Below are 230,965 nucleotides of genomic sequence, written 5' to 3'. Positions count from 1 at the left end.
CTGGGGGCTGCTACGGTGCCGCGCGCAGACGAGCCAGCTAAGAGCGGGAGCGTGGTGAGCAGATCTCCCCCGGGGCCTGGCATCCCACCGGCTTTCTGGTTGGGTGCAGTGCCGGTGATTCCCCCCCCCCCCCTCCGCCTGGGGAGGGGCCCTGTCGGGGCTGCTCCCTGCAGGGCTTCCAGGCTGCACACCACGATCCGGGCGCTCCCTCGTGCCTCAGTTTCCTCATCTGTAAACGGGCCGGAGCCAGAAATGGCCAACCGCGGGGCGGCGCAGGAATCCCACACGCGGACGCAGATGAGCCGGAAGCCGGGAGTGTCCGATGGCCCAGAGACTGGGCGCTCGGAAATCGGAGATCGCCGCGCGCTGAAGCTGGGGCTGCCCGGGCTGGGCTTCGGGCCCTGGGAGAGGCCCCGGGCGGAAGCGGCGCCCAGGCCTCTGCTGCCCGGGAAGCGGCCGGCTCGGTGGCGCCCGGGAGGGCTGTGCTGTGTTGCCGCAGAAACCGAGGCAGGGCAGAGACCAGGCTCCTACTCTCTGTTTAGTGGGGGCTGGGCCAGGGCGGACGGTGCGAACGACGGGCCGCCAGCAGCCAGCGGTGGCACAGATTCCGGCGGGCCCCGGTTCGCAGGGAAACAAGGGCGAGGGGGCAGAGCCGGCTGGGCCGCAGCTTCAGGAAGTGCCCCCAGGAACACCAGGGGGTTCTGGTAGCTGGGGGAGGGGAGAGCGCCGCGATTCGGGAGGCAGAGAACCGAGGCTCGCAGGGCGGCGGGAGCAAGGCCTTCCCGGAATGAAACCCCTCAGCCGAAGCCCGAGGGGGCGCTGCTCATCAGGGCCGCCTCGGCTCCGGCGCGCTCGGCACCTTCCTAGTCATCCGCCTTTTTGTTGCCAGAACGTGCGTGGGCGAGTCTTCAGCACTGACCCCTGCGTGACCTTCTGTTCTGGCTTTCCCCCTCCCCCCCCATGGCATTTAATACGTAGGTCACAGCTGGGAGCGCCGAGGGTCCCCCTCCCCCGGGCCTCAGTTTCTCGGTTTGCCCCTCGCGATCCGGGCCCACCCCCAGGGCAGCGGGGAAGGGGGGGGGAGGTTCTCGACGATCTTTGCCCCGCCCCGTCTCGCTCTGTCCTTCCCGGGTCTCGGACTCCACACCCGCTCCCAGGCGCGGCCCGAGGTCCCGGACCGCCGCCGCCGTCCTTTTCCCGCCCGCGCCTCTGATTGGACAACGCGCCCCGTCGGCGTGAGGCGGGCCCTTTGAAATTGGCCAGACAGAACGCGCGGCCTGGCCGCCGTCCGTAGCTCATTGGCCGGTTCTTTCAGGCGGCGGGCGGAGCCCGGCCTGCGCGGAAAAGGGAGCCCTGGAGGGCGAGGCGGGCGTCCCTGTCACTCAGGGCTCTGCCCCGGCGGTTGGTTGGGCGAGGCCGGGCTTCCAGGAGAAGAGCGACCCGTTCCAGCCTGTGATTGGCACGGCGGAGCCGAACGACGCTCGCTTGTTGGCCGGTGGAGACGTCCGTCTGTGGGGACGCCGATGGGCGGGGGCGAGACGGCGAGAGAGCGAAAGACGCCGCCGGAGCTCAGGAGGGCGCGGCGAAGGCAGGGGCGGGACCACGCTGCCTCCCCCCCTCTCACTCCCGGTCAGTTACGGGGGCGGGGCTCAGAGGGGGCGGGGCGGCCGTGTCAAAAAGGCGGCTGAGGCGGCGGCTGAGGGTCGCGACTGCCCCGGAGCCCCGCGCGCCTCCCCGCCGGACCATGGAGGCCTACGAGAGAGATGAGCGGCGGCGCAAGGTGGAGGCCGGCCGGGCAAAGGTAGGGCCGACGCCCGCCTCCGCGTGGGCCCCCGCGCGCCCAGCCCGGGAGGGGGAGGCCGGGGGGCCCGAGGAGGGGAGAGAAAGTGGCGGGTCCGGGAGGGCGGGCGGGTGCGGCCCGCGTTGGGGCCCGGGAGCCCGGCAGGGCCCGATCCCCGCCGGGGGCCGCGCCTCTCCCGCGCTCTCGCCCGGAACTCTCCACCTTCTGGCCGCCGCCATCTTGAATCCGCCGCTCTTTCCTAGGCACCGCCCCCTGCCTGCCTGCCAATAAACGTGCGGCGGAGGCGGGGTCAGGCCCCCCCGCCCTCGGGGCTTTGACCGTGACCACCGAGTCTCTCGGTCCTCCGGCCTACTAGAACGGTCCCGGAAGTGCAGTAGTCCGGCCGGAAGCCAGCGGCTTGTAGTTCCTGCTGCTCCTGGGGCGCGCCCTGGGGCTGGGGGTAGGGTTAGGGGCGGGCCCGAGGAGGGGGCGTGTGCTAGGAGGGCAGCCAGAGCCGGCCCGGGGAGTGGTCACCGAGAGTAACCTTTAAGGTCTTCCTCCTTGTACAGAGGGGGAAACTGAGGCCGGCCCGAGGGGGCCGAGGGTCTCCCGGCCCCTCAACAAGTGGGGAAACTGAGGCCCGGCCGCAGAAACTCAGTGCAGTGGTCGCGGCCCAGTGCCCGCCCCCCTGCCGGGACAGACAGGAAACTGAGGCAGCTTGGGCAGGCGGGGCCCGGGCCGGCTCCCTGAGCCCCATCTCTTAGAGAGGCGGGGCCCACCGGCCCCTCTCCGGGAAGGGGGCGCCCCCCCCCCCCCGGCCCGCGCCCCAGGGGAGCAGCAGGGGGGGGCAGTGACCCCACCCAAGGCCTGGCGGGCGGGGCGGGCCCTGAGGAGGGGGAGCCGTGCCCCGGGTCCCCCCCCGCCCCTCCCCCTCCGGGAAGGGGGCGCCCCCTGGCGGGCGGGGCGGGCCCCGAGGAGGGGGAGCCGTGCCCCGGGTCCCCCCGACCCCTCCCCTCCGGGAAGGCGCCCCCGGCCTGCCGCCCCAGGGAGCAGCAGGGGGCAGGACCCCACCCTAAGGCCCGGGGCGGGGGGCCCTGAGGAGGGGGAGCCTGTGCCCGGTCCCCCCGCCCCTCCCCCTCCGGGAAGGGGGCGCCCCCTGGCGGGCGGGGCGGGCCCTGGAGGAGGGGGAGCCCGTGCCCCGGGTCCCCCCCCCGCCCCTCCCCCTCCGGGAAGGGGGCGCCCCCTGGCGGGCGGGGCGGGCCCTGAGGAGGGGGAGCCGTGCCGGGCTGTGATGGGCCTTAGCCGCCCTGACGGCCCCGGCCACCTCCTGCGCGGGGCCTGGAGTCTGGTCTGGGCTGTCCTAGGCTCCGGATGGGGCGGGAGGCCCGACCCTCTGCCTCTGGGCGCTGGGCGCGCTTCCCAGAAGCAAGGGAAGGAGGCCGAGTGTAAGTGGTGATGCCGGCGCGCTAAGAGCGGCTTCCCCCGCGGCCGCGGCTCCGGGGCTTTTGAAATACTAATGGAAAGTTGGGGCCAGAGGCAGGCGGCGCAGCCAGAAGACTGATTGACTCCCAGAAGCTGAGGGGGTGGGCTGTGAGGGGTGACACTATTGGGAGGTCCCTGGTGCTTTGTGAGCTGGGGCAGGTCAGAGAAATGGAGCATCTGCTTCTTCAGAGAGAGGAAATTGGCCTGACTTAATTAATTCCCTGCTATTTCTGTGCCTGCCTCCGAGTCCGCGGCCAGGAAGGGGGCCACATAAGGAAGGGAGAGAGCGGCCTCTGGCTTCCCTGGTTCCCGGTGAAGTTAACGGCCACTGGCTACGTTCCTGCAAGTGACCAAGCCTGCTCCTGTATGAGGAGTCGGGAAGGACCCGATAAACGGGGGACTCGGAGGCCATTTTTGTCCATGGTCGAGGCTGCCGAGCCGCCGCCTGCCGGGTGATGCGCTGGGCCGTTGCCTTGCCCGGCTACCTGGGGCAGCCCACGCCTCGGTGGTGAGGGGGCTGTGCTCACGGACAGTCGGATTCAGACACTCCATGTCCTCTTCCCCGGGTGTGGTGACTTTGTGGTCTTGCTACTTCTTTCTCACCTACCTCTGCCTCTACTGTTTCTTAACTTTCTTGTGCAGCTTGCTCAGTTCCGACAAAGAAGGACAAAAAGCGACGGTGCGGGTCCGAAGAAAAAGGCGTCGAAGAGGAAGAACGCGACTGTCCATGCGGCTGTCGAGGAGAAGGAGGAGGAGTGTGCGGTAGCCAGCCCGGGGGCCGAGCTCCCTTTGGACCTGGAACAGAGGATGGCCAGCGGGGCGGGCAGCGAGGCTGCAGAGGGGGTAAGCGGAGCCCCGGAGGCCGCGGGGAGTGGTTTGCGGAGTGTGGCCTGTGGCTGCTTGTTGGCTTTGCTTGATGATTTGCTGTGACAGCGCCTCTGTTGTACCTCACTAACCTCTCCGTGTTTGGTCTGTTTTTGGCTGCCGTAAGTGGGAGGATGGGTTTCTTGTGTCCAGAAGGTGAGTGGTGCTCTCTTTTCCCTGATGTTTTGTACCTCGGTGACATGGTCGTTTTGAGAAACTCTTAGGCCTAGTTGTTTGGTACATGTTTGAGAGCATTAACCGGCCCAGCGCGGTTGGGTTTCCCCCAGTTCCAATTGAGAGCTCCCCAGTTGTCTCTCCCTCTTCCGCTTCCCCTTCAGCTTGCTGCCCTTAACGTGAATAGGGACCAGTGACTGAGCCCGTGGGCTTCCATGGCCTGACTTCTTGCCCAGGGCGAGGATGAGCAGCTTCACAGCAGAAGCTCTGCGGGAGGAAGAGGAGGGGAGAAAGAGGAGGGAGAGCCGTGTCTTGCTTTGTTCAAGATGCCAAGCAGAGGAGAGAACGGGGATGATGTCAGTCAGTTGTGTGGAGGAAATGTGGCAGGAGTAACTGCTTTGGGGAATTCCTGGTTAAGGGTTCAGCCTCAGCTAATGGAGGCCACGCCTCTTGTTGGGGAGCCTGGGCTTGAGATTAGGAAGGACATGGCTTTATGTGCCGGTGTCTCTGTGGGCTGCAGGGCTTCCCTAAGGTGTGGGGAAGGGACTGCTCAGCTCAAATCTTATGAAGAGAAGCCTTTGAATTTCCCCCTTTTTTTTTTTGCTGAGGCAATTGAGGCTAAGTGACTTGCCAGCTCACACGCAGCTAGGAAGTGTTAAGTGTCTGAGGCTGGATTTGAACTCGGGTCCTCCTGATTTCAGGGCCAGTTCTCTGTCCACTGCGCCTCCTAGCTGCCCTGAATTCTTCCTTTTTTAAAACAATTGGGAATGGAAACTAGACTGAATTTATTCCAAAGGAAAAGAAGAAAACATCTACATGCAGAACTGTTGATAGTCAGCATTCCGAAATGACAATGGCCACTTATCACTGCAGTCTTATGGGCCTGTATATTGATGGCAGTCTCCTTAATTTCAGCTATTTTGAATTGCCTCTTTTCCTTTTATTTGCAGGACTTGCAAGTAGTAGATGTGGAATAAATACTTGTAGGTTGATTTTCTCTCCAATCAGGTTCTTTGAAACCAATGTCCCTGCTGCCCATCCCTCATACGTGAACATTTTTTTCTCCTTTGGGAAATTCAGGCAGTGGGAAAGTGGGGCTATGAGTGGCATAAAGTGCCATCCTGTCCCGGTGCCAGTGACTGGCAGAGGATGTGTCCTGCCCCACCACTGTGCCTGCAGCTGCCGCCATTTGTCTTTAGGGAGCAGCTGGAGATGTCGATTCTACTTTCTCCTTAACCCTCTTTATCCCTTAATTGATAAGGCTGAGAGGGAGCTTTGTCAGTGGCAAACGCTCCCCCCAAAAAGTTCCCAAAAGGCTGAGAGGAGGAATATTGAAAACTCTCTTTACATGTTATTGGAAAAAGGCAAAATATTATTAAGCCGGGAAAGGAAAAGATTTCATCCTCAGAAGCTGCTGCAGAATTGCAGTGGACTTTACTCCTAGACCTTGCAAGCAATGAATGGAAGCTTTCCTCTCGGCTGCCTTCCCTCTGCCAAATTCACCCCTCGTACAAAGTTGCCCCTGTGGTTTCTGCAGAATTTGTTCTAAAGCCCTCCTTGCTTCGCCGTTGGGCCGGGAACCTGCCAGCAGCGACCTGACGGTCTCGGCGCTGTCCCCGCCAGCTCTTTTGAGGTGCTTGATGCGACGTGAGCAGGTGGCCGGTGTGTGTGTGTGTGAAACCTGGTGTCTTTCTCCGTACAGGACAGCGGGTCTTCCTTGGGCGTAGATCCCAGTGTGCCTGAAGTCCCAAAGCCTCAGGGGGAGATGAAGGTGCTGGAAGAGAAGCCCAAGGGCAAGCAGGACGACGCTGATCTGCCGAGTCAGCAGGCGGCTGAGCTTCCGCCGTGGTTGGCCCGGTGCTCGGAGGCCTCCCAGCTGCAGCAGGTAGGAGCCCGTCGCCCTCCAGAGGAGCCCAAGGGAGGGTGAGAAGGAGGAGCACCTTTCCGGGACTCTTGGAGAGGCTGCATCGGGTCTGTGACGGAGGAAAGAGAGGGATCTGCTGAGGGTGGGAGGGTCCTGGGGGCACGCAGGAGGTCCAGGCAGTGGGAGCCAGCCTTGATGCCAATCTGTGGTTCTGGTTGGGGAAGGGTGTTGGGAGCTTTGGGAGGGGACAGGTCCTTCGCATAGTCTTTCACACTGGGTTCCAGATGAATTTCTTTTGAGTAGTTGGCTTGTTTTGTGGAATGTAAGCTCCAGGAGGCCCAGGGTCTTGCTTTGGCATTCGTAGCCCCAGGGCTTGGCACAGTACATGCGCTTTAGACACTGCATTTGTGGATTTCTTCATTACTTTTGGCTGCTGTTGACAGCAGCCTTTTCTTAGTGTAGAATAACCGAAGGTCAGGGTTGGACCAGAAGCATGTTAGGCTGGTTCAGGTTTCACCTGAGTGGCCACTTCTTTCACTTTTCTGTCTTTGAGGACGCGGGCAGCGTGGGCCGGCGGCCTCAGTCGGGAGCAAATTTGGGCTTCCCACTTTCTGTTTCTGCGTCTCCCCTGCTGGCTCCTGAAGGGCAGACAATGCACCTTGGTTTTTGTTGGTTTTTCTTTTTTTCAAATAATAGCTTTTTATTTTTCAAAACACGTGCAAAGATAGTTTTCACTCTTGCAACCCTCCCCCTCCCTTAGACAGCAAGTGATCCGATATAGGTTAAACAATTCTTCTCTATATATTTACACAATTATCGTACTGCACGAGAAAAATCAGATCAAAAAGGAAAAGAAAACAAGCAGGCAAACAACAAAAAGGTGAAAACGCCATGTTGTGCTCCCCACTCAGTCCCCACAGTCTTTCTCCCCATCATGAATCTTTTGGAACTGGCCTGAATCAGCTCATTGAGAAGAGTCACATGCATCAGAACTGATCATTATATAATCTTGTTGTTGCCATGTACCATGATCTCCTGGTCCTGCTCCTTCCCTCAGCATCAGTTCGTGTCAGTCTCTCCGGCCTCTCTGAAATCCTTCTGATCATTTCTTATGGAACAATAATATTCCATAACCTTCATATACCACAATTTATTCAGCCATTCCCCCATTGATGGGCCTCCACTCAGTTCCCAGTTTCTGGCCACTACAAAGAGACCTGCCACAAACATTTTTGCACGTGTGGGTCTCTTTTCCTCCTTTAAGATCTCTCTGGGATATAAGCCCAGTAGGAACACTGCTGGGTCAGAGGGTACGCACAGTTTGATCCAATTTGCTCCTCAGAATGGCTGGATGTATTCACAGTTCTACCAACAATGCATCGGTGTCCCAGTTTTCCTGCATCCCCTCCAGCATTCAGCATTATCTTTTTCTGCCATCTTAGCCAGTCTGAGAGGTGTGAAATGGTGCCTCAGAGTTGTCTTAATTTAGAATACATTTTGTTCCCCTCCTCCCCCCCATCTGTGGCCCAAGGGGCCCAGCTTAGCCATAGAGTAAATACCTCAGTCATAGCAACTTGGGGAAACTGTCTCCTGGTGACCCTCATAAGGAAGGAAAAAACAGTCCCTGACCCCATGGGGAGCGGCCACAGAGGTGCTGGTTGTTTGCTGTTCTCGAAGAGGACCGTGACGAGAGGGAGGGGAATTGGATTTAAGTGAGGGGGGCTGGGCAAAGTCACTGGTTTCCCCTCTAGAGCCACCTGGGTCCAGTGGCCAGGTAGAGATCAGGCCGACGAGATGGCTCTGGTTGCCACGGGAGAGCTTGGCCTCTTTAAGTGAAGGTCTTCGGCAGGCCCCAGTTTGGCTGAGCTTGCACTACCTCCCCTCCCAGAAATGCAGTCCCTGGCATCTGCTGAAGGGACGTCCTTAAGGAAAGCACATCCTTCAAAACAAAGCAGAGCAAAGCCCCCCAAAACTCGGGAGCTGGAGGAGGCAGAAAGATGCTTCAGGCCTGCCTTCTGCGGTTCCTGACCAGCTGCCCTGCCTCTGGATGCTGGTGCCGGGCGGGCCGGCCTCATGGCTGCCTCTTGCAAACTGAGGGACAGGAGGAGGAGAGGGGCCTTCCCAGCATTCCTGCTCCTCAGGGCATTTAGAAAGGCTTAAGATACAACCTTTTTGGGCGTTTTAATCAATTAATTCACAAAGCCAGCATCTTAATAAAAGCACGGTCATTTGGCCATCTCCCTTAGACCAAAGGCAGTCATGGTACAGGACTCATGTGCCAGCCTTGGGCAGTCTTCTCTAAGACTTATCCCCACCCAAGCCTGAAGCTGACCACGACGGCTTCCCCACCTGGGTGCCTCTGAATCACAGAGCCCAGTGTCGTCATCCATAATGAGCCTTTAAAATCAGGTCTGAAGAGGGCGACCTCCCCAAATTGCTGGTTATCATAATCATTTCTCTCACCCTGTCGTTGCCCTTCAAAGTATGGCAGAGCAGAAAGGGAAAGTGAGGAAGGAGAAAGCCAGGGAGGCTTTGCCACGAACTGGAGGGAGGCAGTTGGCGTCCGAAGGCAGGTGAGGGGAGCTTTGTGGGTCGCTCAGCAGGTGGGGCCGCCTTCCGAGGCGGGCGTCAGGTTCTCCCCGTGAGGGTTTGCTCCCTTGTTCCTAGAGCTCAGGCTGCCGTGATGGGTCCTACTATGCACAGATCCTGTTCACGATGGCTGCCTTTGCTGGTGATTCTCAGGAGTGCCCAGTCTAATGGGGGTGGCAACCAGGGCAGGGGGAGCAGCATATTCATGGTGGGTAGCATCCGAAGGAAGTACTTTGCAGCTTTAGGGGAGAAGGGAGGCCATTGCTGCAGGATTGGGGCCCTCCTGGGGAGGAGCCTGAGGAGGCCGCGCAGGGAGGGAGGCCGCGGCTGGAGAGGCGTCTGGTAGTTGGGCTCGAGGCAGTGGGCAGCCGAGCTGCCTCTGAGGGTGGAAGGTGGTCTGCGGGAATTGGCCAGGGACAGGGGCAGGGGTGAGGAGGATCATTGCCAGGTGGTGGGCCTGAGGCTCTGGGAGGATGGCGGTGTCCTCCATCGTGTGGGTGTTCTGTGGGGAAAGAGACTATCTCTGAATGTCCTTTGTCTCCTCGGTCAGAGACGAGGAATGGTCGCCAGGGCCTGAAACCCTTGCTGGAGCTCTCTGAGCCCTGGCAGACACCAAGATTGCAGCTCCAGAGCTGGGAAGGACCTTTGTCCTTTGCCTGGAGAAGCAGCTCCTTCTTTGCCCGCTCTGATTGGCCTCCCCTCCCCCTGCACAGTCTGAGAAGGACACCCTGGGAAAAGGGGCTCGGTGGCCTCTGGGAACAACCTTCTTGTGCTACCAGGAGCGGTTCCTTCCAGGCTTTTTCCTGCCCGTGGTATTCGCTGGCCCTCGGCTCTATGGTGCAAACCCCCACCTCCTGGGGCTGGATAAGAGTCCTTTACTATAGACCAGTGGCTCAGGCCTGCACAGTCTGACGGGGTGGGGGAGGGGGAGTCTCAGTCCATGGTCAGTGCCGACTCTGTGGGGAGCCGGGCGATGGTCGCTGGAGCCCTGGGCTGCTCAATGGGTCTGCTGGTGTCGCTGTTCCACTCATTGCGGGGTCAGAGCTTTGAAGAGACCTCAGGGAACTGGGCCGGGGCTGACTCACTGCCAGCACCTGAGCCATGGGAAGGGAGAGAGGGGCTGTCCAGAGATGCCCCGGATCAGGCTGTTGGGGAAACTGAGGCCTAGGGGGAAGTGGCAAATGGCTGCAGGTGCACAGGGGCGGGTAATTCTTCCGGTGGCCGCGGCCTTCTCTGAAATGACGCGGCCGGAGGAGAACTGAGCCGCTGGCCCTGGGGACAGAGATCAGTGGGCTCTGGTCTGGCCCTGCCTTCATTTTTCATGTCAGTCCTGGGGATTGTTTGATGCTTCGGTTGATATTAAAAAGTCAAGAGCGTGTTTGTGGGCTCCACAAGGGTCAAATGGCCCAGGCCCATCCAGACGAATATGGCTAGCAGAGCCCAAGGCTGTCTTGGCAGATTGTGGCCCTGCAGGGCCTAAGTGCGGGCTGGGTGGCTGAGGCCCGGCCCAGCCTTGAAGGGGGAGGCTCAGAGGCCTTGTCTCTGACTGGGGGGCCTCCCACGAGGCTCCTGCTAATGCTGGTGCACAGAGCTCTGAATCGCACCCCTGTGGTCTGAATATCGAGGAGGCTCAACCGTGTATCGCCCCGAGGGGGCCTTTTCTCCCCCCTGAAAGATCTCTGTTACGCATTGGCCCCTTGGTAGGAATTAGCGATGGCAGTCCAGGAAAGAGACAAAATCATTGTCCGGCTGAGCAGTAACCTTCAGCAGGCGAGGCAGAGTCACCAGCATGTCCAGCAGGAGGCGCTGCTCCTGGCCACTCAGATGCACCATTTGCAACATCAGTTACAAGAGGTAATTTGCTGTGGAAGAACATTTTGGATTTTTTTTTTTTTTTTTTTTGAGGCAATTGGGGTTAAGCGACTTGCCCAGGGTCACACAGACAGGAAGTGTTAAGTGTCTGAGGCCAGATTTGAACTTGGGTCCTTCTGACTTCAGGGCTGGTGCTCTCTCCACTGCGCCACCCAGCTGCCCTAACATTTTGATTTTTAAGAAAAACTTTTTTATGGAGGTCGGCTCTTTTCTTTTGGAAAAAAAGTTTTGGTTTGCAGCTTCCTCCTCACTGCTGTGGCCCAGCCTTCCTGGGGCACTTCCTCAGCCTACATGTGGCAGGGGTAGGCTCAAACGGGAGGCCTGCTGCATGACACCATGTGGGCTAAGGTCAGGCTGCCAAGTCAGCCCTCTAAGGGTTATGGGGCACGCAGCAAATACCCTCTGCCCTCTGAGTAACCCGGTGAGGTAAGGCTAGAGTTATCCCTAGCTTAGTGGGGAGTTTTCCCTTCCTGTGCTGTTGACACAAGGCTTTGTTTCTTTGCGTACTTTAAGGTGCCTCTCTGCCCTTCCTCCCTGATCCCTTCCACTTGTTTGTTCTTCTTTTCCCTTTGGGGTTTGGCTCACTAGCCTTTTTCTGTCCTGCTTTTATCTGGTATACGATTCTCCCCCTTTTTTCCTTCCTAGTAACTCTGACCCTAATTCTTCCTCCCCTCCCCTTTAACTAGTTCTGTTCATCATGTGGCTCACATGACTCAGAAATCACTACTTTACAGAGGAGGAAGCTGAGGCAGGTGGAAGTGAAGTGACTTGCCCAGAGTCATGTAGCTAGTAAGTGTCTGAGGCTGGGTTTGTTCTGACAACCTTTCCTTCTCACTCCTCACTTTGAATCATTTTGTATAAATATAAATATATATATATATATTACAATCCTATACTAAAACTTGTTCATCTGTTCCCCGATCGCTGGAAATCCCCTTGATGTCCACTTCTTAGTCATTCCAAAAAGATCTACTCTAGATATTTTTGTGCATCTAGATCCTTTTCTTTTCCTTTTTTCTTTTTGATTTTTTTTAAACATATGAATGGATAGTTCTGCAACTTTTCCTTTGAACTTTTACTAGTAGTTTTGGTGGATCAGAAGGTAGGCACAGTTTGATTGTTCTTTGGGTGTAGTTGCAGCTTTTTCTCCAGATGGTCACACCAGTGCATTAGTGTCCCGGTTTCCCCACATCCTCCCTAGTTTCCTTTTTTTGTCATCTTCACCAGTCTAATAGGTGGGTGGTGCCTCAGAATTGCTTTAATTTGCATCCTGTTCATTAGTTTTTAAAATGTCAATTTTTGGCAGCCTTTTCTAGAAAGGATTTCTCTTCTTTTCCTTTCTGTCTCCTCATTCTCTGACTCAGGACCCTTATAATGAATGTCTTTCTGTTCTTCGTATGCCTTGTGAAACCCAGACTTCCAAGGTATTCATTCTGACTCCTCCCCTCTAGGTAGTTTCTGCCATTGCCTTGGAGAGTTTGCCTGTCACACAATTCTTGCAGGGTCAATGAGGACTCTGCCCCGTAGTGAATCCCTCCCTGTTACCTTTTTCCCCTCATTTTTCTCAAAAACCTCCTTGGGTCGGTGTACTTCCCTGTTCCTCCAAGTGCTAGATGTCTCCACAAGTTCCAGTTCCTGCTGCTGAGGTCTGGTCTTTCCCAGCGCCACGCCTGCAGGCCATTTATTCTCTCTCCTTGCGTCTGTGGTGCTTGTGGTATTGGAGAAGGAAAGAGTCTGTTCACATCTGGTTTTCTTTCTAGGAATGTTTCAAACGCTCTTTATTATAGGATGGCCGTCTTTTTTTTCATTGACGGCGAAGCTCTGATTTGTCCGGCAGGTCACTTGCGCTCCAGTGCTCTTGAGAACCCCGTTCCATCTAATTCTTCCGGGGGCCCTTGGATGCTTAGATTCTCTGGAGACCTGAGCAGATTTTCTCCTTCACTTTTCTCTGTTTTCCTGATGGACCGTTCTCTTATTTCCCTGGTGAGATGCCCATTGATGTCTCTTCCGACAGTTGTTTTTGCTGCACAGGCCGTGAATTCTGCTCTCATTGTTCTCATTTCTAACTTAAGCCTGTCAGGATCAGTGTCTTGTGGTCCTGTGTCGTCCTCACGTTACAGTCTTTCATCTCCTCAGGGGTTGGACTCTTTATTCACAGGGGCCTGAACTTGTTTTCGGGATTTCCTTCTGTTGTTACTATTTTTCCTCTTGCTTTATCTGCTTATTTTCAAGCTCTGTTTTCTTTCCGAGACCTTTGGTGATTTTGGGGATTTTCACCTCACTTTCCCTTGTTGTTCACTTTCTGACTCTGCTGCCCCCTCTTCTGCGATTTCCTTGGAAGATGGATCTCGGTCCTCAGCCTTGCCCCGCACCGGGCCGTTCCTAGCAGCCCAGCGCAGGCCCTTTCCCCAGCTGACTTCTAGGTGGTTACTTCTGACCACCGAGGTGAGTGCTGCACAGCCTCCTGTGGGCGTGGCCTGTCCTGCTCCCGCCATTCCTCGGTTCTCTGGCCCGGCAGCAGCTTTTGGGAGGGGGGCCGTGCCGGCCACTGACATTACATGGGCTGTCCATGGCAGCCCTGTTTGTCTGTCAGGGCCCGAGCAGACTAGACTCCCTTGGTCCGGGGCACGGGGTAGAAGGGGAGGACCAGAAGATGGGTGTCCTAGAGTTGGAGGCAGCTGAAATGGATTTCTTTCTGGTGTGTGATTTCTGTTCTGCAGAAGTTTGAGAGCTACAGGGATTGGAGAAAGCATCTGGTCCTCCATCTTGTTGCTCATGTGACCCAGAAATCACTATTTTACAGAGAAGGAAGCTGAGGCAGGCCGGAGTAAAATGACTTGTTCAGAGTCATATAGTTAGGCAGTGTCTGAAGTTGGATTTGTTCTGAGGTCCTCCTGGTCCTAGGCCCTGCACTCTGTCCTGGGCCTCCCGACTGCCTCAGCGGTCTTGTTAAATGCTTACTCTGTACCAGGCAATATGCTAAGCGTTGGGGGTACAAAGGAGAGCAAGAAGCATTTTTCCCTGCAGAGTCTGGGAAAACTAGGGGATGAGTCTCCACGTGAAGGGCTTTGAATGCCAAACCAAAGATGTGAGATGGATGGTAGATCCTAGGCCTTGGGCACTGATGACTGACTGGAGTGGAGTCAGGGTGAGAGAAGGATCCAGGACGAGGCTGGCAGGGAGGCCTGAGGTTACCCAAAGGGGCCTTAGAAGAAACCTGGCAGCGGGTAAGGGGGCGTGGGGCTGAGGGCTGAAGCTTGGCTTTGAGTCCTGGAGGGGGATGGTGAGCGCAGTTCTCAGCAGGTGTGGGTTTGGGCTCCCAGGTAGGAGCCCTCTGAGTGTTGGCCGGGAGTGCAGGAGCAGAGCTTTTATTGGGAGGAATTAGCCAGCCTGCAACTCGGGGCACGTGGATGTCCCTGGGCATGTAGATGTCCCTGGGCCCAGAGAGACCAGGAAGAAGCAGTCAGAGTCCTGGCAGAGGGTTATCCAGCAGAGGGAAGGTGGTCCCTCGTCCACTCTCAGGGTCTGCTGGACTGGGAGGCCGAGCCAGAGCGGCTGCAGGGAGGGTCTTGTCGGCACAGAGGCTGGAGGCCAGATGGAGAGAGGAGGAGAGGCCCCTGGGCCGGGGAGCCCCAGGAGCCGCCCCCACTCATGCTGTGTGACTCTGGTCACAGCCCTCCCCTCCCTGGCCCCTTCCAGGCCCAAGTTGAGAATCCTGAAGATTCTGAGGAACATATCGGGGTGAAGTGGAGGGAGCAAACAACGGGAGCGTGGTCCTGAATTGAGTTGGATGGAACGGACATCTTGAGGCTTTTGGAACCACCGGGGGTAGTGTGTTGAGGGTGGGATGGGAAGGCCCTGACCTCAGACACTTCTGCTTCTGGGTCCTCATCCGTAAAATGGGAGCAGTGTCAGCACCTACTTCTTAGGGTCATTGGGAAGATTAAAGGAGACAGAATGTGCTGAAGCTTTGGCCAGCCTGAAAGGGCTGTGGGGGTATTCAGGCCAAGGTGGGATGACCAGGGGTTGGGCCTCAGACATCCAATATGGACCGGATGGGATGGTCACCCTTTCCCACTCTGTCTGGGACTGTCGCAGCAGGAAGGGTGTGAGGGATCCAAGGGAGCGGTAGAGGAGCAGTGGGGTGATCTGAGGGATCGAGAGGGGGCTTTCATTGGAAGGACTCTAGCCGCCTGTAAAGGAGAGGGGAGGCCTTTGAGATGGGAGAGGACGGGAAGGGTGGGGATCACATCCTGGGGGATCGGGGCTCACCGCTGGGTAGAGCAGACACTCTCTCTGCCTTTACACAGTTCGCTCTGATCTGTGAGGAAGTATTGGGGATGGGGGAGAAGGCAGGCACCCCAGTAGCTTCCTTCTTCGGAGAGCTCACCAGCCAATCACTTGGTGTTTAGAATAGTGAGTTTCTGAAGAGCAAGATGCCGGTCAAAGGAGGCCCGTTACAGCCCCAGCCCCTGGCACCAGTCTCTCCGCAGTACCCGCTGGAGCCAAGCGCTCCCCTGCAAGATCCATGCCACAGCACTCCCCTGCAGCTCCAGTACCACAGGGCCCAGGATTTGGAAACACAGATAGCAGCGAATCAGCAGGTGAGGAAGGTTGGAGGCTCTCCCCGGGGCCTTGGCTGGACACTCTTGTTCGAAGAGGCTCTTTTCTGTGGGGAATCAAACAGCTAGAGTGGCCCCTGTGCCTGTATGGGATTCGGTTGGGACTCTACAGCCCCCACCAGGCCTCGTGTCCTACGTGTGCTGGCTGCCTGACCTCGCCCTGCTGAGGCCTTCCCTTCTCTGGCTTAGCAGACGCCCATCCCATGCTGATGGAAGGTGGGTGGATGGTGTGTCCTCCCTGAGAGGTCACTGGAGTGAGACATCATAGGTCCAGTGCTCCCCAGCCGGCCCTCCCTAGTCACTCTGGGTCTGTAGGAGCAGAGTTACCCCACGCAGATTAGAGAACACAATTCCTTGTTTGCATCCAATTGGAATTTTATTCTCCCAGGACACCGTGACCTGTATTTCTTAGTGCTTAATATTGGCTAAAGTGCTCTTTGTTTCCAGAACGGGACAGTAAGTTCTTTTGTATTCAAACAAGGGAATTGTCTTTGCAGACTTGGTAAATCTCCAGTTAAAAATTGTCCCCCTTGTGACCAATTGGAAGGAAAAAGGCTTTATCTAGACCAAGATCTGATCAAAATTTGCCCAAGACCATTTGGAAATCATTGAATCTAATTGTCTTAACTTTTCCATCATCCTACATAATTTGAAACAATTCTGTGGTGATGTTGGAACTTTCTTTGCACTTGTTACTAAAAATTAACTTTCTAAACAGAAAAGACAAGACCGTGGTGGGTCTAGTCTGTACTTACTTATATTTAAGTAACTAAGTTGAGTGAAATAATTATTTTGAATTAATATGCAAATCAGCATGGCAAGTTTTCTTCTTAGTTGATGTGTGACATTTTATTTTTAAGAATATCAAAGATAAAAAGGAAATTTCTGCCGAGATGGAAGAACATTTGAAAAGTGCCGTTGAGGAGCTGTCATGGGTGGTCAGAGAGAAAGAAGGGCTGAGCAGCGGTGTGCGAGACCCTTTACATCTTGTTGATGAGGCCTCAGTTTCACCAGAGTGCGCTGTTTCAGTGAAAGATGCAGAAGTCAGACTGTTAAACCAGGAAAAGCGAGAGTGGGTTGAGGAGTCCCAAGAACATCCCCTAAAGGAGGTTTATGAGCTACCTCAGGATCTGAAGTGGGACCCTGGGCTGGGGGTCACAGAGGTGAAACAGGCTTGTGCAAACATCGTGGATGGGACATACAGGAAAGCAGGTGGGCCTACAAGAGCGGGAGCCCCTGCACTTAGAGGCCCGAGAGACTGGGAGCCACAGAGCCTCAGTGGAGTTAATGTCAATTTAAACAATGAACTCCAAGAGTTGGATCTTCATCAATATGGCTCGTGTGCAACACCAGAGAGCCAGATGGCAGCTTTTCAGGAGGAAGGAGATGACGCTGAGTGGATGGAGGAAGCTATGCTGGAGGACCTTAAAAGGAAGTTTTCACCTGCAGAGAAACACTTGGAGAAAGCTTGGGACTCTAAGGGTGATGAGGAAATGCAAAAACTCAGCTCCCCTGTGCAAGGAGTGAATGGGGAGTTGCTCCAAGAATCTGAAAAGAGCAGAAACCTCCAGCTGGAGGATGTCGGGGAAATCACTTCCCATGAGCAGGAGAGAGCTTTGCAAGGTGCCTTTGGCGCCCAGAAAGCTGAACTGGAGAGGCTGCGTAGTAAGGTGGGCCTCCAGCCGGGAGAGCCGACCTGCCATGAGTTGGAATATCAAAATGTTCTCAAAAGGTTCAGTTTAGAATCAGAAGAGGAAAACCGAAGTTTAAAATTTGACATGAGTGAGGAGGATGAAACGATTGAAGCTGGCCCCCTTGATGGGGAAGCATCAGTAGAGGGAGTGATGTTAGAGGTCGCTGGTGACTTGATGGAAAAGTACCTGGTCTGCAGCGAACAAGATCATTTGAGTGTTTCTGAGACACCCGAGTATTTTGACATAGAAACTGCTTTCCAGAGTAAATCTGAGAGAGGGAGTCTGGGCTGCGTAACAGACGAGCTAATTATCAGCTTTGATGAAAAAATGGATTCCAGTGACTTGTCAGAAGGATTGTTTGCTGACCCGGTGACAGACATGCAGTACGGCAGTGGCTTCTCTCGTGGAGACTTATGGGCATTAATGGACAAAGATAAGGTTTACTTGGGAGAGCGGTGTGGGAAGTTAAATCAGCTACTTATAGAAAAGGAGATGGCCCTCAAGAATTTCTCCCAGGAGATTGAAAAGGCTGAGGAGACATGGTGGGAGGGGGGCCACAGTCTCCCAATCGAACCGAACCAGGAGGGGGATAGCTCATTTTCTTGTGCTGAGATTGTCCCAAGGCTGGAGGAAGAAGCTGAAAATCCAACGGGAGCTACAGCTGACAGCGTCCCAGATTCACAAGGCCTGTCTTCAGCATCTGCTCAGGGTCTTCTCTGGCCTGGGATGGTCGAGATCTGCCCTGAGGAAGTGGAGAGGGGAGCAGGAAAGAGGACTTCCGACTCGGTGCATCTGGAGGCCCTGCACAGTCGGGAGGAGGACAGGCTGCAGGGCCAGCTGGATGCCCACCAAGGCAGAAGCCAAAGGTCTGCTGGGTGCCTGGGTCAGAAAACCACCCTAGAGGAGGCTCTGCTGCAGGAGGTGGAGACCCTGAAGGCCGAGATCGCTATCAAGGAAAGTCTGTTTACCCAAATTGTCAAAGAAAAAAATAATTTGGAAAAAATGTTTTCTAAAGATAGAGAAAATCTTGAGGAAAACATATTCGAACTGACTGAGAAAATTAAATGCTTGGAAAAAGAACAGCGGCGTGAAAAAATAGAATTTGTGGCATGGTCTAAATTGGCTCCTTCAGAGGGTCAGAAACCTGATGCTGAAATAAAGGCAAAAGACTCAGATATCATGCAAGCAGAGAATAACCTCATTCCTCCAATGGTTTCCTTGAAAAATGCTCTAGCAGACCCCCCGTGGCAGCTGCAGGGGGAAGCACAGAAGGCTTCTTGGGCTGTGGAGGACGTCTGGTCAGAGCTGAGCAGCCGCTACGAGAAGCAGATGACTCAGTTGAAGCATCAGCAGGAGGCCGAGAGGGCCCAGCTGAAGCGGGAGCACCAGAAAGAGGTAGGCTGGCGGGGCGCCGAGGGCATCCGTGTTTTCCTTCCAGGTGCTCCGGGTGGAGCCTTTGAACACAGCCCTCTCCTTGTCCTTCGTCTTATTTCTAGGTGGAGGCTGTAAGTGAACAGATGAAGGAAGAGCTGGGCAAGCGGCAGCACAAGTGGGACGAAGAGCGGAAAGAACAGATTGGCATGATTAAGCAGGTACTCCTGTGACTGGCGCGGTCCTTCCTCTTGTCGGGGAGCTGTCCTCTGGTGGCCACGCCGGTCTGGCCTCCTCGCAGGCGCAGAATGAGGAGCTGAGGACCCTGCCCCAGTCTGTGAAAAGCTCCCAATGGCTTTGGTTCAAAACAAATGGCTATCGTAGTGTTGGGTTTTACGGCACCTAGATTTCATTCCTTTGTCAGAGAGTTAGCTAGCTAGAATTTTTTTTTAAGAAAGGAAGGAAGAAAGGGCAAGGGGAGAAAGCAAAGACCTCGGTCTAAAAGTAGCGTTGAGGCCCTCTGGCCTCTGCATGGGAGTAGGTCTCACAGCCCTACTGCTCAGCCCACCTGTTCTTTGTAGTTTTAAACATTCACTTCTGACTGTTTCCGTTTTATTCTCCTTGTCGTATGCCTGTTGTCCTTCTGGTTATCCTGCCATCCCTCTGCTCGCTTGCTGCTGTCTTCCAGACTTCCCCCAGTCTCTCTGTGCTTCTTTGCCTTGTCAGAGTCACCCTTTCTCAGAGCACAGCAATATCCCGCTTATAGTAAGGTTCTGGGGTGTTTAGCCGTTCCCCAAACAACGGGCATCTACTTTGGTTCCAGTTTCTCATAAGACAGAGTGGCAATCACGATAAAGCAAAGCTTCCATTTTGGGGAATGAAATGAAGAGTTTCTGCCCAAATCGAATTAGTGAATCTGGGATAGGGAAGGAGGCAGATGATGGAAAAAGACTCTTTGGGTCACATTTGTCTAAGGCCTTTGGTATCCAGCATATATTGGGTATCCAAGATATCTCTATCTGTATGTGTATCTATCTGTATCTATATCTCTCTAGCCAGCAAATGTGTGTGTTTGTGCATGGGTGCATTTGTGCGTGTGTTTGTATATCCAAAAGTCGCTCCTCAGCAGATGAGTTGTTATGCAAAAAGGCTAGGAAAGTAGTTCTCAAAAAGAATTGCAAAGCATTACGTGCCGCGTGGTCGCTAATAAGGAACCCCAGTTAAAACAAGCCTCATGCTCCTCCTGAAAACTGGCTGTGGTGAATGAGATGGGAGTGGTCATTGTGGGGAGAGGTGAGGGAAGATGGGGCTAGTCATGACTTGTCATGGAGCGGTGAGGTAGAGGGACTGTTTATAGCGAGCAAATGAGCCAGAGATTGTATTTAGGAGGCACATGCCCCAAGGGCTTGGAGAAAAAGGACATCCCCATGGATGCCAGATAAGGGGCGGACTTTTTCTGGGGTCCAGTAACGTTGCCATTCGCTGGGTGCTTTTTTGATCTCCAGTGGGATTTTCACGGCCGATCAGATGGGAGGGGGGAATTGTTTCGGTGGTGGTCAGTCTGGACTTGGACAGATCGCAGCGAGGTTGAGCCCTCGATTCTTCCCAGCAGAAAAGACAGTAATTGGCTTGGGATGTGTGGCCTTACCCATCCCGCAGGGTTGACTTTCCCCACGGTTATTTTCTGCTTCTGGATGTGCGGCTTTATTGTTGCGCAGCCAGTGAAGCTTCTGTGATGATTCTTGTTGTCAGAAGAGGATTGCTCGGTCTGATGTCCACTGATTGTGCTCAGCTTGGGCCCTGGCTGACTTGACTTTGGAGGCTGGAAATTTTTCCTTCAGAATTGGGGTTGATACTGACATTTGGATTTCTCTCTCCTGTGTTGAGCCTTTTCCATTTACCCCGCTTTCCGTCCCAAGCTTTTCAGAAATCAGGTGCTTTTGAAGTCGCAGGAGAGGGGCCGGCCTGGAGCATGGCACAGCTCGTGGCCAGCCCCGATCTGTGAGCCCACAGTGACTGGTGTCATGCCCAGAGCTGTCCAAGGATGAACTCTCTGCTTCCATACTTGGACACAGGCCTTTCTTTAAAAAATGTGATTTGATCCTTTTTTTCTTGGTCACGGCCAGATTCTAGGTGTTCTTTAAGCACATTAGCGTGCTTGCTTGTGGACTTTGTGGAGTTTGTAGCTTCCCTTTTTTCGAATTGTCTTTGTCTGGTTTCAGAGGCGGCGTCCCCAGCGGACCACACATATTGGATTTGTTATTAAAGCTTTGGCTGCCCCTCAGGGCCAGGCTCTGGACTTGTGGAAAATGTCTTTGCTTGTGGGAGGTGACGGCCTCTGTTCCTTCTTTGCTGAAACCGGGCATTCACAATGATCGCTTTTCTCTCTTGAGATTCACGAACGAGAACGTGATCGGGAGATTGCGGAGCTGGTCTCTAAGCATCAAGAGGAGCTGAAGCAGCTCCGGGAGGGACTTCAGAGCAAGCACCAGCAAGCGATGAAGGAGCTTCAGCAGCACCTGGAAGCCTTCCATGAGACAGAGATGCAGCAAGCCCAGCTCCAGGCACAGGTAGGCTTGGGCTCAGCCCAGACCGGGGGTCCTGGGCAGGGCACTGCCCCCTTAGCCAGGGGCTCTGGAGGTTCCCTTACCTGCAGGCCTTCTTTGAGGGCCTATCCCTGAACAAGACTCCTCTGGGCCCTTCACATGACACGTCTGCCTCGAGCGTTCCTTCGAAACTCCACCTTGCAGAGCTCGGCCCTCCCCCTCTTAGGGAGCTCTTATGGGTGTCTTTGTGATTCTTCTGCCCACAGGCAGTGAGTAGAACAAAAACCTTGGGGGTAGCTCAGTCTTCTGGTCTGATCCCTTTTACCCCGTGGGGTTCCTGGCTTCCTTCAGGACGTGGCCCTGGCCGGCTGAGCCGACCCCCTCCAGGGTGTGTGTGTGAGAATATCGGGGGTGTGCGTGCCTGGGGTGTGCACGCTGGTTTCTGGTCTCTGGTGCTCAGCCTGGCACCCAGGATGTTTCTGGTCTCCCTGCTCAGTCAAGGGCCCCATGCTCTGGACAAGCCGGCCTTCCCCTCTGCCACATCCTCCCCTTTGCAATGGCCGGGCTCCCTGCTTCTTGCCCAAGGTCTTTCTCTCCAGCTCTTCCTCTGCTCTCCCCTTCTTCCTTGGCCTTCAGCCTCTCCTGCATCCTCACTAGCAGCCAGAGCATTTCAGCCTCGGTCTTGGCCTCTGGCGTTTCAGTGAGGGGCGCGCCTTAAATTCTGGACAAACGGGCTGCTCTGACCCTACTGTCTGAGCTGCTCTCGAGCCTTCTCCGGCAGCATCCTGGAGAGCAGCCACTTTCCTCAGAGAGTTTCATCCAGAGCCTTAAACACAGCGGGAACTTGTCCCTCATGACACCCTCAGGCCGTGGGACAGCGAGGCCCAGAACTAGCCGGTGTGGAGGCCTGAGGAAGAGGAGGCTCCTGAAGGGGGTGGGGGGAGCAGGAGAGAGAGAGAGAGAAGCGCCCTAAGCCTGGAGAGGTCTGCTAAGGAGGCTGCTTCAGAACAGGGGCCACAAGGGGCCTGGTCACATCCCCTGGCCAAGGTTCCTGGGGGAATCAGGCAGGTGCTCTGGGGAGTGCTGCTCACTCAGTCATTTGGCCCAAGCTGAGGAAGGGCCTGCTGGCCTTGAGCGAGGCTCCTGTCGGGGGGAGGGAGTTGTTCCCTCGTGAGGAGGGCTGGCCGGGAGGATGTTGGAAGGTGGAATGGAAGGGGAGCCCGGGAAGGTGTCCAGAAAGAGGAGGCCGCAGGTCACAAAGCAGCCTATTAGTGAGGCTGCTGCTAAGAAGTGGGAGAGCTGCAAAGAGGTGGCCCACAGGGGGGCCTGGCTCTTGGCTCCCCTGGGATCCCCCGCTGCAGGCACACGCGGGACCATCCGGCACTGGTGGGGTCTGTGTTGGCCAATGCCTCTTTTCTGCTGCTTGTAGACCCTGCACAGCCTGGAGCTGGAGGCTCTGCGCCTGAGCCTGAGCAACATGCACACGGCCCAGCTCGAGCTGACCCAGGCGAACCTGTGCAAGGAGAAGGAGACGGCCCTGGTGGAGCTCCGGGAGATGCTCAACGACAAGCGAGCACAGGAGGTGGCCCTAGTCCAGAGCCGCCAGCAGTTCGAGCTGGAGCATATCAAGGAGCAGCACCGCAAGGAAAAGGAGGACATGGCCTTGGAGCACCAGCAGGAGCTAGGTACAGGTTCCCGTCCCTGCCCCGGAGGACCCAGGGAACCCCCCGCTGCTCTTCTTTTTTCCCCCCCGGGGGCCCGGTCGGCTCCCTGCCCTGCCCTGGCCCAGTGCTTGCCAGCGTTCGTGGGAGGCTTCCTTCCTGGGGACTCCCAGGACTGGGGTGCATACACTGTGGGTAGTCTGGAGTTTACCATCCATTTGCTGTTCCCTTCTAAAAGGGAGAGGCTCTGGCTAGATCTCGAAGCCCAGGAGCCTGGGCTCCGTATCCCAGGAGGACCCTCCTGGCGCCTTCCCGGCTTCCTCTGGGCCTGACTCCTTGAGGAGCCGGCCATGTTGTGGCCTTCCATCTGCCTTCTCGTGCAGAGCGAGGGAGATGGCTGGGATCTCCTTTGGAGCCTCCCTTTGTTCTCCGTCTTTCTACCCAGGCTGAAGCTGCCCAAGAATGGCTAAGTCATAGTTGGGGGCTTCTTCCTCCGATGTGGAGAGACTGCCATGGCCTCATGCTGGTGCTCTCAGTGTTGCCCGTCCCTTGGTTTTAGCATCTGGCCGGAATTTCCCACTCGGAGCCCTCATCCTGCCCCGTGGAACCAGCAGGACCAGCCCCTGTCCCCTGTCCGCGTATTTGGAGACGCTCCCGCGTCCAAATCCCTTCCTCTGTATGCCAGGCCCTCCCGGCAGCCCCCTTTCTTTCCCCCCCAAAGGCTGAGGGCAGGACACAGAGTCTGCTGTGTGGGGCCGCGTTGTGCTCAGAGTGGCTTCTCTCTATTTCAGCCGCCTTGGAGAAGAAACTGGAACTAGAAGTGGAGGCTCACAGCCAGACGCTGGAGGTAGCCCCAGCTGCCCTTGTGTTTGTCGGGGAGGGGGTACAGCACTGGGACCCCAAAACCTGCCTTGGGCTCCCCTGCACACACGCAGGCGCAGCAGACTCGGACGCATTTCTTTCCCTCTCTGTTAAATGGGAATTGCCGCAGGCTTGAGCCGCCCTCGTGTGGGGATGGTGGGGTGAGATGGGTCAAGCCCTTCACCAGCCTGGGAGGTATCTGTGAGTCCCCCACTTTCCCCGGGCCTGCCTGCTGCCTAGTCCTCCAGAGGGCCCGTGCTCTGTGCTTGATGTTTTCCCAGGCGCTCAAGGGAGACTGGGACTCAGAGAAGGGCTCATGCTTAAGAAGGCTCGAGGAGGAGCTGGCCCAGAAGCACCAGGCAGAGATGGAGAGCGTGCGCGAGGCCCTGAGGGCCCAGTTGGCCGAGCAGAAGGCGGAGCTGGAGAAGATGGCCCATGACAAGGCCCAGGCAGAAGGTAGGGCTCCACAGGGGACAAAGCATTGTGGTCCGGTCCCCTGGGCCTGAACCCTTTAGGACTCATGTCTGCAGGGGCTGCCCCGGTGGAGAGAGCCCAGCCACAAAGGCCTGCGCTCCTGCCCTGGCTGCTGGACCCTGGACGAGGCCTTCAGCCTCTAGCTGCCTCCATTTCCTCCCCCGCAATGGGGAGAGTAATGACAGCCGCCCCCCTGGGTCCTTGGGCGGATCCAGTGCCTCCTTTCCCTCTGAAAATGAAATCAAAAGTGTGATTCTAAGCTTAAAGTCCCTTTCCTTTTTATCTTTTAAAACACTAGCTCTCATCCTGGTGAGAATGTAAATGCCATTTCAGTGTCATTTCTTCCCTGGATGGGAGGGAGGGAGCTGCTTTCCTGTCTCCGCTCCTGGAGGAGGGGCCGTGGCTCCCCTGGGCAGGCTCTCTTGTCCGGGCCCAGTGGGGCGGTGGGTTCAGGCGGCCGGCTGGGGTCAATCCCTGTGGGGCTGGGCTTGAGGAACGACCTTCCCCTTGGCCTCTTCTCCTGCAGCTGCTCTCAGCAGCCTCCAGGCCCAGCACCAGGCGGCCATGCAGGACCTTCGCCAGGAGCTCCAGCTTCAGCGCGACCAGTATTTAGAAGACATGGATCTGAAAGTCCGAGAGAAGCAGCAGGAGGTAGGCGCCTGTACGGGGCTTTCAGTCCGGCCTCCCCAGCGGGGAGAGACCCTGGAGCCTCTTTGGAGCACAGCCTGTGGGGGGCCTTTGTTTTGCTGGGGAAAGCTGCCTTCTGGTGTGGGAGCAGCAACTCCCCTGTCCCGTTTCCTCAGGTTGGGGTTCGGGCCCTTCTTAGGCCAGGGACTGGCTCGCGTCCTTCAGTGTTGATCCTGAGGCTCTCGTGGGATGTCCACACTGGCTGCCTCCCCTGTTTCTGACACTCGGTGTCACTATTTGTCATGATAGCAGCTGATGTGTGTGAGTGTGAGTGTGAGTGTGTGTGTGTGTGGGTGTGTGAGAGAGAGAGAGAGAGAGAGAGAGAGAGATGCTGTGCACCCCGGGCCCCAGCACCACCTTTTCTCCCCCCTGAGGACCCTAGTGCGGCCCCTGTTTTATTAGTTGAGGAGGCTCCTGAGCAGAGAGGGCCTGGGTCTTGCCTGCCGGGCTCTCGTCCCCCCCGTTGTACCCTCACGCCCGAACCACCCAGCCCTCTGGGCCACTCGCCCATGTCCTGGAGTCGGAGGTGCCGACAACGTGTCGAATGCTTTCCTTCTCCGCAGCTGGACACGCTCCAGGCCTCCTACGAAGAGCTGCAGGCGCAGTCCCGAGAGGAGATCCAGCAGCTCTGGTCTCAGCTGGACTCCACGCGAGCAAATCGGCAGGAGCTGAATGGTGGGTCCGGGAGCAGTTGCAGCTGCGGCCTCCCTGGGCCGGCCACCGTGGCGGGGCCAACCATCCCTGCCTTCTGGGGAATGGTGGGATGGTCGGGGAGGATTTCCAGGCGAGGAAATGCCCTCTATCAATGCAGGTCACCTCTTCCTCTGTAGCTTGTAGAATAGGTGTGTTAAGGGTCCAGGGTCATACAGTCAGGAAGAGTGGCCTTCAGCCCGGCTCTCTGCTCGCTGCCCGGGCCTCCAGGCTAGAGGTTGGCAGGGAGCTTGGGGAAGGAAGGTTTTTCACGTGAGGAAACTAAGGCAGACCGAGGGAAATGACTTGTCTAGTCACCCAGCTGGGAAGTGTCTGAGGCCGGATTGGAACTCAGCACTGTCTCTAGGTCTAGCACTCCCCTCCACCCCCACCCTCCATGCCCTTGAGCTGACAGCATCATTGAGAGAAGTTGTATAGGGAGAAGAGAGAAGGGGGCCCAGGACAGAGCCTTGAGGTTAACAGATGTGACCTGGATGAGAATGGAGTGGGAGAGCCCGAGAAGCAGTAGGGTGGCCTGTGGGGGGGGACCCCAGAGAAAAGAGGGATATGGGAAGGTCCAGGCTGAGTTGGGAAGCAGCAGGAGCGGGCCTTGGCCTGTTTCCCAGCATCCACCAGCTGTGGGCCGGTGCCCTTGTCCTGAGATTGCAGCCGTGGAGGGAAGTCGGGGAGCCGGCCACAGGCCGGCCTTGGCACTCTTGGGCTTGGCGGTGCCGGCCTCCTGTTGCCTTCTCCTCCTCATCCTGATGCACACGTGGCCCTGTGTCGGGGGTGCCGCTGGGCCCGCGCTTCTCGCTCCTGCTGATGGGAGGCATTTGGTGTTGCAGAGCTCAGGGAGCAGCTTCTGGCCCGAGCGTCCCACGTGGAGCAGCTTGAGCACCTCAAGCATGACTTCGAGCGGCGGCAGCAGCAGAGGCGCAGCGAGCACGAGCGCGAGCTGGAGCAGCTGCGCCTTTACTTCGAGCAGAAGCTGCGGGACGCTGAAGACAGCTACCGCGAAGACCTCCACCTGCTGCACCAACGGCTGCAGGAGGTCAGGGAGGACTCCTTCCTCGACTCTGCTGACGTCAGGTAAAGGAGGCGGCCCGGCCTCCCGGGGGAAGGGGCTCCAGCCGCGCAGATCAGATGCTGCCTTTGCCTTCCCTTCTTCCCCGGGGCTGGCCCCTGAGCCACGTCCTGGCCCGGGTGCTTCAGCCCTCTCTTCTTTGTGGCAGTTGGTCCGTCGAGTTTATGGAAGACACAGCTGAGGTGGAAAGAAAAGCCCACTTGGAGCAGCTGATGCTTCAGCTGGAGCAGCACAAGGTGAGCCTGGGCCTGGAAGTGGCCTCTGACTGGGCACATGGCCCCAGGGGACTGAGGGGAGGGGCCTTGGGGCTTGGGAGCCATGGGCTCCTGGGAACTCCGCTCAGGGCCTTCTTCTCCCTCATGGGGAAGGAGATGCTGCTCCCCTGGTGCTCTGGCCGTGGCAGAGGCCGGCTGCTTGGGGCCCCAGGGGCCGGGCTCGCGGGGGAGGGGAGGGGCAAGGCTTTGACGTTGGGAGGGGGGTCACAATCTTGTGGTTAACATGGCTGGCCCTGGCCGGGGCCCTGTGGGGTGAAGGGGCGTCCGGTCAGCAGGGACAGGGACTTTCCCAGGTCCTCCTCACGTCCAGCAGCAGGGTGGAGGGGGGCGGCCTGTTTCACTGCTGTCTGTACCCCCACCCAGTGTGGCCGCCAGGGAGAGACCTCCCTCTTTTTCTAACACGTTCCCCCAATTCCATGGAAACAACTTTAGGCGTTGCCTTTCCGGGTCTGGAGTAGGGGGTTCTAGGGATCCCTCCCCTTTCCCTGAGGGGAGCCATGTCATGGAAGGTGTGCACAGGCGGGCATGGCAGAAAATGCCAACAGAAAAGCCGAAGGACAAAACGACAGCGCTGAGCCCCCCCACGCAAACCCAGGAGTCCTTTGGGACTGTGACGGAGGCTTAGTAAGCAGTACTTGGGGGGAGTTGGTGTCAGAGGACGGGCTCAAACCCAGTCTTAGACTTTTACTGGCTGTGACCCTGGGCCGGTCACTTGCCACGATCTGCCCGTTTGTTCCTCTGTAGAGTGGGGCAGTAGCACCCGCCGTCTCCCAGACTTGTGCTCTCTAGGTGCTGCCCGTTTCTCATTATTATTATCGATTTCTTGCATGAATCGGATGAAGGAGCCCTCCCCCCAAGTGCCCCTGACCTCCCCTGCTGGCTCTCCGAGCAGTCCTGGGCACCTGCCTGCCCTCGAGGAGCGGCCCGTGGTGGCCTAAGCCTCAGGGCGTGTGGATGCCGAAGGCTCTGGCAGGAGCTGCTGGGCCAAGGCTGAAATCGGCTGGGTGCGGGGCTCAGGCAGCCAGACTCTGCTGGGCTTGGAGGAGAGATCTGGGGGGTAGGGGCAGCAGGAGGGGGGGGAGGGAGGGAGGCCCCGACACTCGGAGCACTGGGAATTTGGGTTGGGGCTCCGCTCTATCCGGAGTTCGAGGCTGGGCCTAGGCCCTCTGCGCTAAAGGGAAATTGTGCCAGCTCCTGTGGGCACACGGCAAGCATCCTGGCTGTGCCCTGGAGTCGGGAGGGATGAGATCGAAGCAAGTGGTTGCCGGCCCTGTTGGGGGATCGGGAAGCCCTGAGGGGTCCTTGGCCCCCACATGGGCCCTGGGTAGACAGCCTTGCCCCCAGAGCTCCTCGTCTCCATGCATTGGTGCAGGGCGGGCAAGGGGGACGGGGCCCAGGGAAGGTTTGCCCTAGGCTCTCATGCCCTTGTCCCTGCCAGGAGGGCATTGCCCATTTGAGGCTCCAGCTCGAAGAGAAGCACAAGGAGGAACTGGATGCGCTAAAGGCGTCTCTGGAGGTTCGTCACAAGCAGCAGTCCATGGCGGAGATGCAGAGGGAGAAGCGCCAGCACGACCTCGACCTTGAAGAGCTACGCACCCGCCTCACGGAAGAGCACAGGAAAGGTATCCCTGGGTCCCTGCCTCTGGGCCCCTGACTCTGACCCCTACCTCTGCCCCCTGCCCCTGGGCCACTGCCTCTGACCCCTCCCCCTGTGCCCCTGACTCTGGACCCCTGGCTCCAGTAACCCTCTCACCTGCTGGTGAGAAAAAAAGAGTTGTCATTAGTTGGGCCGCAGGAGTCGGTCGCTGCTGGCACTGACCTTCGGCCAGGCTTTTAGAGAAGCGGGAGTGGAAGTGAAGCACGGGTGCCCCAAAGGAGAAGAGGGTGCCGGGGCTGTGGCTCCTGGGCCGGAGCTGCCCCGAAGCACAAAACACCCCCACGGTGGGAGAGTCTTGGCTCTCTTGGAAAACTCCTCCAGTGGTATCGAGGCCCCCCTGGGCTCAGTTCGGTATGGTCCGGTCCAGGCTGGCCCACCCGGTCCCATTGCCTGATTGGTCCTGGCCCAGTGCGGCCCAGTCCGGTCCGGTCTGTTCTGATTGAGTTCAGTCCAGTCCACGTTGGCACCGAGCCCGCTGCACGTCGGGCCTTGTGTTAGTTGGGCAGAGAAAGCTTTCCTATGAGGTCCTTGACCTCAGCGAGCTGACATGTCCCTAGGGTGGGGGCTGAGGGATGACATGCACCCTCAGTAGTATTGGCCAGGATGAGTTTGGTTAGAGGGAAGAAATGACGGAGGCCATTGGGGAGGGCTTCCTGGAGGAGGGAAAGGGGACTCCCCAGAGGGTCCATGAGGGAGTGGGTGCAGGGGATTGTGGTCCCACAGCCCCACTTGGGGTCCCCCTGAGCTGGCACAATGTCCTGGGCGCCTCTGCAAGGCGGGTCCCTCTGGACACCGCTCAGGTCCCTGCACGGCCCAGCCACCACCTCCTGTCCTTGGTTTCCCACAGAGATGATCAAGGTGAGACTGCAGTGCGCGCAGGACACTGCCCGCCAGGTGGAAGCCGAGGTGGCGCAGAGGCTCTCGCTGGCCTTAGAAGACGATCACAAGGCCAGAGTGGCCCAGCTGCAGTCCCAGGAGGGGCGGGTTTCGCAGCTCACCGAAGAAGTCGGCCTTGCTCAGAAAGAAAATGAGGACCTGCAGGAGAAGCTGCAGCGGGAGGTTGCTCTGAAGGAGGAGGCGGAGAAAGTGGGTCTTGGTGCTGGCCCGGGGGGGTGAGGGGAGGCCTGCCTTCTGTGGGGTCCAGTCCTGCCTAGATGGTACCAGCTTTTTGGCTACCTCCTCCCCTTCCAGACTGAGCTTGCATTCCTGCAAGAACGCCTGCTCCTCTTCTTTCAAAATACTGCTAGCTTTTTATTTGTCAAGATAAATGCAGAGATAGTTTGTACCAACCATCTTTGCAAAACCTTGGCTTCCAGATTTTCCCTGGACAGCAAATAATCCAATACAGGTCACACATGGGCACTTCTCTGTATGTATTCCCGCAATTACCACTCTGCAGAAGGGAAAGCCCATCAAAAAGGGAAAAAATGAGAAAACAACATGCCCACAAACAAGAACAAAAGGTGCTCCATGCTTAGTCCCCTTTCTGCCTGCAGGGGGCTCCGCCCATCACGGGTCTGTTGGAACTGGCCCGAGTCGGCTCATGGTTGAAAAGAGCCGCGTCTGTCAGAGTTGATCGTCACGTATTCTTGTTGATGGGCACAATGTTCTCTTGACAACCCGCCTCCTTTTCAGAAAATCTGTCTTCTGCCATCTTTTCGTGGCGTTGATTTTTTTGGTACCCGAGGCAAGACTTGCCGTTTGTACAAAAGCCTATTAAATTTTATCTCCGTCAGGTCAGCCCATGCTTTAGGCCGTCCAGATCCTTTGGGACCCTGACTGGCAACCGGGGTGCTTGCTCTTGCTAATTTTTTGTCCTTTTACCAGTTGGAGGAGCAGCCCTACCAGTGCCTTCCCCCAAGCTAAGGGGAAGAGCCTTAAAGGCCTCTAGGCAAAGGGCACGCTCTTTCCACTACTTCCCTGGCATCTTCCAGTTTGGTCCAGGAAGCCACAAATGATTGATGCTCCCTTTCTGGAGATGAGGTTCTTAACTGGGTCACTCTTCCCAGAACTAGGAGGCGCTGGAGATGGCTGGGCCCAGGGGCAGACTGGCAGGCTCCAGGCCAGAGGGGGAATCTGGAACACATGACCTTAAAAAGGTTCAAGAGATGTAGTTTCTGGATCATTTAATCATTTTATTAATAAGGCCAGCAGGTTATTCATAGAGGGATTGTCATTTGGCCAAAGACCTCTAATGGTGGTAAGGTCACAGTTCATATATCCCTTAAAGAGGAGATGTTTCCTAGAGGTGGATTCAAGTTGGATTGGTCAACACAATGACAGGTGTGGGCAAAAATAAAGGGAAGTCCCTTTAAAATAAAAGTATGTGACTTGGTCACTCCAGTCTAGGTCAAAGAGATATCAATTTCCATCTTGATGATGGTAAGGATCGCCCTTTCCTCTGGCCGACCTGAGCATTTCCTTTACAGTAAGCAGATGTAGACCCGTTAGCCCTGAGTTAGAATTTCTTTCCTCTGATTAGATCTTGGCCCGACTGAGAGCTTTCCTACACTGGCTGATTTCTGGATGAGGAAGAAGAAAAGGGGAAAAGCTTGATCCTAATATCAATTATCAGTTATTAAATAGAAGAGAAAAATCTTAATTTCTCACAAGTGTGGGCGCCCAGAATTCTTTGCTAACAGGTTTGATCCTTCTCGTTGCAGAAGAGCTGTGGTCTCGTTGAAGACCACCAGAAAGAGATAAAGAAGCTGAGAGAGGAGATTCAGCAGCTGATCCAAAGGAACAAGGACAAAGAAGATGAGTGGCAAGTCCAGCGTGGGGATCTCAGCAGAAGAGCTGAAGAGAGACTGGCTGCACTGGCCCTCGAGCTGAACGGCAAGGCCGAGCGGGAGCAGCGGGCCCTGAGAGAGGCGGCGGAGCTCCGCGTGGTGGAGATGGAGCGGCTCCGAGACCAGCAGGCAGCCGACATCATGAGGCTGGAGGAGTCCCTGAGGCAGCGGGAGGAGAGCCGGGCCCAAGAGGAGGCTGCCTGGCAAGAGCGGGCAGCTCAGGACCTAGAGGCGGCCAAGGCCCAGATGGCCAAAGAGTTGGAGGCGGCCATGCGGAGTCTTCGGGAGGACTGTGCCTTGGAGCTGCAGACAAGCCAAGCAAGGTTGGTGACTGAGGCCCAGAGGCTTGCTTGGGTACCAAGAGGCCCCAGACCTTGTTTCTGGGCCTCTTCTGCATAGCAAATGGTCCGACGGTCCTTTTGTCCCACATACCTAATAATTAGCTCACAACCCTTGGCCTCTGCTGGTCTGCCGGTCATGGGAGCCAATCCTTTTCAATGTCCAAACAAGTTATGCTCTTTTAAGACCAGGGCTCTCTTCCTCAGTGCAGCTGGCAGGCACCTTGCCTTCCTCAGTGGTCTGGGAAGGTTGCTGTGCCCCTCTAGAGATGAATCTCTGCAGACAGACCCCAACCTCCAGCAACGTGGGCTGAGCCTGCCCCAGCCCAATCCCAGCTGGCAGAGCCTTGGTGAATACAAGGCACCTTTGTCAGAGGGTGTACTTTTTTTAAAATAACTTCTTATTTTTCAAAATATGTACAAAGAGTTTTCAGCATTCACCTTCACATAACCTTGTGTTCCCAATTTTTCTCCCTTCCCTCCTCCCCTAGATAGCAAGTAATCCTATACAGGTTAAACATATACAGTACTTCTATATATATTTCCACATTTATTATGCTACACAACTACAGCAGTCCCGACCTCAGTTCATTGACCCAATAGTTTCAGCCCTCTACGACATCCTTTCACCGTTTATCAGTTGGAGAGTCACTTGTATTCTTAGAAATCTGAGTTGGTTTTCTTTATTTTAGAAACAAAGCCTCTATCACAAATCTTGGATGTAAAACATTTTTCCCAGTTTCCTAATCTTGGCTTCATTGGTTTTGTTTGTTCAAGAACTTTTTAATATAATCAGAATTATCCATTTTGTGTTTCGTCATGTTCGCTAGTTCCTTTTTGACCACGAATTCCTTCCTTCTCCAGAGATCTGAGAGGTAGTTTGGTCCTTGTTCTCCTAATTTGCTTATACCATCACCCTTTGTCTAAATCATGGACCCATTTCAACCTTGTCTTAATATAGGGTGTTAGGTATGGGTCAGTGCCTCGTTTCTGCCATGCTAGCTTCCAGTTTTCCCAACAATTTTTATCAAATAGTGAGTTCTTATCCCAGAAGCCGGAATCTTTGGGTTTTTCAAACACTAGATAATTATCGTTGTTGACTATTTTGGCTTGAGCCTAATCTGTTCCATTGAGCCACTACTCTCTTACAAGTGGTTTTGATGACCTCTGTTTTATCCTAGGTCTGGTACAACTGGGCCATCTTCATTTGCATTTTTTTCCTTGATTCCCTCAATTCTTGACCTTTTCTTTCAGCTGAATTTTATGATTTTTTTTCTAGCTTTATAAAGCAGTTAATTTCTTGGCAGCTTCATTGGTCTGGCACTGAAGAAGTGGGTTAATTTAAATAGAATTGTCCTTTTTATCATATTGGCTCTGATGAGCATTTTTAAGGATCTTCTCTGCCCGGAGGAGTTGATGCTACACACCTGCTTGTGTTGCTGGGTATGGCTGTTGGTTCATAAGAGATAGGAAGTTGTAGAGGGGAGATTGATCAAAAAGAGAGCGTCTTGTTGTATAAAGCATCCTGAAGTTTGCAGAATGCTTTACAAATCTCTCGTTAGATTCTCACTGTGACCATGGGAGGGGCGGACTGTAATCATCCCCATTCTACATATGGGGGAGATAGGTGAAATATCACCAGTAAGCATTTGAGGCATCCTGACTTGAGGTCTAGCTCCTTTTTCACTGCCCGCCAACTGCCTCCGTGATCAGGGGCTCCTGGAAAAGGCGGCATTTGAGAGCATTTCAGGTGACATAAGGAGAGACCCAGCAGAGGCAGGTGGCAGAGGGCGTGCTGAGAACAGAGTTCGGCTGAATTGTTGTGAGCGTCAAGGAGAGCAAAGTATAGCAAGACTGCAAAGCTCGGTGGGGAGCTGGCGTTGAAGGCCTTGAAATGCTAAACACAAGGTTTTATGTTTGAGCCAAGAGTCATCGCACTCCATTGTTGTATGACCCGAGCACGTCCGGGTTTGAAGAAAATCCCTTTGGCAACTTTGTGGACCACGAACTGGCCTAGAGGAGCCTTAAAGCAGACAGACCCATGGGGCAGTGTTTGGGGGCCATCATACTTCTGGCTTCTCAAAAAAGAACACGCTGACTTCTTGTTAGCGTTGTTCCGTGTTGTAGTGCATTTTTATTTATCCAAGCATTCCCAGTCACACTTGCTTCGGGTTCTGTCTTGCCAGGGGTTCTGTTGGTCTGTGCCAGTGGGGGACCCCTGAACTAGGAGCGGCAGGTAGCACGGGGCTGACAGGGTGCCAAGAAGGGCTGGCTCCACAGGTGTGGAGGAGGAGCCTGTGGCCCCGACAAGGTTTAGGCCGGGTTGTTCTGGGGCGTAAGGGACAATGAGGAGTCGGTGGCACTGAGGTTGGGAACCTGGATCCCTGGAAGGAACATGACACTGGGCAGGGTGAAAGTTCTGTGGAGATAGTCAGGTGGTTTGTCTGAGAGACAGAACCCGGTGGAAGGCAGGCAGGCTGCGGTGGGCAGGGCCGGTTGTGTTGGAGACGGGAAGGAAGCTTAGTGTAGGATTTACCCAAAATCGGGAATGCAGAATCCCCAGAGGAGAAGGGGCAGCGGGGCGTGAGAGCTTGTTCTCCCAGGCGAAGGAAGCTGTGGCTCCACGTCCCTGGGAGGTAGTCTAGGTGATGGCAGTACCTGCCCCGCAGCTGATGTTGGCAGCCACTGGGCTGCAGAGGGAGGTGGCGGGGCGGGCAGTTCTTCCTTTGCTTTTTCACATGGCCTTTCTCTGGCCGACTTGTCAGCCACCTGCCTACTGCTGTCACTTTGCTGGGCTCCACCAGCTGAGGCTGCAGTTCTGGGAGAGCTGGTACAGGGGACGGAGCCCTGGGCTTGGAATCGGGAAGGCCTGAGTTCCGGCCTCGGCCTCTGGACCTGCCTGGCTCCACATCCCCGATTTTAAGGCAGTTTCTTCCTGCAAGGTTGTTGTGAGGATCAGACAAAATCATATTTGGAGGGTGTTTAGCTTAATGTGGTGCCTGGAGCGTAGTAGGCTCTTAGTAAAACACTGGGCCCTTTCCTGTCCCTGCTGAAGCCTCCTCAAAGAGCTGATAGCAGAGTGGGGTAGAATTATCTGGAGCTGAGGGCTGACGCTTCCTCCGTTCAGCGAAGTCCTGAAACTTCAGCTTCTTCAAACCTTTTGGACTTGGCGGTTTGTGGCCGCTTGCTCTGAAATGTTGCCAGAGGATGGCCTCTGCATGTGACCTTCAAGGTGCCTTCGTGTGACTTTCAAGGTGCTTTAAAGGGAGGTCAGCAGCTAGAGGCGGCCCTGGGGCTTAGAGGCAACATTTGGGCCAGGGCAAGGCCACTGCTTGGGGTTCCAGGCCCAGACCCCAGACACGGCCATTCCCCCCGACCAGAAGCAGGAGTTCCCACCTACTTAGGGCGCCCCATTTATAGTGTTTGTGCCTTTTCTGTTTTATTTAGATTCTTGGAAGAGCAGAAAGAAATGACTCAGAAATTCACCGGGAAACAAGAGGCTCTCTTCAAGGAGCTGCAGGAGAAGCATGCCGGTGAGCTCCAGCTGCAGAGGCAGCAGACCGAATCCCTGACCACTGAGTTGCAGACCCAGCACCGGGAAGAGATAGATGCCCTCAGGGCTTCCCTACAGAGCCAACACCAGACACAGCTGGATGCCCATGTCGCTGAGCTTCAGACCCAGCACCGGGAAGAGATAGATGCCCTCAGGGCTTCCCTACAGAGCCAACACCAGACACAGCTGGATGCCCATGTTGCTGAGCTTCAGACCCAGCACCGGGGGGAGATGGATGCCCTCAAGGCTTCTCTACAGAGCCAACATCAGACACAGCTGGAAGCCAGAGTGGCCGATCTGCAGACCCAGCACCGGGGGGAGATGGACGCCTTCAGGACTTCCCTACAGAGCCAACATCGGGCACAGCTGGAAGCCAGAGTGGCTGATCTGCAGACCCAGCACCGGGGGGAGATGGATGCCCTCAGGACTTCCCTACAGAGCCAACATCGGGCACAGCTGGAAGCCAGAGTGGCCAATCTGCAGACCCAGCACCGGGAGGACATGGACGCCCTCAGGACTTCCTTACAGAGCCAATACCGGGTACAGCTGGAAGCCAGAGTGGCCGACCTGCAGACCCAGCATGTTGCAGAAATGAGCCATCTGGAAGCCAAGCACTTGTCAAATCTGGACTCTTTGGAGTCTGGTTACCTGTCTGAGATTCAAACCATGCAGGAAGAGCACAGCCACGCTCTGGAAGGGCTCCGGGTGAGGCTCGAGGAGCAGCTGCAGGCGAAGGAAGCTGAGCACAAGGCGTGCCTGGCGCAGGAGACCGAGAAGCATCAGCGAGAGCTGCAGCAGGCCCAGGAAAGCCTCAGAATTGAGATGACCACTAATCATATTGAAAAACTGAAATCGCTGGCCACAGAGCTGCAAGATGCGCATCAGGTAAGTGCTGTGGGCCCAGCAGGCTCAGGTCTTGGGCCACCCTGCCCACCTGTGCAATGGTTCACCAGCTATGGGTCAGAACAGTGCAGGGAACCTGTGGGCACACATTGGTTATGTTAGCCTGGCCTTGCTTATCGTAAACTTTTTGTAAGGAGGAAGTGATTTAATTTTATCACATCAAACTGGGCAAATAATTTCTTATTGGCCTGAAAAATCAATGCACTGAGTTTGAGGTCCGAGCAGCCCATTCCTAGAAGAGAGATCAGATTCAAAAGCATAAACTCCACGTTTGGGCATTAGACAAAATCGTGAAGGCTTCAAAGTCCCGGTGCTCCTGCCCTGCTTCTGTTATCCTGTTCAACGTCAGTTAATGGTGAAAGACAGAGGGAAACATTTTATAAATCCCCTTGAGGCCATGCTTGCATCTTTCCCCAGGATGCCCTTTGACCCAATCTTCAGCCCCAGCCCTGGCCGGGGCTGGTGTTGCTTTGAATTGCTGGAAAAAGAAGCTATTGGTAAGAAGTGGGATTCTTCTTGTGTCCTCCAAATCCCCCGGGCAGGCTGGTGTCTTGTTGCTAGGATGAAATGTCCCAGCAGACGGCTGAGAGCTTTACTCTCCTTGACTACGGCCTCCTGGGAGATGCTCGACCACATCCCCTTTCCTAACAGGGTCCTGACAAGCACTGCATGTGAGCCTGGGCTCGAGGCCCGGACAAGTGAGCTCCTTTTTTCTGACGGGGGTAGTGGGAGCATCACGATGCGGGTCGGGTCACTGATGAGCTCCCAGGAGCTCACTTAGTCTACACTGAAATTGGCTGCCAGTTTAAAGGCAAGCAAACCAGGAAGTCCTTATTTTGGAGGAAAAAGACAAAACAGGTGAAGGGAAAAGGAGTTGGAAAAATTATTTCTTTCATGAATATTAGCTAGAAAACAGCGTAAATCTTTTCTTCATTGGGGGGTCAGCTCTGTCCTTGGTCAGGGTTCCACTCTCCAGAACTCTGGCCGGCATAAGGACAGGGCTCTTTCCAATGGTCCCTCTTGTAGGAGGACCTGCAGATGGCCCTTCACAACCAGAGGTGTTTGCTGGAGGAAGAAAACCACAAGGCTCTGGACAGGTTGGGCGAAGAGGCCCTCCGCATGGAGGAGCAGCACCGAGGGGCCCTTCAGGAACTCAAGGACATCCACGTGGCTGAGCTCGAGAAGCAGAGAGACAAGGCTGGCCAGCAGCTCCAAGAAGAGCTGGCCAGACTTAGGGCCCAGCACCAGCAGGAGCGAGAGGTGAGCCTTGGGGAAGGGTGGGCTGAGAGCCCTTGGACCTGGAAGGGGCTCATCTCTTCAACTATCTGGCCTGGCCTCCGGGTCAGTGATTTGCTCATCCAGAAATGAGCTGAAGCATGGTGCTGTTGATGCACCAGCCTTAGAGAGGGCCACGATCCTGGGGGAGGGAGGTGGGTGGGCAGGCCTTAGAGACGGGGTGGCTGGCAGGGATGCCCGGGAGTGCTCTAGCCCTCCAGCTGGGATCAGCTTCTTGACGTGGGCTGTGGCCCAAGGTTCTGCCTTCAGCACATTCTTGACCCTTCCTTGAAGGTGTGTCTGGAGCTGTCCCGCATAAGCTGGGGCCTTTTTAAAGCTGTCCTCAAGCCGCCTTACTTGGTTCTGGGCCCTCTTCATCTTTTTTGCCTATAAAAGTGAGGAAATTGGCGGCCGTGGCTCTTTCAGCTTGGATCTCATCTTTTAGCTCGTTCAGTCCTTGGGAATTAGTGCCCCTTGTCATGGTGGGGCCGACCCAGACACATTTAAATGTGCATTTAGGGTTAAATGCGTGCGGCCCTGCTGGTTTTTCTTGTGCAGAGACGCCTTTCTCTTTGTGTCTTAGATCTTGTTCACCAAACAGTAGTTGACACTTCTGCTCTAATTCTCAATTTGCAAGGGTGTTCCATTGCTCAGCATTTCATTTTCTAAGAAGTCTAAGACTGGATGATTGTGGCTCGTTTTTGCCTGGGAACACTTCGAGACTGGGCAGGGCAGGAAAGGCAAGGTGGCCTCTGGGTCTTTTTCGCCTTTTGTTACTATTTTAGCAAATTTTGTCGAGAATTCTGTTCCTATTTTGATCAGAATTTTATTGAATCCTTTCCTTTTCCTTGCATCTCTTTCTTTTTCTTGAGCTCTTTGATTTTGCTGTGACCTTCATTTCAGATAGAAGAATTCCTCCCTGCCCATGATGAGCCTTTGTGGATAACAGAATAAAAGGGAATAAGAACCATTTCAAAAAGGGCATCAGAATAGGAGAGCCCAGCTCAATCTGGGCACCGCTCTTTCCACCGACACTGGCTGGTGGGCCCCCACTTCTGGCCTGGCTACCCTCAATCATGCCAGCTTCTCTGAAGCCCATCTCCCTCATTTCAGGAGCTGTGGCTCCCAAGGCTTTCTAGGAATCTTGGTGGGGAAAGAGTGAGGGAAGGTCTCCAGTCTCCATCTTTGGGTTTCATTCCCATTTCCTGGTTCTCACTTGGGAAAATGAGTTTATCTGTAGATTTCCCAGCACATCCCTAAAGTGCTCCCTCTGGCCTGCTCCTCCTCCCTCTCTTTTACCTCCATCCCCTCCAGCCTACCAACAGGCCCAGGTCAGGCCCATCCTGAAGAAACCTTCACTTGCCGCCTCTGTCCCTGCTCACTTTGGCCTGCAATCTCTCCTGCCCTTTGAGCCAAACTCCTCCCAGAGCCCGTCTCCAGCAACCCTCCATTCGCTCTGCCGCCCTTCTTGGCCCCTCATAGCGCCCACCTGGCCCTCCCCACAGCGACCAGGGCTCTCTTAGTCCTCCTCCTTCCTGACCTCTCAGCTGCTGGGATGCTGTGGGTCACTTTCTCCTCCTGGATAGTCTTCCCCGTTTCTGGATCTCCTCCCCCTGTCTGGCTGCTCCGACTGGATCCTCTTCATGTCTCATCTTCTATCCCAGGGGTGCCTTAGGCTCTGTCCTGGGCCCTCTGCTCTTCTTCTTCCCTGCTGCCTCCCAGGGATCTCCTCAGCTCCTGGGGATTTCATGCCCATCTCCGTGCAGTCTCTCTCCCTTCCAGTCCATCCTCCATCCAGTCGTCCGGGTCCCGCCATGTCACTCCCGTCTCAGTAAATGTTGGTGGTTCCCTGTTGCCTCCGGGAGCAAGTTCAAGATGCTCTTTGACATTAAGAGCCAGCCCCTCACCACCTGCCCCTTCTTCCCTTTCCAGTCTTCCACCACTTCCCTCCCCGGTCCGTACTCTTGGCTCCCGGCTGCTCCATCCCTCCGCTCTGGGCCTTCTCTCCATCCATCGTGACCCCTGAGATCCCTGACTTCCTGCAAGTCCTAACTACAATTCTGCCTTTTCCGGGTTGCCTCGTCCGACCCCTCCTAAGTCTGACCCTTTCTCTGCTCATCGTTCCTCTTTATCCTCTACAGAGCTTGCTTTGGCCATATTTGTGTGTTGCTCTCTCCCCCTTCATTAGATTGTGAGCTTCCTGAGGAACAGAGCAGGCCCTATTTCCAGATCCTGGAAGAAACCATAAGGTGCCTTTGGGACTCTATGCTGAGGGGTAGGGAGGAGACAAGGTCAGTCAGGCCCGATCCTGGATGTCGGTCCTTCTGGCGGCTCTGTGTGTTTCCCTGTTTATTAGACACACTCCTTCCTCCCAGTGACCGCTGGTAAGAGACCAGACCACCTCCAGGTGAGAGACGATCTGAGAACATTAGCAGAAAGCATTTGAGCTTTGTCCTGGTTTAAGAAAGTAAGGACGTATCCCACCCTCCTTGTCTGTTTAAGAACATTTTTGATCTCGGCATCATGGAACATTTTTTGCGTGTGGCTGTTGTGGTTTGATTTCTCTGTCTGAAAACTGCCTGTTCGTATCTTTTAACCTTTTATCAGTTGGAGAAGATTTTTACACATTTGGCTTAGGGCTCTACATGTTTGAGAAGAGTGTCCTTCATCAGGAAAACTTGTAAAATGGTTTTCTCCATTGCCTGCTTTCCTTTCCCTTTGGCTGCATTGCTTTTGTTTGGGCACAAACTCGAAGTGACTTGTGACCGGCACCTTCCGTTTGCTCTTACAGGAAGATGCCCGAGCGGCATCTGCGATGCAGGAAGATGCCAAAGCGGCCCGACAGCAGCAGGAGCTGCTCTTTCAGCAGGAGATGGCGCTGCTCAAGGGGCAGGCCCAGGTCCTGGAGCAGCAGGTGGCCCAGCTGAAGGTAGGAGCCTGCTCTGTTTCCTTGATGCGGGCGTGTGCAAGTGGGCTTTGAGGATGTCCCACTTCTCCCCCAGCAGCGGGTATCTGGGAGGGTTCTTTTAAAGCACCACCAGCTGCCGTCTGGTAGCTGTGTTCTGCTTCTCGGCTCTGCTCTCTGCGGTCTCCCGTGTGAGCAGATCTAGGGTCTCTGATTTTAGGGGGCTCCACTTGGAGCTGATCTCTGAGGAGATGGGGGCATGAGCTAGCTTGGCAGCTGCCCTCCCTTCTGTGCAGATCAGATACTCTGGCGAATCATTTCCTAGTCAGATCATCTCAGTGCTGACCAGTAGATTTAGTGCTTGTCAGACAGAAGCAGGAAACCGAGTTAGTGGGAAGGTTTGCCCCCACCCCCGGGGCTGTCAGGTGCTCGGCCCTGCCTCCACAGGCCGCTCAGAGAGCAGCAGGAAGCAGGCGAAGCCCACTGGTGGCCAACCTGACATTGGGGGTCCTTATGTGCAGGACACGCTGGAGACGGAGAAGCGGGCTGCCGAAGAACAGGCCGAGGAGTTGGTGGCCCTGGAGAGGGAGAAGGCTCAGGGCGTCTGCCAGAGGGAGAAGGAGGCGCTGACCTCACAGCTGCAGGAGCAGAGTAGCCTCATCCTCCAGGTACGTATGCTGAGCGCTGGCCGGGGGCCACCCCGGGGCAGCGCCAGGATTTCTTCATTGATTCAGGCTCTGCTCTCTCATTGGCACTCGGTGATGGCGGGCATCTAAGTGCCATCTGGGTGGCAGGGTGCCAGCCGGCAGGGGGGATCAGGAAGGCCTCCTTCCTGTAGAAGATGGCAAGAGAAGGGAGTTGGGGAGGGATGGCATGTCAGACATGGGGCACAGCCCGGGCAGAAGCAGGGAAGTGGCAGAAGGAGGCTTGTGCCTGAGGAGCAGAGAAGCCAGTCTGGCTGGATCACAGCAGTCCCACCATGCTGTTCCCTCAGCGGCGCTTGCCAGGCCACAGGATCCTACCTGGGACTCTGTGAGGGTCTCCAAAGCCCTTTGCCCATTCCAAGCTCTGCCGCCACAGCACCTTTCTGTCTGGCTGTTTGTCCGCTGTTGCTTCCACCTGCCGGAAGCTCCTTGGTTTTGGCTCGGCCCGAATCACTTATCCTGGAAAGAGCCACGGCCATATGGGGAGCAGATGGCAGCTGTTTCCGGCCTCTGCTGGGGTCATTGTTCTGGAGATGGGGGTGCGGCAGTGGGGCCTGGCCTGGATGGCCCTTCTGGGCCATGGTTCTCCTGAAGGCAGGACCTCTTCCACTTGTCACCCAGAGGTGCAGGAGGCCCATAGCTCCCTGAGTGTTCTCATTTAAGCCTGTGCGCTAGGGGCCAGATCAGGAGCAATGTCCTCGTGTGGGCATCAGACTTCAGCCTTCGCTGCCCTCTGCATCTGGGCCTCCTCATGCTAGGTGACCTCCCTGGACTTGGCTCCTCGCTTTCATCCTCTTGCTCCTCTGGACCTTCTGTCCTGCTCCCCTTCTCCCCCCCCCAGGCCCCCCAGTGCATCCTCTAGTAACACTAAAGAGATTTTCTTAAAGTGCAGGTCTGTCTGATCATGTCGCTCTACCCTCACTCATTAAACTTCAGTGGCTCCCTGTCACCTCCAGGAGCAAATCCCAGACGCCCGGCCCCATTGCTGTTGTTAGGGCCTTCCCTCCAGGCCGGGCTGCCTCTAGCTTATCCTGCCCACTAGACTGAGCACCTTGAGAGCAAGGACTTTTTGGTTTGCTTTTCATTGTGTCCCCAGCATTTGGCACAGTATCTGGCACATAGTAGGGGCTGCAGTGGATAGAGTGCTGGGCCTAGAACCAGAAAGATCGAAGGTCAAGTCTGGCCTTAGACCCAGGACAAGTCACTTAACTGCCGTTTGCCTCAGTTTCCTCATCTTATCCAATCCAGGGTTGTTGTGACGCTCTGGTGAGATAATTGGCACATAGTAGGCACTCTGAATGTTAGCCGTTAGATACTATCGCCTGACCGGTGGGGTCTCAAGCACCACTCCACACGCTCAAGATGATTGTGCTGAACATTCAGTAGTAAGTAGCCCTGGGGGATGTTGGAGCCGGCAGTGGCCGCAGCCTAGTGCCGTGTTCTGGTGAGGGGGTTGCCAGCTCACTCCCCTCAACCCTCAGCACAAGCCGGAGCCTTATTTTTAGTTCTGAGGACCTTGTGGCAAAGAACAAGCTGCTCTCTGTTCTCGTTCTTGTTCTCTCCCACCGGGAGAGAGGAAGGGAGAGAAAGAGTGGAGGGAAAGAGGAAGAAAGAGGGAGAGGGAGAGACAGTCCAAATGGTGAAGGTCCTGAAGGGGCCAGCCCTCCTTGTTATATGGTAAGGAGTTGGAGGCCCAGAGAAGGGGAGCAACGGTTCACTGCTTGCGTTGGAGGGGAGACCCGGCATCTCTCCCAGTCCACTGCCCTTCCCTCAGGAGGTTTACTAGGGATGATTTCTGGCAATGAGACACCAGCTGCTGCCTTGTCTTCTGAAACTGCAGGCGATAGATTTTGGCCTTGTGACTTTGGTGAGACTTGGTCAATGCAAGCACCAGATATATTTGAAGAGACTTTGCTAACATAATCGGTGAAGTGCCTGGGAAACGGCCTGCCTGCGGAGCCTGCGAGGGCACCTGGACTTTGTTGAAATAGTTTGCTTTGAAAGTCAGTGTTCCGGCCTAAAGGCTTTCCCAATAGGAGCAGCAGCCGGTCAGAGTTGTTGGGCATTTCCCTGATCACGCTTTTCTTTGTCATTGGTGTCTGTGGAAATGACGCATGAAAGGCTAGGACCAAGAGTGACCTGAAGTCTGAAGACCTGAGTTCGAATCTTTGTGAGCTCCAGCCTAGAACTGGCAGACATGTCTCCTTGGCTGGAAATTGAGGGCCTGGGCCCAGTGATTTCTGCTGTCCCAACTGGAGCTCAAAATCCCCAGTCCTAAAAGTCCTCCACATCCAACCCTCTGTTCACACTTAAGGGGCGTGTGCGTGCATATATTTTAAAAGCATTCAACAGATTTGTTTGAGGAACTGCTGGTTGTTGTTTGCTGGTGGTTGTTTGCTGGTTGCCTTCCCCGCTGTCTGGTGAGCTCCGTGAGGGCAGGGGACGGTCTTTTGTCTTTTTTTGTATCCCCTGTGTTCTGCACAGGGCCCAGCACAAACTAAATGCTTGTTGACTACATTTTCACAATACTTCCTAGTCTTCTGAGGAGGTTCCAAAGGGTGATGACATTAAATAGTGGTGAATGAAGTCCTTTTGCCTTCAAAATTGCTGATTTTTCCCACCCCAGCTACTTTAGAACACCTTTTACTAAGGACCAACCTTCCTTGGAAGAAGATCCTAAGCCCAGCCAATTATTTGGAAATTCCAGAACTGGAGCTTTGTGCGTTTCTGAGTCAGGGCTGCTTTAATCAGAACACCCCAGTTCTCTACATTGGGCTTTCTTGGAGCAGCTTTGAGAGCTAAGTGGTACAAGCTGTATTATATGCAGGTGCTGCCTCAGGGTTTTTTCCCCTCAGTGATGATGTGGGAAACTGGATCCTGTGATTCGACTCTCCCCACACAGTACACACCCACACTCCCGTCTCCCCCCAGTATGCCCAAGTCTTGACTGACTCATTCTAGCTAGTGTAGGGAAGTGTTTCAGCCGTTGCCACCACTTTGATTTTTTCAAGGTCTCTATGGACCAAAGAGATTTGGGGGTTTTAATTCCGTTCCCCATAAAATGTTGGGTTTAGTAACTTTGTTCCTGACAGAGAGAGAGAGAGAGAGAGAAATAGAGAGAGAGAGAACGAGTGTGTGTGTGTGTGTATGTATCTGGGGTAGAGCTAGCTGTTATTTATTTTGATCTAATGAGTGACACCTGAAGGAGAAACCATCAGAAAAGCAGGTTGGGTGAGGGCTGCCTTCTTTGCTGACCATGGTGCTGAAAGGCAGACCTTGCAGCTGGAGCAGTGCAGCCTGGGTCTTTGTTCAGACTGTTTTCAGGGCAGTGTTCAGGAAGCATCTTTCCACATTTCACTGATGGCTCATCGAGTGTTGTTTTTGTTTCTCCTTCCCAACAGTTAAAAGAAAAAATCTCATCCTTAAATAATGAAGTAGCAGAGAGTCACAGAGAGCTGGAGAAGCTTCAGGCACTGCGTGAACGAGAGCATGAAGAAGAGACGAACCTATTATCTCTGCTGCAGTCTGACATGAGCCATACCCAGCAGGAAAGGTAAGTATTTCTGTGTCGGGCAGTGTAGGAGGTCATCTGCGATTTGCCCCTGTCAGTTTTGGGGCCAGTTACAGAAAAGGCTGAAGCTTTTGATGGAGCTAGTGGGAATTCTAGGCTTTCTAGCCATTGTTCTACTTCGGTCTTTAGTTTGGACTCTAAATGGATCGTGGCTCATCCATTAAATAAAGAGTGAAAAGGACTAATAGTCCTTTTTTCCCAGAAGCTTATTTTTGAAATAGGGCGTTGTGGTTTGCACATTGGCTGTCCCGTCAGATTGTAAGCTCTTCAAGGGCAGGGACTATTCTCTGCCCTTTGTATTCCCAGTGCTTTTCAGAGGGCCCGGCACGTCCAAGTTGCTTATTAAATGTTGACTGAGAGGATGGAATGGCTCATTTCTACAGGGAAACGGACAGCAGACCCTTGTTCTAAGGTTAGACATAAGAGCTGAAGGCTAGGTCAGCGTGGATGGTCTGCAACACATGATTGGAGCGGTGGAGGCTTCCCAGAACATGGCCTCTTGTGAACCTTCCCTTGCTCTCCTTATCACTGAGTCCCTCCTTCTCCTCCCCTCACATCTTGTGCCTTTTGACACTATCACTCTCTCTGTTCTTTCTCCAGACTCTGATGAGAGGCAACTCTTCTCACCAGACCCACTGTGGCTCTCCTTCTTTCCCATCTTCCCCAGCATTTTGTCTCCTCAGTTGTCTCTGCCCTAGCCCTGCTTTCTTCAGTCTTTCCATAGAGATTTGTCACTTCTTTGCCCACTTGACTCTCCCTCTATTTTTTTTCCCTTGACATTCCCCTCTATTCAGGAACCATTCTGTTATGTATCTCCTCCCTCTCCCTGCCGGCCCCCAGAAAGTTTGGGATGCTCATTGCCCTCACCTCTTTTCTCCCGCATGGTCAGCCCTCTGCAGTCTGAGCTCTGTCACTCGTTGAAAGTGAGCGTTCCAAACTAGCTGTCTCTTCCTTGGTCATCCTCATCTTGCTCCTGCATCTTCTCTCCTTGATCTACTACTTGTTGGGCTGCTTCTCAGCCTCCTTTGCCCTCTTGTTTGGTTCGGCCCAGAATCCTTCTCTCTCCCACTCCTCCCTCTCTCCTCAGTCAGTAATAAATGCTTGGGGAACTGCTCTTTTCCTTTTAATTCACACATAGCCATTCTCCAGTTCCAGTCTGCCTCTCACTCACGCCACTCACATGGCAGAGGCCTCCCGCTGGGCTTTCCTCCCTCGTGTCCATTCCCTGGAGGCCCAGCTGCAAGGATTCCTTCCTGAAGTGGATCCCTGCCCATGTGTCTCCTAAGTTCTAATGGCTCCTTCTTTTCTTTACGGTCACTTATGGACTCGTCTGCGAGGCTCTGAATCTTCCCAGCCTCAGCCCGATGGGGCCTGCCACCTTCTTGTGTGTGATGCCCTTCCAGCGGGCACCCTTTCCTTCTCATCCCTGCAGTTCCTTTCTCATGGTTCTTTATCCCATTGGCCACTCGCTTCTGGCAGAGTCTTCTGTCCTGCCTCTGCCTCTTAGACCCCCTGCTTTCTTCAGAATCCTGCTCAAAATTTCGAGAGGTCTTTGTGGGCAGCCTTTCCCTGTGTCCCTCTGCTCCCTAGCTGCTGCTGTGCCTTCCACGATCTTCTCCTTATTTCTTGTTCTGTGTGAAAACCGTACCCATGTGGGACACACGTGCATACACACGTACGTATGATATTCTTCTCCAGTTGGAAGGAAGCTCCAGGGCAGGAATTGTGACAGTTGCTCCTAGCATTGTGCCTAGTACACAGTAGGCACTCAATACTTGTTGCTTGGTTGTGTTGGTTTGTCTCAAAGATCCCCGTATGGACAAGTTCTTTTTCAGCCTTTGTCCTGTTGTGGCGTTCTAGGCACCCCGTCTTTAGGAGATGATGCCCTGACACCTGGTCCTTGGAGAATACGGTCACGAGAGGCCTCCACACTCACCCTGCAGCCTGTCAGCTGCTTGTAGGGACTTCTGTGAACTTGTGCCATCCGGGGTGTCTGCTGTCTCCCCCGTGGCACTGAGCACAGCCCCCAGCTGGCTCTCTTCTACGTGTCCTTCCTCCTGTCAGTCCTTGAACTAGTTGGAAGTTGGCCTAGCATTTCAGAGTCGCGGAAGTAATCTTGTTTTAAAATGTCTTACAAAATTGGGATCCCCCCACCCCCCGGCATTGAATGTCAGTACTCTTTATTGTTCAGTCATTTGCAGTGGTGTCCAAGGCCAGACCTGAATTTGGGAAGACTCTGGGATCCCAGTAGTCTCTCAGGGTCAAAGGGCATATATATATATATATATATATATATATATATATGAACAGCATTTTCCAGTTGCTTTTCAGAGCTGAGGAACCACTCCCTGCTCCACATCCAGGGTTTCTATGGTCCTCTTCCTGTGGTCCTTCTGACCATGGCTGTTTTTACCTTCTCTTTTTCTTTGAGCCAGAGGTGGTTTGCCTGTCACGGCAGGACTTTGTGCCAGCTTGGGGGGAGTATGGACTGGGGTGTCCTTCCTGGCCAGAGAAGCTCCGCCCAGGGGTCTTGGCCAGCATCTTTGTGTCCATTAGCTCTTCTCCCTTCTTGCTCTCTTCTTATCCCCTGGGGGTCAGCCCAATTTGTCACTCTGATCATGGGGGAACCCAGAGAGTCAACAGGGCCCAGAAGAAGGAAAAAATGGTGCATCTTCTCTCTTACATTGGCAGTGAGAGATTCCGCCCCCAAGGAAATTACTTCCCCTCTTAGAGCTTCATTTGACTCTTCTATAAAATGGAGATAACATTCCCTCAACCACTTAGCTCCTAAGCTCGTAGGAAAAGCAGAAAAAGCTTCTCTGTTCTAGACCTTTGGTGATTGTTCCACAGCTTCAAGGGCAGGGAGGATGACACTGGACTTTTAACTGAGTATCCCAGAATGCCACTCTTCAGGCAGCTCCATGTGCTTCAGACCCAATGAGACTTTTTCCTGCCACAGAACAGGCGGGGAAGCCCTGACTCACCCTTTAAAGGAGATGTTTTAACAATGATAAACGTGGCTTCTGTGAAATGACTTCACAAGCTGCAGCCGTCCAGACTTTCTAAGGCCTCCAATAGCCTCTCTCTGCTGTTTGCCCCAAGAGGTGCGGCACTCAGAGAGGCCGGAGTCAGCCCGCCTGCTATGGTGCCAGCCGGGCCAGAAGGCAGAGCTGCCAGCGGCCTGCAGAGACTGCAGACTGGCCAGGCCAGCCCTTCTAAAACCTCTGGCTGTCCAGAGAATGGCTCTCCCCGATTGGGGAGGAGTGGGAGCCTGGAGGCCAGGGTGATGCCCAGGGCCAGTGCCTCTAGTCAGCTTTGACCTTTTAGTGACTGCCCTGTGGGTGATAAGGAGGGAGAGCTGCGGGTGATATTGCCCAGAGGGTGATAGTCTCTGGTGCCCCCTGGCAGACTGAGTGGGGTTGTGAGGTTCTTTCTGGACAGACCTCCGTCTTCGTCTCCAGGCAGGAATACTTGCCATCAGCCTCGGAGGCCCCGGCTTGGTGGCCCTGGCTTGGTGGACAGTGTCCTTGGAATACTCCATGGCACTGTTCCTAGCAACCTTCAGGGTTCCAGGAGCAGAAGCCAGGGTGTCACAGAAGCCCCTGGGAATGGCGCTCGGGAGATGCTGAAAGCTGTGCCCAGGGCTAGCCTCTTGCCCCTTTTGTGTTGTCATTCCCCACAGTAAACTCCTTGGTGGATGTAAGTGAACCGTGCCAGGAAGTCTGTGTCTCTGCAGGCCGGTGGCAGCTCTGCCTTCTGACCCGGCTGACACCATAGCAGGTGGGCTGACTCTAGCCCTTTTTGGGGCAGCCACAGAGAGAGGCTGTTTGCCACGGCTGGGCCATCGTCTGGAAGAAGCCACGGCTTTTAGAGAACGTGCTCTGAAGTTGGGATGTGGTTTTGTCTTGCCTGATGTGTGACCACGAAGTGGGGGCCCCAAGGCCCCGGGTGCAGCTTGTGTGCATTTTAGGGCTCTTGTTTGTTGGTGTCTTGTTGTTTTGGTTTGAGTATGTCATGAAGATGTGAGATATTTTAGCTTCCCTGCAGTAATGACAATTAATTACTTCATTTCTAAAGGAGATCGGTTTGCCATGTCCAATGGACGTCCTGTGTAGAGTGTTAGGGATCGGTTTCCTCTGTTTCCAGTGGTCAGGGCCACACTTGATTTTTCTGAGATTCCCGATGATTGTCGAAAGCTTTTGTGGAGTAAATAGAACGTGGCCTGGCCTGGGAAGCGTGGAGACAAAGAGCCATTTGGAAATCCCCTACTCTCCTTGCCTGCGCCTTTAGCTGGCAGCCGTTACCGGCCTGTTACCGGCCCACCTCCATGCAGGGCCTCCTGTTCTCAGGCCTCCCAGGTTAGGAGGGAGAGGGAGGTCTGCCCAGGAGGAGATGTCACTCGCTCAATCACTTCTTGAGCCCTGAGCCCTCCTCTCTTTCTAGTCCTTCTTTCCCATGTGGCATTTCCTTCCATGCACTCTCCTCATTACCCCTTTGTCATCTGCTTGCTTTGTGGTGTCAGCATTGGAATAGGAGGGCCAGGAGTGTCTTGTACCTCAAAGAGCCCATCCAGGAGAACCCACTGAGGGCTAGAGGCCCAAGAAACCGTTGAAATCCAGAACCACAAAGCGTCTCATGTGTCACCATGGTGTTACAAAGCTTTGGAGCCAGCCAGGTGACCCGAGGACCCTTGATCACTCTAGCAGAATCCAGGTGCAGAGAAACGGACCAGGAAGAAACCCTGGGCTAGAGGCTGGCTCCTCCTGTCCGGCCTCTTCACTGACGCCCAGAGCTCCCGTGGCCAGAAGGGAGACCCAGACCTTCCTTTACTAGTCTTGTTCTCCCCAGCTGGAGCCCCTCTGCTCTGGGTTCTCTGAACCTTTCTTCTACCTTGGTTCTGCTTCATCTGAAGGCCTGCTAACGAAGAGAAGGACCAGAAGCTGCATTGGGGGCAGGAGTGGAGTGCTGCAGGATCCACTCCTGGCTCCTGGACCTTAAGAGAAGAATCTGGGCCCCTGGGTCTGTGGCAGCTCTAAGCCTGTGAACTCTCCCCAGTGTGGGGGTGCTTCAGTGGAAGCAGCTTTTTATCAGAGGCGCTTACTGACACCAAGCCACGGACGTGAGCTAATGAAATTTGTCGGGGTCCGACAAAGCGGAATATGAGACAGAGATGGGAGAGACAGAGACAGAGAGAGTGTGTGTATGTGTACAGAATCTTGGCACTGAGGTACCAGAACTGCAGAAACCCAAAGGCAGAGCCCTGTGCCAGAGTCCAGGTGGATGGCACCACCTTGCCCCTCTGGGTGGTTTCTGAGCCCTTATTTCGATGAGCCTGGGCACTGATTAATTCCCATTGTGTGAGCTGTTTTGGGAGCTGGGATTCCCCAGCCCTGCTAGTCCCCAACCCTACCCCTGAGGATGTGATGGATAACCACGGCAGGAGCCCCCCAGGGGCAGGGGCTGCACTGAAAGCAGTGGGTCCAGGATGGCCCCTGCTGGCAGCTGCAGCCTTGCAGGGCTTTGGGGCTCTAAGTCAGAACCGTGTTGGACTCTAGTTTGGCAAACACTCCCTGGAACAAATAGTGAGTTGAGTTGAGCCAGGATCCTTTCAGTGGGTTGAGGCAGTGTTTTGGAACAAAGATCCCTGATCAAGAGGCGCCCTGCCGGGAGATCCCGATCTGCCCGGCTAGAGGTTAGGTCCTGGGCACCCATCCACTAAGGTTAGAAATGAGCAGCAGCAGCACGGCGAGACGTGATTCTGAGGGGGAGTAGCTTCGGCCACGCTGAGCGTCGTCACCCCGCTTCAGCCTGGGGCAGCTGCTCATGTGAGTGCCCGGGCTCCCAGGAAATGGTAGATGGGTCCTTGAGGTGCCCCATAAGGCACGGAGGCAGTGACTGCTAGGGAGCAGGGCAGCCAGCAAGGCCTTCTGGGAGACTGGGGGGAGAGCGCTTATAGGTAATTCTCCAAGCACCCAGAAATTTCCTTTTGTGTATTGGGAAAAATCGGTTCATTCTCTGAAGTATTTAACAAAGCCTGTAGGGCTCTCTTGATGCTGCCTCTTGCAGACAACTAGACCCAAGTGATGGCCCTTCTCCTTCCGGTCCTTTGCCCTGGCAGCCAGCCTCCAAGGCGTCCACATTGGGCCGGCAACCGCCGGCAGCCAGAATCCTTTGGGTCCTGATGGCTGAAGATCCACGAGAGATCTCTGGGAGGGCAGGTGGCGGCTCTTATTCTCTGGGTTTCATGCACCCCATGGGCATGACGTTCACTCCAAATTATTGTCTTCTGCGCTTTGATTTAGGAAAACGCTGCAGGAAACAAACCAGCACCTCCTGAGTCTGTTTGGGGACACCCTGAAGGCCGCCATTGCCATAAAGAACCAGATCAGTAAGAGGATCGGGGTCTGTCTGGACGAAGATTCCCTGGGCAGAGAAAGCACCGCCATGGGGAGGCAGGAGCAGCCAACCCAGGACACGTGTGAGTCCCAGGGATGGTGCTGACTGCTCCCCATGGGTGCCGGGTTTCCTTCTGATTCTCTCCCCTGCCTTGTATGAGGGGCTCTGTAGCTTGGCAACCCTTTGACCCGAAGTGGATGCTCAGCCAAGGGAGCCCCGGGAGAGAGCTAGCTCCGAATCCCACCCAGGGTCCCCCTTAACAGCCTCACCTCTCCAGGGCTGACCTTGTGAAGTTTCTTCCAGCTCAGAATTTTTGTTCCTCTGAATGTAACACGTCACAGATGCCGCTCTGAATTGGCCATAACCAGTCTCGGGTTCTTGGGTAAAGCCTGTGCTGATCCAGGGTGGATCCTGTGGTACAGAAGGGGGCTTTGAACCTCTCAAGGAGGTGGCCCTGGTCTGCTTTGGGGTCTTTCTCCGTCTTTAATATAAAAAGATGAAGCTTGTTTCACTAGTGACTAAATGGAAGAGTCTCTCACAGTTCTTGCCTGGAGTTCCCCTCCCCCAGGGAGACTGCCCTAGCAGCTAATTCCCAAAGATCCCTTCCCCAGCATCGTGGGCCCGATGTGGTCGTCAGTTGTACTCACATTGTGGGGGGATTGAGACAGCTGAGAAGTCATGTCATTCTGCCATTTTGTTGAGGTTTCAAAGTTCTTTACCCTATCCTCGTTAAAACTGATGGGGCTCCCATCTCCCATGGGCCTTTTCTCCAAGGACCAGGGTCCGCTTTGGCTCGCAGTATTCTTGCCCAGGTGGGATGTGGCCAGCCTTCCCTGTGGGGCCCTCCCTGTTAGCGAATGCAGGCCCCGGCCCAAGCCGCATCCCTGCCTTGATGCTCTGGCTCCTTGCCTTGCAGGCCAGCTGCCCACGGACGCAGCTCTTCGAGGTCCCATTCCTCCCCTGGAGTTCGATCAGACCTTGCCTGAATGTGACGAGACATTGCTGGCTGAGACTGACATAAGTTGCCACGTCCGAGAGAGCTTCTTTTTGAGTCCAGGAGTCACGATGGAGTGTGAGCAGCCCATCAGGAGGATCTACCAGAGCCTTGGGGTGGCTGTGGACAACCTCCTGGAGATGATGCTGGATTCCAATAAACAAGTAAGGCTCAGGTCCTCCCTGCTGTCAGCCCGGAGCTCGGGGGCACCCTTACGATAGAGGCCTTGCCCTGCGCTCGCCCTTCTCTGAGCCCTTCTGGAAACCAAGAGAGTGGGGAAGGGGGAACTGCGGTTTAACAGGACGAGGTCGGACTTGTTGATTTCTTCATAGCCGGCCCTAAACCAGGCAGCCCATTTTCTTTTCGTGAACACATTTTTGTTTATTTCATCAAATGATTCCCGATAAGATTTTAAAAAATTAGCATTCTTTTTTTTTTTTTTTAAATAGCCTTTTATTTACAAGTTATATGTATGGGTAACTTTATAGCATTAACAATTAGCATTCATTTTTTAACGATGAGTTCCAAATTCCTTCCCTGTCTCCTGCCCTTCCCCCCACTTTAAGAAGGCAAGCAGTTTGTTATTAATCAGTAACATTCTATGTATGATGTCTTGCAAAACCCATTTCCATAGTCGCCATGTTACAAAAGAGAGAGCAGTATGTTTTTGATGTGTGCCCAGAGTGCTCATGGGAACACGGGTTTCTTTTGGAGCCAGATGTAATAGGTGTAAACATCCTGGCAAATGGTGCAGTGGGAGGAGCTTTGGTCCCTGACTGGGTTGTATGATGACCCTGTGATTTAAACTTTTTTTCTGGTTATATGCATACATTCATTTTTTATTATTATTTTATATTTTATTTACAAGACATATGCATGGGTAATTTTTCAGCTTTGACCTTTGCAAAACCTGTTCCAACTTTTCCCCTCTTTCCTCCCACCTCCTCCCCTAGATAGCAGGTTGACCAATACATGTTAAATATGTTAAAGTATAAGTTAAATACCATATATGTATAAATATCCATATAGTTATTTTGTTGCACAAGAAAAATCGTACTTAGAAATAAAGAAAAATTAATCTGTGAAGGAAATCCAAAATGCAGGTGGACAAAAATAGAGGAATTCGCAATTCTATGTAGTGGTTCTTAGTCATCTCCTAGAGTTCTTTCGCTGGGTGCAGCTGGTTCAGTTCATTCCTGCTCTATTAGAACTGATTTGGTTCATCTCATTGCTGGAGACAGCCACGTCCATCAGAATCGATCATCATATAGTATTGTTGTTGAAGTGTATAATAATTTCCTGGTCCTGCTCATTTCACTCAGCATCAGTTCCTGTAAATCTCTCCAAGCCTCTCTGAAATCATCCTGTTGGTCATTTCTTACAGAACAATAATATTCCATAACATTCATATACCACAATTTACCCAGCCTTTCTCCAATTGATGGGCATCCATTCATTTTCCAATTTCTGGCCATTACAGAGACCTGCCACAAACATTCATGCACATGTGGGTGGATCCCTTTCCCTTCTTTAGTATCTCTTTGGGATACAAGCCCAGGAGGAACACTGCTGGTTCAAGGGGTGTGAACAGTTTGATAGCCCTTTGGGTGTAGTTCCAGATTGCTTTCCAGAATGGCTGGATCAGTTCACAACTCTACCAGACATGTATCAGGGTCTCAGTTTTCCCATGTCCCCTCCAACATCTCATTATTATTTTTTTGTCATCTTAGCCAGTCTGAGAGGTTTGAGGCGTTTTAATTTGCATTTCTCTAATCAACAGTGACAGAACGTTTTTCATATGACTATAGATGGCTTTAATTTCTTTATCTGAAAACCGTTCATATCCTTTGCCTATTTGTCAATTGGGGAATAATTAAATGTTTCTTCATAGCTGGAGGAGACGCGTGAACTTCATGCTCGCTTTGAGAAAGAATTTAACCGTAAAAATGAGGAGACTGCCGGGGCGGTGAGACAGCAACAGGAACTCATGGACCGTTTAAATCAGGAGAGCGCGGCCAAGAATCAGCTGGCCCTGGAGCTCCATAAAGCTGAGGGTGAGGCTGCCTCCCTCCCCGGGGCCCGAGAGTGCCGGGGAACCCTCCGTCCACACCTCCGCACACACGCACACTGTTGCTCTGCTGCTCACAGCTGCAGAGAGGGGCGGCCTGTCCCAAGCTTGTCTGCCCGCGCCGTCTGCACAGGTCCAGCCTTGGTCACTTCCTTTTCCTCTGCTCTGGCAGGTCTCGCTGAAGGGTATAAAGCTGAGAAGGCTGCGCTGGAGGAATCTCTGCTTCAGAAGGAAAAGTCTGAGCATCATCTGGCGGTGGAGTTGGAGAACCTGAAGGCCCAGTTCCAGGCGCTGATCCAAGAACAAGCCAGGCTGAAGGAGGAGCAGAGCCTGTTGCTGAGGCAGAAGGAGAAGCTGGTTGTGGAGGCCGAGGAGAAGGCCGCTGGTAGGCAGGGCCAGAGCGCGCCGCACTTGGGCTGGCTGTTTGGGCAGAACAAGCTGGTGCTGAGTCATAAATTTAAGGAATAAGGAGGAGGAGGAGGTGACTTAGAGCAGATTGATGTAGAAAAGGCAGAATGTGCAGGAACTCCTGCTTCCTGTGGGCTCATCATGGGCACTCAAAACAGGTTTTTCTGATTCCCAAAAAGATGGTTTTTCCCACTCTTGCAGAACAAATCTCTTTAGAACAGATTATTCTAGATGAGCGAAGCTCCAGTGTCTGGTGCCTGCACTTGCTGAAGAGACCTTTGCTCCATTTGTGGCACTTTGTTCACAAAATGCCTCCATGAATACCTTTCTTGATGGGTTTCCATCTTGGCCCTGGGGGGATTGCTGGGTACCCAGGTCACGGCCAAGACATAGGCAGTAGCATAACTTGTGACTGTTGTTGGGCCATTTGTGGCATCCATCTGTGCTGAGTGGGAGCCCCTGTCCTTCCTTCTGTGTCTGGGCTCCCTGCTGGGCCGTGTTCCTCTCCGGGCTCCAGAACTGGCCAAGTGCCTCTGGGAGGGCTTCTGCCTGCCCAGCCACACATACATAGACGGTAGCGCATGGAAAGGGGCGTCCTCCTCTACAGCCAGCGCGGGAAAGTGTTCTACATGTTTCCTACTCCAAGAAATGCATAGCGTGATCAAAGGCCGAGTCCCTCCGTGTCAGGCCCGGGGCTACGAGCCTCGGTAGGGGAAAGTGGGGAAAGGCTGTTCAGCATGCTCCTCCACCCCTGGCATCCTAGCTCCAGGTTCTTGGCTGGCTCTAAACACCCATCCCCTGCCTCAAGGGACGGCACCAGCCCCTTCGCTGGCAAGCCCTTTGGGGGAGGGGGGGGTCTTTTTGTCTGGATTTCGTATAAACTTTGACCTAGCCTGGGCAGTCTGGGTGATTGTTCCCAGTCGCTGGCAAGGGGAGAAGAGGATTTCTGTCCTTTGTTCCTTCCCTCTCTCCCCTCCCCTTTGTTGTTTATGGTCAAGAGCAGCTATATCTGTAGAATCCCAGAGCAGGGCCTCTGGGGCCAGACTTCAGCTGCAGAAGTGTTTCCATTCCTGGTCACAGGAAGGCTGCCTCCTCCCATCTGCTCAGGTGTCAACCCCCTCCTTGGCACTGGGCACTGGGTGTGCGTTACGGGGAGCAACACTGTCCCCTTCCCCAGGCAGTCCCCCTCTGGGACAAGCATGAGTGAAAACCAAGGAGGGACCTCTGGCGGTCCACGGGCCGCGGCTGCCCTGGGCCTGGCTCTTCAGTCTATAAGTCTTTGTACCTTTTCATCCTAGGCATTCCTGTTGGGACGGTAGCCCCAGAGGATTCAGGTTTGTGTGGCTTTGTGTGGCCTGCGTGCTCCCCAGGCTTGGCCCCAAGTTTGGGACTGGACAAGAGAGGGAGGGAGTCCCCAAGGAGGAGAAGGGACATCTGCCCCTTGCTCCCTCAGGAAGTATCAGTGATTTCCTGTCAGGTAGCCCTTTACTTTGCCCAGTCCTCCGCCCGTCCTTTTGGAAAGTGGGTGCCATGACAGGGCTGGAAAGAAGTGTCCCTGCTCAGGGATGACCTTGTCTGGTTCAGTGGTCAGTGAGCCAGGGCCGGCCTCTGCTGAAGTCTGGCCGAGTGCCCGCAGGGGCAGCTGTTGGGTGACTTTGACATTAGGCCCAAGGAGTTTCAATGTGTGTTTGCTTGGAGTGGACACTTGCGAGCCGGGGAGAAGGCGGATTTGGGGGGCGAGCCCCTCATGGCCAGGTTGGGAAGCTTCATTGTGCCGGGCACTGTGTTCCTGCTTTGTTCTGCTGCCGTTTGAGGGTTTGACTCTTAATCCCAAGTGCTTTTCCTCGTTCCTTTTTTATCCTGAAAGGTTTGGTTTGTATGTGTCTGTGAGTCTGTGCGCAACAAGTAACCTCTAGTAACCAAAGATGCTGGCTTTGGAGGCTGGGCCTGGCATTAGTGCCCCGTGAGGAAGAGGAGGAGGAGGAGGAGGAGGAGGAAGAGGAAGGGAAGGTATAGGAAGAAGAGGAGGAGGATCGGGCTGGCCAGATTGTTGTCATAACGTCATTACTGAAAAGCATTGAGAAAAAAGGCAGTAACAGCATGCGAGGCTTCTTGGTGAGAGTCATTTGCAATAGGCAAATCCCAGGTCAGGAGGAATAGAGCTAGGGAGAGAATAAGCTAAGAGAGAAGCAAATGTTCCTAATTTAACCCAGATGACCTTCAACATTTTGAAACAATAATTCCCAAGCTTTTTATAGTGCTTGAAGCTTGACAGAGTGCTTGCCAGTCGGCGCGCAGTTCCCTCTTGGAGGTTTTCAGAATGGTAGCACATTCTTTGGTGGCTGAAATTAGCAGTTGTGACTCTGGGCCACGTTGGAGATGGGCTCTCATGGGCACGGTTGGGCAGATAGGCTCTCGTGGACACAATTGGTTGGATAGGTTCCCGTGGGCACGGTTAGACAGATAGGCTCTTGTGGGCACGGTTGGGCAGGACCTTCAGATTGGTCGTCCCCACACGAGACAGAGCCCCATTAGACACGGCAGACCACAGCACTGAAGATACCCGAATGCCTCCTGGTGTCTGATGGGAGGGCAGACACATCCAAGAGGGTTAGAATCTTTGTCCACTTAGAGAGGCAGGGCTTGTTGTGGTTGTTTGTTTGTTTGTTTTTAATCTGCTATTATCTGGGTCCTAAGGTTATGATACTGAGGGATGATGGGCATCATTTCCCCCAATCTGCCCCCCCAGCTGAAACCGTGGAGCATCTAAATGACTTGCTCTGGATCACTCCTGTAAGTGGGCACAGCCAGAGCTCGAAACCAGGGCTCTGAATCCTAGGCTAGACCTCTTGGCACATTCAGATTTTGTGGTTTGCAGGCCTAAAAACCTGACCCTCACCCTCATGCCGATTCATGGCTCCTCAGATATTTCTCATCTCACTAAGAGAAGAGTGATGGGCTTCTGAATCCGCAGCCTCTCTCAGAGTCTTGGAGGGGAAATGGACAATGATTGGCTCTATAGGAACCCACAGAGGTCCATCTTCTCCCAAAGCCATTGGGATTCCGAAGAAGGACCCTTGCATTGACCAAGAGATCTTCTTTGCCCTCTGCCCCCATCTCTCCACTTACAAGAGGAGATGGCCGAGGCTTTGGGGAGTCCAGGAACCGACCTGTTAGGCCTGATTTGGGAGCTTTATTCCTTTCCAAATGCTTTCTAGTTTTCCAAAATGACTTTTACTTGGAAATGTTTGAATCCCTTGAATTCAGGAGAGTTCAGCCAAAAATTTGGAGATGTTAATTAGTGAAATTGCTTTGTGTGTGCTTTTGCATTGGTCTCTGCCAGCGACGGATCTGTGTGTGCACACATACACGTGCAGACACACCGCTGCTTTAGGACGACCAACCTGAATATGTGGAATGGACTTTTTCTGTTTTGCTGTTTCTTTGAAAATAAGTTAGCTTGGTCATTTATTTATTTATCTGCCTAGCTATCCATTTACTTACTTATTTTAATTTCTCATCAGGTTTACTTCAGGAAGTAGAACATTTGGTAAAGGAACAATCAGAAACGAAACAACAATCTGAGAAAGATTGCTCAACCCTGCGTTCTCAGATGAGAGCTTTGGAGCTAGAGCTGGAAGAGCAGCTTTCACACAATCAAGAGCTTGTCCAGCAAGCGGCCGAAATCCAGGACCTCAAAGAGCAGATCGTCTCTTTAGATAAACACTTACGGAATCAGCGGCAGTTCATGGATGTAAGCGCTTTCTGTCCCAAAATGTCGTTGGTGCAAACCCCGCTCTGCTGTGTCCTGGCCGTCCCTGAGGCTGATACAGCCGACTAGGCCTCAGTGGCTTGGGGAGGATGGGGGAGTGAAGTGGAAGAGGCTAGTGAATGAGGGTTAGGGTTAGGGTTAGTGATAGGGAGTTGTTTGAGTTTGAGATAGGAGCCTGGCGGCCTTGCGCATTTGTATCTTATCTAATTGGGGTACATGCAGAAGATCTAACCATAAGCCACACTCCCATGCTCAGAAGGCCTCCTGGGTGGCCCCGGATCAGTGAGGTGGGCAGAAAGCTCAGTGCAGGGGTTAGTCCTTTACCTTGGGGTGACATTTGTCCTGTCTGAACTCTTCATCCCCTGCCCCATTCCTGAAACAGAAAAGAATGGGTAATCATATTGATTGTAAACACAGGGAAACTTCTGAGTAGCCTTTTTTCTTTAGAAGAAATCTTGCAAATAATGGCATTTGTAACCCACCTGAATTGGTCCGAGAGCCAGCGCTCTCTCAGGAGTCACACTTTCTAGTCCTCAGTGTCCACACGGTACCGTACAACCGGAGGCTAAATAGGCATTTTAAAGAAAGGAGGTTAGCCCTTTCACCCCTTCTTGGGCCCATTTTCTCCATGTAGACACAGGGTTGATAAAGTCTGCCTTTTGAGCACAAGGGACTGACACTCTACCATCTGGTGACAGGAACAGGCAATCGAAAGAGAACACGAGCGGGATGAGTTTCAGCAAGAAATCAGGAAGCTTGAGGAGCAGCTGGAGCAGCAGCAGCCAGCCAAGAGTCATCCTTGGGGAGAGCCTCACGACAACCAGGTGAGCCGCGGCACCAGGGAGGGCACGTGGGCCTCACAGCCGGGGCGGGCACCCTCAGTGACCTCTCTCTTTTTTCTTTCCACAAACCTGACCGTGGCAGAGCTTTGAGTTGACTCCTGAGGTATGGACATGTAGCATGTCTTAGTTCCCCATTCTCCTGCTCAGGCAGAACATGTTTGGCCTGTTAACTCGCACTCCTTAACCTGCTTGCTTTCTGGTTGGGTTTTCTGTTTTTGTTTAGGCTTAATGTGTGCAGGATTGCTTTCTTTCTCCCTGGTTTTGCGGCTGTCACCCTCTTTAGCTAATGTCCTCATGCTCGTCGCTTTTCTCTCTGGCAGAATGCATCCGAGTCCTGTGTGGGCAGTGCCAGGCCCGCCACTCCAACTGCTCCCCTCCGGGCAGGAGTCTGAGCCCCGTGTGGGCAGTGGCAGGCTCACCACTCCAACTGCTCCCCACCGGGCAGGAGGGAGCAGCGCCATCCTTCTGTCTTTGTTGTTCACGATAGGGTGGCAGCAGAGATGTGGCAATCAAAAGTTGGTGGTTTCCTCCCAGTGGAAACTGGAGGGAGTCAAGTAATAGGAAAAGTTCTGTCCAGGTGAACTGGGAAGGCTTTAGATTCCTGATGGAAGCTTAAGCAAGCTTTCTCTCTGTGATTTTGTCCTTGAACTCCACATTTTTGTGTGGCCATGGCGTTGGCCTTGTAGGGAATGAGATGGGTATCAATTGACTCTGTCTTTTCTGTCACAAATGCCTCTCTTTCTTCCCTTTTCGCCCCCCACCCCCACCCCCCACCTCCCTATGCCCAAACTCTAAAGATTTCTTATTGGGTCCTGGCTTAATTGAAGCATATAGAGAAAGAAACTTATTCAGGAACTTGATGGAGCAAAACCTGCCATTGGCTTGACTTGGGGAAAGTTTCCTGTTGGAAGGGTCAGTCCGGTCTTTCCCTTCCCGCTGCCATACTCAGTCCCTACTCTCTGTCTTCTTATCAGAGGCGGCCTTCCTTGTCCTCTCTTGTAGCACTGAGTCCCTCCAGGGAAGCCTCTGTACCCAGAATAAGATGTAAAGGGTTTGAAAAGCAGCTAGGACTCTTCCAAACCCTCAGCCATGGATCCCGGGTGAAGAACTCTAAAGGGGAGACACACACATGGCTCTTGGGAGAGGGAAAGAGAAGCCTTATGTGCTCAGGCGGTTCTGAGGTTTTAGCAGGTCCCTCACCAACACAGTCTTCTGGCAGTTGGGGTTTTCTCATCCTTGGAGAGAAGTGGGTTTGGCTGAGCTTTTCCTTCTAATTGGAGTGGAAAAGGACCCTGAATGTAGAGTGAGAATATCTGCACTCCAGCCCTGCCTCTGTGACTGTCACCTACCAATCTGTTTCCTCATGAGAGATGAAAAGACTGATCCGTTCAAGCATTAATATCTCCAAGGAAATTCAGGGCTCGTTGTCTTCCTAGGATAAGTCCTTCTACGTGTAAAGGAGGAACTTTTCTTATGTCAGCAACAGCTGCTTGTTTGTGAACATTAAAATGTACATTTCCACTTCTGTAACTTGAAAAAATTCTCTCTTCTGGGTTTTCAGGTTGAATCTTTACAAAGAAAATTAAGAGAAAAAATAGATGAATTGAATGAATTGGTCATAAAGAAGGAGCTAACCGAAAGAGAGCTCTCAGCCCAAAAAGATGAAATCAGAAACCTGGAAGATGCAAATGAAGTAATCCGAAGAAAAGTTTACTGGCTTGAAGATGAATTGGAGAAACAAAAGAAAATTGGAAAAGAATTGAAACAGGTAAATTCATCTTTTTTGATTAGGATCAATAGGATTGAGGAAGCTTTGATCAGCGATGAGCATTGAAGGGGTCAGTGAGTGGATCTCATAGAACGTCTTGTCTTGCCTAACGCAGGATGGGCCCTGTTCAATAAGCACTCGCCCCTTAGAGCTCCTTCCTCTCCAGCTGATAGAAGGTCCAAAGGAGGTTAACGTCTGTTCACCCAGAAGAAAGTGCCCTTGGCTGCTACTAAAGCCCGTTTCCATAGTGCTCTAGGGTTGGCCAATGGCCTTTTCTTAGACCGCTAGCCAGTTGTTGACCTCCAATTTCAGGCATAGAGAAATGAAGAAATCTAGGATTCTTCTTTTTAGAAATTTTGAAGATTTAAAGAACTAAAGTCGGACGCATATTGCCATTTAGAGCTGAGTTGATTGGTGACAGTGTCGGGAGCCAGTCTTCTGTTAAAAACATTTAGAATGGAATTCCTTTTCCTCTTCCTGTTGGAGTATTCCGGCCCATGGAGTGCATGTTGATGACACACTAGAGCTCACTTTGGACTCCAGCAGCATCCTATGTTGTCATCTGGGGCCTTGTTCCTGCTTCTAGATTAATCAGTGCTCACAATTTAATTGGTCCTGGTTTCCTAATTAAATTGATCCTCTTACACGTGCATCTGATTAGAGTTATAAATCTCACTTACTCTTTCAGGGAATGATGTGACTATATGCATGCACTCGACAGATGAAATTATAGGCAGTGATTGGGGGGTGTGTGTGTGTGTGTGTGTGTGTGTGTATACGTACACATACACGTGATGATTTTATACTCATATAATGTAGGTTTTTAAAAATGATTTTCTAGAATTCATTGTTTCTTAAAAGTATATATAGTGAAGTTGAGTATAAAGGGTTCAATTAGATCAATGATGGAAGCCCCGTCCCATGATAGAGAGAGAAGAAAGTGCATCTTAAGGCCAGGTTTGGGAGTCTCCGTAGGCAAGTCCCTAGACCTCTCGGAGCCTCAGTTTTCTCTTCTGTAAATTGTGGCTGCTCATACTCATACTGTTGGGAGACTGAAATAAGAAAACCTACACATTTAAACTAAAATGCTACTTAAAAAACATAATTTTTATATTGATAGCTATTGATCAGGTCTCCCCTAAATAAACCGAGTTGCTTTCTGTTGCCTCCAAGATCAAAAACAAAGGCCTGTCCAGTCTTATTATCACATCTTCCTCTCCACTTTGTCCTCTTTGACTCAGTGACCTTGGCCTCCTGGCTCTTCCTCACACAAGATTCTCCATTTCTCAGCTCCAAGCATTTTCTCTGGCCATAGTCCGTGCCCGGGAAGCTCTCTACTTATTGACCTTCTTGGCTTCCTTCAAGTCCCACTTTCTACAAGTAGTCTTTTCCAGCTCCTTTTAATTCCAGAGTCTTCCCTCTGGGATTTATTTCCTATTTATCCTGTATAAAGCTTGTTTTATATATATTTATTTGATGTTGCATCCCCCCCATCCCCACTGGATCATGACCTTTTTTGAGGACAGGGACTGTTTTTTGTCTCTTTTTGTATCAATATTTAGCACAGCACCTGGCACATGGTAGGAATTCAGTAAGTATTAATGAATTGATTATTTATATATTGCTCAGTTTTCCTGCTTTATCTCTCTTCCTTCTTGGAAAGCCATGGCATATAACCATATTTTTAAAGGGGGGGAAAGAGGAAAAATAGAAATAATCAGTAAAACCAATTAACATGCCTTTTTTTTTTTTTTTTTTAATAACTTTTTTATTGCCAGAACCCATGTCTGGGTAATTTTTTACAACATTATCCCCTGCACTCACTTCTGTTCTGATTTTCCCCCTCCCTCCCTCCACCCCCTCCTCCAGATGGCAAGCAGTCCTATACATAACATGCCTTTTTATAAAAATCTGAAAATACAAAAAAATTGCTCTACATTGTTTGTTTTTTGACCATTCATCTATTGGGGAATTGCTTTTCGTGTGTGTGTGTGTATGTGTGTGTGTGTACATATACATACACATGTTTATATTTTGCATATCAAACTCTTATCTGAGAAATTGATAAAAACATTTTTCGTTCTGTTGTACTCCTTCCCTTCTTATCCTAGATTCACCGATTTTGTTTGTGCAAAAGTTTCAATTCCATGTGCTCCCAGTGATCTCTTTATCATTTATAACCACCCCCATCCATCCTTTGTTTGGTTAAAAACTTCTCCCCTTTCCTATAGCCTCTTTCTGCCTCAATTTCTGCCTCCCGTGTCCATTTTGAACAATTGCAAAATATCCTTTTCTGTTTTCCCAGCAAATCTTAACAGAATTCTTCCCAACATAATTTCTGTTTGAGGGGGTTTGACCTCCATTATTGGTGATACTCCCTTGCCTGACCTGTTCGAATGATAGACTTGGGACATTTTTTCTCCAGCCCCCCCTGGATTTGATGCTGGTAGGAAGGGAGTAGTGACTGGTTGATCCTCATTGTGCTTTTTCGCTGGGGGTCCAGATGAATCACTCAGCTGTCTTGGACGATTTTTGTGACCCCGCCCCCACCTGCCTCCTTCTTTGTCAGGACAGAGAGGCCTTGCAGGAGCAGCAGATGAACAACCTGATCCAGATTTCCTCATTACAGTCAAAATTAGATGAAGCGAAACATTTGACACCTGCCCAAGGAAGCCCAAATGGGGATGATCTTAAGGAGCAGTTGGAGGCGGAACAGGCAGCTCTGCTGTTGAAAGAGAAGCAGGTAAGCCCAGGCAGGTGGCCCCCGGCATCCTTCACCCCGCTTGATCTCCTGAGGCCTCCTGCATTCCCAGCCTCATTGATGATTGGGCGTTCCCAATTAAGCCATTCTGCCGAGCAGTTTGGAACTGTGCCCCAGGGGCTATCAACCTAGCAGTTGACCTAACAGTACCACTACTAGGCCCGTATCCAGAAGATTTAAAAAAAAAAAAAAAAGGAAAGGACCCACATGCACAAAAACATTTGTAGCAACACTCTTCTCAGGGCAAAGAATTGGAAATGGAGGGGATGCCCACCAAGGGCCTAAGTTGTGGGGTGTGATGGTGATGCAATATGTTGTTTTATGGGAAACAAAGAGCAGGATGCTCTCATAAAAACCTGGAAAGTCCTTCACAAGCAAAGTCAAATGTCCCGTGTGCAAAGTAATGGCAATGTTGGCGGGTGATCAATTGTGAGTGGCTTTGCTATTCTCAGCGGTACAGTGATCTAAGACTGCACCAAAGGACTTGATGATGAAAAATGCAGTCCACATCCAGAGAAAGAGGTGATTGTGTCTGAATAAAGATGGAGGCATAAATTTTTTACTGTATTTTTTTCGCAGGGGGTGGGTCTATGTTTTCTTTCTCAACATGATGTTATGGAAATTATTTTGCATCATTTCACATGTGCTTTCTTAATGTGAGGGCTGGGGACTGGAGAGGGAGGAAGGGAAAGAATCTAGAACTTAAAAGTTTTAAAAGCAAATGTTTAAAATTGTTTTACATGGAACTGGGAAAAAGAAAATCAAATAGAAAAACTGAAAAAAGAAAGATTGGGCGTAACTCTGGAAAATTCCTTATAATGGCTCCTGGGATGTTCTTAAGGAGTCAGATTGCAGAATTGTTCTCATTGTTAGGTGTGGCAGAACTTGTGATGTATAACACACAAAAGTGCTGACACTATTTGGGACAAGGGTAGGGCTGTGGAGATGAGAGGAGGCCTGTGTGGTGGGATGGGTAGAGGGGGGATGAGAGGGGCCAGGATGGGAGACTGGCGGGGGCAGCATTCTGGTCAAAAGAGTCCCGATGACTTTCTTTAGTTGAAATCTTTGTCTGCAGGGCATTGATGGTGTTTCTGTGTTCCTCCAATAAGCCATTAACAGAATAATGAGCCTTCTCTATATCCAAGTACAGTTTTCTGACATAAGTGCTATGCTTTGCTTCTGTTCTAGGTTCTGAGCTTGGAGGAAGAACTAGAACAACTTAAGGACAAGTTGACAAGTAAAAATAATGAAATCCTTCAGCTAAACTTAGAATTAGCTCTGCAGAACAGCCAGTTCAATGCCAGCATCCAAGAGCTTTCTGCAGAAAATACCGACTTAAAGGTAACCTAAGAAAGGCCCTTTGTACCGGACCTTGGCTTGGCCGGGCTTTGCCCTGTGCCCTGGTTTTGTGTTGGCCGGGGGCCTCCAGGGGTGGGTGGTAGGCATGGTGTGGCCCTAGGGCACACTGGCTTTGACATCTGTGGGGGAGTCTGTGATCAGGCATCTTCCTAGACCATGCCGATCTCCCTGGGGTGTTCCGAGTTCGGTGCTTTGTCAGCTTTATATAGTGTGGATTTGATGAGCCGGGTAACTGCTGCCTGAGAATGTGGCCCTAGACATCCGGGTCTGGGCAGATGTGGGAGAGTGACAGTGTGAGCATGTGCCAAGTTGGGCATGTAGCAGGGAGAGAATGATCACAGCCCCTGGGGGACAGATGTTGCCTGGGGAGGGAGGGCAGCTGTCGGAAGCTTCTTCAGGAACATGTGCTCTTGGGCCTGCCATCCTGTCTGCGTATTGTTGTCTTGAGGGCCACTGGTAGTCGGCGTGTGGGGATCCAGGAAGTGAGAGCCTGCTTAGGGTAGAATTCTCTTTTTGGACTACGTTTTTAGCCGCTGCCTCCGGAGCATTTGAGACTCTCAGAGGCTCGGAGTTCAGGAACCTGAGCAGCTGTCTAATTAGACTCCACCTAGAGCAAGAATCTTCCTCCCAAGCCTCTGGTGGGGAGTGCGCTGCTTCCTCTCTTGGAGAGTAAAAAAAATACTGATAGCTTTTTATTTTTCAGAATACATGCCAAGATAGTTTTCAACCTTTACCCTTGCAAAACCTTGTGTTCCATATTTTTCTCCCTCTCATGAACAGCAAATTATCCAATATGAGTTAAATATGTGCGGTTCTTGGAAACATTTCCACATTTATCTTGCTGCCCAAGGAAAATCACATCAAAAAGGGGAAAGAATGAGGAAAAAAAACAAGCAATGAAACAACAAAAAAGGTGACGATACTTATGTTGGGATCCACACTCAGTTCCCGCAGTCTCTCTCTGGAGGTAAATGGCTCTCTCCTTCCCAAGTCTATTGGAACTGGCCTGAATTACCTCATGGTTGAAGAGGTCCCCGTCCATCAGAGTTGATCATCACATAATCTTGCCTTGTCCAGTGATCTGGTTTGGCTCACTTCCCTTAGCATCAGTTCCTGTCAGTCTCTCCAGGCCTCTCTGAAATCATCTTGCTATTGGTTTCTTTCAGAACAATAATATTCCATAACTTTCATGCGCCATAACTTAGTCAGCCATCCCCCCGCTGATGGGCATCCACTCAGTTTCCAGTTCTTTGCCACTATAAAAAGGGCTGCCACAAACATATTGCACATGTGGGTCCTTTTCTCATCATTTTTTTATGATCTCTTTGGGACACAGGCCCAGTAGGGACACTGCTGGGAATACACAGTTTGATTGCCCTTTGGGCATGGTTTGTACCATCTGGCCCTCTTGTCCAGTCTACTCCCCTTGGGATGGGCCTTGGAATACTTGGCGAAATCCACCCTGCCACAGGAGCCTCTTCTTCTGGCCGTCTTCATCCATTCCTGCCGAGGCCCTGCCGGCTTCTGCTTTTGCTCCAAGGAAAGCTCACCCATAGTCTCTCTGATTCTGCTTCTGGCTCTGAGAATGGAGCATGCAGGGAGGAAGGATCATAGTTCGAATGCTCATCCTTCACCTGTCCTGCATTTGTGTCTTTGTAGCTTCTGCCTTTTATTCTTGGGTAGATCTTGTTGCATCTTCCATGTGATCATCCTGCAGATCCTTAAAGACAGTTCTCAGTTCCTTCCCAAGTAACCAAGTTTATGGGACTTACTCTTCTAAGCATCTCCTATTCTTCCAACCAGTCCCCAGATGACGTGAACTGGAGGGCTTTCACTATGACCTTTCTTTGGACATTCCAGCGTCTTTACTAAAAGGTGGCTCCTGGAACTGAACCTGGTTCCAGGTGGAGTCTGTCCCCTCCCTAGTTCTTCACCATGCTTCAGTCTTGATGTCTCTCAGGAGACATTAGTGGCCACAGCTACGTGCACAACTCTTTCTAAAAGCTATTTTGTGTTTTGGTTTATTTTTTCAGTTAGACGCAAAAGCGGGTTTTAGCATTTGTATTTTAAGTCCCAATTGTCTGCCTCCCTTCGTCCCCCCATATCCCTCTCCCCATTACAGCCAACAATTTGATGTAGGTCACGCACGCTCAGTCATGTGAAACATTCTCATTTTTGTCATGCTTTGAGAGAGTAACCAGAGCTCCTCCCCAAATAAGAAACCTGGGCTTCATCAGTTTGCCTTCAGACCACTAGTCCTTTCTTGGAAATAGATGATAGCATTTTCCCTCCTGAATACTTTGGAATTGTCTTGAACCTTTCTCATTCACTTCCCATTGTCCATGCCAGACCCAGGGAGATTCTTGTGGATTTTCATGGCTGACCCCCCCCTCTTTATAGAGGGAGAGTGGCTCCTGGAAGAGTCATGGTGAGGGTGCCTGAAGGTAGAGAAGGCTTGGGAGGGAGAAGGTGGAGTAAAACTGGACTCTGAACTGTCAGAATTGGGAGATCTGGGGGAGGGGCAGATGTGTTTGTGGGACGGAGGATGGGGGGCAAAGACCAAGGCCTCTGTGGAATGTTCAGCACTTGAGCTGCTCCCAGGCTTCCCAGGAGAAGAAAACAAGAAAGGGATTCCTGAGTTAGGGAAGAGTTATGGGCCCAGAACTTAGAGAATCATGGGAGCTAATGAGAGAACAGACGGAGAAGGCAGGACCTAATCAAGGACAGCGACCACAGTGTTGACAAAGTCTGATAAATACGTGAGCATGTGGGATCCTCAGGTGATGACGCATAGAGAAGTGACCCAGAAGCCAGGAGATATGTCTGGAATGGGCTTGGAACTTGGGTTGTTCTGACTGCAAGTAAGGGCACTCTGCCCTCGGCACCACCTAGAAATCTCCAGGAGCCTGAGGAGTAGTGGTCTGTTTGGTACCAGGAGAGAGCCCAGGGAAGACCCACTGGAGACAAGGTGGTCACTAGTGTCAAATGATAATGGCTAAGAACTGAGAGGTCATCAGATGTTGTAACTATGATATGGAGGCTGTTCTTGGAGGGGATCCTGTTGGACAGTGAGATTGGAAAGCAAGTGTTAAGCTATGGGCTTGAGAGGGAGGAAGGGGAGGAGATGGAGGCCCTGAGGCAAGATGGGGGAAAGCTGGGGGGGCGGGGGGAGTGCTGACAGGAGCACACTGAGCATCTCCAGGGAAGAGCTCTTAGGTCGGGGTAGACTGAGGAGAGAGAACGCCTTTTTGGTTTGAGAGCAAAGCAGCAGCTGTTGCTGCTCTGGCCAGTGTACTGACTCCACATCTACCGAATTGTGCTCTGATTTAGCTCTCGGCATCTTCATCTTGGCCCCCAAGCCAACATGGCCAACTTGGCCAGGCACTTTCCTGAAAGATGGGCCCCAGGGCTGCCAGTAATCATTCGACAAACCCTGATTAAGGACTAGTTCTCTGTCTGACGCTAAACCCCCGCCAGAGGCCAAAGACAACACAAAAGTGGCCTCTGCCTTTGGGAAGCTCGTAGACGTAGATAGCAAACCCTTAATTTTGCAGGAAGTAGAGCCGACTGGCTGCCCCAATCGTCTTCCCTCTTTTGAAAATCAGGAAAATGCTGGTGTCCTGTCCTGTCCTGTCCTGTCGGTGCTCTTGCCCCTCGCTGCCTTCCAGAGATTTCACCTGGTGGTAGTTTGCAGTCCAGCCTTCACTGGGCCCTTGCTGCTGCCAGGCAGCCCTTCCATACCTGCCTCATTCACTCCCTGGCCCACTCCCCTTTGTCCTTCCTCTACCTGGTATTTACCCTTCATCTCCTGCCCCTTCCTCCCTTTTCAATCTCCTTAAGGATTCTCTTGGATCCAGGACTCTCAGCCTCCTGGCTGTTCCGGCAACAAGACCCTCTTATCTCTCTACTCTGGCCATTGTCTTTGGGCGTCCCCCCTTCTTGGAATGTTCTCCCTCTGCTAAATCCCGCTGACGTTGCCTTCCGTCTGTTGATGACTTCCTGTTTGTCCTGTGGAGAGCTTGCTTGGGCATAGTCTTCCCCTTTCCAGCAGGAGCTTAAGGGCAGGGACCATCTTTTGCCTCTTTTTGTCTTCCTCGCCCTTAGCTCAGCCCCTGACACACAGTAGGCACTTAATCGGCCGACCGGCATCCTTGTTCCACGATGCCCCATGTAGCTCATTTAGGTCAGGAACTGGTTCCTTTATCTTCGTGTTGCCATTCCCTGTTAGCTCCTTTTGTTCTCTCTTCCGCTTGGGTGAGGAAACAGTACCTGGGCCTTGGTTTCTGCCGTCTGTCCGCCAGTTCTCTGGCGCTGGTCTAGCTTGTCTCTTCCTACCCCTTCATTTACAGAAGAGGCCCTGAAGGCCACCTTCTGGACTGTCATACCTTTCTGTGTATTCTTTTGGATGAATCTGATACAGGTGAAATCATTCACAAATGATCCTTAACTCAAACCCTGAAAAACAAATCTCCTTTTGGATTCAGCTCTTAGCCTCCAAACATCGAGAAACCGAGTAATTTAAGTTTCTTGTACTGGAGGAAGTGCCATTTTTGAAATGATACAATTGTGTTTCTATTGTTATCTTTCCCATAATCAGAATCTAGGTCGGTGGTTAAGATCGATAACATGAATTGGATGCACTAATTTCAGTGTTCTGCTGTGAGCTTTTAGTTGTACTTGAGACTCGAGTCCAGTGGCTCTTTTCAACCTTGAGCTGATTCAGGCTAATTCCAATAGACTTGGGATGGAGGGAGCCAACTTCACCCAGAGAAGGGACTGTGGGGACCAAGTAGAGATCACAGCAGAGTATTTTCCCTTTTTGGTTGTTGTTTGCTTGCTTTTTTTTCCCCTCTCATTTTTTTTTTCCTTTTTGATCTTTTTTTTCTTGTGTAGTATGATAAATGCGGAAATATGTATAGAAGAATTGCACATGTTTAACCTATATTAGATTACTTGCAGTCAAGGGAAGGGAAGGAGAGGGTGAGGGGAAGGGACGGAGAAAAATTTGGAACACAAGGTTTTGCAAGGGTGAATGTGGAAGACTATCTTTGCATGGATTTGGAAAATAAAAAAAAGCTATTATTGGAAAAAAAAAAATTTAAGACCATGAATTAGAGAGAATTAATTTCCTGAGATGTTTTGTGTTTAAAGGAGTAAGTATATGTGTTGGGGAGGAGGATTGGGGCGTGGGAGTTAGTAATTAGTAGTTAGAGCAGGCTGCAGTATGCTTCTAAAACATTTCCAAAGCAGACGTGGTCCGTGATTTTCTTTCTAAGCCCATGGTTGGGAGGATGAGCCCCTTTGAGTGAGTATCGCATCATGGGTCATGTCACTTTTTTGCTGCTATTTTCATGTCTCTCAAGGATACAGAACGGACCGAAACTTGGGGGCTTCAGAAGTCTGGACTGTTTTTACCAGAAGTGTCTTTGTAGAAGGGTATTTTACAGTCATCTTTGTGATTCTAAGGAAGAATAAATCTGTTGGGGAAAATGATCTATTTCAGTGACAAATCTGAATTCGTTTTATCGAGGCGAAGAATTTATTAAAGTGTGTAATAATTGCCTTTAAGATAGCACGTTGGCCTGAAACATACGGCAGTCACCAGTCGGCATTTCTTCAGTATTTACTGGGTCCTGGGTTCCAGGCACTGTGCTAAGCTCTGGGGATACAAATTCAGTCCTTGCCTTCAAGGACTTACAGTCAAATACCCCAAAGCAAGCTGGGAACTGCGAGCATGTGAGAAGTGAGGCAATGGGCGGCTGCTCAGAGTGGGTAGAGGGCACCCAGGAGGTGTCAGCACCAGGCCTTAGTCTTGCGCTAAGTCAGAACTTCTTGAGAGAAACTCTTCCCGGGCCTTGATTGAGGAAGGGTCCCAGGCAGATCAGAGAGCCGATGTGAGTGTGCCCCGAGGGCCGTGTGGCCTTCCCAGCATCTGTGACGGGATGTTCTTTATGCAGACCACCAGATGGTCCAGGTCTGCCCCAGTGCCAGAGTCACCATTTTGTTGGCCTGGGGCTAAAGTACCTTAGGACTCTTCGCACAGGCGCTGCCAGGAGCCACTGGAGAGTCCGTCATGTCTCGACCCTTCCCTAAAGTTTGCTGTTTAAGATGCCCCAACAGTTCTGTCTTTGATTTTCACAGGCGTTTCTACAAAACAGAGAACAGGAGATTGTCTCTTTGAATGAGCAGATTAAGGGAAGGCAGCACGAGGTAGAGCATACCGTGGAGCTCAAGGTGATGCCCTTTTTCGTCCTGCTCCTTTCCAGTCTGCAGTCTCCTCCCTGAGAGCGGCTGCTTCTGCCGGCCCAGCAGGGCTCCTGGGATTGGGGGCCCTGGGCAGCGAGGCTGCAGAGATGGGGCACCCTGGTCTTCTGGCCCGTGGAATCCTCCAAGCAAGCCCCGTGGCTTGGCCTGTGGTCACTGCCGTCCCTGCCTCCTCCAAGCCCCTACGTATCTGGGGTGGCGGATGGGAAGAAGGAGGATCCCTTCCCCTGCCCGCCCCCCCCCCCAGGAGACTTGCATCCTTCCTGCTGCAATTCCACATTCACTAATGTCTTGTAATCACTCCTTTCGAGGCCTTTATCGCTTGCAGTGGGCTTTGGCAGTATTGCCTGCCTGCTCTGGCCACCCCAGCCGGGATCATTTCATCACAAAGGTTCTCTTAACAGGACCTGATGGCGTGTGGTCAGACCACCCGAAACCCCTTCCAGTCCAGACCCCCTCTCTTGGTCCCTGGGCGCCATTTCTGCTTCTCACTTCTCGGTGAGGGCGAGGAGCCCCGTCCCGGCCACATGGAGCTCAGAATGCCTCTGAGCACCTCCTCTTTGTCCCCTTTCTGACTCTGCAAAGCCAGAAGTGACCCATCAAAATTTCCGTTGGCCCCCTTTCTGTGAGGTTGGAGGGGTCGTGTATGTGTCTTTCCCCTTGCTCTCTCACTGTCCTCTCATCCTTCCGCTGCCCCTCACCTTCTCCTTGCTCCTAGTCTTGCCTCCTTACCACAGGCAGCGTACCTCTGGAGGACCCTGAGCCTCCTTCCTCCTCCTCTTTCTTACTCTTTCTTGGCCTTTCTTGCAGCCTCCACCTCTCCTCCTTACTCTCTCTTGGCCTTTCTTATAGCCTCCGCCTCCTCCTCCTTGCTCTTTTTTGGCCTTTCTTGACCTCTACCTACTCATTACTTTCTTTTGGCCTTTCTCGCAGCCTTCACCTCCTCCTTCTTGGTCTCTCTTGGCCTTTCTTGGCCTCCACTTCCTCCTTACTCCTTCTTGGCCTCCACCTCCTCCTTACTCTCTCTTTGCCTTTCTCGTAGCCTCCACCTCCTCCTTACTCTCTTTTGGTCTTTCTTGCAGTCTCCTCCTTGGTCTCTCTTGGCCTTTCTTGGCCTCCACTTCTTCCTTACTCCTTCTTGGCCTCCACCTCCTCCTTACTCTCTCTTTGCCTTTCTCGTAGCCTCCACCTCCTCCTTACTCTCTTTTGGCCTTTCTCGCAGCTTCCACCTCCTCCTCCTTACGCTCTTTTTCCTCAGACTCTCATGGAACTGAACAGCTCTTTCGAGTTGCTTAGAAACCCATGATCCTAGAGGAAGGAGTCCTGCCCCTTTCTGTCCGTAACTGGCCTGTGCCATTTGCTTCTCACTTAGGTGATGGACGATAGAAGCTCTGAAATAGAGGAGCTAAAAGCTGTCATTGAAAATTTGCGTGAGAACCAAGAACGATTACGAAAGGAGAAGCTGGAAGAGGCCGAGCAGCTGCACGAAGTCATTGAGAAGCTTCAGCAGGAACTCTCCCTCCTGGGGCCTGTGGTTCACGAAGTCAGCGACAGCCAGGGCGACTCAGACAGCTCACAGCCCGAGAATCTGCAGCGAGAGCTCCAGAAGGGCCTCTTCTCCTTTCGGGCCACCGCGCTCGATGAGGGAGCGAGGGAGCCGGACCCTCATGTGGAGCAGCTGCGGGACGCCCTGCGGGAGAAGGAGAGCCAGTGCCAGCTGCGGGTGGAAGCCCTCGAGCGGGACCTGCAGAGCGTCCGCGTGGCTTCCACTGAGCGGCTGGGCCTGCTGAGCCACCAGCTGTCTCTGAAGGAGGCGGAGGCCAAGAGGGTGGCCTCGCAGGCCCAGCACTGGCAGGCTGCCTTCCTCGAGAAGGAAGCCGAGGCCGACGCTCTGACCGAGGAGAGGGGCGCCTTCTTGGCCGAGCTGCGCGCCCTGGCATCGGCCTGCTCGCACCTGAAGAGGGACCTGGAGGGCAAGAGGGCGTGGGGCTCCGGGGAGCCTCCCGAGCTGCAGATGCTTCGGACTCAGTGTGTCGGCCTGAACCTGAAGCTTCAGGCCCTCAGCCGGAAGCTGGTCACCTACCAGGTGGCACTTGATCAGCACCAGGCCTGCGGGCCCCAATGTCAAGTACAGATCCAGAAGCACCTGAAGGGAGCAGATGCTCTTGGCACACACGGAGCGCGGGCCCCCAGGCGGCTTCTGTCCGGAGCTCCCGCTCACGAGGCACATTGGAGCAATCGGGTCGCTCAAGGAGCCAGCACGGAGGAAGCGCATGGTCAGGCGGCCAGGCCGTGGCAGCTGGCTGCTGCTACCAAGGGGCAGTGTGGTGATGGCTGGGTATGCAGGGTTTGAGAAGAAAGAGTGTACCCAGAAAGGGGGCGTGAGGCGCCGGGCTTTGAGATCTCTTCTCAGGGAGCCTTTTTTCCATTTCCACAGTTCTCGGCTTGCCTGAGGTGACAGGTGGGCCAGGCCTGCCCTCAGGGCTCTAGCCACTCTTTCTTCCTGCCATTGCTGCTTCTCTCATGCTTTCCTGCCTTCTCTTTCTCTGTGCACTGGGAAAAGGCTGGGGCTTTCAGGGCGGGGAGCCCCCTGAGGCTCAGAGGATCAGGGATGTAGCTTCAGGCCAGGCCTGCTCTGGGCTTCCTTTGGGTCAGGTGGGCTGGGGGCAGGGGACATGGGGCCCCTTTAGGGCCGGGCAGTCGTCTTTACTTGAAGCAGGGCCTAAGAGGTCCTGCCAGAGCCTGTGGTTTTTGGAAGGGGTGCTCCCCTGGTTCACCCCCTCCTCCCCGACCCCTCAGCTTCCCCCCATAGCAGTGAGGGGGGCGGGGGCCTTCAGCTTTAGCTCAGCACAAGGCGGCGCATGTCCAGCTGAATCTGCTGCGCACTTGGAAGTGGTGTTTGCCTTTGCTCACGCTCTCAGCCAGTTTCTTAGCCAGAAGCTTTTGTTCTTTCTTTCAATTTTTAAAAGTATTTTCTCTAAAAAAGAAACGTGTTGAAAATTGCTAATTTTTTCTGAGAAGTAGCTTTTCAGCTGTGAGTGTAAAAGGCGGCCGGGGCCAGAGCCGTTCAGTCACCAGCTCCGCGCCAGGGCCCACATCTGTGCTCTGACTGGCTAGGAGGGGAGTTCTCGGACAGTGCAGGTGCAGCCTGAACCTGGGACATACATGTTCTCCCTTCTCCCACAAGCCTTTCTTTTGCAAAGTCCCTCCTCCCCCGCTTAGCAACTGGGGGCATAGAACACTTGGTCGTAAGGCCGGCTCTCCCTGCTGGGAGACAGATCGCTGTTTCCCGTGATTCGGTTACTCCGGACACGTGGCGGCTGCTTAGTCTGCGCCCTCTGGCTGAGTCCAGGAGTGGCCGGCTGCATTTTGGGAGGGGGAGGAGTGGAGCAGCCCCGGGAGTAAAACCCCGGGAAAGGACGTGTGGGTCCTGCAGCCAGAGTATGTGGCCAAAGCCTAGAACTTCTGCCCGGCTGACTCACCCTGAGGGCCGTGTCTTGGCCCAGCTCCTCTTGTGTCCGGACCCCTGATGCGGGAGAGTTCCCTCCCCCCCTCAGTGTCCATTTTCATGTTTATTTTAGAGTCTAGTTGAGGAGGCGGCCTTCACCCCCAAAGGCCTGGCAATCCGCAAGGAGGCAGGTATCCAGAGGAGGGAAAGTGTGATCTCGGTCCTGACGGTCTGTCAGAAACAGCTGGAGTCCGAACTCCTCTTTATGAAAAAGAGGATGCCGCTGAGTAAAGAGCACGGCAGCCAGCTTTTAGGAGCCCTGAAGGTACCTTAGGCAAGGCCTCAGGGGCCCTTCCTCAGCTGGCCCGGGGTGGGGGGCAGGTCAGAGCAGGCTCTGCTCGATGCCTCGTGTGTGCCAGCCCCGGGCTGAGTATTTCACAAATGCCTCATTCAGGCATCACAGCAGCCCTGCGAGGTAGGGGCCATTGTGACTCCCAGCATTTGACAGTTGAGGGAACCGAGGCAGGAAAGGCCGGGGCCCAGGGCCACACAGGCTGAGTGTCTGAGGCCAGATTTGAATTCTGGTCTTCCTGACTCCAGACTCGGAGCTCTCTCTACCCAGAACCTGCTCGATCCGCTGTGATTCCTTGTGGGTTTTGTCCAGGTGAATTCTGGGTCACTGTCAGAAGTAGGGTTCCATGACCCGGCAGATGAATGAGGGCAGGCTGGAGGTGACCAGTTGGGGGTGCCTGAGTAGTGAGAATACAGAGCCGGCGAGTTAAGGGGTACAGGGTGATGGTCTGGGTGGGGCGGCTCAGGGCGCAGGCCACAGGGCAGGATGGGCCGGATCTGGGGAATCCGACCGCTCGTGAGAGCCCCTCCCCACCCCAATTAAAGAGCAGAACAGCTAAGACGAGCATCAGGCAGGGGGACACACAGCGGACGGACCTTCTGATCGCGAGCCAGAGTCACGTCAGGGGAAGTCCTAGGAACGGTCACCACGGGGGGTGTGGGTGGGGTGGGCCTAGGGCAGAACCGGAATGGAACGAAGGAAACAACTCCTGTCAACAGACTGGATAAACTAGCACAAAGAGGCCAAAGGAACAGTTAGTTTTAGGGAAAATGAGAAGTTCAGCCAAGGAAGCACAAAGCAAGAAACCTTTGCCATTAGAGGGGAATGAGTCAGAAGAGAACGTTTTCCTCCTGCAGGCGACCTCCGCCCAGCCTTCTTCCCTTGCTCTGTCTGCACCTGTCCTTTCCCTCCTCCTTGCTCTGTCCTCGTGGGAAAGGCCACGCTGGCCACGTTTCTTGGCCTGCCCGGTCCCTCTCCGAAGCCCTTCCCGCCTCCGGGAGCTCACAGCTTTCCTTGCGGCCAGATCTGGGGTGGGCACACAGCCGAGCCCCCACCTAGTGGCCTCTTGGGGCTTGAGAAAGCCGCCCCTCCTTCTGAAGGCTTTCTCACTCCGGTCTCCTCTCCTAAAGAAGCTGGTCAAGAGGGCTGGGACTAGGGCTCCAGTCCCGGGAGGGTTGGAAGTAGAAGGGCCTTCGCCAGTGTTCGTGGGAGCCGAGCCCTCCTGGGTCCCGCTGCTTAGTAACACCTGCCTTTGTCCAACCGCAGATTCAGCAGAAGCCGATGGAGGGGGATCAGCTGCACAAAGGAGACCTGATGACCCAAGTGAGGCACATTCTGGAGAAGCTCCATCGCCTGATCAAGTCCATATCCTCCGTAGACAGAGATGCCGACGGCGGGAAGCAGCTGCACCTGCCGGGACCGTTGGAGCGTGCTGCGCTGACGAGTCCCTCCCAGAGACCTCACGGGCGGCTCTCACGGAGCGCTCAGGGCCGGTCGGCCACGGACTTGGGCTCTCCCGCCTCGCCAGGGCCAGAATGCGGCAGTGTCTGTCAGTTGTGGGACTTGGCTGACGATGCGAAAAGTCACGCTTCTCCGGGATGGGGCAGACGCCAATTCCAGTTTGACCAGAGCCCGGACTCTTTCCCGAGCAGCCCGAGGGGAGACCCAGACTATGCCGAGCCCCTAACTCCCGAGAGCTGCTACTTCGAAGAGCGAGTGGCCGCTTCGAATGTCCCGGGGCAGGTGAAAAGCCGGGACTCGCCCCCTCCAGATGGAGGCAGGTTTTCCAGGGAGCCGAGCCAAGAGTCCGCCCAGGGCTCTCCTTGGGATGGCAGCACCGAGAACGGGTCACAGGTTGACACAGATGCCCTGGAGACTGTGGAGCATTTCCGGGACACGATCCTGGACACGGACGCCTCCTCCCTGGGCTCCCCAGAGCTGGTCCGCAGAGACTCCACGCTGGAGAGCCTGCCCAGCTTCCACCTGACGCCCCTTTCGCACACCGCCGGCCTGCAGAGCCCCGAAGCCGCCTGGCGCTCCTTGGCTCTGCCGGACTCCTCAGGCTACTTGGGCTTGCCTGCTCTCCCGGGGCTGGCAGCCAGCCCTCCGGCCTGTAAGGACAAGTCACAGCCCGATGCCGGCCAGGACCTCAAGAGCAGAATTTTGGTAGGTGCCTGCTTTGTTCTCCCTCTGGTTCTCCTTTGAGCCATTTCTGTGGCCCAAAGTACAGAGGGGTGAAGTTGGCCTTGGGCCCTTTCCCTGCCCATCGCCCCCAGGGATGCTTTAGGACTGGGGCGCTGCAGGGAAGGTAATGGGCATTGGGAGAGGGAATATCCTCACCCGGGACTTCCCGGGAATCAATGAAACCTGAGGTCTGGTGTCCTCAGATAGTGTGACTTCAACATGTTCCCATGGAAATGTGTTGTCCCTCTCCTGCCCAGCTGTCCCAGACCTCCCCCATTATTAGTTCACCTCCCGGCCAAAGGTCATGAGAGCAGCTTTTGAATAATAGCTCAGAGCCCAGGGGTCAGCACGCTGTGTGGGCAAGACTCACTTTCTGCAGGTCAACCCCCACTTCTTGTCTTCTGGGGGGATTTTGGTCCTAAGGCATTGCTGTGTCTGATCCAGGCTGGTCACGCTCCAAGGGTCAGGAGTGAAGGAGGGAGGGAAGCCTGAGGGGCCGAGGTATTCGTCAAGCACGGGGCTTTGGTGTGCAAGTTGGGGAGAGCAGCAGGGGCTGCTCGTAGGGTGTCCCTCACACCAGGCTCGTGGGGAGAAGGGGCCCGGCCCATCCCGGCTCCTTCTCTCAGTGGCGCGGAGGGTCCCCGAGGTGCCGCAATCCCGACCTCTCTGTCACTTTGAACGGCGCTCTTGGATTCCACTCAGCTGCTATCGAGCGCTACTCACTGTCCAGTAGGGATGGTTTGTCTTTTCCCAGGTCAGGGCTCTTGGTTTTCTGATGAGACTTAGGACTTCATCTCCCAGGCCAGGAAGCGCTTACTAGCATGGGGGGTTACCAGGGAGCAGCCTAGGGAGAGATGGGAAATGTTCCTCTTTTGGATAGGAAAAAGATGTTCAGGACATCATCCTAACACCAAAGGATCTGCAAGAAGGCCGACAGTCCAAAACACCCGGCTCAGAAGGGGACGGCCTTGGTGATGACATCAGTGAGTTGGGAGGTAGGGGGTGGGGAGGGGGATCAGGCGTGGTCCTCGCCGGCGTTCACAAGCTCTCCTTCCCCTTGACTGGAGTTGTGTGATTGGCACCCCCCCCACCCTCGGGCCCCCCCAGCAGAGTCCTTCTCATTGGCTCAGGGGCCCCTCTTTGCCTCCTGCTCCCAAGGAGTTGGCCCCCACAGCCTGGGCTTGCTTGAGAAACCGTTCGGGGTCGCTTTGAACTCCCATTTGTGTTCCCGTTTAGGTCGGATTTCTGAGTTTCCAGACAAACTAAAGCAGGATTCGTACCGCTCGGGACCTCCACCCTCTCGCCCTGTAGCTCATCTTCACAAAGCTCAGAAATCTGGAATGGTTCAAAGGCCTTTCAAACCAATGAAGGATAAATTAGAAATGCAGTCCAAGCAGATGAAGGTAATCCCCCACAGGGTTCAGGAATGTGGCCCGGACTCCGGGGCCAGGCTTGGAGTTAAGGCCGAAGGGCCTCGTGTTGGGCGCCATATCGAGTATCTTTCCACAGTGGCCAAGTTTCGGCCCCCACAAAAACAAATTGGGGAAAGCGGCTAGAGTTGGGGGAGCCCCCCGGGAGCCAGAAGGAAACCACCTCCCCTGCCCCCCCTGTCTTCAGTGGTGAGGGGACAGGGTGTCCCTCTCCCTCCTTGGTGGCAAGCAGTGCAGTGCCAGCTGCTGAGTTGATGGCAACCTTAGAGTCACCTAGAGGAGCAGTAGTGGAGAGTGAAGAGTCAGGGGTCCGGCTGAGGCCAGGCAGGTTTTGGGGGGAGGAGTGGGGGACTAGGGACACACCCAGGTGCAGGGGTCCTGGCCCCGGGGCCCTCAATGCCCGCCCACAGCTCCGAGGCGGGCCCAGAGCAGGCGCAGGTTTCTGGGCTTCTCGTTCTTGGCCGGCACGTTGTCAGCATCCCGACTTAGCTTGGCCTGTGAAACGCCCCGCCCTGAATGCCCTGGGTGGTGGCAGATGGAGGCGGAGCAGTGCAGACACACCCTCCTCCCCCCCCATTAGGTTCCCTGTGCAGCCCGGGAGGAGGGGGAGCCTTTTGGCCAAGCACAGGGCCTGTGAAACACAGAAGCCGTGGCTTCATTTTGTTGCCTGGCCAACCCAGAGCAGCCTCTGCAGGGAGGCTGAGAGACCCAAGGGGTGTGATAAGACACAGGCCCTTTGGTCCTCCAGGCAGGGCCTTCCCGGTCTGAGAGAGCCGGAGTGCCGTCCACGTGGCGCTTCCTGCTCATTGACAGGGACTATGGAGAGAATGTTGGTGGGAAGCGAGGACAGAAGGAGAGGAGGTAGAGGGGCAGCCCCTGGGCTTTATCCCCCTGTGCCCCCTGCCCAGCTGACCCCCAGACCCTCTCCTCCAAAGTGTCACGAGCTCATTGCCCTAAGGGAGGTGAGACCAGGCTTGTAGAGTTCTCAGAAAGAAGAGACTGCTTCAGGCTGGGAGGTCCTGGGGGAACAGGGGGCCTTGGCTGCGACATTAGGGGAAGGAAGAAGGGGCAGACGGAGGACAGGGGGCAGAGAATGGCTCTGGCCTTGTGCCTAGAGGAGGGGGCTAGGTTCTGGATGGGGGGGAAGGATTCCTGCTGAGAAGGGGAGTTTCAGAACATACTAAGGAGCTCGGCGGGGGCAAGGCTGACAGAGGAGCCGGATGGCTGCTGCCAGAAGCATTTGGCTGGGTGTTTGGTGCCCGCCAGCTCTAGTCAGTGACGAACCGGGCGGTGGTGGGCATCATGCCGTCAGCAGGGCCAGGCCCGGCTCGGAGGACCCAGAGGCACCTTGCCACCCGTCAGGTTCTCGGTGGGATGCCCAGAGGGGAGGAGGCTCTCGGAGGGTCATTGGCGTGGCAGGCCCAAACGGGAGAGAAACAAGATGGCCATCCCCTTTGGGCCTGGCAGTCAGAACGGGCAGAGGCTTCTGCCTGGGTGTGGATGCCCAGCCCGAGCTCTCGCTGCAGCTTCTGATGTGCTTGGCGAGCTGACCCCCAAAAAAAAACTGGTCATGGGACCCCAGGACCTAATGCTTCATAAAACCTTTAGCAGCCTGCATTGGGACACGGCTGTCGGGTGGCCGTGTCGAGTGACCCCCAAAGGTCAGGATGCTCAGACTGGCTGCACCCAAATGGCACCATGGCCTGTTGTGTCTTTAACTGGCAAAGGTCCGAGCCCACGGTGCCATGTGTCATGTAACAGTAATGAGAGTCGTGGCCGTTGAGAACTGACCACAGAGTCAGGAGCCTGGCTTCCTGTCTCACCCCAGAGAAGGTCCGGCTCCCCTGGGGGGGTCCCTGTGTCCTCAGAACTTATCCCCGCGCTGGACCTGACGCAGCAGGGGGCAGGGAGCACAGGGGACGAGGAGAGAGGGCCCAGGCAAGGGGGCGGGGGGATGTGCCAGGATGCCCGAGCAGAGACTCCGATGGCGGGCTGTGCCACCCAAGGCCCCGTGGCTGCGGGCGAAGAAGAGCTGTGGGCCTCGGGGCTGCAGTGTGTGTTCGAGGGCTACAGAGAGAGCTTGGCGCGAGCCTGGACTGCGTCTGAGACAATGGAACGTCCACCTGGGAGCGAGGAGGCGGCACTTGGAGAGCGCCTGCTGTGTGCCAGGCTAAGTACCCTGCCCGGAGGATCACATTTGATCCTCATGACAGCCCCAGGAGGTGCCTCTGGGGTCTGCGGGGCACGGCAGAGGTGGGCGGCTAGCCCAGGCCACGGGCAGACAGCATCGAGGCCGCCTCCAGACCCCAGGCCCAGTGCTCGATTGCTTGCAGCCGCAGCTGCTTCGTACACACTCAGGCTGCATTTGAGGTCATGCCGGGAGTTGGCTCAGGCCAAAGCTTCCACAAGGTCCCTTTGAAGGGACAGAGGCTGGAGGCGGGAAGATGAGCAGAGACTAAAGGGAGGTGGTCACAGTGGAGTGGGAACGGCCTGGGGAGAGCACGCGTCGAGCAAGCTCGGGAAGGGCGAGCGTGGCGAAGGCCGCAGTCACTCGGACCTGCTGCCTCTGAGTGGCTCCTCAGCCGTGAGGAGGGAAGGGTGGAGAGAAGGGGGGATGCCAGCGCCCAGGCAGGCGGGACCAGCGCCCTCCCCGCCCACTCTGGGCAGCACCCTCGGGGAGGCTCTGGCTGCAGCCGCTCCCTGGGCAGCCGAGTCGCTGCCCGACCTCTGAGGCCGTCCCCTCCCCCGTTCGGCCCCCAGGCGCTCCTGAAGATGGTCTGTGATGAGAGCCAGCAGATCCTGGTCTTATCCGAAGCTGAAGCTTCTGTCCCGGATCAGGGCAGCGACCGGCTGCGCACCCCCCCGGACTGCTTTCAGAAGGAGAGGCAGGGCCTGCTGGAGGCCGTGCAGGCCCTCAAAGAGCACCTCTCCCAGGTGTCGTCCCGAGCTGGGGACAAGGTCAGCAGGGGTGGGCACCAGGGTGGGGGTGGGGGTGCCCTTCCACAGAGGAGCCCATCCCTGCTCCCCAAGAGCCCCCTCCCCATGGGGCTCCGCCCAAGGTCCTGAAGATGGAGCCATGGGGGTCGGGAGGCTTGGGGGTGGATCCCAGCTGGTCAGGCAGGGGCGGGCCGGCCACCAAGGGGAGCCGTCTTGTGACCACACTCCTGGGTCTGTTTCGTCGTGAAGGAACCTTCGGACCCAGTCTTTGACTGGGGAGAATTTCTGCAGGCGGTCCAAGAGGTCCTGGAAAAGGAGCGCCACGTGCTCAAAGTAGAGCTGCAGTCGAAGCTCTGCAATCTGGAGTCTGGAGACGAGCGGTCCCTGCTGGAGAAGCTGGAGGATGTCGTCAAGGAGCAGGTAGTGGCGGGGGTTGGCAGGTGGCCCCCTCCCCCCTGTGGTCCGCCCGCAGGGTCCCTGGTGCTCAGTGTGCTCCGGCTCCTCCCCCAGGGGGAGCTGCAGAAGAGAACGTTGGAAAACCTGCATCTGAGTGACCGGAGCAGCCTGCTGTCTGAGATCCAGGCCCTGCGGGCCCAGCTGCGCATGACCCACCTGCAGAACCAGGAGAAGCTGCAGCAGCTCTACGAGGCCCTCACCAACGTCGAGGACCATGGCAGCAAACAGGAGTACCAGTTCCGGAGGCAAAGTAACGGGGGTGGGGCGGGCCGCAGGTGGGGAGGCGGGCAGGGAGGCGGGCAGGGAGGGCCACGGCCGCTGCGCTCACTGGGTAACCCAGGCCCTTCTGCCCCGCTCCTCCCCCTAGTCGAGTTACTGGAGTATAAAGTGGAGCAAGAGAAAGGGCTGGTGGGCGATCTGCAGAAGACTCTGACCATTGAGCAAGAGAAGGGCATAGAAACTCAGAAGCTGCTGCTGGCGGCGCAGAGCGCAGCCCAGGGACTCACGGCGCAGATGGAGGAGTGCAGGCGGGACAAGGAGGCCGTTTCCCAGTCCCTGAGAGACGCCCACAAGGACATTGCCCACCTGAGGTACGGGCGTGGGACGGCAGGGCAGGGCTGGCCCCTCCGCCTGACCCTTGGGTGGCTCCCTCGGCTCATGTGAAATCAGTAGGACTCGGCAGCTGTGGAGGGAGCGAGGGCTGGCATCGGAGTGATGTAGCCGGGTGGGGGGCGGCACTCAGTTGGGGGTACATTGGGCGCCCTCGGGAAGTGTGCTGGGGCATCTAGGATGAATGAACAGGAGGGCAGCTCGGGAGACTTGGGAGTCTGTGCCCAAACAGGAGCATCTAGAAAGGAGACAGTAAAGAGCATAGGAGGAGATGGGCTGGGAACTGACCCCACCCACCCAGAGATGCAGTCGGGCATTAGGAAAGCCCGGGCTGGAGACAGGCGGGGAGGTAGAGGCAGGAGCCCCCCGGAGGCCACAGGCTCGCCAGCCTCCTTGGCTCCAGAGGGGGGAATGTAGCCTGGGTAGCCCTGGGTAGTGCCTGAGCTCCCCTGCAGCTGGAAGTCACAGCTGCCCAGCAGCCCCAGGGGGAGGGGCCAGAGAGGGGAGCAGCTGGGGATGGCATGGACTTCAGAGCCGCTTCCCAAGGCCGGGGTGTGTGCCGGGGCTACTGGAGGAAAGGCTGGCGCGACCCCAACGGGGCGTCCGGTGCTGACCCAGAGACCTCCCTTTAGGCAGAATCACATGCCCAGTCCAGTGGGAGGTGAGGCCGGAGGCCCCTGTAGTGTCCAGGGCAGGAACCAGGGGTGGTCCAGAGGGGACCAATTGGCAACCTTCAAGAGTTGGCCTAAGACCAAGGTTGGGCGGGCCCGGGCCAGGCGGGCCACAGGGGGCTCCCAGTCACCAGCTGCCACAGCATCTTCCTAATGGGTCTTTGAGGGTCTGAGAATTAGGAGAAATCGGGAGGAATGGGAGAGCAGAAGGGAGCCGGGCCACATGAGGGACAAACGTCATCTTGGGATCAAGGTCTGGGGGCTTGTAGAAGTCAGGGAGGGGTTCTGGAGCAGGGGGAGGGCCTGGGGCCAGAGGGCCCAGTGGCCGCGGCTGCTCTCTCCGGCTTGGCCCAGCTTTGGACTGGCCGCTCCTGGGGCTCCTCCTACGCGAGTGACACCTTGTCGGGCCCTGTTGCGGAGCCCCTCTCTCTGCGCAGATCTGTGCTGGGCAGCAGAGAGGAAGATCTGGCGTCTGCCCTGGACGGGCTGCAGGCCGAGAAGCAGAAGGTGGCTGAGCTGCAGGTGCTGCTGGAAGAGGAGCGGCGGCAGAGCGTGCAGAAGGACGAGCTGAGGTCCAAGGCTGTCGAGGTGGGTCCCCAGGGGGATGGGCCCGGGGTGGGCGTGGGGACGGGCCCTGGGCATGCACCTGTGGCCCGTGGGCCTGGCTGCAGGGGCCCCTTCCCCTCCCCATGCAGGAGCTGCAGGCGTCTCTGGAGCAGCAGCGCAGCCAGAACGGGCAGCTGGTGGTGAGCCTCCAGCACGAGCAGGCCGAGAAGGACAACCTGAAGAAGGAGCTCCAGATCGAGTACTCCCGCTGTGAGGCGCTCCTGTGCCAGGAGCGCAGCCAGGTGGGTGAGCTCCAGCGCAGCCTGGAGGCGGAGAGGGCCCGCTCGGCCGAACTTGGCGAGGCCCTGAGCCACGAGCGCCTGGTCACGGAGCAGCTAAGCAAGCGGGCCGGCGAGGCGAGCTCCCAGAAGGAGGCCCAGCTGCAGCACGCCTTCGTACGCAAGCTGAAGGAGGAGAAGGCGCGCGGCGCCGAGCTGCAGGCCCTGCTGGACGAGGCCCGCCGCCAGGGCCTGGCCGCCCAGAAGCAGCTCGAGCTGGAGGTACAGATGCACTGTGAGGAGATGAAGAAGGAGAAAGAGGTGAGTGGGCGGCTGCAGGCCTCGGCGGACGCCCTCCAGAAGCAGAAGCAGGAGCTGCTCTGCTACGTGGACGAGGAGAGGGCCAAGCAGGGCAGGCTGCAGGCCGAGCTAGAGCAGCTGCAGAGCCGGCTGAAGGACGAGGCCGGGCAAGGAGGCCAGGAGGGACAAGGAGAGGAGGCACGAGGTGCAAGCGGAGGAGGAGAAGGGCAAGAGAGGCAAGAAGGAGAAGGAGAGGCTGGTGAGACGCCCGGAGGCCCGGGCCGACCTCCTCTCGGGGGGCGCATCTCCTGCGCTCACGGCCCTGCGCTGTTGCAGGGGCCCGATAGAGATGAGGCGGTCGGGTGGGGCTGGGGGGCCGAGGCTCCAGAGGCAGCGGCATCTGGGGGGCCAGGGAGAAGCTATCTCAGGGCCGGGTCTTTAGGCTGGAGGCCCAGGGCGGTCAGAGTTGGTAGAAGGGCTGAGGCATGAGAGAGATCCTTCTGGTGCTTGATGGAGGATGGATTGGAGGGGGCCACAGAACGAGGCACAGTGAGGAGAGCCGGGGGAAGCGAAGATGGGGGACGGCAGCTCTGGAGAGGAGAGGCGGCGGGGACGATGGCTGGGAGGGTGGAGTGGGACGGTCTGCTCAATGAGGAGAGACCCACAAGTGGGCACGGGGCAGGGGAGGACATGGACGAGCTCCGAGGAGGACCGGGCCTGGGCTCTGATAACAAAGTGCCCATGGGAGCTGGGAGGGGAGCCATTGTGGGCAGCAGCTTAGAGACACAAGGAGAAAGCCCTTTGGTCCTCGCCCTGGAGACCTCTGGGCAGGAAGCCCAGGAATTATGGGCTGTGGTCCTGGGGCCGTGGGAGGTGGCCGAGATGAGAGGGGTGCAGAGGGGGAGACACTGGAGGGGGAGGTGAGGTTCCAGCAGAACGGCACGAGGAGCGCTACAGAGGGGGACCGAGAAGCTGGACCGAGGCTAGGGCTGCCTCATGAGCAGAGGCCCGTGCTGAGATGGGTCAGGATCAGCTGGGATCTTGGGAGAGAAGGATGTCAATTCTGCTCTCAGTCCAGCCCAGTGGGCTCAGGGCCTGAAGGGCCCAGCGGCAAGCGAGAGGCAGGGGCCCTATTTACCCACATGGACTGAGTTCTTATGTGGGCCCTTAACTATGAGGAACAGAAAAATGGGAGCTGCTGCCCCCTCAGCCGGGTTCGGGGGGCGAGGGTCAAGCTCCATGTCTCAGAGGTCTCGGTAAATAAGGTCACTCGTGCTTGTTCCGGCTCCAGAAACCGGCCTTGGCTCCTGGGCATTTTTCCCATTGTTGCTGGGCGAGTTTTCCGCCACGCAGGGTAGAAAGGAGGGCGTTAGCCCATTCCCTCACTGGAGTTCTTTGCACTTGGTGCGGTGGTGGCTGATGAGAGACTGGCCTGAGGCAGCTCCAGGGTCTGCCTGTGGGAGCCCCCGGCCAGGCCGTCTTCCCAAAGCTCAGGCCTTGGCCTCTCCTTCCCTTGCCATGGCAAGCCCTTCTCCCTCAGCGCTTCAGCCTCTCCCCTTCCTGTGTTGGCCCTTGCCCAGGCTGTCCCCGGCCCTGGGATGCCCCCCCCTCCCTCTGGGAGTCCCTCTGTCACTGAGGGTCCCCCAGCACAGGAGGGGAGCCAGCCTGGCCCGTTTGCTGGGGGTCTGCCGAGGGGGTGGGCGGAGTCGGAATGCTTGGCGAGCGCGTGGGTGACGTGGCGCCTCTGTGCTCTTGTGCTTCGAGGGCTGGCAGCGCGAGTTGGAGCTGCAGCGTCAGCGAGATGAGCACAAAATCCAGCAGCTGCAGCAGACCATCACCGAGCTCGAGAAGGACAAGGGCTTCGCGGTTAGCCGGACCTGGCAGGAGGCCGGGCCGGGGGTGGCCCTACCCCCCGACGCGGAGAAGCTGCAGGAGCACCAGGAACCGCTTGAGAACGTCCGGCAGCAGCTGCTGCACGCCCTCGGGCTTCTGACCGGCTTCATGAACCAAACCGTTAACAGGTAGGCCCGGAACGGAGCGGCCATTTGTGACGGAGGGGCAGGGGTTGGGAGCTTCCTGGTGCATTGCCATATCCATCCATACGTGGCATTTCTGTGTCACATGACTGCAGTCCCACTGGCCCTGAGCGCTGGAGCTGGTAGAGCAGGGCCCTCTCTGCTTCCCCGACCTCCAGATTCTTCCCTCCAGGGGCCCAGAGGGGTGGGTCACCCTGGGCCCGTCCTCGGCTCTCAGGACGGATGCTGCGGCCGATGTCCTCACTGGGCCAGGGCAGGGACCTGGAGGGCTGACCCCTCTCCTACCACCATCCCCACCCCGCCTTGATTACTGTGCTCTAAAAGCCAGTGACCACCCAGTGCTCAGGGTTCGAGCATTTGTTCAGCAGTGAATGAATGAAAGGAGGACTGGGACAACAAAGTGTCGTTGCTACCATGGTGTGTGTTGAGGGGAATATCGGGGCGAGGCCGAGGCTAGTTGAGAGTCCGGGCTGGAGCCTCCCTCCGGGGCCGCACCCCACAGACCCCGAGGCCACTGCAGTTTAGGGTCTCCTTCTCATTGTTCTTTTCATGGCTTCTGGCGGCCTTTTACATCCCAGTTGTCCCCTGAAAAGGCCTCTCAAATAAGCATGACGGAGCCCCATGTTCTGGGGAGGGCGGCTACCGCCAGCTCACGTTTCCGTTCCCTTCCCACAGGAGGTCATGACTGGCGCCCTAAATAAAATGTACCTCCTTGCTGCTCACTTTGGGAGTTAAGTAAATTTGCGGCCTCCCTCAGGTAAGTTGGCACCTTGGACCTCATTGAACACGCCCGAGGCCCCCAGAGGGATGGGGGGCGGTCCTTGCCCAGCATCACTTGACTAGGGATCCTCAGGTTCGTCCCGGGAAAGTGTGGGTGGCCTTGACAACTGTCTTTGGTGAAACAAAAAATTACGGGAAGACAAGTTTTCAGTGGGCTGTGGTTTGGGTCCGACCTTCTGTGTAATGTCCCGGTTGGCTTTCTGGAAGTCTCGGGACCAGCCTTGCTTTCGGCAGAATAATCACCACAGGAAAATAGTCGGGAATAAAGTCCGAAGCCTTTGTTTCTCCTTCAGTCTCCCAGGCTGAACCAGTCTCTCCCAAAGTGCAGGAGGCAGGAGAGCCACGGAGATGGTGGGAGACGGGATGTGTCTCTCCCAGTCCTTGGGGCTCTTATATACTCTCTCTGTCCATAATACCTAATATAGCTAGATTCTTGTAGAACTATACTAAGACTAAGTACATGGAAACCCAGAAGCGTTATCTTAATTCCACTGAGTTATGCCTTGTTTCGAGACTTCCCAAGTTCTCCTCTACACTTTTATTTGTCCCTTGTTGCCCCATCCCTAGTAGGAGGGGGCTTCCGGGTCAACGCTGACTTTGTCTCCCTCTCGCCTTTTGCTCATTTCTTGCCTTTGGCAACTGAGGAGGATTAAGAATGATTTTGTGACTTTTTCAGGAAGTAGCGTCCAGTGTGTCACAACCGAGCCATTTCCTCCCACGCTTATTTTTAAAAAATTAACAGAGCTCTTTTTTGGGATGACTGCCATCCCATTGGGGCAAAGGCCTCAGATTTCTTGTGGCATGCGCATAGTGGAAGCAGACAGATGCCCACGGTGACTGGCTCCCTTCCCACCTCATGGGTGGCCTCGGTGCAGGACAGACACATGGCGCTGGCGCGCGCTCTTCTTCCCCCCCCCCAAAGTGTGCTTGCTCTCTTCTAGTCAGCGCTTGTGGACGGCTCCTCTGAGCTCTGCTCACTTCCCTCCCGTCTCTTCACATGGATCTTTCCCGTGCCTCTCTGGTCACGCAGCCTGTCGCCTCTTTGAGCCCAGGGATTCTGCTTCATGTGGCATCTCCCCTCAGCTGATGGCATCCCCTCAATTCTCATTTCTTCACCCATGCAAAGACCTTCAATATATTGTCTGGTGTTTGTCTTTTCTTATAGACATGACCTTTTCCTGCTCATGTATCTCTTGGGCATGGGCCTAGGGCATGGCTGCGGCAGGGCACCTTCCCGGTCGAGTGGCTTTTGGGGCCTAATTCCAATTTTCTTTACGGTTGCACTGTTCACAGATCTTTACAGTGTGCTGTACGGGGAATGTGGCCCCTCCCCAAGCGGCACGAGCAGGGAGGTGGGTCTGGCTTCTCCGGGCTTCCAAAGGACTCCCGGGATCTCCTTCTCCATCCCGCACTTGTGGATCTGAGGAGACTTTGATTCCTTCTTTGATTTCCGTGTCAGAGCTTGACTCTGGCCCTCTCACCCACTGAGGCGGGACAGTCTGTTCTGAAGGAGCCGGCCTCGAGCTCAGGCTGTGCTCCCTGGAAGGGCCGGTCACTTGACCCCGAGCCTCCCTCCTTAGCTGTTAGTGGGGCTGTGACTCCCTGCTCAGTGCTTCCCCTGAGCCTGTCACCATCCCGGACCTGAGATTGCTCTCTGATGAAGAGCAAGTCAGAGGGGCTTTTCTCGGTTCCCATCCTGCTTGAGCTGCTGGTGGCAATCTCCTGCTGGATGCTCCTGACCCTCCCCCCTCCTGCTTTCCTGGCCTTCACCTCCATGCTGGCAGTGTCCCAACCCCGGGACTTCCCCATCCTCTGTCCTCAGGGCTCTGTGCTATCTTGTTGCCCCCGTCATCTCAGGCAATGGCTCCCAGTCATTGCCTCTCGCCCAGTCTCGCCCTGGAGCTCTGAGCTCTAGCATCCCCGTTGGCCTGTGGGAACCCCTGAGATAGCTGCATCTCCATGTGGCTCCCCGACTCCCCTCCCTGCGATCCCGCTCTTCCCACACTGCTGGGGTTTTGACAGACCGGCAACCCGGGTCCTTCAAGCCGCCGGCAGGCTGGAGCTCTGGCCCCCGTCTCGGCTTTGCCCGCCTTCTCAGCTCTCCCCCACGTTATGGCTGGGACCTCCTCCTTGGGCTCCTTGTTTCCAGTCTCTCCCTCGCAGCACTGCCCAAGAGATTCTCCTTTGGAGTCCCTCTCAGGGACCAGCCTCGTCACCGCCCTGACCTGTTGCCTGCTGGGGCTGTCCCCATTGCCTCATCCAGGTGGTGTTTCAACTTTTCACGGCCACGTGCTTCCCCGCAACTGTGACTTTGCTGGCCCTGGCCGTGTGCCTCCTCCTGGGCCCGCACCTCTGCTAGTGACCCGCTCCCCTACCTTTTACATCACGGCAGGGCCTCCTTCCAAACTGTCATGGGCGGATTCTTTGGAGACATGCAGATTGTCCCAAAAGTCTGTGCAGTTTTAAGGTTCAATGAGTTAAATCTTCCTGAACATCGTCCTGTATTGAGAAAAGAAAGAAAGAAAATGTGTCAGTTTCTTTGTCTGTCTACCTGTGAGTGTGTGTGTGTGTGTGTGTGTGTGTGTGTGATTGTGTGAATGTGCTCATGTGTGTGTGTGTGTCTGTGTGTGTGCACGTTACTCAAAGGTCCCTGTTAGAAGCTCAGCAGTGACTTCCGCTGGCCTGGTGTCTTGGTTTCCTCAGCGAGTAATAGATGTCTTCTTCTTGTCTCCCTCGTGACTTTGGCCATTTTATTCCATTTCTTTCTATACCAAAGGCCATTTTCCTTGGCAGAGAAAACCAAAGCCAGCTCCAAGATGAGGAGCGAGTTTTGCCTTTTTGGATCTTTTGTCCTCTGAAATCCCTCCCTCCCTCCCTCCCTCGTCCTCTCCCTTGTGGGACCCATTTTCCTCTTGAGTACATTTCTACATGTGTGCTCTCCTTTTCCTCTTCAGCCATAGCTGTCATTGAGCTTCCCTGCCTCTCCCTGTCCTACGGGACTCTGCTATCCCTTGGCATTGGTCTTCTCCACTTCCCCTTTCTCACAGCCACTCTGGTCGAGGAATCTTGGGCTCATCGGGCTCGTGATTGTTGCATGAGACTGTATTGGAATTCTAGTCCTTCAGCGTTCAGCTTCCCTTCCTGCCAGGACGTCCCCTGTAGGATATTGTATCTCGCCTTCCTCTGAATCTCGAGAAATCTGCCCTTCTTGAACCCAAGGTTCACATCGGACCTTGCCTGGTCTTCCTCCCCTTTCGTCCCACTTGGTGTTTGTGCCTATCCCATAATATTTCCCATTATTTCCATCCCAGCCACTTGTTCCTTCTTAGGGAGGAGAGTCAAGTGCAGAAAGACTTTACCCTATTGCTTCTTGTACCTTTTAAAGAGTGAAATTGTGTAGTCGGTGACTATAGAACTCACTGTTTCACCAAAAATTCCTGGGAAAATGGGAAAAGCGTTTGGTGGAAACTAGGTATCCACAACATCTAATACCCTCTAACTAGATAAAGTTGAATTGGTTCCATGATTTATCCATAAAGGGTGATACCATAAGCAGTAGAGCAAGGGATAGTCCAGCTGGCAAATCTGTGAGTTTATGGCCAGAGAAGAACAAGAGAACGTGCAAAATGGCTGATTTCAATTACATGAAATTAAAATTTTTTGCACAAACAAAACCAATGCAGCCAAGATTAGGAGGGAAGCAGAAGCTGGAAAAACATTTCACAGCCAGTGTTTGGATAAAGGCTTTATTTCTGAAACAGAGAAAAGACTTGAATTTGTAAGAAAGCAGATTATTCCCCAGGTGATAGACAGTCAGGGGATATGAAGAGACGACTTGCGGGTGAAAAAATTAAAGCCCTTTCTAACCATCTGAAAAAATGCTCTAAATCACTATTGATTAAAGAAATGCAAATTAAGGCAACTTCGAGGTACCCTTAAAGCACTTCTCAGATTGGCCGAGGGGACAGGAAAAGGGAATGCTGGAGGGGAGCTTTGGCTGGTGGTTCTTGTCTGGGGCTGGGATCTAGACCTGCCTGTGGCCACTGGGACAGAGTCCTGCAAAGAGCCCTGCAGTCTTCAGTTCTCTGACCCTTTTACAGTCTCCGTCTGAGAACTCTGGAAGCAGCTGTGGCTGGCTCCATCGCTCCCAAGACCTCGGGCTTGGTGGGGCAGGGCCCGTGCTCGCCTCTCGCCGGGGTGCAGCGGCCCTCTCCTGCCAATATCCACGTTGTCTGGCTAGAAACCGATTCTCCTCTGTCCTTCTGTGGGTTCCACCACTTGCAAATTTGTTTTGAGATGTTATTTTTAAAGGAGGCCGAGTCCCTGCCTTTCCACTGCCCCTCCCAAGCCATTTTTATCTGCTCTCATTTGTGATAAAGAGTGAGCTCCAGAAGCTGGCTGACCTCTGGAGCTTTCTGCATTGTTCCTCTGGTACATATCAGTTCCAGGCTTGGGATGCGTTCCCTTCCAGTCCCGGTGTTCCTCCCCCTCAGATTCCTGGATCCACTGCTGTTCTCTCCCTCCCTTCTCACCTAACCTTTTCTTTTGAGAAAGGCATCCCCAAGCCTTCGTGAGACAGTTGAGCCCCGCTCGCCCCCTTCTGGCTCAGCTCCCAGTCTTGCCCGCCTAGCTGCCCAGCTCTGTGCCTCTCTGTCAGTGCCAGGGCTGCTACTTGATGGTGGTATCTTCTGTCTCTCCTTCATGTTCCTCCCTCTCTTGGGAGGTTTTCCTGCCCACTGCTTTTCCCTTGGAAAATCCTTTTGATTAAACTTGCAAGAACATCTGAGAAAATCAAAACCGTCTTCCCGGCCTTTGCTTGACATTCAGCCTCTCTGGCCAGGAGCCTCTTGTTCCCATTCTCAGACCACATCTTCTTGACGCTGGTCACTTGCCAAATGTGGCCCCCATGGGCAGCAGTTCATGGGGCCCCTTGGGTCCCCATTTCCTCGGCCAGCCTCTGTCATAGCCCTTTTGCCAGCTTTTGCCATCACTGTCTCGAGGCCGTCAGCAAGGAGCCAGCCACTTGCCTCTCGGTCCAAAGGCCACATGCCCTTTTTCCTGCCCCAAAGGTCTCAAGAGGCTTTGGGGAAAAGGCCTCCTTCCTTTCTCTGTTGTGGTTTCGCCGCACGTTCTATGGGCCTTCTTCCCTGTGTTGCGCGCGACCGGCTCGCGGGCCCTTGAGCCTGGGGGGGATTGTCCATTTTCCTCACTTTGTCGAAGTCGCATTGCCCACGAGCCCCCGGAGAGTGGAGAGCTGCTCCTCGGCCTTTTTACCTTCCCTTCTCTTGTAGGAGGAAGACGTGGCTGCCGTGGGACCGCCGCCGGTAGTCACGTGGTTGGGGCAGAAACACAAACCTGGCAGCCTCAATGTAGGTCCCTGCACGCCTCTCTCTGCTCAGTGGGAGCTTCCGTCTTCGGGGCTGGGGAGGCACTTCTGTTGGGAAGGGGAGGGCGGGGATGGGCAGGGGCCACTTTGGAATGTCTGTTCTCTTCTCCCCCCTTCTTGAGGGTCAAGTGCAGCTCCCAGAGCTCCCCCAGGGAGCTTTGAGTGGGCTCCTGCTGCCGGCTTGGGGGCTGCCTGTTTCCAGGGGCTCCATGTTGTCGGGCTCGCTGCGAGGCCGCTGATCGGGAGCTTGTCCCCCATCAGCCACAGGGACTCTGGCACATTGCTGAGACTTTGGCATTCTGGGATTCGGGGAAAGGCATTCTGGGCCATGGGAGAGGAAGCCATCTTTCACCCTTTCCTTGCCTCTTATCAACACGGGCTTTTCTCCTGGCCCAGACTGGTGTCCGAGCTGACAGAGCGCAGGAAAACCCGAAGACTTTGAACCAGTACATTTTGTTACTGCAGTTTTTCTTTATGATCTTCCCTGGAGGAAAATCCGTTCTCCCATGTCACCCCTAGTCCTGCCTTGTACCTCGGATCCCCAAACCTGCCCTTGGGGCAGAGAATCTCAAGCCAAAGCGTTCATTCCAGGGAGGGGGGCCAGGTTCTGAGTGTAGCCCCCTTGTTTCCTCAACCGTTCCTCCCCACTAGGAGGGGGAGGAGGAGGAAGGTCAAGAGAGAGGCCAGAGATCCCTTCTCTGGGACCATTCCTGCCTCTTCCATGAAACCCAGGCCCCCAGAGTTAGGGCTGGAAGGGCCTGGAGAGGCTTTTTGGAAAGAAGAGGAAAGGTGGGAAGAAGCGCCCTGGGACCGGTCCCAGGCGGGCTTGGCACCTGGGCCTTGGGCTCCCTGGCTCGGCCATCATCACGCCGGCTGCGCCCCTGGCCCCGCCAGTCTGCCCTGTCCTGGGCATCCCTCCTGTCACCTGTGCCCCAGGCAGGGGGGGCTCGGTCTTGCTGCAGCTCTCCCAACTGCAGACGGTCCGTCTCGTCCCTTGGTCTTCTCTAGAAAAAAACCACCCAGGCCCAGATCAGTCTCATCGATGTGTTGCTGAAGGAAAATGGCTCTCTCACCAAGGCCTTGAGCACCATGACCCAGGAGAAGGTGGAGCTCTGCAGGACCGTCTCCAAGCTAGAGAAGACGCTTAAGCACCATCTGCAGAAGGGCTGCGGGCACATTGTGAGTCAGGTGCCACGGCCACGATTCCCAGCTGTGGGGCAGGGGGGCCATGGGAGCGCTGGAGGGAACCTGGACGGGACCCTCCGCCAAGGCACCAGGGCTGGAGTGGGTGCAGAAATAGGGGAAGGAGAGAAGAGGGCAAAGGGGCCCCAGCTGCTTCACCACAGATTCCCCACTCAGCCCCACAGGTGGGTGGGTGCCCACCATCTCCAGGCACTTTCCTTAGCTTGGGGCTGGCATCGAACTTGGCAGCTGAGCAGTCCAAAAGGAGTCCAGAAGCCATCTTTGGGCCAGGGCTCACTTGGGGACTTAGTCCCTGGGAAGTACAAGTTACCACCTTGACTTGGGAGTAGTATAAGGATTCCCCTCTTGGGCTTCTTTCCAAAATAGCCAGCAGGACTCCTTCAGCAGCGGGACTCCCTCTGGGTGGCTTGTGGGGGCCGGGACGTCCGTCCCCTGGCCAAGAAGGGGTCACCTTAACATTTGTCCTTTCTCCTGGAAGTATAAATACGTGGACCGCATTGGCACGCTGCAGAAAGCTGACAAGGCCACCTGGAAGCAACAGAAAATGGCCCTCCCGGGCTCGAGGCACAGCGAGGCGGGGATGGTGAAAGCCGCCTTTAAGGGCGAGAGCACTCACGGTGGGAGCACCTGCCGCATCAGGGTGAGTGGCGCCCCCTGCGTGGGAGGAGGATCTCGGAAAGGGCACACAAGCCCTTGTGGTTGCCCGCAGGCTTCTCTGAGGGTCAGGCTTGGCCGTCGCTCCCAAGAGGGTGACCGGAGTGGGGAGCCCGGGCAAGGAGTACAGGCTGATGCCGTGCGCCATGGCAGAACCGTGGGAACCACAGGCCGCCAGAGCTCGCCGTCAGCGGCCTCAGCAAAAGCTTATGCTCTGCTCTTTTTTTCCCTCTAAGATGGAAAAGCTCTACCTGCATTTTCTACGTGCGGAGAGGTTCCGAAAGGCCTTGATTTACCAAAAGAGGTACCTCCTGCTGCTGATCGGGGGCTTTCAGGATTCCGAGCAAGAAACCCTCTCCATGATTGCACACTTGGGGGTCTTCCCCTCCAAGATAGACAAGCGGGCTTTTCCATCTCGCCCCTTCACCAAGTTCAGGACCGCAGTCAGGGTGGTCATCGCCATCTTAAGGTAAATGCCAGTGTCCGTCGCTGGGGATGGCGCCTTGCCCAGTCTCTGCTGCCTCCAACCAGCCCTGTCCTCAGAGGGGTACGGGCACCCTGTCAGCTGTGTGTGTGTGTGTGTGTGTGCGCGTGTGCGTGTGCAGGTATGTGAACATCCCAGGATCTCTTCCCACTTTCCCCAGCCCCGGGCCCTGTGGGAGGAGTGTTCCTCCTTCGCCTGCTTCCTGAGGAAGCTCCTGTAGGTGACTGACGGTTGGGAGGCCTTCCTGCCCTCCTCCTCCGGTGGAGACAAGCCTGGGCTGGCGCATAAAGAGTCACCATGGCAGAGCCCGTTCCGGCCTCAGAGCCTCTACCAAAGCCCCCGCCGTCTTCCTGGCCTCCATGCCAGCCCAGTTATGTCCGGGTATCAAGCCCCCGCTTGTGCCAACCAGGCGCTTGCGTTCAGCCTCTCATCTCTACTCCCACAGCCGCCACCTTGGCTGCTGCAGCCTCCTCCTCTTTCACCCCCGTCTCTTTCCCCAAGCTGGTCCATTCTCCCCATTGCCAACAGAGGGAAGTACAGACCCAATTGGGGGTGCCCGCAGCATAGCCTTGGGCTGGCCGATTCCCTGGCCATTCCTTACTACTGTGCGGCCTGGCAAGACTGACCCCTATCTCCCATTTCCATCTGGGGAGCGGACTCATCACCTCCTCTTAGGAGAGTCTCTGTCTCCCCCCAGACAGAGTTTGGGCAGCATCCTCTGCCCCCACCCTCCACAACCACTGGGCTTCCCCTCCCGGCTGCTCTGCACGTGACCTCTTGGTGCTCACCTGTGCCCTTGCTCCCCTTCCCAGGCCCCCCTCCCATCGGGACCGTCCAGACCCATAATCGGCTCGCCCCCTAGGGGCTGGGAATGGATCGATTTTTGTTTTTTAGAGGCAAGAGTCGGTCCCAGTGCTCTGAACGCTTCCCTGATCGCTCCTTTTGGTGGTTGGGATGGTCCGGGAAAGCCAACAGACTCTTCCAAAATTGGGAAGTGCCGGCAGCGGCCTGGGGGGCCCTTTACGTGATCACCCCCAGGAGGGAGTTGTCTCTGCTCATCAGAAGAATGAGGAATATTCGTTATTTGTTGGAATCTTTACAAAGTTAAGCCATTGGAGTTGATTTGATCTTAGAAAGAGATATTTTGGGGGCTCATCCGGGATGTGGTGGTGGTTTTCTGGAGGCAGCCTTAGTCTCAGTTGAAATAAATAATTACTCCAAAATCCAGCCAGCTGGTAAAAATGCAAACGTTTATTCCTCCTTCCAAAATAGCCCAGTTAGTTGAGGCCTAATTCTCTGCTTGAGCTCTTGCAGCTTTGTCCTTGGTTTCTGCCTCTGCTTTCTTCAGCCTCCAGCCAGCACCAAGGTGGAAGATGCAATGACTCTCTCTTGCCTCAAAGATAGGGCTTGTAGGCTTTCTTCCAGAGTGCTCCGTCTCCTAAGTCCCACAAGAAGAACTAAGCCCAAGCTTCAAAAGCTCCCTATATTTATGTGATCTCTCAAAGGTTAACGCCACCTTCTGGAGGGAGAGGGATTCTGGGTTATCTCCCAGAGTGCAAAACCCTAACCCTGAACTCTCCCAAACGTGTGAACTCCATTGGGTACTTAGATACTTATGAGCTCTCTAAAGGTGTGAACACAAGCATTGTTCTATCAGTTCCACTTAGTACCTTGTTTCAAGTTCTGGCCCAAAATATCTCTTTCTAAGATCAAATCAATCACACTGAACCCTGCCAAATCAGATAACTATTGTCTCTATCAACTCCAATGTCTTAACACTTTGTAAAGATTCCAACAGTTATTGTATAAATAGTATAAATAAATATTCATCATTAGTACAAAGAGTCCACCCCTGGGAAGGCAGAAAGTCCGGCACTGAGGTTTGGCTTAGCAGCCAGGTCGGAGCTCCTCTCGGAACTGAGGAAGGAGAAGTCTCCGCCTCTCCGCCCATCCGAGCACTCTCAGAGGTTGCCCCGTTGGGCCTTGGCTAGAGTCGGGAGCTGGAGAGCCAAGGGCCCGTGGGAGGGCCCGCGGCTCACGGCCTGACTTGCCCTCCCGAGATAAGGAAGAAGCGCTCTCTGGGCCTCCCATGTTCCGTTCTTTGCTTTTTCTTCTTTTTTCAGTTTTTTGATTTTCCTCCCTCTCCATAGGTTACGCTTCTTGGTGAAGAAGTGGCAAGAACTCGACCGCAGGGCAACGTTCGTCCAGAGCGGCGAGCTCGACTCGGGTGAGGGATTGTTCCGGGCTCTCGGGGAGTTCACTTTCGGGTGGCGATTTCTTAGTGTTGGGACCTACGTCTGGTAATCAGGGCCTTGAGGCTCGATCCATCCATTTGGGGACCCAGGAAGACCCTGGTCATCCTGCCCTCCTCTTAGGGGGCTCTGGGCCCCCCAGCCTACAGCGTCGGTGGCCTCTGACCTCTCCACTACTTGCCTGATGTTGGAGTCGGGGCAGTCCTCCAGTTCCTGCCCCCATCCTCTCCTTGCTGGCCCCGCTGTGCCAGGGCTGGGTGAAGGCTGGCAGGTCTCGGGGACGGGGGCACTTTGAAACTCCTCTAAATGTGAGCAGTTATTCAGGTTCCAAAACATGCGATCCAGGGCTCCAGTAGCCCCAGAACAGATGTGGTTCTCAGGCTCCTCCACCCAGAGCTTATCGTTGGGGCCACCGGCCACCTTCCCCTGTGGGGCAAGTGCGGCTCGGGGTTGGGGGGCCGTAGGAGGCTGGTCTGGCTGTTCCTCCTTCGAGTTCACCCAGTGACTTCTGGGCTGTAGCACCCAAAGGAAGTGCCAGCCAGGGTCGGGAGCCCCCACAGTAGGGAAGGAGACCCTTCCTCACTTCCCACACCCCCCAGGGGAAGTGTGTGCACTCAGGGACCCTCCCACACATGAACCCTTTCCTTCAGAGCCACCCTTGGGCAGTTCCTGATCTGTGGCCTTGCCCGACACATAGGACGGTCTCTGGGCAGGTTCCTTTGCGCACGGGTAGAGCACCTGGCAGGTGTGAGGAGTGGCCAGAGAGATTAGATCCTTGTCACAGCCAGCCCAGAAGCAGGTGGTTGCTATGATTGTGCCCATTTTACAGATGAAGAGACTTAAGGGGTAGAGACCTGAGCAGGGTCCCACAGCCGGGAAGTCTCTAAGGGGGCTTTCGTTGCTCTATCACATTGTCCATTCTCCCCGGCCTTGTGACCACCATCAGGAACCTCCCCCCAGGAGCTGGCAGCCACAGGGTTCCTCGGCAGTTGGAGCGCTCTGCCCCTCAGTTCCCTGGCATCTCTCCCTCTGCCCACCCACCCATCCCGGCCCCTTAGGGAGGGTCCTTCCTTTGAGCTGCGCGATTCCCATCATAGAGGAGCCTGGAGAGGCCTTGGAGCCAGGCCTGACAGGAAGCCCAGTGGGCTTCTGGGGGGTGGTCAGTGGGGGAAGGGGGAGACCCTTCTAGTCTTTCCCTGTTGGTGATATCCGGAACGCTTGTCTCCTAGTCCCAGAGGAAGCTGTTGAGATTTCAAGGCCGCAGCCGCCCCTGTCATCATCGCCGTCGCTCCCAGAAACCACCAGCTCTCCTCCCACGCAGGACCTCCCCCTGAGCTCTCTGAAGGGGAGACGGTCCCCGTCCCCTGCCTGCCGTCTGTGGGACAGGTGAGCCCTGGGGCTCCTAGTGGGGCGAGGGGGCCCCGGGGACCCTCATGAGGTGTTGAGAAGGAAGACTGTTTGCCCCAGTGTTTATCCTGAGCCAGACTGGCTCTGCCCGCCCGCAGCCCGGGGCACACCTGGTGCCGACCGTGTGGCTCTCCCATGTCCCTCTGGCAGGAGCCCTTCACGAGGGGGGTGTTCAGTTGTGTGGGGGCAGTGTGGCCCCTTCTTGGGAAACCCTCGTGAGAGTGACGCAAGCCGGGCCTCCGGAGGATCATGTTCCTGGCCCGCCCGCCCTGCAGTCCTGTGGGCCCGTCCAGGCCGCTTCCCCCTTGCTGGCAGAGCGCATCGCAGCCCCCCGCCCTCCTGCATTACGGCAGATAGGCTGGATTCACATGTCTCATCCGTTGGGAGAGAGGGTCCCCAATGTTTCCTGGCCCAGGGCTCCCAGGGGTCATGGCGGAGAGCAGCAGCGCCTCTGAATGAGGGGCCAGCACATAGAGGTGGCTTTGGCCCTGAGAGGCTTGGCCTCCCCCAGGGGGACAGAGGTTCTCCCCCAGGGCAGAAAGTGAGCCCCCTTGCTTGGACGCCCATGTCCCCATCTAGCTTAGCACCTCCTGAGGGGGGCTTGGGGCGGGGGGAGCCAGGCACGAGGATGGGGGACACTAGGGCGTCCGAGTATTCGTCCCCAGCTTCTGGGTCACCTTGTGAGTCCGTGAAGTGAGAGAGAATGGCTAGAGGGGATTGTGTCAAAGGCGCAGGAGTGCTGAGTAGCTTGTGGAAGGTCTGACAGACAGGGAGGTTCCTGCTAAGGGGGCCCGCCACGGGCGTGGGGGGCCAGTCAGCGTGGCCTGCCCCCCACCCCAGCATGTGCACGTGGCACAAGCCCCTTCCCTCCCACGGGGATGGGAAATACACCGTTTTGTCTGGTCTCCTTTCTGCAGATCCCTCACGTCCCCAAGTTCAAGTGCAGATGTCTATGACAGCTCCCAGGACCCCGAACACTCACTGACAGAATACATTCACCACCTGGAGGTCATCCAGCAGAGACTAGGGGGTGTCCAGCCAGGTAGGAGCCATCCCGGCACTCGCTCACGCCGGGCCGGAAGGGGCCCCTCAGCACCCAAGCATTTGAAAGGCGAGCCTGGGCCTGGAGGGGACGGGCGGCCAGCTAGTGCCTGTCTCGCTGGAGGAAAAAGCACAGGTTTGGCCACAGACGTTAGTGCCGCGGCCCTCGGAGGGGGAGATGGCGTCTTGGCTGGCGCTGACTGGCAGGAGCCACCAGGTGACGGGACGCGGACACGGGCAGAGAGGGCTGCGGGAAGGCTGGTGATGCCGCCAGCCCTTTCTTCTCCGCCTGCTCGCGTAGAGCCACACCAAGTGGAATGGCCCCTGGGACGGAGTAAAGTGGCCCCCAGAACTGAAGGGGAGGGACTAGGAGGTCGCCATTCTGGCAGGGTGGCGAGCAAAGACGCTCCCGAATATTAGTGGGCCCCTGCCTTTCTCCTTTGCCCGGCGCCCAGGCTGGACAGACCTGTTTGAGATGGGCACCAGTGTGTGAGATGGCAGTTTGGGGGGCAGGTCTGGCTCTTACATCTCGGGGCCCCTGCCCCCAAGTTACTTGAAGGTCCGTTGCTGGGAGCCGTAGAATCAAGTTGAAGCGATAAACTGGACCGGGGTCGGCATCGGAGGGTCCGATCCTCACGGGCCCTGGAGCTCGGCTCATGTCTGGGGGGCTGGGGGAGGTGGCCCCCGACTTCCTAGGCTTTTTACCAAAAGGGCCGAGAAATCGCTAACAATGCTGTGTTTGGTTTGTGTGCAGCAGAACTGACTTCGAAAAAACCTGCTCACCAGAAGCCCAAAAAAGGGAGCCCCTGAGGGCGGCTCTGCGGGAGGAAGCCACAGAAGCTGGGATCTCTTAGGTTTTCTCTCTCCTTCTGGGCCCCTTGTCCCCTCCTCTTTCTTTTTTTAAAAAAAGCATCTTGGTGCTACCGCACAGGATTGTGGGAAGACCCTGCTCGCGCATCTTTATCCACTCTGACATCAGCCGAATGCCACGAATTAAAAGTGTTCTAGTCTCTGTGCGGTGTCTGGAAAGCTTGTGTTGTTGCGTAAGCCTGGAGAGTGCCACGTGCCGGGCTGTGGGCTCCCACGGGCTCCCACGGCACCAGTGAAATGTAAACTAGCACGTGTCCTCTGCTGTGGATTTTTCTCGTGTATAGTTGGGACATCTTGTAAAAAGTCATTAAAAGCAAAGCATTATTTTTACGCGGGGCTCCTTCTTTCTCTCGGCCTGCCAAGTTCAGGTTTGCTAGCGGATCGGGGAGTGAGTGCCAGACTGCACCCTGTCCCTCCATGGCCATCCTGGATGTCCGGCACTCGCCCTCGTCTCATGGTCCCCTGTCCCTGCCTGCCATGGGCAGGCCCGCGGCCTCCAGAGCATGGGCCTCTTGTCCTGGGAAGTGGGGGTCAGTAAAGGGACTTTTCCTAAAGGCGCGGCTTCCTCCTCCTCTTGGACCGGCCTGCCAGTGGCCGCTTGAGCCTCCAGGCTCCTTTGAGCACTTAGAAAAGCTGGGGACACAAAGGAAAAGTCTCTGCCCTCGGCGGGTTCCCATTCCAATGGAGCCTATGGGACAGTAACTGGGGCCATCCAAGGGAGGCAAAGTTCAAAGGGCAGAGGTCAGGTCCAAGGGATGGGGTTCCACAGGAACCACCTGGGGAAAGTGGGCACTGAGGGGGGGCATGTACGGGGTTTCCTCGCGGGTCCTGGAGCCCCTCAAAAGAAGCTGTGGGCAGTGTCCCCGCTGGGATGGCTCCTTGGCCAGGCCTGTCATTTGGCTGTGGTTGCTTTGGACGGACCGGGCACACTCACATGTGTGCACACGGAACAGATTTGCACATACATTTACTGACACAAACGCACGTACTTTGACCTGGATGCACCTGCGTGCCCTTGAGCGTGGCACAAGCCACACACACACATGCCCCTGAGCCTGCCCACACGTGCACCTAAATACGTGTGAAACCCCCTCGTGTGCCCCCTCCTGCCACACCCATTTCCCATGGAGCACACACACGTACACACACGTGACACTTCAGCCCATCACCTGCTTCTGGGGTTGGCGAAGCCCGAGGATCATGGTCCAGCTTCTAGTCCAGGAAGCTGCCCCAGAGTTCTAGCTCCCCCTCGGCCTCCCCCAGCTCCAGGACCGACCAGCCTCAGGCCGTCCCGGAGGTCCTGGCCTTGAGCTGGCCCACTGGCTGTCCTGCACTCTGCCCGCCCCAGGTCAGCCGCTCCCCGAGCACGGCCACCTTCCTCCGGCACACCTCTGCCCCTGTGGGGCTTCGCCCTGCCGCTGACCCGGCCTCCACGGCCAAAGGCACTTCTTGCTGCTCAAGCCCTTGGCTCGGCATCGGAAAGGGACATGGCCTTGGCAGGGAAGCCTGACCGGGGGCCTGCACCCCGCGGCCCAAGGACCGGGCTGGGTCGGAGCCTTTCCCAGCACCCTGTAGCTGGAACCTCTTCCAGGGTTGGGGGGGGGGGTCCCTTCCCCGGGGCAGCACCAGCTTAGCCCGGACCCTCGTTTTCTGGACGAGGATGATGTCCTCGGAGGGGATTCTGGAGCAGCCAAAGAGGGGGTCTGGTGGGAGCTCCGGAGGGGCCACAGCCCAGGAAGCTGCTGGAAGACACGTGTGGGGTGTGAGGCGTTTCCTCTGGGAGGGTCCCCACCTGGTGCACACGGACTCCCAGGGCTCCTGTGGGGCCCCGCGGGCTCCTCCTCTGCTCAGACGCAGATGCTGCAGGACTCTGGGGATCCCGCCTGTGCCCTCCCTGTCCAAGCCCTAGACCCCCTGCCCTGCCCCTTCCTCTCCCACCTAACCTGGAACGGGGCCGTGCTGGGGACCATTAGGATGCAACGAGAAGGGCATCCCAGAAGCCCCTGGGGGGGTTCCTCAGGCCGCCAGGACCGGCGGGAGCTGAGCCCGGCGCTCGGAGCGCCCCCTACAGGCGGGACAGCGGGTCCAGGGGCGGCCTGACCCCCACTGTTCTGGGGCGGGGAAGGGGGGGGGGGAGGTGCTGCAGATGCAGGGACCGGGCTCTGGGAAGGGCGGCCCGGGCCGGGCAGAGGGCAGGACCCCCAGGTTCGCGGGGCAGCCTAGGAGGAGCTAGAACTCTGGGGGCTGCTTCCCTTCCTCCCTCCCTCCCCCTCCCCGCCCCGGGAGTCCCAGTTGGGCTAACAGATCCCCAGCCATGGGAGGAGGGGTTTGGGGGGCCGAGGTGAAGAGCCCCCCCCAGCGCCCCAAGACACTCCCGTGGGAGCTGAGGCTGAGCTCCTGGTGAGGGGGGCCATGAGAGGGGCGGCACCGAGGGGGGGGCCTGCGGCTGACGTCGGGGGGCACTGGGCTGCCAGCCCCCGCCTTCCCCGTGCGTCATCCCGGGGACCCCCCCCCCCCGGCCCGGTCAGCGCTGGGGCTCCCTACAGAGTGCTCGCTCCTCAGGGCGGGCCCCGCCAAGTCCGCCGCAGGCGCCCGGTGAGGGCACTGACGCGGGCCCCGCCCCGGGCTCTCAGTTTCCCCATCGGTGCCTGGGCCCTCCAGGGGGCGTGGCTCACTAAGGGCCGGGCCCACGTGGAGCACTCCCTGCTCCGGGAAGCGCGTGGCGAGGCCCACCGAGGGCGGGCCCGCGCAAAGGCCGGAGGGGGAGGGGGAGGCAGCCTTGACCCTGCCTCCGTCTTTTCCTCAGACTGTCCCTCTGTCCTCAGGCCGGCCCGGAAGGACGCGGACTACAACTCCCGGCAGCCCCCGCGCAGCCCGCCCCTCCCCGGGCGCGCGGAGCCCATCGGGAGCGGCCTCCGCCGCGGGGCCCTGGGGGCGGGGCTCGGAGGGCGGGCGGCCAATGGGCGTGAAGCTCGTCGGCGTTCCTAGGCGGTGCCGCGGCTTCCTCCTCCTCCCCTCCCCTCCCGGGCCGGGGCGCGCGCGCGCGCGCTCCGAGGGCGGCTCCGCCTCCGCGGGCTCGCGACTCTTAGGCCGTGTCCGAGGCCGAGCCCGGCTCCGGTTCCGGGTCCGAGTCTGGGGCGTGGCGGAGGTGGAAGCCCGAGTGCGGGCCATGGCGGAGCGGGAGCGCGGCGGCGGGGGAGGCGGCGGCGGCGGCGGGGGGCTGGAGGCCGGGGCGCTGCCGCCCGACGTGCGCGAGGGCCTGGCCGAGCTGGAGCTGGAGCTGTCTGAGGGTGAGTCTGGGGGAGGGGCGGGCGGGGCGGGGCCGGGGGCGGGGCCTGGGGAAGGGGCGGGTCATCTCGCTCCGACCGGACGGCTCGCCCCTCCCCCTCCCCCCATTAAACCACTTCTGGGAGAGGGTCCCGAAACTTGGGGAGGGGGAGGGGCGCTGTGCTTCCACGTGGGCGCGCCCCCTGCCGCGCCGCGCCGTGCCCCAAAGCGGGGGGTGCTCCTGTGTCCGGGGTCCCCCAGCCCCGGGCTGCCCCGGGCTCCCGCTCCCGTTTCCGGGTCTTTGTCCAGGCCGCCCTCCCTCCTGCAGCCGCTGACTCCCAGGCGTGCAGGCGGCGCTCAGTCAGTGCGGGCGCTGGACCCGGTAGAGGGAGGGGCGCGGCGCTGGGCTTCTTCAGACCCTGGGGCTTCTCTGCCTTCCCCAGGCATCGGGGGGCGGGGCTGAGGGCGGGCTCTGCCTGAGACTCGGGGTCTCCGCCCCCCCCACCCCAGTCACCAGGGGCAGGGACTGGTTAGCCTGGGACCGCGGTGCCCGCGCTGCTGGGACTGGGGCGGGGGGGGGGCGGGGCCTGAGGCCACTGGGACTTCGGGGAGGCGCCCTGAAAGACCGCTGGGATGGGGGGGCGCCCTCAGAGGCCGCTGGGACCCGGACGGGGGCGCCCTCAGAGGCCGCTGGGACCCGGGGCAGGCGCCCTGAAAGGCCGCTGGGACCCGGAGGGGGGCGCCCTCAGAGGCCGCTGGGATGGGGGGGCGCCCTCAGAGGCCGCTGGGACCTGGAGGCGCCCTCAGGGGCCCTTTGGGACCCGGACAGGGCGCCTCTCCAGAGCCGCTGGGACTCGGGGCAGGTACCCTGAAAGGCCGCTGGGATGGGGGGGGCCCTCAGAGGCCGCTGGGATGGGGGGGCGCCCTCAGAGGCCGCTGGGACCCGGACGGGGGCGCCCTCAGAGGCCGCTGGGATGGGGGGGCGCCCTCAGAGGCCGCTGGGACCTGGAGGGGGGCGCCCTCAGAGGCCGCTGGGACCCGGACGGGGGCGCCCTCAGAGGCCGCTGGGTCTCGGGGGAGGCGCCCTCAGAGACCACTGGGACCCGGAGGGGGGCGCCCTCAGAGGCCGCTGGGTCTCGGGGGAGGCGCCCTCAGAGGCCGCTGGGATGGGGGCACCAGAAGAGCTGGGATCCCGAGCCTCAGGGCAGCTGGGACCCGGGCAGGGGGCGCCTCAGAGCCCCTGGGACTGCGGCCGCCTCAGAGCCTAGCAGCGCCCGGCGCTGCTCGGCTCCAGGCTCAGGCCGATGACCTGTAACTAAGGGCGGTCCCGGGGGAAGCTGAGGCCGGGAGGCGTGGCCGGGGAGGGGCCACGCCCATGCCCCGAGAATGCCGGCCGCCTGTCCGGGGCCCAGGAGGCCGTGAAGGGCACGAGGGCCCGTGGGTGACCCCTCAGGGATCCTGGGCATGGGCGGAAAACTGGCCCGGAGGGCAGCCCCAATCACAGCAGCGCATCGCGCTCCCCGTCAGAGCCTCCTGTCCGTCTGCAGAACGGGCTGAGCGTCAGCCTCCTCTCCCCGGGGGCTGGGGGATGTGCAGGGACCCTTGAGGGGAGGGGGAGGGGAGGGCTGGGGCGCGAGGCCCCGGGAGGCGCAGAGGCCTTCGGCGCCCGGGGAGGGCGCGATCCTTTAAGTCAGGGGCCGTCGGAGCTTCAGGCCAGGCAGCGGGGGCTCCAGCGAGGGTTGGAGGGGCAGAGCGACTGGGCTTGAGGCCCGGTGACCCCAGCAGTCCTGGAGTTGCCTCGCCCAAGGGCCGCCCGAGGTTCCTGGCCAGCACCGAGGGCAGCCCCGCCGGCCCGGGACCGGAACCTCTGGATCGGAGGCCCCAGAGACTTGGGGTCGGCTTCCGGCCCCTCTGCCCCGTCCCAGCCCCGGGAGGCCCAGAGCCGCCCCTCTGGCCAGGGAGCTGCTGCGGGCCCGGGTCTCCCCCGCCCCCCTCTGGCCCGGGCCGGGCTGCGGACGCCGGCGTCCCTCCCAGACAGCCCCCTCTGGGGAGTGACCCCCAGCAGATCCCTCGGCACGCGGCTCTGACTGCTACGGGAGGAAGCTGGGGTCCGGGCCGACCTGAAGGTCACAAGGGGCCCCTCGGGCAAGTCTGGGTGGGCGGGGGCTGGGCCAGGGCCTTGCCTTGGCCCTGAGGAAACTTCCTGGTGAGAAACGGGTCTGAGCCGCTGTCCCCGGGGCCCCGGCCATGGCGCACCGGGGCAGGACCCGAACTCGGGCCTTTCTGATCCCGAGGGAGGCTCCCCTGGCTCTGCTCGCCCTCCCGTTCACAGAGAAGGCGCCGGGAGTTCTCGGTGGGAAGCGGCTTCCAGTGCGAGGGGAGGGCCCGCAGCCCCGTGGTCGGGGGCTTCCTGTGCCCAGCTGATAAGCATTTATGAAGCACTTGCTGTCTAGCAGCCAGACACTGAGGAGGCCCGAGGCCCGGGTGCCAGTGGCAGGGACCTCAGCCGCCCTCCAGCTGTGTGGTGTGGACAGACTGGGGAGTGGCCGGCTGCCGGCGGCCTTGGATCCATAAGAGCTTCAGTAGGGGGAGAGCAGCAGCGAGGAGAACACAGCCACAGTGGCCGGGCGGAGGCTCTCGTCGGGGCGGCCCCTCCAGCTGGACGCGGTCATCGCTGAGCGTCGGGGCCCCCGACCCTGCGGGGCTCCTTTCGGCCGGATCCCAGGGAAGGCGGGGCCAGCGCGTCCCGAGGAGCAGCGGGAGGAAGTCCCGGGCGCTCCCCGGCGTGGCGGGCCCTGTCCTTCAGGAGGGTCCACGCAGTCCTCGCCAGGTTGGACGGGCAGGAGTAAGCTGTGGTTATTCCCATTTCACGGAGGAAGCGCCTGAGGCAGGGAGAGACGAGGTGGCTCCCCCAGGGCCCGCGGCCAGAAAGGGCCCCCGCCAGCGGCGTCCCGTGGGGCCGGGAAAGCGGCGCCCGTGGGCCGCCCGCGGGGCAGGGCAAGGGCGGGGGAAAAGGCAGTTTTGTCCCAGTGGCTCCACGGGCCCCGGTCACCCGGTGTTGACCTCGCCCTTTGCCAGGGAAGCGTCTCTGTGGCCCGGACCAGGGAACGTAGCGTGAGGGCTGCTCTGGCCCCCGGCTGGGGCCTCCGCTGGGCGTCCGCAGGGCCAGCCCCGGTCACGGCGTTGGCCCCTCTGCCGCTGGTCGAGCGCTGCGCGCCACATGGCCCTTGGTGGGTCCCCGGGAGCTGCAGGGGGGCCTCCGGCCTCTCCCCGGGGCCCCGGGTCCTCCATCAGCCTTTGCAGGAGCTGGCTCTGACTCCCCGTCGGGGCCTTCTCTCTGCTCCTCTGGCGTCGGGCTCGTCCCCCACTTTTGCCTTGACCCCGTCCGAGGTCCATCCAAGGTCCCCCGTGAGGATGGGCTGGCCTTCCTTTGCCTGTTAGAACCTGGGCCTCTCTGACTCTGCTTCCAGACCGGGCTCCTCTAAGTGTTCTGGCAGGAAACCCCACTTCCTCCCCCCCATCCCCGAGTTCGAGTGTTGGGGTGATGGCGTGTCCGTGGGGTCAGCGTCCACCTCAGAGGCCGGCCCTCGGGGAGGAAGCAGCATCGGGCTTCAGAGGAAGCCCGCGGGGGAAGGGCCAGAGCCCTGCTCCCTCCTCCCCTCCTCTCCTCCTTCCTGCTCCCCTCCTCCCCTGCTCCCTCCTCCCTTCTCCCCTGCTCCCTCCTCCCTTCTCCCCTACTCCCCTCCCTCCCCCCGGCACAGGTTCAGGTTTTTTCTTGCAAATTTGATTAAAACCCTCTCCCTCCCCCCACCCCAGTCCCCTAGGCTCCCAAAATTTTACAACTTGGTTCCCCAATCCAAAAGAACAAAGTCCCCTCATTAAACCCCAAACAAAAAAACTCCCCAAGGAAAACAAAAGAAAATGTCTTCTAGGAAAACTCTTCCAAACCCCCCTCATCCCGAAAACCCGTATATTTTCCGGCAATACCCCATTTCCCCAAACTTACTCCCCTCTTCCCCCCCCCCCCGAAAATCCTTTCCAAAAATTCCCCCCTTTCCCCTTCCCCTACCCCCCAAAACCAAAAATTTAAACTTTTAAATCAACATCCCCTTTCTTTCCTTGCAAAACATTTTTTCCAAATTTTCAAAATTTCTTTCCTCAAACTCCCCCCAAACTCTCCAATTGGACTAAACTTAATTCAAAAAAAATCCTGAACCCCCCAAAAACCTCAAATCCCCCAAAACCCCACCTCAAAATCCCTAAAATCCCCCTCAAACCCCCCTCAAAACCCCCCTAAAAACCTTCCCTCTCATTAAACCTTCAACCCTAAAAACCCCCCCCCTCCCTCCTACCCCCAAATAAAAGTAACGCCCCTCCCACCTCCCTCCCCTCACTTCCCCCCCCACCTCTCCCAAATTGCACCCCTTTCCCTCCCCTTCCTAAACACGGCTCCCAAACTCCTGGGTCTTCTCGTCTCTGGGGGTCCAAACCTTGAAACTCCCCTAATTTCCCCTCTCCACTTGGCTCCCAATCTCCTTAAAAATCTTTTCCCTTTCCTCCCTTCCTCCTTTCATAAATCAAAACAATTTTCCTTTGCACAAAATTTTTCTCCCTGAAAAAAACCAACCCCCAACCCCCCCCCCCCCCCCGGCACTATTTATACCTCTATTTGCCTTCCCCTCACTCACGCACAGACCGAAGGCTGTCGCTTTGCCTCGAGGCCAGCCTGCTCTGGTGGGGTACCCCCGGTTCCGCCGCTGACGTCCCCACCCTCCGGTGCAGGCAGACCGGCCATCTGGAGTGTTCTCGAGCTGGCAGTGCCCACTGCAGCCTGGGGAGCCTGCCAACCTGGGCGGCGGGATGCAGGGCTGCCAGCCACCTAGGAGCAAAACCCGCTTCCTTCCAAGACCGCTGGAAAGGCCGGGTCCCTCGGCTGTGCAGGTGAGGGTTCGTGGGAGGCCCAAGGCTCTGCCCCCCGGGCGGCCCAAAGCTCACTGGAAGGCGCAGCCCCGTTCGGGCCCGGCTGAAAACCCATAGCTCTCGGGGTGCCCACCCTGGCGCAGGGGCCTCCGCCAAGATCTGACGCTCTGGGCGTGTGCTGACCCAACGTGAAGCAGAGTTTGTGACCCTCGCGATGGAGTTTTTGGGCAAAGACCATGGGTATGGATTCACCAGACAGCTTTGACTCGGTGCCAGCCGTGCTGGTGCTGGGCCAGGTGCTGGCGGTAGGAACGGCAGCCCTTCCTCCCCCCAGACTTCTCACCAAAAGCAAATACTTTGGTTTATTTGCTAAACAAAACCCATCACAAAGCCAAGTCACAGAAAACAAATTCCTACGTTATTAGCCATGTCCTGGGAAAATAGGAAGGAGAAAAAGCGAGAGGGAAAAACAGAGCTTCGGGTGGCCTCTGCTGTGGCTGCTTGGCCCGGAGGCGGGCAGCAGGTGCCATCTTGTCCACCGTGGCAGCCAGTCATCGGGCCGGGGCACCTCCCAAGGCTCGTGAGGCTTTCTGCTCTTGCTGCTCCTTACGAGCTTGGCTCAGGTCGGCAGCCCTTCCGTGGCTGCCCCAAAGCTCTCAGCGCCGGACCTTTCTGTACCCACCCCAGTGTTCTCCTGGCACTGGACCTTTCCATGGCCACCCCAAAGCTCTCAGCGCCAGGCCCTTCCATGGCCACCCTGATGCTCTCAGTGCCGGGCCTTTCTGTGCCCGCCCCGCTGTTCTCCTGGTGCCAGACCTTTCTGTGCCCGCCTCAGCGCTCTCTGACCCGGGCCTTGCTTGGGGACGGCGAGGCTGGTGATCTGCTTTCCCCCGGGCCTTTGCCCAGCTCCTCAAGCAGACTTGGGCCCGGTCCTCCCAAATGCCTTCCCCTCGCCCCGTTTGCTCTTCTTCCCCCGGAGGTGCCGGCAGAGGGTGTGCCTTCCCTTAGCTCGGGGGTGCAGTGGATCCCCCCCGAGACTGCCTGGGCTGTGTGGCCCCAGCCCTGACACGGACCCTTGGCCCGCGCTCCTCAGGATCTCTTGCCCCACGGCATCGCTGTGAACTTGTAAGCTGGGGGCTGTTCTGGAGGCGCTGCCAGGGAGCTGCCCTGCTGGCTCTGCCACAGGGCGGATCTCGGGCCCTCATCCTGGGAGCTGGAGCCGCTGCTTGTCCATGCCCACACCTGGGCTGAAGGTCCCTGGGACCTCTGCTGCCCGGTTCTGTGCGCCAAGGCTCCAGGCGTGGCCCCGCGGGGCCCTTGTGATTGGCCTGTGCCCAGCGCCAGTGTGACCAATTGAGAAGATATTAAACCGTGTTTCCCAGGTGCCAGCTGCCCCGGCCTCTGTGTCCCGGCCACCTTCGGCCCCAGCACGTTGGCCACGCCAAGCTTCAGGGACCTGCCTGGCGGCTCAGGGCCTGCCTCGGTCTCCCCAGAGATGTGGACCCAGGGTGTCTGGGGCCGAGCCTGCCTGTGCTTTCCCTCGTTGGCGCTTCCCTCCTGGAGACCGGCCCACCCGGGGTGCCCTGGACACAACCAGTGCAGAGGCCTCCTGCAGCAGAGCCCCCAGAGCCTCTGTCTTTCCATCGGTCCCGATAGCACCTCCTGCCGCCAGGGATGACCCAGGGTCCCGAGAGCTGTCTGGAAGGAGGGAAGTTCTGAAATACAGAAACAAGGGACAGGAGGGGCCCAGAGTGGGGGTCCTAATGCCAGGGAGGCAACGCAGTGCAGTGGTCAGTGTCCAGACCCTCTGAGCGGATCTCTCCTCATCGGTCCCTTAAAACATGAAAGTTCGGGAACTGGCTGGAAGCTCGCTTCAAACCGCGGGAGGTGAAGAAGGCCAGAAGGGGCCCCATGTGCCCCAGGCTGTCTCGGGTGAGCTGGAGGCGGCCAACCTGCTTGGTCTCTGGAGAGTGAGCAGCCGGTAGCAGGGCCGAGGGGGTCCCAGGTGCGGGGCTCCTCCCAGCCCAGCCCCTCCTTTGGTCCCGCCACCCACTGGCCTTTTGAGAGGCCCTTGAGGTTCTTGGAGGCAGCTGGCTGTTTGCCCCCTTCCTGCTCACCCTGCGGGGACCATGGCCGGGCCGTGGGCAGCTGGGAGGGCCTCCTGGCCCCTGCACCCTGTGCACAGCGCCCGGGAGGGGCTTCTACTAAAAGCCGGGGCCTGTGCCGGGGAGGGGCCTGGGAGCCCAAAGAGCCGCCCCTGCCGCTTCCTTCTATTCAGCTCGGCTGGCTCCCTGGCCGGGAAGTGGGGGCTGGGCCTCCCGGAGGAGCAACCTCATCTCCTAACAATTGTGGGGCCCCCAGGAGCGCTTTGGCCTATGTGGCTTCTAGTAAGACCTCTTACTGTTATGGTGAGAGCGGCTTTGACCCCTGGCCCCTGAAAGGCACCTGGGGGCCCCCAGGGCACAGCCCCTGCTGGAGGTGCTGAGCCCCCTGCTTCTGTCCCGAGACACCTCTTTATTCCTGGCCCCGACTTATCAGTGGGAAGAAAGGCAGCGGCCTGTGAGGAAGCCCCAGGCCCAGAGGCTGCTGGGGGATGGGGGGGTCCCAAGCCAGTCACCCAGCTGGCTCCCCCAGCCCGGGCTCTTGAGACCCGAGGAAGCGGGATGTGGGGAGGGCTCGGCTCCGAGCACGCTCTGCCCCTTGTTGCTGACCCTGCGCAAAGGAGCCCGGAAGGGCATTTACTTCCTGCGCTCGCTTCCTTCTCCAGCTCTCTCAGTCTTCTCTGACTGCTTTGCTTCACTTTCAGTAAATAAAGACTTGGAAGGTCTAGTGGCAGGTTTGGGGTACAGGGAGTCAAACAGAGTTCCCCTGCAACCCCCTTGGATTCGGCACAAGGATACAGCGGTCTATGAGGTCTAGTAGCGGCGCGGAATTCCCAATAAAAGCATTTATTGGCCCGGAGAGCTAGATTGATAAAAGAGATTTATTACTGAGTTTAGAAGTAGGAGATGGTGAAGGTAGAGACAAGGAGGGCACCGGACAGAGGGTCCTCACATGGCTGCCATGTTTGGAATCTCTGCCAAGAGGGGTTCCCAGTGTGGCCCTTTTAAGTCGGAGATTTAGCTCGAGGGGCTTTGGGGTGTAGCCCCAAAGTTGGCTCAGATCCGGGTGGGGCTGGGACAGGTCCGGATCTTCTATTGGAATTTAAAGGGACCAGGATTTGTGAGTCAAAGGGTAATTTACATTAGCTAGGGAGGTTGGGAATCAAAGATTGGAATCTTTCCTGCATCACCTTGATTGCAGTCAGCGCCTCTGTTCTTGGGTGAGCTGGAGGACCCCCGGGTCCCACGGCCTGTCCCGCCTTGCCCTCTGCCCTCCGGGTCCTCCGTGAGGGCCTTTGATGAACCTGGGCCCGGCCTCCAGCCGAAGCTGCCTCTAACTGGGCAGGGGCCCAGCTGGCACAGCCCAGGGCTGCTTTTCAAACTTTTTTTAAAAAAGAGTCCTAGCTTTTTAGTTTTCAGAGTAAGGGCAGAGGCAGTTTTCTGCACCCCCCTTGCCACACCGTGGCCCCCAGTCTTTTGTCCCTCCCTCCCCCCTCCCCTAGACAACAGGTGAGCCCAGGTAGGTTAATCGCGTGCCAGTCTTCTTGACGGATTTGCACATTTATCAGGCTGCCCTAGAAAAATCAGATCAAAAGGGGAAAAAGGAAGGAAAAAAGCGAGCTGGCAGCAACAGCAGGGCGAAAGAGGCCCCCGTTTCGGCTCCCAGAGTCCTCTCCCCATCTCAAGCCTCCAGGAATCTCGAGCTTTTTCCACTCACAGCCCCTTGTAGCCTGAGAAATGTTTACAGGGCCCTGCTACAGCGGATGGGGAAGTAGGTCTGCAAATCAAACATTTGCCGATAAGAAATCCTATTCCAGGCCCCTCCCTTTCACTTACGGGGTCCCGAGCCCTAGTCCGAGAAGCTGAGACGGGGCCCTCTCCCCGGGGGAGCGCTTCATAAATGCTTTTTCACTCACTCAAGTACGATCTCAAACAGACACTGGGTGGGGGTGGGCAAGGGGAATTGCTGCTGCCCCCGGCAGCGTCCCAACCGAATTGCTACCGTCATCATGGATGGGTCCGCTCTTGGTCAGACCAGGGGGGTGGGGAAGTAGTATTGGGGGGGGACAGCAGTAATAAATGTAGGCTAAAAGTGACTCTCACCTGAGACTGGAAATCCCCGGCTGCTGAGGGGCGTTCGCAAACCTTCCTTGAGTCACTCACTGCGCTTTGGGTATTAGGATAAAACGCGTGTGAGTCTGTGCTGTCCTCCACCCCCAGTAAGCGGCTGCCTCAGCAGTATCTAGTCCGGCGGCCTGGGGAGCCGAGTGCAGGCCAGGTGAGGAGCCCCTCTAGGTCGGGGCTGATGAGGAGCTCCCCTGCCTCCCTTCTATTTATCTTCAGTGTTTTCCAGACTTCCTTCTTGATAGAAGAGGAGAGGAAGCAATCCAGGGACCTGTAGCTAGTCCCACCTTGGCTGACGGGAGCCGGCCACAAACAGAAGGACCCGGCTAACTGTTCAGAGAGGGGCCTGAAGGAACATTCTGCATCAGGTGGCCTTCCGGGGCTGCTTCTGGGACTCGCCGGCAAGGCCTCCGGGCAGCCAGCCCTAGTGGTCAGAGGGAGGAGGCAGGGAGAGGTCTGCAGGATCAATAGTTCTCTGACAAGGAGCTAACCTCCAGCATCTTCTTTCTCCATATATAAATGGAGGCAACAAACAAGCCAGTCCTAGAAGTGGAGAGTTAGAACCAGGCAAGCCGGTGGCCCATATCCAGGCCAGCCCACTCCCTTTTACAGATGAAGAAACAGAGGCTCTCCAAGAGTGTGAGTCTGCCAAGGTCACACGTATAGTGAAGAGAAGTTAGAATTTGAACCCAGGTCTTCTTTAGTACAAAGCCAGTGGCCCTCCATGGGGGACTAGAAGAAGAATGGCTGTTCGGTCATCCTCCATCACATCCGACTCTTGTGCCAGTACCTTTGACAGATGAGGAAACAGGCCAGCAGTGGGGAGTGACCGCCCCAGGGTCACCCAGCTGTCCCAGGGAAGGAACATGACGTCCTGCTGAAATCTGGACCCAAAGCTCCTAATCATCGGAGAAATGATGGTCTGGAAGCTCGGGCTGCTTCCTCATGGCCTGCCAGTCAACAAACAACTGACAGTAGTTGATTTTCCATGTTGGCAGGACCGGTGGAGAAACGGCGACCTGAAATTGTGATGGTCTTGCCCTTCGTCACCATCCACAGAAACATTGCGGCACACAAGCAAGACAATTAAGGAGTTGAATCAAAGCAGAAGAATTAGCGGGGATAGGAAATAGGTGATATACACAAACACTGCAAGGATCAGGAATCTATTTATTAGAGAAAAATAGGCTTGTAATCATCATTCTCAGACAAAGTCAGACTTAAAGATTCAATCACAAAAAAAAAATTCTCCGTTATGTGTCAGCAAAATTATATTGTTTTAGGTGCATGTTTACATATCTCAATATATGTGTGTGTGTGTATTTATATGTCTATATACATACATACAAAAAGAAAGAGGAAGAAGAGAGTGCTTAATGGTATGCTGCTTGGGGCAGTTGGGGGGAAGAAAATTAAAGGTAAAGGAAAAGAATAAAGTAAAAAGTGAAGACAGAACAAAAGAGTAACCTACAAAGAACGATGGACACAAATATAATCTCTTCTAATATATGCTTTTTAAAAAGATGGAGCTTTAAAAAAATTTTTTTTAAGCTAAAAGTCTTACACAACTACAGGGGCGAGTTTCCTGTAAAATAGGCATTATATGCTTTCTGGAACAGGAAATTTATTGTATATTTTGAATCTTCCTTGATGTTCTGCTGGCTACATGTTTCAATATTTTGTTTTCTTTTCTTTTCCTATTTTGTTTTTTCTTATTTTCTAGTTTTATATGTATATGTATATATGTGGGTGGGTGGGTGGGTGTGGGTAGGTGTAGGTGTGTGTATGAAGTGACATTCAAACTCAAGGCTGGAATTACCAGGAGAAAGCAAACGTGATAGGTCGTCCTCATTTTGGAAGGAGCAGTGGATGTTCTGAAACTGCATGTCCTAGGTTAGTGGATCCCATTTACTGACCTTAAACTTACCTCCCTGTAGGCAGTGTGTGGCTGGGCCAGGTCTGTTTGGAGCGGGGACTTCTTAGACACCGGGGGGACTGTAAGATGGAAAAAGCCCAGGAGGGCTCTGATTGTTGTTATCCAGTCTCCAAAAGAAGAGCGGCCCCACTGGGAGGACATGTATGTATGTGGAGCCTTTGGATCTTCAAAATTACTCTAGGAAATCTGCTGAGAGAGTCGGGGTGGTCGCTGAAATCTTCGAGATCTGGAAATTAGTGTTTTGTTATGTGCTCGTGCCTTCTCAGAAGGGAGATAAATGGGCCTTCCCATAAGCTTTTGTTTACCCACCTCCGTCAGCGAGAGCAGAATCCCTGCCGCTGCTCTGCTGTTTAGCTTCCCTCCCGTTCCCTTGGTAAACTGGGTGGTCTCTGGCCGGAACGTGTCGAGCCTCACAGAGACTTTTCGTGGCTTATCCATCTGATGCTTGCACCAGCTTGGTGGAGGAGATGCTCAGGTCCATTTTAGAGATGAGCAAACTGCAGCTCGGACCAAGGAAAGCCTGAGACAGTTTGGGCACTCAGGGCCAGCCCTGGGAAATGGCTTTCACATGGGTAGCAGTTGTCCACACGGCGAGCTAGAAGTACACGTGCGGTTCTGTCAGCCCTGCCCCCGCCACAGCCTGAGCGGGCTCAGGCGCCCGAGGGAGAGAGGAGATCTCAGTGAATTCTGCATTGCTAAGAATGGAATGATCTTTTTTTGCAATCTTGCTTCCTTTACTTGGAAAGAACTTCTGTAATGGCAGGCAGCTTGGGTCTGTTTGCAGCATGCCCCAGAGGCCAGGTGGGGGCTGCTGAGGGAGAGGAGAGCAGAGCTTTTCTGAGGAGCTGGCCCGAAAGGAACCGGATCGCTCCAGTCAAGCCTCGTTCTGGCTGAGACTAGTCACTGCTGGTGCAGCTGGGTGGGTTCCAAGGAAGGTGCGCATTTTTGAATGGAGGTCCCTACGTCAGAATCAACCTAAGGTGGACTTTGTTCAGGGCGTCCGTTCGGTCTCCCCTGCTGGGCTGTCGAATGGTCTGAACAGCGTTTCTTTGGAGGCCCGGCCTCGAGTGTGGATCGTCCCCCAGGGCCCAGGCCTTTGGCTGGCTCTTGCCCTTTATCCTTGGGAAGTCCCTCTTTCCCTGAACTTCAGGAGGTTCTTCCCAGGTGGGGCCCAGGACAACATTTGTCCAGATGTTCTTTCCATGGGCATCATACCTAGAAGTCATCTTGACCAGAAGAAAGGATGCACAAGGCCCCCAAACTCTATCGTTTTTCCAAGATGACGCTCCCCCGCCCTCTCATAGCTGGCCTAATTTGCTACTTTTAATCCTTTTTTTTTTTTTTTTTTTTTTTTAAATTTAATAGCCTTTAATTTACAGGATATATACATGGGTAACTTTACAGCATTAACAATTGCCAAACCTCTTGTTCCAATTTTTCACCTCTTACCGCCCCCCACCCCCTCCCCTAAATGGCAGGATGAACAGTAGATGTTAAATATATTAAAATATAACTTAGATACACAATAAGTATACATGACCAAAACATTATTTTGCTGTACAAAAAGAATCAGACTCTGAATTATTGTACAATTAGCTTGTGAAGGAAATCAAAAATGCAGGTGTGCATAAATATAGGGATTGGGAATTCAATGTAATGGTTTTTAGTCATCTCCCAGAGTTCTTTTTCTGGGTATAGCTAGTTCAGTTCATTACTGCTCCATTAGAAATGATTTGGTTGATCTCGTTGCTGAGGATGGCCTGATCCATCAGGACTGGTCATCATCTAGTATTGTTGTTGAAGTATATAATGATCTCCTGGTCCTGCTCATTTCACTCAGCATCAGTTCGTGTAAGTCTCTCCAGGCCTTTCTGAAATCATCCTGTTGGTCATTTCTTACAGAACAGTAATATTCCATAATTTTCATATACCACAATTTATTCAGCCATTCTCCAACTGATGGACATCCATTCAGTTTCCAGTTTCTAGCCACTACAAAAAGGGCTGCCACAAACATTCGTGCACATACAGGTCCCTTTCCCTTCTTTATAATCTCTTTGGGATATAATCCCAGTGCTACTTTTAATCCTCTCAGACCTCCCCATGTGTCCTTGAAGCCGGGTCATCCAGCTGTGGGCAGTTTAGCTCAGACTGATAAACTGCACGCAGCTGGGCCCTGTTCAGATAAGCGGAACATCCTCCCTCCCTCATCCAACTTTCCAGACCCTCCTGCTCCCTCTGCCATGCCAGCCCAGCTCAGGGCTCCCCCCGTGGGGCTCTCCTCAAGTGGCCGAGGCTGGCCCGCGTCATTGACTTCCTTTGTCTGAAAGAGCCCCCGAAACTTTCTCTCGGGCTGGCCCTGGTTACTATTCCCATCCCCTGGACCCGTGACTTGGTGGGCAGCTGCTTTTGGACAGGCGGTAGTGCCTGCTGGAGGACCAGCCCGGGCACCATGGGAGCCTCATTTAGGACATGTGATCCCCTGTGTATTTGCTTTTTCTCATTGCCTCGTGCTGGTCAGCCTTTTAGCCCAGGAAAAGCAAGGGGGAAGGAGCCCAAACGTGCCATCCAGCCTTCTGTGGCTCGAATAGGAGATGTGCTGAGGGAAGCCTGAACTCCAGCATTGAGCCCTCTGGGGTTCAGGCTCCCCTCACCCCATCCCTCATCTCCACACACATAGTTGGGCAATGAGGTGTCGGGTCCTTCCCGTGGCAACAGGAGGAGGCTGCTGTCGTGACCTCTGCAAATGCTTCTCCTGCCCCCCTGAGAAATGTCTGCACCCAGTTTTCCAGTGCTGGGGAATGGGAGCCCAGGTTAATGATTTAGGGCGAATTTTGCTGCTGAGGTGGCAGTGATCCAAGGCTGCAGCTGGGCAGCAAGGGCACGGTGGGACTGCAGAGGTCTCTTTCAGGATAGAGAAAGAAACCAGAGTGGAGCTGGTGCTGGGGCAGAGTGAGCTCGTTTGGCGGAGTGAACTTTATTCTCTAGTTTAGAAGAGTGAGCCGTGCTCTAATTTAGCAGAGCAAGCTTTATTCTCTAGTTTGGCAGAGCAAGCCATGCTCTAGTTTAGCAGAGTGAGCCATGGACTAGTTTGACAGAGAGAACTTTGTTCTCTAGTTCAGCAGAGCAAGCTTTATTCTCTAGTTCGGCAGAGTGAGCCGTGCTCTAGTTTAGCAGAGAGAACTTTTTTCTCTAGTTCAGCAGAGCGAGCTTTATTCTCTAGTTTAGCAGAAGGAGCTTTATTCTCTAGTTCAACAGAACGAGCTTTATTCTCTAGTTCGGCAGAGCGAGCTTTATTCTCTAGTTCGGCAGAGTGAGCCATGCTCTAGTTTAGCAGAAGGAGCTTTATTCTCTAGTTTAGCAGAGTGAGCTTTATTCTCTAGTTTAGCAGAGCGAGCGAGCCATGCTCTAGTTTAGCAGAACAAGCTTTATTCTCTAGTTTAGCAGAGTGAGCTTTATTCTCTAGTTTAGCAGAGCGAGCCATGCTCTAGTTTAGCAGAACAAGCTTTATTCTCTAGCTTAGCAGAGTGAGCTTTATTCTCTAGTTTAGCAGAGCGAGCTTTAGTCTCTAGTTTAGCAGAGCGAGCCATGCTCTAGTTTAGCAGAACAAGCTTTATTCTCTAGTTTAGCAGAGCGAGCTTTAGTCTCTAGTTTAGCAGAGTGAACTTTATTCTCTAGTTTAGGAGAGTGAGCCATGCTCTAGTTTAGCAGAGTAAACTTTATTCTCTATTTAGCAGAGTGAGCCATGCTCTAGTTTGACAGAGAGAACTTTTTTCTCTAGTTCAGCAGAGTGAGCTTTATTCTCTAGTTTAGCAGAGCGAGCTTTATTCTCTAGTTCAGCAGAGCGAACTTTATTCTCTCGTTTAGCAGAGCGAGCTTTATTCTCTAGTTCAGCAGAGCAAGCTTTAGTCTCTAGTTTAGCAGAGCGAGCTTTAGTCTCTAGTTTAGCAGAGTGAACTTTATTCTCTAGTTTAGCAGAGCGAGCCATGCTCTAGTTTAGCAGAACAAGCTTTATTCTCTAGTTTAGCAGAGTGAGCTTTAGTCTCTAGTTTAGCAGAGCGAGCTTTAGTCTCTAGTTTAGCAGAGTGAACTTTATTCTCTAGTTTAGGAGAGTGAGCCATGCTCTAGTTTAGCAGAGTGAACTTTATTCTCTATTTAGCAGAGTGAGCCGTGCTCTAGTTTGACAGAAGTTTTTTCTCTAGTTCAGCAGAGCGAGCTTTAGTCTCTAGTTTAGCAGAGCGAGCTTTATTCTCTAGTTTAGCAGAGTGAGCTTTATTCTCTAGTTTAGCAGAGCGAGCTTTATTCTCTAGTTCAGCAGAGCGAACTTTATTCTCTCGTTTAGCAGAGTGAGCCGTGCTCTAGTTTGAGAGAGAGAACTTTTTTCTCTAGTTCAGCAGAGTGAGCTTTATTCTCTAGTTCAGCAGAGCAAGCTTTATTCTCTAGTTTAGCAGAGCGAACTTTATTCTCTAGTTTAGCAGAGCAAGCTTTATTCTCTAGTTTAGCAGAGCGAGCTTTATTCTCTAGTTTAGCAGAGCGAGCTTTATTCTCTAGTTCAGCAGAGCGAGCTTTATTCTCTAGTTCAGCAGAGTGAGCCGTGCTCTAGTTTGACAGAGAGAACTTTTTGCTCTAGTTCAGCAGAGCGAGCTTTATTCTCTAGTTTAGCAGAGCGAACTTTATTCTCTAGTTCAGCAGAGCGAGCTTTATTCTCTAGTTTAGCAGAGCGAACTTTATTCTCTAGTTCAGCAGAGCGAACTTTATTCTCTAGTTCAGCAGAGTGAGCTTTATTCTCTAGTTTAGCAGAGCGAACTTTATTCTCTAGTTTAGCAGAGTGAGCCGTGCTCTAGTTTGACAGAGAGAACTTTTTTCTCTAGTTCAGCAGAGCGAGCTTTATTCTCTAGTTTAGCAGAGTGAGCCGTGCTCTAGTTTGACAGAGAGAACTTTTTTCTCTAGTTCAGCAGAGTGAGCTTTATTCTCTAGTTTGGCAGAGCGAGCTTTATTCTCTAGCTCGGCAGAGCGAGCTTTATTCTCTAGCTCGCCAGAGCGAGCTTTATTCTCTAGTTTGGCAGTGAGCCATATCGGAGTTCAGCAGAATGAGCCATGCTCTAGTTCGGCAGAGGAGCCACACTCTAGCCAAGTGGGAATGCCTGACTTTGCCCGATCGGCAGCTGGCCACTTGGTGAGGAATTTTCTGGCCAAGGCATCCCAGAGGCTCTGTTTCGGTACCTCCGATTTCCATGCAGCACGAGGGCTAGATCTGACGCTTCTCCCAGCCGTGACAGGACACATTGTGCTTTGTGCAGAGTGCATGAAGCCCCTTTCCCCAGAAGAACTGGTGCATTGGGCCCCTTCTTCAGGGCCGGCGCTGAAGTGTGGCTGCAATCTTTTACTGTGCTGCCATCTTGCCTGACCGAGGTTCATTCGTTTTTCTCCGCTCCAGAAGTAAGACTCATTTTCCAACTTTAAGACAGAGAAGCTTTGGCCGGGCGTCCAGATTGGCCAGAGCCTCGGCCCTTAAGTCAGGGAGGCCTGAATTCTAAGCCTGCCTTACTTATCGATACCTAGGATGTGGCCCTGGAAAAGTGTGTCGCACTTTCCTCTTCTGCTAAATATTAGCTCTTAGCTCCCAGGATTGTTTTGAAAACGAAATGAGTTCATATGTGGAGAGCACTTTGTGTACCTTGAAGCATGCTGGGAATTCTAGCTATCTTCAGGTATTTCCTTTAGCTTTGGTTCTGGAAACGTTTGCTGGCCCAAACCACCAGGCCAACTTTGGGCCTGCTTAGTGAGCATCCAAATGAGAGGAGATTGAGATTCATGATTTGTTTGACTGAAGCAGAGAATAAATAAAGCCGAATGTCGTTCAAACGGAACAAAAGGCACGGACCAAGCCCACAGTTGAGCATTTTGAGGACGGGGTCGTTGCTTGAATTAAACAGTGTATTGTAGGTGGCGAGCACGTGCCGGGACTCGGACCTAAGCAGGCCGCTGGGCGCTGGATGGCAGCAGACAGAGGGGAAGTATGTGCTAAATCTTAGCCATGGCCAGGCCTGGAGAAAATTGCCTTGAACTGAAAGTGTTTAAATATTCACTTTTTCATGTAAGCCTCAACTTGGGCATGGAAAAGACTGAGAAGTTGAGTTTTTCAGAACTGTGGTCTAGGTTTCAGTTGAGAGGTTCCCAGCTGGTTCCTGGGACAGGGGTCATCAGACAGCTTTTGTCTCCCCTAATAACTGGGGGAAAGTGGTGGTAGCAGCTGGGGCCCTGCCCCACCAGATGTGTCTCTGGGATGGAGGGGTGAGGGATTACAAAGAAGTCCCGGATGCTGGTTAATCCCACTGGTGCCAGGCCTGTGTGGCGGGGGGGGGGGGGGGGGGGGAGGTGATTGTGGAACACACAGAACCCAGAATCCTCCTCAGAACGGAGCAGAAGAAAACAAAGGCATCTCAGCTGGACTTGCGGGGCCTGAAGCTTTGGACATGACTTTTCCTCACCAGGGGCAAGGAAAGCAGCTCACGTCTCATCCCTTTTCTACAGGATTAGCAAACTTGGCATTGATTCCGCAATGGCAAAGTCAGTGTCCCGGGCAGACTTTCCAGGGACTTTTTTCCTTTAAGCTTAGATCTGCCTGTGGGGTCCAGAGACTGCCTGCCAGCCGAGGAATGAAGGCTGGCGCACTTGAGGGCTTTTGACCTAGGCTGCTTCTGGCCGCGCAGTGGAGTTTGGGAAAGTGAGGCCTGAGAGGTCACTACTCCGTCGGCAGCAGCGGCTCTTTTATCGGCTCGGCGTGGAGCATGTGTTCCCACACCACGGGGCTGGCCGAGATCTTGGACAGGAGTTAGTTACGTGCCTCCTGAGCTCAGTTGTTGCTTTTAAGTATGGGTTGGAGGATCAGAAGCCCCGCTCTCAGCTCTGTGCAGGGAGATCCAGTTTGTGCGATTGGTCACATTTCCAAGCATTGTTCTCTACCGGGTTAGATCAAGATTCCAGCTGACGATAATGTGTGACATCAAGACTGCTCGATCATCTCTTCCCTTGTATTTTTAGTAAGAGAAACGGTTTCTGGAGGGAGAAGCTCCTGGAACTATGCATTTCCCTTTGTGATTTAATTTGACATCAGAAGGCTGGACAGCTTTGCCTCCCCTGGGCTCTTGGGGAACATGAATTTTGGGTAAACTGAGGCCATTACCTTAAAATTGAATCCTTAGTGATGTCGGTGGAAATGGCATTTGGATTGGGGCCTCTGAAGTTTGGAGTGTCTTCCTGGTAGGGCCCGTTTCCCTTGGCAGCGAGGCTGCTAGGGGCCTTCGGCACTGGCAGCTCGGCCAACCCTCAGGGGAATGCCCTGAGCCTCTGCCAGGCTGCTACAAAGGAGAGATTCTTATATTCTGAGGCTGATGCTGGAGGCTCCCTGCCCCAGTGTTGCCATGCTGACCCAGAGAGCCTGGAAATTAGATCAGATGCATTAATCCAAGGAGAGACTGTGCTGACACCAGATCGAGTTAAGTGACATACGCAATTAGAACTGGATGTAAACTAAAGTTTTTCAAAAGTATAATGTTAACTTTTTAAAATCTCAAGCTTTCTAGGACTGGATGTTCCTTGGGGGGCCTGGTTTGGTGCGTAGCCCAGGCTGGCTTGGGAGATGGGGAGGGGAGGCACCTTGTGGTCCTACAGTTAGGTTTTAAGAGGAGGGAAACGCTTTTCCTTCAAAAGCAGACTAATTTGCATCATGGGGAGGTGGGATTTTCTTTTTTCACTTCCTTTGTGGAACTAAATAATATGCACTATATGCTTGGGATAATTTGTCTAGTGATTTTTCTGTGTGCACGCCATATATGTGGTGCTTTGGATTTGTATTTGGACTATTTTAGGACTAACTAATCACACCCAGAAAGCTCATAAAACTCAAGAGCAGAATGCCTTCTCCAACAGACTGACTTCCTGCTGACACCCCCTGTTCCAACACTGTCTCCTCTGAGCTGTGAATGAAGGCTCACGGTCGCACTTGCCCACATCCTGGCTCATGGTCTGTCAGGAGATCACTTTTAAACCTAGAAGAAAATCCTGAAGTTGAACCTGAGATTTCCCTCAATGTTTCTCTTTTAGGGGACATCACGCAGAAAGGCTACGAGAAGAAGAGGGCAAAGCTGCTGGCGCGCTACATCCCACTCATCCAAGGTGAGAGCCTGCCTTGTCTCGGCCTTCCCGGGAGTTTGGGCATAGGCTTTGTCCCATCTGGTCTGACGAAGAGGGGCAGTGGGAACCTGCCAACCCAGGCGCCGGTGTTTGCGCATCCCGTTTCAGACCTTAGGGGAACTTGGGCAAACATGGGGGCTGATCGCTTAGTCTTAGAATCAATTACAGCAACTGAGGTCACATTTTAACCGGCTATTAGAAAGTAAAGAAATCCCTCTGCAGTTTTGTTTTTAGTATTCTGCCTTGTAACAAACAATTATAGTCAACTGAGTGAACACGTCTCCCCTCACGCTTAAGCGTCACTGTGCTCCTGTAGCCCACCATACTTCTCTGTCACGAGGCAGGAGACCCATTACACCCTTGTCAGCTAAAATCAGATTGATCACCGCAATAATCAGAGTACTTTTTCCTTTATCAAAATCTAGCTGTATTTAGAGCATTATAATGAAAAGTTTACTACCAAGTGAACCTTGTGCCTCTATTATTATACAGCCTTATGGAACTCTCTGAGAAAGACAATACATAAACAAAGATCGACTGACTCTTGTCCTAACTAATTAGATGTTGTGGTGACTCTAGGATATCTTTTTTGTTCTTCAGTCATGTCCAATCTTTGTGAACTCTTTTTGAGGTTTTCTTGGCAAAATACTGGAATGGTTTGCCATTTCTTTCTCCAGTTAGTTTTACAGGTGAGGAAATTAAGGCAAACAGGGTTAAGTGACTTACCTAGTCACATGTCTAGTTGGTGTCAGAGGCTAGATTTGAAATGTAGTCGTGCTGACTCTGGGTCTACCACAACCTTTTTTCTTTTAACTTTTATTTCTTGCTTTTGGAAATATACTTGAGGAATCTAATCTGGTATTTCTTTAAGGAACTTAGTGGGTGCCAGGCCATCTTTGTGACTGCATATTCTTCTCATGTAACTGGATTGTTCTGGACCAGGAGAGTTAGAACTTTTGACTCTGTCTTTTTTGTGTGTGTGTGATTTCCTCTTCAAAGCCGGGAGGAAAACCTAATTATTTGAGGGTTTCCATTTCCATGGGCTCTTACCATGTTCCATTCCCAGTATTCAGTACTGGCTGTGTGTTTCCACGTGAAGAATGTAAATGCCTTCATAAGTAGATCTCCAAAGGACACTGCTTGTTGTGGGGATGCAGTGGGAAGCTGACTGCTCTTGAGGATTGCCCAGTGACACATGCCCTACAGGACACGCTTCACAGAAGAAATAAAAAGAATATCCAGAAGCTACCTTATCCAGTTGTGTGGCTGAGAACATGAAAGAAATAGAGGAAGACCTTCAGAAATATAGCATATCCCAGCTGTCTGAAGGCCAGGCAGAGAGCTTAAGTGATGCAATCTCAAAAAAGGAAATGGATCTAGCTGCACAGGAACTCCCACAGAAAAAACAAATTCCTGGTCCTGGTAGACTCAGAGGAGAATTCTTTCAAACTCATAGAGGATAGTTGGTACCCAGACTTCACAAAGTGTCCTTAGACCTTGAAAAAAACAAACCAAAATCCTTTTTTGAGACGATATATATTTCTAGTATCTAAACCAGAGAATAACCATTGACCCAAAAGTTTTAAACAAAATCCCGTCAGACTGCAACAATTTATCCAAGAAATCATTCATTATGACCAAGTTTATTTTGGGGCAAAATAATTGCAAAATAATTTTTAAAATTAAAAACACTCCCCAAAATTTTTTAAAATGTTAAAAAATCCCAAAAACAATTTCCCAAAAGTTTATCATTTTCAAAATAAATCAAGGAAAAGTCCTGTTTTACTTTTGGGCCCAGCGGGCAAAAGCCCCAAAAAATGTCCCCCCAGTAAAGGGTTTTCTTAACCTTTTTAAATTTAAAAATTGGTTGCCCCTAAATTTGAAGGAATGGCGATGCTTTTTCCAAACCCCTTTACCCGGGAACCCCTTGTTTTCTTTGTTGAAACCAAAGGGATAAAATTGTTTCTACGAATGGGGGAAAAATCAATCCCTTAAGCTTTTTAAATTTTGGGGGGCCCCCATACTTCCTTCCATAAACAGGGTTTTTGTGCCCAAAGGGCTAACCCAAGCCCCAAAATTTCCTTTTTAAACCCCCCCCTTTTTCCTTAAATCTTTTCCCGTGGGGGAACCCAATTTATTTTTTTTTTTTGGGTCTTTTTTTAAACGGGTTTTTAAAAGGTTTAAATAAAAAGGGGATAAAAAAACATTCCGGGTTTTTTTTGTTGGCCCCTTCAGGAAAAATGTTTTGCCCAAACCGAAACCCCCCTTTCCCTTTTGCCCCGGTTAACTAGGGGTTTTCCCCACACAGGGGTCATTGCCCGGGTTGGGCTTTTAAAAGGGGGAACTTCTTTTACTGGGGTGCGGGAAATGGGCGTAATTTAAGGGATCATACTTCCCTTGGGGTTCCTTTAAAATAGAAAGGTAAAGGGGGGGAAAAGGTTGCAAATTTTTCCTGTTTTCCCCGCCTTTAAAAACGATTTAACCCTGCCCCTTGGATGGGTCCCTTTTCGTCCCCTTCCCCTTCTCCCGTGTTATTTGGTCGGGGTCCCTAAAGGTTGAAATTTTTTCCAGGGACCAATTTCCCTCTTTCCCAAAACTTTACCGATAAATCCCACCCGGAAACAGGGTAGGTGGGATTCCACATATTCAAGGGCCCTGGGGGGAAAAACCCTTTTCCCATACACCTCGATTTGGGGGAAAAAAATGTACCAAATTTCCCAATTGGGGTTACGGGGGAAATTGTTTTCCAATCCCTTTTCCCTTTTTTGTTGTTATAGGGAAAATTTATTTATTTAGGGGTTTTTTTGCTTGTGGTTTTAAAAATTTTTTTTAAACCATTAATTTATTTTAAATTTTAATTTTAAATATATTTTTTATTTTTTGGTTGTTTTTACACCTACAAACCTAAAAAAATTTTAATAATAATTGAAAATTCCTCCCTCCCCCAAAACCCCTCAACTTGGGGGGGGCTTCCTTCTTCCCTCTCCAGGGGGAAAACTTCCTACCCCCATCTTGCCACCCCACCGCCTCCCCCACCCTTCCTGGGACGGGCCCCCATCCTCCCTAAACCCGACCACGGGACCACCCCACCCGCCCTTTGTCCCAAACTCCCACAAACCCCTCCACAATTAAAATACAAGGGAAAACCCATCCTCAAAGCCTCCTCTCACTCCCAAAACCCCCTCCAGGCCCCCCCTTTGACCCCTTGGGGCATGGGGTAAAAATTAAATACCTGTCCCAACCCACCGTCCCACATTCAATATTAACAATTTTCACGTTGGGGGTGGGTGTTCTTACATATCTCTAGCAAAGCGTGGGGGGGGCACTGCACAACCCTGCCCGATCCCGCTCGTGCGGCGTGTCCGAGCCTCGGGCCCTTTGGAGGGGCACCGTGGCATGGTGGGCGGGCCCTGGAGGCCCCGGGCTGAGCTCCCTCGGGCCCTTCTCCTCTGCCTGGGGGCCTGGGCCCCTCAGAGGGTGCTTGGGAACGATGGGGGGGGGTGGCCCTTGCTGGCCCCCCGGCTCTTGGAGTGAGGAGGAGATTTGGGATTGGATTCACCTTGGAAGGAGAAAGCTCCTTCAGGATTTACTTTTAAACTCGTGTTCCAGGGAACAAGGGGAGTGTGAGGAGCTGGCAGGGGCTGGGACACAGATCCAGTGGCTCAGAGTGGGGAGACTCTGGCGGCCGCCTGGCATGCCCGCTCTGCCCGGCTGTCCCGTGGGCAGCAAAGGAGGGGCTCTGGGTCCACGGGTCACTTGTCAGGTTTGTCCAGCTTCTCATCCGGCCCGTGGGTGAGGGGCCTCCACGGGCGCTATTGGGGAGAGTCACCCACCGGTGCCCTTGTAAGTTGGGCACTTTGCAGGGTCCTCGGCCCCTCTGCTTCCTGTGGCGGTTGGAGCTCCAGGCCTCCATTCTGAACGGTTTGGGGCCGAGGGTAGCCCAGATGGCCGAGGTCTGCAGCCGGCTTCTGGCTTGCGCCACTTTGATTCAATCTTGGTGGACTGCCCGCCCCCGTTTTGCAGACCGCCGGCCACCCGACAGTGGCCGATGGCACGGGACGGCCCCTGCCCAAGTGCCAGGCCTGGAGCCCTCAAGCGCTTCCGATCCGCTCAGGGTGGGGCCCTTGGAAACTGGGTAGGGATTGCCCCCCGGGCGCTTCAGGCTGAACCCTGACAAAAAGGGGCGGTTTTTGAATGGGGAGATGGGGAAAGGCCCACTAGTTCGCCATCGGGTGATTGTTGGGGCGCTGCGGAAACCGGCCCCTAAGGGGCCCCGACCCCCTTCGTTATTCCATCCAAACACCCCTCGGCCTCAGAAGATGAGGGCTCGCTCCGGCGGCAAGGGCGACTCGCTTCCGCTCCGTTCCAGAGCCATTCCAACGTAGAGCCCTGGCTCCATCGGGTCATTCAGGGCTCCTCCACCTCATCCTCCGCATCTTCCACTTCATCCCACCCGGGAGGGAAACCTGCTGCCGCTTCCAATACGGCTCCCGCCGCCGCCGCCGCCGCCGCCACAGTGCTTGCAGATCTCATGGCCCACGCTCAGCTAGGTCAGTACAATAACCGCCTCTGGACACCCATTGCACCGGGCATCCCTGGGAGCTAGTGCTCCCCCAGGCGGGCAGCGCCCCTCGTGTCAGGGACCCCCCAAAGGCGGAGTCCATTGTTTCAGGGCCCCCCAAAGGCAGCGTCTATTGTTTCAGGGCCCCCCAAAGGCACATTGTGTCAGGGCCCCCCAAAGGCAGCATCTATTGTTTCAGGGCCCCCCAGGTGGGCAGAGCCCACTGTTTCAGGCCTCCCCAGAGTCTATATTCCAGGGCCCCCCAAAGGCAGGAAGAGCCCATCGTTTCAGGGCCCCCCCAGATGGGCAGAGCCCACTGTTTCAGGCCCCCCAGAGTCCATATTCCAGGGCCCCCCAAAGGCAGGCAGAGCCCCTTGTTTCAGGGCCCCCCAAAGGCAGCATCTATTGTTTCAGGGCCCCCCAAAGGCAGATTGTGTCAGGGCCCCCCAAAGGCAGGAAGAGCCCATCGTTTCAGGGCCCCCCCAGATGGGCAGAGCCCAGTGTTTCAGGCCCCCCGGGGTCCATATTCCAGGGCCTCCCAAAGGCAGGCAGAGCCCCTTGTTTCAGGGCCCCCCAAAGGCAGGCAGAGCCCATCGTTTCAGGGCCCCCCCAGATGGGCAGAGCCCACTGTTTCAGGCCCCCTAGAGTCCATATTCCAGGGCCCCCCATAAGCAGGCAGAGCCCATATCTTGGGGTCCCATTCGCCCAAAGCCGTCCTCGGCAAGGGCAGAGGCGCTGTGTCCAGTGCTGCCCTGGCAGTCAGGAGCCCGGGCATTCGGCAGCAGAAGTCTGCAGCTGGCTCTTCCCTGGCACATTGCTGAGACCTTGGCCTTTGGGACCGGATCCCAGCTGAGTGTGACGTCACGGTGCCCGTGGCAGAGGCAGGTGTCCCCTCTGGGGCTCCGTGAATGCCCCCCTTGTAGCTCGATGGGCTCTAAGCCGAGGCCATACCCTCTCGCTCTGCTCTTGGAGGATGAAGGCCGGGCGCGGCCCCAGGGGCAGCTGCCGGGGCCTTTCCGCAGGGCAGCCTGTCCTCGTCTCAGGGGTGAGGTTAGAGAAGCTCCGAAGGGCGGCTGCTCAGGAGCACCCAGCCCGTGCCCCTTTCCCGGTGCCCGCCCGTGGGGGCGCAGCTGCGGCCTGTGTCTGGGTGTCCCCAGGCGGTCATTGCATCCCCTGTGCTGTTTCATGTCCATTGTCATCCTGCTCATGGCGCTCCCGCTCCCCCCTCCCCCCGCACGCTCCGCGGCTCTGGCTTCTCTCGGTGCTTGGGTGGGACTGCGTCCGGCCGCCCGCGCGCCCTGGGCTGTTCCGCCGGTGCCTGGCGCCGACTTCGTCTGACGCTGCTCCCGCTGGCGCTCGGGTCCGGGGGGGCCCCACGAGTGCTCCGAGGAACTGGGGTCTTTCCTTGGAAGCTCGGACTTCACACGCTCTTGGGGCCTTCGAGCCGGCGAAGCCAGGCCCTTCTCTCAGTGGGGCCGAGGAGAGACGGGCTGTTTGCCCCTGGCAAGAAGCGGGGAGGAAGCTGGGAGAGGCTGGAGCCTGGGAGACCCCCCTGCCGGGGCCTGGGACCCGAGGCGCCCACTTCTAGGTCTTGGCTTAATGGGAAATCGGCGCAGTCTCAGTGACTGTGGAGCGGGCGCTGCTCCCCGTTTGGGGGGGTTAGCCAAGGGAGGTGGGGGGGGCTGTGCTGTCCATCCGTGGCTTTCCTGGCCCAGGCTTTGAGGAATGCGTTCCGTTCCGGAGGGAGCCCTTCTGCTGCCAGGACGCTCCCCCCCCCCCCCAGGTTGCTCTTTGTCGGGTGCCCGTCCTTCGCTTCCCTCGGAAGCAGCTCAGCCGGTGCCAGGGAACGTTGCCGCAGCCCCGGGTGGCTCCTTCTCGGCTGGGCCTGGTCTGTGGCCTCTGTCCCTCCTTCTAAGAGCCCTGGGGCCGGACGCCCGCCTGGGCTGGGCTTATCTTTGTGCTTCTGGAGCGCCCCAGTCGGGGGTGCGGCCTCTCCTGGCACCGCCCGGAACTGCAAGGTTCCCCCATCAGCCTGAGCCTCTCTGGCTCGGACTGAGGCATGCTGGGACTTGGCGGTGGAAGGAGGCTGGCGGGCCTGGAGCCGTGAAAGGGAAGCTTTTGGGCCGGCCCTTGGCCCCCGGGGCTCCCAGGTGGCTTCTCCCTCCTGGCCCAGGGGGCGTTCCCTGAGGGGAGGGAGCCGCGAGCCCCCTTCTCCTGCTGCTGTAGTGATCATTGCCCTTCGGTCCTGTGGATCCTCAGATTTAAAATGCAGGTCATCGGTGTTCGGTCCGTGGCAATTATTAGGCCCCGCTGGGCTCAGAGGCCTCTCCTAGCGCTGGTGGTCACGGGGGGGAAGCCCTTGTGTGGAGCGAGGCACGGTCACTGGCGAAGGGGGCAGCCCGGGAAGGCTTCCTGGGGAGGGGCTGGGGGCCGTGGGAACTTCCGGGGGGACACAGCCTGGCACGAGGGGCTTGCCGGGGGCCCAGCCAGCACCAGAGAGGGGGCTCCAGAGGCAGCACAAGCTGGCCTGAGGAAGTGGCGACTGGGCGGGCATCTGCTTCGGCCGCTCTTGTCCCTGACCTGAGCAGACATCAGACCTTCCGGCACCTTCTCCACCCTGGGGCAGCCTCCCCGAGGCTGCTGGGCTCCCCGAGCGGAGATAGTGGGGACAGGGCAGGAGGCGAGAGACGAAGGGTCCCAAAGCGGGACTGGTCACCGGGAGCTGGGAGGCCTCCCCGGGCCCTGAGCCCGACACCCGCTTGTCCGAGGCCGCCTCTGGGGAGGAAGGGCCGGGGCTCCTGAGGGAGAAGGCGCCTCCCCAGCTCGGCCGCAGGGCGTGGCTTTTCAGTCAGTCTCTTGGCCCCACTGGCCGCCCCAGAACCCGCGGGGCTCGGTCTGCGCGGCCGCCCTGGGAGGGCACGGGGGAGGAAGCCCTCCCGGGGTCTGTGGCCTCTGGCTCCCGGGTCTTCCTGCTTTGTGGCACAAGCTGCAGCCCCAGCCCCGCGCCTTTCGATCTCCAGAGTGACTGGGAGCGAGCTCCGGCGGCCTGAGGGCCAGTGGTCGGGGTCCCCAGCCCGGGGCTGCAGGGGGCTGAGCTTGGGGGCCCGGGGCTGTCTGTGTGGCTCCGCTGCTCAGCTCAGTGTCAGCCGCGCCCTTCGGGTTCTGCTCCAGGCAGATGCCGTGGCGACAGTGGAACCCCCGGGCCGAGGCAGGGGGCCCGGACCCCCCGAACCCCAACTCGTTGAGGCTCCACCAGCCCCTGCTGTCGTCCGTGGCCCCTCGTCCCGGCTCCCGGTGCTCGGCAGGACCCGCGGTGGCTTCTCTGCTTGCCTGCTGGATTCTGAGCCAGCTGCCCCCCCGGACAGCGGGTGCCTCGGGCACCCCTCACCCGGGAAGCGGGCCTGGCCTTTGCCACGCGCCTTGGAAGGGTGCATCCCCCGCTTTCGCCCCCAGATAACCATCCCCCCCCACGTGGGACCACCGCCTTAGGGCAGCACTCCCCCAGGCCCCAGGTGGCCCCAGAGGGATCCCCGAGGCTCAGCAGCATTTTGAAACACAAGGCAAGTGGGGGCAGGGGGGGGGGAGGAGCGCGGGGTTGGGGAGGAGCCTCAGGGGGGCAGGTGCTCATCCTTGTGGCCGTGTCTGGGGGGCCTGCCCTCTGGGACGACCCAACGGGCGCCTGCCAAGGATCACAGAGGGCCCTCATGGAGGGGGACCCTGGGCCAGCCACGGGTGCATAGCAGGCAGAGGTCCAGGGCCCGGCCTTCCAGCCGCCACCGCCTGTGCCAGGCCCCACGGGCCTGGTGAGGCGCCCCAGCCCCGGCAGGGGTGGAGACCGGAGCCCCTTGGGCAAACTGCCCTGAGCGTTTTTGGCCCGTAGGGGGGCCAGACATGGGGATCCCCTGGGGCCGGTCCCGTTTTCCTTGGCGGGGACGGAGCCCAGGGAGGGGCAGGGTGGACGGCGCCCCTGTGGGCAGCGCCTCTGTAGCCCCACCCCTCGGCGCCCCCTTGCCCACAGGTGTGCCCGTCAGCAGCAGGGTCTCCTCCAAGATCCAGCAGCTCCTGAACACCCTGAAGAGGCCCAAGCGGCCCCCCCTGAAGGAGTTCTTTGTGGACGACTTTGAGGAGCTCCTGGAAGGTGAGAGCGCCCGGGGAGGGGGAGGGGGGCTGTGGCATGGGCGTGCCATGGCCCAGGCCTCTCCGGGAGCGGCCTCGCAGCCAGGGGCAGGGCTTGCAGGCCAGGCCCCCTGGTCTCCTCTGTGCTTGGGGGGGACCTTCTCTCGGACCCAGACCGCTGGTACCCCCCAGGCCAAGGTTTGCCCCTGGGCAGCTCCTCCCCTTTGTGTGGGCACCCCTTGGGGCCCCCGGGTTGGGGGCCCCTTGGGGAATGGGGTGGGTGCCAGGCACCAGGTCCGAGGACCTTAGGGGGGACGGCGGAGGGAGGGAGCCCGGGGGGGCCAAGTACCACCGGACCCCCAACCACCGGGCCCGAGGGCCCCGGCCGGTCCAGGGGAGCCCCCTTCCAGCCGGCCTCCGTCCCTCCTGGCGGCCCTGCAGCGCTGGGGCACCACGCAGCTCAAGGCCCCTTCCACGTTTTGAACGACGAAAGCCGCTTACACCCTGACCTAGGGAGCTCGAGCGTGGTCGCTTTCCCGGTGTGGCCCCTCCTCCTTGGTTTTGAGGGGCAGGGGTCCTTATGTTGGGGTAGAGGCTGGGGGAGCTGCAGTTTTGGGAGCCGTCCCAAAACTGTCCTTTCTGAGGTGGAAGGCATTCTTCCAGGGCCGGCCCATGCCCTTCCTCCTAAGCCCTTTCTTTGGGCAGCTTCCAGCGGGAAGGCCTGGGGTGAGCGGCCGGGGAGAGGCGCCTCTGCCCCCCCAAGTCCCGGGCCAGTCCTCGGCCTCCCTGGCACCCCCTTTGGCCCAGCCTGGCGGCTCCTCCCCCTTGACCTTGGTCACGCATGCTTTGTTTTCCTTGTGACTTTAGGCAAACTTTGGAGCCGAAGCGTGAAGCTGTCGTACACCCTCCTCAACAAGCTCACCAGCAAGAACGAGCCCCTGCTGAAACCTGGAGACCGGGTGCGGCCCTGGGGGGTCTGTGGGCCAGGGCGCGGCGCCGTCCCAGAGAGAGATGGAGAGGGGGCGGGGAGAGAGACAGAGAGAGAGAGACAGAGACAGAGAGAGAAAGAGAGACAGAGAGAGAGAGACAGAGATAGATACAGAGAGAGAGAGACAGAGACAGAGACACAGAGAGAGACAGAGAGACAGGGAGAGACAGAGACACAGAGAGAGACAGAGACAGAAACAGAGACAGACAGAGAGAGATACAGAGATGGAGAAAGAGAGAGAAATAGAGAGACAGAGAAAGACAGAGAGAGATACAGAAACAGAGAGAGAGAGAGAGACATAGAGAGAGACAGAAACAGACAGAGACACAGAGAGAGATACAGAGACAGAGAGAGAGAGAGAGACAGAGTGAGAGAGAGAGAGAATGTGTCTATGGGAGGAGTGGGGAGAGCCATTGGGGAGTCACTATTGCCGAGGGGGGCAGTGTCACTGTCCAGGGAGGGAGAGGGTCCCAGGGCTATGACTGAGGCAGACAACCTTTCAGCCCAAGGCCAGCTGTGGGAATCCAGGGAAGGCGCGATGGCTGCCGCCCCTCCCTCCTCTCCCTGGCCTGCAGAAGCCCTTAGTGTGCACCGAAGGGCCGGCGGCTGGTGCTGACCCTGCCTCCATCGGGGGACTCTGGCTCGCAGGGGTGGAGCACTCGTGGGGGGGCGTGGAGTGCTCCCAGTCCGGGTCTGTACTTGGTTCAGCCCCGGGTCGCCTCGACGTGCCGGGCAGTGCTGCCGGCCGGGGATCATCACAGCAGCTTAGACCCTTACCAGCCCCGGCAGAGGGAAGTCCAGGTTGCCCCACAAGGAGGCGTCCCCCGGGGGGCCGCTGTCCATCAGGGCCCTGGGGCTGGCTCCCCCGCGAGTCTGTGGTCTGCCCTCAGCTGAGCCGGCCGTGCTCTGCAGGCCCCCCCCCCGGGTGAGCTGGTGCCTGCCACGACCCCCACAGATTGAGCTGGGACGTCCTCGCAGTCAGCGGCTCTCTGCAGTCCGGTTCTGTCCGGTTCTGTCCGGTTTTGTTCTCCTTTGAAAACCATTCGCCGTTTTCACCTCCCCGCCCTGCCCTCCGTCGCAGGTGGCGCTCGTCTTCCCGAACAGCGACCCCGTGATGTTCATGGTGGCGTTCTACGGGTGCCTCCTGGCAGAACTCATCCCTGTGCCGATAGAAGTGCCGTTAACGAGGAAGGTAAGCCGTGCCCCTGAGCCCCTCCTTGGGGCCCCTTGCTCCGGCCGTTGGTCCTCCCCGCCTCGGGGGGGCCGTGAGAGCTTGGTCCTGCTCCTCCCTCCCTCTCCCGCGGCCACGGTCTCCCGCCCCCTCGGCTGGTCATGTCTGCTCTGGTGGCACCTGCCCGGCCCCTCTGGTCTGGCCCTCCCCAAGGAGGGAGCCCGGGTGCCCCTGCAGAGTGGCCGACAGCCTTCCTGGAGGGGGGGGAGGGCCTGGCCGGGGGGGGGGGCTGTCACATCCTTGGCCCGAGAGTCCCCTGTGGGGCTGGGCCTCTCCTGCGGCCTGGCTCGGGATCGGGAGAACTGGGCGCTGGGGGGCGTCCGACTGCCCGCTCCCCCTGGTCTGGCTTCATGAGGCGGAATCTGAGAAGGGCCAGAAGCTGTGTGTGCCCTCTGACCCCACAATCCCACTGCCAGGCCTGGAGCCCAAAGCCATCCCTAAGCATTGATTAAGCACCTGCTGTATGCCAGGCCCTGGGCTGTGTTGGGGACACAAAAACAGGCAGAGAAGCCTCGGCCCTCAAGGAGCTCCCCCTGGGGGGGGGGGGTGCAGCGGGGGACAAGGTCACAAATGTGTGCCAGCTCCTGCAGGCCGAGCTAACGGGGACGGCTTCCTGGGGGCCGTTGGGTCAGGCGTGCCCAGGGTCAGGAAGCGGGGGCTGGGGGGGCATAAAGAAGGTGGAGCAGAGGCTGTTCTCTGATTCTGGAGGGCAGCTGAGGGGGCTGGGAGGCAGAGGCCGGGCGGAGGCCGGGGGACAGCTGAGGAAACTGGGGGCCGAGCAGAGGCCGGGAGGCAGAGGCTGGGGGGCAGAGGCTGGGGGGCGGAGGCCGGGAAGAAACATCCCCAGGCCTGGCCCACTGAGCTGGGGATGCTCCTGGACATCCATCTGCCACGTGGGAAGGGCAGCTGGGGGTCGGTGCTGAGCCTGGGGTGGCACAGGGGTAGTCGTGGAATCCACGGGAGCCCAGGAGGTGCCCCTAGGAGGCAGCCCGGGGGTCAGAGGGCGTGACCTGGAAAAGGAGCCGTCAGAGAGGGAGCAGAAGTGAGAGATTGTGACCCAAAACCCCAGAAAAGGGGGGCTCGCAGTGTCCCAGGGAGAAGGGAGCCCCGGGCCCCAAGGTGGGACCTATAGTCCAGGGCTCAGCTTCTGGGGCAGTGCCTGGAAACCCAGGCTCGCTGTCCCGCTCTGGACTGTGGGGACGTGCTCTGCCTCCCCTGGGCATGTGCCGCCCCAAGACTTGGCCATCCTGGTTTGATCCCAGGACCTCCCCCCCACCCTGGTCTCTTTTGCTCTCACTCTCCTTTCAGGGCTCAGGGGGTCAGGGTGCAGGACAAAGCCCCGGGTACCGTGGGGCCACAGGCACTTGCTTGAAGGAGGCCAGTGAGGGGCCCGGGTGCGGGCGTGTCCAGAGGAACTGAGGGAGCCACAGGCACGGAGGGGCCCGAGGGCCGCAGCCTGCCTGGGAGGGCCCAGAGGAGCCCTAACTCAGAGGCTCGTGCCTCCAGAGGGACTGGGGGGACCGCAGGGGCGACGGTGCTGCCACGGACAGTTCTTCCTCCTGGCGACTCTGGACATGGTCAGGGTCCGGTGGTCCTCCCCTCCCTCCTCTGGGGTGCGGTCTCCCACCCTACAGATGCTGACCTGGCTCCCGGTCTCTCCCTTCGGATCCTTTTTTTTCTGTTTTTCTGAGGGGACCTGGATTGTCTCTTGTTATCTGGAGGGTTCTCTGAGCTCCTCCCCATATAAGGAAGCTAAGAGCACCGGGACAGTGTGGGGCCGGTCCCCCCGACGTCTGTCCACCCGGTTGGCAGCTTCAAGCTGACCGAAGCCTGTGTTTCAGGACGCCGGGAGCCAACAGATCGGCTTCCTCCTGGGCAGCTGTGGCGTGACGCTGGCCCTGACCACGGACGCCGTCGAAGGGGTGCCGGCCCCACAGGAGAAGGGCCCCGGGGGCCGCTGTTTGGAGGCCTTTGGGGGGTCCTGGGGCACCACGGGTCTTTCCCACTGTTTCCCATCATCCCCTTTGCTTCCTTCTGGCCTCCTGCCTGGTTCGTGGACACGGAAGAGGCAAAACCCCAAGGACTGGCAGTCGGCGGGAGGGGTGCCAGACGCCTCTTGGGGGAGGGACCCTCCCTCCCTGGGAGGCAATGGTGGTGCCCGTAGCCCAAGGGAGGGGCCTCGGACCTTGGGCATCTCCTTCCTTAGATTTAGCCCGGCGGGCACCCGCGCCCCTCTGTAAGACATCCCCGGGATTGCCCCAGGGCACACGGGCGGGCCCCTGGTTCCGGGGCCCCGGGCCCGGCTCATCGGGTACCGGCCTCTTCCCCAGCCCCGGGCCTGGCTCACGGCACGTTTCCTTCCTTCCCAGTACAAGACGAGCAAGGAAGGCAGCGCGGTGGGGATCACCGTGTCTCACGCCTCTGCCCTGGCCCAGTGCCACGCCTTGAGCCAAGCCTGCGGCTACTCCGAGGGTGAGTCTGCGCGTGGGGGCGTCGTGGGGGGCGGCAGCAGGCAGGGTCCCGGCTCTGGGGATGGTCTTGGCCGCTTCACGCCCGCTGTCCCGGTCCTTGGCCCAGCACAGCCCGGAGCTGCAGCTTAGGGTTGTTGGAGCCACTCCCAGTAGGGCCTGCGTGGGCAGCGAGAGGCGCTGGATGGGGGGCGGGGTGTCGGGCTTCCGCAGCGCCGCCCAGCGGGTGCTGATCAGCCAACCCCAGGTCTGGGGCCCTTGAGTTGGGGGGAAACCCCTGGCTGACCACCCCTTCAGACCGGCCCCGGCGGTGCCCCCGGAAGGGCGGCCCGCTGGGGCAGCTTTAACGCGCCTTGTTGCCAGCCGGACGCACCAATGCTGGACTTCAAAGGGACGCCGCCGGGCAGGAGGTGACGGTGAGGTTGCCCGGGATGGGCCCCGCAGCCGGGGCTGTGAGGAGGCGCTGGGGGCCTCGACGAAGGACTTCCCCTGTGGGGAAAGGCCGGCTTTCACTTTTCCCCGCTGGGGACCCGGGGGTCCTATGAAACCTTGGGCCGGTTTTCGAGCGCGAACCGGATGACGAATACATTCCCTATGTTTCTCATGAAAGTAACCCCTGTCGGGATCCAAAGGTGCCCTAAAGGTAATCACCTCCCCCGATTTGGTCTGGCCCTGGCTCGGGTTTCCCGGGCGGCATTTTCTGGAGTTCTACCCACGACGGGGAGTCCCCCACTTGTGTGCGGGAGGCCGCTGAGACCTTGTATTTGTCGGTCGGGCCTTGAGGCTGCCTGGAGGGAGAGCGTGTGCGTGTGGGCGCGTGTGTGTGTGTGTGAGAACACACGTGCTCCCACAGACCTTTGTGTGGTCCGTGTCTGCTGACCCTCTGTCCCGCCCCGCACAGCCCGGGTGGCGTTAGTCAAATCCCGAGACATGCACTGGTCCCTCCTGGCCCAGCGAGATCAGAGGGACGTCAGCCTGAGCTCCCTGCGGATGCTGATCGTGGCCGACGGAGCGAACCCGTGTAAGTGGAAGCCTGGGGTGCGAGAAGAGAGCGGCCACCGGCCCCCTCGCCACCGTGTCTTCGGGCTCCTCCCCTTGGCGGAGCGAGCTAAGGGGGAGGGGCCGAGGCAGCCTGTGATGGGGAGCGCAGGCCGTTTGCTGGTGGTCGGAAGCGTGGCGGCTTCTGGCCACTTCCCCCGGGCGGCCGCTCCACACTAAGTCTGTGGGAGAAGAGGCGGTTTTGTGTCTGGAGCGGCCAGTCAGGAACCACTTTAAAGGGCCTACTGTGCGTCAGGCCCCGAGTGCTGAGAGAGAAAGGAGGAAGGCGGCGGCACCCGTGGGGGAGACCGCGAGCCCACGTGCGCCCAATAAACCTGGAGACGGGGCCGGGTGACAAGGGCAGCAAAGGCCGCTGGCAGTCAGGGCGTTGGCCCCAGAGGCGAGATGGGCCTTTGTCAGCCTTGAAGCATCTGGAGCCTGAATTTCAAAGGGAGGGAAGGAGGGAAAGGCCGACGGGGCTTGGAGTTGGGGGGAGCCTGGGGGGGAGCCTCTCAGGGAGCTGGGCTGGGGGGTAGGAACCTTGGCTCCCTGATTGGGGAGCGATTGTGGGAACTAGAAAATGGGGCTCACTGATGCTGAGCCGGAACCCCCGTGGGTCAGGGCGCCCCCAGCGATCGGTAGTTGCTGGGGGGAGAGTGAGGATCGAGGGCGGAAGCTTGGCCACCTGCCCCAACCAGGAAGCGGCAGCTCCAGGAGCCTTTCGCGGTGGAGAGTGAGCCGCGGGGTCCTTGGCCATCATTGGGTTGGAGGGAAGAAGGCTGGAGGGAAGCCCCGGTAGTCTGGGTGAGGGCGAAGGAGAGGAGGAAAGGAGCGATTTGGGAACCCCAGATTTAAAAAAAGAGATTTTTGCGTCTAATTGGGGAAAAGAAAATGGCTTTTAAAGAATTCTACATGACAGTTGCTGGGCTTTGAGCTTTGCCAATGTTGGTAACCAGAGATTCTGAGAAGTCCTTTGCGTCTCTGTAGCCAAAGAGCGAGTTGCAGCCAAGGAGGAGCCCCTTCACCTCCCCCCACCCCTCAGGCTTTATGGGAGAGACCTAGTGATGACCAAGTGCCTTTGAGCTGCCTTCCTGGGGAATACGGCCCCAGGGCTTGGATGTCCTGGACCCCGGGCAGTCAGCACTGCCCAAATCCCCGGCCTGGGGCCCTGCACAGGGGTCTCCATGGAAGTGGCCACCGGGGACCGGGTCCCCGCCTCCCAGAGCGTTGGTCTTCAGGAGGGGGGGGCCGGGTCACTCCCTTTCATCACTTTCTGTTTCGTCCTTTCTCCCCTTCAGGGTCGGTGTCGTCCTGTGATGCCTTCCTCAATGTCTTTCAGTCCAGAGGGTTGAGGCCTGAGGTCATCTGCCCCTGCGCCAGCTCCTCGGAGGCACTCACTGTCGCCATCCGCAGGTAACCTGGGGGCTCCTTGCAGGCGGAGGCCACGTCTGATCGCCTTATCCCCCGTAGTAACAGGTGCTGGGGGTGCAGGGGCCCAAGGGTGGGAAGGAGGATACGGGCCAGGAAAGGGTGGGGGCGGCGGGCCCAGGCCCCCGCTGGCCCCCTGCCGTGCGCTTCTCTTCCTCTGGTCACGTGGACCCCTCCCACCACCTGGGGTGCCAGCAGCAGGCACCGCGAGCAGCGAGCTTTAACGTGACTTGAAAAGTAAAAACAAGCAGAGCTTTAGCCCTTGGTGATCTGGAGGGATTTCGTGCCTTGAGACAAAAAGGAGGTGCCAGGGAGCCCAGGGCCTGCCCGGGGGGAGGGAGGGGGGGTCTCTGGGATGCTTGCTGGGAGGCGCACAGTCTGCCCTGCCCTGTTGCCCAGGCTGCTAGCTCTGGCTCAGGTGTCCCGTCCAGTCCCCGGGGAGGGCAGGGGGCTCAGCCAAAGCTCATCACTCTCGCCCAGACGGCCAGGACCCCCAGGGCTCTCCCTGTCAGTCACCCGTTGGCACGGGGACTCTTTGCCTTGGTCTGCAGCCGTGTCTCTTCCCTGACCTTCCCTGCGGGCTGTGCCCGTGGTTGCTGCCTCGCCCGAGGGAGGAGGGCTAAGCCAGTTCTAACAGGGTGCGAAGCCCACCCTGGGGTGCACCGGTGGAAGGGAGAGTAAGGAGGCCCCATTCCTCCTCCCCCCCCCCCCCAGTCACAGCTGTTGCCAGAATCGTCCGGCTGCCGCCCCCCGGGCCTTCCCCGGTTGGCAGGGCCTGGCCGCACATCGTGCTGGCAGGGATCTGGCGTCTTGCTGGGGCTGTCTGCGGGATGGGGTCACAGGGAGCTTGCCAGGTCCGGAGGCGGCAGCTCCCGCGTCCAGCTTGGCGTGTGGCCGCAGGCGAGTGTCTGGGCCTTCCTGAGTCCCCGTGTCTTCACGGCAGAGCGGGGGAAGGCGGGAGAGGAGGTCGGGGAGCCTTCGGCTGGAAGGGGCTCCAGGAGCTCCCGGGCTTAGTCTTGCGGCCCCTCTGGTTGGTCCAATTGCTATTCTTTATTTTGGATCCCCGCGGGTGTTTGCATCTATGCTACGGGACATGGAAGGGGCTCCAGTCGCTCCTTCTGCAGGCGGATCTTAATCAGCTGCTTTTCTGCCAAAGGATCCAGCGCTTCGTGCAGTGTGAGATTCTGCTGCCTGCCTGCTGGTCTGCGGCCCCCAGGCTGGGAGCGGGGCCCGGATGGAGCCCTCGGGGCTCATGCGCCGCCTTTACTCTTGCTTCCCAGGCCCCCTGATTCCGGCGGCCCCCCCCCGGGCAAAGCCGTGCTGTCCATGAACGGCCTCAGCCACGGCGTCATCCGAGTGGACACGGAAGAAAAGCTGTCCGTGCTGACTGTGCAGGACGTCGGCCAGGCGATGCCGGGAGGTGAGAAGGGGCGTTGGGGCGCCGGGCGAGGCTCCCGGTGGGGAGAAGTGCCGCCTTCTGGGGGCGCGGGAACCGCTGCTCGGAGCACGGCCTCTGTCCCATTTCCCAGTCCTGGCCATAGGAAGCAGTCGCTGTAGATGCCTGCGCACACACGGGCCACAGGTCAGAAATGTCAGAGAAACCGGGGGGGTCGCAAAGGACGGCGACGCAGCAGGCGCAGAGCTCTGGGAGCTGCGCTCTAAGCACTGCTGAATCCCAGATGAGAAATTTCCATGATTTACAGTTAACGTTGCCTTGTACAAGTAAACCCAAGAGTAGAAGGGACACAGAAAATGGGGGGGGGGGCTTTCATGGGCAGTCTCTCAGATGGGGTGGGATTGGGTGAGAGTGCTCTGGCCGGGTGGGGGAGGATGAGCCGGCGGAAGCCGGGGGCTCCGAGGGAAGCCGCTGTCACCGCCAGAGAGAATGTGTTCCCAAGCGGAGGCGCGGCCTTGTGTGGGCCCGCCCGGGGAGGCTGCCGGGCATCTGCACCTGATTGTGGCGTCCTCTGGGGTAACGGGGCTCGGGGCGCCCGCAGAGAGCCAGAGAAACCTGGGAGGAGGCAAACAAAAGCTGGGCAGCTCGAGAGTCGCGCGTGGCGTTCATCAGGCAGGTTTGCTTGAAACGGACGCACATCATGTGGGCTCCTCCCTGACGCTCGGGCTACGTGGGGACAGGGGAGCGTGCTGGGGGCTCAGAGGGGATCTGCAGAGAGTGTGGCCGCCCCCCGGCTGGCCCAGCTTCTCGCTCCCTCCTGGAAGATGCCCTTCCTGGCCTCCTTCTCGCCCCTGCCAGCTTCACCTCCCATGGGCTCTGGCCGACACTCCTGCGGCCTCCGCCCCAGGGAACGGTCCCCGGTGCTGCCGACGGGCTGACCGAGGGCACCCGCCACCCTCGCGTGGGGACCGAGTCCTCGTGGCTGATGGATGCCCATGGCTGCCGGAGGGCGACTTGGACTTTCCTTGTTCTTCAGCCAGCGTGTGTGTGGTGAAGGTGGAAGGTCCCCCTTATCTCTGCCGAACAGACGAAGTGGGAGAAGTGTGTGTGTGTTCGGGAGCCACTGGCGCCGCCTACTACGGCCTGGTCGGGATCACCAAGAACGTCTTTGAGGTATGGTGGGAGCCCCTGGCCCCTCGGGCCCCGCCCCGGAGCTCACAGCCTCTCCCGGGGTCTCTCTCACTCCCCCCGCCCCCATTTCCCCCAGGCCCGCTCCGAGCCTCTGTGGGCCGAGAGCCCCCCTGCTGCTGCCCGAACCCAGAGCCTTCCAGGCTCAGCTCCTCAAAGAAGCCCCCCCCCACCCCCGACGGGCATCCCGAGTCTGGGAGGAGATGAGTCCGGGTGCAGAGATTTCCTCTGTCTCGGTGTCTGCCGAGTGGGACGCGCTCCTGGGGCGAGCCCGGTGCTTCCTGTCAGGGCCAGAGACAGTGTCCGGGGAAGCTCGAGGGGCCCGGACGCTGTTTTATTTTGTGTTCAAACTCGGGAGATTTAGAGACAGAGTCGGGATTAGCGGCCAAGGCCCCCACAGATGTTCCGAGCCTCGGAATCGTCTCGCTGAGCGCTTTTGGTAGCACGTCGGGGTGGGGGTGCCAAGGGACCAGCACCGGGGCCCTCCCCTCCCCACGCGCCCTTGGCCGGGCCTGCTTCGACGGGCTCTGCAGTCATGGTCAGAGCCCTCCGGGGGTCTCTGCTTGCTCTTGGTGAATGGAGGGCTCCCCTGTCTCAGGTCTCTGAGGCCCCGGCGTGGGAGGGAGACGCGGGGGCCACGTCACAGTCTTGTCTCTCCCTCAGACGGTGCCAGTCACGGCAGGAGGCACGCCCATTTCTGACCAGCCCTTCACCAGGACCGGCCTGCTGGGCTTCATCGGGCCAGTAAGTGCCAGGGGTGCGTCCGGAAAACCACCCGGAGCCCCCCGAATGGGGAGTTCTCCAGCTCTCTATTGTGTACATGTGCAGGTGTGTGTGTGCGCGTGTGTGCACATTCAGGGTTACACACCCTCTTCCTGGTTATCTTCCCCTGCCATGCATTATGAAGTGCTGGCTGCAGCCCCCGGGGCACAGGCCCACCTCGAAGGCTTGGCTCTGTGCAGGGCACTTCCCTCCCCAAGTCCACTGCCAGCCCCCTCCAGTGCCAGCCTGCTCTGCCCCAGGGGCCGTCACTGACCTTTGCCCACCCCGAGTCCCCTGGTTTGCTCCCCCCCGCCCCTGAGGGCCCCCCCCAGCCCCAGCCCCAGTGGGGTGACCTTCCTCTCAGTAACTTCTGCTCGGGTCTTTTGTGTTGAGGACCAGTTGGTGTTTGTCGTGGGCAAGCTGGATGGGCTGATGGTGGTCGGCCTCCGCAGGCACAACGCGGACGACGTGGTGGCCACCGCTCTGGCAGTGGAACCGATGAAGTTCGTCTACAGAGGAAGGTGCTGACCCCGGCCAGAGCCAGGGGGTGGGGAGGGGGCGGCTCTCTGGTTGAAGGCAGAAAGTCCAGGCAGCTTTAGCCCAGCTCGCCACGGGTGCCCCTCCCGGCGCCTCTGAGGGAAATGCAAACAGAAGGGCACGTTCTTCCATCCGCTCCTCGCACTTTACAAACGGAGGCTTCCTCGCCTTCCTCGATGCTGACCCAATTGGGGGTGGCAGTCGGGCAGCGCCGGGCGCTGGCTCAGCACTCCATAAATCTCACTGGACCCTCCCCACGGCAGCTCGCGGCCGGTGTCCTCCCCATTTCACGACCGAGGAAAGCGAGGTGAAATGATTTGGGAAATGATGCACAAGAAATGTCTGAGGCTGGGTTTGAACTCGGGGCTCCCCATTTCCTGACCTCATGACCTGACCACCTGTCTGCCTGCTTCAGGGGGCGTTGTGACATCCCCGCCATGGGCCGGGCACTCGCCCGGGGACTCAGAGTCAGAACGAGGGCAGTCCCTGCCCCCGGGAGCTTCCGTCCCATCAGGCTACTCTGCGTATCCCCCTCAGAGCCTGCTGGCTTTGGGACTCTCCGCCCGCTCCTGCCGGGAGCAGGGGGCGTCCCGTTCAGAGGAGCAGGCGGTCCCGACGGGGGGCTCGGGGACCGCCACCCCTCGGCCCAACCCTGCTTCTGCCTTTGTTGCAGAATAGCCGTGTTCTCAGTGACCGTCCTCCACGACGACCGCATAGTGCTGGTGGCCGAGCAGCGTCCTGACGCGTCCGAGGAGGACAGTTTCCAGTGGATGAGCCGCGTCCTGCAGGTGAGCCGCCTGGCGCCTTCCGGAAGGGGGGCTCTGCCACCGGGGCATCAGGGCGTGTCGGGGCTTCACGGAGCCCTTGGGGATGGCATGTGGCTGCACCAGAGAAGGCGGGACCCAAGGGGACGCTTCCAGGTCCGCCGTGCGTGCTCTGCACTGGGAGAGGAGCGCGCTCTGGGGGAGGGACGCGCCATGAGCTCAGGGCACTGCGAGAGAAAGGTCTAGGCTGGTGGAGGTGGCCCTGACAGTGAGGGGAGCCAGAAGGACCCCGGGAGGACGCACTGTTGAAGGTGAACCTCGCAGGACATTGGAGGGAGGAGGAAAGCCTGGCCCGGAGCCCAGCTGGGGAAAGCCGGGACCTTGTCTCCAAAGCCCTTGGAACTAAGCGACGTCTGGGCCCGGGGGAGGAATCTGGGAAGGAGGGAAAGTGGGGCCTGTGTCCTTGTGGCAGAGGGGAGGAGTCTGCCTGCGATCCCCAGCCGGGCTGTTCCCTTGTGAAGCCGGGGAAGGAGGCTGACTTGGCAGGGCCCTGGAGGGGGCAGGATCTTTGGGTGGGGCCTGCTGGGCAGGAGGGCCTTAGGAGGAATCTAGAAGTTCCAGGACAGAGGAGGGGACCCCAGCATTGAGGGCCAGCCCAGCCCTGGGGGAGGGGCAAGGAAGGTTGAGTGGGTGGAGAAAAAGCCGTTTCCTCCCCCCCTCCCCTCCCCTTGCTTGTAGACCCCAGGTAGGCAGGGCAGCGAGTGCGAGGGAGCTTTACAAAGGCGGCGGCGGGCCGGTCTGTGGGGCCAGTCCCCAGGTCCTGCTCAGGACAGGGACGTCCGCACCTTTCTCAGCGCTCGCTCTGGAAGGGGTTCGGGGGGGAAGGCAGGGTCGGCCTGGGCCGCGGACTCGTGGCCCTGCTGAGCAGGCCCGCCCCGCGGCCAGCGGGGGACCACTGCGCCTCTCTAGGCTTGAGGGGAGCTCTCTTCCGGAGGGAAGTTTCTGCGGCCGCTCCAGTCCAGACCGTGTCCTTTCCTTTAAGGCGATAGACAGCATCCATCAGGTCGGCGTGTACTGCCTGGCCCTGGTCCCTGCCAACACTCTGCCCAAAGCGCCGCTCGGGGGGATCCACATCTCCGAAACCAAGCAGCGCTTTCTCGAGGGCTCTCTGCACCCCTGCAACGTGCTCATGTGCCCCCACACCTGCGTCACCAACCTGCCCAAGCCGCGCCAGAAGCAGCCAGGTCAGTGACGCGGCCGCCCCTCGGTGCTCCCTACGTGGGGGCCCAGATCCCAGCCGCCTGGCTTGGGGAGAAGGGGAACCTCGGTCCCCATCGGGGGCTCTCCTCGGTAGCAGGATGGGGCGCAAGAAATGGAGGCCCTTGAGGGGGCAGCGGGGAGCTGGCGTCTGCCTCTGAGAACCCGAGTTCTGGAGGTCGAGCGGCTTTCTGAGCCGATGCGACAGATGAGAGTGTAACGGGCGGGCGTCCTGGCGACTGCCTCAGCCACGGCCACCGTGTTTCTCAGCAAGGGGAAGAAGCTTGGCAGAAGCCGGGCTGCCTCTGAGACCATTGCGCTGAAGAGGGGGGTGTCGGGAAGGAGCTCAGGACACATCCCTGCGGCAGCCCCGGCCTCCAAGGGCAGCCGGGCTCCCTCGCCACCCAGAGGTCTCTGGTCCGAACCAAAGCCTTACATAGAAAAAAAAAGCTACGAGGTTTTTTTTTCCCCATTAAAAAAATCTTTTGTCTCCCTCTCACCCTCCTTTGGAAAAAACGAAAACCAAAAATGAAACGATAAATACACTCAGTCCAACAAAGTAGATCCCCAGGGGCCCCGTCCCTGAGCTTCCCTTGTCCTTGGGCCCTCAGTCTCGTGGCCTTTGGGTCGGTCGGAGGCTCCAAGTCCCCCGGAGTCTGTCTTGCCACGGCTGCTGTCAGTGTCTCCGGGTGTGCTCCGTCCCCTCGGCTCTTGGGAGTCTGCCTGGGTTTTCCCAAAACTGTCTCTTGGGCTTCCCCCCGGGCCGGCCTTGGCCACAGACAGTTCTTCTCTTTGTGGGTGTCTCTGGGGGGTGGGGAGAGGCCTGGGGGGTGTCACGGGTCCTGGGGCACACACGGTCAGGAGTGACCGAGCATCAGCCCCGGGTTCCCCTCCCGGGCCCCGAGTTCTGCCAGAGCACAGCTGGTTCCTGTGGCTCACGCCGTGTCCGGGGGGGGGGAGGGGGGTGACTGCAGGGCAGCGTGGCCTAAGCAGCACCGCCCGGGACACCCCCTTGCTGATCTAGACCAGCCCTTGGGCCTTTTTGAATGTCCAGTGGGAATAGTTACGCAGGCCCTCCCTCCCTCCCTGGCCGTCGTGGGGCCGAGAGTGACCCCCGGACCCTCGGTCAGCCTCGAGCCTCTGGCCCAGGACCCCTGGCCGGGTCCCTCCCCGGCCTGTTCTCTCTGTTCGAAGGGAGTTTTCTCGGGGGTCTCATCTCTCCTTATAAACCGCAGAAGTTGGCCCCGCCTCCATGATCGTCGGGAACCTCGTCGCCGGGAAGCGCATCGCTCAGGCTTCAGGGAGAGACGTCACCCAGCTGGAGGACAACGACCAGGCAAGAAAGGTGGCCTTGTTCAGCCCCCGAGCGCGGCTGCGGGCGCTACCCGGGGGGCCCCTTGTCCTCGGGGCGTCGAGGAAGGTCTGACCTCCCTTTCTGTCCTGAGCAGTTTCTGTACCTGGCGGACGTGCTGCAGTGGCGGGCCCAGACCACCCCCGACCACCCTCTGTTCCTGCTGCTGAACGCCAAGGTGAGCCTCCCGGAGCCGTGCTGGGGATTGGGAAATGTCCTGTTCCCGGGGGGTGCCAGGGGCAGGCAGTCAGGTAAAGGAGTGAGCCGAGAGACTCTTGGGTCCGCAGTTGGTCAGTGGGAGCACGCCCACCGAGAGGGGCAGTGGGCCGCGGGGAGGCATCGTTCCTGCCGCCCAGTGCCCGCTTGAGTGCAGTTCTCAAGAGGATGCTGGAGAGCCGCCGTCCCTGATGAGGGAAAGACTGTGCCAAGCTGAGAGCGCCAAGGTCCGAAATGGCGTGGGCGGGTGGGCGTCGTGGGTGAGAGGTCACAGCTGGGCTCCTGGGGGTGCTGGCGTCCGAGGTGGGGGGGCTAATGGCAAAGGGCACGGAGCCGGCAAGGGACGGAGAGGAGCTTTCACGTGGAGAGGTCCTGGCAAAGGATTTAGATTTGAAGAAGTGGGGCCAGCAGGTTCGGAGCGGGGTTCTGTGGGCTGTCCTGTGCAGGACTGGCCACAGGCAGAGGAGCGTGAAGGCCATTGGAGCAGCCCGAGCCGGACGCGGGCCTGGGTCAGCAGCCACTTTGCCAGCCTGGCGGTGGTGGCTGATGCTAGAGAGAGCAGGCTGCCCGGCACACTGGCTCCCGAGAGAGGGGGAGAACAGAGACCTGAGGGGGGTGACGGGCCAGCTGTCACCATGGGGAGCTCAGGCTGACCTCAGCCCCCCCGTGTCCTGGCTGCCTGTCTCTGGAACAAATGGAGGCCGACCATTTCTCAGGGAGAAGGGAAGCATATTTGGGCACGCCCATGAAAAGGCCCGGAGCCCCTGGCTCTGTCATCAGGGGCCCAGCTGCCCCATGACCCTGCCCGGGTCTGGCTTTAGCCCTTTCCCACGTGGATGGGCGCCCCGTGGATCCTGTGGCTGGCGGCTAGAAGCCCTTCTCCATGCCCAGGGTCCCCTTTCGGCACCTTTCCTTCCAAAGCCGCGTTCCCCGGGCCTGAACAGGGTCCCCCAGCGAGCTTCTGACCAGCCCCCAGAGCAGCAGGCCCTTCTCGGCCGCCAGTCACGCTGTGGCTCAGACCGAGCTCGCGGCTCTGCTGGGCAGACAAGGCGCCGACCTGTCCCATACTGCGTCTCGCACCTGAGAGCCTTCCCAGGGATCTCCGTCCAGTTTGGCCTAGACACGCTCGGGCCCGGACTCTGGTGTCCGGTGTGTGAGCTGTTGGCCCCGGGCATGTTTCACCAGAATATCTGAGGGGCCAGGGGTCCTTCAGGCCCTTACGATGTGAATGATGAAAGTGTGACTCAGCAGGGCCTGGCCCAGGAGCCCGAGGCCCTCTGCAGAGCCCTCCGCCGCAGGGTCGCCCCGAGCCCTTGGCTGCAGTCACAGAGCAGACAGGCCCCGCTCACCCTCACAGGACGTCCCTCCGCACCTCCCTTCTCTTGCTGCCCTGAGCCCTCTCCAGCCCTAGGTCTGCCCCTCATGCTCCCGTCTTTGTGGGGTCTGTGCCCAGCTCCTCCCACTGGTTTTCCGGGGTCCACGGTGCGGTTCAAAGGTCACGCTCCTTTCCCTTCCTTGTCAGTCTTTCTCTTTGGCCCTCCTCCCCCACGCTGCTGGGGAGACAAACAGACCTGTCAGCCCCCAGTCTCTCTGGCCTCAGCTTCCGTGGCCCCGGGCCCGCCCTCGTGTGCCTCTCGTGTGCCTCCCTCTGAACCAGGCTCAGGGGCCTCGGGCATTCTTCTTTGGCCCATCCCGCTGCCTTTCACTGGGAACCAGTCTTTCTTTTCTAGTAAATTGATTCATTTTTAACCCACGTTGCTTCATGAATCATGTTGAGGGAGAGAAATCAGAGCAAAAAAGAAAAACCGTGGGAGGAAGAAATCAGAGCAAGAAGGGAAATCCGTGGGAGAGCTTTATAAAAACAGGAAAAGGCCATGGCCTAGCGCATGGTGATTTCCTTTCGGTCTCCTTAGTGCCTTTTCTGGGGCAGACGGTGTTTTCTGTCCAGAGTCGGGATCTCCTTGGACTTGGAAAAGAGTTCTCTTGGTCTTCCGAACTTCATTCTTGAGCTTCACTTCCCGGGGAACACGGACCCCCCCGACCCTGTGGTCCATGTGATCTCGGCCCCTCGGCCGAGCCGTCGCTTCCCCTTGGGGTTCCCCTGTCCCCCGTCTCTGCCCCGGCCTGTGGCTCCTTCTTGGGGAGAAGAAAGGCTGTGCTTGGAGGTGTCGGGATCCCCATCGCGAGTCCACCCAGTGCATAGAAGCCAGCAGTTCCTCCCAGCCTCCCCGGCCTCCCGTGCTGTTTAATGTCCTCAGGGAGATTTCTGGGTTGAGGGAGAACGTGCCCCCTTCTTGGCAGGGCCGGTGCCTCGTGCACATTCTGTCGCCAGCCTTTGGTCAGCGCACTGTTGGGCAGCAAGGCCCCGGAGCCTTTGCCCCACGGCGGCCCCTGTTCCTTTGCCATTGATTTGGCCCAGTTCAGGGTTGAACTGTGACCTCTGACCTATGAGCTGGCAGGAGTGACAAGCTCTGCTGGAAATCTCTTGGGTGCCCTTTGGTGGCGCGAGGCCAGAGGCCGTTGGGGCCCCTTGGTGTTCCCATAATCCTTTTCACAGCTGGAAGTCGCTGCAGTTGAGGCAGAATGTGGCAGGGAGCGCTCTTTTTGCTTTCCAATGCCCACCCTTGCTCGGAGGAGGGCCCTCATGCATTAACTCTGTCGCTCCCCCAGGGCACGGTCACCAGCACCGCCACCTGCATCCAGCTGCACAAGAAGGCCGAGAGAGTCGCCGCGGCCTTGACGGAGCGGGGCCGGCTGAACGTGGGCGACCACGTGGCCCTGGTGTACCCCCCAGGTAGGCAGCCGGAAGAGCCTCCCCCGTGGGGCTCCCGCCCGTCGGGTTCTTGGTACCGCCCCGTCTGGGCCTAGAACGGCGGGTGCAGGACCTGGTAGGTTGCCTACCTAAACTGAGCCAGGGTCTGCAGTGGTGGTTAGGCCCCCATGTGTGTGCGTGGATGAGCAGGAGAAGCATTTACTAAGAGCTTACTGGATGCCACGTACTGTGCCTGGTGCTGGAGATGGGAAGAGGCAACTCAGACCAGGGCATGTTCCAGCCCATGAGTCGGGGGCCCAAGCACTCGTTTCTCCCAGAGGAGAACCCACTCACCCACACGCACCCTTGTGCTCTTGGGGATTTCCGTCCCTGGGGAGGTGGAAACTTGCAGGCCCAGAGACGTGGCGCCTTCACGGAAAGTCCACACTCACATCCCCCCGCTCTGGTCCTGCCCCTGCTCGCCAGGCTCCCTGGCTTCGGGCGGGTGCCTCCGGAAAGCTCCATAGAAACCAACAACTAGAAGCATGATTGGGGCCGGGGAAGTGTCCGTTTTTTGGGGGTTTTTTTGGCGCAACTGATTTTTAATTGTAATGAAAACTGGGAAAATTGGTGGAAAATTTGCCCCCGCGCAGACAGGCTGGACTTGGCGGTCCGCCCTCCTTGGCTCCCCGGGCTCCCCTCTCGGCAGACAGCCATGAGGAGGGGCCGACAGGCCGGCACAGCCACACGCAGCCCGCGCAAGGGGCGGTGGTCGGGCTGAAGGGCGTCCCTGAGAGATGCTCTCCCTTCGTTCCAGGCGTGGACCTCATCGCCACCTTCTACGGCTGCCTCTACGCCGGCTGCGTCCCCATCACGGTGCGCCCCCCTCACCCCCAGAATCTCGCCACCACCCTGCCCACCGTCAAGATGATCGTCGAGGTGAGTCTGTGAAGCCCGTGGCTGGGGAGGGCCCGGGGTGGGGGTGGGGGGGCGCCCCCGGCGTCTGGAACCACCTTCTCCGCTCAGGTCAGCAAGTCCACCTGTATTCTGACAACCCAAGCCATAATGAAGCTGCTCAAATCCAAGGAAGCAGGCGCTGCCGTGGACGTGAAGACGTGGCCGACCATCTTAGACACAGGTGCTGGTGCGGGCGGGGAGGGGGCGTGAGGGGAGGGGGAGGGGCACGAGGGGAGGGGCATGAGGGGAGGGGGCGCGAGACACTGCTGCGGCAGAGGCCGATTCTGAGGCCTGCCCTCCAGGTCCACAGTGAGGGAGCCCCCGGGGGAGGTCTGTGGCAACCTGGGAGCGGGTGTGTGGCCGCTGTGTGGGCAGCAGGTCCATCAAGTGCCTCCCTCTGCTCCTTCTGGAGGGTGGCTCAGAGCGCCGCAGCCTCCCTGGGCGGCCTCCTCTTGGTGAAGAGGCTGCTCTCGGAGGTTGCTGGGCCCGGCAGCACCTGCCCTGGCGCAGGGAGGCACTTGATGGAAGCCCCCCTGACCTGGCACCCTCCTGGGAGCTAACATGGAGGAGCAGGACTGAACGGGCCCCGCCTGGGCCCTGGGCCCCAGGCAGCCTGGCTTGGTGTGACCTGCCCTCCCAGGGTCCCCCCAGGGAACCCCTGATCCACCCCTCCTGGGAGCCCCTGCCCCGCCCCTCATGGGCCCCTTTTCTGCTGTGACAGATGACCTCCCAAAGAAGAGAGTAGCCAGTGTTTTCCGGCCGCCCTCCCCCGACACGCTGGCGTACTTAGACTTCAGTGTCTCCACCACGGGCATATTGGCAGGAGTCAAGGTATGCCCAAGCCCTGAGTGCGAGTGTGACCAGGTGGTCTTGGGGCACCCCCCCCCGGGCCCCTGAAGGCCTCCGGGGCTGTAATTCTTACCCAGGCTGCGAGGACGCCTCGTAGTGATGGACCCCCAGGCTGCCCCCGTTACCTTTAACGCAGCCACAGCATCTGTGCCAGAATCCTCCGGGAGGAGGCCGGCCTATGCCCTGTGTCTCCGGGTGCCCCCTTCCCCTGCCCCTCCCCGGGCACCCTCTCCCCCCTCGGGGCCCGTCCTGACCCGCGCCCTTTGTCCGTTCAGATGTCGCACGCGGCCACAAGTGCCTTATGCCGGTCCATCAAGCTTCAGTGCGAGCTGTATCCGTCCCGGCAGATTGCCGTCTGCCTGGACCCCTACTGTGGCCTGGGCTTCGCCCTCTGGTGCTTGTGCAGGTTCGCAGCCCCCCACCCCAGGCCCCTGGGAGGGAGGGCGGGGGGGCCCGGTCCGGCTCCCAGTCCGACCGGCGGCCCCGGCCTTGTGTCCCCCAGTGTCTACTCGGGACACCAGTCGCTCCTGGTGCCTCCGCTCGAGCTCGAGAACAACGTGTCCCTGTGGCTGTCGGCCGTGAGCCAGTACCGCGTGCGTGTCACCTTCTGCTCTTACTCGGTCATGGAGATGTGCACCAAAGGCCTGGGGACGCAGACGGATCTCCTCAGGGTGAGTGACCGCGGCCCCAGGGGCCCATCATGCCCCGGGGGCCAAGTGCAGGGTGTTCCTGCCCCCTCCTTCCCCCCCGCCCCTGCCCATGGCCGGCAGCGACTGCCCCCCCCCCGACGTCCGACTCCCAAGCTCCGGGGCTTGCTCTGACACATCCCCAAGGGCATCCCCGCGCCTGTGAGGGTCTCGCCCGCCCCGCGGCACAGAAGCTGGACGGACTGACAAGGAGGGAGGCCCTGAAGGGCCTGAGAGGGCAGCGGCCGCAGCAGGAGGAAGGCCTGGAGCCCGGAGCCGGTGGGACCAGCCTCAGTGCCAAGGATGCCCCACACACTTGCCAGCCCCGGGTGTTAGGACCTGACACCAACATCGATGTTCCATTCGGGGCCCTGACGGAGAATGTCCTTTGCAGCTTTGCTTTATTATCTTAGTTCTCTTTACTTTTATCTGTCTTGTTTTTTTCTGGCCACACGCGTATATCGGCTTTCTAAAGCGCACGTTGGCTCTGAATCACGCCGGGAGGGAGCTTGGCGTGTGCGGGCGGCGTCCCGGCTCCTCACTTCCCTTTCCTGAGGCCCACGGCGTTTTCTGCCCGAGCTCTCTCGGGATTGCCCGGATCGCTGACCCGCTTGTGTTGTTGATCCCGGCCCCTTCTCGCTGTTGCTGTGCACCAGCACCTCCGGGTCCCGTGCGTTTCTCTCGGCCCCCACTTGTGCAAACCCCCCGGGCCTTTCTGAAGTTTTTGCACAACAAGGATGTTCTCTTCCGTTCCCACCTGGAACTGGTCCAGCCGCCCCCTGGGCGAGGGGCGCCCCTTTTCCACTCCTTTTCCGCCACCATCACAGACACCTTCACACACGGGGGTCCTTTCCCCAGGGGTCGAAGGGCACACCTGGGACCTGGGGTTAAGTCCCCAAGGAAACCCGTGGGCGCCACCCAGCCAGTGCACAGCAGCCCGAATCACGGCCGCCTCCCCTCCCCCCACAGGCCAAAAGCGTGAACCTGTCGTGCGTGCGCACCTGCATGGTGGTCGCGGAGGAGCGACCCCGGATCGCGCTCACCCAGTCCTTCTCCAAGCTCTTCAAGGACCTGGGCCTGTCTGCACGCGCCGTGAGCACCACCTTCGGCTGCCGGGTGAACGTTGCCATCTGCCTCCAGGTGAGGGGGGCCCAGAGACACCTCCAGGGCAGCCCCCGGGCTCCCCCGACCCTGGGTGTGTCTGCCCCCAGGAGGCTGGCGGTGGGAAGGGCTCACGGGTCCCTGCTGCCGGGGGAGGGCTCCCTCAGAAAAGGAAGAGTCAGTCAGAGCGAGGCCTTCTCCCCCCGGGTTTGCCAGTGGCCTTGGTCTTAAAGGCCTTTCTCGTTCCACTTCCTCGGTTTCTCCTCTTCCTTCCCTCCTGTTGTTAGTATTTCCTGAGCCCTAGTTTACAAGTCTCGGATCTCGGGCAACTCGCCCAGACTGTGTGGGCAGAAGCCGGGTCCCAGGCCCCTTTCCGTTGGCTTGACGGGATTCTGGGTAGAAGCCCCCGAGTCCGCCGCTCATTCTGGCGGCTCGTGGCCACCGGGGGCCCTTGGGAAGGGGGGGGCGCGGCCCCAGCGCGGCGGCTGCCAGTCTGAGTCCGTCTTCCCTGTGCCGTTTCTTGGAGAAGTCTCTGTTAGGGGCCGGAAGCGGTTCGGCCCCCCCAGCGTCCCCGTCTGGCCTGGGCATCCCGTGGGCTGCCGGCACTTCGAGCCGGATCTTGGCGGGAGACGCCCGGGTCCTCTCTGACTGTGTGTCTCCTGTTCCCTGTTGCCTTCCTGTCTTTTCCTCTGGGCTTTCTCCTCTGTCCCTCCCCTTTGCTGGCCTCTGCTCCTTCTGCTTGTGGCCCCTCTGTCAGCCCAACAGGCTGGGAAAGCTGGCTGAGCAGGTACGGTGACGTGTGTGCATGTGCCGCGCCTGCCCCCGCCTGCCCGGGCCCTCGGCGCCGGGAGGGGACACGGCTCTGGGGGGGGGGGGGTCGGCCTCCCGCCTGCGCGTTCTTGGGGCAAGATGAAGAAGGGGGTGTTCGCCAGGCTCATGGCCAGAGAAAACGGACCCTTCTGTGGCTCAGAGGAGCCTCCCCGGTGACCCTTGGGCACATGGCAGGCCCGACCCCGCTCTGGACGACAGTCCCGCAGGTGCCACCAGGTCAGGGGTGCCAAGGGCCTCGAGGCCGCTCCGTGCCATTGGCTGCCCTGTGGTGGTCAGGGGGGTGCGGGCCCTCCCGCGCTTTCAGCCACTCCGCCGTACTCGGAGGGGCGAGGGCCTGGTTTCAGATTGTGTAACAAGATGGATCCTGGGGAGCCTTGATTCAAGAGTCCTCGCTTTCCTTTGTCCCCAGGGCACGGCCGGCCCCGACCCTACCACGGTGTACGTCGACATGCGGGCACTGCGCCATGACAGGTAGGCCCGCCCACCTTCCTCCGGCCTCTGGGCCCCCCCAGGCAGTGCTGGTGAGAGCGGCCTCCATGGCCACATGGCAGGCGCTAGACTTTGTCTTCCCACTGTCCCTCTTCTCTCTCCAATGGCCTTAGGTGGGCGCCTCCCAGGCCTTGCCCTGTGGCTGCAGCTGCCCCTGAGACTTAGCGCCCCCTGCCCGAAGCAGAGCCTTAATCCGGCGCCCTGGCACTCCCACCCCCGCCCGGGCCCCTGCCCGTGCCCCTGCCCGGCCCCGACTGCCAGCTGGACCCATTGGCACCTGGGAGTTCTGTGTCGCTTAGCGCCCTGGGCCTTTTGTCTTGCCTTTTCTGAAAGCCGTAGAATGACTCCCCCTCTCCCCTCCCCTTCCTTCTCTGGCCATAACCTGTGACCTGGCTTCTCTCCCCCCTTCCTCCCCCACCCTCATGTGAGGAGCTTCCGAAGGTCTCAGGCTGGCCTTTGCCTTTCCATCCCAGGCCAAGCTCAGGGTCTGGCACATAGTAGGTCCTTAATCAGTGCCAGCCAACTGATCCCAGCTCTCCAGAGTGGGTCTCCCCCCTCGCCCCCACCCCCAGCCCACGAACTGACCTTTTCGTCCCCCCAGTGTTCTCCTTCCTCAGGCCAGGCTGGCCCCCAGGCTCCCAGACTTTGCTCTTCCTATCCCTCCCCCATGGCACCCCAATCAGTGCTCAGCCCCTCCCACTCCCCAGCCCAGATCCCTCTGCCTTTCCTCCTAGTTACTGATTTGTGGCTCCCCGAGGTCACCTCCTGCAGGGCAGACCCGCCCCGTGTGGCCTTGGGGCCAGCTGCTTGTGCCCCTTTCTGTGTGGGACCCCCCCCCCCAATCAAGCACCTCTTGGTTTCCCCTCGGCCCCTCTGGGCTGGCCCAAGAGGGTAGCAGAGATTGTGACCGGAGCCCTCTCCCAGAGCACCCCGGGCTCCCCTGGCTGCGTCCTCCCCCTTCAGCAACTCTGTCCCAGCCCTTTCCTCCCGCCCGGCCCAGAGGCCCTTCAGGATGCACAGCCATCGGGCGCTCCCAGAACGAGGCTAATGTCATTTTAGTCTTTCTCTAACCTCTAAGCTGTTCAGACTCACCCTAAAGAGGAGAGAAATGTCCCAGCTGGGAGCCTGCTGCACCCTCCAGGCCCCCTCTGCGCCCCCTCTGTGCCCCCTCTGCGCCCTCCAGGTTCTCTCTGCACCCTCTGGGCTCCCTCCAGGCCCCCACAGCCACGTGCAGCCCCGGGGCCTTCTTGGGGCCCTTGTGGTGATTTGTAGCAGCCCCAACATTAGCTGACGCTCTCTCTTGTTCACCTCAGGGTGCGCCTGGTGGAGCGGGGCTCTCCGCACAGTTTACCCTTGATGGAGTCTGGAAAGGTAAGTGCGTGCTCAGCATCTTCCCCAGCAGGCCCTGGGCTGGCTTCAGGGGCCTGTGAGCCTCTGTCTCTTCTGCGAGCGCCTCCCTCCCCCTCTTCTGGAAGGGACGGACCCCCTCCCCTCAACGGCCAGAGCAGAGACCTCCCGGGACCTGTTAAGTGCCATGGGAGTAAACGGGCAAATTGAAGGCAGGTCAGCTTTGCCCTGTGGGGGTGAGCAGTGGGCAACACCCCAAATGCGGCTCTGTCTGGTCCCCCAGCCCCTGGGCCTCCGCCCTCTGGAAATGGTCAGGATTAGCTGAAATCTTTTAGGTGTAAGCTAAATGCTTTATTTAAGCTACATTTTGATTGTCCAAGGGTGATGGGCGGTGTTTACGCACCCTATTGCCTATTTCAATTAAGCTCTCTATTCTTAATTTACTACTAAATCCTCCAGTCTTTGTTTCAATAGACAATCCGTTGTGTTCTAACATAGAAAATGTAGCCCATTGCTTCCCCCTTCATATGCTACACCTTGACCTAACGTTTTTATGGTTTCATGATTTTGCTCACTTTGGAACCCTATTGGGATGAGCTGACGATGGCGGTATATAGATTGATAAGCGAGAAGGGGTGAGGTGTATCGGGGTTTATCGATTATAGAACAGGCTCCTCTAGGAGGGTCTAGGGCACCACCAAGTCCTTTGAGTTTTAAGCAGTGGGTAGTAGTTCTCTGGCGAGTAATTTTGTAATTTAATTACCTTAGTTTACGGCTAAGCATAGTGGGGTCTCTAATCCCAGTTTGTGCCTTAGCTTTAGTGTCTTCAGCATGGGTCAAGTCACGTAAGTTGCGTATTTTAATATCAACTAGGGCGTATTACAGCGCAGTTGAGCTTTAACTTTATTTGGTGGATTGAATGCTTAAACACCCTTTACGCCATTCTTCTGTTAATTTGGGTTAATCGTATGACCGCGGTGGCTGGCACGAGATTTACCAACCCTTTTTATTATGATTTAGTCAAAGTTTCGTTTATAGCTCAATGTTAGTCACTGCTGTAACCCGTGGGGGTGTGGTTAAACAAGGTGTCATGGGCTACTTTTGTAAATGTCCCTGATACCAGCTCCTTTAAACTCAATGGAAGTTAAAAGGGCATACTCACCGGGTTGCGGAAACTTGCATGTGTAGGTCTAATAAAAATTAACAGTAAGGCCAGGACCAAACCTTTGTGCTTGTGGAACCGATTAAAGCCCATCTAAGCATTTTTAGTACTTTGCTTTGCGTTAAGCTACACAAACAATAAATTAAATTCTGATAAATTTTGATAAAATTTGAGTTTGTATACTATGTCAGTATTAAATTTATTTTGCAAATTTTTTTTTTTCTCATGAAGAAGAATTTTAGGTTTGGGTTGGAAAACGGGAGTATTCCTAGTTTATAGGGCAGTTAGGTGCTTTCTATAATATCCTATAATAGTTATAGTAGTTTAAGTGAGCGGCTGTTTGTGGGTTTGAGTTAGACTTGGCGGTTGCTTGCATGTGTTTTAGTACCTATTTCTCTGCAGTATTTAATTACCATACTAAAGGCCTATCATCCGGTTTTGGGGTTTGACGGAAGCAATAAAATTTAGTTAGGGGGGTTTAGTGGTAAGAAGCTATTATAAATATTGTTTGTCTTTGCTTTTCATCTAAACACGCACATACACACGTACACATGTACGTACGCACATATGCACATACGCATACACTTGTGTCCACACTCACACAAATGCACTTTTAATAGGTTCATCTAGTCGAGGGCTGCATATTGTGGGGGAGGGGGAATATAAACGCATGTCTAGTGCGGTTTTAGTAATATAATAATAATATGTCTATCGATCATTGATTACTTATGTCTTTAATTTAATTGATAATTAATACTTAGCTTAATATCTAAACATTGTATGTCATCGTTGTTTTAAATTAATATAATGTCTTATCATCATTCGTTGAATAACACATTTTGGAAATAAGCACGCGTCCGATATTCATTCTCAGTTGATGTCCGGTTGAAATGTCGTTGGTCTTATTATGTAAGTCTGCACTTTTAATGGCGTCCCCCAGGCTCCCGCCCTGTTGATAAACATTAATAAAATTGTTGATAAAAATTAAAAACTACCTAATGCCGTAGCAATCACTGAAGATGCCGCGATATGAGGCCAAACAGCATTGTTACCATTACAAATGCCTTTACGAAAAGCATGGTTAAGCTGAATTAGGAACGAATGGGCCTGAAGTAGCAACCAATAGCCAGTCAGAGGAAATAAGGTTCGTCCGCAGATTATGGGCTTGCTCTGAAGGATCGTGTGTCTTCAGATGGTGGGTTGCTGATCTCTCGTGAGTGAAGGATAAAGGTATTCCTAATGGTGCTGTTCTGCTAGAGGAGTAAGCTTTGTTGATCTTTATTCATGGATGTAACGTCTAAGTACGCCAACATATTATGCCTTATGTAATATATACATAATATGTATTATGTACTATTATAGATTATATTAATTAAAGATATGCATGTATTCATTAATTTTTAGTAATATATTATATTAATGTATTTAGTACTATATACTTAATATGTATATTATTATATGATAGTGGACTATAAATGTATGCTCTGTATACATAAATATTTATAATTACATTAATATATATGTAAGTTTTTATATATACATATTTTACGTAAATTGTAATTATAATAAAATTTTGCAAAAAAAATTTAATACTGGGATAGTATATAAATTGAATTCTGCGACAAAAAGAAGTAAAATTTTTGATGCAGGAAGTAGTTTTTTTTTTAATTAATTAATTAATTTTTTTTATTAAATAACTTTTTATTGACAGAACCCATGCCAGGTTTTTTTTATTAAATAACTTTTTATTGACAGAACCCATGCCAGGGTAATTTTTTACAACATTATCCCTTGCACTCACTTCTGTTCCGATTTTTCCCCTCCCTCTCCACCCTCTCCCCAAGATGGCAAGCAGTCCTATACATGTTAAATAGATAACAGTAGATCTTGGATACAATATATATGTGCAGAACTGAACAGTTTTCTTGTTGCTCAGGGAGAATTGGATTTAGAAGGTATAAATAACCTGGGAAGAAGAACAAAAATGCAAGCAGTTTACATTCATTTCCTAGTGTTCTTTCTTTGGGTGTAGCTGCTTCTGTCCATCCTTGATCAATTGAAACTAAGTTAGATCTTGTCTTTGTTGAAGAAATCCACTTCCATCAGAATACATCCTCATACAGTATCACTGTTGAGGTATATAATGATCTCCTGGTTCTGCTCATTTCGCTCAGCATCAGTTCATGTAGGTCTCGCCAAGCCTCTCTGTATTCATCCTGCTGGTCATTTCTTACAGAACAATAATATTCCATAACATTCATATACCACAATTTACCCAACCATTCTCCAGTTGATGGGCATCCATTCATTTTCCAGCTTCTGGCCGCTACAAACAGGGCTGCCACAAACATTTTGGCACATACAGGTCCCTTTCCCTTTTTTAGTATCTCTTTGGGGTATAAGCCCAGTAGAGACACTGCTGGATCAAAGGGTATGCACAGTTTGATAACTTTTTGGGCATAGTTCCAAATTGCCAGGAAGTAGTTTAAATAGAATATCGGCTTTGGGCGTTGATGGTGGGGCGTAATGCCTTCTTCTTGATGGGTCCTAGGAAGGGGTTTTACCTTCATAGCTGACTTACAAGGCCAGTATTTTGGTTAAATTACTTGGACTCTTCATTTAGGTTTTAATATATAGTTTTCAAATAGGCCTGCGAGTGGCATTAGGACAAGAATTAGTAGGAAGTAGAGTATAGAGGCTAATTGGCCGATAATGATAAAGGGTTGTTCTACAGGTTGGCCGCCGATTCAGGTAAGTGTAATTAGGTTAGCAGTAAGGATTCAGAATAAGGTTTGGGATACTGGACGGAACATCATGCTTCGTTGGTTGGCTGTGTGGAATAGGGGGATGATTAGGAGGATTAGGAAAGATGCTAGTAAAGCGAAGACCCCGCCTAATTTGTTGGGGATAGAGCGTAGGATGGTGTATGCAAATAGGGAGTATCATTCTGGATTGATGTGAGGGGGTGTGTTTAGTTGGTTGGCCGGTGAGAAGTTGTCTGGGTCTCCTAGTAAGTCTGGTGACAATAGGGCTAGAAGAAGGAGTACGAGGAGTAGTAGCATAAGGCCTAGGGCATCCTTGATGGTGTAGTAGGGGTGAAAGGGGATTTTGTCTGAGTCTGAGTTAACTCCTGAGGGGTTGTTAGATCCTGTTTCATGGAGGAACAGTAGGTGAACGACAGATAGTGCTGTGATGATGAAGGGTAGGATGAAGTGGAAGGTGAAGAACCATGTGAGGGTTGCTTTGTCTACTGCGAAGCCTCCTCAAATTCACTCTGCTAAGGTGGTGCCGATATAGGGGATAGCAGATAGTAGGTTGGTAATTACGGTGGCACCTCAGAATATTTGGCCTCAGGGAAGTACGTATCCTACAAATGCTGTTGCTATGACAGTGAGAAGTAGGATTACACCGATGTTTCATGTTTCTTTGTAAAGATAAGATCCATAGTAGATCCCTCGGCCCACATGTAGAAATAGGCATATGAAAAATATTGAAGCCCCGTTAGAGTGGAGGTTACGGAGAAGTCAGCCGTGGTTGACATCACGGCAGATGTGGGCTACGGAGGAGAAAGCGGTGAGGGTGTCTGAAGTGTAATGTATTGCTAGGAAGAGGCCTGTGAGGATTGGATAATTAGGCATACTCCTAATAGAGACCCAAAGTTTCATCAGGCAGAGATGTTAGATGGAGCAGGGAGGTCGATAAAAGAGTGGTTGATGATTTTTAAAAGGGGGTGTGTCTTTCGTAGATTGGTCATTAGTTTTTGTAGTTGAATTACAACAATGATTTTTCATGTCATAGGTTATGGTTAGAGTCCATACTAAAACTAATATGGAAATGATGCTGTTTTTATATTGTCTTTGTTATTAATTTTTGGGTTTGTTGCTTAGAAGTAAAAGCTTTGCATCCTCCGCTGCCAGCCTTTCCTCAGCCTCTGAATCCCAGCGGGTCCCCTGGCGCCGTAGTTTGGCATCTGACCCCCTTCTACCCGGACCCCCTCGCAGCCCCTTCTCAGCTCTCTGAGGCTTCTTCCTCCCGGGGCTGAGGGGGCGCAGCCGGGGACACAGCCCTTGGGCTCCTGGAGCTTCCGCTCTCACGGGGGGAGACAGCTCCGAACGGGTCCGGGGGCTCGAGGACGATGCCAGATCAGGGAGTTGGGCAGCTTCCCGCAGAGTCCGCGGCTTAGGGGGCGCTTTGTGAGGTCGGGGGGGGGGTCCCTTCCAGGCCCGTAGGGCAGCCAGGAGGGGCCAGGCTGGGGGCTGCTAGCTAAGAGGCGCCACCCAGGACACTGCCTGGAGAAGGAGCAGGCAGGATTTGAACTCCTAACTCCAGGCTGCCAGTTAATGTAGCAAAACTTATGAGGGAGCCATGGGCTGCACTACCTCAAAGCAACGTAGTGCGCATTTATGAAGCGCCAACTGTGTGTTAGGTCCCAGGGGCAGAAAACACGGCAGGCCCGGCTCTTGAGGAGCCGATTCCCCGGTAAGCCCACGAGGGCATGGAGGGCGAGGGACGGCTGATGGCACCCTGCGGGATGCCCGGGACTGCTCTGCTCAGGAGGGTCTCCCCAGAGCTCTCAGAGGAGGGCGGCCACTGGTCACCAGGGTCAGGGCACCGGTCATTGGGGTCAGGGTGCCGGTCACCGGGGTCATGGACGTCAGTCACCGGGGTCATGGGTGTCAGTCACTGGGGTCAGGGCGCCGCCCGGGGCCTCGGGGCCTTCTCTGCCAACAAAGACGGGTTCTTTTACTTGCAGATCCTTCCCGGGGTCAAAGTCATCATTGCGCACACAGAAACGAAGGGCCCCCTCGGCGACTCCCACCTGGGTGAGGTAAGATTGGCTTTGGGGGTTGGGGAGGGGACGAGATCTCAGGGCCGAGCCTCGGGGTCATGTCCTCCGGGGGGGCTCCAGATCAGAGGGGCTGTTGAGAGCCCTCGGCCCGGGGGTGCTGCCGTCCCTCAGCTGTGGCCCCCAAGGGTGCCTCGCTCCGTTGTCCCTCAGCCCAGTGGGGGTGCTGATTCTGCCGGTCCTTCCCTAGATCTGGGTGAGCAGTCCCCACAACGCCACGGGCTACTACACGGTCTATGGGGAAGAGTCCCTGCACGCTGACCACTTCAGTGCCCGGCTCAGCTTCGGAGACACCCAGACCATCTGGGCCAGGACGGGCTACCTGGGCTTCCTCCGGAGAACAGATCTCACCGATGCCAGCGGAGGTAAGGGGGGCAGCCCGACTGCCGGCACTGAGCCTGGGGCGCACAGCCAAGGGTCCGGGCAGCCAGAGAGAAAGGGGCGACCGGAGCCTCCTCTAGGCCCTCGAAGATAAAATGGGGTGACTATAGCCTCCTAGACCCTCGAAGATATAAAAATGCACCAGGGCTTCTCCCCAGCCCTGGGAGACCCCCTTCACACTGAGTGAGAGCGGCTTCCCTCCCTTTAGGGAAAATCAATGCCCCTTGAGCCTTTGAGCCTTTATGAGGCGCCTCATGTGTACTCGGCCCTAGGGATGCAAAGCCCCAGCGGAACAGTGGCTCCTCTTACTTTAAAGAAGGGGAAAGAAGGGCGGCCCCTCGCTCTGGCCTGTGTTTGCCGTCTGAGGCCATTGTAGAGTCAAGTTCCTGCGGGTCTTTGAACCACTGGAGAGACCCGCTCTTTGTCCCGAGCTCCAGGAGCGAGAGGGGTTTGTGACTTTGGGGGGGGGGTCTCCTTTCCACAGAGAGGCACGACGCCCTGTATGTGGTCGGCTCTCTGGACGAGACCCTGGAGCTGAGGGGCATGCGCTACCACCCAATCGACATCGAGACCTCCGTGATCAGGGCCCACAAGAGCATTGCGGAGTGGTAAGGGTGGGGGCCCCGGAGCCTGACCACCCCCGAGCCAGGGCCGGGCCCCCAGCCGCGGGATGTAGCTCAGGGGAGCCTTTGCCTGCAGGGGAGACACCAAAGGGCCCTGGGTGCCCTTTCCCGGCTCGGGCCTTTTGTTCCTCAGGGGTCACTCTCCCTTTAGTTGGGGCCTCTGGGCCCTTGCCCGGCCCCGCCGGAGCATGTGGGCCACGGCCAACTGGTTCTGTTCCCTCTCCCAGTGCCGTGTTTACGTGGACCAACCTGCTGGTGGTGGTGGTGGAGCTGGAAGGCCCCGAGCAGGAGGCCTTGGACTTGGTGGCCCTGGTGACCAACGTGGTTCTCGAGGAGCACTTTCTCATCGTGGGCGTGGTGGTCATCGTGGACCCTGGAGTCATCCCCATCAATTCTCGGGGGGAAAAGCAGCGCATGCACTTGCGGGATGGATTCCTAGCCGACCAGCTGGACCCCATTTACGTGGCCTACAACATGTGAAGGCGGGGCCTCGGGGCCCCAGCACTGAGATCCTGCGCCCCCTGGTCGGAGCCAGAGCCCCCGGGGGGTCGGGAGCCAGGCTTCAGTGACTGCCCTCTCTGACGATTGGCGGGACCCGCTGGGGAGTTCTTTGAGATGTGCCCGAGACTGCACCCGGACGTCCCCAGTTTGGGGCCCTGGGCTGGCGGGGGAGGGGTGGGCCCTGCTGTGTCGTGCTGGGGGGTGGGGGGGCTGGCACTGGCACGTGCCTCGGGGCTTTGCTCTCTACTGTATCCTGTACTGTATCGCACATGTCGGAGACGCGCTCCCTGCTGCTTCGTGGGGTTGTTGCTTGACTTCTTCCCTCCCCCGTGGAGTAGATGGCGCCATTCGTCCGCCGGCACATCTGGAAGGGACCAGAGAAGCAAACCGGTGCAGCCCCCTCCTCGTAAAGGGAAGCGCCGGGCCCAGAAAGGGGAAACGGCAGGGTCAGCGGGACCCAGGCGGCCTGGGCCCCCCGTATCATGCTGCTCCCCCCGAACGCCCACTCTTGTTTCTCGGTTACCAAATGGAAACCCTTCAGAAGTGAATTCTGCATAATCCAAGTTACTAACCCTTACTAATAGTGCCATACTGGGCCAGACCCAGGGAGAAGCCTTCGCACTCAGCTTCCCCGCTTGGGTCCGGAACTTCACGTGACAGAGATACTCGTTCCCATGACACGATGTTTGTGGGGAAAGTTATTATCCACACAGGAATTTGGGGGGTGCTTGTTTCTTTCCAGATCCCTGAGATCCGAGGCGTCGGGCTGGGGGGCCCGCCTGGAAAAGGCCTCCGTGGTTCCGGTGTCCCCCAGGGGAAGCTCTGGAAACCTTGTCTCGCAGACACACGCACACATACAGGGGCTCGCGCGGCCCTTCGGCGGGCTGACCCTCCCGCTGCTGCTGCTGGACACGCTTTGCCGTGGGACGTGGCTTGGGCCAGGTGCCCCCTCGACTCACCAGCTGGAATATCGGCCCGAGAGACGGCTGCAGCGAAGGGGCATCGGAGAAGAAGGGGGACCCCTCCAGCCACTCCGAGTGTTTGAAGACGGACACGAGTCTAGCAAATAGATTATTTTTATACGCTACTAAAAAATTCTGTTCTAAAGGTGAGGTTTGGGGGGCCGGGGGATGTCGGACGCACGGGCTCACGGAGCGCCAGGTTTCTCTGCAAGGTGAGGAGTCGGCCCGGATCAGTGCCTAAGAAAGCTGGTGGTTCTCCAGGTTACAGCAACCAAACCAGATGAGCCTCGTGACACGGCGGGCCCATTGTGGAGCCCGTCCCTTATTGGCCAACAGCAGCCCCTACAGAGGAGTTCTGTTTGTCCTCGCGGTGTTCGACTGTGGTGTATGATACAAATGCTTATTAGAACTAATGACCTCGTGTAATTATGTACAGAATTGTATAACTTATTGTTTGAAGCCCGGAGGTCCGACTAACGGACGTTCCTTAGAAGGGGATGGCTGACGAGGGAGAAGAACCACCTGACCCCAACTTTATGTTGTAGTTTTATAGCAAATAAAGCCTTGTAAGATTTTTGTATTGAAAGATCGGTGACAGGAAGACGAGTTGCCTTGTAAAGTAAGATTTTCAAAAGCACATTAAAAACATTTAAAATGACTCTGGAAATCAGTCTTTTGAATCACATTAAAATTCTGTAAGGCCCCGTGCCCCCTGCCGCCGCCAGCTCCTGGTGCTGAGCCACAGAGGCCGGGCTGGGGGTAGCCCGGGCTCTGGAGGTCAAGGAGTCCGTCGTCACACGGGAAAGGTCATTCCTGGGGCCTGTGCCGCGCATGGAGTGAGGTCATCTGCTCCCGGCCGCCTCCGAGGCGCGCTCGGCTGTCGGTCATTTTCTCCTCGGACGCCCCTGCTCTCTCCAGCCTCTCCTCCCTCTCTCACCCCTCCCTCCTTGCCTCAGATTCTGTGCTGACCCAACTCTCCAACTGCCTCCCAGCCAGCAGACAACACCACGTGTCCAAACCAAAAACCGTCTTTATGACCCTCTCGCTGTGGGGGTGCCCCCGTCCCCCCTGTCTCTGGGGGTCCAGACTGGGAGTCGTCCAGGACGCCCTCCCCCAACCTCCAGATCCAGCCTCATCACCTCCCGCCTGCCCCGCGGCAATCCCCGCAAGGGGGTCTGCCTGCCCTAGCTCTCCCCCTCCGAACCACTGCAGCCACCGAAGGCCCAGGACAGGCCACGCGGCCTTCCTCTGAGTGAGGCCTTCAGAAGTGCCTCCATCACCGCCTTCAGAAGTGCCTCCATCACCCGCCCCCCCCCCCCCGTTGCCCTTCCTACCTTTCTCTCCAGCAGAGAGACGCGCTTGGCTCTGGGGGCTCGGGCTCCCGGCTGTTCCACCCTCAGGACCTTCCATCTCGACGCCACGACCAAAACGGTTATTTAGAAGAAGCCCCAAGAGACACCAGAAATGTGGGACGGCACTTTTGGGACACCAAAGAACTGGAAACATTATATTTGGTTGGAGTATGTGAACGTCACGGGATGTGATAGTGCCTAAGAAATTACAAATGTGATGAATCAGAGCAGTCTGGATTCAAATCATCTGGAGACAAGAAAACAACCTTCGCGATCACGATGATGCACCTAAAAGCCAAAAGCTCAGAAGTCACTATTTTTAAGATTGTAAAAAAGAAGCTGGAATCCCATCTGCCCCGTCCCTCTGAAGAGCTGGGAGGTTCACAAAGGCCTCACAATGGCCATTTTTAGATTGTTTTTTGGTTATCAAACGATGAGCCTTCCCACCAGCCTCCTTTTGTTTTGTCTTTACAAAATACTACTTGTTACAAGGGATGGCTCTCTCTCTGAGAGGAAACCGGGAAGGACACTGGGGAAACCGTAGTGCGGTAAAAAAAGGATTTTTTTTAAAAAAATCTGATTACCTGCCAGATGCAAAGATAAAAAACTTAACTCCTTTTTTCTCAAGAAATGGTACAAGAGAATTACTGAGAGCTATTGAGCTTGGGGAAAGATCCGTAGAATTCAGCAGCCTTGCTGGGAAATGGCAAATACAACTTAACCAAACAGCTTTAGTCACAAAGGTGACGTCTTGCAAGGACCCAAAGAGAACAGGATCGCCCCTCCCCGGTTTCTCAGAACACCACCCATCGGGCCTCTGATGGATCCTGGAACAATGGAGCTCACAAAAAACAAGAGTGAAACCAGTTTTCAGCCCAAAATAATTTAGCAGGCCACGAGGAAAGGTCCCTCTGAGCTGGGTAAAGGGGAGCAGGAGCCAGCGCACACATGGGGCAGGAATCTGGCAGGGAGCTCTGAGCTCCCGCACACACCGCAGCGCGGAGGCTCCTTGGTCCTGGCTCCGGGGGCCCGGGCTCAGCAGAGCAGCTGTGAGTTCTCCAGCCCCGGCCCGACAGGCTCCACTAGGCCAGACCAACCCAGCACAGCGGCGAAGCTGCCAGCACCTCCAGCCCTAGCACGGAAAGACCCCCATCCCCCTGCCAAAGGAGCTTGGGACAGTGCCGTCCCCCAAGCCCTAGGGGCAGAGCTCAGCTTTAAAAGTGAGCAAAAACATGGCAGTTTTAGGACACTTCTAGAGTCGTAAAGAAAGGTAAAATGTAAAAAAAAAGCAATTAATCAGTGTTAAATTTTGCTGATAAAATGAAAAATGAGCAAAAGCCCAGACCATAGAAGGTTCCCGTGGCTTCAGGGAAGATCAGAACACAAGCCCAGGGGAGGACAGCGGGGGCAGAATGCCCACGGGGAGCCTCAAAGGCACATAGGAATTGGTCCCACGCTCAAATTCTCTTGGAAAAGCTCAAAAAGGATTTTAGATCAAGTAAGAAAAATTGGGGGGGGGGAAGAGCGACGCAGGAGAATCATGGGGGGTCAGCAGCTTCAGAAAGGAAGTGCAAAAATTGAAGAGAACTTCTTGAAATACAGATTTGACAAAATGAGGAAAAAACGCACTTAGAAAACAACTCCTTCAAAAGTGGAACTGAAGTGATCGCCCGTCCCGAACCCGAGCCCGAACCCGAACCCGAGAGGCTGCAGGGCGTGGCAGAGGGGCTCCTGGGGGGGCGGAGCCTCCTTCACAGGCCGAGCCCCGTGGATCCCTCAAGGCCACGAATCTGAGTTAGAACTGAGGGACCTTGGAGACCCCGTGGCTACGGGCGATCCCTGATAAGAAGTCAGAAGCTCTGGGTTCAAGTCCTGCTGATGGGGTTGGGGTAATGGAGGATAAACATGCGACAGACTCACAAAGGCCATTCTCTTTGCCAAAAGGAAGGTTTATTTAGGTTACAAACTACGGGGTGAAATGGGCGCCAGGAGGCAAACGGGAAGGAGTTGGGGGAGCAAAAGGTGGCAAGGGCCGGGTTTGGAGAGTCCCTTAGAGGAAGATGCCACGGCTAGAGGCAGGAGAGCCGCCACTGGGGGCAGAGCGCGTCGGCCCCGGGAAGAGCTTAGCCAAGATCTGCAGCAGCAGAAAACAGCTGGGGGCTCTCGGGAGGCACGTCCCAGGCACCCCGGGCCGTTTAAAGAGGGCCAGAGGCCGGGGTGCCGCCCTCACAACCGCCGTCCATGCCGGAGAGTGGGGGCCGGGGGCTCCTTCCTGGCCCTCCACGCCCTTGGCCCCTTCCTCTGTGCAGCAGGTGTCTCTCGGGGGCTGTGGGAGGCCGGAGAGTGGCCCCCGAGGTCGCTGTTCTCCAGGCGCCCTGGGGCCCCGGAGCCCCTGGCTGGGCGTCCCGAGCTCGCTGCTTTCAGTGTTTGTTTTGCTGACCCCTCCATTGTCCCCTGCGGCCCCGTGGGCTGGCTTGGAAGCGGTGAAAGCGGGGTTCTGAAGGTCTTTGTCCTGCGGCCCGCTGGGGGGGAGGGGAGCGTGCCCAGAAGGGCCTGAGGCGGGCAGGGTGCGGAGGGAAGACTGGCCTGTGTCTCGGGGCCCTTCCCTAGGCCTGCACATGCTCAGTAAGGCAAAAGGCGCTTCCTCTCCCTTTGGGGGATGGGGACCGAGGCCTCTGGGAGGCTGAGGCAGATCCCAGGTCGGGGTCGGGGTGGGGGGGGTCCTCCTGAGTCGTGGTCCCCAAGAGGGGCTCGATGAAGGGCGAGAGCAGAAGGCCAGAGCACGGCGCCCTTGGCCGTGGCGTGGCAGGGGCAGGTCCCTTCACCTTAACGGGCCTCGCTCTTCTCACCTGTGAAATGGGTGTTCCACATTCCGCTCTGGGGCTGGGGCTGTGAGGGGGAGAGGAAAGAGGCCCCCCCATTGTGGCCCCACCTGCCGGCCCGGCCCCCACAGACGATCATCTCCAGATCGGGAAGGTTTTCTCTCCAACCTGGAATGAAACGGGGAAAAGGGATGAAATCCAGCTTCCTGAGCTCAGGCGTTTCCCAGCTGGCTCCAGGCCTGGGCTTGGTCTCAGAGGAAGCTGGTTCTTTCTGGGTCTCTCTGGGCCTCTTGCCTACCCTGAGCGTCCCCCTGGGCAGGAGGGCGGCGCCCCGGGGGGCCCGCGGCATCTCAGGCTCTCCCCAGGAGTCTGGGACACTGGGCCCAGCCCCACAGGAACCAAAGGGGCCCAAGGCGGGCAGACCCCTGGCCTCGGGGGCCTCCCACCTCCTGGGGGCTCTGGGTCTGTCTCCAGAGGCAAAGGTGGGCGCCCAGCACGGGGGCCAGGGGGGCCAGTGTTCCGCCAAAGGGCCCCCCCGGTACCTTTGGGGAGCTGGGGTCCTGTTGGGAGGTGATGGTCCAGCTCAGGGTGACGGACAAGTGCCTCCTCCACACGGGGTTCCTCTGCAGCAGCATGGAGCCGGCGAGCACGTCCCCGGCGCGGACGGCCAGAGGCTCGTCCAGCATGAACAAGGTCTGCTTCCAGTGCGTGGTGCTGGGAGCAGAGGCAGCGGCGCTCAGGCCCAGGGCGGCGGGCTGGGGGGGCCTCCCTCGGGTGGTGGGGGCTGGGGGGGTGCAGGGCCGTGTGCGCCGAGGCAGAGGGGCAGGGGCCGGGTCTGTCCGGAGCCCGCACTCACTCAGGGGGGTCCGAGGCCAGCCACCCGGTGACCTTCCCTCCTCCTGCCGAGGGCCTTGTATACAGCAGGCACTCAGTGGGGCCCTGATTAGCTTCGCGTGCCAGAGCTGTAGCTTCCGGCTCCCCGGGCTCGCTCCCTCCTCCCTGCCCGCCCAGGCCCCGGCGGCCATCGCGGGCCCGCCCACTTACGGGTCCCAGGGGCCCGTACTCAGCACCAGCTGCGGCCCGCCCTCCCCCGGGCTCCAGAACTCGACGCTGAACCAGGCGGAGAAGCCGTGCAGGGTCCCCGACCTCTGGATGCAGAAGCACAGCTCGCCCTTCATCCTCTGGGGAGGGAGGGGACGGGGGGGTCACACAGGAGGGAGGGGGCTGCTCAGAGCAAGACCCCCAGGCCGGGCCGGGCGGGGAGTCGGGCCCGGACCATCCAGCTCTGAGGACCAGGAGAAGCTCAGCTGGCTCAGGCCCGGGGCCGGGGGCAAGGGGAGGTCCCAGAGCCCTTCCCCAAGGTCACGTCCCGGGCCGGGCAGAGCCCCAAGGCCGCCTGGCTCTGGCCCTCAGCCCCCTCAGGCCGCACGAACCCGCCCCCCACTCTGGGCCCCCAGGAGCCCTGGGGACGCACCCGACAAGACGCCCAAAGTCCTCGGAGCACAGAGCCTCGGCCCCGGCCCCGCTCTGTCTGGGGGAGCGTCCGGAGACGGGAAGCCCGGGGCCGAGCGGGACGGGGAGGGCCCTTCCCCTGGGGAAGGGCCGCCTGCTGCCGGGTCCCTGGGTCCGGGCCGTGCGCCTGACAGGAGGTGGGGGGGGGGGCTTCCTGCTCAGCGTCTCGGGCCCCGGGGGGGGAGGGGGGGGGCCGGGGCCCCTCACCTCGAGGTCGGAGATCTGCACGGTCCTCATGTCCAGCTGGAAGACGGGGAGCGGCTCCGAAAGACACTCCTCGGGCTCCAGGACGTGGTTGTACTTGGGCTTGGCGAGAAACTCCCGGATGGCCAAGGATCTGCTCGAGGGGAAGAAAGGGCCGCAACCGGTCCCGTGCCTGCACCTGTGCCCAGCCCGGAGGCCTGCCCTCCTCCCCCAAGGGCCCGGGCCCATGGCCGGCCACAGCCACCCCCCAACTCTGGCCTTTCTGCTGTCCCTCTCACACCCGGGACTTGGGGACAACAGGCCCAGCCCCCGTGCATGCTGGGAAGTGGCGTTAGCTCCCTCGGGGGCCTTGGCCGGCTCGCTCCCACCAGCTGATCACACGGCCCCTGCCAGGGCCCCGAGAACCCGCCAGCTGTGCTCCCCGGCCGTGCTCCCAGGCTGTGCTCCCCGGCCGTGCTCCCAGGCTGTGCTCCCCGGCCGTGCTCCCTGGCTGTGCTCCCCGGCCGTGCTCCCTGGCTGTGCTCCCCGGCCGTGCTCCCCGGCCGTGCTCCCTGGCTGTGCTCCCCAGCCGTGCTCCCAGGCTGTGCTCCCCGGCCGTGCTCCCCGAGCCCCAGGAAGCTCACCTCAGTGAGCTCAGGTCCAACTCGTAGGCCTTGTCCCAGAAGAGGACTTTTTGGCCGTAGTCCTCCTCCGCACTGCAGGGGGCGATGTGGATGGCGGCCGTGGTCGGCCAGATGACGCCATTGGGGGACAGCCACTTGTCCCGCGCAAAAATCACCGACTCGATCATGAACTCAAACTGCAGACGGAGGCGGAGCCGTGGGCGTGGACCTGCCCCCCTGCCCTGGCCCCCCTTTCCCCCTGCCCTGGCCCCCCAGCCAGTCCCCACCCCCCTCCCCCCCTGCCCTGGCCCCTGCCCTGGCTCCCGGAGGGGTCTCTGAGGCCGGCCAGGCTGCTCCCGGAGGCCCCCTCCCCCGGCCCCCCCTCACCAGCAGGCAGGTGCCCATCCACTCCGAGACCAGCACGTCCACCTTGCCCGGCAGCGCCACGTCCTCCACCTTCTGCTGGAAGACGGTGATCTTGTCGGCGAAGCCGTTGCTCGACACCAGCCGCTCCGTGTGCCGCGCCATCTCGCTGGCCTCCACGGCGTAGACCTGCGGGCACCGAGAGGCCCCGACGCTCCCACCTCGGTCCCCCGCCCGGGGCCCCCACGGGCTGTCGGGGGAGGGGCCGGGGCGCGAGGGGAGGGGCTCCGCTCACCGCCCGGGGCCGCGCCTCGTGGGCGCAGAAGAGGCTCAGGATGCCGGTGCCGCAGCCCACGTCCAGAACCACCTTGTCTTCCAGGAAGTCGCGGTGCCGCAGGATCACCTGGTGGTACGCGGCCATCCTCGGCTGGTCCGACAGCATCTCCAAGTGCAGCTTCTGGGGGAGCGGGCGCCCGTCAGGGCCGGCCTCGGGAGCTCCCCCCCAGCCTCTGTCCCTCCCACCCCACCCCCACCCCCGGGAGGACGGCTACCAGGGCTCCGTAGCTGCCGAAGTACTCCTCGTCCTGCCAGGTGTCCTCGGGCTCCGAGTCCCCCGCGCCCTCCTCCACGTAGCCGGCGGGGATGTAGCCGCGCCGGCCCCCCCGCTCGCCCCACCACCACGCGCCCGTCACCCTCCTCAGCACGAGCAGCTTCTCGCCCCTGCGGAAGCTGAGCTGGAAGACAGGAGGCGGGTCTGGGGCAGCGTCCCCCCCCCCAGGGCGCCGGGGCCAGCTCTGGGGCCCACACGGCGGGCGCTGGCCCTGCCCACAGAGAGACCGGGCCCGGCCCCCCGGGGCCCCTCCCTCCTCGTCTCCTATGCGTGCCAGCCTCTGACCGGCTCACAGCCCGGGGGGCGCCAGCGGGGAGACCTCAGCGGGCCGTGGGCGGCTCTCCCAGGACCCTCGGCTGCCGCTGGCGGCCCTTGTGGCTGGGGCCGCTTCTGCCCCGGGTCTCCTGCCTCAGGGGGGCCCTGGCCCTGCCTCAGGGGGGCCCCGGCCCCGTCTCAGGGGGACCCCGGCCCTGCCTCAGGGGGGGCCCCGGCCCTGCCTCAGGGGGGCCCCGGCCCTGTCTCAGGGGGACCCCGGCCCTGCCTCAGGGGGACCCCCGGCCCTGTCTCAGGGGGACCCTGGCCCTGCCTCAGGGGGACCCCCGGCCCTGGTAGGGGCGCCCCCCTCCTCTGGGACCCTCCCGCTGCTCTGACAACGGTCCCCACAGGGCCAGTCCCGCCCAGGGAAGCGCCCCTCGTTACCTGCGTCCCGTCCGTGGCCACGTAGTCGGCGATGGCCACAAACTCTTGGGGGACCGCGTCCCCCTCCACGGGGTCTTCGTCATCCTCTTCTTCGTCCTCCCCCACTTTCTGCACAGAACCAGGGCGATCAGGAGGGGCCGGGGGGGGCAGACATTTCACCCCCTGGGCGTTCTGAGCCGGGGTCATCCAGGTGGCGCTGACTAAATGCTCAGCGAGTGACTGGGCCCGCTCAGGGTCACTCCCGGAACCGAGGACGGACACGTCCGGCCCGGCTCGAGGACGAGGGCCCGGACAGACGCCACTATTCCTGGAGGCCCCCACGGAGCGGGCTGGCCCTGCCCCCACGCCCCCTCCCCTGTGGTCGAGAGCGGGGAAGCTTCAGGGGCGGCGGCGACTCCCCCACCGAGTCCTGTAGGCCCAACATGGGGCCCGGTCCACCCTGACCTCCAAGGGCCGCTCGCGTTCCCTCCTCCGGCTCCCCAGTGGCTTTAACGCCAAAGGCGGCTCCGGCCCCAGCGTCCTCCCCACCGGCCAACATGCTCTGGCGTCTCCTCCGTCCCCTCCCCTCTGAGAACCCGTTAAGGTCCTCGGGAAGCCGCCTCCCCTTGACCTCTCGGCCGCCCAGCACGAGGTCAGCCCCGAGAGCAGGGGAAGGGGCACAGGATGCCCTCACGGACCGATGTCCGGACTGCTGGCCCCGAGCGCCCGCCCTGGGGACCATCCAAATGTCAGCATCACGGCAACGGGGGCGCCGTCCCCCGCCACTGACCGAGCGTCCCCCGCCCTCTGCCAGGCCCTCGTCCCTGCCAGCCTCGGAGTCCCGGGGTCCTCGCCCCGCACTGGCCAACAGGGTCCCCCATCCGCGGGCCGAGCAGAACAACGAAAGCCCCCTCCCAGAACGACCTCTGGGGGCTGGGGCCCAAGGGGAACTACGAGTGCGGGCCCGCCCCGGATAGCTGGGCCGGGGGCCTCGGCTCTGTCCCTGACCCAGGGGCCCCCAGGCCCATTTCCAAGGGACAGACTCCTCAGTGGCGGGGGGGTCTCTGTGACCCCCTTGGGCAGAGGCCCCCTGGGACCGAGGGCCCGACAGGAGCCGCTCCCAAATTACCTGTGGCTCGCCGTGGGGGGAGACCGGAGCGCGCTGGGGCTCTGCGCCATTGGGGTCCTCCTCTTCGTGCCTCATTGTGTCCTGTCGGGAGGAGAGAGACGGTTAGAAGTTGCTCCGATGCCGGGGGGGGGGGAGCCCCGTGGCCCCCCCCGAGTGCCGACAAGCCCCCCTCTGCCGCTCTGCAAGGAAACAGGCGTCAGCTCGGAGTCTGCTCGCGGGCATCGGGCGTCCTGCGGGTGCCCAGGCCCCGGGCGCCAGATCCTGCTCACTTCCTCCACCACTTCGCACCGGGGTGGGGGTCCCCAAGAAGACAGAGCCTGGCTGCCCGGGGGGCCTGGGTCCTTGGCCCCTCAGTGCCCCGCCTGCTGGCGCAGGAAGAGCCGGCTCCTTGTGGGCACCCTGTGGAGAGGGGCAGTGGGCAGCAACAGGCCGCTTCCAAGGAGTGGGAGAGGCCCTCGGCCGGGCACAGGCCCTCGGCCGGGCAGAGACTCCCGGCCGGGCACAGGCCCTCGGCCGGGCAGAGACTCCCGGCCAGGCACAGGCCCTCGGCCGGGCAGCCCACTGCAGCCTGCGGGCCCTCCCCAGCTGTCCTGACCCGCCCCTGGAGGGAAGCTCAGGCAGAGCCCAGCTGCGGGGCCCAGGGCATCTGTGCCGGCTGGAAGGCTGTTGGTGAAGGGCTCGAGGGGCTCCCTCCGGCCCCTCTCGCGCCTCCCTCTGGGCGTCCGTGGCGCTGGGTGGCCCCCGAGCGGCCCTTGCAACGCCCGGGAGCTCTGCTCCGAGTCCCCTCCCCAGCCTCCGGGGGCAGCCCCAACCCTGAGCAGGGTCCCAGGCCTCGGCCCCCGGGGCCGTCTCCTCGGGACGCGGATGCCCGCTGGCTGCCGCTGCCTTGAGTGCCGGGGGAGGAGACGCTAGGACCTTCCTGGGGGGCGGGGCCCGGCTCGGACGGGCAGAGTGCGGCTCACGAGGACCCGGGGCCTGGCGGGCCGTCAGCGGGCGCCCGAGCTGGGAGAACCCGGGAGCTGGGCTCCGTCAGGGGGTGTCCCCCCGGCTCCTTCCCAGGCTGAGCCTTCTTCAGAACCGCCTGGGGGACGCCCAGACTGGCCACACACGGAGGCAGGAGGAGGGAGGAGGGAGGAGGAGGGAGGAGGAGGGAGGAGGAGGACTCTGTCAGGGAGTCACCCTCAGGCTGGGGGCCCCCAGTGGTCCAGGCCTCCAGCAGCGAAGCCTCCAGCAGCGAAGCCCCGACCTTTGGCTCCCTCAGTGACTGAGCCCCCGGCCTGGGGTTGGGGAGGGGCGGCGAGGCGGGGTCAGCGCCGGCCTTTGTCCCTTCTCCCTGTCCGAGCCAGGGAAGGTCGGCCTTTGGGCAGGGCGGGTCTGGGCGAGTGTGGTTCGCCAAGGGCGGAGCCTGGGTCAGCGCTGGGGGTCCAGCGGCCGATCACTGGGGAGGAGCCGGGGGGGCGCCGCGGGCCGGGGCCCCGCTCCCCGGGGCGCCCGGCGCGGGGGGGGGCACCTGCGGCTCCAGGCAGAGCGGAGGCCAGTGCGACGCCCTCGGGGCCCGGGGCAGGCGGGGCAGCTTAGGGGGCCAGAAGTCGGGAGGGCTCAGGCAGGAAGAGGAGGGGGAGGGGGCGATGCCGGGGCAAGTTTGCACACATGCATCTGTGTGACAGACTGGGAAACTGAGGCGGGGGAGGGGCAGTCTCGGGGACCCCCGTCTCCCCGCCCCCCGTGGCCTCCCCCGCCACCTGCTTCCTCCCCAAGGGCTCCGGGAGGAAGTCGCCGCCGTGGGGGCCGCATCCTTGGGCGCCTCCCCCTTGCCTTCCCCAGTTAGACTCTAAGCTGCCGCAGCGCAGGTCTCGCGCCCAGGTATGCAGGGGGCGCTTAAAAGTGTTCATCGTATAGTGCCAGTAATGGGCATTTATGCAGCGCCCACTGCGTACCGTTCCCACCCTGCATGGAATAAATGGGGAAATGGAGGCCGCCCGGGGAGGGGCCGCGACTCTGGGGGAAACCTGAGCGTTTCGCCCCCCCTTCCCCCCCCCCCCCGGGCACTGCACAAATGAGGAAACTGAGGCTGCCCCAGTGGTCTGGCCCGAGCTCCTTCCGCCCCCTCCCCAGGGGCGCTCCAGGCGCGGGTGGGGAACCGAGGGCGCCGGGCCCGGGGCAGCCACACGCGGCCCCGCTTCCCTCAGCCCTTCTTACCGAGCCCGAAAATAAGGAAACTGCAGAGACTCACCCTTCCCGGGCTCGTCTGAGGGGCAACTGCGCAGGCGTGGGCGGGGCGTGGGCGGGGCCACCGGGAGGCTCCGCCCACGACGCCGCTCCCCACCTCCTCATGCCCCCGCTTTCCAAGGGCCCCACGTGACTAGAAGTCTTAAGGCGCTTGCGCAGATCCTAGAGGTAGCGTTTCCTCCTCCTCTTCCTCCTCCCCCCCCCTGCCCGCGCGTGCGCGGTTGGGCTTCTCTGCCTGCCCCAGGCCGAGCTGTCGGAGCTGCCGCAGCTTCTCTGCCTTTAACCCGGCGTGGGAGCGCGGGGTGGGGGGGGTCGCTCCCCGCTTCGGGGCCTCCGTTTCCCCGTTTGTCGTGAGGGGGCCCTTGGGGGCCCCTTTGACAGATGGAGAAGCCGAGGCGGGCGGGGCCGTGGCGACCCCTCCCCCAGCTGTGGGGCCTCCCCAGGCGCCCTCAGGCTCTGCCTTAGTTTCCTCAAGAGCTCTGGGTTCCTGCTCAGAGCCGGAACAAGCGCGGAAGGAAACGTCTTCTGGGCTATAGACGGGGAGGGTCCCGTGCACGCGTACATGGATGCAAGCACGGGTGCGGCCAAACGCGCGTGCCCATGCAGACACGCACACGTGGGTGCGAACGCGCAAATGTGAACACGAGCATGCAACCGGCTGCACAAAACGTGCATGAACGCAAGCGTGCAAACTGCAAACACGCACACGTGGGTGCAAAACGCGCAAATGTGAACACGAGCATGCAACCGGCTGCACAAAACGTGCATGAACGCAAGCGTGCAAACTGCAAACATGCACACGTGGGTGCAAAACACAACACGGACATGCAACCGGCTGCACAAAACGTGCATGAACGCAAGCGTGCAAACTGCAAACACGCACACGTGGGTGCAAAACGCGCAAATGTGAACACGAGCATGCAACCGGCTGCACAAAACGTGCATGAACGCAAGCGTGCAAACTGCAAACACGCACACGTGGGTGCAAAACGCGCAAATGTGAACACGAGCATGCAACCGGCTGCACAAAACGTGCATGAACGCAAGCGTGCAAACTGCAAACACGCACACGTGGGTGCAAAACGCGCAAATGTGAACACGAGCATGCAACCGGCTGCACAAAACGTGCATGAACGCAAGCGTGCAAACTGCAAACACGCACACGTGGGTGCAAAACGCGCAAATGTGAACACGAGCATGCAACCGGCTGCACAAAACGTGCATGAACGCAAGCGTGCAAACTGCAAACACGCACACGTGGGTGCAAAACGCGCAAATGTGAACACGAGCATGCAACCGGCTGCACAAAACGTGCATGAACGCAAGCGTGCAAAGTGCAAACATGCACACGTGGGTGCAAAACGCGCAAATGTGAACACGAGCATGCAACCGGCTGCACAAAACGTGCATGAACGCAAGCGTGCAAACTGCAAACACGCACACGTGGGTGCAAAACGCGCAAATGTGAACACGAGCATGCAACCGGCTGCACAAAACGTGCATGAACGCAAGCGTGCAAACTGCAAACACGCACACGTGGGTGCAAAACGCGCAAATGTGAACACGAGCATGCAACCGGCTGCACAAAACGTGCATGAACGCAAGCGTGCAAACTGCAAACATGCACACGTGGGTGCAAAACACAACACGGACATGCAGCCGCCTGCACAAAACGTGCATGAATGCAAGCGTGCAAACTGCAAACACGCCCACGTGGGTGCAAAACGCGCAAATGTGAACATGAGCATGCAACCGGCTGCACAAAACGTGCATGAACGCAAGCGTGCAAAGTGCAAACATGCACACGTGGGTGCAAAACGTGCAAATGTGAATACGAGCATGCAACCGGCTGCACAAAACGTGCATGAACGCAAGCGTGCAAAGTGCAAACATGCACACGTGGGTGCAAAACGCGCAAATGTGAACACGAGCATGCAACCGGCTGCACAAAACGTGCATGAACGCAAGCGTGCAAAGTGCAAACACGCACACGTGGGTGCAAAACGCGCAAATGTGAGCACGAACATGCAACCGCCTGCACAAAACGTGCATGAACGCAAGCGTGCAAACTGCAAACACGCACACGTGGGTGCAAAACGCGCAAATGTGAACACGAGCATGCAACCGGCTGCACAAAACGTGCATGAACGCAAGCGTGCAAACTGCAAACACGCACACGTGGGTGCAAAACGCGCAAATGTGAACACGAACATGCAACCGCCTGCACAAAACGTGCATGAACGCAAGCGTGCAAACTTGCAAACATGCACACGTGGGTGCAAAACGTGCAAATGTGAATACGAGCATGCAACCGGCTGCACAAAACGTGCATGAACGCAAGCGTGCAAAGTGCAAACATGCACACGTGGGTGCAAAACGCGCAAATGTGAGCACGAACATGCAACCGCCTGCACAAAACGTGCCTGAACGCAAGCGTGCAAACTGCAAACATGCACACGTGGGTGCGAACGCGCAAATGTGAACACGAGCATTCAACCATACGCACAAAACGTACAAGAATGCAAGCACGTGTGTGGCCAAATGCACAAAACAGGCATGAACACAAGCACACGAAGCATGTGCATCCATGCACACGTGAATGCAAAGCACAAACATGAACATGCAATCACACACACAAAAGACACGAATGCAAGCACAAACGCAGTGCGTGCATGAATGCAAATGAGCACAAACATGCACACACAGAACATACATAAATGCAAGCACACTAACGCACTGTAGCCATGCAAACATGAACACAAAATGTAACCACAAGCACAAACATGTGAATACAAGCACACAAATGCACCGCGAATGCATACATGAATGCAAACACAGGTAACACTGCACACACACACACACACACACACACACACAGACAGCTGGAACCCAGCCTGGCCGACCAAGACCAGGGGCTCTCTATAATCTCAGCTCTCAGTGGGGTGCCTGGCATACAGTGGACGCTTAATGCTTACGGTGGGACATGACGAAGAAATGAGGTAGAAAGAACCTCAGGCAGAGGCGCCCCTTCAGACCCTGGCTCCGACCTCGCAGCCTCCCTCTTTGGGCCCTCCTTCGTTCATCTGTCAACGGGAGGGTTCTCCTAGTCACCTAGCTGACATATAAAAGGGGCTCCAGCCCTAAATGTGCGTGTGTGCATGCGTGCATGCGTGTGTGTGCGTGAGTGTGTGTATGCGTGCATGTGTGCGTAAGTGTGTGTGTGCGTGCGCGTGTGCGTGTGTGCGTGCGTGTGTGAGCGTGTGGCGCTTCATTCTGCGGGATGATGCCAGCTCTCCTTGGAGGAAGCCAGCCTCTTCCCTTAGCCTATGGCGCCGCCTTCTCACTCGTGCTACTGCGCGGTGACTCCCAGTCAGAGCCCCGGGGAACCTAAGACAGCCCCTCACGTAATCTTTTGATCTCTTCACCGAGCGCTCGCAGGACCACGCCGACCACCTGTGCTTCCCAGAGCACAGGATGCAAGTGTGCAGCATGTCACGGGGCGGGGCCGGCGCGGCACCAACGGGCCGAAGGGAGGAGAGGGCAGAGCCCGCGTGGCCGTGAAAGCCATTGTTCGGTGACCCACCCCGCCTTCTGCTTTGTGCGCTCTGGCCCCGGAGCTGGTCGTCGCTTTGGGGGGACTCAGCCGCGTGCAAGGCTGACGGTGCCCCTGTTTGGGCCAGGACCGCGCGTTTTCTCGGGGTTTCCAGCTTAAACGCACCCTGGGGTAGTCCCAGGAGGAGGGAACGTCCGCGTGCCCGAGTCTGCGGCTCCGGCGCTCGGGCGGCGGCTCCGGACGTGCCGTCGGTGGTTATCACAAACCCCGGCTGGAAGCCCCGGCGGGTGAGGCGGCCCTTGGCCCGTCCGGGAAAAGCGGAGAAAGCTGGGAGGCCAAGGAGGAACTTGCCCCCGGGCCTGCTTCCAAGGTGCCCCCGGGGCTGCTCGGGGTGTGGCAGTGATGGAGAGTCAGGCCCGGAGCCAGGAAGGCCCCCGACACTTAGTATCCATCCCGGCGGCTCGGAGCAAGTCACTTGGCCCGTTGGCCTCCATTTTCTCATCTGTGAAACGGGCTGGAGAAGGAAATGGCGACGGCTGCGGCGTCTCTGCCAAGGAAAGCCCCACAGGGCTCACGCGGTGTCAGGGGGACTGAAACGACCGGACAACGACAGCAACAATGGGGCGAATTCTTCTCCCCGCAACCGCCCCGTGTTACTGACGGGGAGACTGAGGCTCCGGCCGAGGAGGCTGAGAATTCCCCCTCCCACGCTGTAATTTATGCTTCTGGATCTTAACTTGACTGAGGCCGGGCAGGTATTAAATTAGATAACTGGAATCAGGGGCTGTGGGTGGGGCTGTACATGCACCTTGGGGGATGGAGCTGCAGCTGCCTCAGGCTTCCAGGAAAGGGCAACCCCTGACGCTCACTGTGGAGCCCCCCCTCCCACCCACCCCCACCCTCCCCCCCTTAATTAGACAACATCCCTCACTGGAGGCCATTGGCTTTTATTCAAAGAATTTATTAAAAGATAAAAAATAATCATGATACAGGCTCGGAGGCAAAGGCAGGAACAACCAACGTCACAGATTAGAAAACAATCACCCAAATAACCCAAACCTGACAGTCTCCTTGTGAACTGGGGCAAGCATCGGGACACCTGCTCACAGAGGCCCGGAGGGAGTCCTGGAGGGAGGCCCGGAGGGAGGCCCGGAGGGAGGAGCGGGAGCTGAGACCACCAGACAACTTCCAGCCCTGCCCCGAGGACTGGGATGACCCTGGTTCCTTTGGAACCATCTGCCCTTTGTCCTCCTCACTCTCAGGATGGCAGAGCTGGGCCTGACTCTGCTCTCCAGGGGAGCGGCCCTTGATGGGATGCGGAGTGGGGGAAGTTTCCCTCAAGGCAAACGCCTGCCCAAGTTTGCAGACTGCAAATGGCCGCTGCTCCCAGCCGCAGAGCCAGAGGGGACACAAAAGCGGCCTTGCCCGCCTGGCCTTCCTTAGCAGCAGGTGGCAGGACAGAGCGGCCGGCCCTGCCAGCTCCCCGAGGGCAGCGGGGCAGGGAGCTCTCAGTATGGGTCCCGGACTCTCAGAGCGGCCCCAGCCTTTCTCCAGCCAAGCAAACACCGAGATGTTCTCTAGTGTCTGTCCCCGGCTCCCAGGGTCTCCACTCTCTCCTGGGCCTCCTCCTTGAGCATCTTGGTCTTCCCGGGCCTCATCAGAGCCCTGCAGTGGTCAGTGACCCCTTTGGCCTTGGGGAGTAAAATTCAAGGCCTCCACTTTCCCAGAATGCACGAGCCCAGCGTCCCTCTGCAGTCTTCTCATGGGCCCAGGACTGATCTGATCTAAAGGTTGCTCAGTTATGGCCTTTACCCTGAAAGGGTCACTTCAGATGCGGGAGTTCTCTGCGCCAGCCGATTTCACCTGCTGATCTGTCTCCAACAAGTTGTCTCGGACCGACTTCTTTCCTGTGAGGAGCAGCCAGTTGCTTACCCGACTCACTTCCAATAGTCCCAGTCGCTCAAGCATTTCATTGAGAAGCTTTTTTCCTCCCATCTTTCTCCAGAAAAGCCGTTTCCCTTCCACCAGTGGTTCAACCACAAAACCAAACCCCTTATGCAAGGGGCAGGGAGTAGCGGACATGCGCACCCAGGGATAAAATCTGAAGCCGGACAGAAGAACAATAGACATTAGGCTGTTTTGTGTCCGGCGGCTTCCGGCTGGGCCTCTCTCAGATCCCTGGCCCCAAGACGGCCGCTTTCTGCAGTCCTTGGCCGTATTGTTTTCCGCGGCGGCTTTATGTACCACTTACTTTGTTTTTTATGAAACTGAGGAGCAGGGTCGGCAGCCCTCGGGTTCTTGATCTAAGAGCCTTTACCAGGTGATGCCAGATTTCTCTTGTGCTCTGGGCTCTGGGTTCCCGAGCAAAAAGCTGACATCACATGGCGGTGCATACAAACCCATTCATGCTGCATGTCATGGTTTTCTTCTTTTTTTTGTTGTTGCAAACTTTCCTATGACTTTTTCTGTGTGAAACTTAAAGAGTATATTCCTCTCTACCATTGACGATTATTAGGTTGTATCTGTACAGATTTCAGTTGGGTTATTCTAAGAATTACCCATAATGCCTCCTTCCCTTTATCTTAGTTCCATTATGTTGACATAATCTTGATTTAAGAATAAAAAGGCTTTTTAAAAACCCACTTCCCTGTTATTCTAAAATCACCAAGATATTACGAGAAAACCCAACTTTGCACGTATTCGGCTCCCAAACTCTGTTTGCTATTTGCTCCTCTGCGTTCATTTTTCCACAGGTCACTGTGGTTTTCCGGGGGTCGATTCTACAAAGATGTTTTAACAACATGGAAAAGATTTTCTTTTTGCCTGATTTTTTTCAGATAAGTTTTTAGGGATGTCTTCTCTTTCCGCATCCCTTACCTTGCCCGTGGTATCTCTTGACTCAGCTCTGCCATCTCTTGTGCACTGTCCCTTGTGATAAAAGAGAAGTGAATAAATCGGCAGAACTGAACAACACATTGCAGCAGTCTGAGGTTGGCGGTGGCCCCTGACCTCGGCGAATAAGGGGAAAGAAGTATCTTCTCATCGTTAGGCCCCACTCGGACTGTTTTAGCTCTTTTGAATCTTGCTTAGTTTCTCCGCCGAGAGCCCTGGACATGTCTGTGGAATTTCGCATGACTCTTTGCCCATCTCTGTCCTCAATGGTGTCATTCAGTATTTCGGGGGTGTCAGTGTGGGCACAGATTCCAATCTCTTGGTTCCTTCCAAACCGATGCTTCAGCATCTCTAAGCCCCATCATTTGCCGGCTGGGTCCCCGTTTCTTATGGGAGTTTGCAGCTCCTCTGTTTTCTTGTAGGTGACTTTGGGGAGTTAACCATGGCTGGAAAACCCTCCCCTCCTCCTCCTGGCTGGTGGGGAGACTCAGACTTAATGCCGGCACCTGAGTCATAGACCGAGCGATTAAAGCCTGGGTCCGTGCCCCAAACCTTATCTGGAGCTCAGTAGGACCAGCTAGAACGGGCTCCGCTGGCTCGGCCTTCCGGAGCCCAGGCTCGACCCAGTCCTTGAGGGAGCATCACAGGAGACCTTTGGGGTCCCTGGAGGGGGAGAAGGAGTATTTCTAGAGCTTCAAAAAGAAAGAAAAAAACTTTGTGTACTCTTCCCCCCCCCCCCCCCCCCCCCCCCCCCCCCCCCCCCCCCCCCCCCAAGCTGCATAAATAAGAAAAGGTGTCAGTTAAGTAGGAAACGGGGCTGGGAACGAGCTGCCAAGCAGCGCCCAATCAAGAGTAAGGAAGCGGGTTTGGGCTGCAGCCCGGGAGCAGGGCCAGGGCTTCCATTCTCGGGATGACTCAGGCCCGACTCCCCGCTTCCTGCCTCACTCCAGGGACCTAGTTTGGCTCCCACCAGCGCCTCACGGCCCAACCATGAAGACCGGCTTTGTTCGGAGCTCGCTCTCCATTTATTCACCTCGGCTCCCTTTTCACAACTGAAAGACAGTGAGGGGAGGTGACTCCCCCTTGTTTTGTCCTCGCCTCCTGGGGTTGCCAGGGGGCCAAAGCAAACACGGGCTCTGGGGCTGCCGCCTTTGGGAGCTGCTCCAAGCCTCTGCTTTGCTGGAGTGTGCAGGCGCGCTCCCCCTGAGGGAGGCCGGAGGCCCGAGTCCAAACGCCCTCAGCTGCAGGAGCCACAAGGCCCCAAGACGACCTGGGGCCCGAGACAACCCGGCCGGAGCCAACCTGGGGCCGAGGAGACAACCAGGGCTGGGAGAGGACCTGGGGCTTCCCAAGCCAAATGGATTCATGGAATTCGGAATTACACAAAGCGGTGGAAGACGACACCCTGAAATGCAGCCATGCCCCCCCCCCCCGCCCCTCCCCGCTGCCAGTTATCTGGGCCTCCTGGTATGAAACCCCCCGGCCTCGGACCTCGTGCTGGGCCCTGAGAAACCCTTGGACAATGGCTCCATTCTCTCTTTGTTTAGACTGAATATCTGAATCCTAAGCAGGTCTCTCTTGCTGACAAGGAAGAAAGAGAAAAACAGGGTTCTGTGGTTGCCAGAGATGGGATCGTTAACATGAGGAGAGAGTTTAGCCGATTCCCAGATTCTCTGAGAAGAAAGGAGGCCGTTCCCCAAATGCTCCTCACAGGGCCGGGTCTCCCCAGGAGCCGGGCGCAGGGGGCGGCAGCCTGACTCCAGCTTCGCTCCCTCCCTTCCGCCATGACCTTTCCCCTCATCCTTTATACTGTCCAGTGAGAGCAGCCCCTCGTGTGCGGAACGAACCTCTTCTTCCCCCCCCCCCCCAGCAGTATTTCGGTCTCTAGTTGCTGCGATTGGATATTCGCCCAATGCCATGAGAGAGGGGACACCTGAGTCCTGGGAAGTCTCGGCCTCCCGGTGCCTCGGGGAGGGACGAGGACCCAGGGCCTCCTTCTCCTTCTGGGTCAGGTTCAGTAAGTTCTGACAGCCCGGCCCCCCCATGACCAATGATAGGGACGTCCGGCCGAGGTGACCATGGAGCTTTGGTGTTGGGGCAAGAATCAGGGAGAACTCACGGGAAAACTCACGGAAGGGACCCGAGGCCTGTCCCGACCGGGCTAATTAGTGGTTGGGAACAACATGGAACAAGACATGGGTGTCTTTGTTAGGATACGGTTTGCACAAAACCCTTCCTCAGAGTTGGAGGAGCCTGATGCAGAAGGCCATGGGGGCGACGGGGTCTCCTTCGCAGGAGGCCAGACAAAGCCGGACGATCTGTCAGAGACGTTGTGGGGCCGATCCCCGCTCCAGTCGGGGGCATTTCCAACTCCCAGCTTGGGTGGGTTTCTTTTCCGGGCTAGACTCTGAATATGGAATAACCCCAGCTCTCCCACAGAGACTGTGGACACTACCACGGTCTTTAAGAGGGAATAGAACCTTAGGAAGGGGGCAAGTCAACCCACCTGCACACTCACATAGAGAGGGAGAGAAAGAGGAAGAAGGAGAGGGAAAGGGAGGGGGAGGGAGGGAGGGAGGGAAGGAGAGAAGGAGGGAGGAAGGGGGAGAGACAGAGACAGAGAAGAAGGAAGAGACAGAAAGAAGGGGGAGAGAGAGACTGGACTGTGTGAGGGGCAGAGAGAAGGGATTCAGAGAACTTCTTTCCTAAGATTAACTATGATTTTAGATGGATTGTTATTTCTGGAGAGAGATCATTTGAAGGCAGAGGAAAAGCCCTAGGGGAATTTCTTTCCTAAGCTTAATTATCACCCTATTAAGATTTTTTTTTTTTAATTTAATAGCCTTTAATTTACAGGATATATACATGGGTAACTTTACAGCATTAACAATTGCCAAACCTCTTGTTCCAATTTTTCACCTCTTACCCCCCCCCCACCCCTCCCCTAAATGGCAGGATGACCAGTAGATGTTAAATATATTAAAATATAACTTAGATACACAATAAGTATACATGACCAAAACATTATTTTGCTGTACAAAAAGAATCGGACTCTGAATTATTGTACAATTAGCTTGTGAAGGAAATCAAAGATGCAGGTGGGCATAAATAAGGTTGAATTCAATTATAATGTTTTAGTATCTCCCAGGTTCTTTTCTGGCATAGCTAATTCATTCATTACTGCTCCATAGAAATAATTTGGTTGATCTCCGTTTCTGAGATGCTGTCCATCAGGACTAGTCATCATCTAGTATTGTTGAGTATATAATGATCTCCTGAATCCCCATTCCTCAGCATCAGTTCATATAAGTCTCTCAGGCCTTTCTAAATCATCCTGTGGTCATTCTTACAGAACAGTAATATTCCATAATTTTCATATACCACAATTTATTCAGCCATTCTCCAACTGATGGACATCCATTCAGTTTCCAGTTTCTAGCCACTACAAAAAGGGCTGCCACAGACATTCTCACTACATCCTTTCCCTTCTTTATAATCTCTTTGGGATATAAGCCCAGTAGTAACACTGCTGGATCAAAGGTATGCACAGTTTGATAACTTTTTGAGCATAGTTCCAAACTACTCTCCAAAATGGTTGGATTCGTTCACAACTCCACCAACAATGAATCAATGTCCCAGTTTTCCCACATCCCCTCCAACAATCATCATTATTTTTTCCTGTCATCTTAGCCAATCTGACAGGTATCACCCTATTAAGATACCCAGAAGGCCATTCCTGGGAGACGTGGCCATTTTGAGAAAGCCGAACGGCGAGCTTAGTGGGGCAGCTGGAAGCACCAGGAAAGCTCTCATGTAGAAAGGGGCTCGGGGGTGTCTCGCAGGGCCTTACGCCCTTTGCCCATGGAAATGATGGCGGATTTTGGCACAGACCTTTCTCGGTGTTTGAGCTACTGGTGTGCCGAGTCCCCGATGGCCTGGAGGGGGAAGGCGCTTGGAACTTGCAGGATCTGGAGCAGGTCACGCCTTACCTTTGCCCCACCTCCCCCAGAAGGTCTGGTTGGTGCCCTCGGATGAGAGACGCCCCGATCACCAGCTTGGTTTAAAGCTTAGGAATGGGACCCAATGTGCACCACTTGAACTCAGAATACGACAAGATTTCTCTGTTCCAAAATGTTTCCTTCTGCCCTGATCTTGACCTCAGCCCATTTCAATCTCTATTTCTCTTAGTATTCCTCTCGTTCCATCTTTCTCTCTTGCCTCTGTTTCTCTTAGTATTTCTCTCTGTGGGTGTCTCTTTGTATCTCTGTTTCTCTGTCTCTGTCTTTCTCCTTCTCTTTATCCCTTTCCTTCCCTCCCCTCTTCCCTCCCTTCTCTTCTCACCTCCCTTCCCCTCCTCTCCCTTCTCTTCCCTCCCCTTCCCTCCCCTCTCTTCCCCTCCCCTCATCTTCTCTCCTCTCCTCCCTTCTCTGTCCCTCTCCCTTCCCCCTCTCTCAGAAGAAAAGACATTCAGGCAGGACACACCTTTCCCCCCTGGCACGAGTCCCTGTGGTTCCTTGGTCTCGGTCCCGCCACTGGCCGACAACACGAAGCCTCTTTTGCGATTTGTTTTCCCAGCTTTTTGCTATTTTGGTCCCTTTGCTCTGGGTTTTTCCACTTGCGCTGGACTGAAAGCGAAGGGACTGAGACAATGCAACTTTATATTCCTGAGAGACAGGAGCGTTTGGAATTGAGGGGACTGGAGCAGCGAGTGGAGAATCGTGGGACGACGTGAGCGAACGCCCCGACTCCATCTCGTGCCTCAGTCCTGGGGCCCAGTCCCCTTTCTGTTCCGCTATGGTCTAGTGCGATTTCTTCCTGTGAGAAAACTCGATTCCTTTGGGGAGATGGGAGAGAATTTGGCTGCACTGTTACTATCCCTGCGTGGCTGGGAAGCTGGGCCAGCCCTCCCTGCTGCTTGGAGCCCCCCGACCAAAGAAACAAACCCAGGGGTCATAGGCCAAAGACTGAACCGAGGCAATTTCTCACAGTCCCCTGCGTCTCGGCTGAAAGCTGCCCCGTCCCGGCCAGTCAGTTATTGTTTCTATGACCCTTTTTCTGGATCCAAGGGATCTCTCGGTTCCCTTTCTCCCTCCCAACTCAGAAAGCCCTGGCCTCTCCCCCAACCAGACCTCGGAGACCGGATTCTGTGTTCTTGCCGTTTTAATCCTTTGGTCCTGGGTGATTTTTTGCTTTGTGGTGCACGCAGACCCCCCTCCCCTGGTAGCCGAGGCCGGTGCCAAAGCTGAGGGAGGCCGGTGCCCCCGGCCTGTTAGGAATGGGGCCGAACAAGCTGACATGCTCTGAAGCTCAGATCTGTTTTCTCAGTGCCTTCGTCTGTGGCCCGCACGTGGCGATGGCCGCCTTTCTCCAGCAGTTCAAGTTCCGCAAAGCTCTCACTGACCCCCACGCCAGCCTAGGGCAGGTGCCCCTGTTCTGTCCCACAGCCGGGATCCTGGCAGAGCCGGGTAAAGGCTTCACGGGTCATCTCGTGGCCAGGGAGGGCCAGAGCCAGAGCCAGGGCGGGCCTCGGCCGGGGACCAGTCGGGCTCCGGGGCTGCAGCGGCTCTGGGCCGTGGGAGGCCGAAAGCCCCCACGTCCGCCCTGGCCCAGACACGAATGCAGCCACTCACTTCGGCCTCAGTGTCCCCGTGTAGGCCAGGGACAGCAACCCCCTCCCAGGGTTGTTGTGGGAATTAAATGAGAGTCTCTCGACAACGGTTCAGAAACCTCAAAGCCCCCCGGAGACGTGCCCTCATTAAGACTGTGATGGTGATTCTGGCCCCTCTCGGCCCCCAGCTCCCTCTGCATTATTACGGTATTTTTGATCTTGTGACTGGCTTCTAGAACGCCCCTGGGGGGGGGGGCACAAGCTGCAGCCTTGGTCTGGGGCAGATTAGCCCAGGGCCCGGCTAATGGCTCCATGTGTGTCCTGACTCATGATGGGGACTTCCAGCCCTTTGGGTTTTCTGATCGGAGGCTGAGCTCCAGTCTTTCAAACGACTGTCGGCCGTGGGGGGAGCAAAGGCACTTTGCCGACTGGAAAGCTTGGTTGCCATGGAGAGACACAGAGGGTCCGATGCTCTTGCTGGGATCCCCTGCACCTCTGGGATGAGGAGGTAGGCCCAGGAGAAAGACCCCCACCCCCACAGGTACCCGGAAAATAAAGTCGGGACCCAGAAGACTTCTTGTCCCCGCTCTTTGGGAGGCAATGGGATCAGCCCCACCGAGGCCGGGACCTGGGGGTCTGACCTGCTCACTTGGAGGCCCGCCTGAGCGCCAGCTTTAGCGGGCAGCCATCTTTGCGGGCGCCTTGGTGAAAGACGGGCAAGCATTTGCCCCGTGCCTGGAGTGGGGCTAAGGATGCAAAGGCAGGAAACAGTTCTTACTCACGGGATGCAGAAGCTTCGGGCGCAAAGTCCTGACGGACGCTGTGAGGGCGCGCACAGAGAGGTCCTGACGGACGCTGCGAGGACGCGCGCACACGTGCGGATGAAAGAGTAAGCGTGGAACAGAGATCCATGCTGACGGGCACGAGCTTAGTGGGGCAGCTGGAAGCACCAGGAAAGCTCTCATGTAGAAAGGGGCTCGGGGGTGTCTCGCAGGGCCTTACGCCCTTTGCCCATGGAAATGATGGCAGATTTTGGCGCAGACCTTTCTCGGTGTTTGAGCTACTGGTGTGCGGAGTCCCCGATGGCCTGGAGGGGGAAGGCGATTGGAACTTGCAGGATCTGGAGCAGGTCATGCCTTACCTTTGCCCCACCTCCCCCAGAAGGTCTGGTTGGCACAGCACGGGGCTTCTCGTGAGTTCTTGGTGCCCTTGTATGACACACAGATCAAGCCTGAGAAGCCAAAGCTAGCCAAAACTTAACTAGGGGTGGGATGTCGGGCTCTCGTCTCAGGGGTTGACATTTAGAAGGTGCAAAAAACATTTAAGAGAATGATTTTGAAAATTCTTACATTGGCTGTGCATTAAGATAAACTCCTTAAATGTATAAAATTCAGGAATAATTAAATTGGGAAGCTATAGATTGCTTACCTTCTCCTCCTCCCCAAAGGAGCTGTGCCCCTTAGGAGCAGCTCTTTGATTCTGCTCCCCATCTCCCCTCTTCCCCGAAGGGAAGCCAAAACCCCTGGGCCGTCCCGGGCTACGTCAAAGATCTCTTCCCCAAGATCACCCTCATTCCCCTTCTGCTTCTAGGGAACCTGCCTCGATTGCTTCTGAAATGAACAACAGAGAGCAGTTGGAGATGTGCAAAAAGCTTAGAAATGCGATCATGGTCCCAAGGACAACCCTGGGGGGGGGCGCTGCCGGGACCCCCATCTATAGATGAGAAAACGGGCTGGCCGAGGGGTGACCAGCCAGGGCCTCGCACTTAGGATGGGCCAAAGGCTGCTCCGGAGCTGCGCTCTAACGAGCCCACACCCGGATTGGGAAGTGGGGGTGGAAGTGCTCCCTTCCCTGGGCTCCCACATGTCTGTCTGGGGCTCTGGAGTCACAAGCAGGGCCAAGCTGGCTTCCTGACGGACCCGCGTTTGGTCAGATTGGAACTGAAGAGAAGACCCGCCCCGGCCCTGACAGGCCATCCAAGAATGACAACCCTCCGGCTCTGCCTAAAAGACAGGGGTGTGGAGCTGCCTTCCTGACTGGGTCCCCCCAAAGCTGACCCAGGGCGGGGGGTGCTTTCAGGCAGCTTGCGTCAACTAGATTTCCTTCCCTCCCTCCCTCCCTCCATCCTTCCTTCCTCCTTCCTTCCTCCTTCCTTCCTTCCTTCCTTCCTTCCTTCCTTCCTTCCTTCCTTCCTTCCTTCCTTCCTTCCTTCCCTTCCTTCCTCCCTCCCTCCCTCCCTCCTCCCCCCTCCTCCTTCCTTCCTTCCTCCTTCTTTCCTCCTTCCTTCCTTCCCTTCCTCCCTCCCTCCCTCCCTCCTTCCTTCCCTCCTTCCCTCCCTCCCCTTCCTTCCTCCCCCCTCCCTCCCTCCCTCCTTCTTCCTTCTTCCTCCCTTTCCCTCCCTCCCCTTTCCTTCCTCCCTCCTTCCTTCCCCTTCCCCCCCCTTCCCTCCCCTCCTTCCTCCCTCCCCTCCCTCCCCCCCTCCCTCCTTCCTCCCTCCCTTCTTTCCTCCCCTCCCTCCCTCCCTCCCTCCCCCTTCCTCCCCCCCCTTTCCTTTCCCTCCTTCCCCCCCCCCTTCCCCTCCCCAGGGCCTCTAATCCAAAAATCTTAAACCCCCCAATCCCAAAACCCCCTTTCTTCCCACCAACTCTCCCCCCACCCCCCCCCCCACCCTTTTAGGTAAAACTAAAAACAACCCCCTCTTAAACCCCTCATTCTTATCACCCTCATTTTCAAAACCCTCTCCACCAACCAAAAAAAGCAGCAATCCAGAACAAAGGATCCAGGCAAGTAAACGAAATGGAAAACCCTGAAATGAAAGAAAACCAAAATGGAAACCCCAAAACCACCAAAACCACAAAACCACCAAAAAAACGAAAACAAAACAGAAACCAAAAACAAAGAAACCCCCAAACTCAAAACTATCCAAACCTCCTTTTTCACCAAACTGGCTCCCCACTCCCTCTCCCAGACAGGCCACACAAACCGCGAAACTAGAAACTTAACTCTTTTCACCTCCCACAAAACCAACTCCCTCCTAAACTTCCGGCCTTTTCCCTCTTGCCCACTCCAGTTTAAAACTTTAGACCCACAAGGCTCCCAGAAAAATTCTTTATAGAAGGACTTAGAAACCTAGGTCCCTTTCCCATTCTCCCATCTGATAGAGGAAAACACCCCCCCCCCAGACACCCCCTTGCTCTGTGATCAAGCAGGTCCGAACTCCCTTTTCCTGGGTCCCAGGCCGCCGCCTCTGCCCGGGCCTGACGCCCCCCCCACCCCCCCCCCACTCCCGGGGCCCCGGCTCAGGGCCAGGCTCGCGCCTCGGCCCGGGTCCTGCCCAGGAGCCTCCGCAGTGCGGGAGCCGCAGCCCAGGCTGCAGAGCGGGACCGCTCCGCCCCCCCCCCCCATCCCCGGGGGAGTCCAGCCTCTGGCCCACGGGCGGGAAGAGACTGTCCCTGCTCCCTCTGCAGCGGCCGCAGCCTCGGGGGGAAGGAAAATAACGCGGCCGCTGCAAAAGGTTGTGCCCCCCCCCCCCCATGCCCGGGGCCAGAGCCCCTTTCGGTCCCGTGGAACATTTGCTAGAGAAAAGGGCCTGGGGGGGGCAGGGGGGCAGCCCCTCTTCTAGGCGCGCATTTGTGGTCCGGGAAGACTCGGAGAACGGGCTGCGTGGGGGGGGGGGGTCTAGGGGCCGGACCCCCTGGGCCTGGAGGGGGATGTGGGCAGGGCAGGGCAGCAGGACGGGCTGGGCGGGGCTGGGCGGGCAGGGCTCTGGCCAGAGAGGGACAGGGCCAGGGGGTGGGGGTGGGGCGAACGAGACTGGACTGTCCTCTGCTGGGCGGGCAGGGCTCTGGCTGGTTCACTCCGCTAATAAGGCTCTGAGGGCTGACTCTGCAGAGCCCGCCAGGCCAAGAACTGGGTTGAAGCTTTGGGGAGCGGAGGACCGTGGGGAGGCCTCCCCGCTGCCCGGCCTTTCCTTCCGTGTTTCTCTGTGCATCGCGGCCCTGCCGTGGGCTTTTTCCATTTTATTTCCCCAAACCCCGGCAAAGACAGTTTCCAACGTTCCCCCTCGCCAAGCCTCGCGCTCCAAACGTCCCTCCCGCCCTTCTCCCTCCTCAGGCAGCACGTGCTCCAGTGCAGGTTAAACCTGCACACGCCCAACATGCCCCCAGTGATGGCGCTGCCCAAAAGTAATTAGATCCAAAAGAAAAATGAGAAAGAAAAAACAAGCAAACAGACAAAGGGGGCAAATGCGAGGCTCCGCTCAGCCCCCCAGGGGACTCCGGGGGCTCCCCCCTCACAAGGTCGCTGGACCGGCCCGAGGCGTCCCATGGTGGGAAAAGCCGTCAGGATCCATCACACAATCTTCTTGTTGCTGCACGTGCTCTCTGGGTCCCGCTCGCTTCCCCCGCGTCAGCTCCCGTCAGTCTCTGTGGCCTCTGAATCCCCCTGTGATATTCCTTACGGACCAATATCCTCCATCACTTAGCCAGCCTCCCCCCCTCCCCCCCCGCTGGGCACCCACCAGTCCCAGCTCTTTGCCACTAACGTCGCACGCGGGTCCTTTCCCCCTTTGGGATCAGCCCCCGGAGCCCCCGGTGGCTCCCAGCGTGGGAGCCCTTTGGGCACCGTCCCAGACTGAGCGACCCTGTATTTCAGAACGTGGCCGACCATGGCCCCAAAGGTCTCCAAGGTGCTTCACGCACGTTACTGAGATGCTGCCGCCCGGGAGCCCGCAGCAGCCCAAGGCTCTCGTGGTTCCCCAGTGTCGCCAGCTAGGAAGTGTCTGACGCTAGATTCGAACCCAGCACCCTGGCGGTCCAGCTCTCAGCCACTGAGGCTCCCTGCCTCTGACTGAATTTGGAGAGCACGTATTCCCTGGGAGCAGGAAAGACGGGGCCTGGGGGGGCAGGGGCTGGGCCGGCCGCCCCTCTCCTAGGCTCGCATTTATGGTCCAGGAAGACCCGGAGAAGGGGCTGCGTGGGATGTGTGGGGCCGGTCCGTTGGGCCTGGGGAGGGATGGAGCTGAGGGGGATTCAGTGGCTTTAGGGAGTCTCTGTCCTTATGCTGAGCCAAGCTGTCACTGACAGGAGGCAGGAGCTTCCCCCGCGGCCACCGGCGGCCACCTGTTTGCAGCCGTGTGCGTGAAGCTTCAAGGTCCGGCCGGACACAGCAGAGGGGGGAGGGGGGATCACGGGTGTGGAGTGTTGCACACGGTGTCAGCCTTAGTTGATGGTGGTGAATTTTGCTGAACTGCCCTTTTTCTCTTTTATTCTTTGTTCCAAGGGAGCAGAGGGGGGGAGGAGCAGGGGGGGGGGGGGGAATGTAGACAAAGCTTTCCAGTGCAAAATGTGTGAAGGAAGCAGGCCGAGCTTTGTGGGCGCGAGCTCCCCGTGATCCAGAGGCCCCTCAGCAGGAGTCTCGGCGACCACTGTCCCCCTCCCCCCAAAAGGCCCCTGGGGTAAAGTCAGAGACCAGCGCCAATGGCCGAGCTCCTGGGGCCCCGGCTGTCGGACAGGGCCTGCGCTCGGGGCTTCTGGGAACGGGGCAGGGCCCAGGCAGGCGGAGGCAGCGGGGATCTGGGCCCCTCTCCAGAGATGGGTAGGGGGGGTTTCCCAAGGGGACATTTTGGGGAATTTCCCCTTTCAATTCTAACCCTGAGAAGAGTAACTTCGTTTCTGTCATAAAGGAAGACAATATTCACTGGGAAAACAGCGAATCTTTGGAACCCACGGGCAGGACTTGGATCCCCTCCTTTGGGGCCTGGGACATTTTCCCTTTTTCTTTTCTTTCATTTCCCTTTTTCATGAGGATTCGGTTATTCCCTGGATATTGGTGCAGTGAGAAGGCCCGGGGGAGACCTGCTCCTTCTTTCTGTCACCCCCTTGGGGCATATGGGAAAGGTCTGGGCCCTGAGTTCTAACGATGGCTGGAAACTCCCAGGGGCTGGTGAGCTCTAGAGCAACCCCCGGGTGGGCTTGGGTTCTCTGGGAGGGTCCGGAGCGGTCACCGACGGCCACGTCGCCCCCAGGGGTGGTCACACTCGCTCGGGACCGTGCGAGGAGCAGGTCAGGAAGGCCGTCTGGTGCCGGCGGGGCCTGAGGGGACGGGCCGCTTTCTCCCCCTTGTGTGCAGGATCATCTGATCTTCGCCATGTCGGACCTGGAGAAAGCCATGCTGGCCATCATCGAGACGTTCCACCAGTATTCCGGGAAGGAGGGGGACAAGCACAAGCTGAAGAAGTCGGAGCTGAAAGAGCTCATCAATAATGAACTCTCTCACTTCTTAGGGGTGAGTGTTACCTCCCGGGCCCTTTGGCCCCCCCCAGAACCAGCGGGAACCGCGCGAGGCTCCAGGGAACGCAGTGGGCTACATAAGATGGGGCTGGTCTCCTGCAGCTGTTCAGGGATGGAGTGCCTGGCATGAACACAAATCCTGAGGCTTTCCAAGCCTCTATCCCAGGTTCTATTCTTGGGCCCAATTTCCTGATGAGGAAGCTGAGGCTCTGTGCTCTCCCAAGGCCTCACCGCTAGCTTGTGTCGCTAAGCCCAGCTCTCCAAAGGAAACCCAGAGACAAACCCAAACACAGGACTGTGAGAGCTTGGGAGGGACCGTGGGAGGGATGGTGCTCTGGCCCTTTGCCACGGGCCCTGTGAGCCTTTCAGGCCCGTTTTCTGCTGCCCAGATGCGCCTGGTTATGCCCCCCGCACCCCTGGGGTACTTTCATTAGCCGGCCTCAGTCATCCTCACCAGCTCTGGAGGAGACGAGTGCTCCCCCGCCACCCCCACCCATCCCTTCAGAGAGTTTGCATTGACTGTTGCACAGACCCATGACCAAGGGGAGGGGCTCTTCCTGGGGGCTGGGGCGGATGGGCCCATATTTGGCTGAGCCTGAGAGGTCTCCTGGGCAGCTCCAGGATCACCTCCGGGGGGAGAACAGACTGAGCTGTGGAGGAGCTTGGGACACGGCCACCAGAGCAGTTGATGCAGTGGGGAAGCCTGCTGGAGCACCCCCCGAAGCTGGGAGGGGGCTTCCTCCTCCACTGGGGGGGGGGCTACAAAGGGAAACTGCAGCAAGTACTCCTGGGAGTCACCGGGCCCTGGGAGTCACAGCTTCTTTCCAGATTATGCTTGGGGAAGCAGAAAGACTTCAGGCGTCCTTCCTCCCACCAGCACAAGCCCCCTGAGCACGGGGGCTGCTTTTCTCTCTCATTTGCCCACCTGGGCCTCGAATGGCCGGGCACTCGGTGCCCGCTGAGGCCGGCCGTCTGGTCTGCGACGGCTCCGTCCCCCCCGCAGCAGACTCGGGTTTCCTGGGCCAGCAGTGGAAGCATAGAGGGCAGACTCAGGGGAAGGGGAGGATGCATGGACAAGGACTCTTCCCATTTATTTGGAGAACAATGGAGCGTGCACGATGTGGAGCCGGCCCCGGGTTCAGGAGGTTGGGGGCTCCGGCCTGCTCCATGGGCTCACGCCGGCTCCGGCCTGTTCCACCAGGGACACGGCTCCAGCTCCGGCCTGCTCCATGGGCTCACGCCGGCTCCGGCCTGCTCCACCAGGTGCATGTGGTTCTGTCCTGCTCCGCCGGGCACTTGCTGGCTCCATTTCACTGGTCCAGGGGGATTGAAGGAGCTCCCTATAGTCTAGTGGGATAGATGGAGAGGGGTAGACAGACAGAATACTATCTCTCGGACTTTTAGATTCCCAAGGGCTTCACTCTCACGATTCCCTTTGATTCTGAGTGTCCCTGTGAGGCAGATGCTACTGTTATCCCCATTTTGCAGATGCGGAGATGGGTTGAGAGAGGGCAGATGCTTGCCCAAGGTGACACAGCTAAGTTAATATCAAAGGCAGGACTTGTACCCAGCCTTCAGTGCCCTCTGCCACCAGCTGCCGGTCATAAATGGAGAGAAACTGCTCTTGGGAGATCAGACGAGGATCTGGCGGCTGGGGACAGAAGGAGGAGGGGCCGGGCTGGGGCACTCTCCCAGGGCCTCCGGGGAGTGGGGGCTGGGCTCGTGTCGGCGGTGGGCGCGGGCATCAGTGCAGGCTCTGAGGAACCTAGGCTGGGCCCATGATGCCATCTGGCAGGGAGCCCCCAGGGGTGGGACCACCCTCTCCTGGGCGAGGGATTCCACTCTGAAAGCCCAGGGGCTCAGAGGCTTGACGTGAGGTCTGAGGCTAGCCCTCTCTCCGCTCAGTCACGGAGCCTCGTTTGGGAGAGTGCAACCATAGGAAAAGGTGAGTGAGGATGGGATGAGGGGGAAGGAGAACCCGTAGGACCCCAGGGACTCCCAGAGTCCCCCGGGGGAAGGCAGTTCTATGTTAGACGGGAGAGGTTATGGGGGCCGTCGGCCAGAGCCCTGCTTGATGACAAGAGCCCAGCGTCTGGCCCTCTGGTGGGGGTTCCGCGGCTGCCGGGTCAGGCCTGCAGCTAATAGGGATTCAGAGGCCGTTTGTTCCAACCCCCTCTTGTGGGAGGAAACCGAGAAGCTCCAGGGCCATTCACCTGCCGCTGACGGGGACGTCCGAGGGCGTCTGCTCCCCCGCTCTCACTTTATGGTGGAGGAAACTGAGACCCGAGACGGCTTCGAAGGCAGCAGAGCTGGGGCTGGGCCTGGGCATCCCTGACTCGAGCGGCCCCTCCTCCGCGAGGGAGGTGGGATCGGGGCTGATCTCTGCTTTTGCTAACCTTGTTTCCCTCAGGAGATCAAGGAGCAGGAGACGGTGGACAAAGTCATGGAGACCCTGGACGTGGACGGGGACGCCGAATGCGACTTCCAGGAATTCGTGGCTTTTGTGGCCGTGATCACCTCTGCGTGCCACGAGTTTTTCGAGCACGAGTGAAACCCTAAGAAGTTCCACCGTCACGGAGGTCGAGCAAGACCCCGCTGACGTTTTAAGCAAAGCAGCAAAGCAGAGCTTGGGGTCTGGTAGGACCCCAGCCGGCCAGCCCCCTAGGTAGCTTACTTAGTAGGAAATTTGATGCGCTTTGTGACTAGAAACAGGAGAGCTTCTGCCAGGACCAAGAGTCGCCTTCACTCTTCTCAAAGCATTTCTTTGTAATCCCTGCCTAGAGGACCCAGGCTCTGCCAGATCCCTGCCCAATTGCCAACTAGAACCCACAGAAAGATCTCCCCTCCTTTTGTGAGTGCCAAGAAAAGGCAAGACGCTTGAGCCTCCCCGGGGTGCGGGGGGACAGGCTGAGCCAGTGGGGTGTTCCTGAAGGCCACCAAGGTCCCTTGGGGTTGCCATGGCTCCCTCTGAGCCGCCATCTTTATCTTATTTTAAAATATAGATTATTGCTTGGGGGCGGCCAATGGTTCACCTCCCCACCGCCCTCATTGCTTTAGTCAGGAAGGGAAAGCAGAGAATCTGGGCACGTGAGTCCGCAGGGACGTCCCAGGGGGAAGTGAGCTCCCGGGGGCCGGGCCGGACCCAACTTAGTCGCTTCTGCCCAGAGCCCGGGATCTTGCACACAGGAAGTGCTTAATCAATGCTTGTTGCATGTTCAATGACATGAGTGGGTCAGAGTGGATTTTTCCATAACAAGAAATTCGTAATCAACTGAAAAATAGAAAGTATAACAAATAGAACCAAAGCAGATCCAACACAAACATGCCTTAGAAACTCCCACAGTGCTGGAGGTATGCACTTGAATCTGTCATAAGAATCCCCAGTCCTATATTCATTCACTCACTCATTCATTCATTCACTCACTCGTTCATTCACCCCCTTACTCATTCATTCTACTACCATTCCTTTCGGGTGAGTCACTCGAGGGCCATCTCAGCGGTTTTTGGTGGTGAGAGCAGCTGGGCCGAGGCGGGGAGGTGGCGACGTATTATGTGGAACGTGCCCCGCAGGGGTCAGAGTGCGCCCCCCCCCCCACCGTCCTGTGTGACTGGGTGAGCTTCCCTGGGCTGTAGAAGGAAGTGACCCCTGTTGGCCCCCGCTCCAAGCTTCCATAAACATCGGGTCGTGAACAAAAAACATCCAATGGAAGAAACCCCAGTTTGCTACGATTTCCCTCCCCATCGAAGCCTGAACCTCCATGGCTCCCCGAGGCGGCGGGACTAAGGCAGAGTTGGGGCAGACACCTGCCAGATGCTGGAACTCTTCACGCTTCAGTAGTTTCCCACCTGGCAGGAGGATGTGCTGTTTCTCCTCAGAAAGTAGCTTTCAGTCCCAGCTGGGGCAGCCGCTCCTTCAGCCTTGGGGACTCGCCCTCTGTGGGCTCAGCCATGTGGCTGAGTAAGTCGAGGCGAGGCGAGAGAGACTCTCCTTTGGTCCCTGCACCCCGCCCACCCCAGGGGATCCTGGCCACGGTCGGTGCCTCATCCTGCAACTTGCTTCCAGTGGGGCCGTTTTGCAGTCCCAGCCACAAGGAAGGAGTGATGGGAAAATGGACACAGGCGCGTTCTCAGTTGTTTGGGGTTTTGTAAAGGGGGAGCGCCTTGGGAAGGCTGGGGGGGGGGCTGACGATGGATGCTATGCTCTTGCCTCATAAAGATGCCATTCCTCCAGTCTCTTGGGATCTTTTGAAGCTCCTGGAATAGGGAGCATGTGAGTGTGTGTGTGTGTGTGTGTGTGTGAGTGTGTGTGTGTGTGTGTGTACACATGATAAATCACTCAACAAGCATTTATGAAGCTCCTACTGTGTGCTGCAATGGGGAGCCAGGGAGAGAAAGTCTGAATCTGGGCAGGGTCTCTGTGGGAAGGGGCCGAGTTGCTTGCAGCAGCTCCAGCAATTAAGACGGAGATCAGCGGGGAACCTGGCAGGCAGGCAGATTTGGGCTCAATTCAAGGAAGAATCTTTTAATCATCACACTGGTGGGACAAAGAAATGGGCTGAGTTTACAAGGAGTGAGATCCCCGTCCCCTGGAACCTTCACGGAGCAATCACAGGCCCAGCCCTGGAGATGCCGTGGAGGGAAGGGTGTGAGCCCTAGTGTCTCAGCTGTGCTCTCTCTGCTGCTCTCCGGGCCGGGGGTGAGGGGGTGTGGGGACTGAGCCCGGTCATCACTTGTGCTTGGAGGGGACATGAGCCTGGGAGGCGTTCAGTCATCCATCACTGAGAGAAGTGAACCCCACTGACACAGGAGCTGTTCCCCCTCCCCCCTTGGTGCCTGCTGGGCAGTTCCTCCGGACTCAAGGGAAGGAGCTTGTGCGGTGTCCCAGGGTTCTGAGGGCCAAGGGCCGCCTCTGGGGGAGGAGCCGGCCGTGGGGCCCCGGGACCGCCCATTTTGTGTCTGAGCCTTCTGAGGCGATTCCACTGAAGCTGCTGAACGTGCAGTCTGACAGCCAGGAGTTCAAATCTTGCCTGGGACACTGACAGGTCATTTAAGGGCTCTGAGCCTCCCTGAGGCGGTGACATTTATAGTGCTTATCTCCGGGAGCTAATGCTTGGAAAGGCTCTGCCCACCTTGAAGGGCCCCACACGCAGGGTGGCTCTCTCTGACGGATGAGGAAACTGAGGCCTTGAGTATTTAACTGACTTGGCCATGTGTGCATAGTTAATTTGGGAAGGGAATTCATTCCTAGACCAGTTTCCCTTTTAGATGATTTCTGGGCTGGGGAGGACCTCAGGGCTGGGGGGCACCTCAGGGCTGGGGAGGACCTCAGGGCTGGGGAGGACCTCAGGGCTGGGGAGGACCTCAGGGCTGGGGAGGACCTCAGGGCTGGGGGGCACCTCAGGGCTGGGGAGTCCAGCCTTCTCCTTTTACGGAGGAGGCCCAGGGAGGCCACTTTGAGATTTAGGATGTGTCAGAGGTGGAGGCTGGGGCCCGGGTCTCTCCCCACCCTAAATCATCTCCAAAGTGAAGCTGCAGGGCCCCGTGGCTGGCGTTTGTCTGAGACTGGCCCTTGGGGCCATGGGGAGCAGGAAGCGGGCTGGGGGGGGGGGGGAACGCCCCTTGTGACTCAGTCTCCTGCAGAGGTCCCAGGAGGCTCCAGGGAAGCCACGGGAGGGGGACTTGGGGGGGAGGGTGGGAACGCCAGTGGGACCCCAGTCTCCCTCAGAGGTCCCGGGAGGCTCGGGGGAAGCCAGGCCGGGGGCTGGGCCTTTCACTCCGGGGCCTCCCAGGCCAGGGGCCGTCGCCGCTCCAGTGCCGGCCCGTCCTCCTCTTCCTGTTCCTCTCGGCCGTGACGACGGCGGCGACGACGGTGAAGGGGACCACCCGCATTTAGGGTGCGAGTGGCCCAGGGCCAGGGCCGCGCCCCGCAGCACGGGGGCTCCCGGCAGGTCGCAGTCGCACACCCAGGGGTTGCGGGCCAGCAGCGGGCGCGCGCCGGGCGCGCCGATGGCCAGGAAGGCGCGGGAGCGGAGGCGGCCCAGGGCGTTGCGCGCCAGGTTGAGGTCCAGGACCTCCGGGTGCCGCAGCGCCGAGCAGAGGCCGTCGGGGAGGCTCCGGAGCCGGTTGTTCTGCAGCCGGAGCCGCCGCAGGCGCGTGAGGCTGCGGAAGGCTCCGGGGGCGATGGCGGCGATGGCGGGGTCCCGCAGGCTCGGCTCGCGCAGCTCCCGGCAGTGGCGCAGGTTGCGGTTGGAGGCCAGGCTGAGCTCCCGCAGCGCGCCCAGGCCCGCCGAGAAGCCGCCGCCCAGAGCCGCCAGCCGGTTGCGCCGCAGGTCCAGCCTGCGCAGGCTCTCCAGCGCCGAAGGCCCCCGCGCCCGCGATGCGGTTGTCCCCCAGGAACAGCATCTGCAGCCGCCGCAGGAGCCTCAGGGAGGGGCTCGGCACGTGCAGCAGCTGCGCCCCCGACAGGTCCAGGCGCTCGGTGTCCAAAGGACGTATAATGTGTCAGGTTAGCCCTGAGTACCACGTCAGGGCTCCTTTCCGGCAGAGGCAGGTCTGAGACAGGGTTGCATGTCATGGCCAGCGGCCAGGAGTAGCCAGTCGCCCAGCACAGGGAGAGAGGCCGACATCTGGCCGTGTGCCCGTCCTGGGGTTGGAAACTGAGGCCCTGAGAGCCCTGCACCTAAACAGGGTGAGCCACAAGAGGGGCTGCCATTTCACGGCTCACACTCTGCGCAACTCACTCTTTCTCTTCCTTCCCTCCCTCCCTCCCTCTCCCTCCCTCCCTTCCTTTTCCTCCTTCCCTCCCTCCCTCCCTCCCTTCCTTTTCCTCCCTCCCTCCCTCCCTCCCTTCCTCCCTCTCCTTTCCTCCTTCCTCCTCCTCTTCTTCCTTCCTCCCTTCCTTTCCTCCTTCCTCCCTCCTCCTCCTCCTCTCCCTCTCCTCCTCCCTCCCCTCCTCCTCTTCCTCCTTCCTCCCTCCCTCCCTCCCTCCTGTCTCTTCCTCTCCCTCCCTCCCTCTTCCTTCCCTCCCTTCCTCCCTTCCTTTCCTCCTTCCTCCCTCCTCCTTCCTCCTCCCTCCCTTCCTTCCTTTCCTTCCCTCCTCCCTCCTCCTCCTTCTCCTTCCCCTCCTCCTCCCTTCCTTTCCTCCCTCCTCCCTCCCCTCCTCCCTTCCTTTTCCCTCCTCCTCCTCCTCCTCCCTCCCTTCCTCCCTCCCTCCCTTCCTTTTCCTCCTCCCTCCCTCCCCTCCCTCCCTCCCTCCCTCCTCCTCTTCCTCCTTCCCTCCCCCTCCTCCCTCCCTCCCTCTCTCTCCTCCTTCCTCCTCCTCCCTCCCTTCCCTTCCTCCTTCCTCCCTCCTCCTCTCTCCTTCCTCCTTCCCTCCTCCCTCCTTCCTCCTCCCTCCCTCCTCCCCCTCCCTCCCTCCTTCCTTCCCTCCTTCCTCCTCCTCCCTTCCTTCCTTTCCTCCTTCCTCCCTCCTCCTTCCTCCCTCCCTCCTCCCTTCCTTTTCCTCCTTCCTCCCTCCCTCCCTCCCTTCCTTTTCCTCCTTCCTCCCTCCCCCTCCCTTCCTTTTCCTCCTTCCTCCCTCCCTCCCTTCCTTTTCCTCCTTCCTCCCTCCCTTCCCCTCCCTCCCTTCCCTCCTCCTCTCCTTCCTTCCAGCACGGGCGGATTTTAACGTGAGTAGCCCCGTTTCTCGCTCTATTCCTCTGCAGCTACAGAGTGGCCAGAAAGCCGGCGGCCAGGCCGACAATCGGGAGCTGCCGCCAGCGTGTGAGCACCGTGTGCGGGTGAGAGGAGGCTGCCGCGGGGGGGGGGTATGTTGCTGGAAGTCAGGAGGCCCGGAGGAGGAGGGAGGACGCTCCAGGCAGGGGGCAAGGCCAGGACCGGCGCGTGCACGTGGGCGCTGGGCGGAGGACTGACACACCCCATCCAGGAGCGATGGAGGCCGGGATCCTGACAGCCGGGCTGGGCCGGAAGGCGCGGAGCGGGGGGGGATGCCCAGAGCTAGGAGGGAGGGAAACTGTCCTGGGCTCCACCCAGAATCCAGTGCCTCCCGATCCGGGGCCCCAGGGCAGCAGCTGGAGGGAGGCACCTGGGCTGTATGGGCCTCCTCAGGGCCCTCCCTCCTCCTCAGCCAACCCAGATTTGGAACTATCCTCTGTCCGGTTTGGGTCTCCCGTCCACTCCACCTCACCAGGCCCCAATCTCGGCGCCCCTGACATAGCTTAATCAGATCCATCTTACCTGCTATGGCGACCCCATACTACTACCTCTGCACGGAGCCCTCCTCCCCGCGCGAAGGCAGGCTTGGCCCAGTGATCCTGCCCCCCTGGGGTGCCCCCGCAGCGGAGGGCGCCGAATTTGGAGTCCGAGGAACTGGATTCAAGTCCTGCCTCAGCCACTCCCTCCAAGGACGGGGTTTCTGCATGTGTGGGTGAGGGGCTAAAGGGCCCAGGCCCCTTCTGGCTGCGAGGCAGATCCCGCCCAAACGCACGCCAGGCGCAGGAACGGGCGGTGGGAGCGAGGGGGGCGGGGAGATCTCCCAGCGGCCTTTGCTGAGCCTCTGGGATTCAGGGTCAGGGGCAGCTGCAGGGATGGGGAGAGCGGCGGGAGAGAGGCGCTGACAGCCCGGTGAGTGATCCTTAAAAGGGGAAATGGGGAGGGCGGGGTGGGAGGAGGTGGGGAGGGGAGGGGCAGGTGGGGGAGGGGAGGCAGGGAGGGCAGGTGGGGGAGGGGGAGGGCAGGAGGGGGGAGGGGCAGGAGGGGAGGGCAGAGTGAGGGAGGGTGCGGGCCCCGGCATCTGAGTGGCGGCCATCCTCTGTGTGGCTGCCTGGGGTTCAGGACCTCACCTAGAGCCCAGCTCCGAAGCCTCTGAGGTCAGCTGGGGTCAGCCAACCGTTGGGTCCGCCAAGGCGGCCAGAGGTCGGCATGCGACGGAGAAAGGGGGCCCGGGCCCGCTGCCTGCTCGCCATCAGGGATGGGCGCGGATCCCTGGGGAGAGACTGTGGGAGCAGCTGGCCCCGCTCCCTCACTGTGGCCTTGGGTCCCTCCCACCCAGATCAGGGCGCCTCTTCTGTTGCTGTAGAGAGGGAGCCTTGGCCTGCCTCCTCCCCAGCCCCGGGCGGGGCCGCTCTCCAGGCCGTGTGGCGCCCCCTCGTGGGTCGCCGAGCCCAGGCGGGTGGGTCCATGCTGACCCGCCTTGGCCTCCTGGGCCCAGGGCCGTCTCTGTGGCCCGGGAGCCCGCCCGCCTCCTCCCTCCTCCCGCGCGGCCTCGCCCCCGGTCCGCGGGCTGGGCCATGCCCGGCCCCTGGGACAGGGCGCCCCACAGGTCAAGGCTACGCCGCTGCAGGCTGGGAGTCATCACGACTTGCCCCACGGGCTCGCGGGCCGAGTGAGAGTCTGGGGTAAGATTCGAATCCGGACTTTCTGGCCGGAAGCCAAGGGAACGCTCGGCCGGGGAGCGATGGGGAGGGAGGCGCCGAGGCAGTGGGGGCATTGAACAGTGCAATGGGAGCCACGGAGAGGTAGGAGCTCAGCGAGCGTCTGAGAGACTGGGATGCCTGGGCAGGGGGGCGCAGTGCCTCGGACGGTAACTGGGAGAAGCTCAGGCGGTGCCCAGTAGCTGCCTGGTACACAGTGCGCCATAAGTGCCCGTGGAACAGCGGAGAGCGCCTGCCCTCCACCCGTGCAAACCCCACGAACTGGCGGATTAAGGCGGGATCCCAGCCAGAGTTCTGGCCAATCAGCCGGTCCCACGGCCGGCCCCGGCCTTATAACAGCTCGTAGTTATTCGCGGTTCCTGGCGGTTCGCAAGGGCTTTCCTGAGACGGCCCGGAAGTGAGCGGCGGGAGCCCGGTCCCAGAAAAACCGCGCCTACCAAGGTCCCCCGAGCGCCGGGCTCGTTTCCTAAGGGGCCCCACCAGGCCCGTGTTTGCCGCTGCCGGGCGTCCCCGCGCAATGCCCGCCTCCTCCCGTCAGCAGCGGTACTGGAAGAAGGACCAAGGACGGAAAGACCAGGGAAGAGCCAGAGCGTTGAGCCGTAGGCTGTTTGTGGCCCTCCCGACCCCCTGGGAGCCCTTTTAGTGAGGAAGAAACGGAGGAAGGTGGAGGTAAAGAGGGACCGGCAGAGGCCTGGGCTCAGCCCTCACCACTAGGGGGAGCCAGGAGAGGCCGGAAGAGGCAAGCCCCGAGCTCTGCCTCACCACTCAGGGGGGAGCCAGAGAGGCGGAAGGAAGGCCTGGGAACCTGTCCTCACCACCTGGGGGAGCCAGAGAGGTCAAGGAAAGGCCCTGGGAGCTCTGTCCTCACCACTAGGAGCCAGAGCCGGAAGGAAGGGGGCCCTGGGAGCCTGTCCCCACCACTCAGGGGGAGCCAGGAGAGGCGTGTAAAGGAAGGGGCCTGGGGAGCCTGCCCTCACCAATTAGGGGAGCCAGAGAGGTATGGAAGGGGCCTGGGGAGCTCTGCCCTCACCACTAGGGGGAGCTGCAGAGGCGGGAAGGAAGGCCTGGGGAGCCTGGCCTCACCACTAGTGAGCCAGGAGAGGCCGAAGGAAGGGGGCCCTGGGGAGCCTGCCCCTCACCATACTGGGGGAGCCAGGAGAGGCGGGAAAGAAGGGTCTCAGACTCTGCTTCACCACTAGGGGGTTTCAGGAGGTGGGAAGGAAGGCCCTGGGAGCCTCCACCACTAGGGGGTTTAGGGAGTAAGTGGGAAGGAAGGCCCTGGAGCCTCCCCACCACCTAGGGGGAGCCAGGAGAGGCGGAAGGAAGGCCTGGGGAACCTGTCCCCACCACTCAGGGGAGTTTCTTGTGAGATAATGGAAGGAAGGGGCCTGGGAGCTCTGTCCACCACTAGGTTTCAGTGTGGAGAGGCCGGAAGAAGGCCTGGGAGCCCTGTCCCTCACCACTAGGGGGAGCCAGGAGAGGCCGGAAGGAAGGGGCCCTGGGGAGCTCTGCCCTCACCACTAGGGGGAGCCAGGAGAGGCGGGAAGGAAGGGGCCCTGGGGAGCTCTGCCCTCACCACTAGGGGGAGCCAGGAGAGGCGGGAAGGAAAGGCCTGGGGGAGATGGGGCATTGAGGGGAAGGTATCTCACCTGCCTCTGAGAGGGCTTCTCTGGGAGCCGCAAAGGCGCGGACTCCAAAGAGACCAACAGGGTGGGTGACCCGCCGGCTGGGCTGGGCCTGGGGAGGGGCTCTTTTAGGGAAGGAGGACATTGCGGGGCCATCGTCCACATGACACACAAGGGCTCTGATCAGCCTCCTTTGCGTCCTTGGGCCAGGGTGGCCTAGTGGCAGGGGCCAGAGAGCGCCATTTGATGCAGGGCTTATCTCTCTACCCATCCATCCATCCATCCACCCATTCAGCTACCTATATGTCTGCCTGTCTGTGTGTCCCTCGCCCACCCATCCCTTCGTTTGTTACTTTGTATCCCCGGCACTTAGCACGGTGCCCAACACATAGTAGGTGCTTAGGAAATGCTCATGGGGTCACTCGCTGCCATACTCGTGAAGGCCGTTGCCTTAGAAGGGAGAGGGCTCGCACCCCTTTCTTTACTTTCCCTTCCCCCCTCTCCTGTGAGTCTTCACCCAGGGCTGCAGAAGCTTGGAAGGAGCCTGAGGAAGGGCTTCCAATCTAGCCGCAGGCTAAGGAGCCTTGAACGGCCCCAGTAATTCTAGTGAAGTTCAAGTTTCATTTATTTTAAGCACAGTGTGTAATATCTAAAGACCATTTTAAACAAAGTCCATAGAAAGAATGGGGGAGGAAGCCTTTATTGTGGAAGGGAGGTGACAGAACCCCAGAACCCAGCAAGCCAGAACTTCGGGGGCGGGCCTTGTACCGCCTCCGCTCCTTGGCACCCCGTCCCGCTGCCGCCATTTCACTGAGAATAAAGACAGAGAAGAATGAGAGAGGGAGAGGGGTTGGGCGTTCTGTAACGTCCCTCAGTGACGGATTCGTCCCTTCCCGCGCGGCCATCCTGTGGGCACACGGGATCCCCCCGTCAAGGGTCCGCTCTCCAGGCGACCACCACAGCCAGGCCCCAGCCTGCCCCGCGGGACCGCTGACGGCCATTCGGATTGGCCCGGCCCTCACACTGGGGTCCCAGCGCCTGGGGGGGGCCCGGGAGGCCGGTATGTTGCAGTGTGTGCACACGTGTAGACAGAGAATCGCTTTGGGCATCCCGGGCATGGGCCGAAGGCCGTCCGGCCTCCGAGCCCTTTCTTTTACTGTGTGTACAAATGTGTGCATTTACACCTTCGGCATATCCCGGGTGCCATCATCGCCGTGTCTCTGTACATCCATGTACAAATATGTCATAGACACACATCGAGAGGGAGAGGCTGCGTCCTGAGGGAGGTCGCCCGTGACCTAGGCTTTAATTCTCGTTCCCCGTTTTACTAACTATGGGCTATTGAGCAGATTACTGACACTCTTTGAACCTCAGTTTCCTCATCTGGAAAAGGGGGCTATGCTTGTCTCACAGAATCCATACAATTCAGAGCTAAGGAGGAGCGCGGAGAACATCTGTCCGTCCCTCCTCATTGTACAGATGATGAAACTGAGGGCCAGTGGGGTCAAGCCCAAGGTGACTTAGGGCATGAGTTACAGAGATGAAATTCAGCTTCAAACCAGGGCTCTTTGTGCCAGGGTTCAGTTACCACGGAGATCACCAGGTTGGCTGGTCTATGTGAACGTGACCAACCAGTGAGCATTTATCAAGCACCTAGTGTGTGCCAGGTGGTGTGCTGAGCACTGGGGCTACAAAGGAAGGTAAAGGACAGTCCCTGCCCTCGGAGGGCTCCCGGGCTAATGGGCCACGCCAGCAAACAAGGGAGTACAAACGGCTCCAGTCAGGATAAGTAGGAAATAATGATAATGGGCCAGGATAAGGGAGAATGAGAAAGGCTTCCTGGAGGAGATGGGCTTTTAGCTGTGACTTAAAGGCAGCCAGGGGAGCCAGGAGGAAGAGATGAGGAGAGAGAGCCTTCCAGGCATGGGCAAGGGAGGGGCAGAGTCATCTCGATGGTGTGAAGAGTAGGGGGACAGGGTCATAGACTGGCCAGGGCATGTTGGGCAGGAAGGTGTATGAGAACTGGGAAGGTGGAGGGAGCCGCTTGGGAAGGACTACGAATGTCAGAGGTGCTCGATTTGATCTTCGAGAGGACGGGCAGAGTGTGAGGGTGACAAGGTCAGATGGGCAACTTAGGTAGGTCATTTTGACGGCCGAATGGAGAGCAGAGTGCAGTGGGGAGAAATCTGAGACAGGGAGGTCACTCTGCAAGAGTCTAAGCCTTTCCCGGGGTCAGAGAGAAAAGGAAGCCCAGGAGAGATGCTATAGAGGGAAAACTGGCTGCCCTCAGCAACAGAGCAGATATGGGGTGAGAATGGCAATTCCCAGGTACTCCCAGGGGGCAAGGGCCAGTGACTGCAGGACGTTGGAAGAAGGGAGAAGACGATGAGCTCAGTTTGGAGCAAGTCAGGTTTAAGAGGTAGATGGGGCAGCCATGGAGAGATTTATGAGTCTGCAGGTTGGGAGAGAGATGAATTCTGGATTAAATACTCTGGATGAACGCTGGATTCTCGATCTGAGCATCATCAGCAATTGATGACAATTGAATCCATGGGACGTGATGAAATTATGAAATGAATTAGGAAAGAAGAAGAGGGCCCAGGAGAGTGTTGGGGAACGTCTGCAGTGAGGGGACGCAGCACAGGAGACTGAGAAAGAATGTGCAGAGAAGTAGAAGGAGAACCAGAAGAGTCACCGAACCCTGGAGAGAGCATTGCGCAGCAAAGGCTGCAGGGAGCGCTTAGGTAATGAGAAAGAGTCATCACCAGGAAAACCGGTTTTGGGGGACCAATCTTCCTTCCTGTGCCCCTCAGCTCTTTACCAGACTTTGCCTTTACTGACCTCACTGGTCTTGCTCAACGGGGGGTTACATCCCTGGAGGTGATGGCAGGGTAGGGACCGGTAGAAGAAATAGTGGTTGGAGTAGGCGGCTTCTTCCCCCATCTCTAGGGTTATTACAAAGTAAATCAATCCCCTCAACTTGGATCGACTTTGCTCTTCTCAGCAAAACAATGGTCTAAGACAATTCTACAAGACTCGTGATGGAAAACACCATCCACACCCAGAGAAAGAACTATGGCGTCTGCCACTTTTTGTCTTTCTCACTTTTTCTGCTTATTCTTTCACAACACGACTAATGTAGAAATGTGCTTAATAAGTTTGGACATACTTAATCTCTATCAGATTGATTGCCGTCTTGGGGAGGGTGAGGTGAGGTGAGGGAGGAAGAAAATGGAAATCAAAATCTCATCGAAGTAAATGTCAAAAATACTATTTTTTAAATGTAAAAAAGGAATTAATCCAAAAATTGATACGAACTATTTCTCCCAGGCTACAACTAGAGGCTAAACCCCAAGATATTCCACCGAGGTCACTTACCTCGTTATGGTCATTTAACTGATTCCGATAATCCTGGCGTCTTCTGTTTCGAGGAGGAACTATATACACGTCCCTGATACCTTAACAGAGAATGGAGACATTTAAGTCCTGGCAACTCCCAGGCTGTAAGCACGCGTACGTTCAGCTCTGCTTTAAGTGAGGGCCACACGCTTTGTAAATGAAACTTATGTCTTCTAAGAGGACAGCTTGAAAAAGAGTGGGACTCATAAGGAGGGCTGTTCGGATCAGATTTTTTTTTTTTTTTGAGATTTATGTTGCTTCTTAGCCATGGTTTCTATAACCTTGCTTAAAAATGTGAGCTACAATCCTCGTTAAGATGATTGAATTTGTATAACTGTATTTTGGGAGATAAATACCTGGCCCTAGAAAGTTCAATTTCTTTGGTGAAAAAGAACTGATCTTGAAGGTAGAGAATGAGGTTCTGAAGTATTTTTAAGATGTCTGCCTGGAGCACATTCTCTTCCTAAAAGATTTTCTTTTTTTGTGAAACTCCAGTGCATTTTGTTAATGTCAAAGCCTATTATAGTTCAAGTGAATCAGAAGTGTACCTTCCCTAGTTCTCACTTACACCCTCTCAGAAAAGAACAAATTGTGTAGAACATACACACTTGCAGAAAACTTTGGAAATGGAAAGTCATGAGCTTTCAGAGAGAGACAAGTTTCTTTGTATGGACACATTTCTGATCATTTTGATGATTTTGATAATTTCATTTTTGGTGTAAAGCATTTTGGACACACGTGTTTACCTGAAGATAGCAACTTTCTTCTAAATTTACAACTTTAGCAGTTCCCAAATGGAAATGCTATTTTACCATCATCATGCCTGCTTTGGTTATATTTTTAATTTAGCCCATAGACAAGGCTGTGACTCTGCAGATAAAATGTCACCGAAATTTCAAGAATGCTGTTTATTATCTAAGCAAGCACGCACAGGCTTTTCACTCTTATAAAAGATGAATTTTTAAACATCCTTGTGCCTCGAGCTGCTAAATAGCAAAACGTTAAAGGGCTTGGAGCAGGAAATAAAGATGATTGAATTTGGTGTCAAATGGCTGGGTTTCTAATCCTGACTCTGGGCAAGTTAATCGTGCTGTAGGGTTCTGTTGTGAAAGGGAGGGGTTGGGTTCAATGGCCTCCATGTAAAATTTATGACTCTATCATCATTATTGTTGCTGTGAAAATAATCCTAGTGTCTGGGTCATCAGAGAAGAAAGACCAAGGATCAGGTGGTGGATCTAACAGATACTGCAAGTGTGTAGTCTTTTTATTGAACTGCTCTTCCATATGGAACAGTTTGTGCCGGGGTTAAGCTTGTTTTGACCAGAATTCTAAGAGAAATAGTTACTCTGGGGCATGATCCTGAAAGGGGGATAGTCTTGAAGGGGACAAGCGGTGGAGCGATATGGGCACAGAACAGTTTGATGGTTAAGGTATGAATTTATCTGAACCATAAGCTAAGGTCCAGATTCCGAATCCAGAAAGAGAGGAGAGAAAAAAGTCAAAGGAGAGATTTCTAAGTATGAAACTGGCAGTGATGGAAACTAGAGTTGCTGTTGAAGAGTAATACAGCACAGATCAACCCAGCAGTGGAAGCATTTGTTGGGTCCAAAAGTTACATTCACCAAGGATCTGTCATGAGGAGAAAAAGAGCACAGAAACTTACAGTTCTAGACTTGTGACAGTTCTAGGCTCCAGACACTCTAAGCATATGGGTTTTCTTCTGTCGGGCTTCTCTGTCTGACCCTTTTTTCTTACAGTCACTGAACTGATTGGTGGAGAATGTGGGTTGGGTTTAGATGTGGATTTTGTTACATTTATTTTTACCACATGAATTTGAATATATTTACTATATAACATTAATAATATATAATAATATTTCTTTTACTTTATTGTTAAGTAAATAGTTATGTTCGAAAAGTGTCATCACCGTAAGTGGTCGATTTGTGTAAATAAAACCACATCGGTGGGGACCCCCCACAGACCCTGAGGGAGTTTGGGCGTGACCGTGGCCCTTTTCTGGAAACCCTGAAATTCCGGTGTGAGAGGAGGTGAGAGCGAGCAGCCCCAACTTGGGGGTGAGAACAGGCATCTATGTACCCGTGTGGGAGGCTGGGCACAGTGTGGATGCCCGCCCATGACGTCGGGCCGGAACTAACGACTATATTCTCTATAATGATAACTCTGATTGGGAAATTGAATACACGCAGCTACACTTCACGAGGTTCATTATTCTCACTGATTGAGACTTAAATGAAACATCATTATTCATTTAGATTTGGGTTCCCTGTTTGTTTGCAATGATTTATAGAGGAAGCTGCCAATGGGAATAACGGCAACCGAGTGGTCTAGGAGGGAGACGAACCAGGAATCGGAGAGGAGCAAGCAAGATCACTTCTTGGGATCCTGGAGCTAGGGGTTTTTAGAGGACATCGAGTCACCCCTCACCCCATTTGACAGAATGGAAACTGAAGCTCAGAAATGTTAAGCCACTGCTCAAGTTCCCACAGCACTGAGCTGGGATTTGGACAAAGTCCTGTGAACTCCCGGCCTTTGACCCCAAGGTCAGCTGTCTTTGCACCATATCACACAAGCTATGTCTAATTTGGGCAGAGCTGGGGGGGGGTGGATTTATTTATTTACTTACTTGTTTACTTATTTGCAAGGTAATAGGGGTTAGGTGACTCGCCCCGCTAGTAGGTGTTAAGTGTGTGAGGTCAGCTTTGGACTCGGGTCCTCCTGTCCATGTTCAGCCCCTCGGAGCGGATTTAAACAAGTGACCTGCAAAGCCCAGCTGGCTCCCCTTCCTCTCCCATGGGTCGGCAGATCGCGGACGGGCACCAGGGCTTCCCCCTCTCGCTCCCCCCAGAGTTCCATCCATTGGGAGGAGGGTCCCAGGTGTTGTCACAGAGCGGAGCGTGCGGTGACTTACCCAGAGACCTCTGATAGAGGGGCTCACTGCTGGACTCATCACTGTACATATCTGCAAAACAAGGACACGCGGCCGCCCAGGCTTCTCAGAGACTCCCCTCTCCTCCCCCGGCTCCCGACACCTCGGGCAGAGATCCTTCTACAGCCTCAGGAGGTCTGGGCTGGGAACTGAGGTGGCGAGGGCAAAGGTGAAAAGGTCCTTGCCTTCAGGAAGGTCACGTTTAAAAGAATCATCACCCAAGAGGTGATCCCTGGAGCACTCCCAAGGGCAGGATCCGGAGTAATGGGTGCTCACTGTTGTTCAGCTCATTTTTGATTCATCGTGACCCCATTTGGGGTTTTCTGGGCAAAGAAGCCAGAGTGCTTGGCCATTCCCTTCTCCAGCCCATTTTACAGGCGAGGAAACTGAGGCACACAGAGTTAAGGGACTTGCCCAGGCTCACCCAGCTAGTACGTCTCTGAGGCTGGGGTCGAACTCACCTGGTGCTAAATGAATTATGGCGCCACCTAGCTGCCCCTAGAGACATGAAGACATTGGGATGGGACGCTGGCTATCACTTAACCTCTCAGTCTTAGTTGCCCCATCTCTGAAATGGGGATAATAAGAGAAGCTAATTTCCCTGAGAATCAAATTAGATAAACTACTGTATGTAAAGTGCCTCGTGAGCCTCCAGGGGCTACGTAAACATGAGGGAAGGTGACCAAGAGGTCGCAGAGGAGATAGGAGGGGGGCCTGCGGGGCTTGTGACCTCCCTCCCGACCCCAGCGCTCTGGCACTGGGGGATTTTGAGTCACAGTCACATGAGGCACAGAGCCCTGGAGGCTCCTGCCAGGTCACCCCTCGCTCCCCACTGACCTCTCACGTGGTGGCTTCTCCAGTTGTACGATCCCAGCCGGCTCCCAAAAATCTAGAAGGCAGAGATGGGACAGAGGCACAGGCGTTCAGCCAGCAGGGCCCGCCCGGGTTACGGCAGAGCCATCATCCAGCATTTTCTCCCAGGGATCAGAGAGGGCGCTGGGGGCCCCCTCCTCACTCCAAGGACCCGCAGAGGGGCTGCGAGCACCCACGTGGAAGGACAGCGGGCAGAGGCTGGCGGGGACCAGGACCCGAGGTGCCCGAGCACAGGAGGACGGCACCCTGGATGATGGAAGCAGGCACTCTGCCAGACTTGGGTTGGGCGTACGCAGGCTGTGCCCGTGAGGGCCGAGGGCATTCGGTGCAGAGGGCAAAGGCTCCAAAAGAAACCAGGACTTTTTGTCTGAGGGGCCTTTGGGGAGGAGGAGTGAAGGCCTGAGCAACATGGGGCTGGGAGGGAGGAGGATGCCCTGGGAAGTCCCAGGGGTTGGCAGGGGCCCCCAGCTCGTTCTCTCTCTGGTGTCTCAGAGTCACATTGGCCAAGGAGAATTTGTGGGAAGCCGACCCGGGCGGCCGACAGAGAGGCCCGGAAGCAGCCCCACGGCCTCATGGGTTGGTTCATTTGTCCAGCTGGGCCAGTCCCAGCACTTTTCTCCTGTGGGAGAGACACAAGCCCCCAGGGAGCTCCGTGTCCCAGGTCCGGACTCACCTCTTCGCTGCTACTAGAATCGGAGCCGGGGAAGGCGCGGTGGCAGTGCACCCACACGTTCTGCACCTGCTCCCTGGAGATCTGCACCGTGCTCCTGCAGGAGGCTGTTGGCTGTGCACAGAAAAAGGGGCCGGGCCCAGAGCTTGCCGGCCACGTCCAGCCAGGGAAACCACTTTGGGAAAGACGGCGTGCTCCGGGTTGTGAGGCAAAGGAAAGGCCCAAGCTGGCCACGCTCACCCTCTCCCCGTTCCTGACCCTGACTGTCCGGGCTTCCCCCTTCCCCCTTCCAGGTCCCTGCAGTTGCCAACTCCCCAAACCCTCCTTTTCGGCTTCCTTTGACGTGCTGGCCTTGCCTTTTGGAGTGGAAGCTCCTTGAGGGTAGATTGCCTTTACTGCTTATATTTGCATTCCCCGGGCTCAGTGCCTGCTGTATACTAAGTGCTTAATGTATGCTCAATCTCTGCCCTTGTCTATCTCCTATCTCTGTCCATCATTCATCCCTCCGTCTGTCTGTCCATCTGTCTATCCAGTCTGTCTGTCCGCTGGAGGTGTGTGAATATTAATCCACCAGCGTGTGTTTTATCCCAGAGGGTCCCCCCAGCCTTCCCTGGTTCCACATGGTTATTCAGGACAGGGGCACCTCATAAACTGAACAAAATAGCAACCCTGAAATTGCTGATCTGGGGAGTCTTGGATCCCAAAGCTGGCCCGAAGGACACAGGGCAGCCTGATGTACTGGGCTATCCAGGGGCACAGAGCTCGGGGGAGCATCGAGGCTGCAGGGGGGCAAGCAGCTCCTTTACCTGCCTGAAGGGCAACCCCCCTCCTGCCCCGGTAATGGTCCCATTGGGGGGGCATGTAAGTCACCCCGGACCATAACGGGGCCAGAAGCCCCCCAAGCCAGGCCGGGCTCCTGTTTCTGGACCCAGGCTGTGTGTCTACTCCACCCCTCCCGGCCCGTAGCCCCAGTCTTCCAGCCCCAGTCCCTCCTCCAGGCGAGCTGCCTCTGCCTTTGGCTTTGGGACATGGTGGGGATGAGATCCGGAGTCCAGGACGGGCTTGGCCGGCTTACCACGGAGCGGCCCCTTCGGAAGCCACAGGCGCTCGGCGGGTCTCCGGCCTCCTTCCCGCACTCGGTCTCGCGGATCTTGAAGTCGATGTCCATGGTCAGCTCGTTCTCATTCATGAAGTTCACCTTGGGGGAGGGAAGTGTCAGCGCCGCCGAGAAGTGGGGGTCGCCCCCGGCTGATGGACGCCCCCATTCCCTCTCTGTCCGACAGGCCGATCCGGGCATCCTGCTCACCCGCTGCTCTGGGGCCAGCCTGGCTGGATCTCCCCGTGTCCTGTGGCCCCGGGTGCCCGCCCCACAGAGGGTCCTTAACTGCCGCCTACTGGCCACTTCTCAGCGTGGAAGCCCCTCGCAATTAGCCAAGAGCCTGTGAGACAAAGTCCGACTCCACTCCGGAGTAATTGGGCCTACTCCCCCCCCCCCCCCCAGGCTGATCTCTGCTTGTGGAAGGCGAGCTTCTCCTCCTCGCCAGCAGGAGGAGCCATCGCTCTCACACTAGCTCGCAACTTTCTGATTTTAAACACTTTCTGGACTAGTGTGAGCAGGCATTTCTCTGGTGCGCGGGGCTCCCAGGGCGGCCAAAGGTGACCGAGCTGCCAGAGCTGCCATGGAGCGCAGGCTGGGAGCCCCCAGAAGTGGGGAGTCAGCCCAGCTCCATGTGCCCCAGAGGCTGCCTTTCCTCCGTTACTTCTTCTCCCCCTCAGTCTTTCAGATCTGAAACTAAGGCAACTTAGAGGCTTCCAGGCCTTGTTGCTAGCACTGAAGGGTGGGGACCAAACAGGCCGTAAGCATTTATTAAGCACCTACTGCATACCAAGCACTGGGTTAAGTGCTGTTGTTGCGTGCCCTTCGTTTTTGGAGAAGACCAATGACGTCATGGGGCGATGTCTAGACTGGCAGTGAATTGGATTGAAGTGAGGCAGGGATGTGCAAAGTCGCCTGCCTCACTTTCCCCTCAGAGCCATCTGGGTCCAGCAGCAAGATACAGATCAGGACAGCTGGAGAAGGCCCCGAGGCAGTGAGAGACCTTGGCCCTTTTAAGCTAAAGTCTCTCAGGTGTCAGCCTGACTGAGGCCAGAAAAGGAAAGAAGTGAAGGGAAGCAAGGGAGGGAAGGGATAAGGGATAGAAGAGGGGAGGGACCGAAGTAAGGAGGGAAGGAAATAAAAAGGGAAGGAAAGAAGGAAGGGAGGTAGGGAGGAAGAGAGAACAGAAGGAGGGGAGAAAAGGAGGGAGGGAGGGAAAGAGGGAAGGAGGAAAGAAGGAAGGAAAGGGGGAGGGAAGGATAGAAGAAAGGAGTGACAGATAGAAGGAGGGAAGGAAATAAAAAAAGGAAAGAAAGAATGAAGGAAGGGAAGCAGGGAACAAAAGAAGGAAGGAGGGAAAGAGGGAGGGAAAAAGAAAAGGAGGAAGGAAGGAAGAAGTAAGGGAGAGAGGGAGGAAGGAAAGAAGACCTGTTGCCCAACTGGCCAGTTCCAGTTGGGTTCCCATTGGGGCAGCTGGTCATGGTGCTCATGCTCTTCACGGTGTTTAGCAGTAGAGATACAAAGAAAAATCACAATAGTCTCTACCCTCAAGTGTCTTAATTAAATGCAGGAAATGACGTGTACAGAGTATATGCAAACAAGATATAGGTCCACACAAGGATGTGTTTATCTACATTACATATAATCTGTCTGTTTGTGTACATATGTACACGGCTGTGTCTATGGGACACGCTCGTTTCTGAGACTCTCTGGCCTCTTGGAGCTAAGGGTGTTTTTAATTGATTCTCAAAAGAAGCCAGAGACATAAGAGGCCCCTGAGGAGGAAGAACGCAACAGGGAGGGGGGACGGCCAGAGCAAAGGCCCGGAGGGAGAGATGGCGCCTAATATTGGAGGAGATGCCCGTGGCTCTGGTTCCTGCACTGAGCATGGAGCACCATGGACTCTCGGAGATGGGCATGTGACGCTGTAGGAGGTGTCCTGACTGGGGGAGCGAGAGCCCCAGCCCGAGCTGCACCATTGACGGACTTGCCGTGACTTCTCCGTCTCCAGCTTCCTTATCTCTGCACTGAAGGAGCTGGACGAGATGGCTTCTCCCAGCTCTGACCTTCTGGGTCATTCAGTCCATTCCTCTGTTCCACAACATCCCCGACAATCTTTCATTGAACTTCTGATGAATTCCTCCAATGACAGAAGCCTCATTATCTCAAGGAAACTAATTTCTTAAATCTCATTTTGGACTCTTTTCTTCCCCACAACAACTTAGGATTGTTGACCTGTCTCAGGGACCGGAGAGCCCCCTCTGGAGCCACCCAGATTCAGTCTGAGCACCGTGGGGTGACCTTCAGAGGGAGGGAAAGAGGAATCAGGGGCAGTAAGGGGTGGGGCGGGGAGGGTGAGTGTCAGAGAAAGTGAGACATGGACAATGAGCTTTTCTTGAATCCTGTCCACAGCAAGGGGCCCATAATTCTCCATGACTGAGCATCAAGTGAGAGACTGCGATGCTGGAGCCAATGAGTCAGGAAGACCTGCCAGAGCCCCGTCCCTGATGCCGCTGGCTGGGTGACCCTGGACATGCCCCGGGCCTCTCATGGAGACCAAACTGCATCTGTCTGTGCTGGGAGAGGAAGCATCTCATGGGGGGCTCTCTACATTGGGGCTGCCCCCCCACAATTAGAGACTGTTCTGTTTATCTCTACAGATGACAATATTGACGAAAAGGAAATCAAAATGTAGGAAAACTTACACAAAGTGACCCCAGCCTGACACACCTTGGGAACCTACTTACTCTTTTGATTGAGCTCGTGTATGCCCGGAACAGGTTTGGGCTTTGAGACTGGGAGTTCACTTTTTCCACAGAGGCCCGAAGAGCTTCCCTCATCATTGCTGGGTCATAGTCGTACACCGGGAAACCTGAATGGCGGAGGGAAGACAAGGAGTCACCAGCCGAGACAACTAGAAATGAGCGGAGGCCGCTTGTGTCTGGGGTATCCCACCTGCGCCAGCCCAGATGTTCATGGCCAGAGCGATTATCGCCAGCGCCTCCATGACTGCCGTCTGTCTGGCCGCCGAAGCCGATCGGAGCTGGGGGCTTTGCCGGGGGGCTTCCCAAGGAGATGAAGTGTCCCTCACGGTGCAGCCTTCCTTCTGACTTTGGCCCGGCCCACGTCGCCACTTTTCAGCAAACAGTGCCGCTCACATTGACCCGGGAGCAAATATTTGCTGCCAAGTCTCTCTCATGAATATGCTACAGTATGGAGTGGCCTTTGGAGTTTAGACCCCAAAAGGGGAATGCAGCAGCTCTGACCTGACCCCAGGACAAGGGCCTGTGTGAAGATACTCACAGGATCTCAGTTTATGAACCCGAAGGGAGCGGAGGCCATTCAGTGTAATGTCCCCATTCTACTGATGAGCATAGGGAGGCCCCGACTCAACATCCCCCAGGAAGTTAGTGTGGGAGGCAGAATTGGAACCCAAGCCCCAGGGCTCCAGGGCTTTCCCCTGGAGCCAGCCCCTTCCCACAGAACGTTCGATTGCATGGAGGAGCCGTGGCATCTCGGCCACCAAGGTAGATGTTTTTGCTGAAGTCCGGCTTGGATGTTCCAAGGGCTGTGGGTTCTCGTAGCTTGTGCCCGAAGGGAAGACTCTGACCGGTCCTGCCAGACTCCAGGGGCTCGATCTTTGTTACCCCAGAACCAGCCTAGAGAATTACAGAGATCCAGGCCAGGGCTATAGTCAGGAAACATCTGGGATGGCAGCAGAACCTGGTCTGCTGTACCCGAAGCCCAGGATTCTGGACCCTGCACCACGCTGCCTTAAAGGCACCGGCTGAGAGTGCAACACGGGCCTCCAATGGAGCTCGTGAAGGCAGGTCTCTCTCCCTTTTCTTCCTGCCTGGAAGCCCCTGGCCGGGCAGTCAAATTACTCCCATCTCCCTCTTTTCTGTAAAGAACAGCCCACAGTCTTCTCTTTGCTGGCGGTCCCGAGGCTTCCACGTGCTTCTATTCTCAGGGACTTGGGAGATTTCTTGGGGCATCTTTTGGGTGTTGGCTTTCATTCCATAAAAGTCCAGCTCCCATCCCGATCTTGCTAAGGGTCTCGCTCCATTCCCCCTCCTCCCTCCTTTTTTTCTTTTCACGACTGCATTTGGGAGCTCACAGAATTCATGTTCTTGGGACTCGCCACATATATCTGAGCTAATGTCGATAAGAACTTTAACATTTACAGACCTGTTTTGGATATATATTTTTAGCCAATCATAATTTCATCAGAGATGTCCATGGGTTTGTGATTTACTCATTTTGTTTCAGTCCTTTATGGGAGTTTGTATATGGGAGAGAAAAAGAGAGGGAGAGGGAAAAGGGGGTTCCAGGAGAGATACTGAGGATCCTTTATTGCCAAATGATCCTGAAGGTTTCATGGAAAGGATTGGGGCTTTGAATGGTCAGAGCTCCCAGAGATGTCTCTCTGCACACCGTGTCTCTCATGAGGTTTTCTCATCCCCCAGGCTGGAAATGATCTCTCTCCATGACCCCCAAAGGCCACAGTGAGCTGTAGCCAGAAGCGAGTGAAGTCCAGGGCCCATCATGGCTTGCAGGAAAAGATGGCAGAAACCTGGGTTTCTGGGTGTGGTTTTGGAATTTTCAGGGGGTGTGGGAGTAAGTCACTGACTTTCTCTTTCAGTCCATATTGCAGAGCTGAGTAGTGCACAGAGCTTTCCCCCATTCCCTCTTATGGGCTGAGTCTGTGTAGTCGAGCTTTTTCCTCTTCACACTAATGGGAAGAAACACAGAGGGGGTAGGAGGTCACCAGGGCAAGTGACTCCATAGAAACAAACTATAAAGTGCACTCTTCCAAGTCTTTGATTTTGTGACGTCAGTGGGAAGTGAACTGAGAGAGGGGAAGCCAAGGACGGGGTGGGGTCTGAGCCTTGAAATAAGAGAAGTTTTGACATTTTAATATTTGAGCAACTTTTTTTCATTTCTTTGATTACAGTCAAACCCAGTCCATGAGGAGCTAAATTTGAGGAGCTAAATTCAAGTCGCTCTAGCCATCATGTGGCCTTGCTGGTGGAGGATCGGACTGGCTGTTTTCTGGGCACTCACCTTGGGTTGCCAGCCAGGAAGCTACAGCCTCTCAGAGAAGGCCTGTCGCGGGGTTTTCTAAGCGAGTAAGTGACAAAGTGGCAGCGTGAGCAGAGTGCCCCCGATGGGAAGCTCAGAAAGTGCGCTCATCCCTGGGCAATGAATACATGGACAAAGAGGGAGGACAGCACATAAAAGAGCAAAAAAGTAGTTGAAGGAAGTTAAGTCTTTATAGAGGTGGAGGAAGAGTAGTTGTCAGGTCACAAAATAAACAGGCCCTATGTGGGTACCGCTGGCATCCAGGAACACCGCTCTGCCTTCTCTTAGACGGAAGTCCAAGGAAAATCAAGTATTATTCATCCGTCTCAAACATACACAACTCAATCAATATCTGTTACATATGTGTATATATGCACACACATATACACTACACCCATATAGCCATATATCCATTCATATACATACATACACATATATACACATATGCACATATATCCGTATATTCACCATATACACACATATATGCATATATATTCATATATCCACCCACATATACATGTACATACATATGAACACATACATATCCATTCTTATACATACATGTACACATATACAATTCATATACCCACATATCGATCCTTATACATACATATATACAAACACATGCACACATATCCATGTATCATACATGCACACACAGATTAGTGACTGGCAAAAAGGGGTTTTCTGTGGCCTCGAGGCTCCCTTTGATTTTCAGACTCCAGATTCTTGCCTCCTAGAGGGGATGTTGGGAGCGATGAGTGGTAGTGCCAGGCTCCCTGCCAGGCTGCCAAGGAGTTAAATGGGGAAGGAGCTGGGCAGTTAGAAAGCAGCCTGTCTCTCTTAGGCAGAGGACCTGTCTTCAAATTTCAGTGTTGCTAGTTACTAGTTTTGTGGCTCTTGGCGGGGGACTTCACCTCTCTAGGTTTCAAAGTGTAAAATGGGAGGAAGCAAAGGTCTTACCTTCTAAAGAGGGAGGACAGCACATAAAAGAGCAAAAAAGTAGTTGAAGGAAAGGAATCAGGGAAAGGAGAAATGTTGGGAAATAGTCCATAGAATCATGGGCTGAGCCAGATTGAGAGAGGCTGGTGTGGGACCCTCAAACGAAAGACATTAACTAACAAATGATCAATTTGTCATTAGTTTACATGTCAAAAATCCTGCCCAAGGTTATTGGTATTGGTTTCCTCCTCCCAGGAAATGATATATTTTAAATATACACATATGCATGATATTTGAAATATTTACCAATAGACATAATACACATCTATGGTATGTTTGTGTGCATTGTATGATTCTTCTTGACAATATCTGCTTATCTTTTGTGGTGACCATTTCTATTACTTTTCAGAATGGCACATATTAGCTTCTTTTTTTAATTTTTTAGTCTTGGCAAAAAGTGTAGTGTGATTTCACTTGGAGCTTTTTGATTTGAGAAATGGCTCATCTGAGTTGCTCATAAAGTCCTCTCCAAATCCCAGAAACTGTAGATTTTGTTGACTACATTGTTGACTACATGAAACTCATGGTTTCTCTATTATTGTGCCCATGGATTCTAGCAACCTTTTGTTTTTCCTTCTTTATGTAATACAAGAAATTTTCTTTTATGTGTAGCAAGGCTGTTCTATCCCAAACTCCTGCTTGGACTGATAATCTCCAAAGGGCGACTTCAACATCTCTCCTCAGACTGGAGACTCTGAGCTCCTGGGTTTGCTTATCTGGTATTATAGTTCATGAACTGCCATTGGTGTGCTTCCCCATTGAATATAACAATATTAATTAACCACTGAACTCAATTAGCTTCTAATTAAAGTTATTTGCTTTACTCCAAAGTCTTTGATATATTGCTAAAAGCATATATTTTTAAAAGTATTCTCTGAGGAAAGTGGGTTCAAACTTACAGAATTTATGTGGCAAAGGGTCACAGAACAGTGCTTGATTATTGGAAATCCTTTATTTTCCTTTGTGGAGTCCTCATGAATTCTCCTTAGTCACAACATAGCTTTCTATTAGTCTCTTTGTAGAATCCTGCAGCTGCCTTTTTTTCTGTCTAAATTGTCCTTGGTTCTTGATGCATACACTGCTCCCTTCTATTTCAGGGACATTGCTAGGATACCTGTTAGAATTCTCACAAGGTGCTAAGTCAGTTATCTAAGTTAGCCTGGTACTTAACAGTTCTCTGGTTCACTAATATATTTCGTACTAGTTGGAGTTCTACAAGATTCACAAGTCAGGAAAGAAAAGCCCACTAACCCTCAAGCCCACTCTTGGAGGCGGAGTCAGATTCATTCCATATTCGACCCCTCTGCTGGCTGGAGGCACTTGGAGGGAGATGGAGGATGAAGTTGGAAGAGGCAAAAGACTAGTGGCAGGAACCAAGGAGAGAGATAGGCCTTTAAGAAAGCTAACAGGGCCTCAGGAAGGAGATTCAGAAGCCGGAGATAATAAAGGATTTGAACTTTTAACAGCTGGCTGCATTTGAGGTGATTATTACTCTGAACTGAAACTAAGGCTGCCTCCAGAAGCTCCCTGAGAAATCTCCTCCCGGAGAACTATTATATTTAAGAGAAGAGAACATTACAGATACTTATTAGAATTTTGAACATTTTGAAGTGTGTAATATCGTCTTTTGGTCAAGGAGCGAAGGAAGCAGATGCTCTTTTTTTTTCTGTTTGCCCTCTCCATCAATTCCCCATCAAGTCCTTGGCTGGAATGGCTTCTCCCATGAATCTGGTCAGACTCTCAAATTCTAGGTTTTGAATTGACTTGCATTTTGATCCAAAATTCACTGAACGGATTCTCTTTAGCCATTCATGGAATACTTTCTGTGTAGCATAATTTATATTCATCCAATGACTTGGAGCATTTTTTTCCTTCCGAACTTTGATTATCCAAATTTGTTTGCACTTAGTTCAATGCCCTTAACAGACTGATTCAACAGAAGTTTTCTCACTTGGCAAATGGATAAGGTAAGAGAAATTATTATTTTCTATTATATTAATAACTAATTATTAAATTTGGATTAAGGCTTTTTCTATTTCTTCAATCAGGGACCAGCCCCTACAAGTCAGTCAGTCTCTGAATGATATAGCTGACAGATGCGATTGCCCCAGTCCTTCAGGAATATGTGCCCCCTCAATCGTAGGTGGGACCTCACCCAACTAGGAGACATTCTTTCTGTTTAAATTAGAATTTAATTTAGGTGAATTCCAATCCCAAAACATTAAGTCTTTGCCTTTGCAGCTCTCCATTAAAGTTTTAGGGTAACCCGGCTCATGAAGGAGAAAACAAACCAGAGCAATTTGAGTATAAATTGCTTTGTTCAGTTTGCTGGAAACATGAGTCTCATGATCAAGCCGTGTTCTCAGCAGCAGGAACTGAAGGCTTTCAGCCCTCCTCCTCATTTGAAAGCCGATCTCCTCATTAATTGTTCACTAATCGGGGTTGATTTTCACCTATCAAGGGTACCCCTTTTTCCAAAGGTATTTAAACATTCAGTGATCTCCATGATTTGGTCTTTGGTTACTTAGAGAAACCACTGACCATCAATTTTTTAATTATCAGATAATCTAATTAATAATAACTTGATTAATTTAGCTACCCAGAAACTGTATCTCCTGAGCTTTTCATTTTCATATCTCAAAGGGCTAGAACAATTTGTTGGTTAATTTAAATTGGGTGGGATGATTACTTAACATCCCCTCATACTTATTTATGATTTACTGAAATATATTATTAAGACTTTTTAAAAAATGTTTTTTCATATTTTCTAAGGAAAGTGGCAATGCTCAGATTATCCTTCTAAGCTCTACTGAATATCACTAGTTGGGAATCTTAGAAAGATTCCAGGTCTATTGTTCTTGATTTTCCTTTATTATTTGTTTTTGCCATGTTTGAGTACTGGTTCTTTATCCAGGCAATTCTATTCTGAGAATCTGTCTATTTATTAACATTGCCCACTAACTGGCCTCTGCTATCTATCAGGTCTCCGTTTCTGATCTCTCTCTCTCATCTCATTCATTAACTGATATGTATTTTTTTTATGTGCCTTTTTTTTGGTGAGGCAATTGGGGTTTAATGACTTGCTCAGGGTCATACAGCTAGTAAGTTTTAAGGGTCTGAGACTGGATTGGAACTCAGGTCTTCCTAACTTGAGGCCCAGTGCTCTACTTCACTATCTAACTGCCCCTTTGCAATATCCTTTTCCTTTGGGGTATATTGTTCTTTCTGGAAATTTCTTTCTTTTATTCCATAAATTGAACCAACTTATTTTTTGCATACTTGTATTAAGATTTTGTGTGTGTGTGTGTGTGTTTTGGGAAGGTAATTTTTCCTTGTAAAGATGGCTCACTTTGTCCTTTTTTTTTTTTTTTTTTTTTTTTTTTACTGTCTATTGTATTGGACATTTGTTACTATTTCCAAGAGGGAGGGGAGTTGGGCTTGGACATGACCATCTTCCCAGACATATTGAAACCTTCTTTGGTTTTGCTTTGTTTAGAATTAGGCACTTCTCAAAGTTTTGGATCACTCTGCGATATGTCCCGTTTGCTGGTGCTCCCCAGATGGTCTCACTGAACTTGCTCTGAGTCCTGATCAAAAGCACAGAGGGCTTTCATGATTCTGTGCTGTGTCTAAGTGGACTTTGGGCATTTTGAAGTATTGCTCATGCTCAGAAATTCCACAAACAGAGATTCTCTGAGAAAAATGTCCTTTTAATTTTCTCTGAAATGAGTTGACTTTGAAACTTCAATATTTGCATTTGCTCTTCTTGCTTGTTTGGGACTTATTTCCCATGATGCTCTCAGGAGGTGGTAGAGAGGGAGCAGATGGATTCTTTCAGCTTTGCTATAGGATGGCACATATTAACCGCCCCCTGTTTTGGATTTTATGCATTTCTTCTTTCAGAGGTTCATGCTCACAGAGTCTGCACCCCTTTTCCCAGACACAAGTCTTGATCTGTTCAGTTTACCTTTCATTTATGCCCTCATCCACCCCCCCCCCCCCTTTTCTACAGATGATTGGATTAGCTCAAGCTGTCGGCATAAAAGGTGGTGTGGTCCAGGAGAAAGGGAGGGAATTTGGAATCATGGGATCTGAATCACAATCCTGACTCTGCCATTTAATACCTGCCTAGGTTCCAGTTTCATTATCTGTAAGATAAGTGTGTGGATCTGGATGAACTCTGACTGAGGTGGCTTCTTGTTCTATGTTGGTGATCTCATGAGCTTTTATTTCTGGAGTTCTTCAAGGCTTATAAAATGTTCTTCTGATAAATATTCAATGAGGTGTAAAAAGCAAACAGTTTTTATGCCATTTTGCAGATGAGAAAGTTCAGACTGTGATATGTTGATGAAGTTGGCTGAGGTCATATAACCAACCTAGGTCTTCTGACTCCACCTAAGCTTTGTCCACTCTTGAGAAACACTACCCTTTATGTGGCACTACAGCATTTGCAAAGCACTTTATCAGTCTCATTTGTTCCTCACAATTCTGAGAATTCTTATTATTTTAAAGATGAAGAAACTCAAGTTGAGGCAGGTGAGGTGACTTCTTGTTGAGTCTCACATACATAATATGTGTCATGGCCAAGACTAGAGCCAAATCTTCCTGAATCTGAGCTCAGGACCCTTGTTGCCTATTATCCCAACTCTCCAGCATTGATTTTTATTGATATCTTTTTTTTTTTTAACATCACCACAATCTTTTCTAGTAGCCCTTCCCTTACCAGGAAGCCATCCCATGTAACAAATAATAATTTCTAAGGAATAAACTAAAACTAAGCAAAATTCATCAATATATCAAAACATCTGAAAGTATATGTAATGGTCCACACGTATAAGGCTCCCACTTCTGCATTGGAGTCCAAGTATCTTGTATCTCTTCTTTTGATCGCGCTTGTTCTTAGTAATTTGTAACATTCATTTTTGATTATTTTGTTTACTTCAGATCATCACTGTGTATATTGCTTTCTCAGCTCTGCTTCTTTTACTCTGCATCAGCTTATATAAATCTTTCCATGCTTCTATGCCTTCATTGTTTCCTATAGCATTCCATGACATCTCTATTCCACAGTTTGCTTTTATTCCCCATTCAGTAAGAACTTACTTTGTTTCTAACATGTTCATTGTCTTTTCTTGTATAGTTAAAATTATTTTCCAAAATGGTCGTATTAATTGCCAGTTCCACCAACGATGTGCTGTGTCTAAGTGGACTTTGGGCATTTCGAAGTATTGCTCATGCTCAGAAATTCCAGAAACAGAGATTCTCTGACAAAAATGCCCTCTTAATTTTCTCTGAAACAAGTTGACTTTGAAACACCTGCCCTCCCCCAACTTTACTTTCAGTCACTTGTCTTATTGCCAATTTCTTGAGCATAAGGTGAAGCCTCGGGGTTATTTTGATTTGTGTTTCTCTTATTATTTATGATTTGGATCATTCTTTTATATGATTGTAAATAGTTTGCAATTTTTCTTTTGAGAACTAATTTTTCCCGTATCCTTTGATTACTTATTTGTTGAGGAACTCATCCTTGTTGATCCTGCCTCTCCACTATCCCTCACGTTTATCACCTTTACTCTTGTTTCCATCACCACATAATCTCAGAAAGATCTTAGTTATATAATTCTGCCAAGTGAAACTACAACATAAAGAGAGCTAAAACTCATTTAGCCCTTGCAGATTTATGCTTAAAGACAATGATGTCATATGCCCTTCACAAGATCCCCTCGGTATTTATTGTATTGAATTTATAGATCAAAAAATGGAGGTGCAGAGACATGAAAAGTGGTTTGCTCATGATTAGGATTCCCCGTTCTAAAGTCTTTCCCTTGATTCTATAGTGCCATGAATATTCATTATACCAACCAGCAAGAAAAACATTTGAAATACAAATGAGCCTATTTGGAGAATCTATCCTTATGTTACTAAACTATGCAAAGCTCTAAGTGTGGAGAGAGGTTTTATATTTTCCCAAGGTTACAAGAGTCAACAACTGATACTATCGACCCCTAATCTTAAACCAAAGGAGGCTCGAAAGGGACTTATCTACATCATGAAGATAGACACATTTTGTAGTGGCTATCAAGGCCATTGTAGGGACCATGGAACTTGTAAAGATGGAGGGGGTCAATCAAACCAATCAGTCTCTTCATTTCATTTAAAGTAAAAGCTTTAATCAAGTAAGGATGCATCTATTCAATCAACCAATCACTCAAAACCATTAAATTAAGTACTAAAAGTCCTTAATTAAGTTTGAAAAAAATAAGTCATTGAATCAAATGAAATGATGTTAAACAGGAAGAGTATTGGGATTGTCTGAAGAGATTCAGCCATGTTCTGTGCATCTTAAGTAAAACAAGAAAGCCAGTGTCTTGACACCTTCAAGTGTCTGGACAGCCTGGAAGAGAGAGGCGTCCAGCCAAGCCTCCAAGAAGGAACCACTTGGCAGGAGGTGGGGCTAGGGACAAGAGACATTGTCTCCTCTCACCCTTGGCCTTGTGAATTTTGAAAGATCAGTGCCCCTGGAATAGCTGATAGGAGGCTCTTTATCAGTAACTCCAAAGACAGAAGTTTCCTTGAGAAAAGGCAGCTTCAGGACTTTCCCAGGATCCCAGGAGAAAGCCACACAATGATTAAGAAGAACTTCATGAAGACACCTCGGAGGCAGGAGAGGATTCATCCAGTCCTTGCTGTGGATTTGCCACCTCTGATCCCGAAGCACATGGATGTGGCGCCCACCTTGCCTTGGAATCTGTACTTGTGGGCACATGTGGCCCAGACTTTGGGACTACATCACCAGAGTAAACTGCCAATTCTAGAAGCCAAGTGTCTGGCTGGATAATTGATGCCATCTGATAACCAAAGAAGAAACCATAGCAATGGGCATTTGTGAGCAATAATACTAGATAAATTATCCTTAAACTCCATCCTTGCAACCCTGGGAAAAATAGCTGCTCCCTGGACTAGTTTTCCAATACAAAAGGGATGTGACATGGCAGCCTTAGAGGCTTCCTTCCACTTGTCTGACTGGAAAAAGGCAGGAAAAAGCTTATATACCAAGAGCACAGGACAGCAGAGGGAGTGCAAACAGCACAAGTCCCCCTAGAATGTTAAAATGTGATAGGAACAACATATACACGAAAAGTAAATCTGGGACCACAAATAAAACATTGTTGTAGGGGGCCTCAGAGACTTAAACCTTCCGATTTTACAGTTGAGGAAACTGAGGCCTATAAAAATGAATGACAGCCTAGAGTCATACAGGTAGTATGTGGTAGAGCAATGGGATCTTGGGATTCTGAGTCCTGCATGTTTCCCACAGCAACCTCCATACAGAAAAGATAAAAAAGGAAGGGCACTAGCAACCAGGGGATTCAGGGATTTGTAAAGGAGGTGGTGCTTGAACTGAGCTTTGAGGGAAGCCCAGAATTAAATGGGTCAAGCAGAGGTGATGCGGGAATACGTTTCAGACAGGGGGACAGTTTGTGGAAAGATGCATAAGTGGGGATTGCAGGGAACAATTAAGCCAATTTGGCTGAATCCTGGAGGTCTCAGAGAGGGGGCCTCAAAGAGAAGATTCATAATCAAACTCCTTGTTGCTATCTGAGGGAGCTGGTAATGCTCTCAAGATTATATGGAGTCAGAACCAGTAGAAATAAGGACAAACTATTCCTGTTTGGTGCTATGATGGTGAAAAAATTCAAGAGGCGTAGTTTCTGGGTGATTCAATCATTTCATTGATAAGGCTCACACATTATTAATAAGAGGCTAGCCATTTGACTCTCTCTCTTAGACCCAAGACAGTGGGATCATAATTTATATGGTGGTGGGATCATAATTTATATAGCCTTTAAAGAGTAGGTGTTCTGGAGGGGTGGCAATCAATTCTGATTGGATAACACAATGGGAGGTGAGCTTTATTAAAATGAGGGGATAAGAGGGACATCATGTCATCCTTGGACAGAGAAATTATCTCCATACTCAGACCATCCTGAACCTTGGACTATCTAGACAAAAGAATCTGTTTTTATCCAAGTTGGATTGATTGAATTCATTGGAAACTTGAGGTTCCTTATAGGGTTGGGTTGAGTCAGATAGAGAGGTCTAACTGCTTAAGTTGGAGCTACAAAGATTGAGGACTGAAAATGAAAAAGAAAGGGGGGGACTTTGAATTTCCCCAAATCTATTAGTTTTTAATAATCATTTTGTTCATTGATTAGACTATCCAGGAAACAAATATTTGTATGGGTTTTACTACCGCTTCGTTACTGACTTTGAGGAGCGGCATGGAGATTTATTAAATCTGCTCATCTGCTGTTGGCTTGGGGGAAGGTACTTGACAAGGCAGGTTCTGCCTTTAACAAGATCAGGGGACAGGAAGAGACCCTAAACACAGGCATTGGATGGAACAGTCTATTTACATAAAAATGGAGAACATTATATAGGGAGAACCAGAGACAACATTGATCGCTGTAGTCTATTCACTGATGGATACTGTCATTGAAGGCTATTTTTAAACATTTGACATATTAATCTCTTGGTTCACACCAGGTTGGCTGCAGGATATAAGATAAGCTGAAAAACAAGAAGATATGTAAAGGAAATCTGCTATTAAGAAGAAAGAAAAACAGATCAGAAAAAAAAACATGTAGGGAAAAATTATTCAACTGAAAAATTAATCTAGAAGGATTGGACAATAGTTGAATTTTAGATTTATAGAAGATGGACAGGGAGATGAGGGAATGTAGTTGTATTTGCCATCCATTGTCTGCTCTTATTTACTGAGACTAGAGAAAATCTCGAACACATTGGAGCCACTACAAATTTATGTCACATAGTTTCAAATGGGCCTTCATTGCTAAAGGCAAGCCTTTTACAACTCATAAATCAATTCACTAATGCCACTCACCCCAGCAGTTCTTCCAAACCTTTCCATCTTTCCCCAAACTATCTATGCTTCCCTCTCTCACACCCCTCTCGGCTGAGAACATTCCCTCATTGTTTTTGCTGAATCATTTAGTTGCATTTTTCCATCCAAACTCTCCCCTTCTTTCTCTTACTGTAGAGGATATCGCCACCATCCCAGTCAGCCAGGATCAGATTTGATATTAAGTATTAACTTGGGTCTGGGTCTTTTGTGTGCGCCTGAACTGATTCTTGTTGCATTGTGGTCTGGAAAGGATTTTTGCTATTTATGCCTTTTATACACACTGATTATACATTCATACATGAGTGTGTATTTTTGTTGACATTTTGTGTTTGTGTGTTCAGTGTCATAGGGGCTACAGTAAATTTCACTCCTGCTACCCTGTCAAAAGCAACCAGAGTATTTTTTTAAAAATATGGTTTAGTAAAGCAGACTTTCTAAATGTTATTCGGGGTTCCAGAATGCACCCTCATTCTTTAAAATCAGTGCATTTAAACTGGGGCTTTGATTCTAGGCCTTTTTATCAAAGGAGATCTTAAAATCAAACAACTCCGTGAAGTTAGGGGGAACGTCTGCTCCCCCTACTGGAGCCAATGTCTTCCTAACTTTGGTGTGTGGAAACAACCAAAAGACAGGGAAAGATGGGACTCAATAATTATAAGTAACTGTTGCATCAAATTGGGATCTGTGACCATTTTTTTTGTTTAAATAGATTCATACCTATTTCAATATAATTGGCTTCCTTGTATATTTTATTTTCTGTGTCCTGTGTATTTTGTTTTTCTGCTTATAAAAACATGATTCTGAGCAGGGGTCCATGTTCTTTCTTACTGACTGCCAAGGGGCTCAGGATTCAAAAAATATTCAGAAACCCTGGAATAAATCCACTGGGTCCTGGAACCATTAAGGAGGAGGTGCCCCTGGAGAAAAACTATTTCCAGAGGGGCTTCAGGTTAGGTAGAAGATTGTTGTTGTACTGTCCCTGGGGGATGGATGGGATCATCTTCAAGCCAGAGGCCCAGAGCTAGCATGGGGAGAACCTCCCAACCCCACTTGATAACACTCTCACTGCCTGCCTCCATAGCTAGCCCTTTCCTACCTGCCAGAGGAGGGAAAGAGCCTGAAAAGTGAAGGAGGAAAAATGTGTCCCCTTTCCTTCCCTTCTTTCTCTTTGCTTCTCTTTCTCATCTCCAGAGTCAAGTTGCAGAGTTCAAGTTGGGGCCCAAGTAAGTGTGGTTGTATGGGCATTGCTTGGTGAGGTGCACAAAACAGGCAGATGATTCTGTTCACCCCTTCCTCCTATTGTCCCTTATCCCTTCTCTATGATGACATTGCTTTAATCCCTGCTCCTCCCCCATTGGTGTTCATACCTTCTCCCTTCTCTATAGTGACATTGCTCTCAATTTACAAAGGCTATATACAATCTTGGACCTGACTTTTAATGCTAGACCTCAGTTTCCTCCTCTTTAAACGAGGGGGTTTGACTGAATGGCCCTCCCATATCGGACTAGGAGGCCTTTCCAAGTTTTACTATATGATCCTATGATCTGTTTTCTCCCCCAATCCAGAAGGGGAGTGGGGCATCTTCCTCCAGGGCCCTCTTGTTGTTCTTCACTCCCAGGAGCGAAAAAGCCATAGGTGACTTAGTCCCTATCAAGTGAAGGAAGTCCTCTTCTGTGCTTCGGGCAAAGCTGGGTCACGTCTGTCCCAGGGCTCCTGTCAGCGGGAGCTCTGGTAAGCTGTGCACTTTGACTTTTCACAAAACAAATGCACAGTAGAATAGCTGGACTTAAAGAGTGCTCAAGTCAGCATTTAAGTCAGTGCTTTAAAGTTTGCCTGTCAAGTCAACAAGTATTTGTTCAGAGCTGACTTTGTGCCAGACCCTGACCAAGTCCCGGGGAGATGAAAAAAAGGCAAAAGCTGAATCCCTGGCCATGAAACACTCATCGTCTGATGGAGAAGGCAGCTTGTAAAGAGAGAAAAAATGGAAACGATCAGAGGGGGAGACACTAGACTGAAGGGGACAGAAAAGGAAACATTGGCAAACTTTAGCAAAAATTGGTAGCTAAGAGTCAAAGCAAAGAGATTTCCCTAAAGTCCCCCAGAGAAAAGAACTCAAGCAGATTGTTATGGGCCCTTGGTGACTAGAACAGTGCAGGTTCAAGACTAGGGAGCTCAAGCTTGGTACTTGGGAACTCCCACAGTTAGAAATTCTAAGTTCTCCACTCAGAAAAAGAAACCAGGAGGCCACACGGTACAATTGGTGTAATATTTAATTTGGGGATAAACTTTTAAAGCCAAGCCACATTTTGTACTTAATTAGATTACATGGTTATTACCAGTAATTGGACTGAGGCACACAGGAGCATCTTCTGTGCAGGGACGGACATAGCACCTTGGGTTTCAGCTACTTTACAGCACTGTGGACTATCTTATCAGCTACATTTGAAAAAGCCGGGCCTTTCCCACAAATAAGCCAGGCCATGTAGAAACCGTTCT

At 56.2% G+C, this 230,965-nt stretch overlaps 6 protein-coding genes across 9 annotated transcripts; 4 read left to right on the top strand and 2 right to left on the bottom strand.

The window, feature by feature from the left end:
• The first annotated feature begins 1,321 nt into the window (after positions 1–1,321).
• Positions 1,322–86,249, top strand: LOC100934717 (pericentrin). Its single transcript, XM_031968292.1, is given in 47 exon segments — positions 1,322–1,801; positions 3,905–4,105; positions 6,003–6,185; positions 10,458–10,607; positions 15,038–15,229; positions 16,108–18,336; positions 18,438–18,533; positions 20,706–20,882; positions 22,288–22,543; positions 23,311–23,366; positions 23,662–23,836; positions 24,381–24,505; positions 25,105–25,216; positions 26,077–26,320; positions 26,464–26,551; positions 28,029–28,212; positions 29,095–29,333; positions 30,911–31,359; positions 34,822–35,812; positions 36,857–37,090; positions 39,897–40,034; positions 40,532–40,678; positions 44,116–44,267; positions 50,588–50,763; positions 51,598–51,839; positions 53,567–53,729; positions 53,916–54,128; positions 57,676–57,905; positions 58,622–58,747; positions 58,848–58,868; positions 60,327–60,533; positions 63,103–63,276; positions 64,483–64,635; positions 70,795–70,887; positions 72,290–73,255; positions 74,499–74,690; positions 75,984–76,883; positions 77,782–77,884; positions 78,138–78,304; positions 81,092–81,289; positions 81,518–81,688; positions 81,779–81,974; positions 82,092–82,314; positions 83,442–83,592; positions 83,700–84,295; positions 84,297–84,387; positions 85,893–86,249. Coding segments are annotated over 47 exon segments (12,888 nt in total). The 5' UTR covers positions 1,322–1,744; the 3' UTR covers positions 86,154–86,249.
• Positions 86,250–86,915: 666 nt separating this feature from the next.
• Positions 86,916–100,571, top strand: LOC116423508 (pericentrin-like). Its single transcript, XM_031968293.1, has 7 exons — positions 86,916–86,921; positions 93,339–93,509; positions 94,012–94,173; positions 94,424–94,656; positions 96,822–96,898; positions 98,153–98,309; positions 99,248–100,571. Exons 2-7 carry the CDS (start codon positions 93,420–93,422, stop codon positions 99,789–99,791), a joined length of 1,263 nt encoding a protein of 420 aa, XP_031824153.1. The 5' UTR covers positions 86,916–86,921; positions 93,339–93,419; the 3' UTR covers positions 99,792–100,571.
• A 2,544-nt stretch (positions 100,572–103,115) lies between these two features.
• On the top strand, positions 103,116–164,232 carry DIP2A (disco interacting protein 2 homolog A). Its single transcript, XM_031968779.1, is given in 37 exon segments — positions 103,116–103,531; positions 122,697–122,971; positions 126,094–126,185; positions 126,396–126,544; positions 126,650–126,901; positions 127,055–127,336; positions 131,366–131,485; positions 131,810–131,968; positions 132,322–132,422; positions 133,533–133,643; positions 135,524–135,677; positions 135,945–136,273; positions 136,448–136,560; positions 137,032–137,171; positions 138,487–138,601; positions 139,897–140,036; positions 141,049–141,185; positions 141,864–141,944; positions 142,356–142,483; positions 143,173–143,287; positions 144,306–144,507; positions 145,756–145,865; positions 145,969–146,049; positions 148,758–148,881; positions 149,657–149,778; positions 149,866–149,977; positions 150,518–150,627; positions 150,921–151,051; positions 151,148–151,316; positions 152,301–152,471; positions 153,190–153,219; positions 153,673–153,734; positions 155,066–155,123; positions 161,015–161,089; positions 161,298–161,472; positions 161,973–162,096; positions 162,339–164,232. Coding segments are annotated over 37 exon segments (5,433 nt in total). The 5' UTR covers positions 103,116–103,200; the 3' UTR covers positions 162,592–164,232.
• A 3,553-nt stretch (positions 164,233–167,785) lies between these two features.
• On the bottom strand, positions 167,786–175,212 carry PRMT2 (protein arginine methyltransferase 2). 3 transcript variants are annotated; one of them, XM_031968291.1, is made up of 11 exons: positions 175,080–175,212; positions 172,847–172,927; positions 171,739–171,846; positions 170,981–171,163; positions 170,725–170,883; positions 170,454–170,618; positions 170,088–170,263; positions 169,468–169,597; positions 168,793–168,929; positions 168,291–168,462; positions 167,786–167,916 (listed from the first exon to the last, which is right to left on the bottom strand). In XM_031968291.1, exons 2-11 carry the CDS (start codon positions 172,919–172,921, stop codon positions 167,884–167,886), a joined length of 1,338 nt encoding a protein of 445 aa, XP_031824151.1. In that variant the 5' UTR covers positions 172,922–172,927; positions 175,080–175,212; the 3' UTR covers positions 167,786–167,883. The 3 variants fall into 3 exon arrangements, with proteins under 3 accessions (XP_031824151.1, XP_031824149.1, XP_031824150.1); XM_031968289.1 differs by having other exon boundaries at positions 170,725–170,886; positions 175,080–175,208; XM_031968290.1 differs by having other exon boundaries at positions 170,725–170,886; positions 175,046–175,097.
• An 18,013-nt stretch (positions 175,213–193,225) lies between these two features.
• Positions 193,226–197,648, top strand: S100B (S100 calcium binding protein B). Its single transcript, XM_003770394.4, has 2 exons — positions 193,226–193,413; positions 195,829–197,648. Exons 1-2 carry the CDS (start codon positions 193,276–193,278, stop codon positions 195,967–195,969), a joined length of 279 nt encoding a protein of 92 aa, XP_003770442.1. The 5' UTR covers positions 193,226–193,275; the 3' UTR covers positions 195,970–197,648.
• A 7,505-nt stretch (positions 197,649–205,153) lies between these two features.
• Positions 205,154–216,637, bottom strand: SPP2 (secreted phosphoprotein 2). Of its 2 annotated transcripts, XM_031968288.1 has the most exons (9): positions 216,415–216,637; positions 216,207–216,331; positions 213,439–213,561; positions 212,367–212,477; positions 211,658–211,709; positions 210,803–210,853; positions 207,853–207,932; positions 207,316–207,419; positions 205,154–205,284 (listed from the first exon to the last, which is right to left on the bottom strand). In XM_031968288.1, exons 1-8 carry the CDS (start codon positions 216,464–216,466, stop codon positions 207,330–207,332), a joined length of 684 nt encoding a protein of 227 aa, XP_031824148.1. In that variant the 5' UTR covers positions 216,467–216,637; the 3' UTR covers positions 205,154–205,284; positions 207,316–207,329. The 2 variants fall into 2 exon arrangements, with proteins under 2 accessions (XP_031824148.1, XP_023359684.1); XM_023503916.2 differs by lacking the exon at positions 207,316–207,419 and having other exon boundaries at positions 216,415–216,632.
• Between the last annotated feature and the right edge of the window lie 14,328 nt (positions 216,638–230,965).

Source organism: Sarcophilus harrisii, chromosome 4 (assembly GCF_902635505.1).
Source record: "Sarcophilus harrisii chromosome 4, mSarHar1.11, whole genome shotgun sequence".
In the NCBI taxonomy this organism is placed as follows: domain Eukaryota; kingdom Metazoa; phylum Chordata; class Mammalia; order Dasyuromorphia; family Dasyuridae; genus Sarcophilus; species Sarcophilus harrisii.
This window is presented reverse-complemented; position numbering and strand designations above follow the sequence as displayed.

Coding starts and splice junctions, on each gene's coding strand:
- LOC116423508 (XM_031968293.1), top strand. CDS start 93,420: ATGACCCAGGAGAAGGTGGAGCTCTGCAGGACCGTCTCCAAGCTAGAG. Junction 93,510..94,011: donor AGAAGGGCTGCGGGCACATT/GTGAGTCAGGTG, acceptor TTCTCCTGGAAG/TATAAATACGTGGACCGCAT. Junction 96,899..98,152: donor GAGCGGCGAGCTCGACTCGG/GTGAGGGATTGT, acceptor CTTGTCTCCTAG/TCCCAGAGGAAGCTGTTGAG.
- PRMT2 (XM_031968289.1), bottom strand. CDS start 172,921: ATGAGGCACGAAGAGGAGGACCCCAATGGCGCAGAGCCCCAGCGCGCT. Junction 168,930..169,467: donor TGCAGATCTCCGACCTCGAG/GTGAGGGGCCCC, acceptor CTCCCTCCCCAG/AGGATGAAGGGCGAGCTGTG. Junction 167,917..168,290: donor AGGACCCCAGCTCCCCAAAG/GTACCGGGGGGG, acceptor GTTTCATTCCAG/GTTGGAGAGAAAACCTTCCC.
- S100B (XM_003770394.4), top strand. CDS start 193,276: ATGTCGGACCTGGAGAAAGCCATGCTGGCCATCATCGAGACGTTCCAC. Junction 193,414..195,828: donor AACTCTCTCACTTCTTAGGG/GTGAGTGTTACC, acceptor TGTTTCCCTCAG/GAGATCAAGGAGCAGGAGAC.
- SPP2 (XM_031968288.1), bottom strand. CDS start 216,466: ATGGAGGCGCTGGCGATAATCGCTCTGGCCATGAACATCTGGGCTGGC. Junction 207,933..210,802: donor CCTCTATCAGAGGTCTCTGG/GTAAGTCACCGC, acceptor TTCTCTGTTAAG/GTATCAGGGACGTGTATATA. Junction 207,420..207,852: donor AGTTAAATGACCATAACGAG/GTAAGTGACCTC, acceptor TAATAACCCTAG/AGATGGGGGAAGAAGCCGCC.